The 243,793-nt window shown below is 47.1% G+C and overlaps 5 protein-coding genes across 8 annotated transcripts; 1 reads left to right on the forward strand and 4 right to left on the reverse strand.

The window, feature by feature from the left end:
• Positions 1 to 19,425: 19,425 nt before the first annotated feature.
• Positions 19,426 to 37,743, reverse strand: STMN4 (stathmin 4). Of its 3 annotated transcripts, none has more exons than XM_044224979.1 (7): positions 37,627 to 37,743; positions 26,718 to 26,826; positions 25,481 to 25,576; positions 24,736 to 24,816; positions 24,097 to 24,305; positions 23,040 to 23,231; positions 19,426 to 20,042 (listed from the first exon to the last, which is right to left on the reverse strand). In XM_044224979.1, exons 2-7 carry the CDS (start codon positions 26,728 to 26,730, stop codon positions 19,983 to 19,985), a joined length of 651 nt encoding a protein of 216 aa, XP_044080914.1. In that variant the 5' UTR covers positions 26,731 to 26,826; positions 37,627 to 37,743; the 3' UTR covers positions 19,426 to 19,982. The 3 variants fall into 3 exon arrangements, with proteins under 3 accessions (XP_044080914.1, XP_044080913.1, XP_044080915.1); XM_044224978.1 differs by having other exon boundaries at positions 26,718 to 26,809; positions 37,627 to 37,742; XM_044224980.1 differs by lacking the exon at positions 24,736 to 24,816 and having other exon boundaries at positions 26,718 to 26,809; positions 37,627 to 37,740.
• Positions 37,744 to 66,975: 29,232 nt separating this feature from the next.
• TRIM35 (tripartite motif containing 35) lies at positions 66,976 to 93,292 on the reverse strand. Its single transcript, XM_044224989.1, has 6 exons — positions 92,804 to 93,292; positions 78,932 to 79,027; positions 74,923 to 75,153; positions 71,709 to 71,731; positions 70,780 to 70,898; positions 66,976 to 69,467 (listed from the first exon to the last, which is right to left on the reverse strand). The coding sequence occupies exons 1-6, from the start codon at positions 93,236 to 93,238 to the stop codon at positions 68,890 to 68,892; spliced, it is 1,482 nt and encodes a 493-aa protein (XP_044080924.1). The 5' UTR covers positions 93,239 to 93,292; the 3' UTR covers positions 66,976 to 68,889.
• On the reverse strand, positions 84,705 to 85,773 carry LOC122889646 (heterogeneous nuclear ribonucleoprotein A1-like). The gene has a single exon (XM_044224990.1). The coding sequence runs from the start codon at positions 85,676 to 85,678 to the stop codon at positions 84,713 to 84,715; it is 966 nt and encodes a 321-aa protein (XP_044080925.1). The 5' UTR covers positions 85,679 to 85,773; the 3' UTR covers positions 84,705 to 84,712.
• A 12,062-nt stretch (positions 93,293 to 105,354) lies between the features above and the next one.
• On the forward strand, positions 105,355 to 231,455 carry PTK2B (protein tyrosine kinase 2 beta). 2 transcript variants are annotated; one of them, XM_044224991.1, is made up of 31 exons: positions 105,355 to 105,528; positions 169,688 to 169,928; positions 201,452 to 201,630; positions 202,153 to 202,240; positions 203,410 to 203,489; positions 204,596 to 204,658; positions 204,869 to 204,923; positions 205,374 to 205,514; positions 205,925 to 205,999; positions 206,577 to 206,678; positions 207,406 to 207,523; positions 208,069 to 208,108; positions 208,565 to 208,611; positions 209,316 to 209,366; positions 209,849 to 209,946; positions 210,990 to 211,074; positions 211,318 to 211,418; positions 211,679 to 211,794; positions 213,417 to 213,517; positions 213,712 to 213,801; positions 214,623 to 214,827; positions 217,783 to 217,891; positions 219,158 to 219,223; positions 220,505 to 220,630; positions 225,310 to 225,456; positions 225,665 to 225,700; positions 226,051 to 226,075; positions 227,499 to 227,545; positions 228,291 to 228,428; positions 228,682 to 228,762; positions 230,324 to 231,455. In XM_044224991.1, exons 2-31 carry the CDS (start codon positions 169,725 to 169,727, stop codon positions 230,537 to 230,539), a joined length of 3,030 nt encoding a protein of 1,009 aa, XP_044080926.1. In that variant the 5' UTR covers positions 105,355 to 105,528; positions 169,688 to 169,724; the 3' UTR covers positions 230,540 to 231,455. The 2 variants fall into 2 exon arrangements, with proteins under 2 accessions (XP_044080926.1, XP_044080927.1); XM_044224992.1 differs by lacking the exon at positions 220,505 to 220,630.
• A 1,770-nt stretch (positions 231,456 to 233,225) lies between these two features.
• On the reverse strand, positions 233,226 to 243,400 carry CHRNA2 (cholinergic receptor nicotinic alpha 2 subunit). The gene is made up of 6 exons (XM_044268054.1): positions 243,328 to 243,400; positions 242,541 to 242,692; positions 242,088 to 242,132; positions 238,447 to 238,556; positions 234,683 to 235,697; positions 233,226 to 233,536 (listed from the first exon to the last, which is right to left on the reverse strand). Exons 1-6 carry the CDS (start codon positions 243,398 to 243,400, stop codon positions 233,411 to 233,413), a joined length of 1,521 nt encoding a protein of 506 aa, XP_044123989.1. The 3' UTR covers positions 233,226 to 233,410.
• Between the last annotated feature and the right edge of the window lie 393 nt (positions 243,401 to 243,793).

Raw genomic sequence — 243,793 nt, forward strand, 5'->3', positions numbered from 1 at the left:
GAAGATGGAGAGGAGAAGGGAGTTGAGGGAAATTGGAAGGGGAAATGAACCACGAGAGACTATGGACTCTGAAAAACAATCTGAGGGTTTTGAAGGGGCAGGGGGTGGGAAGTTGGGGGAACCAGGTGGTAGGTACTAGAGAGGGCATGGATTGCATGGGGCACTGGGTGTGCTGCAAAAACAATGAATTCTGTTACACTGAAAAGAAATTAAAAAAAAAAAAAAAGTAGTGGCCTTATGAAGAAGAGGTCCTGGAGTGCCCTGCAGGTCAATGTCCCCTGTTCACCAGAACCTGGCACTTCAGGGAGGTCTCCTATATGTGTTGTGTGCTCCCTGCTGTTGTGGCTGAGCCACTTCTGCCTTCAGTCCAGTCATCTGCCATGGCTCTCTTGGTCTGTTGTGGGCAGTGTTTGGTCTTTGTGCTGTTAGTGTGCCAGTTTGGGGTCACTTTGGGCTTGAGTTTGCCCAGGGTTTGCCAGAGATACGGTAGCACTGAACTACAGGGTGCTTTCCCTGTGATTGCCCCCTGAGAAACTCTCATTGGTGGATGAGACCTGTAGTCAGACCAGATGTCTGCCCCAGCCCACAGCTGGGGCCACAGTCAGACAGGTATTTGTGGTTATTTTCCCTTCTCCCTGGGGCAGGAGTCACTGTGGAGTGGTTCCTACCCCTGTCGGAGACCTTACACACTGCCAGGTTTGTAGCACCACTTTGGATGGCTCCAGCTAAGGGTAGCTTCGAGGAGGCAGGTCCACTGGAGAATGCGGGGGCAGGGCACACAATCTTAGCAAGATTTCCTCAGATCTGGTATAGGATGGGACCTGGACTTGAGACATAGCTGGAGAGGGCATGTCCACAGGAGAACTCAGGGGCAGGCGGTGCTGTTACCAAGTTAGGTAGCAAGTGTTGTTGCCCTGCTGGTTCCCACATGTGTCTGGGTGTCTAGGATGGACATGAAGAGGGAAATGGTGCCCACCAGCTCCTTTGTTCTTGGTGAAGTCTCCCAATGATCCCTACTCTTCTAATACAGGTTCTGGGATTAATAAAAACAATTGTCCCTCCTGTATTCCCCAGGAGTTTTTGAAGCTGCTGTTTCTATGCTGTCTCCTTTGGGCTGTTTGTTGTGGTATCTCCCTAAGGCAGGGACCCAGTTTTCTGTCACCTTCTGGGCTCTCCCAAAGCCAAGCCCACTGATTCTCAATGTTCCAGAGGTTAAGCCCCACTGTAAAAACTCAATAAATTGAGCCCCTCTGGTTTTCAAAGCCAAATGTTACAAGGATTTGCTTGCTTTTAATTTTACTTATTTATTTAAGAGAGAGGGAACAAGTGAGGAGAGGCAGAAGGGGAAGGAGAAAGATTCTGAAGCAGACTGTGCACTGAGTGTACGACTGTGAGATCTTGACCTGAGCTGAAACCGAGAGTCAGACACTTAAACAACTGAGCCACCCACGCACCCAAGGATTTGTCTTTCTAAGGCACCTCTATACCTGAGGTGCCTGGTAGGAGGGTCTATCTTTTTCCCCTCTCCCTGATATCATTAATCCTCCCTACCAAAAACAGTCCTATAGGTCCCTTAAACTCCCAACTGCATATCCACCCTACCTATTCTCTTCAATATGGTCTCCTCTCTACACTTAGCTGTGAAGACTCTGTCGTGCCAGTCCTTGGGTCATTTTCTGAGTTATTCACACTGAGGTGGGTGTTATCTAGTTCTATCCATGGGACAAGGTGAGCTTTGGAGCCTCCTACTCAACCATCTTCCCCAGAAGTCCTCAATATGAACCCTTTAAAACAAAAGGGAAGTCAGAGGAGTTTCAATCATATGATGGATTTTACGTGTCCTTGCCAGCTTGAAGATGGAGGCCACACATGAGAAGAATGTGGGTAGCCTCTAGAAACAGAGAACAGACCCTAGCTGCAACTCGCAAGGAGATGAAACACTCAGATCTGCAACTAGCAAAGAAATGGGGACTTCAGATCTATAATCAGGAGGAACTGGATTTTGACAACTTCAATAAGCATAAAATTATTTTCCATAATCTGTAGTTAAGAGTCCAACCCAGCCAACACCTTGGTTTCAGCAGTAGGAAACCCTAAACAGAGAACCCAGCAGAGCCCTTACTGGATTTCTGGCCGACAGAACTATGAGCTAATAAGTGGGTGTTGTTTTATGCTGATAAGTTCCCTCAGCAATAGAAAATGAACATATTGTGTGTTAGTGGGTTTCTTCTAGGATCTCCTCTGCTCTATTCCTGGAGTTCTGCAGATTTCTTAGGGAAGGACCTTCAAATCAACCATCATCCCTGCCTTCAGTCTGGTCATATCAACAGTAGATGTAGCAAAATTCCTTGAGATGGTATTTCTACTTTACAGATGAAGATAGCTTAGAATTAATTTGCACAATGTCATACAGGTACTTATTTTTAGAGCTAGAATTTTAATGCAAAGATAAAACTTACAGTTTTTCAATAATGCTAAGTTTCAGTAATGTTTTTGCCTAAATCAGGGAAATCAAATGCATGGTAAGCTTTTCATTACCTCCTTCTCCTGCATCCATGTCAGACATCTCCAATCTATCATAGAGTTCTTGGTCTCAGTCTGGATGGGGTTTCAGAATCCTTCTTAACACAGAGACCCAGAACCTAAGGTTAGTTCCAGTGATTGAAGTTAGTATAATAAATGAACATAATTTGTTCATGAATTGGAAGAATTTGTATTGTTAAAATGTCCATACTATGCAAAGTGATCTATAGAGGCAATGCAATCCCCATCAAAATTTCAATGACATTCTTTTTTTTTTTTTTTTTTTTTAAGATTTTATTTATTTATTTGACAGACAGAGATCACAAGTAGGCAGAGAGGCAGGCAGAGAGAGAGGAGGAAGCAGGCTCCCCGCTGAGCAGAGAGCCCGATGCGGGACTCGATCCCAGGACCCTGAGATCATGACCTGAGCTGAAGGCAGTGGCTTAACCCACTGAGCCACCCAGGCGCCCCTCAATGACATTCTTGACAGAAATTAAAAAAAAAAAAAACTAACATTTGCATGGATCTATAAAAGATCCCAAATAGCCAAAGAAATCTTGAGAAAGAAGAACACAGCTGGAGGAATCAAACTCTCTGTATTACAATGTTCCAGTAATCAAAAATAGCCTGGTACAGGCATAAAAACAGACATAGGCCAATAGAACAGAATAGAGAGCCCAGAAATACAACCATACACATAAAGTCAATTGATCTTTGATAAAGATGTCAAACATACAAAATGTAGAAAGGACAATCTCTTCAATACGTGGTGCTGGGAAAACTGGATATCCACACACAGAAGAATTAAATTGGATCCTTATTTCACACCATATACAAAAACCAGCTCAAAATAAAGACTTAAGCTAGACCAGAAACCATAAACTATGGAAACCATAAAGCTACTAGAAGAAAACGCAGGGGGAAAGTTTCCTGATACTGGTCTAGGCAATGATGTTTTGGAGATGACACTAAAAACACAAGCAACAGTGTTCCAAGATTCATTGTTTATGCACCACACCCAGTGCTCCTGGAACACTGAAAAAATTAAATTAAATTAAAGAGTGAAAAAAAGAAAGACTGATAAACCACTGACCTCTACTTCTGAAACTAATAATATGTTATGTTAATTAATTGAATTTAAATTAAAAATAAGTAAATAAAGAGAAAAACAATTCATTAAAACACACACACACAGGCAACAAAAGCAAAGATAGATAAATGGGATTGTATCAAACTAAAAAGCTATGCATAGCAAAGAAAACAAAGGCAACAAAGAAAACAAAGTTAAAGGCAATCTACAGAATGGGAGAAAATATTTGCAAGTTATATCTGATAACATCCAGAATATATAAGAACTCATACAACTCAACAACAACAGCAAAAAAAACCTGATTTAAAAATAGGTAAAGAATTTGAGTACATTTCTCCAAAGATAATATATAAATAGCCGACAAGCTTATGAAGAGATGCTTAACGTCACTAATCATCACCAGAATGAAAGTCAAAAACACAATGAGATAATCACCTCACAGCCATTAAGATGGCTAATAGAAAAAATAATAATAACAAGTGTTGACAAGGATATGGAGAAATTAGAATCCTTGTACACTGTTGGGAAAATTGTAAAATGGGGCAACCATTGTAAAAAATAGTATGGCAGTTCTTCAAAAAAGTAAAAACAGAATTACCATATGTTCTGGCAATTCCACTTCTGAGTTTTAGCCAAAATAATTGAAAGCAGGGTCCTGAAGTTGTAGTTTCACATTCATGTTCATAGACACGTTATTCACAATAGACAAGAGCAGGGAGTTCTCCAGAGGTCCACAGACGGATGAATGGATAAACAAAATATGGTATACACATACCATGAAACAACGTTAAAAAGAAAGGAAATTTTGTCATGTGTTATAACATAGATGAACCTTGAGAAAATTAATTGAAATCAAATTAGCCACTCACAAAAGGACAAATACTGTCCAATTCCACTTATATAAGGTATGTAAAGTTATCAGATTTATAGAAATAGAAAGTAGAATGGCGGTTACCAGGAGCTGGGAAGAGGGGGAAATGGGCATTTCTCGTTCAGTGGTTGGGGGATTCCATTTTGACAAATAAAGAAGTTCTGGAGATCTGTTACTCAACACTGTGAGACTTAATACTACTGAACTGTGCAGTTAAAAATGGCTGTGATCATCAAGTTTTTAACCACAACAAAAGGTTGATTTTTTTTTAAATCAGAGAGAAAAAAAAAAAGACACATTCCATATATCCAGAAAAGCTGTATGTATGTATGTATGTATGTATGTATGTATGTATTTTTAAAGATTTTACTTATTTATTTGTTTGACAGAGGGAGACACAGCGAGAAAGGGAACACAAGCAGGGGGAATGGGAGAGGGAGAAGCAGGCTTCCCGACAAGCAGAGACTCAATCTCAAGACTTGGGATCATGACCTGAGCCGAAGGCAGACACTTAACAACTGAGCCACCCAGGTGACCTGAAAAGCTGTTATTTAGAAATATAAAATCATCTAAACACTCCAGTGAAAAGGTGGAAATGGTTAGATTGAGCAGAAAAACAGAACTCAGTTATGCGCTACAAGAAGGCCAGTCCAGCTTTGTTTGGATTTGTGTTAGCATGCATCTGTTTCTTTCTTTCTTTTTTTTTTTTTTACTTTAAATGTTTTGTGTCTTTATATTTAAAGTGTCTTGCTTAAAGGCAGCATACAGAATTAAGAAATAATAAATTGAAACTTTTCCCAAAATAGTAAAGAAAATCAAACCACAGATCCAAAAAGCTCAGAGAACCTGAAGCAGATAAGGCAAAAAAAAATCCTGAAGTCAGCCAAAGAAGAAAGACACATACAGAGAAACAAAGATAAGAATAAAAGACGACTTCTCATCAGAAAGTATGCAAGTGGGAAGATGATGCTAGAGATTTTTAAAGGACTGAAATATTTCCTTCCTTAGGTGCAGACAGAATGGAAAAAAGAGGCTAGACATGAAACCGTGAGGTTAGAACAAGTAAATCCCAGGTGCGAGAAAGTGTAGGAGTAGAGAGGAAGCTAATAAGATCTCGTGTTTTAAGTTTTTATTATATTTCTTGTACCATAATAAAGCTTCAGATGCTGTTTTAGTCATTTCTCATGACTAAATGAAGTATTATTACTCTCATCTCACAGATGAGGTATAGACGTTGGGGTAACTGTCAGTCCTTCAGAGAAGCTGCGTGTCCTGGTATTCCTGAGACCCACGCAGGGCATCCCAGCTCTGCAGACAAGGCAGTGGTAGAAAGCCGGCATCAAGAACCGTGGGGATCTGAGAGCTGAGCCCCAGAAGACAATGGCTGGCAATGTGCGAGCAAACAGGAGACCTCGGGTAGTAGAGTAGGGAACACTGGAATGAGAATGTTGAGAGCAGAGCTGGGTCACCAGGAGTTCCCTGAGGAGACGGAGGTTTTGAGAGTCATGCTGTACTCCCCGTTACCTGCCACGCAGCCGAAAGGGTAGGCTTTTGGCCCGGGACCCATCAATCCTCCATCCTCATGTCCTAAGCACCCATTAAGTGCTGGTGATATTCTCAAATAATTTAATCAGAAGCAAATAAATTAAGGTAGGGGATTAAAAAGACGTGAAAACAGCAGACTTTGAATTTCCAAGGGAAGGGCAGACTGTAAGAGCCACAAAAGCTTCCTGGTAAAGCTGAGATTTGCCCTCTTCCATGGAAGAAGAGCAGCCAGAGGTGAACAGATGAAAGAGAAGCACATTCCAAGCATGCTGGAAGGCACAGAGTTGGAAATACGTATTTCATGATAAGCATTGTGCTGATAGGCAAAGGGGCTTTGCCAAAAAAAAAAAATACCAAGGGTTAGGATTGGAAAGATAAATGCCAGAATATGTGAACACTTAACTTCTGGTCTTGAGGGCAATCCAAGGTGTTTCACTTTCCAGTCATTTCTAATCTCTACATCAGGGTCCCACAGTCTAATGAAAGAACTTTAGACTCGTAATACTATATTTCTACCTTCACAGATGTGACAATTCCATGAAATCACCATGGAGGCAGGGAAGTAAGAAAACTAAACGCCCATTACCATGAAGGTTCAAATACTTTTCTTGAATTTTGGAAGTTGAAAAAAACAAATCAATATCCTGTTTGATTTGAGATATTCGAGGCTTATGAAACAGACTAAAAATAGCACATAACAAGGCAGTCCCATGTTCCTATAGCTTCCCATATGGTTCAAGAGCCTTATACTCCTCACCTCTCAGTGAAGCATATGGTTTATGTGTGAAGAGAGGCAGTGATTCAAGGTGGCTTAGAGTTGCTCAGCTATCCCTCCTGTCTCACTAGGGCCAGAGCATCCTAAGAGGCTTTAAAAGGCTTTTCTTCATAGATTCAAAGGACCCAAATAAAACTGCCAACAGGAAGTAATCGATGAGTGCTCTATTTCCTTCCCATGAGATATTTAACCTGGAATCACGAGTACGCCACATTTCAGGGTTCTCAGAAGCATCGCCTTTGGGAATTCAGGACATAGCTTCGTTCACCTCAGTACAGCCGTACAACAAAGCCGTAGTTCTCTCAGCTGGTGGGAGGCAGGCCATGATGTTCTTCAGGTTTCGAAAGAACAAAGACTCTACAGTCAAGCTGATTAGAATTCCGATCCTGGTTCTGCCACTTAGAAAGAACCTGGGCATTCTCTAAGACCATCAGCTCCTTCTGTAAAATGAATGCAATCATGTCTACCTCTGGGGGCGCCTGGGTGGCTCAGTCAGTTAAGGGTCTGACTTTGGCTCAGGTCATGATCCCAGGGTCCTGGGATGAAGTCCCTTACAGGGCTTCCTTCTCAGCGGGGAGTCTGCTTCTCCCTCTCCCTCTCACCCAGTTTGTGCTTGCGCGCTCTGTCTCTTTCTCTCTCTCTCTCAAGTAAATAAGTAAAATCTTTTTTAAAAAGCTACTTCTTAGGGTTATGGTGATGGGTAAACCAAATGAGGTGAGATAGACTAAGCACCAGCCATCGTCTAGGCACATGGGATGCATGTCATGTCCGTTTTCTTCTCCTGTTTCCAGTGCGAAACTTAATTTTAAAATTATAAAATTTCCCTTGGGTGTTTATAAAAAAAATCCTGAAATTAAGTAAGTATTGCATGAAACATTTCTAGAAACTGAATCAAAAAGGCATTTAACATCTATTACCATTAACCTGCAAAAAAAGCCACAAAAATAGACCAAGGAAGAAAGTGTAAAGATCTCATTATAAATAAATTTAGAGACAGTTTTCTCCTTCCCTAAGGCAAAACGTCCCATGCTCTTAATTAAACTTCTCAAAATTCATCTTCATTCTTCCTTCCATTCCTTTAAAATCTTTTCTGATTCAAGTCTTCAGGCTTTCTTCTCTCTCTCTTATCTACCATCTGGAGCTTCTATTAAACATGCACATGTACATACACATTGTGGGGGGGGGTCCCCTCCCTCTCGCCCTTCCTTCCCTCAACTCCCAGTTCTTGTCTGAAAAATTATTTGATTCATTGGGAATAAATTGTAATTATAATGTATTTCTATAGAAAGCCCCTTCACTATTTTGCTGTCCACAGATAGATGATCTGAAAAATGGAACTGTGTGATAATTGCCATGGCAGGCTGTGATGGACTTTGTATCTTTGCAGATTATTAGATAGCTCTTAAGTACCTGTAGATTAGGTACAAATTACTTAGTTTGACATTAGGGTTCCTTCCTAGGTTCGTCTTCTGTCAGTCCCATTGCATATGGCATTCTGGTCTTTCTGGATAACAGACAGTTCCCTAAATCCACTCTCCTTCCAGACAACACTTCCATTGGTTGCACATACCCATTGCCTTTACCCTTGCAGTATCATCCTTGAAATGCCCTCTCCCCACATTGTTTCCATACCTGCCTCCTTACATAGAGTGTTCAGCTCAAATGTCACTCATTTTCACTCTATCTCAGCTAAGGACTCCCTCTTCTGTGCCTCCAGCAAACAACAATGGGACCTATCATCTGTAGTTTGTGATAGTTGATGGTATGTGATTCTTCCCCAATAGAACACAAGTTTTATACTCCTTTTATTCATATCCATCATCCCCGTGCTTTCAACGTGTCATTACAATCTCAGGGCACAGGGAGAACAAAAACTATATGTAAATTTTACTAATGAAAAAAGAAATTATCTTGTTTTTATTTTTTAACATTTTTTTAAGTAGGCTCCATGCCCAAAATGGGGCTTGAACTCGTGACCCTGAGATCAAGAATCATTCGCTCTACAGGCTCTGAGCCAGGTAAGTGCCCCTGAAAATGGAAATTAAATTCAATATGATCAGATCCCATTGTTATTGACAGGAAGGAAAAAAAAAACAGAAAAAGAAAGGGTTTATTTCTCTTTTATATGTCTGAAGTATGTTTGGTTTCCAGGTGTTAGGGACCCAGGCTTCTGCCCACCCTGTTATGCCCCAAAGCATACCTCTTTTCTCATTTCCACCTCAGGATCCAAAATGGTTGCCACAGTTCCAGTCATCCCACCCACATTCAATCCAGCAGGAGATAGGAAAGGAAAGAAAAAGGGCACATTTCTCCAATTAAAAACATTTCCTGGAGGGGCACCTGAGTGGCTCAGTTGGTTAATTGTCCAACTCTTGATTTAGGCTCAGGTCATGATCTTGGGGTCATGAGATCAAGCCCTGTGTCTCCAACTCTGTGTTCGGCATGATGTCTGCTTGAGATTCTGTCTCTCCCTCTCTCTCTACCCCTTCCCCCTACTTGCGCAGGCACATATGCTCGCTTGCTGTCTCTCTCTCTCTCAAACAAATAAATAATAATAAAATCTTAAAAAAAAAAAACAACAGTTCCTGGAAATCATATGTTCCATTTCCATTTCCTGATCAGAAATTTATAAACTGACACCTAGTAATAAGGCAGGTTGGGAACTATGGAGTGTAGCTATCTGAAGTTTCATTATGCAAACTAAACACGTACTTATGAAACAGAATCCCTGCAACTGCAATGACTTATGATAATTTGAAGTTATGCTCAAGACAAGTTAAAATGTGCAACACATTTAGCATTAATTACTCTACATTCATGCATATATTTTCACATGTATTTATAGCTAGGATTTAAACTTAACCATGTAATGGGATATTACTGCAGTCTCTGCTTCTGAGATTGCCCACATCTAATCATGCCAGAATTGTTCCCCCAGCTTTGGTTGTTAAACAGGGCCCCCCATTACTACCTGATGGTGTTAATGAAAAATGGTTCATAAGCAAAGTAGGTAACTTAATTGTAATCAAGAAATCAGCTTAGTGATATTACTTAAAGAAATCACATCTGAAAGTCACCATACCACAAACCAAATCCTTCCCCCTCCTCCTGTGCTCTTATCTTAATGATGGCACCACCATCTGCCCACCTGCTCAAGCCAGAAGCATGGAAATCTCTCTGTACAGTCACCAAGTTCTGTTGATGCCTCCTGTTTCAGTCCTTCCCTCTATGCCCTCACCATCAGGTTCTTGAAGTGCAGGCTCTCACCCTGCCTGTTCTTCTTCTGCACTTTTCCTACCAGACTCCCACTTCTAGTTACAGCCCCCTCCTCGCTGCTGTCAGAATGACCTTCCAGATTACAAGCGTGTTGTTCTCTTGCCTTAAATCCTCCATAACACTCACAGGATCAAGCCCACACTGGTTAATTCCCAGCCCTCCTGGTCACATGAGGAATCCTGCCAACCTCCCTATAACATTAAAAATTTTAATAAGCATCTATTATATAACTATTCCCTACTTTTTAAAGTATTTCCCTGTTGCTAGACATTTACATTATTTGCATTTTTATCTTTAATGCTTTGATGAGTATTAATGTTCATGAAGCTTTGTATTTTAGAATATTTCTTTAGATTAGATTTTTAGAAAGAATATAACTAAGTCAGTGAGTATGGACTTTTTTGGGGGGGATGGACATTTTTAAGGACCATGTTACATATTGCCAAATGGCTTACTAAAATGCCCAAACCCATTTGGATTCACAAAAGCAGTACCTGAAAGTAAGCATCACATTTAAAGAGCTATAAGCCAACTATAAAGCAACTATAGCAGGAGGAAACAAATTTGGGGAATTTGCAAACATCCCATGCAAGTGATTATTAGAGACACATGGGACCTAGGTAATAAGGGTGAAGATAGGAGAGGATAGTTGTTCAAATAGGATGCTTCTCTGAAAAGAAAAGGGTAGGCCATGATACTTGCTAAACAAGTACAATATTATGATAAGGTTACCATGAGGAAGAGGAAACAGACTTTGGTGTCATTTACAGAAAATGATAGAATAGCACTAGCTACTACTGATTGAGCATTAGCTGTGTGTCAGGCACTGGGCTAAGCATTGTAGATATGCTAGTTACTGACTTCATTTTACAGATGAGTAAGTAAGACTCTCAACGTTTTAGTCACTTACCCAGAGTCACAGAGGTAACTGATAGCAGATCTAGTATTCATAAATCCAAGCGTACTGATTCTAAAGACCATGTTTTTCACCACTACACCAGGAGTTCCCATTCTTTTCCACCAAAGTAAACCTAATGGTAGAGAAGAATGAAAGGGGATCCTTGGGATTTGTGGAATTGAGTGGACAGAGCTAACTCTCTATTGTGTCTATACGTTCATATCATCACAATCATCATTCACATTGGGCAAAATGAGAAAGTAACTCAGATGTCCACCAGTGGGTAAATGGATAAACAAAATGGTATGTTTGTACAATGGAATTCATAGAATTCTTTAGAGGAATGGAAATACCGTCGCATGTTACAATATGGCTGAAACGTAAAAACATTACGCTAACTGAAATAAGCCAATCACAAAAAGATAAATATCGTCCAATTCCACTTATATGCCATATCTAAGGTAGTCAAACTCATAGCATCAGAAAGTAGAATGGTGGCTACCAGCGGCCAAGGGGAAGGTGACTGGAACTGTTTAATGGGTATGGGGCTTCAGTTTTGCAACATGAAAAGTTTCTGTGAATCTGTTTCACAGCAATGTGATTATACTTAACACTGTTAACATGTACACTTAAAATGGTTAAAATGGTAAATTTTACATTATGTGCTTTTACTGTAATTTAAAAATCTAGGTAACATTTTTGTATCAGATTTGATTTTTGTATTTACCATAGCAAGATGTCCCGCTCCCAACTTTCCGATAAAAATGATCCTCTAGGATCATGTGCAATTTTATCTGTAGCTTTGCATATCCCTGCATGTGTTGTGCTCAGTTTGAGAAGCACTGCTCTGCACCACTCTTCCAAGGAAACCAAATGCAACGTTATCCATGGGGCACTGCCATTTCTGTATCTTCATCCAGAGTAACAATTGGTTATTGTCTTTCTATTTTTAATTCCATTGATGGTATCTTTAGGCTTTCCTTTTGGCTACTTTTGGTTTAATCTGTTCTTCCCTTTCTGAATTCTTAAGGTGGATTTAGATCTTTTTCTAACAAAAGCATATGAAGATATAAATTTCTGTCTAGGCATTTCAATAGCTGCTTCCTATAATTTTTAATACATTTTTGTTTTCATTCAGTTTAAAATATTTCTAATTTTCCTTGTGATTTGTGCATTCACCCACAGGTTATTTAGAGTGTGATGTTTAATTCCTAAATATTTGGGGATTTCCACCTCTCTCTATTGCTGTTTTCTACTTTCATTCTATCATGGCCAAAGAATTTATTTTGTGTCGTTTCCATCATCTTAAATGTTTTGACACTTGTTTTATGGTCCTGAATATAGTCCTTCTTGATAAATTCCATGTGAACTCAGAAAAGAATGTACATTCTGCTGTTGTTGGATATAATGTTTTAGTTGGTTTTTCCTTTCAGTTCTATCAGGTCTTATGTATTTTGAAGCCCTAGTTAACAGATACACATATATCCAGAATTATTATTTTCTCTTGGTAAATTGATTCCTTTTGTTATGATCAATTTTCTTTCTTTGTGTCTGGCAATAATCCTTGTTCTGAGATCTACTTTGTCTGGTATGAATGTGGCCACTCCAGCTGTCTTTTGATTGGGCAATACACCTTTGTGTATTGCATGATACTTCTTTATCATCCTTTCCCTTTTAACCTGTGTTTGTAATTATAGTTAGAGTGGGTTACCTTTGTCTAGGAAATAGCTGCATCTCGCTTTTTGGTCCAGTATGACAGTCTATGCATCTCAATAGGAGAGTTTAGAACTTTTAAATTTAATATGATTATCAATATGGTATATTTGACAGTTGTTAAGAGAGTAAATTCTGAGTTCTCATCAGAAGGAAAAAGCCATTATTTTCCTCTTTTTTGTGTATCTATAGGAGATGATGGATGCTACCTTAACTTATTGTAATCGTTTCTCAATAGATGTAAATCACTATGCGGTATATACACGGTAAACTTTTTCTGTGCTGTATGTCAATTATATCTCAATAAAAATGAAGAAAATGAATGAAAAAATATTCATGTGGCTAGATGTAAATATACTACCTTGCTATTTGCTTTACATTTGCCTGATTTGGTCTTTGTTTCTTTTCTCTTGTCTTGTTTTGGGTTGGAATTTTTTTAATATTCCATTTTATCTCCGGTCTTGGCTTATGAGCTACACCTCTCCATTTTTCTGGTTCTCATCTTTCTTTTTATTGGTAATGCTGTTTTCATTGTTGTTCTAAGACTTACAATACACATCCTCAACCTACGTCAGTCTCTCATCAAACAACATCATACCCCCTCACCTACAGTACAAAAACCTCACCGCAGGATGCCTTCATTTCCCACCTCCAGTCTTCCATACCTTCTTTAATACATTTCACCTTTATATGTAATAAAGCCCTCAATACATTGTCATTAATTTTGCTTTAACCTTTTTTAAGTGAGGAAAAGAATGTGTTTATGCCTACCCACATATTTACGATTCTTTTTTAAAATATTTTTATTTATTTATTTGAGAGTGAGAGAGAGAGAGAGAGAGAGAGAGAGCACAAGCAGAGAGATGGGCAGAGGGAGAAGCAGACTCCTCACTGCACAGGGAGCCCAAAGTGGGACTTGATCCCAGGACTCTGGGATCATGACCTGAGCCAAAAGCAGACATGTAACCGACTGAGCTATTCAGTCACCCCCATATTAATGATTCTTGATACTATATAGTCTTTTAATAAATCTGATAGCATGTTCCTGCTGCCTGAGGAAAGTTTATCATTTCTTTTAGTTCAGGTCTGCTGGCAATGAATTCTCTCTGATGTTGATGATCTGAAAAAAGTGTTTACTTCTCCTTCATTCTTAAAGGATATTTTTGGTGCGAATATAATTTTAAACTGCCAGATTTCTTCCTTTCAGAACTTTAAAGATTTTGCTCCATTATTTTATTAGTTTTTTTAGGGCTGCCATGCAAACTACCAGAGACTGGGTGGCGTAAACAACAGACTCATAGTTCTAGAGGCTAGAAGTCCAAGATCAAGGTGTTGGCCAGGTTGGTTTCTCCTGAGGCTTCTCTCCTTCTCTCCCAGATGGCCACCTTCTTGCTTTGCCTTGCTGTGTCTTTCCTCTGTATGTTTGTGTCCTTACCTCCTCTTCTTATAAAGATACCAGTCACATTGGGTTAGGGCCCACCATACAATCTCATTTGATTACCTCTTGAAAGACCTATCTCCAAATACAATCACTGGAAGTGCTGGGGGTTAGGTCTTCAACATGTGAATTTGGGGAGTGCATGTTCAGCCCATAACAACTGTTTTCTGAGAAGAGTGTGCTATCACTCTTAGCTCTGATTCACTGTATCTAATGCCTTTTCTCCCCAGCAGCTTTTAAGATTTTTCTCTTTACCACTTTTTTTTTTAATATTTATTTATTCGTTTGAGAAAGTTGAGTACGCATGCAGAGGGGCAGAAGGAGAGGGAGAGAGAAACTCCAGGCAGACTCTGCACTGAGCACAGAGCCCGATGGAGGACTCTACCCCAAGACCCTGAGATCATGACCTGATCCAAAACCAAGAGTCAGACACTTAACTGACTGCGCCACCCAGGCACCCCTCTTTATCACTTTTTTCAACAATTTGATTAGGATATATCTTGGTATGGTTTTCCTATGTTTATCCTTCTTGAAGTTTGTTGCAATTTTAAAATCTGATGCTTACACTTCTTATAAAATCTCAAATATGTCAGCCATTATTTCTGCATATATTTTCTGTTCCCTCACTACCCCAGCATTCTCCTCTCTTTCTGAGACTCAAATTTTACATATGATAAAACATTTATCTTGCTCCATGAGTCATTGCTATCTTCTTCATTTCTTTAGTACTTTTCATCCTATGCTTAGTTTTAGATAGTCTTTATTGTTTTGTCTTTCTTTTAAGATTTTGTTTATTTATTTGAAAGGGAAAGAATGAGAGAGAGAGAGCACAAGAGGGGAAGGTCAGAGGGAGAAGCAGACTCCTCGCCGAGCAGGGAGCCCAGTGCAGGACTCGATCCTGGGACTCCAGGATGATGACCTGAGCCGAAGGCAGTCACCCAACCAACTGAGCCACCAGGCACCCTTATTGTTTTGTCTTTACCTTCAAGCTTTCCTTTACTGTAACTAACCAGCCATTAATACCACCCAGGGTATTTTTTCCCAATTGTATTTTTCATTCTAGAAGTTGCATTTGGGTCTTTTTATATCTTCCATTTCTTCCATGCTTTCCACTAGTTTCTTGAATACCTGGAGTGAATTTCTAGAAGTCTTAACATCTTGGTTAATTCCATCATTTTTGTCATTTCTATACTTGCACCTATAGATTTTCCTCTTGACTAAATGTTGTATTTTCTCATGTCTTTGTATGCCTGACAAAGTTTTATTGAATGCTAGACATTTTGAAGTCTACATTGTTGGTCCTGGGTTTTGTTGGATTCCTTTAAATTGATTGGGACTTCATTCTGGCATGACTTGATTTTACTTGAAAGCAATATGATTCTTTCAAGACTTGCTTCTTTCTTAAGATCTTATTTACTTATTTATGTATTTATTTATTATTTATTTATTGTGAGAAAGAGAGCGGGAGCGGGGCGGGGGGGGTGCAGAATGCAGACAGAGGCAGAGGCAGAATCTCAAGCAGACTCTGTACCCTGACAGGAGCCTCCATCTCAAGACCTTGAAATCATGACTGAGCAGAAATCCAGAGTTCGCCGTTCAACCGACTGGGCCACCCAGGCATCCCTCAAGGTTTGCTTTTTAGTGTTCTCAGTGTGGGTTCAGATTAGCTTTTGTCTTTGAGAAGGTTCTGAGTGGGAAAGAAGAATCAAGTCCAAGGACAGAGTGAATGGACAGGACTAGGACTCGGGAGACAGAAAAGAGCAGGAGGAATGAGAGCGATCAAGGGACAAAGACCAGAGACCTGAGAAGTTGTATTCCTGTAAAAGTCAGCAAATATTTAAATTGTCATGGGGGGAGGGGGAACGGAGTGTGTTTATTTATAAAACTGAGCTAGGGTCTGGGCTGAGATTATCATAAACAGGTTTCTCCTTTTCATTCAGAAGCCCAGTGTGATGTGGGACATTGTCTCGGTGCAGCCAAGCATCCTTGGTCTCCCCCCCAACTCAAAGGAAGCGCTAAGCCTGCTATTTGTTTACCAAAATTGCAGCTGCACGTTTCCAAAATGCCCTCTAGGGGGCATTATGGCCTCCATTGAAAACCTGGTTTGGGATCTCAGGATTTATTTATTTTTTTTTTTAAAGATTTATTTATTTATTTATTAGACAGACAGAAATCACAAGGAGGCAGAGAGGCAGGCAGGGAGAGAGGAGGAAGCAGGCTCCCCGCTGAGCAGAGAGCCCGATGCGGGGCTCCATCCCAGGACCCTGAGATCATGACCTGAGCCGAAGGCAGAGGCTTAAACCCACTGAGCCACCCAGGCGCCCCGAGGGATCTCAGGATTTAAAATATGCCTCTCTTCCGTGGCCCCAGTTCCTCATCCTGCCACAACATCTTGCCACAATCCCAAGAGCCCTTTTCTTTGTACACTCTTCCTGGATGATGAATTTATTCACTTTTGCGGCAGCAACTCCCTCCCACTGTTCATGGTTCCCACCTCACTTGTACAACTCTCCCTTCCCATATCTGCCTCTTCCTCTCTGTTCAAAGTCTGCTCACCCTTGAGTGCTGCCCACTCCGTGAAGGCTTCTCTCTCCCTCTTACCTTCGGATATACTGCCTAAGGCTTAGTTCTCAATCTTACGGAACTCCTCAAGCTGTAGTCAGGATTGACACCTAAAAAGCTGGGGAATGGCTTTTTAAAATGTCGATTCCAAAGCAACCTCCTCAAAAAGGTAGTATTTCAGTAAGCCTGATCAATTATTTTCATTTATAAACACCCACTGTTTGTAATGTACTTGGTAATGTACATTTTAACAAGCTCTCAGAGATATTTTGATATAAACTAAAAAATTAAGATCTGCCACGTTGGACATTTCATTTGCATCCCAAGTGGTGTGTAAACCTTTCAATGTAGGAATCCTTTTTAATGCTTGGAAGCTAGCTCCATGCTGAGCACATAATTGGAGTTTTCACTTTTCAACGTCAGGCACTGAGGATTAGTGGGACCCAGTATCTTGTTGACAGATTGTAGTTTTCTGCCTGATCTAGATCAGCCATATTCTTTGATATGTGCAATTGAGTGTGTTTTCTCGGTCTTATATACAGTGCTTCAGTAAAATGCTATACCAATGAAGCCTCAAGACAAGTAGCCTGGCCTTTCTTTTAACTAGATTGCTGCCCATAATCCCATCCTATGAAGAAATTCTGGAGCAACCAGTGCCTAAGACACAGAGAATAATAAAACTGGTACCTGCTTTCAAGAAACTTCAAGTCTAAACTATAATATGATCTCCCTGATATAAGGAAGTGGGGGCTTAAGAGGGTAGGAGAAGAATAAATGAAACAAGATGGGATTGGGAGGGAGACAAACTATAAGTGACTCTTAATCTCACAAAACAAACTGAGGGTTGCTGGGGGGAAGGGGGTTGGGAGAAGGGGGGTGGGGTTATGGACATTGGGGAGGGTATGTGCTTTGGTGAGTGCTGTGAAGTGTGTAAACCTGGCGATTCATTTTAACCCCTGGGGTTAAAAATATATGTTTATAAAAAATAAAAAATTTAAAAAAAAAGAAACTTCAAGTCTAATAGATGAGAGAGATAGGTAAACAAATAATTACATAGTAATCAAACCATGTAAAAGGTACCAAATATTGGTGAAGTCAGGGAACTTAATATCTGAGCTGACTTTAAAAGAATGATTAAGAATTAATATTCAGCAAGGCAGGGAAGAGCAACCCAAGTAAGAGAATTGCCTTTGCAAAGGATGGCAAGGTGGATTCATAGGGTTGATCAAGGTATGAATGCTAAGTACAAGTGTTTGGTGAAAGAGAATAGTGGAAATGAAGCTTCCTCCCAGTCTTGGGTTTTCCCATGGAAGGATGGAGATGCTAGTGGGGTAGATTTGTGGGAACATATCCTTAAAGCCATTCTTGTCTCCTTTTACTCAGAGGCAGACAGTTCTAGATGGCATGGCCCCAAGCCTCTCACTTTCTCAAGCACAGTAGCTTCTAAAGTCCCTGGGGCTATAAGTCTGATCTCCACATTCACTGGAGAGCAGTGACTTTCAAGGAGCTTGGATTGCAACTCCCAGAAAGAAATACATCTTATACTGTGACCTAGAACACTCATGTGCAAATGTAAAACTGAAACACAACTTCTCCAAAACACTATCTCCATTGTTGCCTGCAGTCACTTTGATGTTTTGTTTCCTAGTCTATTCCATTAAAAAAGAAATTAATGTTAGGTGCACCCACTAAGTTGATTTCACAGTCTAATGAGCCACAACTGGCACTTTGAGAAATACTCTCCTGGAACTTACATTCTAGTTTGGAAGTGTTGAGAAACAGCAGAGTACAGCCACCAAGGGCTTGGACTCTGGGAGCAAATGGCCAGAATTCAAGTCCCAATTCACCTATATATTGTCTGCATGACCCTGATCAAGTTACTTAACCTTTGTATGCCTCAGTTTCCTAGTCTGCAAAATGGGATAAGAGTACTACTGGGTAGTGTTGTTGTGAGGATGAAGTGATAGATGTAGAGATAGACATAGATATATACCCAGAAAACTGCCAGGCATCTAGTAAGTGCTGCTTAAGTGTTAACTGCCATTATCTTCTTCCTCCTTGGCTCATCCTCATCATCAACAAACCTCCTGTCATCCCCTCCTAAAATGAAGAAGCCAAATGCGGTACCACTGGTGGGGTGGGGTGGGGAGATTTACCAAAAGGTTTATTTATAAAGCTGTCCAAAGCTACAAAGAGCATGGGCCAGGGGGAGGCCCCTTGCTCTTGCAGGCTGTGGCCCTGTTTGCAAGGAAGAAGAGGGAAACTCCTTTCTTAGTCATGGTTTAGTGTTTTGGATAAGGTGGGTCTGAAATGATCCCTCTGCATTCCATTAACAAACATTTTATTTCCTCGCTCACTTTTATGACCACCTAGAATCCCACACTCCCAAAGGAAGAGGAACCTTCTTACTGTGTGTGTTGAGGACGATTGGAATGCCAATCCACAGAAGGCAGGCTGGAATTTCTTTCCTCATCAATTCAGTGAACTCAATCCAATAATGGACAACTCACAAAGGGGGTTTAAAAAAATGAAGAAGAAGAAAAGCAAAAGCAAACTTTTCCATTATGCCAAAGGCTGGCATGTTTAACCCGCCTCACCTAGCACCTCTCAGATGCTCTGATGGTCCAACTAAGGAAAAAAAGGGACATCAGCCACCCTAGGGGTAGAAACCCAAGAATACTCTGTCCAACACTCAAAGGACAAATTCAGAAAATAAAGAACAGGAGACCTGGAGTAAATATTTCATTGGTCATGATGATCAAAAGATGATGGTTAATACACACACACACACTCAGACCTCATCCCACCTGTTCAGGGCGGAAGCAAGACCTCCGGGCCCCCCACCCACTCCCTGGGCTTCTCCTTCCATGCCCTGCAGCCACACCATCACCCAGGACCCCACCCTTCACTTGGTACTTCTACTGCCCCGTTTGTAGCTTCCCTTGACAGGGTGTCTGGATGTTCACTGTGAAGAAAAGCCAAGGACTTGACCTGAGTCTGCGGTGGGCAGGGTTGCAATGTCCATGGGTTCTTCTCTACCTCCTTTCCCAAATTCTCTCCTTCTCTCCCCTCTCCCACCCCATCATTGTTCCCCAGAAACAAATAGGATGGCTTCACTGGTCAATTCTTTACATGTACAAACACCAAAAGCAGAGGAAACACCCCTGGCCACCCCCCTCCCCCCAAACCCCAGTGCTGGGAGAGCAGCCGACGGCGGACGAGGCTGCCTTGGGAACTGCGGAGCTGCTGGAGCTGTCCGGCTGTTCTGGAAACTTCTTTGGCCTCTGGGCTTTACCTGGAGGCCTCTTCCTTCATCTCCTTGTTTTTCCGCACCTCCTCTGCGTGCTTGTCCTGAGAAGGAAGGGAGTGAAAAGGGCAGGTCACACAGGCTTCCCCAGGGATAAAAAGGAAGCCGAGGGGCAAGAGAACCCAAAGTAAGAATTGCAGCTGCAGGAAGTGATGAGGAAGGTCTGCAAAGATGTCCTGAGAAGGGGCAAGACTGGTAGGAGGCAGGAGGCAGGTGAGTGAGCCGACTGGTGTGGCCCCAGGGAGCTCATTGACTGGGGCCAACCTCCCCAGGGGGACCCACCTCACAGAAACCTCAGACTCCACCAACCTCCCCCTCCTTCACCTGGCCCTCCTGGGCTTGCACTGAGTGCATGGGTTGATTTATTGTAAGGAGCAGCTCAGTGTAGCTAAGCCGAAGGAGCAGGTGGAACAGACAGGCCTCATTACAAATGTCCCCTACACACACTTGCAGCGTGACCCTGCTTTCACTTCTGTCCATCCCCTCAGTTGTTTTCTTCAGCCCCATGGTGAAAGATGAGGGCTCTTAAATATAAATTGACTGGGGAACTTTTGGAAATGTCACCCAACTCCAAAAAGTGGACTCTCTCATAAGTGGCGTATGAGAACCGTCTTCGCCGGACAGCATAATGAAACCAAAAGATGGGATCTGACCTCAAAGACCCATCAGCTGTGTGACCTTGACCAACCACTTCATCAGTCAGACCTTGGCTCTCTGGTGTTTAAAGACAGGGCCTAAACCAGAAGATCTTTTTACCTCCAGAATTCTGTGATTTTAGCTTTCCCCTCTAGGGCACATTATGATCTGCCCTACGTCACTGCTCATTGTGCATCTGTCTGGGCCCTCTATTGGATGGTGACTTTCCTGGAGGCAGGGAGCACACCGTTTTCTCCTTTATATTTCCCAGTTCCCCCTATGGTACTTTGCACTCAGCAGGTGCTTGATAAATATCGTCTCTGCCAGACCCTGGCAATCACCCAAATAGCATCATATTCAGATATCAAAAGTCAACCTGGAGTAGGCCTACTGAGGCAGCCCAGGAGCCCAGGATAGACCAAAAACCATGAATCCATCCCTGAGAAGACCCTAGAACTCTCCACTGCCCTGGGGAGAGTGTGGGTAGTGGTGTGTCTAGGATAATGGTTCTAAACCTTGCTATGCATTATCAGCAAGATCTAGGGAATTGGTTAAACTGCTGGGTCCTCAGGAACCATCCCTAGAGAGCCAGTGATGGTAGACCAGTAGGCTCCCAAGGATCTGTAGTTTTAAACTCTATACCCGGTGAATCTGATGTGGATGGTCAGTGACCCATGCAGATACTGACACAGAAAACATTGACTTGGAGCAGGCAGAAGCCACATACCTATCTGTTACCACACCTCCCACCTTCCTCAGTGCCCAAGGGTCACAGTCCCCAAGGAGTGATGCCCACTCAGATTCTGACTCTAACATCTTGCTTCTTTGAGTCTTATTCCACCTCCATAGCTATTACTTCAGGTGGGGGGCATATCTCAAACTCTTCGCCTTGGAATCAACCTCCATTCAGGTAAGGAGGTACTTCTTCACTTGGTACTTGGTGAAGAAGTACCAACTCTAGATTTCTGGGCTTTCTTTGGTCTCTGATTGTCCCCTCTCTGGCAAAAGGCTAATGGGACCCCTGAAACAGGGGTTGAAAGAGTCCCCTGGATTACACAGGGCTGGTCCCCCTGAAACAGGGGTTGAAAGAGTCCCCTGGATTACACAGCCAGAGAATTGGGTTCTAGTCCCAGCTGCACTGCTTAGGGGCTGTGTGACCTGGCCAAGTTATTCGACCTTCTCTGACATAGTTTCCCCATCAATTAAATAAGGATAACGTTGTTCTGCTTACTTCATGGATTTGTTGTTAGGATGGGAGTAGGAAGAAGTAAAACTGTTTTTGCCATTTTTTAAAGTACCATATCGTGGCTCTAGCCTCTAGTATTTCTTCTGGGTTTGTCCTGAGTGCCCACCCCCCACTTTATGGCAATCCCAGATTTTTTTCTTTTTTCTTGCAAGAGTTTTTTCCTAGCCATCCATCAACAACTGGGGAAGACTGAAGTGAGACCCAGATCACTTCCCTCCCATCTGATAATTGGTGGAGGCCTTACTGCCCCTATTAGGGCAGAGTGTGAGAGTGAAAGGGCTGCCACATGCTGGCTAGCTGCAAGGTCTATGCAACATTCAGATCCCCTGTAAAGAAACCAGTCTTTCTAGCAGCTGTTGCCAAGTGCCTGAGACTCTAGGTGGATGGGCAGGAAGGAGTGGGGACCACGCTGCTCACCATGGGACGAGGCCACCGATCGGGTCCCGGGAGTCACCGCGCAGCAGGCGGCTCCTGGAAATAAAACACAGAGCTGGAGCTCTCCCAGGAGCTGCAGGAGAAACTGGGGCAGCCTTGAGACTCAGGAAATGAGGCCAACGTGTTCTCAGCAGAACGGGCTGTTATTCTGCTGACACGTGGGACCAATCCCAGTCTCTCACGTTTCTCTTATGTAGGTGACACCATTAGGTTTATTGACAAAGGGCAGAATATTGGAAAGAACCGTGACTCACTCAGTCCCAATCAAGAGTTTTGGAGAGAATCATGTTTCCTGCTCAATGGTCAACTCAGCTTATCAAGTCCTTGGCTTACAGCCAAGATCCCAAGTCATCATCTTTCATTAAATTGAATCGGTCCATTCAAGGATGAAGCCAGGAATGTACATCGGCTAGTTCGTCCTTACTCTCTTGCATTAGGCAGGCTTTCTCTAGAGATAAGAGGTCTAATCTCCCTAAGACAATGAGAAATTTCAATTGTGTAACTGCGCATAATATCCCCCAAGGAATTCCAGAGCTCAGCTCATGTTTCTTACCTATGACTTCCCAAAACATCCCTTGAAACTCTGTAAAGATCCAGCCTAACAGAAATACCCCCTTTCCTACCTGAGGCTGTTTGCTACCTGAAATAATATGTAGGTCCTTTATACTTGCCTTGGAAGGAAGAGAGTGTTCCAGGAGTCTCCTATCTCACCAAGAACACTTACCTTCTCTTGCAGCCGTTCCAACATGGCAGCAAGGTGGGCCTCCCGGTTCTCCTTATTCGATTCCATCTTCTGAGCCAGTTTCTCCTTAGCCATCTTGATGAAGTTGTTGTTTTCCTCAATGGCTTTTTGGATCACCTCTCGCTCGTGTTCTCGTTTCTCTGCCAGGTGCTTCAGGAGCTCAGCTTCCTGGTACTAAGGCAGCACAAAGGGAGAAAGAGACCCTTGAAAGTGAACATGCCGCGGTGTGTTTTCACCGCCAAAACTTAAGAGCTCTATACCCAGAACACGTACCTCCCTGAGCCTGGTCCCTGGCGCATTGGCAAGAAGCAAGGACACTTTCTAGATTCTCCCACTATTCCCTCAGTTGTTGTTGTTGTTTGTTTTTTGATTTTCCTCATTGCCTTCATTCATTCCCTCCTTCCTTCATTGATTCACCAATATTAGGTGACTATATACCATGTGCCAAGTACTATCCTAGCAACTTGGGAAAGAAAAAAAGTCTCATAGAGGAGATATATATATATTTAACTCTAATCCAGACTAGCATGTGACATATGCCTTAAAAGGTAGAAAGGAAATGCCATTAAATCCAAGTGAAAAGAAGATTATTTTCTGCTTCAAAAATGGAAAGCTTACATAAAGATGGCACCGGAGTTGGGACATAAGAATCACTAGGAAACAGAGGGCACACAAAAGGATGAAAGAATACCACACCATGACCTTCACCTTCCCCCAGTTAAGGAGCCCTTTCCTTGATTGTCTAGTCTTTATAGAAATCTTCAGTGTTTGTCAATGTCTTCCTCCTGTTAGTGTGCACCTCATGGACATATGTCATGCAATGCCTTACCCCTCTAACCAAGCTGTAAGCTCCTAGAGACCAGGGACCTTTACTTCTTTGTTTCCCTCAATGGTTCCTCATTATCTTCCCTGTATATAGGAGGTGCTACTTAAATATTTGTAGGTTGGTGGTGACCTGACCCCAGCTCAGAGCCATCTCTTATCTTGTCCAGCTCCCTCCTGTCATGCTGAGTTGGAAGAAAGAAAAGACGGCACTTACCTTCCTTCGTTCCTCAGCTGCTTCTAGTTTCTTCTGGATCTCTTCCAGTGATGGGTCTCGCCGCCTGGGTAAGGAGGCATTGAACTCGGGAACCCCATCAAAGGAGGGTGGCTTCAGGATGACTTCAAAGGACTGGCCCGAGGTACATTTGTTCAGTTCGATGACTTCCATGTCAGAAATTACACACCAGTTCAGGTCCACTGTATCTGCTGAAAAGAGCAGGAAACGTGCTGCTTACTCTCTGTAGACTAGATTGGCCCTCCAAAAGCATGCACACATGCTATATGGGAGATCTGGGGTCCCCAATGCAAATCAGTGACCAGGGTTCTGGGCTGGCCCAGAACCTGGTACCTAATAGTGGTACTTCAGTGGGCTTCAATGGGGCTCAAGGAATTGGTAGCCACAGCAAGGGCCCAGGCTCCAAGAGTAGGTGCCCCAGGATTTGTGGCTTCTAATAATGGCTGTAGCAAATGCTTTTGCTTTTGACACAAGGCTTCTCCCACACTTGAGCTCTTGCTCAAATTGTCCTCAGTGGTGGCCAACAGTGGTGTATTTGCCCACCACCCACCACCCCACTCCTTGTCCCACTACCAATCTGATGGCTCAGCCTGTTGCCACCTCTCCCCTGCTCCCTCCTACCCTGCTCTCTTCTTTCTCTCCAGTCAGCACTGTCTTTCCGCTGGCTTTGATCTTTCCTCCTACACTGTCTCCCACACCAGCCTAGACAGAAAGAACAATCTCAGGTAACCCAAGCACTCTCATCTCTCATTTCCAGAACAAATCTGTCCCTTCCTTTTAATCCCTGGAAAATTAAAAGGTGTCCTGTTCCCTGCCCCTCTCTGGTCAGAACATGACCATTCAGTGCTCCTTGCCAGTGTCCTGGAACCTGTCACAGGTCCTTGTCAGCATGGTTACCCTCATTGGGTGACTGCAGGTAGAAGCCCTCTCTCCACTTCTGGACTCTCAGAACATTCGCCACCATTCCCAGAGGAGGCCTGTCAACCGTGGAATCTAGTGATTCATACTGCATCTTGTCTTCTATTCTAGGTGCTCTCCAAGAGTAGAATCTCTGTCTGCTTCACTTCTGTATCCTCCACAGCATCCATTTGTTAAATGAAGGAAGAAAAGCTAAGATCAAGATTGCTCTGCAGAGGGTCTGATTCAGATTTTCACCTGCTGTCTAATCCCCCAGTAGCAGCCCCACACCTGCCCTCTCATGGTGTTAAGACCCTCAGAATAAGCTGTGGAGGTTTTACTGGCTCTGGGAAAGAGAATGTGACATAGGAAGGAGAGTTTCATGAAATTGGGACAGGAGTGTGGTACTCATGGATACGAGCCCAGAAACCCTCCACAAGTTATTCTCTCAATGGTGGCCCTCACTTACCTTCATATTTATAGGATGATTTATTCAGGGGATCGGCCAGAAAACAGGAGCAGAACAAGGACACCAGTGGAAGCTCCTTCATCTTCTCTTTGTAGGCTGCAGAAACACCAGTAGGATAACATGGTGACCCAATCCTAGACTCAGAAGTCAGCCTTCTTGTGACTCTGCATACTTGAGCACCCAGGGGTGACCAGGCTCCACAGAGGTATCTAAACCATCCAGACCCACCCCTTGGCTGAGGCTCCAGCCTCCTTTGCACTGAGCAGCCTGGTTTAGGATTTTCTTGTGTGTCCTATGTTCATCATGTCCACTTCTGTCCATCTTATCAGAACCTGAGCCTTCCAGAGCACCCAGATGATCCCATCTTCTCCTCAGTGCATTGTTTGCCTTCTTAGCACTGAATGCAAAATGCCTTCAGGTAAAGACCACAAGCACTAGTGCCTTTGTCCCCACCTGGCATCCTGGACCTAGTTCTCTTTTTCCTCACATTTGCCAGAATAGTTCATTTACTTTTCTCCAAGATACAGGAAATCTACACTCCATATTACTCAAGGTACTCAGCAGTGCATCTCTGAAAGTTAAAGAAGCCACACCATCATCACTCTAGTCTTGCCCCTCACTGAGAGGCAAGGTCAGGATTTGAGTCTTCTCTGACCTTCCCAGTGCAGTGGTCAAAGCCAAACATGCTGGTGTCCATGAGGGCTGAAGGAGTAGCCCCACCACTGCCTAGCCTCTTTGTGTCGGAAGTGGATTTGAAAACCAGGAGGTCACAGGCTAGAGCTGATACGGTGAAGTCCACCCCACGCCTCCCCTGGCCCTGCCATGTGCTCCTGCCTGTACCCCTACCACCCTAGGGCCAATGCCCCTTGTTTTAAGCTCCACTATGTTCAGGCTCTCTCCGTTCTCAGCCAAACCCAATGTAGTGCTTAAGCACTCTCCTCCTCATTTCTCATTTCTCAATGAGAAAAAATTCTCATTTTTCACAAATTGAAAACATAATTAAGTGCAAAATAATATATGTGCATTGTAAAAACTTCTTAAAAACACACACAGATGAGTAAAAGGAGGAAAAGCTCAATGGTGATCCCACCCATCTTCTAGAGATAACGTCCTTAACCCGTAGGTCTACTTCCTGTCAGTCTTTTATCCTTCCTTGTGCCTATGTAAGTACATATATGTGTGTACAGAAATACCCTATGCTGTGGTGCCCCATCACAGAAAGAGTTTTTGTACCTACCAGCGAGGGTCATGTTTTCTGGATGGTGAGGGCTGAGTCTGGCTCAAAGTCACAAAGTAGGTCTGTCACCAACTCAGGATGCCGTCACAAATCTGAGAAAGAGAGTATTCTACCACTGACATGTTATTTGCCTACGGAATTTCTTTATAAAATTGGGGAGGGAATCCCAGAAGGCACCTGGTCTGCTCCCACCACCAGGAACTCTACACACCCACTCTCCCTTTCCCAAACCCAGACCCTCTCTTCAACATCACCATAGTCAAGTTCAGTTTCCATGTACTAATGATAGTTTCATAATTGGCTTTCTAGTCTCAAGTCTCCCTGAGTATCAGACACAGATTTCCCAAAACTGTATGTGTCAAGAGGTGTTCATTTCTCTCTCTGTGAAGCTTAATGGCTGGCCCAAAACAAAGGCTAGGGTGAGAGACAAATCCTAATTCAGAATCACTTGGGAGGTTTTCAAAAAATAACTCTGTGTCCTGAATTTCTCCCTATTCCCACCCTCAGACCTCCCTGCCCAGCCTGTTCTGATATGAGATCAGAAGGAATTGGACAGAGGATGTCAAAATACTACTCCAGATGGCCCGTCACTCACTACCCACCAAGAGCCTCTTGTCTTAAGCACTCCTTGACCCCATTTAACATAACCCTGGACTATGAGAGAAAAAAAACATTGTTATAGAATAATGTCATCATAATGTGGTTGGTGCAGAGTTGGAAATCAGCATGCAGGATCATTGTGGGAGCACAGAGTCGGGGCTTCATACTCAGCACCTGGGAGACCCTGGGGAGCCAGGCAGGGGGTCCTGGTGTTAGCAGTACCTGAACTGAGTCTTAAATGATGATTGGAATTAAGCAGGGAGGGCACTGTGCCAAGGAAGGAACACAAGCAAGGTGGGAGTGGGGCGTGAGAAAGCTCTGTGTCTGTGGTTGATGCTGGACCAGAGAGTGTGAAGGAGGAGGGAGAGATGAAATAGTAGGTGACAGGGCCCCACTGAAGGCTGCTAGCCAGTGAACTGAGGAATAGCCAGTGGTAAACAGTCATCATGGGGACCACTTGATCTTTGGTCACTGTGGTGGTTAATTTTTGCATCAACTTGACTGGACTAAGGGATGCCCAGATAACTGGTGAACATTATTTCTGAATGTGTCTGTGAGGGTGTCTCACGGACAGGTTAACATTTGAGTGGATAGGCTGAGAAAAGATGACTGTCCCCAATGTGGGTGGGCCTCACCCAATCTGTTGAGGGCCTTAAAAGAACAAAAGGTAGAGAAAGAATGAATTCACTCTCTCTGCTTGAGATGGACATCCATCTTCTGCCCTCAGATATGAGAGCTCTGGTTCTCTGGCCTTCAGACATGGACTGGAATTATGCCACCAGCTCTCCTGGGTCTCCAGCTTGCAGGTGACTGGTTGTGGGATTTCTCAGCCTCCCTCACCACATGAGCTAATCCATCATAATAAATCTCTTTCTGTATGCATCCTATTGGTTCTGTTTCTCTGGAGAATGCCAACTAATGCAGTCACCCTCGGTGGTCACCGTGCCAGCAGAGGTTGGTGTGAGCCAACAGCTTCACTGCCTGCAGCTCACAAGGGGAAGGACTCTGAGACTGATGTAGAGCCCCTTTCCTTCCTTAATGAGGCGTTTTCCCTCTGGCAACTGGGGTCTGTACTAGCTATGGATGAGCAGCGGATGAGTGGGGGTGCCACGGGGGGCGGGAGGGGAAGGCAGGGGGCTCAGCTTTAGGACCAGACCAATGCAGAGTCAAACTCAGACTTGATCTCACTTACTAGCTGTCACTCACATGTCCAATTTTCTTTCTCCATCTTAATTCTGCACCACATTGCACAATAGACGTGAGAAAAGCATATTACAGCATCCAGCAAAAAGGAGGTACTTAATGAATGTGAATTTCCCTTTCTCTGCCTTTTCCATCAGGGTAGCCACCACCCACATCCCTGCTTCAGAGTCCCTGCCCTGGTCCTCACCAGCTCGGGAATTAAGGACTGTAATCTCCACTTGCAGATGAGGAACCAAAGGCCCAGAAGGTTTATGCGGCTTACTCAGCGTGAGGTATAAAAGCAGAGATTTCAAGCCTGGTCGACCGGCCTTGAAGTGCGCCTCCCTGAAGCCTTTGTGCTCTTTGCCAGGCCCCACCCCGCTTGCTATGCAGCACAATGGGCCTCTTTCCTCTGAGCCAAGCTGATCCTGACTGTACCAGTGGGTCCCTGAACAGGGCCTGGATGTGACATCCCTGGTCACAAGGCTCCATTCCACACAATTTTGGCTCATAGCCAAGTTGATTAATGAGGTGACTGGCTGGGCCCGCGGGCCCTTGCAGGAGAGGGCATGGCATCAGACTTAACCTAGGTAATGGATCTAAAGCTGGAGGTCCAAGTAAGTGAAGTGAGGCAGAGAAGGATACTCTAAGAAAGAAAGGGGACTAAGCTGGACTTCTTCTGTAGGAGTAGGTACCTGGAATGAGGGACCATGCCCTTCAGCCAGACCTGGGCAGGACAATTAAGGCCCTCTACTCATGAAGCACAGATTACGACTCCTGTCACCTACATGATCCCAATTAATCTTCATGTGAAGAATCAGATTCTGCAGGTGCCTCTATCCCTGCCATCGCTTTGGAACTTGACAGTGTGTGAGCATGTGGACTGGATTTAATGAGAAACAGAGAAGGCCCAGTGGGCTGCATGCAAGGCTCATTGGGACCAACTGGTAGACCAGCAATAAGAAGATGAGGATCCAGCAGACTAGGGAAAGCATTTGCTCTTTATATTCTATTCAGCAGGAAGGCGCTGACATCTTTGGACTAAAGGAGGAGAGAGAACATGGTGATGCTGATGATAATAGCCAAAGGAATAGCTACCACATCACGAACACCTGCTTGGTACCAGAAAATTCACAAGCGTTATTCCAATTTGTTCTCTGAGGTTATTTGTAAGAAGGAACTTGAAGCTCAGCGGAGTGAGTTTAATGATACAAAAGCCTCAAGTGGGAAAGGCAGACCTGGGGTGTTCATTCTAAAGCCATTTCCCAAGCAAAAAGATTCCTCTGACAGCATCAGCCTTGGGAAAAAATAAGGAGAGCAAGTTTGGAAGCCAGGACGAGGCACAAAGTGATGAGGACCCACCTAGAACAAGCCCTCGACTGTTTGCATCCCAACCAGTACTGTTTTCCTGCAAGCCAATCTATACATTCACTCCAGCTCCAGCATCTAAGTCTATGTATAGAAAAGAAAGTATCACACATTTTTATTGATAGATGGAACCATTAACACAATTGGTAGAAGTAGTTGGTTAGCAATAACCCAAACGAGAAGAGACCCAGGCCATAAAAACACGAGATGCAGAATGAGTATGTTTTGATTGGCAGACACGGTGGCTGAGAGAGGAGGTCTGGAAATTAAGGCTGTTGACTGAAGGGGGATCTCGTGTGGCATGGTGGGGGGAAAGATGTCTAAAGCAAAGAGGTCAGAGCCCCCCATTTTCCCCTTGAACATCAGAATATCAGCTGCGGAGTGGAGTAAATTTCTGACCAGAAGTTCTAGCCAGAAGTTCCCAACTAGGTCAGCCTCACTCCCAGGAATAAACGTGGGACTCTTTTATAGTCACTAGACTAGAGGTGTTCCATGCCTTCAGTGGGCAACAGCTGGATAAACTAAACACTGAACAGCACATATCCATCCCACACAACCAACAATTGTCCGTTCCAAAGTGCTAATACACTCCTCCCCAGGGATCAAAGATCCTAAGGTCGCCCTGAGATGGGACCAGGGTCCAAACCTTTGAATTCCAGCACCCTTACCCTTCTTCTTGATCCCTTCCCTCCTCCCACACACCAGGACATGAGGGGAAAACCCATGTGGGGGCCACCTGAGCTGCATGAAAAGATGGGGATTTACAGGACTTTTCACATGACCAGAAATGGCACCCCATGCTCCCAGGTGTTCTGTAATGTGGTTGATGCTCAGGAGCCCATAGAGATGCACACCAAGCTCTCTGATGCTCTAGCATCATGACCATTTACTAGGTGCATGCCTGATCCCCTTGAGGCTCCTCTGACAGCCCACACTCCCCAAGTAAGACTGTGTTTTATTTGTCACTGCAAGGAATGGCCACATAAGGCTTTCAGGATATGCCAAATCCTATGTGGGCTATTTTTGAAGGGTGAAAAGCTAACGCACATGCCAGTGGTTTGACTAGAGTGGTCCCTGGTGAGGGTGTCTGGAGAAAATAGAGGGACTCTGGCATGGAATCAGGACATGGACACAGTGAGCTCTGATCTGGGACGTCTTAACATATTTGGTACAGGGAGGTGGCTTTTTAGGTCTGTGCCAATTACTAGTCCTGTTGAAGTTATGCATGTGCCTGAAATCAGCTGTACATGTGACCTAAATGTCATGGAATCCTATCTCGGCACAGTAACCGTGGTTATTTTGTGCCGATCAAAGGACTTTGACTGAAAACTTTACATCTTATCTGAGATTTAAAAAAGGGATATAAATTATTTTTTCATGAATGTGGTTCTTTCCACGATATTTATTGAATATTTAATTCTGTGCCAAGCACCCAGCTGGGTCCTAAAATGACCACAGGGGTTTTGGGAGATGAAAATGTGAAACAGGTCCCCAGGGTGAGAATTTGGAGTCTGGGAAAGTTTTGCAGATGCCCTGCGGGTCCACGGCAATTCTCCAGCAGTAACATGGACCATGTTATAAAGGGAGAAGGAGCAGCAAGTAGAACACAGGCCAAGACCGGACCAGTGAGACCCACAGAAGGCAACGGGGTAAAGCGCAATAGCGTGTGATTGGCTGGCTTTGGGGAGCTAGCGTTGTCCAATCACCACGCCCACAAGGGTTGCTTCTAAAGGCTTCCGGAAGATGAGATGGTGGGAACCAGTGTCAGAGGCAACTTCCAGACAGTATCTAACAGGCTCAGGAATGCAGCTTCTGTCGTATTTCTAGGAAATAAAGAGGAGTCACCTGTTGGCAAGCACAGAGTCTAGGGAGCCCCTCCTCCTTGTAACAGCTATGTTGGGAGGCCAGCCAAAGAAGGAAAATTAAGTCTAGAAAAATGACAGCCCCAAATAATCTACAGTGATGGCACTTTCTGGGCTGCTCGTATTTTCCATTTAATACATACGGAAGAATCAACATATTGGAAGCAAAATTCCGGGGCACGGACTTCCATGCAGGGTTGCTGGATGGAGGGCAAAGCATTGAGAACCCGGTACCGTGGGAGATGCTGGACTCAGAGTACTTGGGAGCATGGAGTATGGAACAAGCCCTGTAATCAGAGTCCTAGTCACAACAATAGCAATATTTTGGAGTGCTTTGCAGTTTACCAGGCACTTTTAAGTGCATGTATGTGCGTATATACATTTTATATGTAATGTTTTAATTACAAACATATTAATATCCTATTTCAGAAAAGAAATCCCTGTCATCTCGCTGCTTTTTGCTGTTGGCATTTCCTTCTAGTTTTTTTTTTTTCTTCCTAATGTCCATGATTTCTAGATAGTTGTAAATTGGGCATATATATTTTATCATTGCATTCTCTCCAAATCCTATAAAATAGGTCTATTATACCCATTTTCCTGATGACTAATTCAGTCAAGTGACTTGATTTGCCCAAAGTCTTACAAGCAGAAAGCAGAAAATGATATAGATGGGATTTGAACGAATGTCTTCAAGGTTCCATGGTACTTCCTCATATCCAATACCAAGTGTAAATATAAGTAGGGTGGATGACTGCATAGGGCATGTGGATGAAGGGTGCACAAAGCTTTGCCCACCCCAACCACGGGCAGACCGAGGGCTTAAAGTTTTCACCTCTGAGTTCTCTTCAACAACAGGCATTGCCTCAGAAAGTCCTGTTCAAAAGCATATACACGCCCTACCAAGTATAATAAATTAAATCATTTTCACATCAGCAGAGAACAAGCAATAGATCTGTAGGCATTTCCACAGGTCAAGCTCTCTGCCCATAGATGGGAGGAGCCATGGTGATCTCTGGCATCTTCATTTCCCACCCTTTTCAGATGAAGAGACAGAGGACCCAAGAGTGTTGGTGCCTTTTTCAATACTAAGTAGGAGGGGCAGAGCCAGGTTTCCAGTCCACATTTAGCTACAATCAAGAGAGATTCTCATCTTTTACAATATTATTCTTGTTTTCTTTATTCTTTCATTCTTCCCCAGTGCTTTGTAAGTTTTACATCTTGTTTTAATCTCCAAGTTAAAAATCATTTATATCTATGTTTTATTATATTAAGAAGAAAACAGTATCTAATGGTTTTCTTTGTGAAAGATGAGAGCTTTTGCATGCTTTTATTTCCTTTCGCTACAAACCTTCTGATTTTGTCACAGGGATCTGTATTTTCAGTTCTGGATTACTATTATTGATTTCTTTCTTAAATTACTTGTTCAACACATATTTACTGAGAATTGACTATACATATCACATTAGGAAGGTGCTTAGAAGTAATACAATGATAAATTTAATAGACATATTCCTTAGCCTTCACATATTTCACATTCAGCTCTATAAATATGTTGATTATATTAGACAAAGACTCGGGAAACGCAGGTGGCTCAGGTTTAGCATCTGACTCTTGATTTTGGCTCAGGTTGTGATCTCAGGGTTGTGAGAGCCTCCTGAAGATTCTCTCTTTCTCCCTCTTCCTCTTCCCCTCCCCCCAGCTCCCTCACTAATAAAGAAAATAATTAGACAAGAAAAATAATTAGACAAACCATCTAAATTCTAGTATTTTCTTTCTTTCACCATTATCAATACCATATCTGTTTTGTACCCAAGTTCTTTAATTTGATAAAAAGTTTTGGTTAGCTAGACTACTTCTGGGGTAATACATTCTTCAAGCAGGGTTCATGGAATATTTATTGAGTCCTTACTTATCTGTTTGGTGGCAAGTGGTGAAGACAGATACGTCTGTCCCAGGATCAACAGTCAGATAAGTTGTGTTAGTGCTATTAGCTAATGGAATCTATCCACCTGCTTCCTCATTCTCGGTTTCAACCTTGCTTTCTACCTGGGCACTGAACCCCAAACGATCCCCTGGAACTCTACACCCTGCCCCCCCCTCACCCTATAGTCTGCACTCAGCTCCCTTCTCCGCATTCACATTCCCTGATTGGTTCTCTGAACTCCAGGGATGCCTGTTCTCTACCATAAATTAGGCCAATCATCCCAGAGCTCCACCCTTTCCCATGTGTTCTGTCCTCTTGCCTCCAACAACCTACCTCTGAAAGAAGGACCCTAAGGGCATGGACACACGGCAACCATCAGCTTGAATGGATAGAAAAGACCAGAGAGCATAGGAGAGGAAGGGGGACTTGTAGGTGTGTATGGGGAAGCAGGGGTAGTGGACCTTTATCTGTGTATTTTCCTGTCTTCCTAGTGGAACTAAAGATGTAAAAACCTGCAAAATGCTTTTTAAAGTATCAGAAGAGATTTTTTTTTGTCCATACTCTTCCTAAAAAAAAAAAAAGAAAGAAAAAAAATAACCTTTTTCCAGACTGTCACATCTCTAAATATAGCAAATTCTAACTTAGTAAGCAAATTAAATTATACATGAAGAGTGTTTATTAGCCAAGCCAAAAAAAGGGGGGGTGGAAATAGAGTTTGTTTATCTACAGAGCAATATACAAAATGACATTTTGAATAAATTTATAGTTTTCTCCCAAATTTCTATCCCCCTCCCCAAATAAATGGCTCATTTCTACCTACCTATGATTTCAAAATCTCTGGAAATTCTGTACCTCCAAATGATAGTCTCCAGTTAAGTGAGAAATAATATAAAGAGATCAAGGGGGTCTGCAGAACAGATCTTAAGACTTCAGGAAAAATTAAGCCTTTCTTGGATTATGATATTGATTTTGAAAACATCCCATTATTTAAAATCAACAGTACAAAAAGATCTGAATTTTCCCGTTCTTTCTGTATGGTTGGTTTAATGCAGACACTGTCCTTCTCGCTTTACCTTCCTCTTACCTTCCTTCTCTGCCTTCTTTCCTGTCACACCTTACTCTCCAGATCTCAGTTTATCAATCTTTGTTGCTCTACTTGAAGTCGTATCTGTCAGCACACTTATGTCCCATCAGGCAAATGTGGTTTAAATGGCCTAGCTGGATGAGAGAAGGCAGCCAAACTTGGTTGGCCCTGGGATTTCTTTTATTGAGCCAAAGTGAAATCTAAATGTTAAGCAAAAAAAATTGCAAGACACTCCCACCACCCCACTGGCCAATAGTGTGTCTGTTCAACCCTTTGCTCAGGAAGAACAATAATAGACCAGACTTCTCAATTTTTGATATACCCTTTAGAATGGACTATCCCCCTACAGAAACAGTTTTCCACTTAACACAGTACTTGGATGTTGGACACCTATTTGGTACATGGTCACTGGGACGTGTTTGAGCAAGACAGCTCTCCTTGCGAGAAGTCCACAGTCTATGATATGGATCAATCTTGAGGACGCTATACCAAGTGAAAGAAGCCAGTCGTAAAAACACAAAAGCTACAAGATTTCATAAGGTACCTAGAGTAATCAAATTCATAGAGACCGAAAATAGAATGGGGGTTGCCAGGGGCTAGGGCGGGGGGAGAAGGAATGGAGAGTTAGTATTTTACAGGGACAGAGTTTCAGTTTGGAGAGATGAAGAAAGTTCTGGGGCTGGATGGCGGTGATGGTTGCCCAACAATGTGAATATAGTTAACACCACTGGACTGGATACCATAAAATGTTTAATATGGTAAATTTCGTGTCATGTGTATTTTACCAAAATTAAAAAATTTTTTAAAGAATTCATAGTCTGGTAAGAGTTATCCACAGGCTTACAGTCTTAGAAAAGGTCATAAGGGTCACTGAGCTTGTGTTTTTTTCTTACTGGGACCAACAACAAAGAACTGCATTTTGTATCATGACCCAGGATATACCTGTCGTAACGCTGACAGACATACATACCTATAGTCACTGATACAACTACATACACGGAAATGTACACATAACTGAACTATAAACATAAATATGTAAATACGTGCTTATTTATTTTTAACTATAGTAATATTTCTAAAATATGTTTATAAAGATAAACATTATTTATATTTATAAATATTTACATAACTGAAAATACATAATTAAGAAATCGTGATTGAAAAGATTTACTCTATTATATGGAATATGTTTTGACTTTTTTCCACTCTCACTTATCCCATTTTATTTGAAAAAAAAATACCAGTTACAACCCATAAATCAGACTTCACAATACACTATTGGATCTCAGTCTGCAGTTTGAAAAACACTAACCTAGATCCAGCCCCCAACACAAGGCAGAAATCTCTATAGCTACCCCATGGATGGTCAACTAACATCTGCTTGAATCCCCTCGGTGGTGGGGAGCTCACTCTCTACAACGCTCTTGGTGGATCCATCTAGCAATTAAAGATCCTTGTCCAATCCAGATTTATTCCAGGAGTGGCCTGGGTGGACCTGGTGATCCCAGGACAGGAGCCTGCTGACAGGTGCTCCGGCAATGGTGGTAAGTGGATTTTAAGGAGGATGCAAACACATTTCCTAGCAGCAAGGTGGGGGCTTGGGACAAGCTGAGGAGAGAGTGCTGGCTGGCCCTAGAGGACAGGGCAGGGTCTCTGGAGGCTCTAGCTTCATTCAGTGGAGCTGCTAATCAGACCTTGCCCCTCTGCCTCCTCACCTCTCGCTCCAGCACTATGATTATCTCCTCATCTGGTGGATGATCTCATTCCCCCTGGCACCCTGACTCCCTGCCTGTGGGAGAGGTTTCCTCCCCCTAGAGGGGGCCTCAGCCTCAGTAAAGACAGATTCTTCCACATTCCTCTCAACCTGCCACCCACCCGGCAGAACTCCAGTAGTCCACTGCTGGACATCCCTTCCCAATGTGTTCTCTTGGTCTTGAGACACGGATGTATCCCTGCCCAGAGGGTTTGGACCTGGGCTGCCTCAACATTTCTGAACCTCCTCCCAAGGGGTTCAGGAGACCTGTTTTTGTTTGATTTTTTTTGTTCCCCAGGACAATGGGACTGCTCCACACCTAACTGTATCTTCCTGGGAGGAATGAGACAAAGACAGCATGCCACGTGGGGACGGAGCTGGCCACTGGACAGCAAATCCCTGGTCCTGGTCCCCTGGATGAGAAGAGAGAAATGCCTAAACTCCTGGCCAGGGCAGTGGGCTGAGCAAGGAGGGGCTGGCTCAGCCACTAGCGGGGACCAGGGCGTGGCAGTTGTGGGTTCCCGCAGTTTGCTTCCTGACAGCCCGCTGGCCCTGCCCAGGTAGGAGCAGGTTGACCTCAGGGCGGGGCGGGGCAAGAAAGAGGTGGTGATCTCATTGTATCCTTAGAATACAGGAGCAAAAAGTAACCCAGTGCAGATAGAGGAGAAAGAAAAGGATGAAACACACAGGGAAAGGGAGCCAAGAAAAACTGTGGCTGAGAAAGGAAATGTAAAACCCAGAGCAGCTGCTAGCTTGAAGCGGGTCTGAGCATCAGAGCCAGCTCAGGGGAAGACAGACTCAACAAAACCATTCTGCCTGTGCAACAGAACATTTTTATGCAGGAAAAAACTCACCATGGACATCCGACCCAAAAGAAACGCTGGCAATTCCCGCCCGCCCTCTCTCCCCTGAGCTCTGGAATAGAAGGACTGCCTCTAGCCATCCCCTTACCCCTGAGGTAGACCCATTCTTTTCACACATCACCCCATTTCCCCCAGGATTTGACAAAGTTGAATTGATGGAGTGAACCAAAGGCAGCACAATGGTGCCAGATCTCTTGCTTCTCCTCTCTGCCACTGCTAATTTTTTCTTTTGTCTGAAAAGCCTCAAATAATTTGCATTTCATTTCTACTTACCTGCAGTCCCGCTCGAAGCGAGGTGCTCCCTTCCTCACTCTCTCAATTAGTGGTACCCTGGGCTTCTCTCCACATCAGCACCACTGCTCGCTCTCGCCATGACATCACCTCTGAGCTCCGTGATTGGCCGACAGTGGGTTGCTTGGCAATTGGACAGTCTCTGGCGGAGCAGGGATTGCCTGAGTGAGTAACTCTTAGCAGGCCAGGGAGTGGAAGATGATGTCAGACAAATAGCCTGCTTTTCATGCTGCCTACAGAGCCAGAGCTGGGGTGTGGGGGGGAGGGGCAGGGTGAGGGTGGGGATCCAGAAGAGAAGGAGGGAGTGGTACAGGAAGGTGGGGGTGAAGGCCCAGCTTGCATGCTGAGCTGTCCAGCGAGGGAGAGCATCTGGAGGGGGGAATGATGAATGATGTCCAGAATCTTTAGCTCTTTCAGATCTGGGGGTGGGAAAATATGGAATCTAGAGGAGAAATCAGAAAGAACAGATGAACCCTAAAAATAGCTTCTGGAGGGCTCGGTGCCTGTTTCCAGCTCTGTCAGAAGGGCTGGTGGGTTTGAGCGGTGACTCAGAATGCAAGAAAGGGGGCTGCAGACACCCCAGGCCTGGGAGCTCATGAGGGCATGGCACGTGGGCCCCAGGAGAGCAGGGTTTCCCTCTTGCAATCTGGATGTGATATTGGCCACGCCTCTTCTGTGGCAATGTGACTAGCACTGGTGGGTCCTCACAGTCCACCCAACCCTCCCCTCCCCCCGGACCTTCCAGAGGGAAGAAGACCATGACTGACGCTGAGGAGCATCACTACCCGGGTGACTCCTCAAACAGATGTACCCCTGAGGGGAGAGGTGGGGTGGGGTCAATCATGGTGGCTTCCCTAGTTCCCTCAGGAAATGGACAGGGAGCCCCTGATGTCACCTTCTCAGCCTGCTGGTCCACCGGAAGTAGCAGGGCCAGGCATCCTGTGGAACAAGACCCCTTCTCTAGAATGCCTCTCTGTTCAAAGCCTCGCTGAATGTCTTCTCCCATCCCCACACTCCCATGGCCGTGCTCCAGCACCCTGCCTCATCTCACCTCCATTTTGAAGGGGGTGGATTTCTTTTACTGTGGTAAAAGGCACATGACACAAAACTTAACCATTTTAACCATTTCTCTGCATACACATCAATGGCATTAAGCACATCCACGATGTTGAGCAGTCGTCAACACCATCCAGCTCCAGAACTCTCTCATCTTCCTAAATTGAAACTCTGTCCCCATTAAACACTAACTCCCGCCCCCCCCCGGCTCCTGGTGACCTCTAATCTACTTTTTATTCCACTGAATGTGCCTATTCTGGCAAATTCATTACCTCATATATTACCTCATGTAATTGGGCTCATACAGTATTTGTCCTTTTCTTTCTGGCTTGTGTCACTTAGCATCATGTCCTCAAGGCTCATCCACATGGTAGCGGGTGTCAGGATGTCCTCCCCTCAGCCTTCCAGGGGAGGGTCTATTCTACCACAGTCAATGTCACTGACCCTTACCTTCTACCTCCACTGCCCTGCTGAGAACAGACAAAAGTCACCTTTGTTCAGCCCATGCTCTTAAATCGTTTTTGAATTGCAAGAGCACCAAAGAGCATCTGCATATCCCCACGTGTGTGCGTGCAGAAGCCATGCTGTGTACCTACTCTGCAAGCGTCTCATGTCAGGGAGGAAGCAGGTTCTTGGGCCTTGGCACACACCCCAGAGCTAGGAACCACTGGTTGGCCACTCCCTGCCCAGTGCCCTGTGCTCCTCTCCAGGGGCCCCATGTGGACTTCTATCTTCCAGCTCCCACCCCCCTCACCAGGAAAGGAAAGCACCCATTAGTTGCCCAGCTCTGGGCAACCCCACAGGGTGGGGAGAGGGGATGACCAGGATAATGAATGACCCCTGACAGCCTTTGGAGTCCACCAAGCTCACTCTCCCTGGTCCTGTCATGTAACCCCCAGCAAACAGCAAAGGCAACGGGATGAAAACCCTTCTTCTGCAGGAATAACATGCTTATCATGTATGCCACATGCCAAGAAACCAAGACCCTCTGGTCCCGAACTGGCCCAATTCAAAGGCAATCAGGAATGCCTAGGGATATCGAAATGGTTGCCTGAATGTGCAGAGAGAGTAGAGGTCACACTGCCTGCCAGACCAGTATCAGGAATCCAAGTGAACCTGAACCATGGGGACGCTTTGCAGTCAAGGGAGCCTCTCCCCTCTCCCCTGGCTTCTCTTTCCTCCTCCCTCCCAGCGCTGAGAAGTCTGGAACTCCACAATCTGCTGCTCTGGAAAGGGAGTGGGGTGGAGGGAGGAGACAGTGAGTTGCCATGGTGATGGCAACCAATGAGAGATTCTCTGCTCCTAGGGGAGGGGAGCACTCTGTCTGAGTCCCCTTTACTGACTAATAGGAGAGGGGGGCTGGGGCAGAGGATAGGACATCACAACCTGATAGCAGAGACCAAGGTGGGGGAAATGCAGAAAGCTGCCTTATTTCCAGAGTTATTTAGCTACTATTTGAGTACTACACAGTGATAGACTGTGTGTTTGTGTGTGTGTGTCTGTGTGTGTGTTTGTGTGCGCGCGTGCGTGCACGCGCATGTGTGGTGTGTGTATGTATGTAATCAGTAAATCTCACTACAGCCCTGTGAGAAGGGGACTCACCACCCCATTTATACAAGAAACAGAGTCAAGTGGTAACTTGCGCACAGCCTCCCATTAAGGGATGAGACCTAGATTTGAATTGATGGGGCCTGATATCGGGAAGAGGGAGAGTAGGCAAGCCACATAGAGCTCTGCCTGCCCAGTCTAACCAGATGCCAGTGTCCCAGAGCTTCCCCAAGATGGCATAAGACCAGAGTGATGGAACAGAGAAAGAAATACAGTTATTTTACGGAAAAGCATTAAGCATGGAGTCCAAAGGTTAAAGAGTGAGGCATGCAATCACCAAGGTCAAAGTCAGGAGGTTAAGGGGGGCCTTTATTTTAGGAGTGAGATTAAAGTTTGGGAGATCTCTTCTACAGAATGTATTGAATTGAATACTGTCGGGTATTTACTTAAAACAAATACAAACGAGTGTACTATGTAACTTTTAAAAATGTGAGCAATGTTGTTTCCCTTGAATAGTGGCTCCCGTGATTCAAGCACACTCACACCACCAATAGCTTGGATTTATTTCAATCAACCAAACACAAATAAAACTTAGCCAGTTGGAATCTAGGCAATGTTGGATTGCTGAACCTGTTTCTTTATGCTGATAATTAGATTTGCAAACTAAATTATAAGGTCGGTTCATATTTAGAACAACAACATATAGTGATGTTTATGAAAACAACATGTATCAAGGGGGCGGGGTGCCTGGGTGGCTCAGTCATTAATCGTCTGCCTTCAGCTCAGGTCATGATCCCAGGGTCCTGGGATCCAGCCCTGCATCAGGGTCCCTGCTCAGCAAAGCCTGCTTCTCCCTCTCCCACTCCCCCTGCTTGTGTTCCCTCTCTCTTGCTGCCCTCTCCTAGTCAAATAAAAATTTAAAATTATGTATATATATATACATATATATAATACATATAATACATACATATACATATACATATATATATCAAGGGAGCTTGATATATACATATACATATATATATATCAAGGGAGCTACAACCTGTAAGTCACTTAGAACAGTGCCCAATGCAATGTATGTGTTCAATAAATGTCAGCTTTTATTTCAGTTGAATTCAAAAGTAGACTACCCATAGGTCTGCAAGTAAACAGAAGTTGGTCTCGAACTTAACAAAACATGAGCATTTACATGAAAACTGAACACACACACACACACCCATTAGAGAATGGGCACGACAAGCAGTCTCCTCCTGGAGGAAGGCACTGTGGCTGAGACGGCTGCAGGAGACCTGAGCCAAACAGTCACCTTCAGAAAGTGGACAAAGTCCCAGGGGAGACCTCTCCCTCACAGATGGCACATTCCATCTGGAAGTCTCGATTAAATGGAGCAAGACAGGTCAAAATCTCCCAGAGAGACAATGTGATGCCTTAACACCCTGGTTTCACCAGACCCTCAAGAAGAGGGCAGAGATCAAAATGTAAAGAGAGAAGCTGCCCTTACTTGCCGAGGCCACGTTCACAGTCTGAGGGGTTTGGGCACCCACAGTTATCCACAGTGTAAGTGGAGCCTGAGTGAAGTTCCCGCAAGGATAATGCCACAGGTGATACTTTGTATTTGAACAGTGATACTTTGTATTTGAACATCACCGTGAAGGAACTGACAGTTACAAACTGACTGGTTTAGCCAGAGGTGGGGACCATGCCTCTGAATTAAAGAGGAATAATGCCCAAGCAGTAGGAGCAGCTTCGAAGCAGACTTCCTTTGCTACTTTGGATGGAGCTGTTAAGATAACCAACAGGCGTGTAAACCCCATCGAACATGAAAACCTTCCCCAGACTGGACACGCCCTTGCCTGTAGCATCACAGAGCTGGATATGAGACAACGAGACTTCTAGAGGTTAAAGAAAACACAGAAGAAGGAAAACATTCTCCAGAAAAAATCTGAGCAGGACTTGGCACAGTGGAGGGTAGCTGGAGAGGCAAGGGAGCCCACTGATGGGCGGGCTGGAGAGAAGCACAGAACTCTTCTGTTCAGATCGTCTTTCCTGCTCTGCTTCATTCAGAAGTCCTTGCACGAGCAGCTGAACTTGCCGAGGTATGGATGGCTCTTTACTGATTTGGGCTAGGAATTTCACAGGTTGGAAACATTCCCCTGGTGTCCATTTATGGGATTCCCTTCGCAGAATCATAACTCAGCTACCATTTGTCACAGAAGAGATTCGTAGAACCTGCCCAGGGAACTTGTAGAATTTATCCTGTGCAAGTTTTACCCCACTCCATGTACATCTGGGTTTCAAGTGACCTGCTTCCAGGCACATGAGATTGCCCTTGAGAAACAACAGTGGCCTCGGGGCAACACACGTCCACCAACTACCACTGCAGCACCCCTGCCCGCACGCGTGCCCTGGCACCATCCTCTGAGACTCCTGTAGCCATCTTTGTATGACCATGACACTTTTCTCTCTGCAAGCTTTAAAAAACCTTTGTTTACTTTCCCTTGCATAATGGGTCTCTGCCTTGTCTGTCCGGAGGCGGTTCTGCCAACTTAAATGTGACTATGGTACAGACAGTAAAATCATTTAAAAATGACTTCTTCTGGGGGCCTCTGGGTGGCTCAGTCAGTTAAGCCTCAACTTTTAGTTTTGGCTCAGGTCATGAGCTCAGGGTCCTGCAGTGAATCCCCAAGTTGAGACTCTGAGCTCAGGGGGGAGTCTATTTGAGCTTTTCTGCCTCCGCCTCTGCCCCTCCACCCACATGCATGCCAACGCACACATAGGTGCTCTCAAAATAAATAAGCAAATCTTTTTTAAAAAGATGAGTTCTTTTTTTTTTTTTTTTTACTAACTTATTGCTAAGATTAACAATCAATGAGCTTATGCTCAGATCTGCAAAGGGGATTGTCATCCAAAAGAGCTTTCTCTGCAGACATGGAAGAAGGAGGTGTTAGCCTGCCCTCCCCATACTAACCCCCCCATAGGTCAGTGTTTCACAAACAAGCTTAATGAGATGGTTGTTGAAATTTCAGAATAGTAATAAATGCATGATTGCCAAGGGAAAAAAAAGGAAATGGGCAAAAGTTATGAAGAGACATTGTATCAGTGAAAATATACAAACAGTGAATATACACATGCAAAAATGTTCACTGCCAATGATAAGGGAGACACAGTTCGAGAACACAGTGACATTAGAACAAGTAAAATAAAAAATGACACTATCAAATGCTGGTGATGATGAAGAGAAACTGGAACTCTCATGCATAGCTGATGTGAATGCAAAATGGCACAGCCACTCCGGAAAGGATTCTGTTAATTTCTTTAAAAACAAAAACAAAACACACACTCACCATACAACCCAGCAATTTCACTCCCAGGCATTATTTCCGGAGAAGCGAAAACACGTTTACAAAAAAACGGGTAGTACACAAATGTTCATTGCAGTTTTATTTGTAATAATCCCAAACTGTAAACAACCCAAATGTCCCTGGAGAGCTGGCAGGTTAAAGAGAAGTAGTACACCAGCCGTGGAATACTCACCAGCAATAACAATTGATGAACAATTGATACATAATGACTTGGATGCATCCCAAAGAATTATGCTGAGTAAAAGAAAGCCACTCTCAAAAGACTGTATGACTCCACTGGTAGAATATTCTCCCAATGACAAAACTGCAGGGGTGAAGGACAGACCGGTAGCTTCAGGGGAAGAGGAACAGTGGGAGGAGGGATGACTACATAAGGTTGGCAGTGAGTAGATGCTTATGGATGAACTAGCTCTGTATCTTGATCGCAAACCTACACATGTGATAAAATGGCACACATTATAGCAACTTCAAGTTCCTGCTTTGATGTTGTGGTACAGTTATGTAAATTGTAACCATGAGGGCAACAGTGAGGGCTTCGTGGGACTTCTCTGTACCACCCTGGCAACTTCTTCCTGATCTAGAATTATTTTCTCTATCTCTGTCTCCGTCTCTCTCCCATCTCAGAAATGCCGCTTCTTTCTTTGTAGACTACTGTCTCTACTATTCCATGTCTGTGGCTGCCTCCTAGCCATGAAGGACCCCACTGCCTTCTGGTGGAGCTGGTATGCTTTGCAGATACCACCAGATATCTGATCAGGCCATGCTCATCCCGTGCTGACTCCTGCAGGCCCCTGGTTTTCCAGTTGGACCACTCCACGTTCTGCTCCTTAGGGACATGCCTTGTCAGGGGCCCTGTTAGAAGCACCCCTGGGGGGAGAGTGGGGATGACCTGGCTTTGGGGCATGAAAACCTTCTGAATGGAGCCAGCAGCCTCTGAGCTGGACCTGGACTTGCCTCAGGGACTGAGAAGCCCTGAGGAATGGATTTGTATTGCTCTAAAGACCCTGTGAGGTTTTCCTGGCAGCATAATGCCTTTAAAGCCTGAGTGGTTCAGTCGTTAAGCATGTGCCTTGGACTCAGGTCATGATCCCAGGGTCTTGGGATCGAGTCCCTCATCAGGCTCCCTGCCCAGGGGAAGCCTGCTTTTCCCTCTCCCACTCCCCTTGCTTGTGTTTCCTCTCTTGCTGGAACCCTAACGCCCCTGGCATGTCCCAGGTGTCCTCATTCCAAGTGCTAAGACCTCACTGTTTCAAAATCAGTGTACTGCATTTAGTTGTGGATGTCTGTCACTGCGGAGTGTTAGGGCTACTGCTCAGAAAGTCCACTTCTGGAGCCAACTCAAGGGCTCTCAGCTCCTATCCCATCAGCAGAAAGGACTCCCTGGAGCACAGGTGCCTAACTGACCTGTCTCCCCCCTCCACTGTAAGTGGGACAACCACGCACTAGGTCACATCTCCATGCCCCTTATTGAGGTCCCAGAGAGGAGCCAGCACAGTCGGACAGCCTTCAACCTGGCCTTTCAAGCCTGCTCAAGCCTCAGCCTAAGGAGGAAAATTGTCCGAGTCCCCAAAACGGTGACACTAACATCACCAGCCACTTCAGTCTATGCTTCACTAATATTCCTCCCCTGTCCCCGGGTGGTGGGATCCTCATTGTTTCCAAGCCCTGCAAAGGCCCACTTTGGTTGTGTGTGTGGGCAGTTTTGTTTCTCAGATACCAGGTTGCATCTTTTTCAGTCTTTTGGTTGCAAATGAATAGGGAACTACTCCAAGTCACCTCATGAATAAACAGGAAGTTCATTCAAGTTTATAGGAATATCACATGGAAACCAACACAAAGGGACAGCTGGGCTGGAACTTGGAACTGGAAGCCAACAAAATCTGAGCAGCCTCCTGCATCTTCTCTCTCTCTCTCTCTCTGTCCCTCTCCTCCCCTCCCTCTCCCTTCCTCCCTCTCTCTCTCCTTCCCTTTCCTTCTCTCTCCTTCTCTCCCTCCCCCTTCTCCCTCCTTTTTCTCTCCCTCTCACCCTCCCTCTGTGTCTCTATCCCTCTCTCCCTGCCTCCGCTTTCTGTATGTGGCTGTGCCTCCAGCCCCCATCACCCTGTGCTCACACAGTCCCACATCTGCATCCATCTACAAGGATATTTCCTTCCATCTCCATGACAGACTCTGCCTTCCAAGCACTGGCCATCCCGTGTTTCTTAAGGTGAGAGATGGACGAACCCCTCTTTCAATCCCAGTTTCAAATACCCAGGCAAGAAAATCCAGCTAGCCCAGTTTCAATCAGGTATGCTTGTCCGGTGTCAAGGGCGGGCTGGGGGCTGGGCTGCATACTATGGCTCTGCCTGGGCTCTGTTCTTAGCGCATGGCATTGCCAGGAGCTGAGCAGACGTTCCACGAGGGGACTCGGCTGGGGTTAGCGACCAATCATAACAGCACCATTGTGCTCAGTGCAAAAAGGTCTTTGAACAAAAAGGTAACTGGCAGGGGCAACTGGGTGGCTCAGTTGTTAAGCATCTGCCTTTGGTTCAGGTCATGATCCCAGGGTCCTGGGATCGAGTCCCACACTGGGCTCCCTGCTCGGAGGGAAGCCTGCTTTTCCTTCTCCCACTCCCCCTGCTTGTGTTCCTTCTCTCTCTGTGTTTCTGTCAAATTAATAAACAAAATCTTTAAAAAAAAAAAAAAAGTAACTGGCAATGGCAGAACACTTACATTGGATTAGGCAAAGAAGAAAAAAAGCTGGGGACAAGAGAATATTCGCTTTTTGCATTTCATTGCCCCTCCCTAGAACTAGAGCTATTTCCTCCCCCAATGCAGGACTCTCAGGACATCCCCCCCAACACCTCCGAGGGACAGGGATGCCTCCTCTGGCATCGCAGCAGGTAACCAAGAGATGCACCTCTAACACGGGCTGTCAGATGGGCTGGGGGCTGGGAGACCAGGGGCTACAGCAATCACTCATCCAGTTTCATCTGCTGCATTCTTATCTGTACATGGAAGGTGCTGGAACCAGGAGAGGGAATCACCTCTGGGGTCATTTTGGCAGATTTCCTCCTGGCTCTCCTTCAAGAATGCAGAGAGAACGGGAGCTGGGAGGGTGGATGGGCAGCTCCTATCTCCTCTACAGAATTTAGGTTTAAGGGACAGTAGGGACTTGGAAGGCTCTAAAGGTAGGTTAAAAAGAAAGGCAGAAAAGGAAAAAAATACCTACAATCCTGCCACAATAACAAAAAGCCATGGTAAATTTCATTCATGTAGTTTAGAATCTGTTCAATGTCTTCAAAAATATAGTAGATCAATGAATAGTCCAAACTCAAGAAAAGTAATCTTGAAGATGTATGAGCCCATGAAAAATCAATTTGTATCCAAATCCAAGGAAATTTGAAATACCCATAAGCAGAATGCCAATAACATTTTTATATTCTAGCAAAATAAATAAGACATCAAAGGAAAATGGAAACATAAATTGGAGGAGGGCGATGGAAAAGGAGGATAGAGATTTTGAGCTAATCAGAAAATATAATCAGAAAAATTATATTTCAATGTGTTTACTTTTCAGAGAGAATAAATATTGGTTCGGAAACAACCCCCACTTTAAACTGACTTTCTTATTCTCTAGAAAGAAACTGGCTTTTTCTTATGTAGACAGATTTCTCTTGATTAAACTTGAATTGTCATGTACAAATTCAATTATATGAAGCTCTAGGAAAAACAAATCTCATCCAAAGAGATAGAAAGCAGAGCGAGTTGCCTGGGGCTGGGCAAGGGTGGGGTTGGTCTGGGGAAGGCACAAGAGAAATTTGGGGTGACAGAGATAGTCCATATCTTAATTGTGATAGTGATGGGCGCGGGTTTATATATTTGTCAAAACTCCCTGAACTTAAAATGAGTTTATCTTATTGTTGGTAAATCATACCTCAATAAATCTGATTAAACAACAATAACAACACTGTGCAGTAATGGCAAGAAGAGTTATTATAAATAATAGCATCTTTCCCCGAAGCTGGGACATTGCACTGGAGGTCCGTCCTCCTGCCACCAAGCAGGTGTGCCCCTTCCCTCTCTACAAAGGAAAGTAGGAACAGGGAGGGGCAAGAGAGACTCTCTGAAGGAGATGGTGATGGGCTTGTGTTTGGATGAGGGAACAGGAACAGGGGTGGGGATGGCATTCTAGGTTAAGAGATCCACACGGTAAGGCCCTGGCTTTCCTGAGTGGTGTATTCAGAGAACTCTAATAGTAAAATCAAAATGCAGTTGAATAAACACAATTTATAACAGGCAACCAATATTCCTGATGAAAACCCAGGACTTCCTTATTTCTTCTCACTCTTCTCAGTTCCTAAAGCAGCCTCAACTCAAGACTTAGTGTGTCCCGGGTCACCTGGGTAGCTCAGTTGGTTAAGCGACTGACTCTTGATCTCAGCTCAGGTCTTGATCTGAGGGTTGTGAGTTTGGGCCCAGTGTTGGGCTCTATGCCGGGCGTGGAGCCTACTTAAAAAAAAAAAAAATTAATATTTCCCCAAAAGATTTCCAACTTTGTTAGAAGTTACCACCTCTGTCTCTGTCCATCCTGTGGGTGTTTGGGGCTGGGGTGAGCTCCTCTCCAGAGCTCTGCCTTCCTTTCTTCCTCTCCTGCCAGAATGCGGGTTGGGGGTGTGAGGAGAAGGGTCTTCTGAGGATGCCTCAGTCATGACGATAAATTGGGTCTTCTCTGGGCGTTGCAGGTGTTCAGAGCTGACTTTTTCCCTTGGAGCATTCTGAAGGGTTCCTCAAAGAGCCCCCACTCCCATTTCTGTCCTTCCTTGTTTGCATTGTTCTAGCAGCCCCTAGACAGGGAGGTACACACCTGCTTCTCTGTGTTAGGGTCCTTCTCCGCTCAAGGCCACCCCCTTGGGTAGAATCTAAGGTAACTCCAGGAAGCTCGTCACACAGGCCTTAACAGGAGCTCAGACCTTCTGGCCTGCCCTTTGTTCTGACAATCCTGGGGGTTCAGGCTGTCCCTGATGCAGCGGCCTCTCTCCTCTGCCCTCAGAGGCACCCACCAGGTGCTGACCGTCCCAGTCTGACTTTGCAACCATTACTGAGACACCAGCCCACCGTAAGAAATATTCTAGGTAGTCCCCGAGAAGTTCCTTTCCTTGGCCTTGGGTTAAGAGAAAGGCACATCTGTCATTGTCCATGGTGGTGGAAGCATGTTGGGAAGGGGAGCTGGAGGAATTGGAAGGCAGGATGGAAGCCACAGCATCCCAACAACACTCCTCAAAGAAATCCTCTCTTTATAACTCTGCACCATCCTTTGGTTTCCCAGCTTCTCCTACAGGTTGAAAGAGGGTGGCGAGCGGAGGATGGCAAAACAAGGTGTGGGTCCCCTGTACCCTAACTTTCATTTGGGTCCACCCCTCACCTTAGAATGCCAGAGTGTTTGGCCCTATTTTCTTGGGATCCCAGCCTGAAACAATACCAGCGACACTGCTATGTACTGATTCTACATGGGTCTGATACACTGCCAGGTTCTCGCCGCAGGTTATCTCATTTAATTTTCAGAATAAATCTATAGGGCAGGAATGGCTATTATTATTTTACAGATAGAGAAACGGAACCTAAAGGATGGTAACGAACTTAGCCAAGATCACATTGCTACATACAGGAGCCGGATGAGGAGCCAAGGTCTTCTGGTTCCAACACTCTGTGCTGCACCAAGTGTTTTGTGTTGGTTGATATTATGGAAATAAAATCCACAAATCCAAAAGGCCTCAAGTAGCTTACAATCCAGATAGTGCAGGTAATGACCCTATTCTTCCAGGCCACCCTCTCCTGCTCATCCTTCCAGCCCCCTTAAGACCCCCACCCCTTCTTCCCCCATCCTCCCGACTCCTCTCTGGCCTCCAGCAGAATGTTGACACTAAATGTCCACAATGTGTTTTCCTTCCCTGTCTCTGCCTTAGACTGTGAGCTTCTTTTTTTTTTTTTTAAAGATTTTATTTATTTATTTGACAGAGAGAGAGAGATCACAAGTAGGCAGAGAGGCAGGCAGAGAGAGAGGAGGAAGCAGGCTCCCTGCTGAGCAGAGAGCCAGATGTGGGGCTCGATGCCAGGACCCTGAGATCATGACCTGAGCCAAAGGCAGAGGCTTAACCCACTGAGCCACCCAGGCGCCCCAGACTGTGAGCTTCTTGAGGGGGGGACTGATGAACATGTTATCCTCGGTGGGTCTCATTGCCTTCCAGAGTCTCAAAAGCTACAGGATTAAGGAAGGCATGGATAAATGGTGAACAAATGACAAGGGCTGTCCTCAGAATCCCGATCTTTGCCCAAGAACTTGGCCCCAGCACTTGATATAAGGGATTTGTAGGTTTCTCTGGGAGGGAGAAAGGAAGTGGAGATTCAAGCTCCCAGCCTATAAGATGATGGGGATGAGCTGAGTCACATCTAAGACTCCTTCCCAGGGTTATTGCTGTGGCTCTTTTTTTTTTTTAATATTTTGTTTATTTATTTGAATGAGCAGGGGAAGGAGGAGCAGAGGGAGAGCAACAAGCAGACTCCGTGCTGAGTACAGAGCCCTATGGGGGCTTAATCCCAAGACCCTGAGATCATGACCTGAGTTGAAATCAAGAATCACTGAACCCACTGAGCCACCCAGGTGCCTCTCACTCTTAAGGAGTCCAGAGTGAAGAAAGAAGGAAGACAGTACACTGTGTCTGCTCCCTTCTTTCCTTTGACTGGGTGGTACATTCCAACAAAGCACAGGTACAGGTATTGGGGATCAATATAGAAGGCTGAGAGCTCAGGATGTACCGGGAATGTCCCAGGAAGAGGGAAACAGAGAAGGAGGAAGCTTTTGGGGACAGAGGCAGTAGATGGATTCATTCTAAGGCAACAGAAGCAAACTTCCACTATGTTAAGGGTTATGTGTTTCAAGTTCTGAACAACCATCCTCCAGATGGACTGTTGGATCTGTCAGAATTTAAAGTCTGCCTTCATGGATTGTAAGGAAGACTAGAGAGGACTACACTGGGGAGTCCGACAGGCCAAAGGGAATTGGACCCATTTCAGAGGTCTTGCACAGAAGGACTCATCACCATCGTGTCACTTCTCCATTTCCCAAAGAGAGCTAATCTAGAAATGGAGAGATCAGAAGCCACAGAAAACACCATGTTTAACGTTCAAAAAACATCACAAGCCACGTCTCGGTATTTTCCTCACTGAATCTCAGCTCACCGTCTTGGGCCTTCTTCAGCCCTTGGGCATGCACTGTCCACCTGGGGAGAGGCTTACTTGTAAGGGACACAGTGAATGCTGTCCCTGGAGGAAGGAGGACTCAAGTCACAGAAAGCATGACATCATCCTGGCTGCTGAGAGTCTGAGGACTCCACTGATGCCTTCAGCTCCCCAGGGTTGACTCCCAGGCCCGTGAAGGGCTGTAATTCTTTAAGTAATGAGGATCATAGCTGTGGAAGTCAAGCCATTATTATCATTCTGTCCTCATACAGAGAATAACCTCAAGGGGCTAGTGGCTGGGGGAAGAGAAAAGGGGAAACCTGCTCTTGAGTGTACCTTGTCCCTCCTTTAAAACCTTCAGTAGCTCCCCAGCACCTACAGGACAAAGTCCAAACCTCTCCACATGTCCCCAAGGCTTTCCATGCACACCACTCTCACCTCCTGCCTTTCGCCCCTGACACAGTGTGCACGAGCACACACACACACACACACACACACACCCCACACTGAGCTCCTTTCAAGCTGCAACAAAGTACAACTGGCTCCCCAAAGGTGCCACACAATTTCCAGCCACTCGCCTTTGAATACACTGTCCCTCCTCCTGGCTGGGGTGACTTCCCACCATCTCTCTGTTTAGCTAGCTCCTATCTGTCTTTTAAATCCCAGCACACTCGTCATCCCTTCTGGGAGGCTTTCTCTGACTCAGGGAACAGTTGTTTTCACCCCTGTGCTTCCCAAAGCACCTGATAGAGACAACAATTTAGAACAGCTAACAGGAGAGGTGAATAGGAATCTAGAATTTTTAAAGGGGAACCCGTGGGGAGAGTGAAATTCTTCAATGATAGAAAGCACATGGTTCAATTTCAGAAACGGAAGTATGAACGTAGACGAGACATTGTGAGTGCAGGTGGGGTGGTACTGTCGTCCTCATTTTACACCATTGTACAGGCCACCCTGCTGCTCTGCATTTTTTTATTCTAAGGCTCAGGACTTTGTTTTCTTTCTTTCTTTCTTTCTTTCTTTCTTTCTTTCTTTTTTTAAAGATTTTATTCACTTGACACAGAGAGAGAAATCACAAGTAGGCAGAGAGGCAGGCAGAGAGAGAGAGAGAGAGAGGAGGAAGCAGGCTCCCCGCGGAGCAGAGAGCCCGACATGGGGCTCGATCCCAGGACCCTGGGATCATGACCCGAGCTGAAGGCAGAGGCTTCAACCCACTGAGCCACCCAGGCGCCCCAGGACTTTGTTTTCTAATTTTAAAAATAATACATGTTCATTATAGCATTTTTTAAAAAAATGGGTTTACAAAATTAAAATCATTTATAATTCTTTTTTAAAAGACTTTATTCATTTATTTGTCACAGAGAGAGAGCATAAGCAGAGGAAGCAATAGGCAGAGGGAGAAGCAGGTTCCCCAGTGAGCAGGGAGCCCAATGTGGGGCTCGATCCCAGGACACTGGGATCATGACCAGATCAGAGGCAGACACTTAACCTACTGAGCCACCCAGGCATCCTGAGTCATGTATAATTCTTGCTCCCAGTTACCTTAGTAGAGCAGAGAGCAGTGAACCAACCTAGAGACTGGTGAGCTGCCACACTTGTTCCTGATGGGCCAGTTGCACAAAACACTGAGCAACGAAACCAGTGCAGAAGCAAAATTCTAGTTGTGACAAATGAGGGTTCTGGTTCCCTCCTAACCATCTCACCCCAGGCTTTTGGTTCTCTGGACTGGGAACGAATACATATGGCAAATGAAATTATTTCTTTTGTCCTCCCATTTTGGCCTGGGTTTTAGACAGAGAACTATACTAGAGCCCATCTTTACTTATTCATATATTCTGAATTCAAGCCCTTTGTTAGATTATATGTTTTACAAATATCTTCTCCTACTCTGTGGCTTGAATGATTACTTTCTTAATGACTTCTTTTGATGAACAGAACTTCTTAATGTAGTCAATTTCATCAACCTCTTAATTATAAATATTTCTGTGTGCCTTATTTCCCTACACCAAGGCCTGAAAAATATTTACTTATTAGATCTTTCACATTTGAAAGCATTCCTTGCTTTTTGCATTTGACTCTACAATCTACCCATTGTATTTCTATAAATCATGTGGAATTTTGACTGAGGTTGTGTTGCTTCTTTAGAACAACTGGCAGGGAACTGACATCCTAGCAATATTGATTGAATATTACAATCCATGAACATGGTATATTTGTTATTTATTTAAATCTTCTTCAATTTTTTTCAAAATGCTTTTTTTTCTAGTCATAAGGATTTATTTATTTTTTCAAGTCTCAAAATGTTTTATCATTTTCTGTGTGGCGTCTTCAATATACTTTGTTTTATTTATTTCTAAGTATTATTTCTAAATAATTAATTTTTCAATATGACTGAAAAAATCTTTTGTTGAAAATGCCGTTTGCTAAATTTCATATTCTAGTTTCTTGTTAGACTCAATTATTTATTAATAATTTATGTGTAAATTCCTTTGATTTACCTACACAAATAATTGTACCATCTACAAATACTAAGTTGTATTTTTTTCTTTTCAATCCTCATGCCTTTTATTTCTTTACCCTGCCTTGCCCCACTGCCTAGGGCCTCCAAAAATTGCTGAATAGAAGTGACTGTGAGGCACATGGGTGGCTCGGTCAGATAAGCGTCAGCCTTCAGCTCATGTCATGATCCTGGAGTCCAGGATTGGGCCCAGAGTAGGGCTCTCTGCTCAGGAGGGAATCCACTTCTCTCTCTCCCTCTGCCACTCTCCTGCTCGTGCTCTCTCAACTAAATAAATAAAATAATAAAAAAAAAAAGTGGTGATTATGGACATCTTTGTCTTGTTCTTGACTTCAAGAAAAAAGCTTTTAACATTTCATCATTAAGTATGTGTTTCCTCTAAGTTTTTGCATATACCCATTATTAGAGTGAGAATTTTTTTTCTGTTCCCAGTTTTCAAAGAATGTTTAAATAACTAGCTGTTGAATTTTATCAGATGATTTTTCCACATCTACTGAGATGATCATATACTTTTTTCCTTGTTAATGTGTGTATATATATATATATGTACATATACATATATATACATACATATATATGTACATATACATATATATATATACATACACACTGTTTTTAGATGAGACTTGACTATTTGTTTAAAAATTCTGTTTGGGATCTTTGGTTATAAATGAATTTGGTCTATAATGTCCCTTTCAGGTGTTGATCTCTAACCTAATTTCATAAAATGAGCGGGAGTGTTAGTTATGTTTTCTAATAGAACTGAAGATAGCAGGACATCTGCCTATTTCAGTGGGTGGAGAGTGTGACTCTTCATTTTGGGATTGTAAGCTCAAGCCCCACTGGATGTAGAGATTATTTAATTAAATAAAATAAGTCTTTAAAAAAGAAGAGCTGAAGAGAGCTACTAAAACCACAAATAACATCAGCACTTACCAAATTCCTAGACAAAAAAAGCAAAGAAAATATACTGTACACAGCAAAATAGGGGAAGAAAATAAAACAAAGAAGTGTAAAACACATAAGACAGAGTGACAATAAAAATAAATTTTAGATTTTTCTACTAAAAACAACATCTAGGGGTACCTAGGTGGCTCAGTGGGTTAAAGCCTCTGCCTTCGACTCAAGTCATGATCCCAGGATCCTGGGATTGAGCCCCACATCGGGCTCCCTGCTCAGCGGGAGGCCTGCTTCCCTCTCTCTCTCTGACTACCTCTCTGCCTACTTGTGCTAGCTCTGTCAAATAAATAAATAAATAAAATCTTAAAAAAAAATCTAGAAAAATAAGTCTCATCTTACTATTTTACCGCAAATATATCTTTAAAAAATGACACAGAAAGTTAAAACTGAAAGAATGAATCAATGTATACTAGACAAATGTACACAAAAATAAAATGAGAGCAGCATATTATGTCAGATAAAATAGAATTCAATGGGACGCATGAATAGAGCGCACTAGTTACCTATTGTGAAAAATATTACTTCAAAACTTAAAATGAGGGGCACCTGGGTGGCTCAGTGGGTTAAGCCTCTGCCTTCAGCTCTGGTTGTGATCCTGGGGTGCTGGGGTCGAGCCCCACATCGGGCTCTCTGCTCAGCGGGGAGCCCGCTTCCTCCTCTCTCTCTGGCTGTCTCTCTGCCTACTTGTGATCTCTCTCTCTGTCCAATAAATAAATAAAACCTTTAAAAAAGAAAAAAAACTTAAAATGACAAACATTTGTTATCTGACACAGTTTCCAAGAGTAGTAACCCAGGAGTGGCTTAGTGGGGTGGTTCTGGCTCTAGGTCTTTTGAGGGGCTGCAGGTAAGGTGTGAGCCAGGGCTGCAGGCATCTGAAGGTTTGACTGGGTCTGGAGGATCTACTTCCATGAATGTCCTAGAGACACAACAGAGCAAATGACCCAACAGGGAGAGGGCGACTAGATGGAGGTCACAGTGCTTTTATATACTTTATCTTTCAAAGTTGCACACCATTATTTCTGCTTCAGAATTGAGTTACTGAGTTTGGGATACACTTAAGGACGGGAAAATTAGGTCCGTTCTCTCAGAGGAGGAGCATCAGAGAATTTGTGAAACATTTTAAAAATCACTACATGGAGCACAGAATAATTTTATAAATGGTTATACACAAAACTACAAAGAAAGCATCAACAATGACAAACAGCAGAAATTATACAGGCCCCATTTTCTTTAACTGAAAGAAAAAAAAAACAGCTTAGGGGTGCCTGGGTGGCTCAGTGGGTTAAGCCTCTGCCTTTGGCTCAGGTCATGATCTCAAGGTCCTGGAATCAAGCCCAGCATCGGGTTTCTGCTCAGCAGGGAGCCTGCTTCTCTCTCTCTCTGCCTGCCTCTGCCTGTTTATGATCTCTGTCTGTCAAATAAATAAATAAAATTTATAAAATCTTAAAAAAAAAATAAAAGAATAAAAACAGCTTAAATAAAGTTTATTATTAGAGAGATGACCTAAGATAAAGTACTTCCAAATTACAAAAAGAAACATAAACATGCATGTAGATACAGATACATAGTAAAATATTAAAATTAAAAAATTTTTAAAATTATAAAATACAAAATCATAAAAATGATAAAAATTCAGAAGCAATAAAAACAAAAATCATAATATAAATTTGATGACAGAGTTAAATCTAAGCTTATCTGTCACGCCAACTGTTACAAATGGCCTAACCTTGCTTAATAAAGGGAAGCAACTCACAAAGTCGATAGTTACATGAAAGGATAGTTACTGTAGCATCATTTGTAAAAGCAAGTATTAGAAGTAACTTCTTTTTTTTTTTTTTTTCAAAAATGATGTGGGAAAGTAAATTATAAGTTCCATACAATGGGACAGTTCTTAAAAAGACCAAGGTAACTCTTAATGTGCTATATAAGATAAAATCTTCAAAATATGTTTTTAAAAAGCAAGATGAAGATATTTAAAGTCTGTGACTATTTTGTGGTTTAAAACAAAAGGATTGCTTTTGTTATATTAGTATGCCTCTGGAAAGATCTATAATAAACCTAGTAATAGTGCTTGTCTATGGGAAGAGGATGTAGATGGTTGGGGGCAGAGAAAACAGAGAAACTTAAATTGTATCCTCTTCCTTTTGAATTTTGCATTTGCACCCAAGTGAATACTACTAATTTTTAAATTTATGATAAAGAAATTTTAATGCAGTTTTATTTAAAACTTTAATTGAACTACAACAATAAAAATTTAATTAAGAACAGATTAATTGAATTGGCTAAGAATTATGTAAGATATTTTAAAGCAGTTAAAGAATTACATCCAATAATGGCTTTGGTTCTTTAAACTTTCCAGAAACATAATATACAAACTATTCCACAGCACAGGTAAAACAGAAAAGTTGTCCAGATGCACTACAAAAGTACCTGGACATTGAAACAAAAGCCTGAGAAAATACCATAATAAGAGAAGACTATACACCCACTAGGTCCCTATGAAAAAAGATTCAAGAAAATACTGTCAACTTGAAATTAGAGATCTTGCAAATGGATTAGAAAAAGACAAACATCCTGATATAAAAATAGGCAAAGAAGATAGATAATTCAGAAAAGAAATACAAAAGACCACTGAATATGTGAAAACATGGTCAACATCACTAATAATGAAGGAAATGAATTAAAAGATTCATGAGCTATCATTTTGTACTAGGTTATCAAAGATGTAAGACATTGGAAACATCCCAGTTTGTTAAGGGTGTAAAGAACTAGACACTCCTATAGACTGTTTACATTTCTGGAGAGCAATCTGAGAACATGTATTTTAATATTAGACACAGGAATTTCACTTCTAGGAATTTATCCTAAGGAACTCATTGGACAAGCGTCCTACAATACAATGTATATACAATAGTGTTCACTGCAGCATTATTTCCAATAGTGGCCTGGACACTTTCAAAATAAATTATGATATATCCATATAATACAATTCCTTGCAGCCAGTTTTTTAAAAAAATGATACCACAGATTTATATACCGGTCTACTTATGGAATGTCCATTTAGTTGAAAAGTTTTGCAGCTATTAAATACTATGCATTTGAAGATTATTTAATAACAAAGGAAAAGTCTCACAGCAAGTGAATTTTAAGAGTTACAAAGAAAATGTAGCATGACTTAATTTCTACAAAGTCTCACGCTTTTGAGTTTAAAAGTACAGAAAGAAACTACATCGAAATGTTTACAATATGGTGGAATCTGGGGTGATTCTTTCTACAATTTTCTGAATAAACATGTTACTTCCATACCTTAAAAAAAAAAAAATGTTATCTATGCCTTTCTCTACAAACCTGGAACTTCTGTTCTTACTGTGTATTTCTAACTCCACTTCCTCAGTCTCCTATCCTGACAAAGAGCAGCCAAAAATAGCAGGCTTACTGGTTTTGTGGGCTCCATCAGTCTACCAAGAGTTAATTCACTTCTTAATTAACTCCTTAGCCGAGGGGGTGGGGTGGGGGGGGAAGATGCTCTACTGACTTTGGATTGGTTGATGGTGACGTCATGCCGGCAGCAGGAGCCAATAGCAGCTTCCTGATTGGGAAGTTTCCCTAGGCCCCGGATGCCGTAGTGAGAAAGGCTGGGATTTCCACCCGCCCTGCCGACCGGGGCCTCCTGCGCGGTCCCCGGAGTGGGCGCGCGCCACGCGGGGTCTCCCAGCCCGCGGGGCAGCCCTTCGCAGTGAAGTGAAGCCCTGCCTTCACTTTTGTTTTTTGCTTTTTTTTTTTTTCTGGACACGTCTGCAGCATATTTATCCCTGCGTCCTGCGGAAGACAATCCAGGATTCACCACGAGCCTCTGCGGTTGCTTCTGTTTGTCCCCATGTTGTCCCCCATCTTCTCTCTGGGGACCCAGTCCAGCGTTTGTGCTCCCGCTCTCTTGTCTGTTCAGGGTGCCCCTTCCTAGCCTCACAGTCCTGCAAATAAAACCCTGCGTCCGGGGCGCCCGCTGCCACCGAATTGTCGCCTCTACCTAACAGAATCTTATTTTCTTAATGTCCCCTTTTCCGATTTTAAGTGTAATGCTTTCTCTTTTTAGAAAACAAAGGAGGAAGAGGAATGAGGGAGAAGGAAGAAAGCAAAAGTCACATGTAAACACATCATCCAAAGATACCCATTGTTCACAATACCAGGTATTCGTGTCAGAAATACGATAGATTGACAAGTTTGGAATTGCACTGATTATAATTTGCTTTTTCTTTTTTTTAAACTTTGTCTTTTATCATGTAGCATAACCTCATGTCTAAATATTGTTGGGGGTGAAGAGAAAGGGAGATACATTTTTTGTTGTTGTTGTTTTTAGTGGCTTCATGGTGTTCCAGCATTTGGAATAACTTATTTCTATGCCCATTCTGTATATTTAATTTACTTCCACTATTCCATATTTTAAATAATTCTGTGAAAAAGGAGTCTTTATAATTTCTTATGTCAATATCTGAGTATTTCCTCGGGATACAATCTTAGGGATATGACCACTTTAAAGATTTCTTTTGCCCCAAAATATTTTGATTAACCTTTCTTGTTATTCCAAATTAAATAAAAATCACTTGGTCTCATTCCAGAACCAAATCATAGGTCTTCTTATTTATGATTGCTTATTTGTCAAGTTTTCTAGTTCTGTTTTAAAATTCAATTCAAGAGGTGGTTTTACATTTTGCTGATTTTGTGAAGTGGTTTCTTATAGCTACCATATTCCCGAGGTGGCATAAAAAAGGTGTAGGTGTTGGTTTTTATAAGCTAACATCATGTGGATTCACCTTACCACATCTCTCAGTATTTCGGCTTTTCACTGATTTTCTTGGGTTTGTAGGCAATTATGACCAGCAGCAAACTTACAGTGTATGCCCAACGATTTGTCATGAAGGTCGATGCTTTTGTCAGTGTGAAATAGCTCTTCAAAGCTCACTTTGTCTTTTCCTCTGAATCTCTACATGCAATTTTTGGTGCCAGTCTTGTTTTCTTTTTATTGGGGTGTGTGGTTAGAAACCAGTGGTTCATTTTCTTATTTCATCTAAGATGTGTTTTTAATAAGCATTTGATTGCGGGTTTTCAAAATTTATTTGTTGACTATGTTGTTGAATTTTATGGCTTCTCGTTCCCTTTGTTTTCTTTTTTGCTGCGTGCACTATCTTTTTTTCTTTCCTCTTTGTTCATGTTTTGGAAGGAATATGCACTGTTTTAAAAGTCTCCTAGTGTTTCAGCAACCTTCCAATACATACTTATTTCAATATCAAAAGCGCAGAATGGAACAATGTATTATTTTAATTTTTCTTTCCAGTTCTTTTTCCTCATGTGAGGAATTTAAGAAACTACTTCTCTTACCTCCAAATTTCCTGGTATTGATTGGTATAACCTGGAGTTATATAATCAGATTATTGTTAAGTAATATTATATATTATCTCCTCCAGGAATAATTTTTGACATTTGCAGCCTACTCCAACTTTAGCAAAATTAAGTAACCAAGCAAGCAGGGTTTATGGATCATGTATTTTCTGTATCCTTATGTTTTTGAAAATGTCATTTTTTACCTTCATGCAACGTGTGTGGGTTTAAAATTCTCAGACAATTCAGAATTTGCTCAAGATTCTATACACATGCCTCCATTGTCTTGGAAATATGAGCTGATTTTAATTCCTTTTTACATAACTGGGTGTTTGTTGTGTTGTTTTCCTTTGGTGTCGTGGATATTAAAAGAGTTGATTTTATGTCCTTTAAGTCAAAGTATTTGCCATGAATTTATCCAGAATGTGATACACACTTTCGGTCTCCAGTTATGCCAGTCATTTTGTTATTATTGGTTCCGATTTTTTCCTGTAATTCTTACGTGGGATTTCTGTTTTCTATCCTCCCTATCTTTATTTAAAAAAAAAAAAAAAAAAAAGCCCCTTACCTCTGTCTTCTGGCAGGGTTTCCAAGTCCATCTTAGTTACAACTCTAGTCTTTGCTCTGTTCTCTGGGCTGCAAGTCTGCAATTAGTTTTTCAGTTTTCCTGCAAATCTGCCCCCCCCACCCTCTCCCACTCCAGGGTCGCTTGCTCCCCTCCTGTTCCCTCTGTTCCTGTTACCCAGACAAGACTCCTTGTGGAGATGCCACAGGTTTCTCTTGGATGTTGCAGATAGCCTTTGAAAGGAGTATGTGCTCCCACTGAGCCAGGATGACTCTTTTCCTTTGTTCTGTGGTATTTTCTAATGCCCCCTGTTGCTTTGAATCAATAAACTCATCCTCAGGAAGATTGTATCTAACTAGACATGTGGATTCCCTCGACCCCACCCAAGGTTCTCTCAGGCAAGAATTTGTGCACAACTGAGAGCCATCCTGTGGCCCAGCTCCCAGCACCTCTGCCAGCTTCAGCAGACACTCAAGTGGGGTGGCTCTGTTGTGAGGAGGTGGGATCTTCTGGGCCTGCAGCTCTCCAGAGACTATGGGAAAGTGTACTAATACAAACAGGAACACAGCAACTACAAAGCTGTGTGCACCCTGGTAGGGCGCCCTCTGCAGCCCCACACCCCCAGTTTTGTAGGGACACCTCCCTGGCCACACGATGCTGCAACCCCTCCCCCCCTCCTTTCCTCCTGCTAATGTTCTGGGCTGTACAGTCACTGAATGGGTGTGGCAGGATGAAGGACAGAAAACAGTATCTCTGGCCACTTCAAAGAACAGCTTGGGAACAGTAGAGGGTTAGGATGTGTAAGAAAAGTCCCTTGGTTAAAATAATGTCCTGATCCTCACCCTCAACAGTGAAAGTCATGATTTCCAGGCGAGGGGAATGGCTGGATCTCACCATCTCAAGTCTTGTCTCCCAAACTGTCTTTCCCCTTGGGTATTGATTCATTCCTTTATGCATTTATTTGCTCAACAACTATTAATTACAGTAAGCTCCCCGGTCACTGCTGTGCTGTCCCCCATGGACCCACAGCACGGTATTCCTCCTTTAATTCCCACAGCTGAGACCAGGTTCACGGAAAGCAAAAGCTAAGAAAGCAAGGAAGAAAAAAAAATTAAAAAGTAAAGCAAGAGGGGCTCAGGAACATGACCTTGTAGCTCCTACATTAGCACCTCAGCTGAACCCCAAAGCCTAATACCCAAACCTTCATAGTGTCTGGTCCTCACAGTATGGATAGGGGAGAAATAAAGGAAGAGACAAAGTATCTTTTGAGGTTTCTTGGGTATTTCAAGAGGTAGTCTGGGTGGGTGCTAAAAACCCCACTGCCCTGGCTCAGGAGTTAGGGGGCGTTCCTCCTGACTTCTGCCAACAGGTTGTTGATGAGGTGAGTTTTCATCTTCTCTTCTGTCCTCACTGATACTGGGAGATGCTCTGCCAGGCACCATGAGTAAACTGGAGTTGGAGAATTACTTTCCATTGTCACGTTACCAGACTCTCTGGGTCTTTGAACACTTGGTCGTTCCCTTCTAGATCTTTTGTTTCTGTCTCACCACCTTCCCCTGGTTCCGCTTCTGCCTGCACCCACGTATGTCTGCCCGGACACCTGGGCCCACCTCAGAAAGTGTCAGTACTCCCCGGAATTCTGCCCCTGGCCTCCCCTTTCATTGTAGACAGTCCACGTGCGAGAGCTCAGACTCCAGCAGCTCCCACCCGATGCCTGGGCCGAACTCCGGACTCCGTCTCTCCCGCATACAGCCTGAGCTAGAGCGCCCTCTGATGGCCGCCTCTATACTTCCACCTCGTGTCCCGTCGTCCCACCACACTGAACCCACTGCTCCCCTCGCCCCGCCCCCGTGACTACACTCCAGCAAGCCCGAAACTGGTGGCACTGGTCACCCCCGACCTGCGTGACCTGCTGCATTCCTCCCCGCCGCTGCCTGGCCATCCTGCCTCCTCCAGCATGTCTAAGGCCCATTCCTGCCTTTCCCCACTGCCCCCCAACCCTCCATTCACAAACTTAGCTGCCTCAGTTACACCACATTTACTGCCACAAACCAGAGCTATCTGCGGATCTGGGAACGGGAACCAGACCCGGGACTGAGGTCCGCCTCTTCTCCTGACAAGTCACAGGATCCACGACCCCTGAGCTGGTCTCACGTGGCAGCCAGGATTCCAGTGAGAGGGCGCATCCCAGATGTTCTGTAAATAACAAGGGCACTCCCACAGGCTAGGTACAATTACTCAAGGACCTTTTCAGGCAAGAGCTGAGATAAATGGGGAGCCCAAGAGCAGGGACGTTTGTTGAACCCACGGTACAGACCGTGCCTGTGGGGCTCTATGCACACATCACTGCCCTGGATCTTCAGGGCCCCTACTGGTTCCTCTCCAACGTGTGGGGCGGATGCCAGGCTCCCCTTCCTGGACGAGGGCTGAAACGGAGCTTGACTTCCCATTTCTGTGTGCCTTTATGTTCCTCCTGGGTCCACATTGTTCCCTGACGGTCTGTTCTCTCAAATACATTATGCAAATCCCAGCTCGCCCAGTATCCATAGTAACCAGAATCTCCCATCTTCCTCAGGCTGTTCCCTAGCAAAACGATCCCACCCAAACAACACCCACGAACAAGGACAAAGAGCGTCCAGAGCAGGGAAGCTTCCCTCTGCCCTGGGGCATCAGGCATTAGCCATCAGATTGCTCAAACCATCCTGCCCAGTCCTCCCGCTGTCGCTGGAGAAAGGGAAGGGCGGCACAGGCCAGTGTACTGCATTTTTGGAGTCCCTGAGGGTAGATGCCACAATCCCCACCAGGGACGGTCATCTTGTGCCAGATCCAACCAGCTCCGCCACCACTAAGATCACACAGTGGATGTGAGTCTGTACTTGACATTGTCAAGCACACGAGCCATCTCTGGGACGGGTCAGTCGTTTTGTTGTGCAGGACTGATTACTATTACTGTAGCAACAATTTTTCAAGACCTGCCCCTCTCTGGAATCACCTTGATTATGCTTCCAACACTATGACTCTAGTCCTCTTTCTCTCGACTGGAAACGTAGGCAGAGTTCCTTGTCCCTAAATACTTCACCTGCAGCGGCAGTTTCTACCACGTGCAGGACACTAGGCTTCTGCTGACACAGATTGTGAATCACAGGACATTAGAATAGGAAAAGGCCTTGAAAACAATTATGCAAGTGTCCCAGTTTCCCTTCCTGCAGAACACCAGTTGAATGGTATTCTCTAAAGTCTCACAGTGATTTAGTGGCAGAACCAGGTGAAACAACAGTAAACGCTCAACCTCCGAACACATGCCAGACCTATCCAAAGCCGTTTACACATTTGCTCCTGTAGTCCCATAACCACCTTAAGAGGTGACTTATGATCTCCATATTTGTCTTAAGGCATCTTTTTTTTTTTTTTTTTTAAGATTTTATCTTTTTAAGGGATTGCTACACCCAGTGAGGGGCTCCAACTCACAACTCCGGGATCAAGAGTCACACACCCTACTGAATGCGCCAGCCCGGCGCCCTTAAGGTATTTTATAATCTCCATTTTTCACATGATGATGCTAAGGCACAGAGAAGTCAAGTAACTATCTCAAGGTCACACAGTGGATAGGTCACACTTTGAATCAGGTTGTCCAACCCCATATCCCAACCTGGTGACCACTAGGCTATTTAGGTCCCTAGAGACCTTTGTGAGAACTAAATTTTGAAAATGTATGTCGAGGTCTCGGGTTTATTTTCTGATGTCAGGAGTATCTACATTCCATGGTGTTCCCCCGTTTTAAAACCTAGCGTGAAATACGTAAACACGAGTGAAAGGCTAATCCACCAGTTAAGGTGACTGCCTGAAAACAACCAAGGCATACCTCCCCCTTGACAACACAAAATTACTTTAATAACATCCTTTGAGTATTCTCCTCTTGGTTAGTTGCTTAGGGATACCAATCTGCAGTATAGTGGGGGAACCAGAATATACTCATGAACAGAACATGTGCTATGCATTAAGTTTCCTTGGGAGGATTTTTTTTTTAATGGTAATATGGATTGTCCACAGGAGGGGAGCTGAGTATGTAGGCGGAAGTGGGAGACCATTCTAAGTATTTTGTACTTTGAAATTTACAGCCATTAAATGATTTATCTACTCAAAACAATACACACGAATTATAGACAAGATCCTGCTGGTCTTTTTGTGGGTGTTGCAGGTCTGTATGTCTAACTCTGAACCCTATTTTTCTTGGTCACTACAACATAACCATTTTCCCACAGTCTTGAAATTCTTCATAAGCTTATAGCCTGTATGTACAGATCCTCATTAAGAAATCTCACGAAATTTGAGCACTCCCAAGATCCAGAAGTTGTACTTCTCCATTTCTTTGGGGATTCATTGATGCGCATCATTATGTCAACATTCAGAATCTCCCACTTCCTGAAGAATTGGCCAACGTGTATTAGGGCTGTCCTATGTTTAGGACAGAACACATGGCATTTGTACCCTCCCAAATTACCTAATTTATCTCCACGACAGTCTGAAGTAGATACCCTAATCCTCATTTTAGATGAGAGTGCCGTGTTCAAAATGTTCGGAGAGCTAAGAAATCACACAGTTGGTACTTGGATCTGGGAGCCTAGATTCCAAGTGCCAGGCCAAAAGATGCCGCTAGCCATGAAGAGCTGTCCCGGGCAGCTTCCCTGAGCTCCAGTGTCCACATCCAATGACCCTGGTTACCCTGACATGTGGCGGCAGCCAGGGAAGCCCTACCTCAGAAGGTAGCAAGGAGCTCAGGATGACTGTAGGTAAATGAAGGAGGGCAACAGGCCCTATGGGCTGAGGAAACAATGGGAAGCGGCTCCCAGGGACGTACAAGTCCACGGGGACCTGGGAAATCTGGGCAGTCTGGGAGGAAAGGGGCAGCAGAGGGGGCAAGAGCTGCCACGGAGGGCTCTGAGACATCACTCTGAGGAGCTGGGAAAAGCCCAGAATGACAGTCACTCTGTGCCGAGTACCCTGGCACGGCCACTCCACGAACCACGGGGGTTGTAACAGACTTCCACTATTTGATCCACACACAGATGATGAAACTCTGTTGAGAAAAATTCTCATCCTCCACCAGCGGAAGGAAGGAGAGGGCCAATGTGACTAAATATAACATCATGACCTAAAAATAATCAGTGGCTGACATGGCAGGGACAGGAAGCCAGGCAGAGCAACCAGGGGACCTTAGGTTAGCTCCTTCGGTGTTGGTGAGCACGCTTCCAGCGGTTGCCATCCCCAAGTGCTCACCATGGGACAGCCCTGAGGTGGGGATGATGCCCATTTTTACAGATGAGGACATGAGCTCAGGAAAGTAAAGTGTGTGCCCGAGGAGACACAGCACGTACATGGCAGGGCCAATGTAACCAAAATTGGCAGCTTAACAGATGCCAGGACATTCCAGCTAAAATGGCCAGCTGAAACACAAATCAACCAATCAACCGACCCAGCCAGCTGTGTGAAGCCAGGCAGTGGGCTGAAGATGTCGCAAGAAGCCTGGGCTGGCAGGAGCTACATGTGTGTAAAGGTCGGGAACTCCGGGTAACAAAGGCAGAGCTGGGTAATGAGGTCCTAACTGCACCCCCGAGAAAGGGCCTGGGGCGGCTGGAGGGGGGTATCACCTGGGTGAGAGGCGAGACTGAAGGATGGCGCTTCTGGCATCAACACACAAGATGGACCGAAAGTGAGAGAAGCCAGAGAAGGGGAGGCTGCCTAGTGGACTGCTGTCTTCAGCCTGTTTATAGTAAACGGAGGAGACTGACATGGGGATGAGCAAGAGCAAAAGCAAAAGGCAAGGGAGGGAGAGGGTTCAATAGAAGAGGATGCTTGTGTACTAGGGCTCTCTGTCAAGTGAATTGCCTCATTCCTGAGCCAAAACCCCTGAACTGAGATACCTGGGTTTAAGGGAAGGAGACTTCTAGGATGTACATAACAAGAGAAAAAATAAAACTAGACATCATCAGAGTTAACAACTTTTGTGTTTCAAAGGCCATCACCAAGAAAGTGAAAAGACAACCCACAGAATGGGAGAAAAAAAAAATTTGTAGATGATGTATTTGAAAAGGGACTGGTATTTTAAATGTATAAAGAACTTTTATACTCAATGATACAAAGACAAGCCATTCAAAAATGGGCAAAGGATCTAAAGGCAGTTCTCCTAAGAAGATACAAAAATGGTAAACAAGCACATGAAAAGATGCTCTGTATCATCAGTCATCGGGGAAATGCAAATTGAAACCACAAGGAGGTATCACTTCACCATCATAAGGATGGCTGAAAGACAGTAACAAGTGTGGACAAGGATATGGAACAATGCAATCTTTGTGCACCTCTGATGAGAATACAAGATGGCACAGCTCCCCTGAAAAACAGCCTAGCAGCTCCTCAAAGGTTAAACAGATTTCATGCATGCACCACCAAACCCACTCCTAGGTAGATAGATACCAAAGAGAATGGCAAACAAACATCCACACAAAACATCCGTCCACACATTATTTGTAATGGCCAAAAATGGAAACAATGTAAATGCCCGTAAGCTGAAGAATGGATAACTAAAACGTTCTATGTCCACACAATGGCATGGTACCTGATCATAAAAGGGAATAAGGTCACATACATGTTGCAACCAGGATGAACCTTTGTCATGGATGAACTTTTGCTTACGAGAACACGGAAAGGAAAATGTCCAGAGAAAAAGTGGGTTTTAGCTCAAATATCATTTTTATTTTTTTAAAAAAAGAGCTCCAGGCTATCCAAATTATCCTTTTCAGAAACCCCCTTCCAATATCTAAGTTGGAAATAAAAAACTTTTTAAAAAGTTTATAGTAACTAACAAAATAATTTCAGATCAGGATTATCCTAGAGATTGTATTTGATGGGCTAGATAAATATTTAGAGAATGCACACTGGTCTCAGACATATTGGCCGCAGAAGTGCCTTAAGCGCCCTGAGCCCGAGTGCCTTCAGACAGGACCTGTGCACACCAGTCTACCAACATTCCAACCTGGTACCCCTCACCCAGTGGCATCTTCTACTGAGCCCCTCCCTGTGGCCCCTACCAATTGCACATATCAAACCACCTCACAGTTTTGAATCGTCCTTTCTGTTTAAAATGTCCTTTTCTGTGAACCTGGGGCACAGACAGGAGAAAAAGAACATGAGCCCTCCGGATGGGAACATGCCCCGAGAAGAACGCCGTCACCCCTCCAGGCCGGTTCCTTTCACTGTGCTGTTTCCTGGGATGGGATGGCTGACAATTAAAAATCCTCTTCAGGCAGATGCAAGGAAGAAGAGGTGGAGGTGGAAGTCCATAGGCATGGTAGGGCGGGGGTAGAAGAAATCAGGATGAAAACACACAGGGGAATAGAGCAAGGAGCAGGCGGAGGCCAGCAAGGCTAAGCGAGGGGTCCCCCACCACCACTCCCCAGGACCATTTCCTCCCTTTCCTACATCTTCACTGAAAATGACCCCTTTCCTTCCATTCTCTTTACTTTATAAGAATGAATCCGAGCTGTATCTTTCATAGCATCTATAGGACGTAATTTTCCAGTCCTCCTATCTCATCTATAGCTGAGGAAACGGAGGCCCATAGCAGGAATGGGTCTAAACTGCGGTTTTTAAAAGCGCGTTTGAAATAGTCCAAACAGTCACTATTTGGAAATAGTCCAAGAAGGGTCAACAGATAAATCAGAGCTGACCTGCAGGCAGCCTTGCCTCTGCCCTGGGGGACGCAAGGGGACTCTGTGGAGAGGTCTGAACATACTGGTATAAAGTGACAGACAAGTTTGGGCCCCGGCCCTGCTCCAAAGCCACAGCAGCAGTGCTGTATGAACCAGATTTTCTTATCTGTATTGTAGAAACTGACCACAGGGATACTGCTCCTTCTGGCCCTAGCCAACTACTTAGAGCACGCCTTTCATATGCAAACCGACCACTAAACCCCCAACCATTTCCTTTACCTGGCTCTCAGAGGACTCTAACCCGCAGGGCCACTGCTTCTTCTCCAGATGGCCCCCAGTCCCCCAGTCCCATCGTCCCCCAACAACTGGGGGCGGCCCCTACGCCCCAGAGCCTGCCAAAATTATTCCAACTAGCAGATTCCAAACCTGTCTACTCAGAGCCCCTGCCAAGCCTGTTCTTGTCACTAAAACTGTAACGAAGTCTCCCACCTCGTGCTCCCTCAACTCTCTCTGCCTCCTCAGTGGCTCTGGTGCTTCTTGGGAACTGTAAATAACAAACTCTTTCCCACGGTAGGCTCTCCTGGTCTGCTGGCCTCACCATACCCAGATACTAAGACCCACATGTTAAAACAGGCCCATCCATAGAAGTCAGTGTTATCCCCAGACATCCTGGCATTTGGGTTTAGAAAATCCACACCCGGAAGGTGCCAAGGCTCTGGGGAATGAGGTGTCCCCTGGATGACTTCAGAATTGAAGGAGGCGGCTTGGGGCCTGGAGCTACAGGAGGAGGACAAGACTGATCAGCAGGGAAGATCCCGGCAAGGAGGCCGACAGTTCAGAGGTACTGAAGTGAGCGCAGCTTGAGAAGGAGGGACAGAAAGAAAACAGGACCACGACGCAAGTCCCTGGCAGCAGTGGCCAGGCTCCTGGTCAGCCTCAGCCATCCAGTTCCTCCCTGATGGTGATGCGTAGGGGACATATGCGCAAAGGCTCAAGGGGGCCATCCCCCCGCACGCCCCCCAGGTAGAAGTAGGGCCGCACTTCCCCGAAGCGGGCATGGAAGGTGTAGAGGTGGCAGTGGCTCTCAGCATCATAGAAGGACAGCTCGCCCTCCTCACACTCCAGCTCCACACGCAGGCGGCGAGGGATGGCCGGGACCAGGGGTGACGTGGCCGGGTCCGAGGTCATGCAGTGGTCCCCATCCACCCCCTGTGTGCGGCACACGTACCAGAAGCCCGAGCGGGTGTCGTGGTAGCAGCTGTGTGAGTGGCCCTCAGCGCCAGCGTCCTGGCGCAGCCGCACCACACCCACCCGCCAGCTTGGCAGCCCCCCCAGGTCCACCTCCCAGGTGTGGGAGCCCTGGGAGAAGACGCAGGAGCCCAGCAGGCAGGGCGCTGAGGAGAAGCGCTCCGGGTTCTCCACCTGCACTCGGTAGCCATGGTTGGTGACGCTGGTGAGGTCATCCGACACAGATAGCCAGCCGGCTGCGGTGTTGGGATCGAAGCTGAAAGGCACTGAGAGCAGAGGCAGGAAGTGGGGAAAAATCAGCAAATTTCATAGGCTGCCCTTCTGCCATGCCAGCGGTGCCTCCATTCCCCCCAAAGTGACCCACTGTGTCCCACCTGGCCCCAGTACCCAGAGGGGGCTGTGTGGGGCCGAGAGGCCCTGTTTTGGGTTGAGCTGTGCCCCACCAAAAAAGAGACTGAGGTCCTAACTGTCAGTACCTCGGAATCCCATTACGTGGGAATGGGGTCACAGACGTGATTAAGATGAGATCAGACAGGAGTTGAGTGGGATGGTAACCCAGTATGAGTGCTGTCGTTAGCCAAAACAGAGGAGACACAGACATGTGAGGGGAGAAGGCCAGATGACGACAGGGACCAAGATCATGGGGCTACAGCCACCAGCCAAGGACAGCCAGTAAACACCAAAAGCTAGCAAATGGCAAAGAAGGCTTTCCCTACAGGATTCAGAGGGAGCATGGCCCTGCTGACATCTTCGTTTTGGACTTCTAGCCTCTCGAAGTGTGAGCAAGTAAATTGGTCATCTGTAGGCCTCCAGCGTGCAGTGCAGTCCTTTGTTACGGCAGCCAGGGAAACACACAGAAGCAGGGACCCCGGTGCTCAACTCCCTCCCTCGATGACTGAGAGAAGCATGTAACATTCCTCTGGGTCACTGACAGCTCTCCCTCTAAAATCCTGAGGTCTCCGTCAGCTTGGGTTGCTACACAAAAATACTATGGACTACAGGCTCAAATAACAGACACGTCTTTCCCACAGTTTTGGAGACCAAAGACTGAGATCGGGGTCAGCACAGTTCGGTTCTGGTGAGGCCCTCTTCGTGGCTCACAGACGGCCACCTTCCTGCTGTGTCCTCACAAAGGGGAGGGAGGGAGAGAAAGCCAGCTCTCTGGTGCCTCTCCTCATCAAGGCACTGACCGCATCCTGTGGCTCCACACTCGTGACCTCATCACCTCCCAAAGGCCCCCATCATCTCCGAATGCCATCACATCAGAGGTTAGGGTTTCAACATATGAATTAGAAGAGGACACAAACACTCAGCGCTTTCGTCATCCAATACGATTACAGTTCTGGAGAGAGATGGCAGCCAGCTCCTCTTTCTCCAGAGGTGGCCGAGTGTCAGGACCCAAAGAGGAAGGGGTGTGCCAAGGAGAGCTTGAGCGGTGGGGCAGGGAGAGGTGGGGCACCAAGGGAACTGTGTGTGAAAGGGGCTAGAGAAGCTCCGATGGGTTGGGAAGCTGGGAGAAACGAGGCTTGTAGGAAGTACCGCCCCAGTCTGGAACCCCTGTCCACACACCCCACTCACCAGATTCTACAGATGTGACCATCTTCCGCCAGACACGGTATTGCAGGGAGTCTAGATACTTGCAGATGTCGATGAGCATGCCAGGCTGCACAGGCTCCGCCTCCATGGTGCAGAAGAGGCTGGGAAAAGAGAGTTGGGCCAGGTGGAGAGGGCCAGAGCCATGCATCCCGGGCCTAACTGGGTCAGCCAGAAACAGGCAACAGGGCTCATTCCTGGTCACTCTACCCAAGACAGACCTAGGCTGGGCTCTGACAGGAGAGGACTCAGAGGCCAACCAGGCTGCTCACAGCTCCTCAGGATTGAAAACGCAGGCCCAACCTGCCCCCGCTGGGATAAATATAAATAGGATAGGAGGTTCTCAGACACAGGGCCCATCCTTGTGGGCAGAATCTGCTCATTGGATGTCTGAGGCAGAAAGGACCTTAAGGGTCCTCTAGTCCCAATGTCTGGAAGTATCACTGGCCTTTGCTTTAACACTTCCAGTGACAGGACTCACTACTCTCCTAAACATTCTCTTCCATCTTTGTGCAGCTCTGACTGGGATGGAGTTCATCACCATGAACCCAAAAGACAACAACAGAAACCGGTGTGTGCTGAGACTCTTGGAGGTAGGGGCTAATCAAGAGATAAACCTAGGTGCTGGGAGGACCCACTGAGAAACACAAGCAGTGTGCAGGATGACACATTTTCTCCCCACATAGTGGGTGGTCATTTTCCACACTCAGGAGAACAACACTTCACCAGTGCCAATCCAAGTGGAAGGCCTTGAAAGGAGGGCTCCTTCACCCTGGCCAGCCCCCGCCAATTCCCACTGTATTACACCCAGCTGGCTTCATTACCTGCCTGGCCCTGGAGCCACTGGAGCTGGCTGGCACCCCTGGGATTTCTGCCTGCTCTTCCCCTCCCCTCCACCAGTCTTGGCAACTTACCGGCGTTTTCGGCTTTTGTGTTTCTAACAGAGAAAAAAAGACAGAGACATAAATACAGGGAAAAAAAACAAAACAAAACAAAACCACATATACACATAAGTTTCTGACCTCAAAATGAGTCCTATATCCCATGTTCATGGATCAGAAGATTTCTGATTTAACATTGTTAAGATGGCAAAACTCCCCAAACAGATCTACAGAGTCAATAAAGTTCATACCAAAATTCTAGCTGGCTTCTTTGCAGACACTGACAAGCTGATCCTGAAATCCATATGGAAATTCTAGAAACCCAGAATAGCCAGAACTGTCTTGGACAAGAACAAAGTTGGTGGTTCACATGTCCTGAATCCAAAATGTATTAAAAGCAATAGTAGTCAAGACAGTGTAGTATTAACATAAGGAAAGACACTGGAAGTCAAGAAGTTAAACCCTCATATTTACTGTCAACTGGTTTTCTATAGGATGCCAAGGCCATTCAATGAAGAATGGTCTTCGGTAAATGATGCTGGGACAACTTGATATCCACATGCAAAAGAATGAACCTGGGATTTCCACCTTCCACCATATACAAAAAATGTTTTAAATTAACTCAAAACCTTAAATGTGGAGCTAAGCCTATAAAACTCACAACCTTGGATTACACTATGGTTTCTTAGACATGACACAAAAAGCACCAACAGGAAATAAAACACAGCTAATCTGTGTTTCACTCCATCACAGTGAAAAGCTTCTGTACTTCAAAGGAAGCTACCAACAATAACAAATAACCCAAAGAACGGAAGAAACTATTTATAAATCATGTATCTGATAAAGGTCTAGTATGCAGAATATGTAAAAACTCATATAATTCAACAACAAAATGACAAGCAATCCAATTTTTAAAATGGCCACAGGGCTGGAATGCACAGCTCCCCAAAGATATACAGATGGCCAACATGACCCCAAAAAGATGCTCAACAGCATTAGCCATCAAAGAAATGCAAATTAAAACCACAATGAGATACCACCTCACACCCTGCAATGGCTAGTAAAAAAAAAAAAAGAAAGAAAGAAGAAAAAAAGGCCAGTGTTGGCAAGGATGAGGAGAAATTTAGTCCTCATCCACTGCTCAGGGACTATAAACACCAGGGAGTCGCCTGGAAAGCCATGTGGCAATTCCTCAAACAGTAACACTTACTAGTTACCATGTGATTCAGTGAATCTATTCCTAGGCACATACCCAAGAGAAAGGAAAACCTGTCAAAAAAACTTGCACATGCATGTTTACGGCGGTGTGATTTGTAACAGCTCAGAAAAACGACTCAAACGTCCATCAGTTGATGAATGTACACATAAAACGTAATATATCCATACAAGGGAATATTACTCAGCCATGCCTGATAAACACTCTGACAGGATGGAGTTTCAAAACATGCTGAGTGAAAGGAGCCAGTCACAAAAGGGCTGCGATCGGATTCTACTGATGGAAATCATTTACAGAAGTGTCCAGACAAGGCAAATCCTTAGAGGCAGAAAGGAAATCAGCATTTGCTGAGGGCTAATGGTGGGGGGTAGGGGGGTGGGGGGCCAGGCATAGGAGGGCAACAGCTTAAGGGTATGAGGTTTGTGATTCTGGAGATGAAATGTGCTACAGTTGATCATGGTAATGGCTGCACAACTCTGTGAACAGAGCAAAAAGCACTGGACTGTACAGTTTAAGTGAGTGAATTATACAGTATGAGAATTGTATCTCAATAAAGCTGTTGTATTATTTTTAAAAAGTCATAAAAGCATCCCTGAAAGCACAGTGGGTCCTGGCCGCTCCCAATTTCCTAAACAGAAACAGCAGATAATCAGCTTTTAGAACCCACCAAATGATTTTATGATCAGGGGCATTTTAGAGACAGGAGATACCAGGGTTCAAAGCTTTGTGTGAGGCAGAAAACCCACAGGAGTCACCAGCCAGGATGTGACAGCTGGCCCGAATGCAGGCTGTTATCTGTCCCTTCTCAATCCACTCTACAAAGTCTCCCCTTTCCAGAGAGTTCAGCTGTTCTCTAAGTGAAGGAGATAGCTCACTATCCTGACTGATTTCCAAACTATCTTTCCAGTTACAGACATATCTCCTATAAGACTCATGGGTGGGGGGTGGGCAGGAGGGGGGCACAGGTGTGAGAAACATAAAAAGAGAAAAAGAAAATGAACTAAACATATAAGTTTAAAAAGAGAGAACAGAGTCATCCTTTTCTTAAGAAAGCAACAGAGAACATAAAAACATATTTAAAATAAGAATTAAAATAATTGTATAATTATAGAATATTCTAGTTTGTCTTTTTTTTTTAAATTTATTTTATTTGACAGAAAGATGACAAGTAGGCAGAGAGGCAGGCAGAGAGAGAGGAGGAAGCAGGCTCCCTGCCGAGAAGAGAGCCTTGACGCGGGGCTTGATCCCAGGACCCTGGGATCATGACCTGAGCCGAAGGCAGAGGCTTTAAGCCACTGAGCCACCCAGGTGCCCCTCTAGTTTGTCTTCTTTGTAAAATCCTTTAACCCCCATCTAATCATGAACAAAACATCAGGCAAACCAGAGTAAGAGAAGAGTCTACGGGGTACCTGATCAGCAGTCCTCAGGGCTGCCAAGGTCATGAAAAACAAGAGTAAGACACTGTCACAGACCAGAGGACACTGGGGCATGGGACAACTAAGTGCGATGTGGGTCCCTGGACTGGATCCTGGAGCAGGAGGATATTAATGCAAAAACTGGTGGGCTCTAAATAAGTCTGGAGTTTAGCTCATTATAATGCACCAAGGTCAGGTTTCTACGGACAAACATGCCAGGAGGTGATACAAGGTGTTAACTGTGGGAGGACCCAGAGGTCTCCAGCATTACCTCTGCAACTTTTCCACCTTGTTTACAAGGTACTCAGCTGTACTGAGGTGCAGAGAAAGAAGAAAAAGAAAGAGCGAGTAAGAGTACGAGAAGCAGGGAGAGGGACAAGGAAAGGAGAGGGGCAGAAAGAATCGAGAAGGCCCCTAGGAACCCTGTCCGCTCTGCTGAAAGTCCCCTTGGCCTCCTGACAAGCAGGGTACCTCCTCCGGGGACTCCTCCAGCCCAGCACCCCAACCCTGCGGGAAGACTGGGGGGTGGCGGGGGCGGGGGCCGGTGGTCTCCGGCTCCCCATGGGTTCCCAAACACCTGCCCACTGTCCCTGAAGCCAGACGGCGAGCCCCTCACCATGAGAAAAGAAACATCATCCTCCTTCATCTCCACCTGCAGCCGCTCAATCTCCTGGGCCAGAGCTTCTGTGTCTTCCGCCAGCCGCTTCATCTTCTCCTCCACCAGACGCTGCTTCTGCCTCGCCTCCTCAGCCATGGCGTCCAGGATGGCTTGCTCCTCCACGCGCAGGAACTCACGGAGTTTGTCAAACTCCTGCCGGATTCGCCCTTCTAGCCAGGCAGCCTCCACCTACAGCACAGAGCAGGACGGGCCCATGGAGGCTCAGGCTCGGGGCGGGGGGGGGGGGGGGGGGGGGGAGGACTTCTCAGACAGACAGCACGTGGCCTCCGGGCTCTCAGGATTCAAACAGTGGAGCTCTCTTTTCAACAGAAACCAGGGGTGAAACCCCAACAGGGAACATACAGATGCAGTTTTATTAGCATAAATCTGTAAGTTTAAAGTCACACAGCGTAATGAGATTGTCTTGATAAACTAAGAAAATCAATCAAATCTGCTTATCAATGACACATGTTGTCTAGATCTTCAACACACAACATTCTGTACCTTGGTTCTATGCACCATAGAAAGGGAAATCCTGAATCACAGAAATGAACTGTTGCAAATAACAATGACTTTTAACAATTATCTGCCTTCCCATCTTGGGACTTCAAAACTGTCTGATCCAGAGACTTACCAAAAGAAGAGAAGAAGTATTTATTTTAAAGCGGAATCATTCCCAATACGCATACCCCTAATCATAACTACAAAAACCTTTAAAAAAAGAAGTTGTAACAGGGGTGGCTCAGTTAGTTAAGCATCTGCCTTTGGCTCAGGTCATGATGCCAGGGTCCTGGGATCAAGCCCCACACGGGGCTCCCTGCTCAAAAGGGAGTCTGCTTCTCCCTCTCCCCACTCATGCTTTCTCATTCATTCCCTCTCTTTCTCTCAAATAATTTTTTGTTAAGAAATTTTTTTTAAAGTTAAAACAAAACCATAAATGGACTCAAAGAAAAAGCAGAGAAATAGTACTCATCTTGGAATGAAAAAGACCTTTTCTAATAAAAAACTGAGAAACTGTGGGGCGCCTGAGTGGTTTGGTCGGCTAAGCATCTGCTTTTGGCTCAGATCATGTTTCCAGGGTCCTAGGATCAAGCCCTGCATCCAGCTCTCTGCTCAGCGGGAAGCCTACTTCTCCCTCTCCTACTCCCCCTGCTTGTGCTCCCTCTCTCAGTCAAATAAATAAATAAAATCTTTTTAAAAAAGAAACAAAACTGAGAAGCCTTAAAGAAAAATGAGATCACTGAATAGACATTAACAGAAGTAGTTTTGAATGGTAAGAGACTACTAATAAAGTTAAATACATAAATACAATTCCAAAAGGACCACTGGAAAAACAACTCAAAAGCTGTGCTGTAGGGGCACCTGGGTGGCTCAGTGGGTTAAAGCCTCTGCCTTCGGCTCAGGTCATGATCCCAGGGTGCTGGATTGAGCCCTGCATCGGGCTCTCTGCTCAGCGGGGAGCCTGCTTCCTCCTCTCTCTGCCTGCCTCTCTGCCTACTTGTGATCTCTGTCAAATAAATAAATAAAATCTTTAAAAAAAAAATCTGTGCTGTAGCAATCACAAATCTCATCTTTGGACTGAAAGTTCAATATATGTTCACGGCTCTCACAGTGTGATGACAAAATAGTCACTGAAAAAATGAAACTGACCCAAAAAAAAGTAAAAATGATTCACTGGAAAAGAAATGACAAACTGGGAAAAATATATGTAACATGTAACAGACTGTTTTTCTTCTTAACATACAAAGCACTCTTACAAATCCACCAAGGTAAAAGACTGATATTAAAAAAAAAAAAAATTCACAGAAGAAACACAAATGGCTTTGTACTTGTAAAACAGTGTACAAACTAACAAAGAGATTCAAATGAGAAGAGATGGCACTGTCGAAATACCAGGCTCAAGAGACTGATTGTGCATGGTGGGAGGCAGTGAAATCCAGGATGATTTTTGTCGCACAGGAAGATAAAGACCAGCAGGCAGGAAACCTTCACCAGCGCAAAGTCAAGTTCAGCCACCCTTCCTGCTGGCAATCTGGAAACTCGCCATCAACAGGGCAAATCTCAAAGCTTCCACTTCCCTCATCAACCTGCACTGACTGGGTTTAGGGGAAAAGCAGGGATCACCTGGAAACCCTGGAATCCTCACCTGGGGCCATGTCAGAGTGCCACCGTGCCTGGGCCAGGCAGACAGGGGCCATCACCTGGCCATACGGACATGCCCCAGGCACCACCACCGCAGTCCGGCACAAGGCCAGCCAGGAGAACAGAGCTAACCACAAAAGAACTCGAGTGACAGAGGTGAAGCTCCATGATTCCATGGCGCCTGGAGGTAAAGCAACTTGCCATGCGGAGGCCAGTAGCTAAGTGTCTGGACCAGGAGCTCAACGGTGCAATGGCTCTGACAACGTACCAAAAGGTTTCACTGAAGAAGTGAAAACCGCCGCTCACAGCAGTTCGATGGTCCGTAAGACATGAAAAATGGTGAAGAGCTTTTCTCTGTTGGGCACTGCACATGCATTATCCCAACTGAATGTTCATAAACTTCCTAGTAAGACAGAATCGTCCTCTTTTTACAGATGGAGGGATTAGCTTTGAGGGGGGTGGGGATGGGCCTGGAGACTGGGGTCTGGCTTTGAAAGCAGTTCTGCTTTGCAGTTACTCCCCTGGTCACCCACATTTCACAATCCTTCTGCTGTTCCACCAGCTCTGCAGCTTAGGGGACAGTCACTGGCCAGAGATTAGTGAGGCGCCTTCCGAGCCTGGTCCCCTCCCACGGGCACATGGGCACAGGCAGGGAGTGCCAGGCAGCCCAAGCCAGGGGTGGGGGTGGGGGCTCTTAGCTGAGCAGTACTTAGTAGAAGCACTCACCCAGGGAGTGACAGAGCAAAGCCAGTACAACCCGAGGGAAACCCAGCTGCCGATCCACACAGCACTCAGAGGGAGAGAGGATAATATGGTATAAACAAGGAGGGTGGGAAAAGAGGGGAGACAATTCCTTCATTCAATTTACAAACATTTACTGATCACCTACTGTGAGCCAAGAACTCTCTCACATATTAATGTAGCCTTCATTATATTCTATTGGAAGCAAATAAAAAAATAAGTAACAAAAAGTTAACTGTAGGTAACGAAGTATTCTGAAGAAATCAAAAACAGGGAGACATGAGTGCAAGTAAAGCGGAGAATTACTTGGGGAGGGAGATCAGGGAACACTTCTCCCAAGGGATGTCTGAACAGAGATCTTAATGCCAAGCTGCTCCTTAGGGGAGGATCTGAGAAGATGTAATTTCCTGGAGGGACAGAAAGAAGGCCAATGTGGCTGGAGCCAAGCATGGGAGGAGATGAAGCTGAGGACGAGACAGGGGTTGGACAAGGACCCTGGAGGCCACAGTGAGGAGTCTGGACTGCAAGGGTGATGAGGCCTCTTGACAGTTTTAGGCAGAGGAGTGATGCAATCCATGTATTTTTCAGAAAGATCAGTCCACTCTGTGGAGATGGACTGCAGAACAAGAGTGAAAGCCTGGGGCCCAAGTAGGAGGCCAGGTGAGGAACAATGGAGACACATCCAAGACTGAGGGTGGCAGGGGAAACAGAGCGTCCAGCGGACGTGATGTATTTTCAGTTAGAGAGGCCAGGACTGCTGAGGGAGAGGACCAGGGGAGGAAGAGGGGAAGACGAGTAACTAAAGAGCCCCAGGTCGTCATTGGCATGAGAAATTGGGTAGATGGTCAAGTGCAGCACGTGCAAAGTTCCCCCTTCCCACAGCTGATGGCATGGTCACTTAGGCCATGGCAGTGCCACCACAATCAGCTACCTAGGACAAGACTATGCTAGATCCCCAGGGTTAGAGAAGGCTGATTCTGTGTCAACAGCCACAGCCAGGGCCCCCCAACCCTAGCCTTCCCCCCCACCAATTCCCCCGCTGCCCCAGGTATCCCTCATCTCCCGGCCCAGCCAGAGCACTCACCTGATTGTGCTTGGCAATGGCCTCGTAGGAGCGCCTCATGGCCCAGAAGGCCTTGGCTTTTTCCCGCAGCGCGTGTTCCATGTTCCTGCACTTGGCCTGCCATGAGGAATGAGAAGGAGCAACATTAAGGCTGGAGGCCAGGCAGGGGGAGGACATACTCCATTTACAACTGGAGTCCCACTTCAGTGTGGGTACAGCTCAACCACATTTACTCAACCTGTCCGTCCACAGGCTGCAGGGCGTAAACCTAACCTTGACTCTGGTTTTTAGCTTGAAGGCTCTCAAACCCTTCTAACTGGCCCCTTTGTTTTATACCTGGTACAGATGGGGAGACATGATGGAGGAGGTAAATGACCCATTCCCTCTCAAGCTAGCCACAGTACAGCTCAGAAAGGCATCCTGCTCCAGCCTACAGCTAGTCCAGGCTGTCCATGAACCCCTGAGCTGTTGACACTATACAGACCATGTGCTCACAGGCTCTCTTCATGACTTTCTAAACTGGACAGGTCTGATTCCAGGTCGATCCAGTTACTCCTACAGGGCCTTATCTAAACTACCTGTCTCCCCACTTCCCTATCTTATTGCAATATTCCAACAGTGCATGGGACACAAAAAATACTTTAATCACTGCTTTAATCAAATCCTTTTGGTTTAGTAGTTTTGTTTTTTTTAAACTTAACTGTTAGTGCTCTGATCTCCTTGGACTCCTTGAAGAATCACTACCAGTTTGAGATTGGATTCCTCCCTTTTGTATTCTTGGATTCCTCCCTTTTGTATTCAAGGTCTATCCATTTCTCTCCATCTTTATCCTTTTCTCTCATAATTCTGAGAAAGCTTACCAAGTTTTTCTTTGGAAAAATAGTAACAATTCTAGTGGCATTAATTACAAGTGACTAGCATTTATTAAGCATTTACTATCTGCCAGGAAATGTGCTAATTACTTAACAAAGTAAGTCACTTAATCATCACATTATCCCTATTAGGTAGTAATATGATTAGCCTCATTTTATAAATTAAAAAAAAAAAAACACCCCAAAAGCACACAAAAGGAAGTGACTCGCCCATGAGCACACAGCTAGTGTGTGGCAGGATGAGGACATGAACCTAGACAGTGATGGTAGGCAGCCTCCAGGATCCTTCCCTCCTGTAAGATAGGAATGTCTACTGCTTTAAGATTCCAAATTTGGGGGACATTTGTTATACAGCAATAGGTAACAGAGATTTGTCCTCAAAAGCCTCATCCCCACCTGGTCCTGATTCAGATGACAAGAATCAGGAGCTAATGTTGTCACAGGGTAAGAAACTGGAGATCTTGGGAAGGAGTGAGTGTATTCTGCATGCTAGGGGAAAAGGAACCATTGGGGAACAGAGGGGAGATTGAAGGAGGCAGCCTCTAGAATGGCTCCAGTGGTCCCCACCTCTGGGGATTCATGCCCCAGTGGAATCTGCTCCCCATGGGCTGGATGTGCTGAGCTGCTTCAAACCAGTACAATGTGGCAAAAGCAGCAAAGGGATATCGCTTGAGAAGAGGTGACTAAAAGCCTGTGCACATCCTTTCTCACCCCCCCACTGCTTGCTCAGCTGGATGGAAGCCACTTGCCACATTGTGATCCAGCCTGTGAAGTAGCCCACAGGGCTAGGAACTGAGGGATGGCCTCCAGCCAGCAGCCACTCGACTGAGTGAGCTCGAATGGCGACCTTGGCCTACTTGAACCTTCAGATGAGACCAGAGCATCGGGAGAGATCTGAGGCAGACACGCCCAACTATGTCTTGCCCAGATTCTCGACCCACAGAAACCATGAAGTAATAGCTATTTGTTTTAAACCACTATTTTTGGAGATAATTTGTTTTGCAGCAATAACGAGGCTGTCTGTCCGGCTCCGCAGCCCATTCTTTTAACTGCCATACTCCAGAAAATAATGATCTGTATCTTCTGCAGTTTTCTTCTTTTCTACTCATTCTGGCCACTTTCATGATCTTCTTGAGTATACATAAAAGATCTTTTTGTTTTCTGTAGTATGACATCTCTAAAGTGTCTCCTCAAAGCAAAATAAAATCGGTATGAATATCCCACAAGGCCAGTGAAATATCATCCTTATGTTTTGTGGGAAAAGATGTTCTGTTACAAAGTCATATAATAAATTTCCAAACAATTCTGATTTGCCAAATAAGCATGAATGAAAGGAGTGAAGCAACTGCCCACACACATTACCCAGGGGGTATGCTGGCCCCAAAACAATGCAGCCCAGCCCTCTGCCTTCAACCCTGACAGCTAGGGATCTACAGGCAGATAAAGACAGTGGTGGTGCAGGGGGCAGGGGTAGGGGGACAGTCCCTGTCCTCTCCCGAATTCTTGAAGCACCTGGACAATTCTGGTGTAATGCAGCAAAGACCAACCCCCAAATGACCCTTCTCTGAGGCGAGCTGATGAGATCCACCACTGATTCCATTAGTAACAAGCAGTTACTACTGCACATGTGCTATGCCATCCAGCACTAAATTAAGCACTCAGGAGAGATGTTACTGAATTCTTACATTCCTGTGAGACAGGCACTACTCGCTTCTTACACAGAGGAGAAAAGAGGGCCCAGAGTTGTTGAGTAACTTGCCAAAATTATACAGTTAGACTTCAGCAGAGCCAGGATTTGTACCCAACAATAAAGGCCATGTTCTTAGCCACAAGACATCCTATCTCATGAGGAGAGCTGGTACTATGTTTGTCTGCCTACCCTTAATGTTTCTGAAAGTGTCATCTTATTCCCAAATGTGTTGTCAGTTTTTAGTTCTAGAGTAAGTTTATAATTCTGTCAATACTTTGCCCAATTCCTTCAATAACCTAGCATGTTAATGAGTTTCTTCCCATAAATGTCAAACTAAACAACATATTTTAAAGACTAATGGCTACTACCAAACTGGAAACTAACCAAATATCCATTGAAAATGGATAAATTATGGTATATTCATATAATGGAAAACTACTTAGCAATACAAAAGAACTACTGACAAATATAACATGGACAAGTTTGTGTATATATATATATATGAATTATTATACTTACATATATAAATATATACATGCGTGTACTTGTATATATTAACATGTTTATACGTATATGCATATACATATTGACATAAGTTTACATATATGTAAATATATATAAATATATATATATATAAATTTTGCCAGAACGAAGTCAGATACAAAAGAGTATACATGCTATCATTCCATTTACATGAAGTTCAAGAACAGCAGCGCTAATACATGGTGACAGAAATCAGAAGGTGGGTTGCCTCCTGGCGGACTGGCTGGGAAGAAGGGAGCTCTCCAAGGTGACAGGAATGTTCTGTATATCCTTTGGGGAGGCAAGTACAGTGTTTGTGTAATGCTTACAACTCTTCAAATGCAACAATTAAGATCCCTGCCTCTTATTATATATATTATACCTCAAAGATCTTAAAGCCTATAAAATGAAAACTTTAGAAGTTTTAGCCTTTTCTTGTCACTTACCTAGAGCGTTCCTTCCTCAAAGAAATCCCTCAATTTCTCTCAGGTACAATGAGTTGTTTTTCACCTTTCAATCTCTTATTTTCGGCAATTTATTTGCTTTGGCATAAAACATATATGTGCCTCAAATATATGCAAATGTGCCTTAAGTAGTTATAAACAGAACACCTTTTAATCACAGCTGTCCCTTCTCAATCTTATCCCCTTCTTCCTGTCAGAGGAACAAAGGTCCTAGTTCGTACAGCATTTCCCTGCCTTTCTTCAGAGTTCTATCACCCATGTACACATCCCTAATCTGAACAATATACTTTAATTTTGTGTGGTTTTTAACTTTGTATTAATGGAGCCATTCTGTATGCATTCTTTTCTGTCTTGTTTCCTTTACCTTGACATTAAGGTTTGTAGGATTCAAACTTTTTTTTTTTTTTTAGATTTTATTTATTTGTCGAGAGAGAGAGAGAGACAGAGCGAGCACAGGCAGACAGAGTGGCAGGCAGAGTCAGAAGGAGAAGCAGGCTCCCCGCGGAGCAAGGAGCCCGATTCGGGACTCGATCCCAGGACGCCGGGATCACGACCTGAGCCGAAGGCAGCTGCCCAACCAAATGAGCCACCCAGGCATTGCATCTGAGTTTATCGTTCATTGTCGCACTGTATGCCACTGTATGAACACACCACAATCATTTACCCATTCTGGTGTTCATGGAGAGCTGGAACATTTACAATCTTCAAGTAACACAGATAGCATGAACCTTCTTAGATACATCTCCTGGCCCACACATAAACTTGTCTTTGTGCAAAATATTCCTCGGGACAGGAATGGGCCACAAACATGTGTATCTTCAACTTTAGTAGATCATGCCGAACTGTTTTCTAAAGCAACTGTACCAGTTTATACCACACACGTGGTACCAATGAAAAATGTTTATTAACCATTTGGATCTTTATTTCTTAAATACATGTTCAAACCTTTTGACCATTTTTCAATGGAGATGCCTGTCATTTTCCTACTGGTTTGAAGCAATTTATTATAAATGTGCAATATATGTCTTCCGTGGGTTAGATGTATAATAAGTACACTCTATTGTATCATTTATATTTCTTAATTTCAATATGGTCAAATTTATCATTTTTTTTTCCTTTAGGATTAGGGCTCTTTGATTGTTTTAAAAATACCTCCACCCTTCCCAAACTGCTTAAAAAAACAAGCCAAACAAATAAAAACAAAAAAAACCCCTCCATATCCTGAGGTCACAAAGATTATCTCCTGTATTATTTAAGCTTTCCGGCTTTCTTTCTCATTTAGGTCCAATGTGGATAATCTGTGGTTTACCCCATGAACGATGTGACCCAGGAGCTCGCCGCCTCAGAACCATTATTTAGAGTACTAAGCCTTCCCCACTGATGTACAGGCCATCTCTCCATACATCAAACAGATGTTTCCAGTTCTCTAGTCTCTTCCCCTGACCCACTGTCTTCTACCAACATCACACAGTCTTAACTTTGATAGCTGTTAAGATAAACTAAGAGCTAAACGTCTCCTAAGAATGTTTCGGCAATCATTGGCTGAGTTTTCTTTTTTTTTTTTTTTTTTAAGATTTTATTTATTTATTAGAGAGAGAGAGTGCATGCACACAAGCAGGAGGACTGGCAGGCAGAGGGAGAAGGCAGCCGGGTGAGGGACTTGATCCCAGGACCCTGGGATTATGACCTGAACTGAAGGCAGACTTAACCAAGTGAGCCACCCAGGTGCCCAGCTCTCTGAGTTTTCATACAAATACTGGAATCATTAGCTTGCCAAATTCCACAAAATGTCATGTGGTGATTAGCACAACCCTGACTCTATAGATCAGTCTGGAGATAACCGACATCAAATACTGATTCTCTTAATCTATGAACATGGTATTTTCTGCCACTTAGTCTTTTTTTTTTTTTTTTAAAAGACACATTTATTCAGCGTCATGATCAGACTATTACATTTAGCAATCAACAGCATGGGTGCAAAAAAAAAAAAATCTACATTAAAACCCTTTGTTGGAATGCTTTACACTTTCCACAGAACAGAAACTAAAATAACCTGTTATACAATTAGTCACAAATACAGTCCTCGAGTTTTTTTGCCCGTACACATGAGTATTGTCTAAAACATGTCTTCTTTGTAGCAGCTAGGCCCTACCACCACTGTGCTTGGCTGAGTTCACAAATCTGTTGTAACCTGTAGCTTCCCTGTCACTTCTCTGGCTCTCCTCTCCTGCTAAGCTTTGTTTCCTGGCAGTAATTAAAACCTTCTGCCTCTGCCATAGCTGCTGCTGCTGCTGCTGGAACCACCATAGCCACCTTGGTTTCGTGGTTTGGCAAAGTATTGGCCTCCACCACCATAAGGGCCAGAGCTTCTGCCTCCAAAATTGCCTCCTTTCATGGGTCCAAAATTTGAGGATTGATTGTTGTAATTGCCAAAATCATTATAGCTTCCGCCACCTCCAAAGTTGCTTCCATCATTACCAAATCCGTTATAGCCATCCCCACTGCCACCATATCCACCACCACCACGACTGCCACCGAAGCCACCTCGACCACTGAAGTTTCCTCCGCGACCAAAGTTGTCATTCCCACCAAAACCACCTCCACGACCACCACCAAAGTTTCCAGAACCACTTCGACCTCTTTGGCTGGATGAAGCACTAGCCATCTCTTGCTTAGAGAGTGCTTTCCTTACTTCACAGTTGTGGCCATTCACAGTATGGTATTTTTGAATGACAATCTTGTCTACAGAATCATGGTCATCAAATGTTACAAAAGCAAAACCCCTCTTTTTGCCACTGCCTCGGTCAGTCATGATCTCAATCACTTCGATTTTCCCATACTGTTCGAAATAATCTCTTAGATGATGTTCTTCAGTGTCTTCTTTAATGCCACCAACAAAAATCTTTTTCACAGTTAAGTGGGCACCAGGTCTTTGAGAATCTTCTCTTGAGACAGCCCTCTTTGGTTCCACAACTCTTCCATCCACCTTGTGTGGCCTTGCATTCATGGCTGCATCCACCTCCTCCACAGTGGCATATGCGACAAACCCAAAGCCTCTGGAGCGCTTGGTGTTCGGATCTCTCATTACCACACAGTCCGTAAGTGTTCCCCATTGCTCAAAATGGCTCCTCAGACTCTCATCTGTTGTTTCAAAGCTCAGACCTCCGATGAAGAGCTTCCGCAGCTGTTCAAGCTCTTTGGGAGACTCTGACTTAGACATGACGGCGGTGGGAGGGGAGACTTTAACGATGCTTACTCGGCGGCGTCCACGGGCAGAAAGGAGTAATCTAACGAACGTATCTTGCCACTTAGTCTTTTATATCTCTCAATGAAATTATGTATTTTTCTCTGTCAGATGTCTGCACTGTTACATTTACTGTTAGATATTAACAATATATATTGCTTTATACTATAGCGTTTTTTTATGTTTGCTGATATACGGAAATACAATTGATTTTAAAGTTGATTTTGCAACCAGCATTCTTCTAAACTCATTTATATACGTAATTTATCTGTAGCATCTTTTTATATTCTCTGCAACAGAAATTCCTATGCAGATATATGTAATTACATCATCTGCACATCATGCCAGTGTAGTTTCCCTCCTTCCTCATCTTGTACGTTTTACTTGTGATTCCTATCAAAGCGGCACAGAACTGGGTTGTTTTCTTATCTAGCTGACTTTTGTCACTTAACTGGAAGAGTTAACATAATTACCGGGTACATTTGCACTTAAACCTACCACCTTGTTCTGTGCTACTTGCCCCACTTGTTCCGTATTTCCTTCTCTTCCCCTTTTTTGGGATTGACGATGTGTGTTTTATTCCACTTTTTCCCTTTCCATGCATTTAGTGGTTAATCTAGGAAATACTGTATTTAAACAGTATGAATTCAAATGAATCTAAACAGTACACTTTTCATGTTTGCTTTAGATAATTCTGATTTTAACTCTAAGCATACGTGTATCCACTCACATGGACCATTCAGGGACTGCACGTAGCCCAGAGGGTGCGCTGAACAGGCAGAAGCTGCCCGCTGACTGGAGGGGGGCTCTGCTGTGAAGCCTGGTCTGGACGAATACAGATCATCCCCAGCCTGGATGGAGCTAACTGGCTCAGGACAGATGCAGAGCATCACCCACACCCCAAGCCCAAAACAGCAAGTGAGCTGTGATTTTAGTTTCAAATTACAACCCTCAGGATAACTTATTTATAAACATGTAAAACAGGAAGTTTTCTATTTACACTAAAGGATTCAGAATGTGATTCTAAAGTCTACATCGTTTATTTAAAAAAAACTACAATTTGTTTAAGCAACACATTTCAAGGGTGTATTTATTACCCTAAGGATTTTACAAAATTGTTTTGCCCAAAATATCCATTAACACAGGTGCTGTGTGGTGTAACAGAAAATGGGAAAGGCACAGGTAAGAGGAAGAATAAATACTATTTCCCACGATCATCACCACACACCTGCAGCCAGGGCTGTCCAGCCCAAGCCAGGTTTTCTGACTTCCAAGGCCCTATATACGCTGTTGCTTGTAATTCCTGTCTGCACCACCCAACTATCTCAACAAGGCTTAGAAAATGCAGCTCAGGCTCCCTTCAATTCCTCCAGAGAGCCATTCTGACCTCCCCAATAGAGTTCAGGTGCACCCCACGGGCTCTCATAGCTCCCAGGTACACCTCTATCACCCCCCCCCCATTACCGCTAGATAATCAATCACCTCATTTTCCCGGGAAGGCTGTGGGCTCCAAAAAAGGGCAGGTCCTCTGGCCCAGCACAATGGTGCTCAATAAACCTTCACAGAAGCAAAGGACACCTGCCCTGCAAGGGTAGCAACTGTCCTATCCATGCATATCCCCAGGTTCAGCACCAAGTGGACACTCAGCTACCAACCTGCCCAGTCAATGAGTCCACGGAACCCTTGTGTTCTTTCCACTACACCACACCGCCTCCTGGACTGAAAGTTAGAAGACCTGATTTATACCCTTGTCTTTGTCACTAACCACTGGTGAGGACTTTGGCAAAAGCTTGTTCTCTCATTGGCAATCAGGCTCCAGTCCTTAAAAATGAAGGCATGGAAGCGTCTACAGACTCTCCAACTTCACTGTGAAAATGAAGAAATGCAGTTTTCTGACCATGCTTACCTAGCCCATCACCAGGGTTTCTAGGCCTCTGCTCTTGTCATTTTCCCCACGTATATCAAACACTTGTTTTCAGGCAAACAGACATAGCAGCAAAGAGCTCTGCCACTGGGCCCTCAAATTCAAATCCCTGCTCCATTTAGCAGCAGATGATTCTGAGTGAATTCCTTCTCTTCTCTGCACCATCTCCTCCTGTGGCCAACAGGAATGAGACTACCTCGCTCGCAGGACTGTTCTGAGGCTTCCACTAGTGAATCCATGTAAATTCTCCAAGAGCGTGCCAGGCATGTGTTGGCTGTCACCACTCTTAGGTGCCACTCAGGGGTGGGTTATTTAACTCTCCTACTGTCAATTCCTCAGGTTTCTTACTCGGATAGCATAAATGCCTCCAAGACAACTTGATCTCCCCCAGATCCCTTTCTTACCTAACCCCAACCCAGTCTCCTGATCTTCCTTTCCCCTTGGTGTTTGTGTCCTCCTCATGAAGCAGGGATCCACAACAGTGCCTAGTGCAAGGGCCCCATGACTCAGGACCCTCACTGAGCAGTGTTCAGTAAGCCCCCAACCCTGGGTACTTCCTTATCAAGCATGCAGTAAATGTCCACGCAACTTGGACATGGTAGTGCCTGGCCCGTAAGGGGAGATCCAGATGGGAGGGCACAGTTAGGAAAAGGGTGGAAAGAATTGTAAGGGGAGGCAGACTTAAGGACAACATGGAACATTCCTAGTAAGATTTGGCCAGACTGATTCTAAGAAGAACCCCAGAAGGGGAATGGATTGGGGCTGGTACAGGAGGAGCGTGGAGGGCAGAGAATGGCTCTCAGATCAAACCCACTGGATACGTAAGAAAGTGATCTGGACAAGGCAGGGACCTGGCAGGAGATCGGGACAGGCTTGCTTTGATGATGCAAGGCTGAGCAAACGCCGGACAGGGAGTCAGGAAATCTAAGTTCTAATCCTAGACGTACCTTCCCCATTCTCTGCCAATGCCAGGAACTGCTGCATTTCTCCAAGTTTCTGATCTCTCACTAGTAAAACAGAATCCTTTCCTCACAGTGCCCGTGGCTCTGGGCCCGTGTTTAGGGATCTGCTCGTTTTCCACAAGAGTTTTCAATTAGGGTTTTCATTCAATAACCAACACCCCCCCCCCAAAAAAAACTACAGTAAACCTTTTTCAAGTCGCCTTATAAACAGTGCTGACACACGCTTTCAGTTCCTACAACTTCAGTGCCAGCATCTGTATTTGTTAACAATTTACTTGATGTCAAACTGCACTACTTTCACTGTCCTGGCCTCATGAGGATAGAACGAGCAGAAGCACACTGAATGGGTGAAGGATGTGCCAGGTCTGGATTAAGTCTGGCTGTATCACAGGGAAAGATTCGGATTTGCAAAGAGGGAAATTTAGACCCGCACATCAAGTAACCACTTAGAAGAGGGTTAAGGAGTGGCACAAGTATTGTCAGACAAGACTCACAGTCGCCCAGAGCAGTGCTTTCGTTTCAGCCAAAGAAGGCCCAGTGATAAATATTTCAACTAGAATTCAACGGATTTTCTTTGCACTTTATCTGTAAACCGCTGCTGTTGTCGTTTTACCGCCTCTATGTGCAGTAAGCAAGAGGAATTCATGCTAGCTTAGCGTTTGTATATATGGCATGTACTTTAGTCACAGTGTTGCAACAGCCTTTCCTTGTTCAAGTTCGATAAACAGGGGCCAAAGGCTGTCTCTTCAAGCTCCAACACGCACCTCAGCATTCTGGTGTCAACATTTCCAGCCTGTCTGATATCTCAGCGGTTCCTTCCCTCACACCCCACTGTCCTTAGGACAAAATCTCAGATCTCTCACATGCCCCGAATGGCCCTTGGGACCTGTCCTGGATGCCCTCATTCCTGGCCCAGACGTCTCTGGCTTCCTACGTACCATGCCCTCTGCCCCGCTAGTGTTGCTTGGGGCTCCGGCACTCAGTGAACCTTCAGAGCCTTCAGGTCTCTGTGAAATCGCTCTCCACCACCCAAGAGCAGGTGCCTTGCTACAGCCACCTGTCACTTGCTGTACTGTCCCTCCCAGGAATGTCCGTGTGATTAGTATTCAATCATGAGTCTCTGACTCCAAGAAGCCAGGGGCTAGGACTCCTCAGTCCTCTACTGAACACACCATGGCCTGGCACAGCGCAGGCACCCACACGCAGGACAGTGGTCCTCGTCCACTCGAGCCTCTTAAATATCCACACATGACCCGCTGCCCCACAGCTCCCAGAACAGACAGCCAGCTCAGAAAGTTGTACCTGGGGACCAGAGAAGTTTCTCTCAAAGTCCATGACCAGAGTAGGGGCTGAACAAGGCCCCAGGGTGAAGTCCATGTAATATGCTCTGGGACTCTGGACAAGTTACTTAACCTGAGACTCAGTGTCGCTGTCTGTAAAATGGGGAGAATAGTACATATCTGTGGCAAGCTGAATAAAGATGTCCACATCCTAGAACTTAGAAGCTGTGAATGTATTATTTATATGACAAAGGGGACTTTACAGATGTTATTAAATTATGATTTTAAGATGGATGATTATCCTGAACTGTCTCGGTAGGCTCAATGTAATCAAAGGGTCCTTGGAAGAAGGAGGAAGTTGGTAGAGTCAGTCAGAGAAGACAACGGGATAACAGAAGCAGAAGTTGGAATGATGTGCTTTAAAGGTGGAGGAGGGGGCCTCTAGAAGCTGGTTAAGGCAGGAAAATAAACTCTCTCCCTGTCTCCATCACCTGGATTTTAGGACTTCTGACCTCCGAAACTGTGAGAAAATGCATCTGTGCTGTGTTAAATTGCCACGTTTGTGGCACTGTACTACCACAATGATAGGAAACTAATACACAGCCTCACAGGGGTTTTGTCAGGATTAAATGTGTGGTGTGTAAACACTCAAGAGCGCATGACACACAGTAAGAGCTCTGAAAGTGCTGGCTGGCATGGTTACTCCTTTCGTTCAACTCCTGACGTGGTTGCCAGTGATCTTTCTAAGAACGCATCGCACCATGAAGTCCCCATCTTCAAGCTTTCAGCGCTCCCCACAGCATACAACGTCAGCCCCTTCAGCCTCTTCTCCCAGCTCCCGCCTCCCAGACTGCTCCGCGCCCAGCCAGCCAGCACAGCTTGTCTACTGACTGTCTGACTTGCCTGGATACGCTGTGAGCTCCACAGGGCGACGGCTCTGTCTTACTCTGTGGCCTCAGCTCCCCTCACAGGTCCCAGAACACAACACAACACAACATGAAAGTCCTTGATACACAGCTGTCTAACGCACTGATGCGACACTGAGCACACTTGGGCTGCGTTCTCCTTAGATCTTTCCAGAGTGGACTCCCTACCTCCTTGTACAGCACCCTGGGTGCCCATCAATCTGACTGCATCATTCCTCTGCTTAAAACCCTTCTATTGCTCTGTATAGTCCTTAGGATAAGGGCCAAGCCTCAGGCCTCATGGGTTCTTCTGCATTTCCATCCTCATTTTAACTACTCGGAAATTCTCTTAGGGCCTAGAAAGCCAGGCCTCCCAGCTTCTGGACCCTTATGTATGCTGCTGCCTCTGGCTGAAACATCCTCCCTTACTCTCTTTGCCTAACTAACACCTCCTCATCCCTCAGATCTCTGCTTGAAACTCCTTGAAGGTATGAATTGTTGTTTATCACATGCCTTGCAGTATCCCTGGGACCCAGCAATACAAGGCACCTGCTGAAGGAATAGGAAGTTGTCATTAGACCCTATATGCTTCCCAGGACCCGACTCACTCGTCTTGAATCCTAGATTAGCCCAGACCTGGGGGTTCTGCCTTAATGCTCCTGGCCTTGACCCCAACCCATCTTCCTGATCTGTACTTGTGACAGCCCCATGCTGATTGGTCATGACTTGATCGATGGTGCCCCACCTACCTCGACCCCAGCCCCCAGAATGCCAGCACTTACTTCAGCTTTCCCAAATCAGGACCTGGCACTTACACAGTGGAAATGGGGAAAAGCATTGTTGTGGACCACTGTTAAATAAGGTAACAGGAGTTATAGGCTTATCCTTTTGGCAAGCTACTACAGTATTCACACATGCATACTGATGACATTCCCCTCCACCTGAACTCTGTCTAAATGTGTATGAACATCTAACCAACTCTTGATATTTCTTAAGAAAGTCCTTAAAACAAAACAAAACAAAAACAGTGTCTGGAGACCAAGCATTAGGGGTTCTTACAGTGCCTCCTTTTCAATACACTCAGCTTCCCACCAGCTAACCAACAGGTCTGACCCATGTGTTAGTAGGTGAGTAAATAAACTCGTGTTTCACACTCTCTGCAATCTTTTAAATAAAACAATAAATAAAAATAACAGAAAATGCCAGAGCACAACAGACGTTTTCACAGAACTTTTGTTTCAAGTGATACATACACAGGACCGTACCAGACCACAATGGAAAAAATATGGGCTAAGGTCAAAACATGGGCTTACTATGGGCTAAGGTCAAAAACTGAAAATTCCTAAGTTGGCTAATCCTTATTTTCTGATCATTTTTCCTTCTTATACCCAAGTAGTCTCCATGTTACTTCTATACCAAAGTATTTCCAATGTCACTTTATAGCTATAGGAACGCTAGGCACTGTGGTGCTGAGAGGGACCCAGAATAAACGTGCCAGCAGCCAAAGCCAACAGCCTCTCCACTCCTACACAACACATAGGGCCAGCTCCGGGAAGTATGTGACCCCTTTTGGAAGACCTTGAGTCTACACGTGTCTGGCCAGGTCCTGGGACTCCCACACCTCTAACTTGAATGAGCCAAGCTTCAAGACTCTTGGGCGGTAGCCACACCTGTCCTCCTCACCCGCGCCCGGGCCACACCCTGCCGGCATAGAGGGTGCAGAGCCTCAGCCCTTCAGAAGTGGGTCGGGGGGGGCATGTTGAGAGCATCGTGTAACTCCAGTTCCCACACTTTCTGTTTACACCCCTCTTCACCCATCCAAGGCCCCTGGGGTCGACCCGTCTGTAGGTGAGCCGAGTCGGAGCGCAGGGGGTCCTGGCCACAGGACGAGGGGCTGGCCCGGACGCACAGCTCCGGCAGGCTGCAGCGGCGGGGGACAAGGGTTGGGGGTGGTCAGAGGTGCTGAGTTGCCTTCCGGACCCGGCCGCCACGTGCGCGTTTGGCCACCTCCCGCACACTGCCGCTCTTACCCGAAAATCGTGGGCAGTGTCCTTCACCGGCTGCACGCGGTGCCCCTGGTGCCGGGGGTCGGCCTGGCACGAGCAACACAGCAGTTCCTTGTCGTCGAGACAGAAGAGGCTGAACTGGCCACGGTGCGGGCGGCAGAGTCGTGGGGAGCGGTAGCCCGCCCAGCGCGCGCCCTCGGCCTCCTCGCGCAGCAGCTTCTCCACCAGGTTGTTGAGGGTGTGGTTGGTGCGCAGGTCGGCGAGGGCCGCTCGGTCCTTGCACACCGGGCAGGTGGGCGCCACCTGCACCTCCCAGCAGCGGGTCACGCACACGCGGCAGAAGTTGTGCCCACAGCGCAGAGTCACGGCGTCGCGGAAGGGGTCGTAGCAGACCGCACAGAGCAGCTCCTCCTTGAAGGAGCGGGAAGGCCCGGGGGACGCAGCGGGACCCAACTCCATACCCGCAGTCGCGGGATCCAAACCTGCAACTTTGGCCCCACCCCTCCCACCAGCCAGGAGGCTCCGGGACTCCGCGGGGAGCGGCGCCCGGCCCCTTCCGTTCTGAGCTCTGAGCGACAGCAGCGCCGTCCAATCGCGAGGGGCAAGCTCTGGAGGCTCCGCCTCAGTTCCGATCGACGCAGGAAACCCCGGAAGAGCGGGGCGGACCCCTGCGCTCTGCGGTCCCCGCCGGCTCCCGCTGGTCCCCGCCGGTCCCCGCTAGTTCTCTCCGCTCTTTGCTGGTCCTCTGCGATCTGGCCGGGTTTAGGGAAAAGGCAACGCCCCAGTTGTGCAGCAGGGCTTCCGTGTCATCGGAAACCTATTTCCGATTTGAAATACGAAATGAAGCTGAGGCGTCTCTTCCTCAGCCACTCTTGGGAGTTTCAGGTCCGCGAGGTCGGAGAAGAGCGAGCTCTCCCGGTCCTGGTTCCGAAGCAGAGGCTGAGTCTCCTCTGTCTCCCGCCCTTGCACTCTTGTTCACTTAGGTTGGCCAGTCTTAATCCTGTGCCCTGGAGTAAAGAGGAACCAGGTGAGAGAAGAGGGTCCGGAGTGAAATGGTGATCGTGTCGCTTGTCTGCGTGAGACGCGAGGACTGAACTGGACCAATCCCGGAAAGCGCTCCCTACACGAGGCGGCCCGCGGTAAAGCAGAGCGAGGATCGCTGCGACCTGAGCGGTGGAAGTCGAGCCGCGGCTGCATGCCTGCCTGCTGTAGCAAGCCTGGCTCTCCCGGCCCCCCATCCCTGCCTCAGTTTGATCACTTTACAGCCTCCGGACGCAGGATTCCTTTCCCCTGACACACGTCCTTTTCCCGGTTTCTGTTGGAAGACCGTTCTCCCTCCAGGTGTCATTTTTCTGTATTTGAGCAGAGGCACTAACTGCCTTTTTTTTTTTTTTTCTTTAATCTTCAAGGATGTTTCTGTGGTGAATAGCCTTGGACAACAAATAAGGTCTCCCTCCAGGCAAAGATCAGGCAGACTTAGTCTCCATGATGAGAGATTCCGTTTCCCCGAGCTTCTGAGTCCTCTAATGTAAGGCAGCCTACCGTGATCCTCATCACAGAGGCTTCTGGGAATCGGGGCTCAGAAAAGGGGCCCAACTGTTCATTCTCCGACTATTGTTACCAACATTAGTAACGAGCTGCCCTTTGTCTCTGATCCAGGACTCTCACCTACCAGCTTTCTTCAACCTGCTACAGGGTAACTTGTTAATTTGCAAAAAGGCCAAAATCTTAGTGCTTTTATAGTTCTTGACAGTTGTCTTCCCAACTTTTCCTCAGAGTAGCCTGTTTCCCATAGTGCCAAGGGGATGAATACCACCAATTACTGCCTTCTACAGTGTTTTTTAATTGCTGTTCATGGTCCTCCTGCCTTATCTGGGGAGCTTTCTAAAAGCAGACTCCTGGGCCCCGTTTGAGCTGCTTGCCTCTCTGAGAGGACGGCCCAGATATCTGCATTTCACATGCTGGCCAGGTGATTCCCAGGCACACTAAAGCTTGAGGCCCACTGTTTTATATCAAATCTGGAGTTACAGTTATAGATCCAAAAACTAATCTTAGAGGCAGTCTCTGAAAAGGCCACAAGATGGTGCTAATAACCCTACACTCCAGGCACCCTCCTGAAAATCTCGTTTTCTAGTTTTTCACTTACCTAGTGTTCCCTTACCTGTGTGCCCCACTGCTCTGTCAATCTGTTTGCTGTCTGTTATTTCATTCTGTTCTTATAGGAATTTCCCTGTTTGTTTTGTCATTGTTGTTTTTCACAGATAAGAAAATAGATCTTATTTTCTTTAAGCAGAATACAAAAGTCAGCATTCAACCAGTAAGGTTCTCCAGGCTTTCTGGAAAGGACTTGGTGCTATGCCAAGACCCACCACTAGCCAGAGGCATGACCCAGGGCTCTTTTCTGACTTCCTTTTCCTCAACCATAAAAGGAAAGACCCAACTAAAAGCTCCAAGTTCTCAGCAGCCCAGACACTCTGAAATTTTTTATGCTTTGCATAATTTCAGTGAAGAGAGTGACTAATAACTTATCCAGACACCAGAAAAGAGAAATCCGTTGCCAACTTCTATATCTTCTTTCAATAGAAAGAACTCAGAGGACGTTGAAGTTCAGGCTCTCTGTTAGACCTACTAATCTAACACAAAAGTCCGCAGACAATCCTGGCTGTTTCTGATTTGCCCCATCCCAGACCCCAAGCACTCTTGCTGGGCACTGCCAATTTATAAAACCCTGCTATACCCATGAAGATGTATGTAAGGAATGACAACTGTTTTTCAAATGTTATGTTAGAGAAAAAAATTCCTAGGTGCAGAAGATGGGTGAATTATTTTTTTTCCTTTTCTTTTTAGATCAGCATCCTAGAAAGTGACTTGTGTAAATAAAAGGCAGAGATTAGATTAACTGTATTAGATTTGAAAAGAAAAGCAAGACCCAACTGTATGCTGCCTAAAAGGAGCCCATTGTAAATGTAAGCATTACAAATAAGTGAAAAGGATAGGAAAAGATATACCGTGCTAACAAGTGTCAAAGCTGGGTTGGCTCTGCTAATATCTGAAAAGCAGATTTCATATCAAAGACTATTATAGGGATAATATTCTGTGGGATGGCCATAGAGTGCAACCATTGCAGAGCTGGCGATCGCAAGAGCAAATTCCGAATAGACAACCAGGGATGCAATCATGATGGAGCTTATTCAACATAAATAACTAGGGAAGTCTTCAAGGAAATCACTATAGTCTGGTGCTTGATGTGGGACATAGAGGTGGCCAGAGCCTTCTCTGAAGCCTGAACCATGGGGAAAAAAGAGGGTAGTGGCTCTGATTTGGTTTGAATAATGCAGAGAGATAATGGTGTTAATGTAAGTGCTTAGGGATACACCTAGTAAATGGCCTGCCCCTGGGTCAGATTTGGTTGAAGACTTCTTTTATTTGGTCCATGTGTTCCCCCCCCCCGTATCACTTATAATTTATGATGTTCTTTTTTTTTTTAAGATTTTATTTATTTATTTATTAAAGAGAGAGAGAAAGCATACGACGAGAGAGGTCAGCAGGAGAAGGGGACTCCCTGCTGAGCAGAGAGCCCTATGTGGGACTCAATCCTGAGACTCCAGGATCATGACCTGAGCTGAAGGCAGTCACTTAATCAACTGAGCCACCCAGGTGGCCCCTATCATTTATGATGTTCTAAACTTCAACTTTTATTTTGAATTTTTTTTTGTTTTGTTTCAAGTTTTTATTTAAATTCCGGTTAGTCAAGGTATAGTGTAATATTAGTTTCAGGGGTAGAGTTTAGTGATTCATCACTTACATAGAACACCCAGTGCTCATCACAAGTGCCCTTCTTAATGCCCATCACCCATTTAGCCCACCCCCCCCCAACTCCTCTCCCAGCAACCTTCTGTTCTCTATAGTTAAGAGTCTTGAGAATGGATCATCTCATATCACTAAAAGTCTAGAGGCAACAAGATGGGATCAGGAGGGAGACAAACCATAAGTAAGAGACTCTTAATCTCACAAAACAAAATGAGGGTTGCCGGGGGGAGGGGAGTAGGGAGAGGGTGGTGGGATTATGGACATTGGGGAAGGCATGTGCTGTGGTGAGTGCTGTGAAGTATATAAGTCTGGCGATTCACAGACCTGTACCCCTGGGGCTAATAATACATTATATGTTAATAAAAACATTAAAAAAAAAAGTCTAGGCTATATCCAGCACAAAGACACTGAGACCCCAGATGCTTTCCAATTTGCAAGTCTGCCTATGACTTCCTTTTGGCTGGAAAATTACAGCAATAGCTCTAGGCATCTTACCTGACATCAGCCAAAGTCCATAATTGGAATAGACCCATTTCCCTCTACTATGTCTTATCTTCAGAGCCAAGAAACCTTATCTAAAACCCTCCAGAAGATTTCTACTCACACCTTATTAGTCAGAACTGGGTCACACTCCCACCTCTAAATTCATCACTGGCAAGGGGAATAAGATGATTATGATTGACTTGAACCAGTTGGAATTTACCTGAGTCATGGAAGTAGAGGGATGTTCATTGAGATACATTTGGGACTTGGCTATTTATTATGAAAAAGAGGGGAATTGCCATTAGGTAGGTAGCTATAGGTTTAGGACAGTTGCCAACATTTGCAAATTAGATTTTACATTAAAAGTCAAAATTTCTACCTTTGCCTCTTTTTCATTAAAAAAATTTAATTGTGCTAAAATAAACATAAAATTTACCATCCTGAGCATTTCTCAGAGTACAGTTCAGTAATGTTAAGTATACTCCCATTGTTGTGCAACCAATACCCAGAACTTTTCCATCTTGCAAAACTGAAACTCTGTTTATTAAACAAATCTTTTTCCCTCCTTCCCCCAGCTCCTGGCAACCACCAGCCTACTTTTGTCTCTATGAATTTGATTGTTCTAGGTACCTCATGTCTCTAGATCATACAATAGTTGTCTTTTCATACTGGGTTATTTCACTTAGTATATAATGTCGTCAGAGTTCATCCGTGTTGTAGCCTGTGTTAGAGTTTCCTTCTTTATTTTTTTTAAAGATTTCATTTATTTTTTTATAGAGAGAGGGAGTGAGGATGAGTTGGTGGGGAGGGGTAGAGGGAGAAGCAGACTCCCCACCAAGCGGGAAGCCCAGTGAAAGCCCAATCCCAGGACCCTGGGACCATGATCTGAGGTGAAGGTAGACACCCAACTGACAGTCACCCAGGTGCCCTCCTTCCGTCTTTAAAACTGAATAATATTTCGTCGTATGGGCAGAACACATTTTTGTTTATCCCCTTACCCATCGATGGACACTTGGGTTGCTCCCACCTTTGGCTCTTATGAATAATGCTGCTACAAACACAGGTGAATAAACACCTCTTCGAGACTCTGCTTTTAATTCATTTGGATATATGCCCAGAATTGGAATCTGTGTATAATAATAGTAATTCTACTTAATTTTTTTGAAGAACTGCCATATTTGTTTTACACGTAGCTGCACCATTTTACATCCCTACCAATAATGGAGACAGGTTGCAATTTCTTCACATCCTGGCCTCCACTTGTTCTTTTCTCTTCTCTTCTCTTTTCTTTTCTCATTGTAGGCAGACTACTGGGCATGACGTGATATCTCCTTGTGGTTTTTATTTGCGTGTTCCTAACCATTAGTGGTGTTGAATATCTTTCTATATACTTGTTGGCTATTTGGATATCATCTTTGGAGAAATGTTGATTCAAGTCCTTTGCTGATTTTTAAATTAGGTAATTTTTTTGTTGTTGTTGGCCTTAGGAGTTCTTTTTATCTCCTGGATATTAACCCCTTATCAGATATATAACTTTCAAATATTTCCTCCCCTTCTGTAGTTTGCCTTTTCACTTTGTCAATTTCAATGCATAGAAATTATTTACTTTGATGTCATCCAATTGATCAATTGCTACTTTTGTTGCCTTTTGATGACATATCCAAGATACCATGGCCAAATCCAATGTCATGAAATTTTTCCCCTAAGGTTTTATAGTTTATGTATAGTTTAGGTCTTACGGGTAGGTCTTCAATCCATTTTAAATTAATTTTTTAAAAGATTAATTTGAGAGAGAGAGTACACAGGGAGGAGAGGGGCAGAGGAAGGGGGGGGAGCACCCTCTGAGCAGGGAGCCAGATGCTCCCAGGACCCTGGGATCATGACCTGAGCTGAAACCAAGAGTTGGACAGTGAACCAATTGAGTCACCGAGGAGCCCCTCCATTTTGAATGAATTTTTACATATGGTGTAAGGGTGGGTTCCAATTTTACTCTTTTGTGTGTGGATATCCAGTTTTCCTGACATCATTTGTTGAAGAGACTGTCCTTTCTTACATTGAATAGCCTTGGCACCCTTGTTGAAGATCATTCGACCACATACACAAGAGTTTATTTGGGAGCTCTCTGTTCTATTCCATTGGTCTATATGTCTTTCTGTCAGTACCACATTTTTTTCCATTACTGTAGCTTTGTAATAAGTTTTGAAATCTAGAAGTGTGAGACCTCCAACTCTGTTCTCTGTAAAGATTATTTGACCATCAGGGTCCCTTAAGATTCCATATGAATTTTAGGATGGACTTTTTTATTGCATTAAATATCATTGGGATTTTTATAGAGATTGCACTAAACCTGTAGACAATTCTGGATAGTATTGACATCTTAACAACAAAGCTGAGTTCCAATCCATGAACACAGGCTATCTTTCCATTTACTTGCATCCTGTGATTCCTCCAGCCATGTTTTATAGTGTTCAGCGGCCCAGATCTTTTGCCTCCATCATTAAGTTCATTCCCAAGTATTTTATTCTTCTGGATACTATTGCAAATGGAGTTATTTTCTTAATTTCCTTTTTGGATAGTTCAGTGTCTGTGTTTGCTTTTAGAAAAAGAAAGCTCTTGCTGCATTGCTATAGGAAGCTTCCTCTTCCGTACAACAGTAGACTTTTGAGCTGAATAGCAGGTGCTTCCTGTAGAAGGGACATTTGTTCTCCAGTTTGTCCCAGACACCATCCAGCTAGCTTCCCTCACCTCCCCTGCCTTGCCTCTGTGGACCTCCAGGCTTTCAGCCCTTTGCTTGGATGTGCCCGGTAAGGGTTACACACCGCTGCTCTTACTGTGAAGGAGGTAGGGTGGTAAGATACTCCAAGACAGACAGGCAACTTGGTACTTGACAAAATGAAATCTAAGTGGATTTTCCATGTTCCTGATATTTCTCTCTAAGCTCCAAATTATTTTATTCCAAATATTTTGAATAGACTTTAATATATATATGTGTATGTGTGTATATATATATATTTTTTCTGTATTTTAAGAGGGGGAAAAATCCCAATTCTGTATTTTAATACAGAATGCAGAACATAATGTGAACTTTCCTTCCTGACTTAGACAATAATTACTGTGCTGCACTGGATCATAAAGTGCCCTCAGGAGTTCATGCACTACGTAAGGTTGTCTGTCTCGGCCTTGTAAGTGGCCACAGATGCCTATGTTTTAAAGGTTCTTCCATTTGCTAGGAACTTGGTGTTTCTTTCTTTTTTTAGGGGTGCTTCTTGCTGTTAACAACCATTCTGCCTATAGCAGCCTGCTTGCAATGCCTCTTGATACTTCTAGTGTGGGCTAGGAACAGAGAGCCAGCCACATTTGTTAGAATTGCAGATGTCATTAATGGCAAGACAAGGTTCATAGGGCCTTGCCATTGCTTCAAAGCTTATCCATAGGGTGTGGGGACCTGGCGAGCTCACTCACATGGTGGATGAGGGATGGAGAGCCAAGAAGGCCAAAGTCACAGGAGTCATGGAGCTGACTCAAAGTGGGCCGGGCAGCAGGTGGGCTCCATTACCACACAGGCACTCTGCATGGGCACCCTGCCACCCACTGTCCTGCAGCCATCTTGGGGAGACACCCAAGGCCAGACAGCGGTGCCCAGAGCTGTGGAAGTTGCCAGGCCTTTGTGGCACTGAGACTCTGCCTATTGTTTTTAAAAGGGAAGTGAAAACATTCTACTGACTTCTCCATCGGCCCTCCCTCTTGAGTCCCCAAATTAATTTCTCAATGGATTTAATATGGTTTTTTTTCCCAAAGAGATTCACTTGGGATTACGTCCAGGAATCCATTTTTTTTCCTCAATGGAAAGATTTTATTTATTTTAACTTTTTCACATTTTCAAACACAAGATGAGAGAGAACAGTTTAATTAACCCTCACCTACCCATCATTCAGCTTACATCAATAATCAAATTTTCTTTTTTGTATCACCTTTCCCCTCCAATTTGGAGGGTTGGATATGGTGAAGTATTTTAGGTAAATAATATAAAATAAATACATTAGGTAAATCCTCCCCTACCTTTTTTGAAGTAGGCTCCACACCCAGCGTGGAGCCCAACACAGAGCTCGATCTCATGACCTTGAAATCATGGCCTGAACTGAAATCAAGAGTTGTACACTCAACTGACTGAGCCACCCAGGTGTCCCAGTGATGGAATATTTTAAAGTAACCATTATTTTTATTTCAGGAACATATTTTTAAAAGTTGCAACAGGATAAAATACCTTCCATTTATTGCCAGCTATGAGCCATGGTGCTGGCAGGGAAATTTACATGTATTATTTCTAGTCCTTCTGACAACCCAATGGTAAGTTATTCCCATTTTACAGATGAGGAAATTGAGGTTCTGCCTTAATTTATAAACAAAAGAACATAGACTGACTATATTATATATGAGTATATTAGTTAGGATACACTTGAAGCTATGATGACAGAGAAGCCCCGAGTGTAGCAACCTGAAAAATTTAAGCAAATTTCTCATGTAAATGTTCAAGTTGGCCCAGGCCATATCTAGGGCTAGCATTGTGGCTTGATGGCACTAGGGATCCAGACTTCATTTCTCAACACCATAGACCAGGATGGCGGCTCCAGTTTCCATCATTCGGTGCAAGAGGAAAAGGAAATGTTGGAGGCTTGCCCATTGCCTTGATGGGCATGATCCTAAAGCTCACTCACCAAACACTGCCCAGAACATAGTCACTGGCCATACCTGCAAAGGAGACTGGGATGTGCAGTCTTTATTTGGGGCAGCCTAGGACCAACTAAAAATCAGGGATTCTATTATAAGGGAAGAAAGGACAACCAGCTGTGCCTTCCTGAATGGAATAGAGCCCTTTTGAAGTCAAGGACATAGTTTTGAAGTTTGGGGGTTCTTTTGTTGTTTTGGGGGGGTTGGCTTCAACTGTGGTCCATTTAGCAAACCCAGTGGTACCTGGTTTATTTAGAGGTAGATGTCCTTTGGTGATGAAGGATTTCAGTTATTTAATCCTTGTGCCCATGACTTTTTTCTTTGTTCATTTCTTTTTTTTTTTTTTGCTCAGAACACTTATAACTATATTATTCTTTTAAAATGAAATGTATTCTGATTTTTCTTATTTTTTAAGTAGGCTCCATGCCCAGCACAGAGCCCAATGTGGGGCTTGAACTCACAACCGTGAGATCATGACCTGAGCTGAGATCAAGAGTCAGATGCTTAGCCAACTGAGCCATGCAGGTGCCCAAAAGTGGAATATATTCTAATAACAATATGTGATTTCATTCCATTATCCCATAATAGACTCCAAAGATGTATCATTATGTAACAATAATGGGTTTATATTCAGCCATGCTCTTTCCCACCTGGGTGACTGTGGACAAATTATTTATCTTTTCCAAGCCTCCTTTCCCTTTCTACAAAATAAGAATATTATTATTTACTTCAATAAATTGTTGTGAAGACCCATTAAGTGATAGGTGAAAATTCCATTCATACAGTGAACACCTGATAGATTGTATCTGATTAACAGATAATCTATATAATCTCTCCCCCACTAAACCCACCCTATTTAATTCTTTCTTTCTTTCTCTCTCTCTTTCTTTCTTTCTTTCCTCTTTCTTTTTAAGTAGGCTCCACAGCCAAAGTGGGGCTTCACCTCATGATCCTGAGATCAAGAGTCGTGTGTCCTACCAACCGAGCCAGCCAGGTACCCCTAATTCCTATTATTTCTAAAACTTAAATCATAGCATGTTATATAGCACAATACCATAATAATTGCCATAGTGTGAATATTTTCATACCTACAATTAATTGGGTCATCACGATACCCTGTGAAATAGGTAGGGAAGGTAGTACTTATTCCTCTACTCTCCTAGATTAGGAAATGCAAACCCAGGGGCTCTAGATGGATTTGCTTGCCCAAGGTCACATCTTCCCTCTTGAATGGCTCCTTCCCATGTGCATCTAAACCCACTCCACTGGCTACCATCTTAAACAAAGCTTAGAACACACAATGAGCCATCGACAGATTTTTTTTTTTAGATTTTATTTATTTATTTGACAGAGAAAGATTACAAGTAGGCAGAGAGGCAGGCAGAGAGAGAGGAGGAAGCAGGCTCCCTGCCGAGCAGAGAGCCCGATGCGGGACTCGATCCCAGGACCCTGAGATCATGACCTGAGCCAAAGGCAGCGGCTTAACCCACTGAGCCACCCAGGCGCCCCCATCGACAGATTTTTTAAAGACCATTCACATAGAATCCTAGGATCCTGGAAGCATTTCTGATAGGATTTTTAAAAGACAGATAACAGGCTGACATGTGTCACCTGAATTTTTCATGACCCATACTGGACAGAACATAGGGAGACCTACAGGCAGAGAGTATCCATCGCAGGGAGTTTTCCCAGGTCTTGAGAGAGACATATTATCCTATGATGCTAGGTGCTAGGTTTCAGAGCTTTAAAGAAACATCTCTGAAGGATTCAACATCCTTGAAAATTTTGGAAAATCTGGAAACCTTGCTCCAATTAGGGCCGGGTGATATTGTAGTTTATGGATTTGGCCACAGGGAGGCAGCATACACAAACTCACCTTTCCTTAAACCTGTTGGATTCATTTTGCTCCTTAGTTCCCACTGCCTCTAGCCCAACACAGACCCTCAACAGCTAATGTAAGTATCTAACCTTCAACTGCTCAACATTCATCTCCTCATTTCTGTGCACAAGAACACAGAAGGGGCCCCCATTTTCAGAAGCCCTCTGATGATATCCTTGTGGGGCTGTCAGTTGGTCTGTTAGTCTTCCCCCATAGTTAGCCTGTGAATTCCAGTTTACCTGTCACTCTTGCCTGATCACCCCAAGCCCTACCCACAGTCTCCCCTGACACCTGACTGCTCTCAGGCTGCCAACATTACCTGGTGCTGGGGACATCATGAACAGATGAATGGGGTAAACCAGGGGGAGCTCCTGCGGGTGTGGTTATGAGTGCCCACCCAATGGGTTGTCAGCTGCCTTGGTTGGACAGGTGGGCCCCAGGCTCAGACATTCTGACTGTCAGTAGACCCGCAGTGCCATCCAGGTATCTGTGTTTTAAAAGCTACAGGTCATCCGTCCTCTGGTCACAATTTGAGAAACATAGAATTTCTGACTTTGTGGACAAATTAAGGAATCTTAAGTCTTGGTTTTCTTTTCAGAAAATGGGGGAAATTAAATGAAATGCTGTCAACTGAATGCTTTCTTAGCAATAGTGGTTGGCATTTAGGCATACTCATCAAATGCTATATTTCCTGTTGTTCGCCATGGAGTTCGGGGTTAGTGGGTGCAGTGGTACTGGGGGGGGGGGGTGGCATCATGTATGCTGGGTGGTCATGTATGGCAGCACAAGTCCAGGGGGCGCCACCCTCAGAGACCAGCATGTTCTAGAACCGTGGGAGGTCCCAACCCTTCACAGGACCCAGAATGAAGAAATCTGGGCCAGGGGCTCTAGAGAGGAACTTTGAGGATGTGCAGGGACATTGAGGACATACCAGCTTTCTGACCTTATGCTAAGTCCTGTTCATCTCCTCCTACTTAGGGGGAAAGTCTGGAATCTTTCTAGCAGAAGGGGGAAAAGGGTTTCTAGGTTCCCTTGAGTCACTGCTTTGAATTTCAGGCCCTGCTCACCTGAGTAAAGAGGTGAACCAGCCTCTTTGTTTGGTCAGCAAAGTGATTTGACATGGAGATGAGGCTGAGTAAAGGCTGCTGGGCTTTGGTGACAATTCTTTGTCACCCTCTGGGCCTGCCCTATCATAGCACAAGCACCTGGATCGGTTCTACCAGAGCCCCTAGTGATATTCACCTGATCTCTAGTGTCCCATCAAGGGCTTGGGGCTACTTTAGGACAGAAAGAGACCTGGAGGGACCCAGATGCTGAGATTCTGGGAGCCGGATAACTGGCTCCCACTCTGAGCCCTACCTTGAGGCTAGAGAGGAAACACCAACCTCTAAGCCTAGCCTCCAGAAGTCTGCAATCGGAGTGGGAGGAGGAGGGAGGGGTAGGAGGAGTTGGGCGAGGTCAGCCGCTCCCAGGGACCACCAGGGCAGGAGACCCCGTTGGGGCTCGGGAGATGGGTCCGTAGGTGGGCACGTGCGGCTCAGGGAATTGGTGGCGGCGTCTATTTCAGGGTTTATGGTAAGAGGCTGGAGCGGGCACACACTCAGCGCCACAGACAACACACCCCACCCTTTAAGGAAGTGAGGAGGAGAGCAGCAGGGGTGTGGTTAACTAGGAGGAGGAGAGGGGAAAACACAAACCTGTCAGCCTTGTTACTCAGCAGAGGCCTCGGGAGCGGCCGCGCACTCCTTACCTGCCGCAGCCCCCCGGACCCACCTGTACCTGCCGGCCGCGCAGCCCGCGCCTCACCTGGCTGAGCCAAGGAGCCGTCGGAGTCGGCGCTTCTCTCCGAGTGAGTCCCCTCCCGCCATCCGGGCGGAGCGCCCAGCCACAAGTTGGAGGCAGGCCGGGGTGGTAGGGGTGGGAAAGGGGTGATTCCGAGACTGCCGGTACCTGGACAAGAGCGGGAGTTCCTGGAAAAGGGACTCCGGTGTCGGAGCCGCGGGGGCGCTGCAAGCCTGGCTGGCTCGCTTCCCCCCCCCCCCCCCGGGGGCAGAGCAGAGTCTATTTTGGGAGTTAATTTGAGACTGAGGGGTGTTTCTCCCTCTTTGTCCTCTGAACGTATTCTGGGAGGGGAAGCTGGGGGATGATGAGAACGCACAAAATCGCCACCTGCTTCCAAAGGTCGGATCAGAGAGCGACAGACCAGGTCTTTCAGAATGCAACTTCGGGCGCTGCCTCGGAGCCGCTCCCTGCCCTCCCCCCTTCCTCTCTCCCCGTGCCCTTCAGCACCCCCACCCTGGTCATGTTCCCAGCACACCCCACTGCTCTGGCAAGGACTGCCTGCACCCCAGAGGGCATTTTCTAAATCAAGCCTGGACTGGAAGCAAGCACGGCTCTGCGAGGGCCATAGAGGCAGAACTCCAGGGTGTGTGTGTCTGTCTGTCTGTCTGTTTGGGGTTAAAGTTAACACTGGCTGCTCACTGGTTCTTTGTGAAACTACCTTCTCAGTTGCAGGAAAGGGTTAAGTTCTGTGCTGCCTTCTCTTGCTGTCAGGCTGTGCGTGGGCAAAGCCTTGGGTGGGTGAACAGGGAACATATGGGTGATGTTCTGAGCCCACCGAGCCCCACCACCTGCCCTAACCCTCAGCCATCTGACACTGGCATCTCCCTACACCCCAAACCTGGGGCTCAGACCAATTAGGTTCCCTTGAAGGGGCCAGGGGGAGAAGGGGAGCAGAGTTTGTCCCCAGAGGGGGCATGTGCCAGGAGGATTTGGAAGCCAAGGAGAAGTTTCCGCTGACCTGTAGCTCAATTTGAGCCCCCAGGGACAGCTGATATGGCATGACCTGGTAAGGGGCACAAGGAGACCTCTCCATGTCTTGACTGCTCTCTCCTCACCAGAGTCCAGGCCAGGACATGCCTTTGAGGACCTGAGCCCCAGCCTCTCACAACTCTGAGAGAGGGAGAGGAGGCAGAGATGAAAAAGTGAGTAAGGATGGGAGGAAGGAAGTAGTCACATTCAAGAGATGCGGCTCTGCCTGGATAGTCTCCATCCATCCATTCATTCATTCAATAAGCATCTGCTGCTTCCTACCTGAGGCTATGTGCTGGTTCTTCGTGTGGGGACACAAGGATGTTTGTGCCCCACCCCTGCTCTCTGGAGCGGGATGGTGGACATCGGATGCTGAGGGCTGCAGTGGGAAGGGGCAGGGATCAGGGTGTCAGGTAAGACTTCCTGGCAGAAGTGACTCCAACAGGAGACCCTGAGGATCAATAGAAAGCGGCCAGAGAGTGGGAGAGAGGGACAGAGGCAGGCACAAAACACAGCAAGTGCTGAGACCTGAGGCCAGAAGCAGCATGACACATTGAGGAAACTGAAAGTAGCGCAGCATGGTTGGAGCATGGAGAGTGCAGGGGCGAGGTGAAGCTGGGGAGGTAAGTAGAGACAGCTCCAGAAGGGCCTGCTTAGGCTGCCATGGCAACTCCCGTTGGAGCAACACTTGGGACCTAGAGCCAGGCAGGAGACTTCCCAGCATGCCTCTGAGTCTAGGGTGGGGTTGCCAGATTTAGCGAATAAAAACACAGGACACTCCGATTTGAATTTCAGATAAGCCATGACTATTTTTCAAGTATAAGTATAGCCCTGCAGTATTTGGGACATACTTATACTAAGACATTATGTATTGTTTATGTGAAATTCAAATTTAACACGTATCTGGTATTTTATCTGGCAACATTCTTCTAGAAGGAAGGTGAAGATGCTCCCAGGCTGGGAAATGAAAGATGGACCATGCTCCTGTGCCAGGAGAACAGTCTTCAGGGCATATTTATCTTGTCACCAATTCTCCTGGATGCCAGCTTGGGACTCCTTCACTGACTGACCATGTTATTTCTTTAAAAAAAAAAAAAAATTCCTTTGTTTTCATGTTTATCTACAAGCTGAGGATTGTGATACCTCAGAAAGAGATTGGGCTTTGGAGGCTAATGGACCTGGATTCAAATCCCCGCTTGGCCCCTTTCCCACCGTGAGGCTCCTGGGAGCCCCCGAATCTCTTTACTGAACGAGTACAGGAATAACATGTTGTTGGAAGGATCTATGATAATGCACATAGGTTCTCTAGTGAGTGCTCAAGAAAAAGTGGCAGATATTCGTGCTCGCTTCGGCAGCACATATACTAAAAAAAAAAAAAGTGGCAGATATTAATTTTTGTGACCCCTTCGCCAGGGTGACCAAAGTAGCATCCACAAAGTGCTTGGGGCTCATTGATTTCTGTTTATATTTAGTGAGGACTCAGAGGTTCCCCAGGGAAATAATGTGGTAGGTGTCCAGCTTCTAGCAAGAAAGTGTGCTGGCTCCTGAGCAAAGAAGGGAGAGCCTGAATTGTTTTTCTCAGATCTACCCTTCCTTTTGCAGATCACCTGCTTCCAGGGGAGGAGATCCCCAGCTCTCCTCTTGGAGGAGGATGGGTGGGAGAGAAGTGGTGGCTCAGGGCAGAATTAACGGAAAGAAAATGTGAATGAATTACAAGAGAGAACCCACATAAAACAGCTAGCATGGTATCTGGCATAAACAAGTGCACTGCAAAATTTGGACTGCCGTCATTCCTGTTTTTACAAGTACCTTAGACTCTTAAAAACACATAGACACGTAGACACGTAGACACATAAACTCATTGCAGGGATAGATGAAGTAGGGGTGCCTTGGGAACCATGTTATGACTTTAATGAGAGCATTGGTGAGAGCAGTTTAGGGACCTCCTAAGAGGGAACTGGAGGGAGTTAAGAATTAGTTAAGAGAAAGAGGAAATGGAAATTGTGTTCCCTTGTATGGACCATGGAGTTTAAAATGGTCCCTTTCCAATGGGGTCCCTTTCCTCCTCCCCAGTGGTGAGTGTTTTGTTCCCAGCTCTTTAGACCAGCATTTGCCAAACAGTGTTCAGAGAAACTCTATGCCATGAGAGAGTTATGGATGTTCCCTTGGAGAAATGTTCAGATGAGCTGGCTCTCGGAGAGTTGTCACGTATCTTTGCTCAGTCAAGGTCTTGCAGAAAAAACTTCTGTATCCCTGGGTCTTCTAGCATTCTGTGAATTTGACCCTAGAACCCTGGAAGGGTGGGGGAGCTGCTGTTGGGGAACCTATTATTGTCTCAAAGGAAATAGCATTTCCTATCTAGTGACTGTTGATGTGGGCACAGTTCTGGGACCAAGCAGGTCTTTCAGAGGACATTGTTCATTCCCTAACTCTAACCAGGAGAGATCTAATTGATCCTAGACTCAGCAGTGTCCAACTTACAGAGGATTTCTGGGAACTGAGTGCTGGTGCACGGCTGTCCCAGCATCACACCTCCCCCATGGACAAAAACCCCTACCCATGTCAGCCAAAACCTTCCCGTAGCAGCTTACGCCCATTTCTCATAGGTCAGAAAAGCCTGGGAAGAGGATATCTCTTAGCAAGTGGCCATCCATGGTGATAGCCATTGCTCCATGTGTCCTTAGTACTGCTAAGGCAAGCACACTGATGGTGAGGGAAGGAAAGGGAGAGAGCGTGCTCTAGGGTAGATCTTGAGTGGTAGGTCTCTATCAACCCCTAGCTTTCCCCCTGCCCAGGAGTCATGGGCTCTGGACCACATGGCCCTGGCCTCCTGGATGAATGGAGCTCTGAGGTGGTCACACACCGGTGGCTGGAGATACCCAAGGGCTGTCATATGGTAATTATGCACATATGATAATTAAGAGAAGTTCTTGCTGGCTTGGTGACTGAGGGTTTCTCTTAGACTCTGCATGGGTTCTAGGATAAAGCGGGAAGAGCAGGGAAGGGGGCAGTGGCCTGGAACATGAACAGGGCTAGTAGGCTGGTGGTCAAGTACAAAAGCTTGGAGTCAGTCAGCCAGGGTTCCAACTCCAGCTCTCACACTTACTGCTTGACGTGAGGCAAGTCCCTTGGCCTGGTCGTCCTCATCCAGAAGGCAAAGGTGACAGAGGAGGCAGACAGGCAGGGGCCCGATGACAGGCCTGTACCCAACCCGCATGGCCTGTTTCACTGTTTTAACGTCCCAGATGGCCTTATGCACCAGCTTCCTAATATCCTTGACTGTGCCCCAAAATTTGGTCCTTCAACAACAGGCACTTGGTCGGCGTTGAGTAAGTGTGGCTCTCCTTATCGTTGTATTTTTATGCTTAGGATTAATCTGAGTGGGTGGGGAGGAAGCCCCTGAGGAAAGAGGCCATCCTGTGAGGAGTGGCCCTCCCAGCTTCTGTCTCACTGACAGGCATCAGGTCTCCAGCAGTATTTGCTTCTTGCCCCGCACCGCACCCACGTCTACTGGATTTGATCAGCAGCCAGCCCTAATGAGCTCTTTGGCCGAAGAGACTTGGTGCGACTGCCCATCCCTGGAGTCTGAATGATCACTTAACGGGACAGGTTTCACGAGCTGGTGGCTTTGCTCTCTGGGGTTCTCGGCACCCTAAACAAAGCTCTGAGCTGTGCGAGGGGGTGGCGATAGGGGAGGGGACTACTTTTTGAGTCACTGTGCTGTTTCCCAAGGGATAATTATTACTCACGATGACAGTTTGATTAAGAGAGCAGGCTGGAGGCTGCAAATTCCAATGTCCTTTTTACCTAGACATGATGGCAGGTGGGTGGGAATGTAGGATTTGTTTTCCAGGTAGGTTATGGGTGGGCGGCAGGAAAGGACTGTCCTCTGCTTCCCAAGACCTTCTCACCCAGCCCTTCCCTTTGCCCAGCACTAAGGGAACTGCTGCTTTCATAAGGCAGCTGGGCAACATGATTAAAGCTAAGATAAACCACTGCCAACATCCACGGAAGGCTGATCCTTCCCCACTTTCCTCTCTCGGCATCAAGTTCACCAACATTTTCCTCCTCTGCAGTGCCCTTCTTGCCTTTTCTTTCTCAAAATCCATTGCAAAGAATCTGGCCACATCGCTCACTAGCTGGGGGGGTTCACAGGAACACACCATACCCATTGTTTAGAACTTGGCACTGGGTTTGATTGTTGTCTCCCTTTTGGTTAGGTTGATTCTCTCAACAACTTTGAGGGCATAGGACCGACCCCTCCCTGTGCCCCTTCTTTCTCTGAGGGTCTGCCCACCACCTGGCTCTCTCAGACTCCCCCAGCTGCTGCATCCTTACTGGGACACCCGAGGGTCCAGGCGCCTCCTCGAAGTCCTTCTGGGAGTTCTGCTCTGAGTTTGGGCTTTGCTCCTGGGGGACGTCGAGGGGCAGGAATCCATTTCCCACCTGTAAGAAAACAGCCCCTCCTCTGGTCCTGGCCCCCGACACATCACGTCTTTACCTGGTTTCTAAATCATCTAGTTGACCCCGCCCCCTACTTCCTCCCCAGCCTCAAGCAGTTCCACCGCAAATGCACCTGGAGAACGGAGATGCGTTTGCAGTGGGACCCTAGCTCCTCTCTCTTATGCAGGTTTCTACTCTTCCCACCCCTGGCTCCTGCTCCAGGCAGGTTCCCGGAGATCTGACACTCAGAAGATGCCCTTACTAGCAGCCGGTCACCTTCCCTCCACTATTTACAGGAACTTGGGGCACTGATGTACAGTGATGCCCCTCTAGGCAATCCTGAGGGGCTGTCCTGGGCTTGGGTTCTGAAGCCCCCAGTGCAGGCACATTGGGAGCCTGGGTTAGTGGAAACACTATCAGGAATCAGAAGACATGGCCCCAGTATAGATGCTGCCACTTGGTAGCGGTGTGATTTGGACAGATTGCTCGACTCTTCCAGACCTCTTTTTTCTCACTTGAAAATGAAGAAAAAGGACAGCATCCCTGATGATGTCCTTGAGAGAAATCCTGGACATATGTGAAAATGTCCCGGAAAGCACCCCAGGCACCATTCCTGGAGAGATGAGGAGTGGCAGGTTAAAGAGATGTGGGTTTGAGCCTTGACTCGGTCACTTTCTATCTGGGTGACGTTGCCCCTCAGAGCCCTAGTTTTCTCATTTGTAACTTGTTCTGGAGATTTGTGTGTGCTTTCTCCCCTCTTCACCTCCTTCACTCTCGGGGTCAGTCTTTCTTTACGTGAGAAGGACTTTTTATCTGTTCTCAGTAAGTCCACAGCCTGGTTGGGGAGGTAATAAGTAAACATACTGAACGGTAAGATGAGATGGGGACTTGCAGTGCCATAAAAGACACACCCGTCAAGTGTGATGATGTCAGAGGATGGAGAGGGTATTTCTGTCTGGGGAGTCTGGGGATGCTTCCTGGAGGAAGTGGCATTTGGAAAAGGTCTGGGTAGGGATGACCGTCGATACTTGGGATGGTGCTTGTGGTCAGAGGAGAGTGTAAATAAAAGCAGGGAGATGGGAAGGCCTCATTCGAATGAATCATTTTGGGTGGAGCTGAGGGTGTCGAAGGACCATAAAGATAAAGGGAAGAAAGTAGGATAAGGCTTGACCTGGCCGCTGAAGAGTTTGGACTTTATTCTGAAGGCTGCAGAGAGATGGGGAGAAGGAAGGGGTGGGGGCGCTGATCAAATTTGGGCAGCAGCAAGTAAAGTGGATCCGAGAAAAGAGGGCTTGACATTTCAGGAGGAGCCGGTAGGACATGTTATAACGGTTCGTGTCTTGAGAGTTTGGATACATTATGTAATTCAGGATGATTTGGGGATCCTAGAGATATCTGCTAGTTCACAGGAGGCTTCTCCATTCTGAGTGGAGATTGGTCTTTAGCTGAATTGAAAAGATGTAGGGTTGTGGTGCAGTCAGGTAAGCGTCCGGCTCTTGGTTTCGGCTCAGGTGGTGATCTCCGGGTCGTGAGATCAAGCCGGGTGTCGGGCTCTTTGCTGCACATGGAGTCTGCTTGAGATTCTCTCTCCCTCTGCCCCTTGTGCTCGTGCTCTCTCTCTCTCCCTCTGAAATAAGTAAATAAATCTACAAAAAAAAAAAAAGTAGATGGTAGATGTAGGGTTTATGGGAATATCTATAATTTGCCATTCTCCTTAATCCTCTCCTTTCTCCGGGTCACTGATTCAGAGATAAGCTGACCCCCCCACCCTCACCCCCACCCGCAGACTTTCTTTGCTAGGTATGCACTAAATGTTAGCCTGTCTCCAGGCCTAATGACACGCTCTAGACGGCAGCCCCCTGCAGAATCGGGGCAGCATGCCCTTAGATCTTCTGTCCCCCTCCGCCCTCATCACTTCCCATGACCTGGTCTCTGCCTCCAGCCAGAACCTCCTCCCTTCAGCCCCCCACTTCCAAGAGTCTATCAGACATTTCCACTTGAGTAATTCACCTTACGTGCTACATGTTAAAAACCAAATTCATCAATTTCTCACACCAAACCATCTCTTCCTCCAGGCAACCCTTTCGTTCACGCGGTTGTCATTCTCCTAGACACCCGGGCCAGAAACCCTGATGTTCTCTTCCCTTTCTCCTCTTCTCTGCTTTTCTCTGCTCATATCTTACTTATCACTAGTCCTACAGACTCCTTCATGCCTCTCATTCCTCTCTTCCCTTCTCCCGAGGGTTCACTCAAGCCCAGGTGAAGCTAATCAGCTTCTCTAATATTATAATATTATATATCTTATTAATATTATATATATATTATTATATAATATCTCTAATATTATAATATTATAATAATCAGACCTCTAATATTACCTAGAAGCCTCCAGATACCCTCCTGATACCCTCCAATGTTACCTAGAAGCCTCCAGATACCCTCCTGATATCCTCCAATGTTACCTAGCAGCCTCCAGATACCCTCCTGATACCCTCCAATGTTATCTAGAAGCCTCCAGATACCCTCCTGATACCCTCTAATATTACCTAGAAGCCTCTCCCTTACTCCAGTTCCTTTGGAAGCTCCCATGCCTCTAGACAAACCCCAGTCCCTTCAATTTTGATGCCATCTATAATCTGACCTCTGTCTACCCTTCTAAATCAACCTCCGTGTACTTTCCAAGTAAGCCCTTCACCCTCGCTGGCATGATTTGCTCACTGGACCCCATCGAACCTTTGCTTAGTTCCTGTGTTCCTGCCCGTGGTCCTGTCCACCTTCCCCAGCCCAAGTCCTCCCAGAAGCTCCATGCTCAACCCAGCCCTCGGGAAACCTGTTGCTCCCCCACCACCCCCTTCGCTGTCTCAGTGCTTCTTTGCACTCCCTGATCCTCTAGAATTTATCAACTCATCCCAGCGTGAAATGCTGGGGCAGGGAGGTGCTTTGCCTTTTGTTCTTCTTAACTACCTCAGATGCCCATGATAGGAGATTCCATTTCCCTCCTTCCCTGCACACCCATGCCAGGCTCTCTGGGCCAGGTGGGGTCTTCCTTATTCCCTGTGCTGGCATCACGATAGTCAGTTTTAGCAGCAGGAACCGCATTCTCCCCAGGGGTCAGGATGCGCTCCTAGCCTCTTCTGAATATGGAGGTTTCCTAGAGCCTAGGGAGGGGAATCCCGGGATTTAGATCAGGAGCTCAGTAATCTCTTTATAAGCTGCTCCCATGTCTCTCTAATCCGTGGATCCTTGCCTTTCCTTTCTTCCTTATCCTCCTGTGTATTGAGCTCCTGTAGGCCAGACTGAACGACAGGAGAAGACAAGGTGTGGGGGAAAAGGCAGGGAGCCTTGGTCAAGGGAAAAATTGTTGTGGGAATCTGGAAGAGAGATTTGCAAGGCAGAGGTTGGCAATTTTTAGGAACCCGGACTTTGACCTCGCTGTGCACCGGCATAGGGCTTGCCATGGTAACTGCTCTCAGAGCTTTCTGAATCCTGCAGTCCCAAGATTGGAAAACACTTAGTACACACCGGCTCCTTTATCTCCAGAGACTGACCCTCCCTCCATTGGTCTGGGTGTACCTCTGAGCCCTCTGCTCTTTCTCTACCTGACTCCCTGTGTAGAAAACCCCTCCCAGCCTGTGTTCCCTCCCTGGGAGAGTCATGAGGGACGACAGAGGGAGCCTTGCCCTGGGATGGGGAGACCTGGGTCTGGTCCCTGTCTGCCTGGTCTAGCCACATGATCCTGGGTGAGTCACCTGGGCCAACCTGAAGAGTTTGAGGCTTCTCATTTGCTCATACAATAATGAGATTTGGGGACTTATTATCTGCTGAAGAGCTTTCTTCAAAATGGATCTCAGGCAGAAGCCCTGTGTTAAACCAGGTAAAAGTAGACCCTCTGGGGTCAAAGTAGGGAGGCAAGTGCCTGTTGCTTCCTCAACCCTCTTGCACAGCGGTCCTGGGGCCCTCCCTGCATTTCTTGGAGCTCGGATCATCTTGGATCCTTTCCAGGCCTCCAGTTTTTGAGGTCCTGATTTTTATGTGTTTTAGCGCCCAGAGAATGGGTACAGATTCAAGTAGGTTCTATACAGAATGATCTCAAAGTAAGGAATCCAGCCTGGAGCGTCGCATGTGTGTGCGCGGGGTGGCAGGGTACGGTATGCGTGAACAGCCTGAGACAAGGTGCAGAATTGTCCCCTCTGAGCAAATGCACATGATTATGGGGAAAAAGTACAGAATTTTCATCTAGGTCTCAGGAACTGATGGCACCCCAAAATATTAGGAATGACCCACAAGTTTTTATAATGAGTTTTACAAACTTTTCATAGAAATTACATCAAAATTGAGCTCCATTTTAATTCGAATGAACGAGGCCAGAAGCTCTGTTGAGGTCAGAACCATGTCAGCACTGAGAGTCGGGGCTCTCTCCTGAGGACGAGGACGCAGCTGGTGCCTGACACACAGTCGGCATTTGATACGCACGATGTGTGCCTGAAACTGACCATATGTGTGTGTCCCACCAAGGAAGGTTGTTTTTTTTTAAAAAAAAAAGGTGATGGGAATATGTGAATGTTTTAGGGTAATATTTAATATAGTATGTTAGTGACATGTTTCAAATGACATACTATATAAAATAACACATTAAATTAAAATAATTTTTTTTCCCCAACTCCCCCCACCCCACCCCCGTTACAAAACATTCAATGCTTCACTCCCATCTTTGACATCAGTGTCCTTTTGCCACTGGAACCCCTACCCACATTCTAGCCTTTATCATTGTCCCTACAGTCTAAAGAGAGGTGGTTAGTTCTTTTTAATATTTATTTTTGAATAGTACCTTTCTTGAGACCTAATTCACGTACCATAAAATTCATCCTTTTAAAATATACATTTGATGACCTTAGTATATTCACAACTTGTACAACAGACACCCCTATCTAATTGCAAAACATTTTTTTTTAAAGATTGTATTTATTTATTTGAGAGAGAAAGTGAGCACGCATGAGCAGGGGAGGGGCAGAGGGATAGGGAGAAGCAGATTCCCCAATGAGAAGGGAATATGTCCTCTAAGGGAGGCTTGATCCCAGGACCCTGAGATCATGACCTGAGCCAAAGGCAGACACTTAACCCATTGAGCCACCCAGGTGCCCCTAATTATAAAACATTTATATCACCCCATAAGAAAGCTCATACCATCAGCAGTCATTCCTCCTTCTTCTCTGCCCCCAGGCCCGGCAACCACTAATCTGCTCTCTGTTTTTATGAATTTACCTATTCTGGACATTTCGTCTAAACAGAATCATGCAACACCATGACCTACTTTACTGGTTCCTTTCACATAGCATCGTGTTTTCAAGGCTCATCTAGGTTGTAGCATGCATGAGTCCTTCATTCCTTTTTTTGCTGCCAAATAATATTCCAGTGTATGGATATGCTGCATTTTGTTTATCCCTTCATTAGTTGTTTTTTTGTTAAGATTTTATTTATTTATTTGACAGAGACACAATGAGAGAGGGAACATAAGCAGGGGGCGTGGGTGAGGGAGAAGCAGGCTCTGGCTGAGGAGCAAGCCCTATTCAGGGCTCGATCCCAGGAACCTGGGATCATGACCTGAGTGGAAGGCAGATGCTTAATGACTGAGTCACTCAGGAGTCCCTATCCATTCATTAGTTGTTAGACATCTGAGTTGTCTCCATTTTTTGGTCATTGGAAGTAATGCTGCTATGGAACATACGTGTACAGGTTTTTGTGTGGATGTGTTTTTATTTGTCTTAGTTATCTAGGTGTGGAATCCTGAATCATATAATCTATGAGGAACTGCCAGATTTCCACAGCAGCTCGACTGTCTTACTTTCCCATCAGGAACATATAATGACTCTAATTTCTCCTGATTCTCATCAACACTTGTTACTGTCTGTAATTTTGATGTTAGCTCTTCTAGTGGGTGTGAAGTGGTGTCTCGTGGTTTTCATTTGTGTTTCCTTAATGGCTAATGGTGTTGAGCATCTTTTCATGTACGTATTGGTGATTTGTGTGCCTTCTTTGGAGAAAAGTTTAATCAAATCTTTTAGAAGGTTTTTGTTTGTTTTTGATGTTCACGATAAAACCATTTCCTGTATTGCTTTTTAAAAAAGATCTTTAAAATTTTTTTTAATAGCAAAATTCAGCTCTTGTAAGGTGGGGCTGTACCCTCAAGAAAAGTTACCAAATCTATATTTTGATACTGCAATTACTGAAGAAAACATCTATCAGGTGACCTTTGTAAGCCTCCTTTTGGAGGCACTGATTGAAATGGTAACAGGCTACTACTTTTTCCCAAACAGTGTATTTTTGTCTAAAATAGGGTAACTGAGAGAGCAGTCCATACTATGAAAAATTCTCTAAGGGCTAGAATATATACTTCCTCTTTTCTGACAGATAATTTGGGGAAGGGAAGAGCTTTACCTTATATTCAATCCTGTACAATATATGAAAATAGATGTATAAAAATGGATGGATGGATGAACAATGACCTTAAGAATGAATTAATGGGGGGCACCTGGGTGGCTCAGTGGGTTAAAGCCTCTGCCTTTGGCTCAGGTCATGATCCCAGGGTCCTGGGACTGAGCCCCGCATCGGGCTCTCTGCTCAGCAGGGAGCCTGCTTCACTTCCTCTCTCTCTCTCTGTCTGCCTCTCTGCCTACTTGTGATCTCTGTCTGTCAAATAAATAAATAAAATATTTTTTTAAAAAAAGAATGAACGAATGGACAAAAGAAGGACAGTACACTAGTGATCAAGCAGCCACACCAATCCGTCCCTCTTTATCCTCACTTAATTTCTGCTGAGAAAACCAGCACTGGTCTTTAATTTATACTACCTAGAACCATATATAAAATAAGTGGAAAAAACAGGCTTGCAGTTACAAGCTGGAAAGAAGACACTGTATTTTCTGTTGCCTGGAATGTCTTTATCGACATCCTTTACGATGGGAGAACCTGAGTCTGCCCAGTGTCCTGGACGTGGTTGAGAACCCCAAAGATCTTGTAAAGTGACTACAGGATGTGATTCGGGGCCATAAGTCACTGGAGCAGTACCTTTAGGGAGGTGATTGTATATGGCAGGATTTCTTCGGTTCTGGAGTTCTCCACTGCCCTTCCCACCAGCATGAGGCCTCAGGGTTGCTGTGGCCTCAGGCATGGGCCTGACCCTGGAAGCTTTGTGCCTCGTCCAGTCTCCGGGATGGAACCGACCATGAACCACACTCCCCAGTGATTCACCAGCTAATTCCACAGAGAGGGACTGCCCCTTCCATCCTTCCCCTTTGGTCCCCTCTCGAGAAGAAAGTGTGAACTGGAAAGGACTACTCTGGAGTTTGGGGTAAGTGTGAGGCGTGGAAAGAGGAAGAACAGCAGCCAGCAGAACAAGAACAGAATGGACGTTGTGGCCAGACCTATGAAGAAGTGACGGAGATGGATGAAGCCTGGAGAGATGGCTTTTAAAGACTCAGACCCTGCAGAGGGGAAGTAAGTTACAGATGATATTGCTCTTTAGAAAGACCTTCATGGGGACACTTGGGTGGCACAGTCGGTTGAGCATCTAACTCTTGGTTTCAACTCAGGTCATGATCATCTCAGAGTCTGAGATCGAGCCCCGGTCAGGCTCCCTGCTCAGTGAGGAGCCTGCTAGTCCCTCTCCCTCTGCTCCATCTCCTACCCATACACACTCTCTCTCTAATAAATAAATAAAAACTTTAAAAAAAAAAAAAGAGGACCTCCATGGCAGCCACAGAAAAGCAGATCCCTATGATACTTACTCTGAAGTGAGTGTGGTTGGAATTGGGGTCGGGAAGTGAAGGACAGTGAAGGGAGGTGTTGACATGGTGACATGGCCTAGAGTTCCTGCTGTAGGCTTGGCTGTCACATCTGTCCACACTGCTGGTGGCTGGAGTGGGTGCTGGGAGGGCTGGCCCTCAGGAACAGCCCACTTCCCACTTGCTTCTCCTTACTTCTCGGTGCGGAGAATGAGTGGGGCACTGAGGATAGAGAGAGGCTTGGCCAGATGAGCAGGAACCAACTTAGCCTGGGGGGGGTGGGGTTCAGCAGATGAGGTGGTGCTCAGTCTGCAAGAATGGGGAATCTGTAGAGAGGACACCCGCTTGGAAGGCAACGGTGCAGACAGACATAGGTTTTTGCCCCAATGGCATAGAAAGGGTATTTCACAGGAATTATGGAGCAGGTAGGATACTCAGGACTAGAAAAGGCTGATGGAGGGAAAGGAATTGGGCATAGGACAGAAGTTCGCATTCCACCCTCCCTGGGCACCCCTCCTCCGGAGTTCTTGGCTGTACCATCCGTGTCTGCCAGGCACATGTTATCTCGAGATAAATTTATTTTTCACAAGTACATGCCTCGCTAATGGAATGGTGGAAGGCAGAGACCTTGTCTTGGGGCTCTGTCTCCGGTCACATTCCAGCAAGAGCCAGGATGTGAAACCTGTACGCAGGAAACATTTGTTCGGATCTGAGTGGGTTTTGGAAGAAAAATTGCTAATTTAGAGATGCTGTCCAAAAACTGTGGAGATGAGGGGCAGCAGAGGGATTCAAATGAAAGCAAAATGGTCAAAATCTCAGCAGCTGCTTCGAGATGAGTGGGCAGAGGACTTCCTGATCCCAGAACAAACACGCTTTGGAGAACACTCCAAGAAGAAACAGCCTCGCTCCTCCGGGCTGCACAGAGTTGTGCTCCTCGAGTACCCCTGTCATCAGAATCCCCTGGAGGGCTTTTGAAAATGCAGACCACGAGGCTCCAGCTCTACAGTCTCTGATGCAGCATGCCTGGGGTGGGGCCCAAGAATTTGCGGTTCGGACAGTCTCACAAGCGCCATCAATGCTGGGGGCCCAGGGACCCCACTTCGACAACCACTAGTGTGATGCCCCTTTTGTCACCGAGGGGCGTCTGTTAGCACCAGCTTCTGTCCGCAGTCAAAGTCGGGCCACCGTTTCTTCCTCTTTAGGTTTTGCTTTGCTTTGTTCTTAACAGTACAAAAATGGTTTCATGCTCATCCTGGAGGAAATACCCATCATGTCTCCATGGGCTCCACCAAGAGCCCGCCCTTTCATGTGCCCAAGGCTCCTTGAGAGCTTGGCGGACTTTGCCAGTCTCTAACTTTTGTCTGTCGTGTTCTTTCAGTCAGGACTGCCTCTCCTGGCCTTGCCGAACTCCCATCTCCTGGGCTCCAACCTGAGTACCACCCCTGCCAGGCCCTTCTCCCCAGGGCCCTCAGTCTGGCTTTACCTTCCTCCTTGTCTGTTCCCACAACCCTCTTGCTGACTTTCCTTCTGCCTTGCGCTCTCATTGATTATATGTGTGCCCTCTGCCTTCATCAGTGCAGACTGCCATAACAAAATACCATAGCCTGGGGAGCTCACACGACAGATACTTACTTTCTATCAGGTCTTGGAGGCTGGAATTCTTAGACCAGGGTGCCAGCATAGTGCGTTACTGGTGAGGGTCCTCTTCCTGGTTTGTAGACTGCCGTGATCTTGTTGTGTCCCCTCATGGCCTTTCCTCGACGTGTGTATGCAAGGAGAGAAAGAGAGCTCTGGTTGCTCTTCTTTTCTCATAAGGACACTATAATCTATCGGGTCAGGTCCACTATGACCTCATCTAAGCCTAATTACCTCCATAAAGGCCCTTTCTCTAGACATCGTCCTATTGTCCTATTATCATCTTGGAGGTCACTGAGTCCCCCCTCAGTGGGTGTTGTGGGGGAGGTATTCAATCAGGGTCTACAGGATCAGTGAAGGTATGAAAAATCAAAACAAACCAAAACCTTTGGCCCTTCCCAGCCTCCAGTTCTTGAAACGTGTGTACAAAGGCCGAGGAGCTGAAGAGGAAAAGGCATTTGCTAAACCCCATCCACGGGGTGATGTGGCAAGGTGCCAGAGCTGTCATGGGCTCCTCAGCCTTGAAAATAATTTGATTACTAATCTGTATCACTCAGGGAACTACCACCCCCAGAGCTGTATTAAGAATGTTTTCCTCAGGCAGAAAATGTGCTGCCTTTGGCATCCAAGTTGGACTCGGGAATTTCATTTTATGATGATTCCCCTTTCTCCTCCTCCCCCCCTCCCCCTCCTCCTCCCCCTCCTCCTCCTCCTCCCCCTCCTCCTCCTCCTCCTCCTCCTCCCTCCTTCTTCTCCCCCTCCCCCTCCCCCTCCCCCTCCTCCTCCTCCTCCTCCTTCTTCTTCTTCTTCTTCTTCCTATACTTCTTCTTCTTCCTGTACTTCTTCCAGATTTGGTTCCTCCCAGACCTCTCAGCTGATGCGCAGCTAAGCTTGGATTCTACCCTCTTCAACACTCAAATAATTTCCAAATGTAGTTTCTTCTCCCCGCCCCAAGACTGTCTTTTAGTTCTTGCTTTTAACCTCATATCTGTCCAGTGAAACCACCAGGCTGATGGTGTTCTCATAGAAACCCCAAGGGACCCAGGTACTGGGAACTCCCGTCCTTTGCCATTTATTTATAGCTATTTAATGACAGGTTCACCCTGGAGGAGAGCTGCAGCTCCCTGATGGGCCTTGAACAGGTCACAACTTATCTTCCCCAAAGTGTTCTTGATAACCCTTCTCTAGCCCTTACCATAATCATGAATCTTGCCTGCCTTCTAGCTCTCTTCCTTGTGTGTATGTGTTCCCCTGAGTCCTATTACCAAAGGATGATCCCTAAGGTTGGAGAGAGGACCTCAGGACTCAGTTCTTGATCCCAGCTTTCACTTTCCAGGAAAATGGCGACCACCTCAGCTTTTTCAGGTGCCGTCCCCCAACTCCTTATCCTTCCTTCACCCACTTCTCTCCCCCCTTCACAAGCTTGGGCCTGATACGATTGCTCCTTTGACGACGGAGCAGTCCAGTCTCCTGGTGGAGGCAGAGGAACATCTGGCCTGCACACAAACAACTCACCTCACAAGCTATCAGCGGGCAGTGTTCCTAATGTTTGGGAGCCGGCACTGAAACTCAAGGTGTGGCTCCTTACTTCCCAGCCTCCTGGCCTTGAGCACATTCTTAACCCCTCCACCGCGTGCCAAATGGCAGTAACCCTAGCGCCTTCCTTAAAGAGAAGTCCTTCCTTAAAGAGACACCGTCACGATTACAAAGAGATCGTATATTCATGTATATAAAGCACTTGGCATTGGTGCCTCGCACATAATGAGCACTCAGTACATTCACCAGCTATTATCAGGACAGAAGTATATGTTAACTGCAATTTCACATGGGGCCCCTGCCCCCTTGTCTTCTAGTCAGGCTTGGCCAGGACCCCACTCCACAGCCCGTGGCAAGTGGCCCAAGATCCTGTGCCAAGCTCTCTGCCGGGCCAGGTTCTAGACTCCCTTCCTTGTGCTGCCAGATCTTGCTTGATCACATCACCCCAAGGCACACAACTCAGCTCCTTCACCAACTACCCTGAGAAGTCTAACCCCACAGAACGTTCATGGCAGAAATGGAGGGAGGAAGAAGAGTGTTATGAAGAGAGCCCAATCCTGCAGCATTCCGCTTTTCCTCTGGTCTCCTCCCCACCCTCCCTCCTGTCCTTTTCCCCTTCCTTTTCCAAAACAATGAGCAAAGACCTTCCTGGGCTCCTGGAGCCTCATCGCCTGTCACCAGAGTATTAGCTTGGCTCACTTGGGCTATGCTGACCAAATACTAGAGACTGGGTGACTTAAAAACAACAGAATTGTATTCCTCACGGTTCTGGCGGCCGGAAGTCCAAGATCCAGGCACCGGCAGATTCAGTGTCTGGTGAGGACTCACTTCCTGGTTCATGGCCAGTCTTCTCGAGCTGTGTCCTCATATGGTAGAAGGAGAGAGGGACTCTGAAGGGGGGATCTCTTTTATAGGATAGTAACCCCATTCATAAGAGCTCCGCCGTCATGACTGAATCACCTCCTCAGGGCCCACCTCCTAATACCATCCCCTTGGGGCTTAGTATTTCCACACATGAATTTGGGGAAGAACACATACATTCAGAACATAGCAGACATAGTCCTAACCAAATACAGTGTTCTTCCTGGAGGAATTCTGTTACCCTCTCCTAAGGGAATAGAAACCCCATCATCTTCCACACGTGTTTCAGGAAAGAGGCTCCCTCTTGGGGATAGGATTGCCCGTGTTGATATCAGGGTAAGCCTGAAATTGAGCAATGTGGAGAAAGTGGAGAGCTGCCCACCGCCGAGGGGACTGAGGCTGTTCTGCATGAGGGTTTGGATGGCTTGGAATACAAGGTCTATGGGAACAGACACCCATTTCCCTGCAAAGGCAAACTGTGCCAGGGCTGGGTTTCTTACTGCTTGTAAGGGAATCCATTGCTTTCCAAACTGCAGACCTCACTTTCTGACCCAACCAGGAGAGGTGGACAGATTCTATCACACGCAGTAGCTTTAGCCGTGAAAAACAATCAGAACCTATGACAGGGTTGACACACATGTGGGAAGATGAGTCAAGTGGAAACCCATCCCCTGCTCCCGTGGAGGAGACTGGGAGCTCGTGAGCCTGGGGGCACAGTGAGGGGTCCGGGTTCCAGGAACCAAGTTGGAGAACCAGGAGAGGCTCATACCAATGGCTGCAACGTGACCGGTCTGTCACATGCCAAAGGTGTCCAGACTCCTCTCCCCCGAAAATGAGGTTCGCCTCTCACACCTTTGCCAAGAGAGCTGTGTTTTTCCACTCAGAGGTTCTTCCTTCCCTCTTGCCTCTTCATGTTTTTGTTCTTCCCCTGATACCCTCCTCGGCATTCAGTGCTCAACCTTTGTGAGGCCTTCCTGATCCGCTCTTGCCTGTAGTGGGGGTGAGGGCTCCTGTTCTTGCTGCTGTCCCAGTATACCACGTGGGTGACAGTGGGCGCCCTCCTCCTTCCACCTCTCCATGAGCCCTGTGAGATAGTCTTCCCCGCTCTCAACCCTAGCCAGTGGCGCAGGCGGTCTCTGGCATGTGGTAAGTCATCTTTAAAAATCTATTAAACGTTCCATTAAGGACAGTTCACTACAGTCCAGAAGCAGAGGAGAACTCAGTTCAGCAACAAGTGTGGCTGTTCCAGACTGTGGCAGGTGCTGCAGGTCGTTTGCATTTGCAGACGGGGAAGAAAGAACCCAAGAAAGAAGTTCTGTGGATCCTTATTTTTATTCTATTCTCATAGAACTACTTGCTCTCTACTGACCTTGCTGCTTGAGTAACGGAAGAGTGAATGGGGAGTCTCCGTGAGTCACAGAAAAGTGGAGTGTCCCAAAGGACCAGATACACCTCATGAACAGAGAATGACTTGGGGGAGGAGGATAGAGTGGACACCTGAAGTGATCTAGTCCAAACTCCTATGGAGAAAGGTCTTCTTTGGGCACCTGTGAACCATGTCTTGCACAGAGAACTCATCATTGTTGGAAAACTTTAATTGCCAAAAGGTTCTTCCTTTCCCTGAGCTGAGCTTTGAATCCTGTCAGAAACTCATCCACTGATGCTAGAAATGCCTTCTGGAACAGCCCAGAATAATGACTGGTTTTCAGTATGATAGCCCTGAGAGAGGGACCACCTAAGCATTATTTTCTGATCCCGGCTCAACATAATGACCAGTGTTCCCTCTTCCTTGCGTGACATGGTTTTCAGGTACTCTGCCCCTCTGGCCCTCTACTTCTCCATCAGTGGCTTTTGTCACCATCTTCAAATGTCACGGCCAGCAGTAGACATAACATTCCACAAGAAACTAGGCCTCTCAGCTGCGGTCCCTACCTTCTTCATCACCATGGGCTCCTATCTTTCCCCTCTCCAGATGGGCCTTGTGTTGAGAAAGATTTTGCTAGTCAAAATTACTATGTAAAACCCATCTACAGATGCCTTGAAGTTTGAATTCCTCAGCCTGGCCCTTGTAGTCCTAGGATTCCTCTGCACTGTGTCTCTGGTCTCCCCCCAACCCCCTGCCTTGGTTCTCATTCTTCTTGTATTTGTCCGCTCAGGCTGCTGTAACAGATACCACCGACTGGTGACTTCAACAGCAGACATTTATTTTTCTCACAGTTCTGGAGGCCGGAAGTCCAAGATCAAAGTGTGGACGAGGTTGGCCTCTTCGAAGGCCTCTCTCCTTGGCTTGTAGATGGCCCTCTTCTCTCTGTGTTCTCATGTGCTCTGTTCATGTCTGTGCTCATTTCCTCTCCTTGTAAGGTCACTAGTCATATTGGACTGGGGTTCACCCTAATAACCTTACTTTATGTGCCTCCAAATCCAGTCACATTTTGAGGTAGTGGGAGTTAGGACATCAGCATATGGATTTGGGGGGAACACCCCTCAGCCCATAACATTCTACCATATCTTCATGTAGTAAAGCTGATTTTACCTCATCTTCTCAGAACCCTCCCTTTACTTTCATCTTTCATGCCTTTGTTCCCCCTGCCTCTTGCCCTGCTTCATCCTCCTCCTCTTTTGAGGTCATTCTTCCAGGAAGCTTTCTTGCTGCCTTGTTGTCCAGTCCAGTTTAGACCCCCACAGAGATGGAGAACTTCCTTTCTCCCAAGCGAGCCCCTTCTGCTTGCTTCGATAGCATTCCACCTAGCAATGTGGACCTAGAAAGGCCTCAGGTGTCACACACACACACCGAAGGCGTTTTTCCTTTCATTTCAGATAAAATGATCTCCAGATAAATCAAATTATCTCTAGATAAAATGAGCCCTGAGTAGCATAAGGGGGAGGGGGAACCCGCAATATCCTGGAAGTTGGAAACTAGTGAAACTAGATAGATGCCTGAAACCTGTGTACTCTCAGGTACCTGGGGAACAGTTTGAAACCGAACTTGATCCTCTTCCGCTGTTGTAAATACTCAGCTGTTTCCTCCGTTTCTCCCCACAGTTTGGGAATACTGCTGTCTCCTCCTTGTTCCCTCTGCAGGACGGGGTTCTTCTTAACCTCACCTGCTGAGGTGTCTCAGTCCAAACAAAATCAACAAAGCTGCGTTTCTTTCCACTCCACTCTACAGCTCTTTGCAAGTGCGCCACGCACACACTCCGCCACACACACCTCCCAGAGCTTCAGCCTCGTACATTGGCTTAATGCTGTTGCTTAGCAACCGGGAAGGGAAGTGTGATCACACCTCCCAGCACTGTCCGTGGAGCACTGTAGACAATACAAACAGTTCCCTGGCTTCTTTCTGCCACCGAGGAAGGTAACTGTCAGAGGTGGCCAGCATGATGCTGCAGAGATATTGGCTCATCATCTGGGGGCCCAAATTGGTTGCTGCTTAGCTTTTACTTGGCATTGGGTAATGTCTTCGTGGGGGCGGCTGGGTAGGTGGTTCTGGAAGGGCCGGATCTCTCTGCTTGCACTTGTTCTCAGGATGCCTGTGATGCAGGCAGGGCAGCTTGCAGAATCCTCTCTGCTCCCACGCAGCCCTGCCTTGCACCAAGCCTGCATCCTCCCAGCCACTACCTTCCCTGCAGTCTCTTCCATTTGAGGGTTGTTCTTTGGTGTTCTGGCACTGTCCTGCCCACCCCTCCCCACTTTGCCCTCTTGTTCTTCCAGTTCCTGGGCCCTGGGCCTTTTAGATGCTCCTCTGTGCTGCTGGACAGCGCCAGCTCCTCAGATCGGCCATGTCTCTGCCTCACCTCAGTCCTTTCCATTCCTTCCATCCCAGCCACAGACCACTGGGCCACAGGCCACACAAGTGGACTGGGGCCCACCTCCTGCTCTCAACTGGTGTCCTGATCAGAAACTGTATGATTGTGACTTGGAATCCCTGGGTGTCACGGAACATGAAACGGTAGAGAAGGTGAGAAAGTCTGTAGTCTGAAGTCATATATCCCAGATCCATATATATATATATATATATTTTATGGGATCTAGGGAAAGTTTCTTTCATTTAAGTATTTCCTATGGGGACTAGAACATTTGCCTCACTGTGCAATTATGGCAATTACATGAATAACCAATAGAAAGAACCCAATGAGATGCGTAACATGTAGATGGAATGCTTCTAGGAGCCTTCTAGGTCTACAGTCTAACTTCATTCTTCCTTCTGGACCTGCTTCTTCCTCAAGTGAGAACCAGTGTGCCCGTTAGATTCTCAAGAAGCAGTGGCCTGCAGTGACAAGAAGACTAGGCACTCAGTACCTCTGATCTTGGGTCCTGCACTCCACAGACCTAAAGTTTCTTTTGTTCACCTATAAAATAGAGCTAGGAACCCCTGCTCTGTCTAAAGCACAGAGTTGTGGTAAAGCTCAAAGTAGAAACTATGTGTCAGTATCTTTTACACATTTCAAGGTGGTTTACAAATCATAGGCATAAAAATTACCTTGGGGGTGCCTAGGTGGCTCATTTGGTTAAGTGTCTGCCTTCAGCTCAGGTCATGATCCCAGAGTCCTGGGATCAAGCCCCCTGAGGGGAACCTGCTTCTCCCTCTACTACTCCCCTTGCTTAAGTTCCCTCTCTCGCTGTGTCTCTCTCTGTCAAACAGATAAATAAAATCTTAAAAAAAAAGAGAGAGAATTATCTTGGACAAAATTGTTTCTATTTCTTCCCCTATAAAATGAAGGAGTTCAATTTCAAAATGTCTAAAACCCCCTTGATGTCCTAAAATTGTAGCAAACTGAAATATGACAGTCACTTGCCCTCCAAAGTTCTTAGTGGACAGAACGGAATTCTTTTTCAGAGAGACTATGTGTCTTGTGGTTGTAAGAATACATTGCCCTAATATTGCCACTCCCTTATCCCTGGGGCCCTATGACCAAGATGGCTGCTCATCACCTTGTCAAAAACCCCAGCCCAGGAATGTTCTAGAGCCTTCTTCTAGTTCTGGGTTGGGAATGTACATAGCTCTGTCCTTTCAGTAAAGAAAACAAATGAGTCAGAACTTGCCCAAGGCGTGATAGAGGTGCTGGGGAAGCAATCACTGGTGTAGGTGTTTGAACTTTATGTCATGGGTGCCTGTGTGTTTAATAGTGGCCTGGAAAAGAGCTGGATTTGCAAACAGAGGATAGCTGAAGCAAGAGCTATTGGAGTGTATAACGTTTGGACTTCACAAGTACACTAAATGCAAGTGTGACCAACAAATAAAGTTCGGATGTTACTGTTACAGTTGTGAAACCGTGCATACACATTGGCACTGCTTTCAGTGAGACAACTCTAGGCCATTAGAAGGTCTCCCTCCAAAGGGGATGCCAACAGGAAAGATGGCCGATGTAGCTCTCAAGGCTCTGGCTTTGCTTAGAAGATCTATTTCCGAGTCCTGTGGGGAGAAGGGTGCACCTTCAGTCCGCTGTTACCCATCCTCCAATCCCGTGAATTCCAGGGAAAGATGAATAGAGCCTTTTATTATCTGTTAAAAAGTTGGAAATTCCTGCTTCACAATGAAGTTGCAAGAGGTCAGCTCTAAGACAAGTGTCCATGGTTAAGCACATCACCAACTTCTTAAAAACATAGCCGTTTGGTGGGGGAACACTGGGAGGCAGATTTGATCTACGGTATGTCTGGACCCATGGACTAGCTAGTCACAGAATCAGAGAATGTTAAGCCAGAGGGACCTCAGCTATCGCCCAGTCGAACCAGTTGGTTAACAAATGAGAAAACAATCTGCAGCCTGTTAACAGGGGTTGATTTGGAATTGTGGACATGCAGGTGTTTGTTATTTTCTTGATTGTTTCTTTTCCTTTTCAAGTAAAAATATGCCATAAGAAAACAGGAACGTGACTTGCCTAAGGTCCTGAAGCCGCTCAGAGACAGAACTTGCCTCGTTGCCAGATCCATTGGTTCTTTGTCCTCTGCTTGTCCCCCGGACATGGTATCCGAGGCTAGGACCAGGTTTTGGAAAAGATCTCTTGCAGTAAGAATGCAATCATGCTGCTTATCAGTCTTCACCATTTAACACTTAACTCTAAAGGATCAGTATTTTACAATTTCCAGGATGATTTCATGAACACTATTCTCTTAATTAAACCTAGACCTATTCTCTGGGGAATGCTAAAAATAAAATGTCAGTTGTAAGCCAGTCTCTCAAAACACACCTGGTGCTACAGAGTTAAAACCGCCCGCTGAAGGATAATGTGAAAATGGAACCCGTGTTTGATTTTCTTAACCCACATCCCACGTAGCCCATGCACTAGAGGAAAGAGAAACGCTGTTAATGGAGTGGTAAAAGCAGTGTGAATGTCATCCCCCGCAGAGGTTCCTGTGTACAGCTTTTGTTCCTGTGGTCTCTTCAATAAATATGACTCAGTGTGCTGTTTGGGCCCCACTTCCCCTGGGCAGGGAGCTGACAGCAGCGCTGAGCTGTGCCCATCATGGGTGACTCAGGGGACCTGCTTGGGCCCTGATTGGTCCAGCCGCCTGTCTCCCCTTGGCTGACTATGCTCCCTCTGCTTTTCTGAGACTGAGATCCCTGACCCTTCCCAGCTTGCAATGAATATGGGTGGTGGCTTCCCACTGCCCCATTCTTTTTAAAGAAGTGCCATACACTTATCTTGACAAACTGCCGAAGAGCTCTTTTTACCCACCCACTCATCCATAGAATTTGTGGTCTCCGCATAGGCATGAAGCACAGAAGGCCACCTAAAGGTCAGAATGTGCTCCCCGTGAACAACAAAAACAAAAGACAGGAAAGGCCTCTCCTCCTCTAAATGCTTGTTGGAGGGGTGCCTGGGTGGCTCAGTTGTTAAGTGTCTGCCTTTGGCTCAGGTCATGATTCCAGGGTTCTGAGATCAAGCCCTGCATTAGGCTTTCTGCTCAGCGGGGAGCCTGCTTCTTCCTCTCTCACTCCCTCTGCTTGTGTTCCCTCTCTCACTGGGTGTCTCTCTGTCAGATAAATAAAATCTTTTAAATAAATGCTTGGTAGAGCAAGAATATTGTATACTTCCTGTGTACAAGGGATGGATCGTCTGGGCCAGCCCACACTTGTGAACCAGTTTTGGCTTAAACATCAAGATGGGAGCTTGGATTTCTTTGGATGCACATTATTCAAAGAGATAATAAAATGACCCCAGCGTTTTCTATAACAAGAACAACAGAAAGTATTGAATAAGAAGCATGGAGTCTCCTTCCCCTAAGCCAACAGAAGCCACAGCCACCTCAAGGAGATGGAGAAGCAGAGAACTGTATGCTCCTGGGATTACCGATCTAGTCTCAGGATTAAGTAGGATTGGATTCCAGAAATACTTACTGAGCACTACAGAAGAGGCCTAGAGGTCTAGAGCACAAATTTGCTATGGGCTACACATCAGTGGGATCGTTAATGTTGGAGGCTGTGTTCTAGAAGATGCCGAAGATAAACGCAGTGGGGCAGATGGAAAGTCACCACGTCAAGCCAGTGAGTCACCCTTAGTTTAGAGGGTGGTACGCCCCATCCAAGAAGGTGGTGCTTTTGCCAAGACACCTCAGATGCAATGCCTATTGCTTGCCAACCTGCTATAGGATTTTTCTCCCTCCTTCTCCTTTCCTCTCATGGGATAGAAGGACCCAGTTTGACCTAGCTGTACATGTTGACCTATGCATATGAGTGACAGAGCTCCTAACTCATTCACTCACAAACGCCCCCTCTCCCTCATTCTCCCCATCTCCTGCCACATGAACATAAACACACACATGCACACGCGCACACACACACACACACACACACACGATCATACTTTGGTTGCCACAACACATGCCCTTGTATGATGGCAGATCAGACCAAGACCAGTGCTGAAACAAACGAGGCACCGTAGTGATGGGATTGTTCTGAGGGGAGGGGAGGCTGCTGGGGGGGGCGTGGCTTCCCACTCGGCAGCTGCCTAATGAAGAATAGCCTGGAAGTGCCCATTCATCAAATCTTCAGTCACTTACGCCCAACTAAGTGTGGCTCTGGAAGATGTTTCTCCAGAGCGGGAGAAGGCAGCAGCAGCAGCAGAAGAGAGCCTATAGTTGAGAAGGGGTCACCCACCTGTTCTTGTCCTAGTGCTCTTGTCATTGTGGGCGACAGAAAGTCAAGGAGGGGATGCACTGGCTCACATAGGCATGGTAAGGAAGAATCAGGAAGCAGCTGAACTCAGGAACAACCAGAACTGGGAACTCAGACACGGCCGAGTGTCTCTGGGTCTGCCCTTCTGCCTTTCAGGCTCTCACTGCACATTGGCTTCATTCTTTCAGAACAACTTCTTCAAAAGTCAGGGGACTTAGCTACTAATGGCGTCCAGGCTCTCACCTACAGCCTTCTTACCCACAGGAGAAAGCCTGTTTCCTTAGGCTAACATTTAAAAAATGCCAAAGAACTCAGATTGGTTTGGCTAAGACCTCGTGTCCATTTTTGGACCAATCCCCACCGACCCAGGCCAAGAGGGCAGGGCACCATGTTTGCCCCAGCTTGGATAATGGGTTCCATGTTGTGGTCCAGAGCAGGGGGAAAAGATAGAAGAGATGGTCTACCATGCTGGGCAGCCCCCACTAGAATTATTCAGTTGCTGTGGAAGAAGGAATAGTTCCTTGGAAAGATGGTGAGTGAAATTCTCTGAAGAAGGGGTAAGAGACATTGCAGGTAGACCAAACAGTTTGCAAGGTTTGGTCCTGTACCAGCTTATGCTCTGTGGCTAGCAGGTGTGCTTTGGGGAGGACCATTTAACTTGAGAAACAGAGGGAAATGGTGATATCCATAGTGCTTGGGAGTTGACAGGGCATAATTTGTTATGGCTAGGACGAAAAAAACTTTGTAGAAAGAGGAAGTGGCGAGGTCATGAATTACATGTCAGTAAATCATTTTTGTACTGCTGGACTGTTTGACAACAGTTATTACATGAAAGAGATAACTGAGCTGGACTTCCTGGTCATGTTGCCCTGTCTATAGGATTTAACAGACCAGTTCATGAGGTTACTGGTTGTTCTTTCTTTCCTGGGCTTGAGTGCAAAGTCAGCATCAGTGGCAATCTTCTCACAGAATCATCCCTGATTTTCAAGAATGATATTTCTCTTGTACGGTGTGTGCTAAAATTGAAAGCCCACCTTACCCTTCAGTCTTGAGTAAATGGTGTTAGAGTAGATGGCTATTTTTTATTCTGCCTCTTCACTTTATAGGTGATCCTTTTGCTCAAAAAGAGTCTCAGTGCTTTAATACTCGGCAGGTGGGTACGTAGTAATGGCCTCCCAGAGATGTACCTGTCTTAGTCCAAAAAGCTGTGACTCTGTTAACTTACAGGGCTAAGAAGACATTGCCAATGTGATTAAGGTAAGGATCTTGAGAGAGGGAGATGCCTAGATTATCTGGAGAGGTGATGTGACAACAGAAGGAAATGTGTCCAGAGAAGAAGAAGTCAGAAAGAGAAAAAGAGTTGAAAGGGCTATGCTGCTCACTTTGAAGGTGGAAGAAGAGACCAGGAGCTGATGAATGCAGTTTCTAGAAGCTGGAAAAGACAAGGAAAAGTATTCTTCCCTAGCGCCTCCCGAAGGAACATAGCCCTGCTCATACCTTAGGCCTTCTGACCTCCTGAACTATAGGATACATTTGTGTTATTTTAAGCCACTAAGTCTTCTGACTCCTGAATTATAGGATATATTTGTGTTATTTTAAGCCACTAAGTCTCTGGTCATTTGTTACAGCAGCAATAGGGAACTTAACACAACTACCTTTCTGGAAAGCAATTTGGCAGCATGCACTGAGAAATAGAAAAGAGTTGATGCCTTCTGACTCAGCCATTCTACTTTTAGGATTGTCTCTGATGAAATGATCAGATATGCAGAAATGTCCTTACATATTAAGATGTCCATTACATCTAGTAGCTAAACCTTGGAACTACCTGAGGGCCCTTCTGGTGACCTTATCTTTAATACGGTTCCAACAGTGTTTGAGTAAAGAATACGGCCCACCTGGTGATGACCATCCTCCTTTGTGTTGTAGTTTCAGGAATATGTTGCAATCACAAGAAGGGCTGGCCTGTGTTAGAAAATGACCATAGTTGTGAAGAAAGACAAAAAGAAAAAAGAAAGAAGGAAAGGGAGAAAAGGGAGGGAGGAAGGAAGGAAGGAAGGAACAGACCATGGTGATAGCCTTGCAGTCAATCTACTGATTCAACAATGCTCTTTGAGCATGCTGGTCCTGAGCCACAGCTGAGGGTACAGAGGCAAAGGACACATAAGGGCTTTTGGAGAGCTGCAGGAGCCTGGCCCAGGAAATGGTTTTCAACACAAAAACTTCTCAGAAAAGGTGATGTTCCACTTAAAACTTGAAGGATCAGTAGGAATGAGCCATGGCAGAAGAACCAATTCATGGAATGCAGCTTTTCCCCCAATCTGAGCAGGCACATCACTGAAAGTGGAGGTAGAGCCTGGCTGCTCACCAGGAATTCTGAAGGTCTAGCCACCCTCTTGTGAAAGACCTATAATCAACAGCCAAGAACTGGAAACAACCCAGATGTCCTGCAGTGAGGGACTGGTATATCCATACAATGAAATATTACTCGGCAATAAAAAGGAACAGACTATGGATGGATGGTTCTCAAGGGCATTATGCGTCGTGAAAAAAGTCAGTCTCAGAAGGTTTCCATCTATTAAATAACATTCTTAGGCTAAAATTAACAAGTCAGGAAATGACAGATGTTGGCGAGGATGCGGAGAAAGGAGAATCCACCTACACTGTTGGTGGGAATGCAAGCTGGTGCAGCCACTCTGGAAAACAGCATGGCAGTTCCTCAAAAAGTTGAAAATAGAGCTACCCTGCGACCCAGAAATCGCACTACTGGGTATGTACCCTAAAGATACAAACGTAGTGATCCAAAGGGGCAGGTGCACCCGAATGTTTATAGCAGCAATGTCCACGATAGCCAAACTATGGAAAGAACCTGGATGTCTATCAACAGATGAATGGATAAAGAAGATGTGAGATATATATAGATAGATAGATATATACACACACACACACAATGGAATACTATGCAGCTAGTAATGAAAGAAATGAAATCTTGCCATTTGCAAAGACATGGATGGAACTTGAGGGTACTATGCTAAGCGAAATAAGTGAATCAGAGAAAGACAATTATCATATGATCTCTCTGATATGAGGAATCTGAGAGGCAGGGTGGGGAGCTTGGGGGATAGTGAAGGAAAAAATGAAACAAGATGGGATCAGGAGGAAGACAAACCATAAGAGACTCTTAATCTCACAAAATAAACTGAGGGCTGCTGAGGGGTAGGGGGTAGGGATAGGGTGGTTGGGTTATGGACATTGGGGAGGGTATGTGCTATGGTGAGTGCTGTGAATTGTGTAAGACTGATGATTCACAGACCTGTACCCTGAAACAAATAATACATTATATGTTAATAATTTAAAAATTAAAAACTAATATTCATAAAGCCAAACTACAGAGATGAGGAACACATTAGTGGTTGCAGAGGTGGGGGTCTTCGTGACTATCTTTGTGACTATCAAAGGCTTCTTTCGTTGTGATGGAAGTATTCTGTATCTTAAATGTGGAGGTAGTTACACAACCATATACATGAGATAAGATGGCATAGGACTACACACACACACACACACACACGTCCATGTAAAAGATGGTGAAAATGGACTTAGGTGTGTCATCTCGTCCCAGTATTATAGGGATGTCGGTTTCCTGGTTTTGATATTACACGGTACCACTAGGGAATGGTGGGTCAAGAGCACAGGGCACTCTGTGTGCTATTTTCGCAACTTCCTATGAGCTTATAATTATTTCAAAATAAGAAGTTAAAATAGCCACAGACAAAAATTCCTCTGCCTGATGACACTTTTTTGTCCCCAAGAATTTTTTCACCATTCAATAGTTCCAGGTCAACTTCAATTGGTGTTTGAAGACTTCAGTTGTCCCCAGCATTCTAGACACCTGCTAGTGGCCACGTGGCATAGGGAGGTAAAGCAAGTCACTGACAGCAGATGATTCTCCCCCAAATCTCCAGTGCCTTGGACCACCCTGTGCCTGACTTCTCCCTCAGCAACTGTCAGGAACATCACTTCCCAACCACCAGCCTGTGAGGAAATTGTCCATGTTTGTGAGACAATCTGGATATGTTGTGAGGGCCTGGCTTTCTTTTCTCTCTTTTGCCAACTCTGGATGAGAAAGGGGGAGCTGGCCAGTGAACAGGCTGGAGAAAGGAGGAGGCTTTTTTGGAGGGGATTTCAGGGTGGAGTGAAGAGAGATCGCCAAGATTAAGGGGATTGGTAGAGTAGGTGCTCTGGCCATAATTCGGAACACATAGGCCAGGAGTATCTGAATTCATTCACTCAGTCAGCATGTGTCTTTGTCTCTTCAGGCTGCTATAACCAAAATACCAGACATATGGCTTAAACAACAGACATTTATCTCTCACAGTGCTGGAGACTGGAAGTCCAAGAACAAGCCTCCAGAAAATTCTGTGTCTGGGAAGAGCCTACTTCCTGGTTCATAGACAGTCTTATTTGGCTGCATCCTCATGGGGTAGAAGGGCTGAGGGAGCTCTCTGGGGTCTTCTCTATAAGAGCACTAACCCCATTCATGAGGGCTCCACCTTTGTGACCCAATCATTCCCAAAGGCCCCACCTCATAATACCTTCACATTGGGGGTTATGATTTCAATGCATGAATTGGTTGGGAGGGAACTCAAACATTCAGTCTAGAGTACATTTATCAAGTACCCAATCTATGCTAGGCCTGGTTTGATGTATTGGGTTGACAGGGTGAAGAAGGTTCCCTGGCTTCACAGAGATTATATCAATGGTCTGAACTCAATCTCTATCACTCACTAGTCTTGTGACCTCTGAAAAATTCCTAAATGTGTCTGAATTTTGAGTTTTTCTCTGTAGATTGCATTACTAATCCAACCTCTTTGGATTTCTGCGAGGTTGCATAAGATGTGTGTAAGTGCATAGCACAAGACCTTAATGTAGTGGACTTTCAGTTTTTGCATTAGTTCTCACTGTTCTCCCTCTTTGCTCACATTCTATAGGGACTGAGTCCCACCAGGCCCTCCTAGGACTGTAGGCATAGCTCAGTCTTGTAGTTTCAGTTGAATTGAATTTACTCTGCAGTTCTGTGGAGTGCAGGCCAAGTGAAGTTGGGAAAGAGAAACTTCTTGCTTGCTTCTGTTAATCTTTTGCTTTATATTTTGAATTCTTTCCATTTGGGTTAATTTTTCCTTTTTAAAGTCATTTCCCTATAATTTTATTTATTTATTTATTTTTTTCAAATTGAGTTTGTTTTCTATCTCTGCATCAACTCACTTTCATTTAGTGATTGTCTGGTTGATACTTTTCTACCCCCTTATTTTCAACTGTTCTGTGTCTTAATGTTTTAGATTTGTCTTTTGTGAACTACGTAGAGCTGGATTTTTTTTTTTTAATGGAGTCTGAAGGTCTTTGTCTTTTAAGAGTCAATTCAGGCTTTTTAAAATTTGTTAAGAGCTCTGTTTACTAAGACATTTCTGCTGTATTATTTCACATTTGCTTTTTTTTTTTTTTACCTTATTACCTCTCAGAAGATTGACAGTGTTTCTTTTATTTCCTTCTTTTTCACCCTCCTGATTTAGAAGTTACATATTACAATTCTATTATCCTAATTGTTTTGCTCACTTTGGGCACATGACTTGAAAATCTCCCATTGGCCAATATTGCTGCCCTTCTCCCCAAAGTGGAAAGACCTTATGAGGCTCTGACTATAATCTTTTTCCTTCCATTTTCCAAACTACTGTTAACTCATGTTTTCGTGTTTCCAGCTTTTCAATGTTCTCCTTCCCGATGTGGCCATTAGACTCATTCACTTGGACTTGTCATAATATTTTTTTTCCTATTTAAAGATTTCAAGTATACTCTGTATAGTCCTGAATTTTTCTATTAACTCCAGTCTTGATTGTCTAGTCCATAATTTGCATCTGCTGAGCCTCCCTCAGTGTTGGTTGTCTGCCTGCATAGCTTGTCTGTTTGGGGTGTATGTGTGTGTGTGTTTACGTGAGTGGGGAAGGGAGTCCTGTGTATTTCTGATTCTGCAAGGGTCCTGCAGAGGTATGCTTTTTCAGAGGAAACATCTGAATCACTTGTTACCACTTCTGGCTTTGTTTTTAGTTTAATTCCTTGGATTGGACTTTGCATCCCACTTAGGTAGAATGGCACAGGTTTGGGGATTTTTCATTTCTTTCTTTTTTTAACCGGGCCCAGGCAGAAGTCAAGCTCTCTCACGTCCGCGGGCTGGTGAGCAGTTTCTGTTGCCCCTCTCATCGTCAAATCATTAAGGCAGCTGTTCATTCTCTGTGCTCAGTCCCCACCTTCCAGCCTCTGCAGTGTGATGACACCACTCACGCAAACATTAACCCCCCCCCGCCCCAGCTCCCGAGGTGTCCACAGCCTCAGTTTCCCCTCAATGCTCTGGACATGAGCCCCTTCTATTTCTGATACCTGCCAATTTCTTCTTTTCAGCTTTGGTGAGATCCCATTTGATACATTTTATCCAGCATCACTACACATTTGGAGTGGGATGGGCCTCGGCCACATTACGTCTGTTTCTCACAGTTACTGTAAACCACATGCTCACACCTTCCTACACAGGTGGCAGCCAACATTCACTTTATCCATCAGCAGATGTCATCAAGTCCGCTGGACTCCAGGGCCATAGGGCTGAGTGAAGAAACTCCATCTTCCCTGCCCTCCCAGAACTTAGCATCCAAAGACCTAGGCTGACTTGAATCAGGTGATCTAAGGAATCTGTCCCACGGGGCAACATCTGCCAGAACTGCACAGTTCTGGCAGATGTTGCTAAGGACAGGCACGTTGTTCTAAGTCAGTGGAAGCTCCTGGGGGACTGACTCTGCCAGCAGTAAGGAAAGAAGAAGCCAAGATATCACAAAGGCCAGAAAACAGCCTAAGGAGGAGTTCAGTACAAGGCGCAAGGTTGTCCCAAGGGCCCTCCCTAAACCCCCTGCCCTGCCATTGCTGTGTCAGTCCAGTGATCTGGGAGTCCACTTTCTCTCTGATGGGTGGCAGGAGCTCAGGGTGATTAAACCCTACAGGTACAGGCTACAGAGGTGGGGGTAAATGGGAGGGGTAGGGGCAGGATTTCCCCTGCAAGGTGTCCTAAAGTGCTGGGAACTACCTCAAAATTGTGCCGTATATGCTGTGAACGACAAGAAAAAAAGAAAAAAGACAAAAAAAGGATGTGAAAAACTTTTGTGAAGACTGTTGTGCCTGGTATATTTGGACTAGCAGGAAGGAGGGGAGAAAAAAAAGGTCAGAACTATGTTTCTTTTGCCCTCTGGGTGTAGAGCTGGGGATTTCTTCTTCCAGATGATAAGCAGGAAAAAGGGTCCTTGCTTATTCCGTAGATAAAACTTCTGGTCGTTCTCATAGCCAGTGGAAGGATGAAGGGAAGGGTGATGAGGATTTGGCTATTTAAGGGAGGAGCCCTGGGCTGGGAGGGCCGGGGTGCCCTCTCTGTCTCCCATTGCCCAGTGGGACTGTGCATAAGGGGCTTGGGGTAGACAGGCCCCTGCTCTGTAAAATTAGGAGGTTGCTTTAAGGGACCCTTCTATCTCTGGCCTCTAAAATGGGCTCCCCAGGGGAGATGGGCTGCTGATGAAGCCCCAGCTCCCCTGCATTTCCAGGGTTCCCAATGAGCTACAGTCCCTTGGGCCTCTATACCCAGATTCCTGGGGCTTTGGAGCAGCCCCCTCTTCACCTCCCCAACCCCCACTCCCACTTCCTGCCACTGATAATACCCAGAATCCAGCACCCTCCCTCGGAATTTTCCTCCTCCTCCTCACATCCATCTCTGTAGCCAGCTCTGCCCAGTTGTGCCAAGAAAATGCAGTCTCTGCTCACAAAAATTCACTAACCTGCCGGGGTGGGAGGGGGTGGGAAAGGGGAGGCCCTGGTCTCTCTTTGGAACTTCCTTTTATGGACATGGATTGCTGTCCAGTGCCTGGCAGTCCTGTTCTCATCCAGGTCAGGCCCTGAGCCTCCTATGGATTCGCTGACCCAGCTCATCATCCCGGAGGCAGGGCCGATGTAGTTGAAAAGTCAGAGCCCATGGCAGGGCTGAGAGCCTGCCTTTCCCAGGGTCTTGTCCCTCCTCCCCCTCTTCCACCCTCCCCTGGGCCCACCTGATCTCTCCTCTCCACTTCCTGGGCATGATTCACCCTCCGGCTCCCTGTCAGCACGGTAGGTATGTGTCATTTCCTTATGCTGGGGAGACCCAGACTTGCAGTGCACCCCCTCTTTCAGCCGTGTGACTGAAAGGGTTGGACCCTCAAGCCCACCGCAGCATCCCATTAGGGGTTTGTTGTTGGGTGGATATATCACCTGTGGGAGGCGGTCTGTGTCTTCAGAGAGATTTGGGAGGAGCTGGAGCCTCGGACTGCCTGTGTTGTCCTGTTTTTTTTCCACCCCACCACTGTCCCCCAGAACTGTTCTGCCCTCCCCTCTCCCCTCCCCCACCATCAATGCTTCCATAGGATGCTTTGGCCTTGTGGGTCACCCCTTTGCGGCAGCCTGCTCCTCCCTGGGGAGCCTGGTGGGAGGAGGCTGGGCCCTGGGCTGAGGCAGGAGGGACCCACTTTGCAAGGGCCCCACATCACTGCCATCCAGGTCAGTCTTTCTCTGTCAGACCAGTGGCAAGCAGAGCCATCCCCTTGTGAAATCTAGAACCTCTAGGTGGAAATGAGGTTCAGTAAGTGCCGGCACTAACCCACTTCTTTGTGACAACACGCCCACAATGCCCGCATGGCCAGAGTTTGGCTGGGAATCTTTGTGATATCAGCTGCTGAGGCAACTCATCCAAGGATAGGTAGCAGCCTCTCCTGGTCCCCTAGTGGTGGCAAATGGGGAAAAGTACAGAGTACCACACTGGCCCTGGGAGAGTCTCCCTGCTGGGGTAGGGACTAGATAAGGGCCAGCTCATCCCGTCAGACCATGGTCCTCCTGTGGGCTCGGACCCCACTCTGAGCACCCTGTCTTGAACTAGTGGGACAGACCTTGCTGGAAGTATCTAGGGAGTGAAAGATCGGAAGATTTTGTCTTGTGAGAACTGTTTGAAGGGCTGACACGCTTTAGAGTTGGAAAAAAAACAGAAGGAGCAGCAAAGCTGTTTGCTTACATTGAGGGGCTCTCAGGTGAAAGAGAGAGGTATTTTGTTATTTGTGTGTCAGAAGGCAGTCCCAGAACATTACAGAGGAGTGTATTGGGGCTGAATATAAAAGAAGGCTTTCTTATAATTGGAGCTCTGTGCGATGGAGCGGGCTGCTAGCATTCTGAGGTAGCGAGTGCCTTATCACTAGAAGAATTCAGGCAGAAAGTGGCCGAGAGGGCCTCTCCTGCACACTGCTCAATCTGGACCCCCCTGGCCTCTGACAGCTCTTCCCACACCAACTAAGCCTGTGGAGTCTCTGATTCCCAGTGAGTGCTGCCCTCTCTCCCAAGGCCACAGTGTTCCTGGAGCACATCTTCACGTTTCTCATCACACACCCAAAGGGATGCCTGGCTGGCTCAGTCAGAAGAGCGTGAGACTCTTGATCTCGGGACTGTGAGTTTGAGACTCACGTTGGGTGTAGAGATCACTTGAAATCTTAAAAAAAAAAAAAGGAGTTCCAGAAACTTCTACCACATGCTGAGCTGGTACAGCCACTCGGGGAAGTGTTTCTGTTACATGTTTCTGTGGACTCTTACTGGTCCCTCCACCCACCCCCAGTCCTGCAGGTCAAGATTACTCTCCCTCGTGCTGTGGAGGAGGAAGTAAGGAAATACCCATGCCACTGCAGGGCAAAGATTAGACCCAGAGGCTGCCTTCCTATTCCCAGGCATGGAGCGTCTGGGAGCCAGTCCCACGTCCCCAGACGTGCGGCCTCAAGCTGAATCCTTCAGGCAACTCAAATAGCTGCCCATCATTGTCCCATTTTACAGAGGAGGAAGCCAAGGTGCAGAATCGCTGTAACTAATGCTGGCAGGCTGGGTCCAAGGACCTACAGGGGTTCCCGCAGAACCAGGCAAGAGTTCCCAGTGGCTACGCAAAGGATAGAAACCAAACTCGAGCCAGCAGGAGGTGAGAGCAGAGTTGACTGAGAGAGAGAGAACGCAGGTACGGAGTGGCCGGGAGACTCAGAAAGGACAGAGGGAGTCTCATCTTTGTTTGGAGTCTGGAATTTTTACTGAGGATTGTGGTCTGGTGTCCGCACCTTCTCAGGCCTCCAGAACCAGTTCGAGCAAAGACAAGGGCCCAGGGGTTATTCCTTGGAGCGTGGTGGTCTTGGTGTTGAGACATCTGTGCCAGTGGTCTGGAACAGGTATATGATGACTTCTTCTGGTCATTCTCCCTTGGTCCTTCCTTAGATGCTCTCTGTCCTAGAGAAATCATTAACTTCTTGTCCTCTCTTACAAGGACAACATACACTGTTTGCATTATGAGGCACGTATAAAGTGGGGGAGCATGTCCTAACAAGAATAGGAGCAGGAAATGGAGCAAAGGGGAGATTTTTGTGGAGTCCTTCAGTTTCCTTTGCTGAGAACGGTGTCTGTGACACACTAGGAAGGGCCAGAGCCATCCTGTAGCTCTTCCACTGTGAGCTTCAAGGGACATCCCACAGGCATGCAAGGAGGGGCCCTGTGTAGCTGCAGAGTGTGTAACCTGAGGGACTGGCCCATGGCCTTTCAGTTCCATGCTCCTGGGTGAATGATGGTCAACTCCTTATAGTCCAATCCTGTGCTAAATACACCGGGGCCCGGGGCAGGGGGGAGTGTATAAGGTACTATTCCCAGTCTACAAGAAACCTACAGTCCAAAAGAGGGAGCATAGCATGGTCACAAGAAACAAAATGTGCCTCAGGGAGGAAGAGCTCGTCCTATTGAGGGATGAGAAGGAAGCTTTATGGCAGAGATGGAACTGGAACGGGGCTTTGCAAAAAAGAGCCTCAGAGAGGCAGACACGGGGAACATGGAGATGAGAATCATTGCATTCCATGCCATAAGCATCAAACGGAATTGAGCCCATAAATTCTTGAGCTATTGTTAAGCAAGCGTGATTAGCCCTCCCACTAATTCTACCCATCCAGGCATGGCCCCAGTCCCAAATAGAACTCTCCAGCCCAACCTTCTCATCTTCCAACTAGATGAATAGCCCCAGCAGGCTCCCGTTGCCTGGAGAAGGTTGCAGGCGACACAGGTTCCCCTTCCAGTGGCTACCAATTCCCTGTGGATTCTGCTTCTGACATCTCCCTTTATCTCCCTTCATTGTTACTTCCCATCCTGGGCGAGACTCTACTTCTTCTTACCCTAATGGATGCATCAGCCTCCCAGTGGCTGCCCCCAGGTCTGTCTCTGCACAACTGTTGGGTAGAGTCGCCTTTATAAACCTTGGCACTCTCAACCCTGAGCAAGCCTTCACTTTTTAGCTGTTCGCCTGCATTCCTTCTGAGTTTTGCTGACCATGCTCCCCGCCCACCTCCTTTGTTGCCTGGGTGGCTCATCCTGTTAAGCTTCTGCTTGGGGCTCAGGTCATGATCCCAGGGTCCTGGGTCTGGCTCCCTGCACAGAGGGAAGCCTCCTTCTCCCTCTTCCCCTGCCCCCTCCCCCTGCCGATTCATTCTCTCTCTCTCCCTCAAATAAATAAATAAAGTCTTAAAACAAGCATACAAACAGAGCTATCCAACACCCACGCTGCCCTCCCCGGTCAGGTGAGGGTACCCCTTTCTCTTTGGCCGCTCCCGAGTCTGATTTGATCTGTGCCTCTCTTGTAGCACTTACCACACTCCACCCTGTGGAATTCATCCATGGACGCGTCTGCCTGTCCAACTAGGTCGTTAAGTTCCTGCCTCACACTTCGCTTGCCTTTCTATTCTCTGTCCTTCTGCCCACGCGGCGGGCACTCCGTGATCTTTGCTGACTGATGACAATCACAGTCCCTGGGGCCCAGCCCCAGGCCGAGGGAGACCAGAGGAGACCCTGGGAAAGCAGCTGCACACAGAACTGGCCCCTGGTGTGGAAAAGCACATGCTGTCTATGGGGGAAAGGAAATAAAACAGTTTTCCAAGAACAGGGACCGGCAGAAGCCTGGGTGGATTTCTCCTCAATGTAACGAAGTCCTATATGTTTCCGTGAAAGTTGGTGTGGTGTACTGGTTTGGGAAGGAGACGGAGCTGCCGTGCCCTAGCTCTATGTCATCGAGAGAGTGATTGTAACCTATGTGTGCCTCCGTTACCCCACATATAACACGGCAGGAGGACAGTAGTTCCAACCTTTCTGCTTTGTTTTGAGAATTAAGTTCCTATTTGTGGCTGGCAGATTAAAAAGTCCTAATAGATGTCTGTTATTTTAAAGTTATCACTAGTAGTAGTCTGTGCTTCCCCGAAGGCAAGAAACACATCTTTGAATGAGGGAGGCCAGAGATGCCGCTCAGGATGGGGACTGTTGGGCAGAGTGGTTGGAAATCGACCTTCCTGTCCAAGGCCACCAAACAAACCCCTGGAGGGTTGAAATACGGGAAAAGGTAATGAGAGACTGCAGAGTCCAGAGAGACAGATCCCAAACAAGCACCCCAAACATGCCTTCCATTTTTACAGCACCTCCCATTGATCCTGCCCCAGAAGTATGAGAAGTCTGGCCCTCAGTCCCAGCAACACTTCCCGTACGTCTTCCTTACACTGCCACATTCCAGACTACTGACAGAGCTTCTCAAATGCTTTTTCAAATACAACAGTGACCCACCTGATACCCACTTCCTGTGATCCACAGAAAATGTGGAACCCAAAGGCAAGTCAAGACTAGGTACTTGAGCCTTACGATGACCCGAATCCTATTCTAGAATATCTCGGGGTACTCCATCCTATCTCTGCCTGAGGACAGGCCCCCTCTCAGCACCTTCTATCCCATCAATCTCTCCATCTGCCACAATCTGAATATGTACCCCCATGAACTCATATGCTGAAACCCTGCCCCCACCAGGGTGAGGGTGTTAGGATGGGGGGGGGCCTTTGGGAGGTGACTAGGTCACAATAACAAACCCTCGAGAATGGGATCAGTGCTCTTCCAATAGACAGGCGAGCAGGCTCCCCTCCATAACGTAAGACACAGTAAGAAATCTGTACCCCTGGAAGGGGGCCCTCACTAACTGTGGTGGCACCCCAATCTCAGACTTCCAGCCTTCAGTGAGAAATAAATGTCTGTCATTTATAAGCCACCCAGTCGTTGGATTTCATTAGCGCATCCCTACCAGACTGAAACACCAATCCAGTGTGCCCCCAGTGCAAGTCACCTGCCCTCAGTGGGGAGGCCGTCTGCTTTGTCCAGGGCTTTGGACAAATTCCCATGCCTCCTCCTTCCCAGCTTGCAAGTTTTATGCTAATCTAGTTTTTTTCCTAGTAAAGGTAACAGTCTGCAGACAACATCCGACTTCCAGATTTGGGTGCCCCGGGTCTCAAGGTGGTGGGCCAGTCCTTGCCTAGTTAAGCTGAGGAAGTCTTTTGGCTGCCTAGACCAGGATCTGCCAGAAATCCTGCAGGGTTCGTTAGATCATTCTAGGTCAAGATCAGAGTAGGCAGAGGTTTCTAGCTCCTGCATTTCCCCTCGGTTACCTAATCACACTCCTGGGGAGAGAGTTCCTGAGTGGGGTTCCTGTGCCGCTCAGCCTTTGCAATATGCAAATAGCTTGTGACTGAGCCCGGGTCCCTTGGGCAGTCAGGAAGTCCCCATTTAAAACTTCTGAGTTTGTAGAGCTGAGGCCAGGAGAGGATCTTGCCAGCTTGGGGGCTCCAGCTCTAGTCTGTCAGGGGGCTTTGGTGTTTGTGGGTCTGAGTTTGTGGAGAGGAAGGGATACTGCTGGGCAGGAAGGGAGGTCAGGGACTGTGCCCAGGGGACTGGCAGGCGGCAACCTAAGAAGTGACACTGGGTGCAGAGGAGAGGAAAGGGGAGGCTGGATGTGGGCTTACTGCCATTTGAAGCCTCAGCTCAAAGAGGTAGAAGTTTGCTGAAAACAAGTTCTCTAAAATTCTAGAAAAATCTGGGCCTTTCCATTTTTGGAGGTTCTCTGGGTTAAAAGAGAAGAAATATCAAAATAAGGCAACAAATATCTGGATGTATTTTAAGTATTTACCTTCACTAATTATTAGTTTTAGACACACACGCGTGCACGAGCACACACACACACACATACACGCACACACGGAGGGACTTCAAGAATGGACTCATTTGGAAGTCATATCAGGGGCTGTTTATCCTGTGTGGCCTGAGCCCAGAGGCCCTCTTGGCTTTGGAAGTGGCCCAGCCCTCCCTGAGAGATCCCCCTCCCCTTCGGAGGGAGCAAGGGGAGACAGGGGGAGGTCCCGTAATTCTGGGCAGTTACAAAGTGCAGAGCATGTACCCTGGAAGGTGGAGATGGGGAGGCACGGGACAAATCAACCTTGTGAGTGTCTGGGCTTGTCTGGGTGTCCCTGCCCGGCCAAAGATCTAGCTAGGCAGGGACACTCACGCCGACACGTGCTGTAGGCATTGGTGGGGAATCTCTCATCAGAGTCTTATTGAGTTCTCCTCTGAAGAGAGGGGACAAAAGGAGAGAGGGGACAAAAGCAAGTCCTACTGAATGGGACGTGGTAGAGTCAGGCCCCGGTCAGGCCTACTTTGTAGGTGGGATTGACCTTTCTGTGGGCCCAAACTCACACTGTTCTCATTACTGGTTCTAGGGAGCTGGGGAGCATAGTCTCACTCCGGTGGTTCTTTTGAGGGCTAATGCCCATGTTGACTTGTTTCCAAGGGAGGTAATGGAGGGGAAGAGCTTTTTCCCCAAACTGCTTGTCTCTCTGCTCCCTTCCCACTGAGCCCGCTTCCCAATGAGGCTTCACTCTTAGCCTTTTGCCCTTGGTCTGCCATGCTCCGTTCAGCAAGAATCCCCCATCCTTGACACCCAACCAACCTCTTGCTTTCCATCCACTGATTCCCTCACCTTGCCCCTTGGCTATAAATCCCCAGCTGGCCCTGCTAGGTCTGGAGATGAGTCTACACTCTCTCCCCATTGCAGTAGTCCTGGATAAAGTCTTCCTTATTGGGTCAGCAACATCTGCTCCATTGCTTTTCTTTGTGACTGCACCTGTATACCTGCAAACTCTCTTTTTTTTTTTTTAAGATTTTATTTATTTATTTGACAGAGATCACAAGTAGGCAGAGATACAGGCAGAGAGAGAGAGAGGGAAGCAGACTCCCTGCTGAGCCGAGAGCCTGATGTGGGACTTGATCCCAGGACCCTGAGATCATGACCTGAGCTGAAGGCAGCGGCTTAACCCACTGAGCCACACAGGCGCCCCTACATGCAAACTCTTAACAGAGCATATGGAACAAATCTGCATTTGTTCTGTTGGGTTGTTTCATTATCTCTCCTGTGCTCAGAGAGGCTGCTGGGAAAGGCTGTTCAGGTCTGGGGACAAGAGAGCCATCAGTCACCCCTGGCCATGGGACCCCCTGTCAGGAAAGAGTTGAACACGGTCCCTGGGGCTGCAAGTGACTGAGGGACCCCTCTCTTTGCTCTGCAGCTGGTCAGCTCTATATTATGTCCTGGGGGTTCTGGAAGGAGCCACTACTGCCTCTGGCTGGGAGGGAGGAGGGGAGCTAGCAGGGCAGCAAGAGAAAGGCCCCCGGAGTGTCTCCCTTCTAGGCTCTGCTCTTTTCCCTTGGAAAGGACTGTTCTAACCTTGGTTCCTGCAGAAGCACTCTCTGTCATTAGAGGCGGTTCTCAGCATATCTATTTTGGAGCTGCAGCTGGTTGCTTCTCAGAATAAACAGAGCTGTGATATTGGGATAAAAGAAGAAAGGAGTAACTTCTCTTTACGCCCTCCGTCTTCTCAGTGGTTTCCAACCTGCACTTCCCTCTTCTCAAAGGCCCTGCCCTAAGACCCTTTGCCCCTCACTCCCTGCCCTGTAGCTCCCATACTGCAGTCTTGTAATCACGTGTCCCCTCCCAAGCACATAGGGGCCCCTGTTCTCGCCAGTCTCTGTGTGAGGCTCAGGGGCTGTAAGGCCTGCCAAGATCTCAATGTCAAGCAACACAGAGTTCGTAGAGTAGGGACTTCGCCAAAGAGCATAAGAGCTGATCCAGCCTTCTGGGTTTTGCTGGAGCAACTGAGGTCCTTGGCGGGGATGTGCTGTGCTCTGGGTCTCAGAGATTCTGGGGGTCAAGGAAGGAGCTGGAACACGCTGACCGTGCACCCTTTCTCTTACCTTAATGTATTGTGGTGCGGATGGTTGTGTTGTACTGTGGTCATTGACAAGGGAGCTTGGTGCTTCAGGGACAGGAGAAGTCAGATATTGTTGATTTTGGACAAAACAGATGTAGGGGTTCCCTGGTGTGTTTTTGGACTGAAATGACTTCCGTGAGGGAGCAAGCAATCAGGGATGTTTTCCAGTTACTTGGGTTTGGGAGGGTCTGGTTGTTGAGGAGCAGATGAAGAGACTTGTGTATGTGGCCCCATTCGGGGCCAAGTTACTCATTGTCTGTTGCTGTGCTTTCCAGCCGAGTGGGTCTGACAGCGCCCCCATGATTGTGCGAGCTCGGGCCTCGTTTTGGTCTGTCTGGAGCGCTTCCTTCACCACCTGCATTTATCTGTTGGCCCGCTATGTGGTTTGACCACATGGGGTTACAGAGACAGACCCTAAGGAGGTGGTAGTCTCTGCAAATTGTACAGGTCTCCTGCGAAGTTCTTCCTACCCGGGGTGCGGAGCGGTCAGCCTCACCTCTGTTCCACTGGCCTCGCTGCGTAGGTGCCAGACCAGCCCGTGTGTCATGTTACCTGAAGCAGCCCTGGGGAAAACCGGGTGGACCAAGACTGCTGCAACGGGTTTCCTCTCTTGCTTTTGTCTTTATTTTTAAAGACGAAGCTGTGGTTAGACTCTCAAATTAGTCTTTAGAAACCGTGGTGGATGGCTTGGTGGCAGAGCTGTCAGTGTGGGGCTGGGTGAGGGGTACTGGGCCATGAAGGAGCTGCCCTCGGGGGCATCCCTGTGGGTTGAGAGGAGCTGTAGGTGCGAAGGCCAAAGTCAAGCACTGGAGAGGGACCTGTGTCTTCCATGTGCAGTTAGAGGGGCCCAAGGATCAGGCATTTGGGTTTTGAGCTGAAGTGAACTTGGGGTTGTGTCTCAGCTCCACCATTTCCTCATCCTGTGACCTTGGGCTGCTGATTTAGTGCCATGGAGATTCCATTTCCTCATGTGTAACAAGGGGCTATTAATAGATCTATTTAAAAAAAAATTCATTCCTTAGTTCAAGGTATAAATTACTGAACACCTCCTCTTTGTAAACACTGGACCTGGTACAAACTACAGTGGTGGGAACGCCCCTGTCCTCATGACACTCATGTCTTCTGGTATATCGATTATGTAGGGAAAAACATTTTTAAATATATATATAAATATAAATAATTTCAAGTATATTTTAATGAACTTATACATAAATATATAAAATTTATAAATATATGTTGCATATTTATTAATACATATATTTGTGTTGTGTTATATATAAGAACGTATAAATTTATACAATTTTCATATATATAAATAATATATAAACAAATATAAATAAAATATATAAAAATTTATGTACACTATTTTTCTTTTTTTAAAAGATTTTTTTATTTGAGAGAGAGAGAGAGCAGAATGAAAGAGAGAGCAGGAACAGGGGTGAGAGAGGCAGAGGTAGAGGGAGAAGTGGGGCTCGATCCCAGGACCCTGAGATCATGACCTGAGCCAAAGGCAGATGCTTAACAGACTGAGCCACCCAGGCCCCCTGTAAATTCATATATATGTATTTATACATATACATATAAATACATATATATATATAAAAAACTTAACACCATGCTTGAAACACAAAAAGTGCTTGATAAATGGTAGTTGTTATTGTTATTATATTCAACACTGGAAATATGGTATAAATGATCAAGCAAGAACAAAAATAGTGGTATTCATATGATAACAGTGTTTAGTTTCTTCCTGAGATTTGTAGCTGTCTTTTGTTTTGGTTAAAGAGAGTGTCTTACTCTCCTGAAGAAACAGAACCAATAGTATATATGGATCAGCAACAGCAAGCTGGAGAGCCAGAACTATCCACAGGATAGTTCCAGAATGAAGGCCAACAGGCCTAAGACTCAGGAAGAGCTGAAGTTTACATTTGAGTTCAAAAGGCAGGAATCTGTTCAATGCCGCACTTGAAAGGGTGGCAGGCAAGAAGAACTCCTTCGGGGTGCCTGGGTGGCTCAGTGGGTTAAAGCCTCTGCCTTCGGCTCAGGTCATGGTCTCAGGGTCCTGGGATCGAGCCCCACATCGGGCTCTCTGCTCAGCGGGGATCCTGCTTCCTCCTCTCTCTGCCTGCCTCTCTGCCTACTTGTGATCTCTGTCTGTCAAATAAATAAATTTTTAAAAATAAATAAATAAAATAAAATATTTTTTTAAAAAAGAACTCTCTCATGTTCAGAAGGAGGTGAACCTTTTTAAATTCTAGAAGACCTTCACCTGACTGCATGAGGCCCACATTAGAGAGAGCAATCTGCTTTACTCAATGTACTAACTCAAGTGTTAATCTAAACAAAAACTTTATAGAAACACCCAGAATAATCTTTGACCTATGGACATCCCATAGCCCAGTCTAGCTGACATATAAAATTAAGCAGCACAGGGAGCCATGGCTACAGAATGCTATAGCTGAGAAAGCCCTTGGGTTGCCGGGGTACTGAATGACCACCCTGTCCTGAAGGGGAGAGAAACCCTGGCTGGGGTTGGCCCTCCTGATGGAATGCAGATAGTTGTCCCGGGGCTCAAGCCATTCCAAAGACATGTTTTTGTTAGTTTATACAATGTTTTGTAAATTTATGCCAACATTTAAAGATTAAAAAGTTCACATAAGAAATCTGAATATCCAGCTTCTCATGAAACACTAGAAGCGGGCCTGTGGGGCTCAGGCGTCCATTTTTCCATGGCAACCATCAGCAGAGGTGCCTTGAGTCCTGGTAGGAAAACTCATTCCCCTCCAGCGAGGGAGGCACTTCCTAGACCATGTCACCCTTCCTGGATACTCAGAATGAAGACTCAGCCTGCTCCTTCCAGCCCCTTACCCCTCACAGGACAGCCATGCTCCACTAACCCCAAGACTGTAACCAAGTCTGCTCACCTTTCTGAGATTTCACCTATCTGAAATTCAAAATCTCCTGAAGAACTAAAAGTGGTCACATGGAGTTCAGGCATCTTTTTAGGTCCAGGTCCTATCTTCTTCAAGCTTGACTGTCAGAGATGGGCCTTAAATGAGATCTGCTAGAGCCATGATATTGCAAAAAGCTTAATTCTCGACTTCTGGGACACAAGGAAGGAACTGGAGGTGTTTAGACAGGAGAAGACATGTCCCTAAGGGAATCGAGAACTGCTTTGAAAATAGCTGAAGGGTTGTCATATTGAAGAAGGAAGGTCTGAGCTCATTTTGAATGTCCCCAGAGGCCAAGATTCCAACCAGGGGCCAATAGCTGAGAGAAGTCAGGTTTGTGGTGAGCATAACACAGACTTTTCTAGCTCCTTAGATGCAAAGAAGACTGGTGCCTAAGGCAGTAAGACCCCATGGGCTGAAGGGGCCATGGGGATCTTGAGGGGCATTCCTTTGCCAGACTGGAAGTTGACCAGGTCAGGGGTTCCAAACCTTTCCTGTGGGAGGTACACACAGACAATGAACATATCTGTACCTTACATGGGAGATAGACTGCCGGGGATGTGAACCCCAGAAGGGGTTGCCCCCCGGGCCTGGAGGTAAAGACCACGGCAGATCCAATTTGAGGAGACTCAGGATTTGTTTTAAGCAGAGTTTGTTTGGTACAGCGGGAAGACACTGAGATGATTCTTGGAGGAAGCTTATACTCACCAGTCCCAAGAAACAGGAGGCAGAGTATGCCAAACAGAGGGATCCCATTGAGAAGCCCTAGTGTAGGTCAGGGGGCACAGGGAGAGGGGAGAAATGTGGCCATGAGCCTCTAAGGTGTTTTCCTTGGGAAGGGATGGTGAAGCAGAGAAAGCAGGTCTAGAATTATTAGCTGGTTGGAGTAATTTCAGCAGGCTCTGGGGGCACAGGGACTGTCCCTAGTTGTGTGCTACCTATCCCTGGGGTGATTAGAGCAGGTGGCTTGGCCCAAGGAGTGAGAGTCCAATAAACGAGGTGATGCGTGGTGGAGCTCCAGATTGGTTGGTTTATGAATGAAAGTCATGCTATGGAGAACTGGCTAGCACAAATCCTTCCAGAGTCAGCAGGGCCCCAGAGGTCAAAGCGCCAAGCACAGAAACTAGGAAACATGGTTAGGACAAGGCCCAGCCCACAAGCCCTGAGGGGATCCTTTTCTTCAGGTGCACCAGGAAGAAGTTTCCATGGCCTTCCAGCCCCAAGGTGCTATGGTCAGCACCTCCAGCCAGAAACACCCTGAGAGTCCAGGCTTTCTCTCTGTCTGTACATAGGGGACTCTAAGCTCAGAGAGGTGAGCAAATTTGTTAACAGTCTCAGGGTTAGTGGAGCATGGCTGTCCTGTGAGGCGGAAGGGGCTGGAAGGAGCAGGCTGAGTCTTCATTCTGAGCATCCAGGACAGGGTGACATGGCCTGCATCATTGGGGTTCCCATTGGGGATAGTGAAAAGAGGGGAGCACTGCAGTCCCTACCAGGACAGTTCTCCTGGTTCCCCGTACCCTGCCCCAGATGCACAAGGAAGACTTAGAGCCAGAAGCAACCTGGACAAAGACACCACAGCTCAGTCCCAGCTTTGTCTGCCTGGCACGGAGCATCGGACTTGAGCAGCTCATTTCCCTCCTGGCATCAGTCTCATTGGCTGTGATGCATTCCTTCTCAAACTGCAATATAACACCCTTCCTGCTGGAATGAAGATTCCTGTTCCATTGTGCCCTCCCTGCCCCAACACACTCATCATTTATTCTGATGGGTAGATCTCAAATAGGCCTCCTGTATTTGCATACCCCTGAAAAGCAGCCAGGGTTTGGAAACCACCAGACTGGGAGATCTCCTAGACCCCCTCCAACGCAAGATCCCACACCATCCTGAGCCTCTGGGCTGGTCCCTGTGGGGCCATTCGGAGCACCATACCGGGGAGGCAGTGGAGCAGAAATGACTTCTCGGAGTTCACAGCTACCAGTTAGGGGAGAGGAGGAACCAGAAGCCAGATCTCCTGCCTGTGTCAGGCTGACAAGATACCACCACCTCAGTGACTTCAACAGCAGACCTTTGTTTCTCACTGTTCCAGAAACTGGAAGTGCAAGATCAAGATGTCCACAGGGTTGGTTTCTCAAGAGGCCTTTCTCTGGGCGCACAGATGGCGGTCTTCTCACTGTGTCCTCACCCCGGTCTTTTCTCTGTAGACAGCTGATGTTTCTCTGTGAGTCCAGATTTCCTCTTTTTACAAGGACACCAGTCATCCTGGATTAGGACTCACCCGAATTAGGGCCTCCATTGACCTGAATCACCTCTTTAAAGGTCCTATCTCCAAAAACAGTCAATTCTGTTGTCTTGGGAGTTGGAACTTGAACACGCAAAGCCTGGAAGCCTGCCTTGTGGGGCGGCATTCTTTCCTCTGCTCCTCATACCTCTCCCCTAATGGGCCTCTTCTCCCCCACTCCATGGGATGCACTCAGCGCTGCTCCCCACCGTGGGTGAGCCCTGCATTTACTGAGTGTACCATGCCCATCCACATCCAGGGCCGTGTTCTACCCATATGACCTGTTGGTTCCCAGCAGGGCCGTGGGCCATGGCAGTGAGCGGGGAAGCCTGTGTTCGGGGTACATTCCCCTCACCTGGCACATGGCCATGTGCAATTAGACACATGACAAACAATGGCAATGCTGAAGGCAGTGATGCTGAGAGCTGAGAATAGAACCCTGGAGTGGGATGTTAGTCTGCTCCGCCCACGCTATGGGGACCAGCCAGCTTAGCACAGGGATGAGCAGGGACTAGAGGTCAGAGTAGACTCAGTGGCCAAACAGGAGGCACAGTGGTGATTATAAGACTCTGGGAGAACATCTTAGGGGATGCTCCTTCAAAGCCTGTGTACAGCTCTAAAGTCCGAGGAACCTGAGACCAGAGCCAGAGAGCTGGGAACTTCAGGGCCGACCTGGGCCAGCTTGACTGCCCCCCTACCCAGTGTCCCTGCCGAAAGACTGAGTGGCCTCTGGGGGTGTCTGCTTGCCATCACTGATGTCAGCCTGGCTCGTCCAAACTCATCCATTGAGGTGGGCATTAAAATGTGTATGGACAGCAGGCAGTCCTGGTATGAAATGATCTAGGAACAGCCCACCCCACCTCAAATTGTCATGTGTCTCTGCAGTCCTGTGTTGAGAACCAGGACTGGCCGTGCAAAGAAGCCGGGGGGGGGGGGCGGCTCAGGTGAGGCAGCTCCCCAGGCAGCGCTGGCACCTGCCAGGAACAGCTGTAGGAAAATTCCTTGACCACATCATAGAAAGGGACTCTCCGGTACTAAAAACAGCCCCAAACTGGAACCAGCGTGTTGCCTTTGACAAGACTGAGTCGCTGTCTTCGAAATGTTTGCGTAGACGCTTGAACCAGAGGAACACAGAGGAGTTGTGATTGTGACCAACCCTTGACATCAGGGGTTCCAGGTTCACCAAGTGTGGTTCTATATGTTATTTGTGTTAATATTCATAACGGTTCTAGGGAAGATCGTGTTCTCACATCCAGCTTGGGTGGGTAAGCTCGCTGAGGTTCAGGTTGGTAACAGGATTTGTTCCAGATGTGTTGACTAGGCGGGGGGAGACCTGGAAGTTGTGCTTCTTCTGCTCCCTAATGTGGCACAAACCTGCCCCTCCTGGAAACTTCCTTTGGCTGCCAGCTGGGAGGCCATTGTTCTGACCCTTTTTCTGCATTCTGTTGAGTGTGGGCCTGCACCTTTTCGGAGCCAGCATCCCCTGCCCTGTAAAGGGAACAGCACCCCCTCTAGAGAAAAGAGAAAGGAGACTGGGCAAGTGCTTTGTGAACTGCCCCTCAGTCCTCCGTGTGTGAGGAAAGAGTCCCTGTGTAAGGTCACCTTTGAAATTAAACACCCTGTCTACCTCATTCTGGGCGGGCAAGCACCTAGGCTCAGGTTGGAAGAAGCTTCTCCCTCATGGTGGGCAGGGTGAGGTAACCATCAGAGAGGTACTGGGTATGGGTGTGGAAGGTTCTAGAGAACAAAACTTCTACCCCTGCGTGACTCTGTACCTGACCTGGCTGGTGTCATCTGCATGGCTGGTCTGTAAGGGATCGCTTGGTCTCTTGTACTTGCCAGGGCATTCACCCCGGTGACAGGGGCCTCCCAACAAAGGTTTCAGGGCTGTGGTTTTACCCTTCAGAGGGCCTCTGTGCTCGTTCCCACAATCAAGAGTCCAGCTCTGTGTCTTTGGGGAAGTCACTCAACATCTCTGGCCTCATCTACAAAACAAAGGAGGTAAAAACCCAATTAGTTATAAGGCCCTTCAGAACTGATTCTCATCACTGGTGACTTTATCATTTTAGTTGATCTGTTTTCCCTGATATCAATATCCCAAGTCATTCCTTTTTTTTTTTTTTTTGTCTATTTTCCCACCCCTCACATTTTTTTTTCTCAGCCTCTCATTTCTCCTGCAAAATCCCAGGAGATTTCCTGTAGCTAATGATTTTAGCTCTCAGAATTTTAAATCCAAGAGGGCACTTTGAGAAGCATCTAATCTGATCCTGCAGCTTTACCCTGGAGTTCAGGGCCCCTGAGAAGTATTTTGGGGGTTCTGCCAATATTGAAGCATTTTCCGCCAGACAGTGAGGAGTTAAACCGTCTCAGGAATCGGGCTATCACTTTTAACAGTTTGAAATATTCATGCTTTAGACTTTGTTGGAAACATGTTCCTGTCCCCTAATCTCTTCACTTTCTCTGATGAGAAGCCTGAGGTCCCCACAGGTGAGGTGAGTTGGCCACATTATCAAAGGATCATTCTGGCGCTGAAGTTGAATGTGATTCAAAAGACTTTAACGTTATTGTTTTTTGTGTGTGCATGTAAAGGATGAGAAAATTCTCAGTCAACAGAAGGAAAGAATAGAATGAGGGGTGGTGGGGGAGCTCTGGAGGCTCTTGAAGACCTCAGTGTGGACAGAACAGCTGCCACAAGGGGAAGGGCCCCAGGGTTCGCTCCTCTCACCCCCTGCCACAGAGCACTTTCTGGGTTCTGCTGTGCTCTCTCTCCCTCCCGCCTCAAGTCTGTGGTGAAGCTGTGGAGAAGTGGGTTGCTGTTCTTTTTTCTGACTTCCTGTGTGCTTCGGAAACCTCAATGAAATAAGAGCTAAAGGCAGAAAGGGCCAAGGACTGTTATGTCAAACATAGACTTATCCCTGGCATGGGGGATGGGGGGGCCAGATTTGTGATTTTTACAGACCAGAGCCCAGGACTGCAGCCCCTGGGCTCCCCACCGGGCTGCTAGGGAAGTCGCCTGGGGCTGGAAGTAGGAGGAGGGCACCTCACTCTTTTCAGGCGTGGCTCCCTTATAGCTATACAGATAGCCCAAGTGATTTTTAAGAATTATTCATCATTGAGGCCAAACCCATTAAAAAGGAAAACTCAATCACCTTTCCAGAACAGCTGGTGCATTTTCTCCGTGTCTCCCTTTCTGCCTACAGCCTCCTTGCAACCATGGCAGCATGTTTGTATAGCGGGTATGAGTATAGTCTTTCGAGTTTTTAATACGACCTTGATTGCAGAAGCCTAAGTGGGCTCCTTATCAGTTACCTTTCCGGGCAGACAGGAATCAATGAATGAGTGCAGCTCTGAACCTCCCTGAGAAGGACAGAGCTATGGGGAAACACCCTGCATTTCTTTTCTCTTTCTATTCCTTTTTTTTTTTTTTTCCTTTTTAAAGATTTATTTGTCAGAGAGAGAGACGGAGCACAAGCAGGGGGAGCAGCAGGCGGAGGGCTCCCGCCAAGCTGGGAGCCCCATGTGGGGCTCCATCCCAGGACCCTGGGATCATGATCTGAACCCGAGGCAGCAGACACTTAACCAACTGAGCAGGTGTCTCTCTATTTTTTTTTTTTTTTGATGACACATTGCTGAGCCCATAAACCCCCATTCTCAGGGCCTCCTATTCAAAAACAGTGTCCCACAGCAGACCCTATGGGTCAGTTCTTTCTTGGCCTAGCCAGGACACCTGGCTTAGTTTCTATGCCTGACACGGGATCCATGAGACCTTTCCCTTCCATAGCTCTTTTAAAAAGGTAACGGTAATTTTGCCTTCCTTTGGGCTCAGAAAATTTGGGGTTGGGTTTTCCCTTTGTGTTTTATTTTGTTCTTCTAGCCAGGGAAGAAAAAGATCCTCCCCCAGTTGGAGTAGTGTTTGGGAAGATGACTCTAGGCTGGGGTTTTTTCTCACCGCCGCACTCGGCATTCCCAACTATGGCTGGAGTTTTAAAAGACCAGGGTTCCCTCAAATTTTCTGAGCTCTGAATAACCAAAACCGCCTATTTCTTCTCTTTCTGTCCATTTCCCAATAATGGGCTTGGGTAACAAGAGACTGAAACAGAAACCGCTCCTGTGCTCTGAAGTAAGGGCTCAGAGACACCCAGGAAGTTCGCATGTTTGAGAACGAGTTCTAACGATAGGACCTGGCCTGGTAATGAGAGGCCTCCAGACAGGGAATCAGGAGACCACGGTCCCAGCCAAGAGTCCTCCTGTGTCAGCCTCTTTGAAACTCAGTTCTCCCTTCCGAGACAAGGGCCAAAACCGCTGTCCCACCTGCACCTCTGCTGCCTGTGGGTGAGTATCAGAGTCACCTGGGATGCCAGTAAAATGTACACGTGGCTGGATCCAGCCCCAGAGGTCTCCACTCACTAGGGACTGAGCCTTGCAATGTGTCCATCTGTTTATGTCTACATTGTTACCAAAAACTTATTCAGATCCTTGTTAAAGATGGTAAGGAGGACTTTATTTAGGAGGATAGAGCAATGGGGTTTTGCTGGAGGGGAAAGTCATGAAAATAAAACGAGGAAGAGTAGGGATTGATAGCTAAGAAGCAGGGTAGGCAATCCATGGATGGAAAAATTGCTAAGAGTGTAGGGTACTTCTTTTCTGAAGGGACGTAATAGGATTGCTGCTGAAGGCGGGCCAGGGCAATCTGATATTACCTAGGTGATGCGGATGGAAGGGGGGCGGTGGGAAATTCAATCAGACATCAAGAAAAATCAGCTGCGGAAGGTGGGGAATTCTGGTTAAGGCCACCTAGCAGGAGTCTTGCTGAAGACGGATTCCATGAGGCAGAGACGGAAGCCGAAGCTCAGGGCTAGTCGAGCGGAGGGCTCAAAGGAAGCCGGCTGAAACGTAGTCAAGGAGAGAGTCTGTCAGTGTACAGTATGTATTCTGACACGTGTGCACACAGCCAGGGTGACGCAGCCGTGGGACCAGGTGCTGTCTGAGACCGTATTGTAGGTCCAGCGGTCTGGCCTTGTCACGATTAGGATCTAGAACCCAAAGGACAGTACCAGGAGGTGTCTGTGGGCCGAGCATGGCTGCCTTCACGGGCAGCCCAGGGCCCTGCAACCCTGCAGAGTGTGGGGGTAAAGAGCCCCAGCTCTGCTCTCTACTTGCTCTGTGGCCTTCCGGAAGTCACTCGGCTCAGCCTCACCTTCCTCATCCGTGGGAGAGATGACAACAGTATGTTATGAGTGTATAACAGTGTGTTATGAGCACTGAATGGGCTCACTGTGCATGTGAGATCTGGGCCTAGGGTCAACCTAAGGAAATGCTACTAGTTCTAGGAAGTGAGCCCCTTGGTGTGCATGCAGCGGTGGAGGAAGGAAGAGGACACGCAGTCAGGGTCCCAGGGGCATGGGGCTCCCTGCCGTGCAGCCCACGCTCTGCTTTCTCAGAGGACTGTCTGCAGTCACAGAGAACTGTCTAGTCCTGGGGCTCTCTGCAGATTATACTGGGCTATCTCTCCTCCCTATTCACCTCTGATCCTGAGTGTAGAGAAGATCCAGAAATCTGGATTTCCAGGGCCTGTTTGTTCTCTCTAGTCTTGCTTTTGAGGCCAGGGATTGCCCCTCCCCTTCGGTGCTACATGCAGAGCCCAGAAAGGAGGGTTGTGTCGCAAAGGCAGGTTGAGGTGGACAACGGAGAGAGGGCTGGCTCCTGTCCTGTGGAAGTCACTGATTTTTTTCATATAGTTAACCAACTGAAAGGTCGAAGAACTTAGGATCCTTCATCTGTATGTCATTCTAAATGTAGATGCGTTTTTATGTCATTATAATCAGGATGTGAACTTCTTTCCCTGTCACTTTGCATCTTTATACAAATGTTTTCATTTACTACCAGTGCTCATATTTTAATCGAGTTTATCATTATCGATAGTGCCTGGAATCCCCGCACCCCCCAGGCAGCGCTCTGAGGATTTTGTTCTGATTTTAAGATCTCCCTGCTCTAAATAGTACAGGTGTGAACATCTTTGTGCACATGATCCATGCTTTCCCCCGTTGGGGGTATGGGGTTTCCCCAAGTTGGGGGACCAGGTCCATACATGGGACTCGCTTTATATTTTAACCAGCTTGCCTTTAGAAAGCCAGTTCTGAATCACCTGGCAATTGTCCCGGTTTCCTTTCAAGGCCGTAAGCATAAGATTTTATTCTTTTTCTCTTGACTTCTTGGCTTATATAGACGATTTGTAGTGGTGCCTCAAAGTTGTTGTCATTAGCGTTTTTCACTGCTGAGGATTTTTCCATCTATTTTTAATTTCCTCGAGCCTCACACACAGGTGGCATCCTGTTTGCTTGACGGGGCGTCTCAATGGCCGTTTCATCCAATCCGCATTAAAACGAAAGCTGATGGCTGCAGGGTGCCCGTGGGGGCCCGTGTCATGTTTAATGGCTTTGATATCTGTTTACATAAAGCAAATTTGTGTCCCAGATTTGCGAAGAGGGGCAGATCGGGGATGGGCAGGCGGGGAAGCTTTTTCAAGAGGATGTTTTAGCTGTTTTCAAGGTGGTACTAGACGAGGGGGCCAACTGTTAGCACTGACTTTGTACTTTCCCACTGGAAAACAATGTCAATTTTTTTTATTGTCGATGTTTATGGTCGATTTTTTTTCCTGTTTATTAAATGGGTCCTAAGAGATAACTTAAAAATAAAAGTGGATGTCACCATCATTATTACACATATTAATATATCAAACGCTGATGTTCCTTTTGGTGCTGCCTGGCTAGAAGGTGATAAGCTTACATGGAAGTTTCTGTTTGGAGTCACACAGAAAAGCAGGGTTCATCGGAGCTGTCCTCTCTGGCACAGAAATACCCTGGATGTGAGGAGACAAAGCCAGAGCCGGGTTGGGGGGGTGGTGGGCTCCCCAGGTGGGATTGGAGCTGTCAGCACCAACTTGCATTTGTTGGGTTAAAATGGGAAATCCGAGATCTGGTCCTGCCTTTGCCACTTAATAAGGGTGAGCCGAGGCAAGCTGCCCAGTCGCTTTTCCTCATCCTCAGAATGGGAATGACTTCTGCCTTGCGAGATGTCAACAAGATAGCAAGAGTGCAAATACCCTGGAAAGTATGTCCTCTGCACACACAAAGACCCTTTTCGCGTCTGTCTCTCTGTTGCATGTTTTTTAATCCTTGACTTGGATAAAAGAGTGGGGTCCCTCTTTTGCATTGGCAGCCCTACAACCATTTGAAACCAGCAGTCCTGTCCTCACTTCCCAGGACTCCACTCCCCTGCCCCTCCTGTGTCATGAGACAGAATTCCCAGGCTCCCAGGGCTCTGAATGTCCTCCTTCTAGAATGTGGCAGCCTGTCAAACCTCAGGGTCCCTGGGCCAGTAGTGCTATTGATGAGGTCATGTCTATGCAGAGCCCCGGGGAAAATTACCGTCCCTATTTTAGGGATTTTTCTAGTGCCCCAAATCTGCATTGATCTTTCTGGCAGCCGTATGTATCATAGTGACTAACTATGAGTTCACAGACAGCTTAAACCCCATTTTTGTTTAACCCATGCCGTTGCTAAACCACATCTTCCTCACCCCAGATTGGGGAAGTTTTTTGGTTTGTTTTTTTTTTTAATCTACGCAAAGAACCTCACGTTTATCCCGTTTCGCCACTTGTGTTTTGTTACACTTGGCGTGTCTTACCAACCTGTTGCAGATTTCAGGAGTCTTTTGTGGCCAGCATTTGTAGTCATGGTCTCTCCCCATCCTGTGCTTCACTTGGAGCTTCTCACCTGATAACCACAAACTCTTTAATGCCAAATTAACAGGTGTGAATAAAGGCCAATTAAAATAGCAGTCAGTCCCCAAGTGAATACAGACACTCGATAAGCAGTTGATGGAGAAACCGCTTATGAATTCAGCTGCTTGTCATCTGCCCCCCTCATTAACCTCTCAAAAAAATGGGGAAGAACTCAGTCAAATGCCTATAACTGAAGCATCGATTCGTCACGGCACCAAATTTCCCTGCTCAACAACCAACTCTGTAATGCACCCAGCCGGGGAAATGAGATTAGCTGGCGTCGTAGGCTGGGAGAAAAGGAACGAGTTGAGATCATGACTCAAAAGTGGAGAAGCTGGGAAAGAATTTAGTTTGGGGTTAGAGATGACAAAGAATGTGGTTTTGAAAATTACAACCTTTAGGAGATTGGAGAATAACAGAAGTTCCTTGGAGGGAGAAGCACATCTTAAAAACTCCAGGCTTCTGGGCACCTTGTATGTTGCCATCTTCAAGTGCTGGATGTGGGTGGGGGAAGCCTGCAGGGTCAGATGTGGAGGGTTGAGGGTCGGGTCAGAGCCGGGCTGGAGGCAGGTCCTCAGAAATGTGCCCCCTCCAGCCCCTGCCCAACCAGCTCTCACAAGCTGATGGCACCCATTTCTCCCCCAAAGGCACTTTCAGCAAAGTCACATCGGCAGCTTGAAATCAGCCTTGGAAGCATTTACACCAGGAACATTAGCAAAGCCTGCAAATGGGGTCCCCCTTCCCCTACGTCACCAGTTGGGGGTCACGGCCCAGGGACTGCATCATCAGAACTGCCCCGAAGCCTCCCAGCTCACACCTGCGATCTGTCTTCTAGCCTGAAGTAGATCTTTTTTTTTTTTTTTTAAGATTTTATTTATTTATTTGTCAGAGAGAAAAAGCACAAGCATGGGGAGTGGTAGGGAGAGGGAGAAGCTGGCTTGCTGCTGAGCAAGAAGCCTGATGTGGGGCTCGATCCCAGGACCCTGGGATCATGACCTGAGCCGAAGGCAGATGCCCAACCACTGAACCACCCAGGTGCCCCGAATTATATCTTTTAAATGAAAATCTGCTTCCCCACAGGGTGATGTTCAAATTCCTTAGTGTGTTGCCACTGTCTTCTCATTTCCCAACACCCCTCAGCACCCTCCTCATCAGCCTCATGCCACGTCATGTGGTTTCTGATCTTGCTGTGTCACCTTCTCCTGAGATTCTGGGGCCCCCTAAGGCAGTGCTCTTCCATGCTCCTCAAGCACCAAGCGTGGACCCCTGTTAGATCCCATCCCATGCTGTGGCTATATTATGTTCATCTTTTTCCTCTTTTTTTTTTTTTTAAGATTTTATTTATCCATTTGAGAGAGAGAGAGAGCACAAGCAGGGGGAGAGGCAGAGGAAGAGGGAGAAACAGACTCCCTGCCGAGCTGGGAGCCTGATGTGGGGCTTGATCCCAGGACCCTAGAGATCATGACCTGAGCCAAAAACAGATGCTCAACCAACTGAGCCACCCAGGTGCCCCTCATCTTCTTCTTCTTTACTGAATTATGAGTCTCTGCTGGACAGGAACCCTCTTCCCTCTTCTGTTTAGCTGCATATCTCTGGAGTCTGGCATGCCTCTTGAAACATAGGAAGTCAGAAAGGCAGGGGAGCGGGAAGGAGAAGAAGGGAAGAACAGGAGAGGGGAGGGAGGAAGGAAGGAAAGCTGGGAAAGGAGGGAGGAAGGAGGGGCAAAAGCAGGTTAGCAAAAATCACTCATGAACTGGCAAATAAGGAGGAAGGTTTTGGGGGTTTTCTCAAGGGTTGGGGGAGCAGTGCAGCCCAGAGGGCACGCAAGAAGTCTGCCTAGCTCTAGTAATCAAAGTCCTTGAACTAGCGAGAAGAGTAACAAGGAAGGACGGGCTCACACATCTCTGTTGCTCCCCTTTCCCCGCCGCCAGCCAGCCCTGTGTCAGCTGGCCTCCGGGTTGGTAGGTGTTGGCAAAAGAATGATCCTGAGTGGGTGATGTGTGTGGGCGTGGCGAGCTGAAAATGTGCTAGAGTCTCAATAAATGCTTTTTGAATTACATTGAATTCTGGCTGGGGGATAATCACCACCTTTCTGGTTCCTTCCTTCCAGAGGTAATGGGGAGGGATGCTCGGAGCAGAGGGGAAGGGATTAACCCAGTGATGGACTGGGGCGCTTGGAGCGGGCACCATGCTGGCCCTATGGGAACTGGGGCTGAGAAGGCTTGGGCTGGGGGGGTGGGGTACACCGCGTGACCCCAGCAGGGCACAGCTCGCCCAGAAACACAGGCCTGGCTCCCTGAGATGGCAAGGTCACTGCCAATTAGTTAAGTGGCTGCTCCCAGCAGGCCTTTGCAGAGGAAAGGCATGTGTTCCCCATTTCGTTGGTGTGGAAACGGCAAGAGGAAGTGAGTCAGAGACAGAGTGGAAATAAAGCATGTGTCTCGTGACATGCTGGCTTCTGCTAGATCCAAAGGGCTTATGTTGTGGCTGTCTCTCGTGAGGCTTCCTTCCACGCTTCTGTGATATTCTCAGGACAGATCATGGCCCTGTGTGTGTGTGTGTCCAGAGTGGGAGATAGGGCTGAGCTTTCCTGGTGGGCAGGCAGGTGGAGGAAGGTGGGTGTGGGCCCAAAGGTGGCATCAGAGAAGCGGGGACGGAAAGAGCCAATCCCGAACTCACTGGGCCGGTCTAATGCTTGGCAAGTAGGGACTGGTAGGGAGTTCCTGGTTCTTTCTTCTGCCAAGTCACAGGCACTTAAAAAATACATGTGCCAGGGAGTTTACAGAAGTAATCTCTGATTCTCCAGAAAAATCTGCAGGCTAGATAATATTATCCCCAGTCTCCTGAGACAGGAAACTGAAGCTTAGCACGGTGAACTTGTCCAGGTCACACGAACAGTCAGCGGCCGAGGCTTGAAGGCCACCACGTTGCCTGACCCTGAAGCGCACGGTGGGGCAGGCCCCAGACTTACGTGACAGGGCAGCCCGAGGACACAAGTTTGAAACCCGGGTTTGTGAGTCAGGTGACTGACCTCGTCACTCAGGTGAGCGCACCTTCTCCCTGACAGTGCCACCTCTCTGAGTAATGGCCCCTCCCCAGGCTCCCTCAGATCATGGGTGTAACTTTCAGCCCTTGAGACAGTGTATTTTATGCCCAGGATGCCCACCTCCGCTTCCACATCTGACTCTCTGAGAGGCCCAGCTTCAAGGTCATTTGCCAAAGACAGTCATTGTCGCTTGATAAACAAATGAGTGCTGGAAAACCAACAAAGGTCGAAAGACATAATGTTAGAGTAAAAGCCTGCCCTTCAAAAAGAATACATTGAGCTTAATGACAAATTCCCTGTAGCGTCTGTATTTTTCCCATTTTGCTGCAGTCACTGGAAAATATCAGACGCCATCATCCACATACCAGCCGCTGTTCGGGAGCTCTAACTCGCCTGGCCCGATGTCTCCAGGCCTCAGAGTCAGTTGATGGCAGAACTCGGCATGAGCCCCTAAGCATGGTGGCAGGACACATCACCAGCCGCCTCGTCTTTGGCAATTGCTTGCGCAAATTCCTGACACAAAGGATGTGTTCAGTTAAGACATAACATTACCCGACATTGTCTTCAAGTGCAAGATTGTACTTTTCTGTGATGCCGACGCCCGTGACCCTGTAATCTTCCTCTGCCGGGAACCCAGCCCTAGGCCCAGTGGTAACCCAGAAGATCCGAATGGGCCTTAATTCTGTTTTAGGACCCCCTCCTTTCGGCAGGTGAACATCTTGCCATTCAGGAAGAGTGTCATTTATTTTCTTCCTGAAGACCTCAGGGACTCCGAGATTGTACAACCTCCCTTATTACCCTTTCCAGGTTTTGGCTGAGACATTCTTATAGCCAATCAAAACTCTTCCTGTTTTAATTTAAGCCCATTTCCTTGTGTTTGTTGTTCTTTGATTTGGACTTGGGCAGACCTGGATTGGGAAGCAAGCTGGAGCCCATGATGGCTCAGGGCCAGGATTTCCACTGGTACTGTGAGACCTTCTCTCCTCTGACACTGTTCGAAGGGGCTGGTGCATGCTGGGATGCAGGGAGGGATCCCTGGGCTAGGGGTCATGGTCTTGACTGGAAAAAGGGGCAGTACACTTGACTCACAGGTTGAGAGTCAGAAGATTTAGGGATCATCAAAATACAGAGACAAGCCAGTGATGAGAAAATCAAGTCATTCAGCAAAATATGGAGAAATAGACAAGTTCTGTTGTCAGAAAGAGGAGCTAGAGGCAGCAGATTGTTCTCCTATCCGCCTGTCTCTGTGTTCAGTGATGGGTGTTGGAGTTTGAAATCAGCCATAGTGGGAACATTTACACCACAGAAATTGGCAAATGCTGCAAATCCGACCTTCCCCTGCCCCACCCCCTCCTCCAGAGGGCCACTGGCAGGGGGCACAAGATATGGGCACTATAGATGGTCAGACAAGATTTTGAAAAATAAGCAAGTGCTAACCATGATGATAAAGCCTTTCATTGGTGTTCAACTTTATTGCTTACAATGAATTTTCACTTGCATTTTTGCCCTTCATCCTCACAAAACTTCTATAAGGAAAACAGGGCAGGTATCATTACCCCCATTTTATAGGTGAGGCAGATGAGGCCAAGAGAGGTTAAATAACTGGCCCAAGGTTTTAGAGCTAGTCAGAAAATGAGCTGGCAGAGGGGCAGTGAGAGAAGCCTGTGAGTGAGGTCAAGGGCTGTGTACTCCTTACATTACATCTTTCAGTTACTCTGCTCCAGAGAGTTGGTGGGGGGCGGGGGGGGGGAATCACTTGGCAGTCCATGGCAGACCAGTGCTGACAGGTGGGAGTTCAGGAGTGCCCTTGAGGAAGTTGCTATGTACCCAACGGCCTACCTTTCTGGGTCCTTGTCTTTGGTGGGCCCTCATCTTTTAATCAAACACATGAATCCCTCCCCATCAGCACCCTCCCTCCCATGACCAAGTCTTAGCATCGGGAGAGTCACACTCCCTAAACCAGAAGACCTTGGGATTCTTCACAGACTGGGGATAGTCAATGCCAAGTTGACATTTTCCTCCTTCCTTGGAGTCTATGCCAGCCTCAGTAGTATCAAGAGATACCACCTTCTTTGAAGGCAGATGGGAAAGTGGGAAAAACTTGGCACTTGGATTCAGATCTGCTCTGGGATCCAAGCTGACTACTCGACAAGCAGGAATCCTTGACCAGATGGCTTAAACCTTGTTTTCTCATCTGTATAATGGGCATACTCATCCCTGCCCATCTCCAAGGATGGTGGTACAAAGCACTTACGTTTTTGGAATAAATAGCCAGAGGTTACTGCTGCAAAGGATTAAAGACAGATCTACAGGTCTTACCTCAGGCTGAAGGTGGAAGTCTAGCTGGGGTGCCTGGGTGGTGTAGTTCGTTAAGCAACCAACTATTGGCTTTGACTCATGTTGTCATCTCAGGGTCGTGAGATCGAGCCTTCTGTTGGGCTCCACACTCAGCATGGAACCTGCTTAAGAGTCTCTCTCTCTTTCTGCTCCCCCCCACCCCCACCCCCACACATGCACTTTTTCTCTCTCTCTCTAAAGGAAATAAATAAATCTTTAAAAAAGAAAAAAAAAAGTAGATCCTGAGTGAGCAAAATGGTTTTGCAAAAATATCTCAACTGGAGTCGGTCATGTTGACCACTAGGAATAATGGCCCCTGAACCAAGGGCCTGGAAAAACTGATGAAGATAAGAAACCGGCGTCTGCCAGGCATGTTGACAATGGCCAATGCATCAGTTTGGCTGGGCTGTTCTCCACCCGACGTAGACTATGAATGCTTTATTTGCCCAGGGTAGAGGTGGGTGCTGGCTCCTGAGTTCCTGAGTGGGCTGGAGAGGGGATCGATGATCCCACTGTGGTTTCTCATTACTTTTTTTTTTTAATTATTATTTTTTATTATGTTTTTTTTTCTTAATAGATTTTATTTTTTGGCTCAGTGTTCTGTTCACAGCAAAATCAAGAGGAAAGTCTGGAGCTTTCCCATATACTCCCACCCACCCACATGCATGCCCCCCCCACACTGGGACACCTCCCCCCATCAGAGTGGTATATTTACTGTTCAGTCTTGATGTTATACCCTCCACGAATTTGGACAAATGTGTAATGACAGGTATCCATCAGTATAATATTATATAGGGAGCAATTACAGTGCCCTAAAAGTCCTCTGTGCTCTGCCTAGTTGTCACTTCTTTCCCCCCAAGTCCTTGGAAACCACTGATATTTCTACCGTCTCTGTAGTTTTTCCGGAATGTCATGTAGTTGGAACCATATCGTGTGTTGCCTTTTCAGATTGGCTTCTTTCAGTTAGATGCATTTAAGTTTCCTCCCCGTCTTTTCATGGCTTGATAGAGCATATCTTTTTAGCACTGAATAATATTCCGTCGTCTGGATGTACCACAGATTATTTACCCATTCACCTACTGAAGGACATCTTGGTTGCTTCTAAGTTTTGGTGTTATGAATAAAGCTGCTATAAACATCCATGTGTAGGTTTTTGTGTGGACATAAGTTTTCAGCTCCTTTGGGTAAATACGAAGGAGCACTATTGCTGGATCGTATGGTAAGAATATGTCTCGTTTTGTAAGAAACCGTCCAACTGTCTTCCAAAGTTTGCACCAACAATGAACGAGAGTTCCTCTCGCTCCGTGTCCTCATCACATGCTTACATCCTCTTGGCTGCTCAAATCTGAAAGCGCCACGTTTCGTGGTGCCACCAGCTGAAGCTGCTGAAAGTACCATGGGGACATAATCCCTTTCCCCCTGCCAGACTTGGCCCTGGTCTCTGTCCCCAGAAAAGATTTTTAACTCACCTGCTCTATCTCTGTCCCTTGCTCTGCCTGCCAGAAAGGGCTTACCTGCTTCACTCCTAACTTTAGCCAATGGCACACACAATTTGGGCAGAAGGGAGTTCTTGGGTTACCCCAGATCTTTTAACTTTTACTGACATGTCATTTCTACTTAACTCTTCTCTCTCAAACTCTTCCCCAGTGTGTGTGGGGCATCCCGTGTGTGCTCACTGGCACAGCACCCTTCGGATGAGAACGCGGTCTGGGTGGGCAGCATTTCACCCCATCCCCTTCGTCATGGATGCCCAGAAGCCATGTGGTGTAACCTATAGATGTGGGCATAGCTCTTCTTCCCAGCTCTGAGTCCACATCCCCGCTAGTCAGCATAACAACACCAATTGTGCCCCTGGTTTCTACATGCCTTTGGAATGATGGGCCCTGTGACTTCCATCTGGTATATGGGGACAGATGCCATGTGCTACTCCATTTCCTTCCTATCCCAACACCTGTTTTATAAAACTGTTTCATGAATCCCCTGCCTGAAAACTAGTTTATACCAACAGATCCCCAGGGGTCATGGACCCTTGGCTCAATAGACACAGCAATTCCTAAATCTGGGACCAATTTATGTGTATGACTGGTGCGGTGCCCACACACACACACGAGTGTGTGTGTGTGTGTGTGTGTGTGCGTGCGTGCATGCCTATCTCTACAACCGGAGTGTATACTATTTAGGAGTAAGACACCCTACCCTCATCTTCATTCATATCCTATAGCAGATCTGTCATTGTCCCATCTATTACCCTTGGGGCCTTAACATTCCAATATTCTCCTGCTTATTTCTACCTACCAGCATCATCATCTTTGTGCCTGAGGACTTTCTCTGGCTCCCGAGTCCAGTCTGCCCTTGTATGGAACTGGCTGGTAGTGCTGGGAATGATGGATGTAAGAGGGGCTGTGTAAATACCCCAGCACGCAGCACATCCTGATTCCCAGAGTTCCCAGCAGAATGGCCCTACCGTGGCCCAAGCGATAAGTCTATTGATACCCCTCCTTAGGCTGTCTTCCCTTCCCCGTCACACATCTCCCCCTCCTTCGGTGGGCTTCCTAGGCTTGCTTCTCAAGCTCTTTCCTCTAGACTCCTTCTTGAAGGTGTGGGGAAACTGAGGTACACACTCAGCACATAGCAGAGTATTGGCGTACAGGACATGTTCAGGTGATATTTATGGGAAAATGGCATGGATGCTTCTAGAATATACATATTTGCCTCTAAACTAAAGCAAGCCAGATATTCTTTTCTTCATCTGTCTTGTCCCAAATTCTGGATTCAGACTGGTGCTGTGCCCCTTGTCTGCCTGCCCCTGATGGAAGGGCCTTGCTCCTTCCCTGGCCCTCACAGCATTTCCTTCTTGCCCTCGTAATACATACTGCTTCTTGAAAAGGAACAGCTCCTTTAGGCCAATGACTGTCTCCATCTTCCCTTCTAGTGTCCAGCACAGTGTGAATGGGTAACGTAACCTTGGTTCCACTTCTCAAATATTTGCCTCTACAATAGCCAGTTCCATCCTTTTTGCTCCCAACTCCTGGTCTAACAGTGGCCCCTAGAATCTGAGTCTCTTGTTAGAAAGGAGATCATTTTCCTGTAAGAATGGACTCAGAATGAGAGTTAAGGTTAGCCTAGAAAGGTGGCCCCCAGGCCATGGCTGTATGTTAGAAAAATCCTTGGAAACTTAAAAATACCAATACTTGGCCTCCCCAAAGACCAAGTCAGAGGCCTTCTCTTGGCACAGGGCCTAGATTTATGCTTTCTTAAAAGCTTCCCAGGGGTTCTAGTGGAGCCAAGGTTGACACCACGAGTCATCAGATAAAACTTCCTGCTGTTTCCTTGGGGTGCTCCTGCTTCAGACCAGTGGGAAGTAAATGGGGTTGTGTTGGATCAAGAAGACAGGACCCAATTTGTGGAAACTCAAGGAGAACTGAAGTCTCCTGGGATTCTTAGAGTCTATGTAAGTGTCAATCAAACTGTCATCCAAACTGGGCTGGGTGTTCTAGGGGCCCAGCCCAGCCCTCTCCCACCTGGCAGAAAGACCTCCCAACTGGGCTGTGAGAGTGTTGTTCTTCTCGAATTCTCCTGTGCACCATGAACAATGTGCCGTATGATGAGTTCCTGTGGGACTGAGGCCTCCTACCCAAAAGTTAGGGCTGGCAGCGGCAGGTGGGGGCAGACAAAGCCATCAGCTGATGGACTGGCCGCCCCCACCGGGGCCCTTTCCTGCCTTGTCTCTTCCAGTTCCCTCCAGGCCACCCATTCTCCCCTTCTGCTTCTTCCCTTGTCCCTGTTTCTCTCCTGCTATTTTCTAGTGTCTAACTCTTCGCTTTTTCTGCTCAGCTGTGCCTTGGAACCATGCTGCGGCCGCCCCCTCTCACAGCTGCCTTTGCAAAGTGTGGGCCTCTTGCCTCGGAGCCCAGTGTGGGAGGAGAAATGTGATGGAGAGAGGGGGCTTCTAGAAGAGAAAGCTCACAGCCTGGGAGCTCGAGGGCCGGGTTTCAGACCCGGATGTTTATATGAACTGCTCCTTTGTGCTTCTGCTTCTCCCAGTCCATAAAGCTGGATGCCTTGAAGGGGAGTTTTTGAGAATGGGGGGATATGTGGTTTGCTAGGTCCTGGAGCTCAGTGGGAGCTGTCCCTGGGGCACGAGGCATGTGGGCCTCCTCGGACTCATTTCTGGGCTATCCCTCTGCTGTCTCCACAGGACTGCGATGTGCCGATCCTAGCTGCTGCCCGAGAGGATGTCTGGGGTGTCCGAGCCCCTGAGCCGAGTGAAGGTGGGCACGTTACGTCGGCCTGAAGGCCCCCCAGAGCCCATGGTGGTGGTGCCGGTAGATGTGGAAAAGGAAGACGTGCGGATCCTCAAGGTCTGCTTCTACAGCAACAGCTTCAATCCTGGGAAGAACTTTAAACTGGTTAAATGCACCGTGCAGACAGAGATCCAGGTGAGTGTGGCAGGCAGGACCTGCTCTCTTCATGCGTCTGTCTCTCCCTCTCCTTCCTGGGCAGCTGAGCAGCCCTCCTTCAGCCCAGCAGGTTCTCCTGTAGCCGCTCCCTGGGCTGGGGACTCCTGGGAAGACGTTCTCAGCCTGCTGGGCCAGGCCTCCTCTCCAGGGCTCTGCAACCAACCTCCTAGAGGGTGGGGGGAGGGACATATTTTAGGGGCTTCATGTGAACCCCAGATCATTTGCCTTATCTTGGATTCAATTCATTTCATCTCATTAAAGATTTATGGCATTTGGAGCTCCACGAGGGATGTCAGAGCCTTCACCCTCAAGGAGTATATGCTCTGATAGAATTGGGATTTGAGATATACACAAGTGATTGCATGGAAAACAGCACAAAAAATGCTGTAAGACATGTGCTTGGCACTTAGAGAAAGGAGGTGGGAAGATGATAATGAACTAGCGATGCCCTAGACCAGGTGGATGGTCACCAGGTCCTTTATGAGGCAAAACTTCCATTGGCTTTTTCTCGTCCAGGGCTATGGAAACTGTTTTGTAGGTTTGGGTGGTCAGTATCATCCCAGCCCCCAGACACCAGGAAGCCAGTTCACTTTAAGCAGTTGTGTAAGAGCTTGTCATTAAAAGCAGAGTTACAATACACTGATTATTTTTATTATTGTTGATTTGAAAGAGAGAGAGCATGAGTGGGAGCGAGGAACAGAGGGAGAGAGACAAGCAGACTCCCTGTTGAGCAGGGAGCCCAACATGGGGCTCAATCCCAGGACCCTGAAATCATGACCTGAGCTGAAGGCAGACACTTAACCGACTGAGCTGCCCAGGCATTGCTATACCGATTGATTTTAAACACTTATTGAACAATTACTCTGTATAGCCTAGATCCATCCCTCAGCACACATTACCTCCTTGACTCCTCCCAGCAGCCCCATGAGATAGATACAATGAGGATATCCTTTTCCACCGCCCAGAGTACCCCTTTCTGATGATGTCCAAGAAACCCAAACTGGTTTTCAAAGGGTGGCTTTTTCATTTGAACAAAAGAAGGAGGGGATTTTTGGGAAAACTCACCACATTTGAGAAAGCTGGATGAACCATTTCCAATCCCTTCATCACCAATCCTTCCCCTGTCCCAAAAGTCAGTATTCCTCAAACTGAGTGAGTGTCTCTTCTAGTTGGTGCTGGCAGCAGCCTCTCCACCTGTCCATTTGTCTCCTTAGCCGTCTTCCATCTATTAGAGTGCACCAGAGCAGAGTGTTGGTTATATCATCACCTTGGCCAGTCATCACAATTGATCATGGTTTGGTTACTCCCTCTGTTTCCTGTCACTGATTTGATAAGGGTCTTATTTGTGTATCTTATTTGTGTATCTTAGTTCCAGATGTGTAGGTAGAGTTGTGCCCTGAGAGTGAGCTCTGGACACCTTATTCTTCCCTTCCAGGGAGGTGTTTTCATATCTTCTTAGCTCTCTTCTTCTTCTTGAGACTGACTTCGAGTGTATCATCTTCACAGATAGCTGATGCCATCCACTGTGGGTTTTACTAGTTTCATTTTCAGAAGTTAACCTGCTTTCCAAGTTTGGCGGCACCTCCCTGACCTCTTCTGCTAAAAACCTGCGAGCATGCGATTGGTCCAGATCAGGAGTTGTTCAACAGAATTACAGTGTGAAGGGACCCTAAAGGATAGGTCCTTTCCAAGAGGGGGGAACAGCAGGAACAAAAGAAGGGAGGCTGCTAAATGCTGAGTAGTTCAGGTGAGGTAATATGAGTAATATTTAGAGAAGCCTCAAAGTCAAGGTCAGAAGGGAACGTTGAGGGCAGATAAGAGAAGGCCTAGAAGATTAAGTTAAGAAATTTGGCCCTGGACAGGCACTTGGGAAAGACATAGTTTTTAAGCAGGGGAGAGGCTTTTCTGGAACTGATGACTTGCTCAATGCATAAGGGGGGAAAAATACAGTGGGCCTCCAAAAAAGGCGATGAGACCCAAGCTTAGGAAGAATGGCTCTACTCAAGGCATTATCTGGGCATGAGAACAAAGGTGAAGAAGAACAAAAAAAGAAATGATAGCCTTCTAAGAATTTATGTCCAAGCCTTAGACTTTCCTACTTCCTATCTGTCCTGCAGTCAAACAGCCATGGCTTTAGAGTTACCTAGACCTTGAGCTGGATACTGTTCCACCCTCATTGGCTACATTACTGTAAGACCAATATTTGACCACCCTGGCTTCAGTCCCCTCACTTGGGGATTATGCCCACCTATAGCCATGTTGTAAGGGTTAGAGGTAAGAAGCACCGAGCTGATCGTAGGAGCTGGATCATTGAAATCTATTGATTGCCTGAATGCTGGGTCATTTCCCCACTTAGGAATCTCCAAGGATTTTTCATTGCCCATAGAATAAAGTTCAAATTGTCTTCCAGTAGCGTTTAACCACATATCTGTCCTATTTTCAAATAGAGCAGTAAGATGATCAGACTGGAGTTTTCAAACAGTATATAATGTTCTGCAAGATATTAAGAAGTATGTCCAGGAGAATGGGTTTTAGGGTCAAGGAGTTTGGGAAATGCGTGCTTAAACAATTCCATACATATCCTTTGTGACAAGACTTCTCAGAGCCTTAAATATGCTGATATGTGTGGGGGATCACTAGGAAAGGGCTACAAAGGGGATGTTTTCAGAACTAAGCCATTTCTTATTTGCCTAAGAAACCCTTCTTTTGCAAGGTGGACCACTAGTCCTCTGGAAAATCATTCAAGACTCTGTTTTCCCTAAACTCTGACAGCTGTACAGAAAGGGCAGGAGAGAGGAAAGGCTGGAGACAGGAGATGGATTAGGGAGCTGTGGCCATAGTGCAGGCGGGAAATGATGAGGGCCTGAACTAAGGGAGTGGCATTGGAACAAAGACAAGTCAACACATCTGAGTGCATCTAAGGAGGCAGAGTTAAGAGAATTTGATGATTAACTGGAGGTAGGGAGGGAGAGAAAGGAAGGAGACAAGAATGACTCAAGATTTTGCTGGGGTAACTGACTGGGTATTGGGGCCACTCACTGAGATACCAACAGAGACAGGAAGGGCGTTGTGAGATTTCAGCTTTACAAGTGTTGTGTTTGAAGTGTTTGTGAAACACCACCTTGGAGGCGCATTAGCCTGGAGCTCAGAAGAAAGGAAGGACCCAGGGAGAAGGATTTGGAGCCATTATGCAATGGATACCATGTGAATGGATGGGATTACCCATAGAAGCATGAATAGAGCAACTGAAAAGGAGTTGCAGTTTGGAAACCCTGGGAAAGCATCTTCTAAAAGGCTGATAGAGAAAAAGGGGCAGGTGAAAGAAAAAGAAGAACTATCCAGGGAAAGATGAAAAGAACCAAGAGAACAGGCAGCGGACACAACGGCAGTGGAAATTTTGAGGTAAGAGTGGTTAGTAGTGTCAGACACTCAGAAAGGTCAAGTGAGATAAGGCTAAAAATAGGTTCATTGGCTTCAGTAACAGGTGCCATGATCTTTTGCTGAACAATTTCAGTGAAAAGATGGGGGAGGGGGACAGAAGTCATTGTAAAGTTGGTTGGACAGTGGAAATGGAGAGTATAACCAACACTCCAGAGAGGTTTTGATCATAAAGGGAAGGAAAGAAGAGAAGGCAAGAGGAAGAGTGTTAGCGGCAGAGGGAACAGCGGAGGAATATATAGGCAGATAACCAAGAGATGCCAAGGTTGGCTATTTAAACTAAGCTAAAAATTTTTGGTTTTATCCCATCTTTTCTGGGAAGCCAGTGACATAGTTTAAACATATGAGTGATATGAGACTGCATTTTTAAAAGATCACTTGAGCTTCAGAGTGGAAAATAGATTAGAAGAAGGCTAGAATGATTGTGGAGAGATGTTAGGTGGCTGTTGTGGTGATCCAGATAAGAGATGATGGTGTCTTAGACATGAAGGTAATGATAATGATGATCTTAGTGATGATGTGTTGATGGTGATGACAGTGACAGTGATATTGATGGTGCTGGTGACAGTGAGGATTTATGATGGTGGTGGTGATGGTATCAATGGCGACGGTGGTGGTGATGGTGAGGACTGATGATGACGGTGGTGGTAATGACAATGATGATGGTGGTGGTGATGAAGGTAGTGTTGGTAGTGGTTGTGATGTTTGTGATAGTATTGGTGCTGAGAGTGGAGGTGAGGGTGAGGATTGATGATAATGGTGGTGACAATGATAATGGAGATGATAGGATTGGTGATGACGGTGGTGGCGGTGATGGTAGTGTTGATAGTGATGATGATGGTGGTGGTGACAGTGAAGATTGATGATGAACGTGATGGTATCAATGGTGAGGGTGGTGGTGATGGTGAGGATTGATGATGACGGTGGTGGTAATGATGACGATGATGGTGGTGGTGGTGGTGGTGACAGTGTTGGTAGTGGTGGTGATGTTTGTAATAGTATTGGTGCTGAGAGTGGTGGTGAGGAGGGTGGTGGTAATGATAATGGAGATGATAGGATTGATGATGACAGTGGTGGTGGTGACGGTAGTGTTGATAGTGATAATGATGATAGTGATGATGATATTGATGGTGATGATGGTGGTGATGGTGAGGACTGATGATGATGGTGGTGATGGCATTGATGGCGATGGTGGTGATGACAGTGAGGATTGATGATGACAGTGATGATGTTATTGATGGTGATGGTGCTGGTGACAGGGAGGATTGATGATGACGGTGGTGATGGTATCAATGGTGAGGGTGATGGTGACAGAGAGGACTGATGATGATGATGGTGGTGATAATGATAATGATGATGATGGTGGTGGTGGTGATGATGAATGGTGGTAGTGATAGCAGCTAGAACTTTTGAAAGCACATCACATGTACTATGTCAGTGACTTCTCAAAAGAACTCTAGGAAGCACATACTAAATTATCTCCAGCTTGTATTTAAGGAAACAAGGTGCCAAGTAGTTCAGCAAATTGCTAGTACGTAGTGGAAGCTATATTCAAACCCAGTCACCCCACCTTCAGAGCCTGCACTCCTAACCACCATGATCTATGGACAGAATGATTATAATCCAGAGAATTTGGGAGGTGTAAATGAAAGGTTTTGCTGATGGACTGGAGATGCAGGAATGAAGAGGAGGGAGGTGTCAAGAACTGGGCAGCCCTGGTTCAGTCGAACAGGGTCTCACTCCCTAAGATGAAGAATATTTGAGGAAAAACCAGTTGCAGAGGGGGTAGTTCACAAGTTCAATTTTGGACCTGTCAAGTACAGTGGAGATGCTTTAACATTTTCACTTGAAAACATGGAGTAGACTTCTTGATACACAATTCTGGAAGAGAGAACAGGGCTGGAGATGGACATTTGAGTATTGTCAGCCTCTGGGTGGGGGTTGGAGCCCCAGCTATGGGTGAGATCATTAATTCAGCATCCCGAATAATGTCACGGTCCAGTCCACAAATATTTGTGGAGTTCCCCATGTACCTGGCACCATGCTGGGTATGGCCTGGGGTTATCATCATACTCAAAACAGAATAAGCTTAACATTGACTCACACTAATGAATGAACCTTTACAAGAGACAAGTGCTCTGACAGGAAGAAGGAGGGCCTGGGAGAGCATAAAATACAGAACAGTTTGGTCTAGACATCCAGGAACAGCCTTGCTCTTCAAGGCCTGTTTGTGGACTCTGTTTCCAGCTGTATACAGGTCCAGACCCAGCTTTCCTGCCTGAGACTCTTGGGCCCCTCTACCCTCTGCTCCGACTCCTTCCTGCACCCTCCTTCCCTAGGGGAGCTTTGTGCTTTGAAGGGTTTTTCTACTTCCAGCTCCTTCTTTCACCAGCCTCCCTGTGCTCAGCTAGCCAAGCACTTGTCCTTCCATAAGAGCCCGTCTGAAACGCCGACACCCCCACTTAGCTGTGTCTGATTCAGTAGAAGCAACGGAGAATCACTCTGGCACAGTCCAGAGATGGTAACACCCCTCCCAAACAGAGTTACTGCATGGGCACTTGCTGATTTCATGTTTTCCTTCTTATTCTCAACGGCTTTCTCTGAGACTGTAATCGCCTCGTGATGTGTTCTCCAGGCTTTTAAAAGCCCTGTAAACAACACTGGCCCTTGGGCCGAGGATCCCACAGAAATCAGGCAGGTGTTGAAGGGGAACTGAGCAAGTGCTGGATGAGAAATGTATTTTGCTCTTCTTGATTTTCCATTTCCCTTTTGTTTGATATTCATAGGAAATTGTGTTTGTTTGGGAGCTCTGAATCTCTGTTGCAAGTGGAGGCTTATATCATTATATCCTTCTCTAACATGCTAATTTGCTTGTCTGGGAAAGAGTTTAAGATAACACTTCGTAAACAACTTAGCAGAGTGCCACCCAGACGTGCCCACACAGGGCGTCTCTCTTTGACTCTTAATAGCTTCTCCTTCATTCCCATTCTCCCTCTCCCTCTCTCTCTCTCTCTCCTCTGCTCTCCCCTTCCCTTCCCCATTCTCCGTCCCCTCCTCTCTCATTCTTTTCCATGTAGGTTGACCTTACATGTTGATTTGTCAGATAGTCCTGGTTTACACACCCTGTCCAGAGATGATTAAGGACAGTTCCCCTGCCAATCTTAAGAGCATCATGATTCGGAGGATAAATTACATGGTCACCTACTTCTAGGTGCCATATTCACTCCTCTCTTTGCCTGACATCCTGACTTGCTGGCTCATGGTGTTTTTCTCTCTCTGGCTGATGTCAGCTGACCCATTCTGTTCATGGGCTATCTACTCATCCTGGGATTTCTGTGTCTCACACAAGAGGGCATCAAGCAGAGAATTAGGCACTAGACTGTGATGGGGTGTGGTTAAGAGTGTTGGGGGGAGGAGAACCCCACATCCAAAACCCTCTTCCTCAGCTGGACTTCATCCTGCTGAAAAGCCATGTTCGAGTTTCATCCTTGTTCTGTCCTGAAATGTCCCTCTACTAAGAATCCACATTGACATCCCCAGGAGGGAGAGAGCCTGAGGCAACCTTTGCCCTGCCCTTTGCACCTGGTCCGGCTGAGTCCCATCCCTTCAAATCGAGGCTTCCGGCCTGTGGAGTCAGCCTGTGGTGCTTCTTGCCTGGTGTGTGAGCAAGGCAGAATCCAACCCCAAGTGCAGCCTGCTCTGCACACACTTGTACTCACTGACCTCCGCTAGAAATACAGGACTCATTTTTTTTTTAAAGATTTTATTTATTTGAGAGGGAGAGAATGTGTGTGTACGTAAGCAGGGGGAGGAGGGGCAGAGGCAGAGAGAGAAGCAGACTCCCCACTGAGCAGGGAACCCCCTGTGGGGCTTGATCCCAGGACCCTAGGATCATGCCCTGAGCAGACGCTTAACCAACTGAGCCACCCAGGCACCCCAACAGCGGTCATCATATATACGATACATTCAAGAGTATTCCCATAAAGGCACATTTCAGATATTGAGACCCATTGTCCCCGCTGACACTTGTTAGTTTCAAGTTTAAACCCATCCCTTAACCAGACACGCAGTGCTGTGGACTGAATGTTTGGGCTCCGCTGCCCTCCACACATCCATATGTTGAAGCCCTAACCTCCAGCAGGGTGGTGTTAGGAGATGAGGCCCTGGGGAGGTGATTAGGTTCAGATGAAGTCAGGAAGGTGGGGCCCCAGGATGAGATCAGTGTCCTTTCAAGAACTGGAAGAGGGCAGAGCTCTGCCCACCATGTGAGGACCCTGCCCTCCGTCTTCGAACCAGGAAGAGAGCTCTCACCAAGAACCAAATCTGCTGACACCTTGATCTTGGACTTCCAGCCCCTGGAACTGTGAGACCTGAATGTCTGTGGTCTGCAGCACTCGGTGACATCAGCCCACAATGACTACCACACGGAGCCAGCCGCTCCATGCAGCCGGAAGCTCATGGTCTCGGGTCTTTGTTTCCAGAACAATCCCTGCTGCCCTCCTTCAGATGTCTCTAGAGGCAAGACCACAAAGTTGACATGAGAGAAGAAGGGAAGGCATGATTACCTGTCCTGGGAAGTTGCCGTTTCTCAAAGAAAGGTTGCCCTAAGAAGAAGGAACGAAGCCATGCAAGGCGAGCCTGTCACGTGTGCGGACTGTCCCTGAAAACCTGAGGGGAAGGAGTTCAGCTGGGAGACCACAGATGCTTCCCACAGAGCCACTCATGGTGCTATAAGAAAGAAGGCAGGGACACCTGGGTGGCTCAGATGCTTAAGCCTCTGCCTTTGGTTCAGGTCTTGATCCCAGGGTCCTAGGATCAAGCCCCATATCTGGCTCCCTGCTCGACAGGGAGCCTGCTTCTTGCTCTCCCTCTACTACTCCCCCTGCTTGTGCTCTCTCTCTCTCTGTCAAATAAAAAAATAAAATCTTAAAAAAGAAGAAGAAGAAGAAGAAGAAGAAGAAGAAAGAACAAATTTGCCTCTTTTATTAAAAAAAAAAAGGAAGAAAGAAAGAAGGCAGTTGGACAAGCCCCTCCCCCTCTCTGCACCCCCTCCCCATTTCCTGTGCAGCAGGCCTACCGGCGGCCCGCCCCACCACCCACAGACGCCTGCAGAAGTGAGCGCCGGGCCAACACACGGAGTTCTCAGCCTCTCTGTATTTATCCGCAGGCCTACATTCATTATATCGACAAATTAGCAGGCAGGTGCCTGTGCTTACATTTCTATTTTTAATCTGCAGTTGTGCTGCTGAATGTCCCTGTTAGAGAGAGGCTTTTGTCGCATCAGAATGAACGCTCTCAGAGTGATAAGTAATGCTAACTTTCGTTATTTTGTTCTTCAGTCCCTCTTTTAAAATTATCCCTTAGGTGTATTGAGAACTTGGGACTTGTAGAGCTATTGTATTTGTTCCCAAGGACCGAGGCAACAGATCACCGCGAACTCTGGGGGCTTTAAACAACAGAAATGTGTTCTCTCTCTGGAGGCAGGAAGGCCCATATCAAAGGTTTGGTGGGAAGGCAGACCCTTCCCTCGCCTGTTGGAGATTCTGGGGCTCCAGGCTTCCCTGGCTTGGGGCTAGAGCACTCCAGTGCCTGCCCTGGCCTTCTTTATCCCTTCTGCTCTCTTCTCCACGTGCTTCTCATCTGTGTGCCTTTTAGAAGGACACCTGTCATTGAATTTAGGAGCCACCCAGAGAGTCTAGAATGATCTCCTCTTGAGATCCTTAACTTAAGTACCTCTGCAAAGCCCCTCTTTTCCAAATGAGGTTCCATTCACAGGTTCTGGGGAGCAGAGCAGGGACATATCTTTTGGGGAGTCATCATTCAACCCTGTGCATCAGGTAGGATCATAATGTCTGTCACTGGTACCTCTGACCCATGTGTACAGTACGTTGTTGACTGAGAGCACTTAGCATGCATACACACACCCACGCAGAAGCAAGGCTAGTTGTCGGGAAATGACACAGAACATGGACTGATGCCACCTGTCCCCACTGCTGTCCGGGGTCCTCAATCTCTGGACACCCTGTGGCCAGCCTGTGCCCTGGTGGGATATTTTCTGTGACACTGTCAGGCTATGTGACACCACAGGCTGGTCTGTCCCTCGCCCAGATCTCACCCAGTCACATGACTTGAAATTGGGGACCAACTTTGTAGCACTAGCTCCATGACCTCCTCCTGTGCCTCCAGCTTGAGTATCCACCTGGCTCCTTGCTGTCTCCACAGACAGCTGACTCCCAAGTGGAGGCTCACACTCATAATCTCCTCCTCAAACTCTGCTTCCCTTCCCGTCATTCCCAGCCCCTGTAACTGCTACTCTGTTCTCTTAGTTGACCGTGTCTCGGGCTGTAGATCTCAGAGTCATTCTTGAATTCTTTCTTTCTCTCACCCTCTGTATTTAGTCCATCAGGAAGTCCTGTCAACCCTGCTATCAAAACACATCCGGTTCTGACCACTTCCTTCCCAGCACCTGTCACCTGGAGTGACACACTTGGCTTCTGTCTGCTTCTGCCCCTAGCCCGTTGTGGTCCATTCTGCAAAGAGTGACAGCGGGGAGTCTTTAAAACATCGCTCAGCTAGAGAGATATATTTGAGATCTAAGTTAGAGCATATTCACTGCTCTCCTTTATTTTTTTCCCACCACTCTCCTTTAAAGATTTGTTTATTTTTGAGAAAGAGAGTAAAAGCGTGTGTGGGGGGAGGGGAGACCAGAGCAGGAGGGAGAGAATCTCAAGCAGATTCCCTGCTGAGTGCAGAGCCTGATGGGGGATCGATCTCATAACCCTGAAATCATGACCTGAGTCAAAATCACGAGTCCAGTGCTTAACCAACTGAGCCACCCAGGTGCCCCTCACTGCTCTCCTTTAAACTGTCCAGTCTCTGGGCTCTCCAATTTTACCTTCTCACTCAGTAGAATCCATAGTCTTACATCAGCCTACAACAGATGTTGGCAAGTGATGATCTGCAGGCCAAATATGGCCCACCACCCATTTTTGTAAATTAAGTATTATCGGGACACAGCCACACTCACTTGTTTACATAGTGTCTACGGCTTTTTTTTTTTTTTAAGATTTTTTTTTTTTTTTTAATTTGAGAGACAGTGAGAGAGAGCATGAGAGGCGAGAAGGTCAGAGGGAGAAGCAGATTCCCCATAGAGCTGGGAGCCTGATGCGGGACTCGATCCTGGGACTCCAGGACCGTGACCTGAGCCAAAGGCAGTTGCTTAACCAACTGAGCCACCCAGGTGCCCCGTGTCTACGGCTTTTGAGCTACAACAGCAGAGTTGAGAAGGTGCGATAGAGACCATGTAGCCCTCAAGCCTAAAATATTTCCAACCTGGACTTTTACAGAAAAGGTTTGCCAAGACCTGGCCTAGCTCTCTCATGCCTTTCCTCCTGTCACTTTCTTCAGGCCTCTTCACCCCAGCCTCCTGGCCTCTTCACAGGTGCAAAGCACTCTGGGGCTGCACACCTTAGGGGGCTCCATGTGGTACAGTTTCTCGGGCCACCCTTCTCTCTCTCTTATCTCCTTTGGGGATCATTCAAATGCTCTTTATCAAAGAGGACTTTGCTGGCCATCCCCACGTAAAATAGCAGCCCCCTCTCATTCTGGTGCCTGTATCTGCTTTGTCTGTCTTCTTAGCACTTAGTAGAATCTGAGATATTATTATATGTATTTTTTGTTTAACACTGCCCCCCCTCAGTAGAAAATAAGCTCCAGGAGAGGGGGACTTGTTTTTGTTTCCCCAAACAGAATTAATTAATGAGTAGTTGTTTAACAATGGATGGATGGATGGATGGGTGGATGGGTGGATGGGTGGATGGATGGGTGGATGATGGATTCCAGTTATAAAGCCAACAGAGATTTACTGGCTAGAATTCCACATCTCACTTCCAAATTCCAGCAGAGGAGAGAGAGTTTCTCATTGATCTGGTATCTACAGGGGGTAATGTCTTTGGTCTGTGGCAGTAAATGCCCAAGGGGTCCTGTAAATAGGGCGGGAAGTCTGGTTTATATAACCACTACCACGATCTTCCTACGTGAGAGATGATCCGAGTCACAAAGGAGTTTTTAAGTACCAGTTTTCCAAATCCCATCCCAAATTCACTGAATTAGAATCTTGGGGTACTGGGACTGGCCACAGCCTCAGAGGACCTCTGCCAGCAGAATACCCATCTTGTTCTTATTCCCTAAAGGAGGATTATCAAAATCACTTGGATGGTGGTGAGCCCCAGGGTATGAGGTCATGTTACAGGGTTTGAGAATTCATAAGATACTCAGCGTATTGAAGGGTCTATGAAAAAGAGTGACAGGAGACAGCTGGGTGGGGCAAAAGAGAAGAGAAAGCCTGTGAGTGTGCATCAGGTGGTTGGAGGTGGCCCCAAAGCACCCATTTCCTCTATCCACACTTGACAGGCTATACCGTAACTGCCTCTTGTCCATCCCTAAGAAAAGGTAGCCTCTTGGAGAGCAGGGACTATGTCTTATTCACCATTTTATCCCCAGTGCCTAAACAGAGCCTAATACAAAGTAGTTGTTTGTGGAATGAATGAAGGAAGGAACGAATGAACTAATGCCTAGAGAGTACTCAAATGAGATCCATAATCTTCCAAATCACTTGACGTAGAGACCAAGTAGGAAGTAGACTAGAAGGAAGATTGGCATTCGTAAATAGTAATGTGTAGGAGGGGTAATAGAATTTCAGCTGGCTTAAAACGGAATTCCCTGTATCATCTTGGGCAAGTCTCTTGACCTCTCTATGTCTCACTTTCTTCATTTATACACAAAGTAAGTGATCTCTAAATTGCCTATGGCTGCAGAGTTCCAGCGTAAGATTTATAAGCTTAATCATCATTTCAACGTTTGAGTGTCTATATAATTGGACATTATATTTTTGTGGCTACATCAGTGAGGTCTGCTTTCTAGGATCTAGAAGCCAAAATACCTATTCAAATTCATTTTCATCAGGACCTGAGTGAATTTTGGTCATTCTTCTTCAGTCTGGCTCGGTGGCATTTACTGTCTAGCCAGCATTTTAATTTTAGAGTTTTATATTTTACAAGAGTTTATACATAGGGCATGAGGTCTCCACTTGGAAATGCATGTGCCAAGCACATAGGTATACACTGTGGCATTTGTCTCAGGCTCGAAGATGATGTCTGCTCTCACCATTTAAGTAGGACTTCGTTATGCCTAATCTGCACAATGAAGTCTATTATAACAGTGGAACTAAAACATTTATTTTTCAAGAGATTTTTTTTACAACTCTATAATGAATTTACAAACAATATATATGAAATGAAAGCCACTGACCAGCACCTCTCATGAACATAAATGCAAACACTTTCAACAAAATGTTCGCAGATGGAATCCAACAATTTATAAAGTGAATGCACATTCATCCAATATTAATAACAGCTTTTTATTTAACACTACCAGGCACAGGCACTACGCTAAACTCTTCATATATATTGCCTTGTTTAATCCTCACAAAAACTCCAAGAGATAGGAAAATGTTTACATTGTACAAATGGGAATCCAGAGCAAAGAAATTAATTTGTCCAAAGTAGCAAAGCGAGTCAGAAATGAAACAGTTTCTGACACTCCTAAGGCCATCCTCTGAACCACTACATTGCATACAAAAGTTCAAACACAGGAAACCTGGAAGAATAAAAACATACGTGTGGACATGCTGATATGTCTCACCCCAAGACAGCACTGTTCACATTTTGATGGACCTCTTTCTGAATTTATTTGTTTCAGTTTCTAGCTGCTACCATTCTTTGTATGTGATTTCATATCTTAAACCTCCCTTTTATTACAATGGAAACATTTTCCAAAAGTTCTCCAAGCTCTTTAGACAATTCTTTTAAAGATTTTATTTATTTATGTGACAGAGAGAGAGACAGCGAGAGCAGGAACACAAGCAGGGGGTGTGGGAGAGGGATAAGCCGCTTTCCTGCCAAGCAGGGACCCCCACACAGGGCTTGATCCCAGGACTCTGGGATCATGACCTGAGCTGAAGGCAGACGCTTAACATCTGAGCCACACAGGTGACCCTCTTTAGACAATTTTGAAAACCAGCAAATAAACTCTCTGTGGTCCTCCCGTTATTTCCAGAGCTCTTTTAAATTATTTCCACTGGCTGCTCGCTGGGGGGATTTTGCTACTTAAAAAATGTCCACAGTGAGTTTCTTGGTGCAACAGGGTTTTTCTGTATTTTGAGTCATGTCTTCAGCACCTGGTTTGTCCTGATCTGCTCTAGCTACAGTAACAAAATACCACAGCCTGGGAGGCTTAAACAACTGGAACTTCTTTTCTCACAGTTCTAGAGGCTGGAAGTCCAAGCCTGTGGTTGGGCTCTCCTGAGGGCCCCCTTCCAGACCTGCAGAAGGCCACTGTCTTGCTGCGTCCTTACATGCCAGAGGGAGACAGAGAGATCGTGTCTCCCTTTTGTCTCTCTTAAGGGCATTCATCTCATTCATGAGGGTTTTCAGGAACAGAAACCTTTTTGGAGTGTCACACTGTCATCATTGTCAGGATGTCCGGGCCATGGTGGGGAGGCGTGTCCTGGGAGGCAGCCCCGGGTGATGAATGGTACCACACCGACCAGAGCCATCCAGCCCCGAGGGCCAGCTGCGCCCACTGAGACTCACGGATGTGAGCTATGAGGCATTACGGTGACGTGAACGCCTGGGGCCCGTCCCCCTGTGTGAGAAGTAAAATGTCATCAGTCATGCTGAAGTGACCTGCGTGACGCTACATGCCATAGACGTGAATCGTGAATCATTCCTTAAAGAGGCATTTTAAGGGGGATGTTTTTGGGGAAGTACGTGAAGTACTCCTGGTCCTTTCCTGTCACGCTCTTCACTCCTCCTGGAACTCAGCTGGGCACCAAGAGCCCTTCCTGCCTTGTGGCTTATTAGTAAATCCAAACATTTGACCCAACAGTCTTCTTTTTAACAGAATATTTTCATTGCTCAGAGACACCTCTTATGTTCTGTTCAAGTCATTTAAAGAGAAGGTCTCTTGTTGCCCTTTTGACCTGTTCTGTGCACTTCCCCAGAGCTCTACTTCCGGCTCTACATGGAGCAGGCAGGGAAAAGGAAGGAGCCCCCTGTAGTGAGCTCTTGCCCCTGGAAATGTAAAACCATCCGTGGCTTTCTTGCTCCAAACAGAAGGAAGTCATTTTTCTCTGTATTACTTCTTCCCAGCCAACTTCTTCATGGCCATGACCTGATATCCTGCAAGGCTCATTTATCACACATCAGCCTCTGGCTGCTGCTAATACTGGCTTTGGCTTGGAAAAAGGATCAGGTCCCTTTTCCAGAAATGACTTTCTTCAGTCACCTGTGCTCCTTGTACAGAGCTCAATCACTGTTGGCATAGTGGCAACCATGGCATCCTTCTCTTCCCTCTGCCATTACCGTGGATGTGGGTTTCCGAAGGTCCCAGTTCCCATTCAGGCAGGGGGGGATCTGAGGAGCCTCTGGCCCATGCATCTTTGGACTCCAGTTCAGGCTCTCCAATTTATATCTCAGTTACAGACTTCTTGAGTTAATTAGCCCAGCTCTCCAGGTTGGCTTGCCTCTTCTGATCCCAAGCCTCTCCCTTCTCCTTTGCCTGCCCATCATGATCATGGTCACCATCTATTAAGACCTACTATGTGATAACCGCTCTGCCAAGCTCTTTAACCCACATAAAGCTGGCCAGCTTGCTTTTTCCTTGAGACCAGGCTCAGTGCAGTGTCACATTCCAAACAATATTAGTCTATCCTCTGAAAAGAATTGAAAATCAAGTAAAAATTTTATTCTCTTCAGGAGAAAAATCATTGGGGTTTCAACTTCAAGATAGCAAAATTTCTTAAAATTCTAACACTTATTTCTTAATATCCATTTGGTTGTCTGCTGTCCAGAAATACCTTTACTTCCATTTTCGGATTCCTGAATTCTGACCCATGTAGGCTCTTCTCTTCCTCCCCTTTGTTGTTCATTTCAAGATCTGTTCTTGTTCTTCCTTCAGTCATTCTCTGCTTCTTTCAGTGTAAGTCAAATCCAAATGGATTGGCTCTCCACTTTTACCCTCCCCATCACCAAGTTTATGCTACAAAGGTGCAAGAGTTGGGTGATGCACAGAAACCCCTTAGAAGAGGAAGGAAGGGACAGTTAGCATGCTTATAATTTAATATCTGCTCTTTTTATTTATACCACTTTCTATCTTATCTAGTCCCACCGGAAATCCCACAATGGAAGGGGTACTTTCCCATTTTACAGATAAGGAAATGAGGTTAGGTGACCTGGTTAAGACCACACAGCCATGGCGGGATCCATGGCCTGATCCAGACCATGCTCCTGATCTCTCAAACATTTTTGACCATGGGTCACTGTCCTTTGTAACCCCAGGTGGTTATCCAGAAAGCTGACTCCTGTTCATTTACTCATCCATCCTTTCTTCAACTATCTGTGCCCAGCAATGGGCTCAGAGCAGGGGATGATATCGCATGTCAGATTTGGCTTCTGACCTTGGACTTGAAAGGCTAGGAAGGCCAACATGGACAAATGTTTGAGTTGTAACTAGTAAGTGTCGGTGTCAGTTTCTTAGGACTGCCATAATGAAGTCCCACAAGTGTGGTGACCTAAAACATCAAAAAGTCATCATCTTACAGTTTTGGAGGCTAGAAGTCCACAGTCAAGATGCTGGCAGAGCCATGCTCCCTCGGAAACTTGTATGTTCCTCTTTTTAGTTTCTAGTGGTTTGTGAACCATCTTCTGGCATTCCTTGGCCCATAGACATATCACTCAAATCCTCCCCCTTCATATGGCCCGTCTCCCTGTGCGCATGCCTCCCTCTCTGTCCAAAATTCACCTTCTTATAAAGACACCATTCCTGGGGCGCCTGGGTGGCTCAGTGGCTTAAAGCCTCTGCCTTCGGCTCGGGTCATGATCCCAGGGTCCTGGGATCGAGCCCCACGTCGGGCTCTCTGCTCTGCGGGGAGCCTGCTTCCTCCTCTCTCTCTCTCTCTCTCTCTGCCAGCCTCTCTGCCTACTTGTGATCTCTGTCTGTCAAATAAATAAATAAAATCTTTAAAAAAAAAAAAAAAGACACCAGTCCTGTTGGATTAGGGCTCACCCTAATGACCTCATTTTAAACTTGATCAGTCTGTAAAGACCCTATTTTCAAATAAAGTCACATTCTAAGGTATGGTGGTTAGGATTTCAACATATCTTTTGGGGGCCACACAATTCAACCCGTAACAGTATCTGTGTGTGCACAGTTCTTTGAAGACCCAGGGAAGGAAACAAGCCCTATCAATGCAAGTCAGGGAAGACCTCGCAGTGCTGGCTGTCCCCAAAAGCTCGCCGAGAGGAGAGCACGGAGACAGGGGAGCCAGGGGTCCTCCAGATAGGAAGAGCGTGCTGTGCTTGGCAAAGGAGACTAGAGCTGACAGCATGTCCTGGGTGAGGGAGGGAGATGAGACTTCTATGCCTCAGGCTAAAGAGTTTGGTTTTAAACCAAAGTCATCTGTTAAACTCTGCCCTCAGTCTCAAAGTGGAGACTTTATAAATAGAATTTAAGCAGGATTTTTCCAAACTAAGGCTTTAATTTATTAAAACTGTAAATTCAGCCATCTTTAAAAGAGGAACATTGTGCCTTCCTTAAGAAAGCCTGGGTGGCTCAGTAGGCTCAGTAGGTTAAGCGTCTGCCTTCAGCTCAGGTCATGATCCCATTGTCCTGGGATTGAGCCCCACGTTGGGCTCCCTGCTCAGTGGGAGTCTGCTTCTCCCTCTCCCTTTGCCCCCCCAGCTTGTGCTGTCTCTCTCTCTCTCAAATAATAAATAAAATATTTAGGGAAAAAAAAAGAGGAGCATTGTGCCTTCCTTAGAACAAAGAGTAAGGAGAATAAGTGAGGTCAAGGTGGGAAAGCAGCTTGGAGGCCAGGGCCCCAGGTGGGGTCCCGTGAAACCGAGTGTGCCCTGTGCGCTTGCACGCAGGAGGTGTGTCAGTGTGTGCTCTCGTGAAACTCACCTGGGGAAGTGACCAAAACTGGATTGGGCAGAAGGAGAGAGGGTGGGCTGCGAGGTGGCCACCATCCAGGGAGTTCTGGTGTTCGGATGAAAAGACAGGGCCTTGAAGTCCCTGAAGTGACCAGTCACCAGATATGGGCTGCCCCTAGTAAAGGCTGTGACCCCAGACGGGGTATGGGTGCTTTGGATGGGGGCACCAGGCTGTCTGCTCAGTTGTTTCTAAAAACCCAGCCACTAACATGAATATATTTAATAAGCTCAAACAACAACAACAAAAGTGGGTGTTTTGTGTAAAAAAAAAAAAAAAAGGTGAACCCGAGAAAGTCATGGGACTACTAAAGAAGTAATAAAAACCGTGACTGAGGTATAAAGATAGACCTTTAAATGAAAGGAACAGAAAAAGTCACAAGAAACAGCCCAGCACATACAACCACTTAATATTAGACACCCTTGTGAAAACAAGTTAACTTCAAGCTGTGTACCTCACACTATATACAAAAATCTGTTTCAGATAGAAAAAAAAATTGTGACCAAGGACCAAAAAAGAAGAGAGAAAGTGGTCTGAGTACTCGATTGCTTGGGTGACTTTTTCTCTGGGGATATAAATGCTCCTGGACAGGGGACAGCATTCAGTCCTGTCCCTGCTTTGTTGATGACTTACAAGAGGAAATGCCAGAGAATCGAGAGGCAAAGGTGATTTGGGGTCTTCACACCTATTTGGTAAAGCAAATAAGTCAATGGCAACTGGGCGGGAAGAAAAGCCTTAGCAATTCCACTGTGTGCAAGAAGGTGTGAGCCAGCGGTGGTCCGAGGGCTTGCTTCTCAGTCACACTCAGAAGAGCAGAGGTAATGTTTTTTCTATCGCAAAAAAAATATGTGTGTGTGTGTGTGTGTGTGTGTATAAATACATCCTGGGCTTACATCAATAACAAGTGATAAAATTAAGACAGCTTTTTTTTCCTGTTAAGTTACATATGGCAATTTAGTGACTAGGCAAACATCTCAAACTCTTATTCCTAAAAAGTGATTTATTGATAGAGAAAAAAATACTGACTCATTAATGGCAATTTATGAGCTGTGGGCAGAGGGTTGCTTTTGCCGCTCCCACCGTTTGCTGGAGAAGCCATGTGAAGGGCAGAGGAGAGGCAGTAAAGGGGAGGGCAGGGCTGATATAAAGGCCCCCAGTGTGAGATCATGTCAAAACTTGAGTTTCCTCTTCTTTTACACTGATTCCCCACCCCCACTCTGGGTCCCCTCAAGTGAAGCTGCTTTCTTCCTCTTACCCTAAAGAAAAGCAAGCTCCTTAAGTCCGGAGTTGGAGGGTGCTCTGTGTGTGCACTGGGGCTCCCCACAATGCTTTGCAAAGTGAGTACGTCATAGGAAGTTGCTGATGGTTTGAATGAAGGAAGCGTTCTGTGGCTTCATATGACGAGGGTAGTGAAAAGCAGGAAGGAGACCGGCTCAGGGAGCTTGTCATCCTTCCCGAAAGTGTATGTCAGAACCGGGTTGTTGTGACTTCAGAATGCGTGCTCTGTGTCCCCCGCCCCCAGGGTGGGCAGCCGTGTTTCTCCTGCCTGACGGATCTGCACACTTTGCAGTGCGGTTTTGACACGAGGCAATTCTGGACCTGGCACAGACTTGGCAGGTTGAGAGCCCGGTGCCCCTACCCGTCACCCCTCCTCAAAACCCAGTCACAAGCTCCCGGCTCCCCAGACCACCCGCACTTTGGACCAACTGGCTACCAACTTGGGGGTTCCTGCTTCCCACCCTGCCCCGGGTTTGTTAATTTGCTAGAATGACTTGCAGAACTCAGGGAAGTGCTATCCTGATGATGACAGCTTTATTATAGAAGATGCAAACCAGGATCGGCTAAATGAAGAGATTCATGGGACGGATTGTAAGAGGATCCCAAACATGAAGTTTCCATGTCCTTAGGATTAAGCGTCACCCTCCGGGCGCGTCGATGTGCATCACAAACCAGGAAGCTCATGTGAACTGGAGTTTTTATTGGGACTTTGTTACGTAGGCAGTCAGTTAATGGATGGATTGGTTGAACCATAATTGGACTCTCCAGGTCTCCTTCTGTCCCTGGAAACTAGGCTGATATCATGTGGCTCAAAGTTCCAAACCTCTAATCATATAGTTGGTCCTTCCAGCAAAGTGGGTCCCCATCCTGAGACTATCTAGGCGCCCCCCCTTGACTCACCTCATTAGCGTAAACTCAGGTGTGGTCCAAGAGGCCCACCATGAACAGCAAAGACTCTACCACTGAGAAAATCCCAAGGGCTTAGAGGCTTCCATTCCAGAAACAAGGACAAAGACCAGCCAAGTTCTGTGTTATCTAACATACTTTCATTAGTAACCAAGGAGGTGATGGTGGTGGTCGATGGAGGTGCCTCTCTCTAGGACCTTCTGGTTTGCCCCCCGGGAAAACTGCTCCCACCATAGGAATCTGCCAGCACCAGGCAGCCTCACAAATAATGCACTTTATGTTTAGAAAACACCCAACTTCTTCCTTACCGCAAGATGAAATCTAAATTCCTGTGAAAATCTGTTGGACAGAGCCTCAGTGAATTTCTACCCCAAGGACCTAAAATGACCCCACCACCCTTAAAACAGAAATTCGCTGCTTTTTAGAAAGCAAGCTAGGCAAATGTCTCGACATGCTGTGTCCTGGGGAGTTTCACCCACCACAGAGCAAAGAGCAGGATTCAGTCCGGCCCCTCTCAGCGACTGTAAGTGCAAGAGGAGGGGTGAGACCTTGTCTGGGCTGAAAGAAATCTTACTCATTTATTTGATGTGGTCCCTTTACTTCTCGTCTGCTTGGGGGTCGCCCTCACCAGAACTTCTCTGTTTAGTCTGAAATTATTTCAAACTTTAAAAAATGTTGAAAGAACAGTACAAAGATCTCCCTTAGTGCCTTCACCCAAATTTCTGCAGGTGTTGTGTAGCTGGCATGCCTGGCAGCAGGAGCACCTGCCCCAGGGGCCCCACACAGACCAGGTTTGGTCCTTCACCACCCACTGACAGTATCCAAAGGCGGAGAAACAGTGGTGGCGAAACGAGGAAGGGTTTTATTTCAAGGAGGACAACACTGGGAAGACAGTGGACTAGCGTCTCTCAGACTGCCCTCCAAAGTGCTGAAAATACTTCGGGGTTAATGTAAGGAAAATGTGGGGCAAGGTGAGTGGGGACTGTGCAGGTGGACAGTGAAGGTCAAGTGGATCACTGTCTTGGGGTCAATTAAGGGTCTGGCTGGCTCAGGCCAGGTCCTATTGCTTAAGGGAAGTAGTTTCTCTTCCCATCAAAGAATGCTTTGCCCACAGAGTCTTTTGCCTGAGTTAAGAGATATGCTGTGGTAGGGTGGGGGGGCTGTGGGTCCAGATCAGCTGGGAAGAAGGACTTAATTAAAAAGTTTGGAGTCACAGCTAATGGACATCAGAAAAAAGCAGGAGTGGCAATCCTTATATCAGATCAATTAGATTTTAAGCCAAAGACTATAATAAGAGATGAGGAAGGACACTATATCATACTCAAAGGGTCTGTCCAACAAGAAGATCTAACAATTTTAAATATCTATGCCCCCAACGTGGGCGCAGCAAACTATATAAACCAATTAATAACAAAATCAAAGAAACACATCAACAATAATACAATAATAGTAGGGGACTTTAACACTCCCCTCACTGAAATGGACAGATCATCCAAGCAAAAGATCAACAGGGAAATAAAGGCCTTAAATGATACACTGGATGAGATGGACATCACAGATATATTCAGAACATTTCATCCCAAAGCAACAGAATACACATTCTTCTCTAATGCACATGGAACATTCTCCAGAATAGATCACATCCTCGGTCCTAAATCAGGACTCAACCAGTATCAAAAGATTGGGATCATTCCCTGCATATTTTCAGACCACAATGCTCTGAAGCTAGAACTCAACCACAAGAGGAAGTTTGGAAAGAACCCAAATACATGGAGACTAAACAGCATCCTTCTAAAGAATGAATGGGTCAACCGGGAAATTAAAGAAGAATTGAAAAAAATCATGGAAACAAATGATAATGAAAATACAACGGTTCAAAATCTGTGGGACACAACAAAGGCAGTCCTGAGAGGAAAATATATAGCGGTACAAGCTTTTCTCAAGAAACAAGAAAGGTCTCAGGTACACAACCTAACCCTACACCTTAAGGAGCTGGAGAAAGAACAAGAAAGAAACCCTAAGCCCAGCAGGAGAAGAGAAATCATAAAGATCAGAGCAGAAATCAATGAAATAGAAACCAAAAAAACAATAGAACAAATCAACCAAACTAGGAGCTGGTTCTTTGAAAGAATTAATAGAATTGATAAACCCTTGGCCAGACTTATCAAAAAGAAAAGAGAAAGGACCCAAATAAATAAAATCATGAATGAAAGAGGAGAGATCACAACTAACACCAAAGAAATACAAACTATTATAAGAACATACTATGAGCAACTCTACGCCAACAAATTTGACAATCTGGAAGAAATGGATGCATTCCTAGAAACATATAAACTACCAAAATTGAACCAGGAAGAAATAGAAAGCCTGAACAGACCCATAACCAGTAAGGAGATTGAAACAGTCAATAAAAATCTCCAAACAAACAAAAGCCCAGGGCCAGATGGCTTCCCGGGGGAATTCTACCAAACATTTAAAGAAGAACTAATTCCTATTCTCCTGAAACTGTTCCAAAAAATAGAAATGGAAGGAAAACTCCCAAACTCATTTTATGAGGCCAGCATCACCTTGATCCCAAAACCAGACAAGGATCCCATCAAAAAAGAGAGCCTTGATGAACACAGATGCAAAAATTCTCACCAAAATACTAGCCAATAGGATTCAACTGTACATTAAAAGGATTATTCACCACGACCAAGTGGGATTTATCCCAGGGCTGCAATGTTGGTTCAACATCCGCAAATCAGTCAATGTGATACAACACATCAATAAAAGAAAGAACAAGAACCATATGATAGTCTCAATAGATGCTGAAAAAGCATTTGACAAAGTACAGCATCCCTTCCTGATCAAAACCCTTCAAAGTGTAGGGATAGAGGGCACATACCTCAATATCATGAAAGCCATCTATGAAAAACCCACTGCAAATATCATTCTCAATGGAGAAAAACTGAAAGCTTTTCCACTAAGGTCAGGAACACGGCAGGGATGTCCATTATCACCACTGCTATTCAACATAGTACTAGAAGTCCTAGCCTCAGCAATCAGACAACAAAAGGAAATTAAAGGCATCCAAATCGGCAAAGAAGAAGTCAAATTATCACTCTTCGCAGATGATATGATACTCTATGTGGAAAACCCAAAAGACTCCACTCCAAAACTGCTAGAACTTATACAGGAATTCAGTAAAGTGTCAGGATATAAGATCAATGCACAGAAATCAGTTGCATTTCTCTACACCAACAACAAGACAGAAGAAAGAGAAATTAAGGAGTCAATCCCATTTACAATTGCACCCCAAACCATAAGATACCTAGGAATAAACCTAACCAAAGAGGCTAAGAATTTATACTCAGAAAACTATAAAATACTCATGAAAGAAATTGAGGAAGACACAAAGAAATGGAAAAATGTTCCATGCTCCTGGATTGGAAGAATAAATATTGTGAAAATGTCTATGCTACCTAAAGCAATCTACACATTTAATGCAATTCCTATCAAAGTACCATCCATCTTTTTCAAAAAAATGGAACAAATAATTTTAAAATTTATATGGAACCAGGAAAGACCTCGAATAGCCAAAGGGATATTGAAAAACAAAGCCAAAGTTGGTGGCATCACAATTCCGGACTTCAAGCTTTATTACAAAGCTGTCATCATCAAGACAGCATGGTACTGGCACAAAAACAGACACATAGACCAATGGAACAGAATAGAGAGCCCAGAAATAGACCCTCAACTCTATGGTCAACTAATCTTCGACAAAGCAGGAAAGAATGTCCAATGGAAAAAAGACAGCCTTTTCAATAAATGGTGTTGGGAAAATTGGACAGCCACGTGCAGAAAAATGAAATTGGACCATTTCCTTACACCACACACAAAAATAGATTCAAAATGGATTAAGGACCTCAATGTGAGAAAGGAATCCATCAAAATCCTTGAGGAGAACACAGGCAGCAACCTCTTCGACCTCAGCCGCAGCAACATCTTCCTAGGAACATCGCCAAAGGCCGAAGCAAAGGCAAAAATGAACTTTTGGGATTTCATCAAAATCAAAAGCTTTTGCACAGCAAAGGAAACAGTTAACAAAACCAAAAGACAACTGACAGAATGGGAGAAGATATTTGCAAACGACATATCAGATAAAGGACTAGTGTCCAAAATCTATGAAGGGAAATACAAATCAAAACCACAATGAGATATCACCTCACACCAGTCAGAATGGCTAAAATCAACAAGTCAGGAAATGACAGATGCTGGCGAGGATCCGGAGAAAGGGGAACCCTCCTACACTGTTGGTGGGAATGCAAGCTGGTGCAACCACTCTGGAAAACAGCATGGAGGTTCCTCAAAATGTTGAAAATAGAACTGCCCTATGACCCAGCAATTGCACTACTGGGAATTTACCCTAAAGATACAAACGTAGTGATCCAAAGGGGCACGTGCACCCGAATGTTTATAGCAGCAATGTCCACAATAGCCAAACTATGGAAAGAACCTAGATGTCCATCAACAGATGAATGGATCAAGAAGATGTGGTATATATACACAATGGAATACTATGCAGCCATCAAAAGAAACGAAATCTTGCCATTTGCGACAACATGGATGGAACTAGAGCGTATCATGCTTAGCGAAATAAGTCAAGCGGAGAAAGACAAATATCATATGATCTCCCTGATATGAGGAAGTGGTGATGCAACATGGGGGCTTAAGTGGGTAGGAGAAGAATCCATGAAACAAGATGGGATAGGGAGGGAGACAAACCATAAGTGACTCTTAATCTCACGAAACAAACTGTGGGTTGCTGGAGGGAGGGGGGTTGGGAGAAGGGGGTAGGGTTATGGACATTGGGGAGGGTATGTGCTTTTGGGTAAATTGGAAGGGGAGATGAACCATGAGAGACTATGGACTCTGAAAAACAATCTGAGGGGTTTGAAGTGGCGGGGGGGTGGGAGGTTGGGGTACCAGGTGGTGGGTATTATAGAGGGCACAGCTTGCATGGAGCACTGGGTGTGGTGAAAAAATAATGAATACTGTTTTTCTGAAAATAAATAAATTGGAAAAAAAAAAGTTTGGAGTCACAAAGAAGGAAGTCCTCTCTCAGTTCAGATCTACCACATGCCTTATTTAGTAGCTCTGACTTTTCTGACACACACATGTCCATTGTCGTTTTTCTTTTTCTGATTTATTTGAAAGCAAGTTGCAGCAACACTACTACCTACCCCAAATATCCAGTATTTGTTTCCCCACAAGGACACTCTCCCACAGAACTAGCCTGCAGCCATCCAAAGGAGAAAGCCAAGACCGCTGCAATACTTGCCTTTGCACCAGAATATCCGTTCAGATTTCACCACCTGTCCTCCCAGTGTCCATTTTTCCTACCTAGCCTAGAAGCACACACTGCATTTAGTCGTCACGTCTCTGTGGTCTCCTCCAGTGTCAAAGAGTTCCTCGGTCTGGAAGATGGCAGGACTTTTCAAGAGGATGGAACAAAGGGGACCCCCCCACCTCCTGCCCTCCGTAGCACTATTGACAGGAATGCAAGCCGGTGCTGCCATTCTGGAGAAGACAATATGGAGCTTCCTCAGAAAGTTAAAAATAGAACTACACTACCCTATGATCCAGCAATTCCACTCCTGGGCATTTATCAGAAGGAAATGAAAACACTAACTCAAAAAGATATATTCATCCCCATGTTCATGGCAGCATGATTTACAATAGTCAAGATAGGGAAGCAACCCAAGTGTCTGTCCATAGATGAATGGATGAAGAATATTGTGGTATATATATACAATGGAATATTACTTAGCTGTAAAAAATGAAATCTTGCCATTTGCAATGACCTGGATGGACCTGGAGTTTATTGGGTTGAGTGAAATAAGTCAGAGAAAGACAAATACTATATGGTTTCTCTCATATTTAGAATCTAACAAATCTAACAAACCAAACCAAAACAAAAGGTCAAGCTTATAGATACAGAGAACGGACTGATGGTTGCCAGAGGGGAGATGCAGTGGGGAGTGGGCAGAATGGGTGAAGGGGGTCAAAAGGTACAAACTTCCAGCTATAAAATAGATAAGTCATAGGATATAAGATACAGCATGATGATTATAGTCCATAATATAGTATTGTATGTTTGAAAGTCACTAAGAGATTAAATCTTAAAAATTCTGATCTCTAGAAAAAAAAATTTTGATGATGTGTGATATTGTGGTAACTTTATGTAGTAACACCACTTTTGTGGTGATCATTTGCAGTGTGAACAAATACTGAATCATCTATATGCCTGAAACTAATATAGTGTTATGTCAATTACACCTCAGGAAAAAAAAGGTAACAGTTACCAGAAAAAAAAAAAAAAAAGAATACAGACCTTTTATTCTAGAGGTCTCTGGGAAGACGGGAAGACCCCTCACCTCGGGTCGTATAACTAGACTTGGCCAGGAACCCTTGGCAGGAATCTCAGAAATGATTCTGCACTCTTCTTGGTGCATCAGGGTGGGAGGCATGCTTTGTTTACCTGTCCTACCGATGATGTTAACCTTGATAACCTGGTCATTTGCATCTTCCAGGTATATGTGTGTGTGTGTGTATGACTAGAGTCTAAGGGAAGATACACTGAGACTATGTCAGTATCCTATTCATCATCAGACCTCCACCCTCCAGCTCTGTCATCCATTAATGAATCATGCCTAAACCAACCAACACTGTTTGTTGCCAAATGGTGATTTCCCATTTCCATCCTTTCTTCTACTACATTTTTAGTAGTTGGCATTCTACTTTAATGAAGAATAGTCCCTTCTGCCTCATTTATTTATTTGTCTGTCTCAGATTCTGTTTTATTCAGTGGGATGTAATCCATTCTTATCATTATATTATATTATAATTTTTGGTTTTAGTTTTTTTTAACTGTTCTTTATTTAAATTCAATTAATTAACATATAGTGTACTATTAGTTTCAGAGGTAGAGTTCAGTGATTCGTCAATCTTACATAACACCTGGTGTTCATGACATCACATGCCCTCCTTAATATCCATCACCCAGTTACCCCATTCCCCTCCAACAGTCCTCAGTTTGTTTCCTTTGTATTCCTATCATTAGATATTTTTATACTTAGGTGTCCCAGATCTGTCCTATGCCAACCCCTTTAAGTTAATACTGTTTTTCCTTATTAAATATCCCAACGTTCTCTAAATACTTCCCTTTTTTCTAGGACAAAAAGATATTCCAGGCTTATTTTGTACTTTCTTTGCCTCAGCCCTGGAATCAGCCATTTCTCCAAGGATACCTGGATCTTCTTTTTATTTTTTTTAAACATTTATTAATTTATTTGAGAGAGAGGGAAGGAGAAAATGCACACAGAGGGGAGGAGCACACACCCCCCCCCCCGAGTGCAGAGCTTGACACTTGGTTCCAGCTCAAGACCCTGAGATCATGACCTGAGGCAAGATACAGAGTCAGATGCTTAACCAACAGAGCTCCCAAGAGCCCCCACACCCTCACTGTCATTGTAGTGGAGAAGGGTATTTGGAAACTAAGACTCAAAGTTTGGTCTGCAAATGACCATCTGGGTGTCATTGACTTCAAGCCCTTTCAGTACACATAAGACTCTGAATGGTGCATGCTCACGTGCTCTCTATCTCCAGCCCTCTAAAACCATGAGTCCTCACCAATTCTTTCAATTCCAAATGAAATGGTCCACTTTAGCCTTCTCCTCTCCATATTTGAAGTACTTTCTCCATCATTAAGAAGTCCGTTTCCCATTATCTTTAATATATTTACTCTTCTGCTGGATCCCCCTATAGGTAAACATGATCTTCACCGCACCAGCATCTCTACCCCTGGCTCCACCTCCTCCTTTACTCTGTTCCTGGCTTTGCAGCCACTGCCAGCCCCTCTGCCTCTTGACTTTGGCCTTGGTCATACCATGTGTTCCAAGAGGAGGAAAAAGTAAAAGAGACAAAAAGTAGAAGAAGACATCAGGGTTTTGTTCTTTAAAGCTTTCTTTGTCTTTACAAAAGCACCAGAATCACCAGTGGAGGTCTAAACGGAGCTCTCTGCCTCCTAACTCCCTTTTGTTTGCAGAAAATACAGATTTATTCATTCATTTGATTTTTTAAGTTCATTTATTTTATGGTATTCATTTATTCACTATTTTGTACGGATACTTCAAAAATGGTGGAAGCACTTGACTGGACTGATCTTCCTGAAGATGACAATGATGAAATCTGGACAAAATAACAAGGAAATGATCTTGAAAGCCCTGAAGAGTGACCATAACCAGCTGAGACTAGAGGGAAGACTGCTCTTGAGAGCAGAATGTCTGGCTTTTTGCCTGAGGGCACTTTCCAGTTTGGGAGGGTTGGGAGGGCAGAAAGCTTCATCCTTATGGGCTTGAGGCATCAGAGGATATAATTTAGGGCTGACTGAGCAACCAGAAGATGTAGGAAATTCCTGGAGAAGAGGGAGCCACCAAAGGAGTGAACCCTGAAATAGAAAATTAATTTTAATTTTTAAAATTTTCAGAAATATCAAAATACACAAACTATTTAGAAATAAATGTAACAAAAGACCTGCAAAACTATACACTGAAAAGTGCAAAACGCTGCTGAGAAAAATTAAAGAAGAGTAGAATTAAGTGGAGAGGTATATGTTTGTGGTTTGGAAGACTCCACTCTAAGATGTCAATTCTTCCCCGTTAAGCTATAGATTTAACACAATCTCAATCATGATTCAGCAGGCATTTTATTTTATTTTTTTTAAATATTTAATTTATTTATTTATTTGACAAAGAGAGCTCACTAGTAGACAGAGAGGCAGGCAGAGAGAGAAGGGGGAAGCAGGCTCCCTGCTGAGCAGAGAGCCCAATGTGGGGCTCGATCCCAGAACCCTGGGATCATGACCTGAGCCGGAAGCAGAGGCTTTTGAGCCACCCAAGCACCCCTCAGCAGGCATTTTAAATAGAAAGTGACAAACTGATTCAAAAATGTATATGGAAGTGCAGAGACCCAGAATAGCACAATTATCTGGTAGAGGAGATTGTAAAAGTTTTATGCTATTTGACTTTAAGATATCCTCTAAAGCTACAGTAATGCAGGCAGTCTGGTAGTGGCAGAGTAAAAACAAATATTAGTAGATCAGGAGTGAGGGTCTAGAAATAAATCTAAACTTATATGGCCAACTGGTTTTGACAAAGGCAGCAAAACAATTTGATTGGAAAATGAAAGTCAACAACCACTGCTGAACAATCATAGATCTTTAAGAAAAAAATAAATGTTGACCCCTACCTCACACCACATATAAAAATTAATTCAAGATGGATCACAGACCTAAAAGGAAAAGTGAAAACTATAAAGTTCATAAAAGAAAATAGGAGAATAGCTTCATGAATTAGAGGCAAGCAAAGATTTCTTAAACAATATGCAGAAAGCACTGACCATTGAAGAAAATTTTGATAAGACTTTGCCAAAAGAAAGTGACAAGGAAGTTAATAATAGGCACAGTACAGACCTGGAAAAAATATTTATGAAACACATACAAAGTACTTTGATGTAGACTCTATAAGAATCACCTACAACTCAATAATAAAAAGACAACACAGAAAAATGGACAAAGGTTTGGAACAAACACTTCACAAAAGAAGATACATGAATGGCCTGATGAAAACGTGTTCAATATCATTAGTCATCAGGGAGATGCAAATTAAAAGAACAATGAGATACCATACATAACCATCAAGGTGACTAATATTAAAAAGACATCCAACACCAAATGTTGGTGAGGATTTTGTGTAATGAACATCTCATATATCCAGTAGAAATATTGAACAGAATGATCGTAGCAGCTTCTTAGAATGTTAAACATACATCTACCTTTGACACAGTAATTTATACTTCTAGGTATTTATCCAGAGGAGATGACAGCGAACGTACTCCAAAAAACCTGTACAATAATGTTCATAGCACTTTCATTCACAGTAGCAAAAAATAAGAAATAGCCCCGGTATCTAGAAACAGGGGAATGAATTATATATACTAAATGTTTCCATCATATGAAGTTCTAGAATAGGCAAAACCTGGAGGAAAATTGGTTGCCTGGAATTGGGGTGGGCATGGGCATGAGAGTGACTGAGAAGGCATAAGAGGGAACTTTCTCGGTGTCTTGGAAAGGTCTGTATCTTAATTACCGGCATGTGGATTACACACAAACTGTATAATTGACATGTGAGCATTTTAATGTCCATAAATTTTACCTTAAAAGAACTGTAAAAAGTGGTAATAGTTGAGTGGCGGTTGGGTGTCAGAAGCGGAATAGATGAAGCAAGAATGGTTGAATGTTGATAATTGTTGAAGCTGGGTGTTGTGTACATTGAGATTTATTATACTCTTCTTTCAACTTCAGTGTACTTAAAATTTCCAATAATTGCAGGGGTTCCCAGTCCTGGAGAAATTAGACATAGGCCAGTAAGTTTCATGTGGGGCAGGGAAGGCTCTACATTTAAAAACACCAGAGGTTGGGACTCCAGGTGGGGCTCGGGAATGACATAGGGGCTCTGGATAATATAACCGTATGAGTGGACAGAGCAGTACAGAGGGTGAATGGCAGGAGAAACGGGTGGAAATAATGACAAAATGGTCAGCTTCCCATCTGTGAGCTCTTTGCCTGTGTCTCTCTTGCTATAGGTCCCATTGATCACAGCCTTCTTCCCCATCCCAAGACCACAGTTCTGATTCCTGCACTGACTTGTAACAACTGTTACCATGTGCTTTCTGTGACTCAGTTTCCTTATCTATCCCACAGAGTAAGAGCTGACTGCTCTGATGGTCATTTGTTTCCCTAATGGGGAAGGGATCTTTTAGCTTGGGGTCATTTAGCTTTACCACTGCATAAAGTTGAAGAGGGCTGGCAGGACCAAGGCATGTGGGTGCCCAAGCAGACTAATAATTTGGCATTCCTTCAAAACAGTAAGATTTAAATATGAGTTTAACATTTTATTAGTGAAAATTCGAAGAGTTTTTTTAAAAATCTGCCTTTGATGGTACTTTCTGCTCCATTGGGAATGGGCTCAATTCACCAGTTACATGTGCAACCATACGAGAAACCTGAATTAAACTGAAACTAATGTGATTTCAGAATGAGGCGGGACCTTATAGATGGGCTTCTAGGCGGCTGCCCAGTGGGCCTCTTCTTGATCCAGCTCTGTGTTGAGGCCAGGAAATGATGGCCTCAGGCTATGGGCAGGCTGACTTCTACCAACAGGAAAGCAAGAATAGTAGGCTTCCCAATTTCTTCCCAACACTCTGTTTCCTGTGGCCATGCTTCTTATGTGTAAACTGGGCCACTTAATCCATTAATGGGAGTCTCATGTTCTGGCTTGCCCAGCCCCAGCACCCCATGAAGCAGCCTGGCTTGGTAGAAATCCTCAGAGTCCACTGGCCCTGGGTTCAAAACCCCAGGTTAATTCCATGAGCTGTGTAACCCACATTGGTTTGATCATCAGCCAAATGGAGATGTAACACCTACTTACCTGTGTTGTATGGGATTTCATGAAACAATAATGTACGCAAGAGGTCTGGAGTACCTACCACAGACCCTCAATTATGCTGGCTAAATCGGAAGCCATTCTGAGGGCGATTTTACATGGCAGATACTCATTAATTAATCATCAGTTTGGTTGGAGTGGGCTGCAGAAGCACAGAGTCTGTGCTCTTTGCCTCAGCTGCATTCTCTCCCACCCTAGAGAATCATTCTTCTGGGGACTGCATGAGGACTGTGGGAACCTAGCAGGGGGCATCCCTGAATCATGTCTCTCTGTTCTCCTCCCCAGGATGTCATCGCCTCCATCCTGATGAGCGGACGGATCGGGCCCAACATCCAGCTGGCTGAGTGCTATGGGCTAAGGCTAAAGCACATGAAGTCAGATGAGATCCACTGGCTGCACCCGCAGATGACAGTGGGGGAGGTGCAGGACAAGTACGAGTGTCTGCACGTGGAAGCCGAATGGAGGTAGGAGAAGAGCCCTGGGTTCTCAAATGGGGAGAGAGGAGTACGGAGTGGGGAGGCCCTGGGAAGTCCTTCCTCAGAGCACTTCCCAACCTCTAAGAATCTTCTAGAAAATCTGAGTGGCATTTTAGGCCTAGTCCTCTTGCAGCCTCCAATGCATGTATTGGCCAAAGCCTAACATAGGCTCATAGCACTTACCGGGCAGATATCAGGAACAACCCCAGGCAGGATGCTCTTGGAACTATGGAGAAGGAGGAGCAGTAGGGCAGGGAGGATAGAGAACCAGGTCAAGTGCTGATCTGCAAACCTAAGGAAAATAATTGCCACGAGGAGGAAGAGTTGGAGAGTCAGGACTAGCGTTGACTACCACCTGCTGGGCTCCATGGTCCTCCACGCTCCTCCACCCAACCACAGAGGAGGGAAAGAAGAAGCAAGTCCTGAATGGGTGGCCATCAGCCTCATGGGCAGACCCATACATGACCAGCTTCCCTGTGTCAACCAGAGAGTCTGAACTTCCTGTCCCAGGTATGACCTACAAATCCGCTACTTGCCAGAGGACTTCATGGAAAGCCTAAAAGAAGACAGGACAACGCTACTTTATTTTTACCAACAGGTAGAAGTATTTTATCTTTTTGTTCCCAGGGTCCTATCTCATCATCTCTTCAGGAGATAGAAGAACAAAGCACAGATTTGGGAGGTCCCAGTCTAGGAAACTTCTCATGGAGACATACATGCCTTGGTCCCTGGTCAGCAGTTCCAACCCTAGTTCTCTCATGGCTCCTTGAGGGCTGGCTCACCCCTCCCCATGTGCACAGCTCCTTTTGGACTTTGCTGGTCGCTATTTACTGCCCAGGAGACCTGGTGGTGAGCAGATAGTGTAGGTCCAAAGAGAAGGGGTAGTCTTAGCACACAGACTCTCGCACACCTGGTTTCTAGGCCAGTTCTGCCATCTACTAACCCAGGATCCTCCCAGGGTTTAACTTACCTGCCTGAAGCTGTTTCCTTTTCTAGAAAATGGAGGTGATAAGAATAACCTTTACTTTATAGGGTTGTGGGGAGGGCCAAATGGTATCATTAGCAGGGTGCTAGTGAACCATCTCTTTGCAGAAAAGAATCTCTGATTTATAGCACGTGCCAATTTCCATGGTATAAATATCGCCCCACCATGGGTGGCATTTTGAAGCTACCGGTATGATCATACAGCTTGCAAAACTTCAGAAGCTTTAATACCTGGCTTTCATGGGCTGTTTGGAGCTGCTGTAACATGCCACTGCCTGTAATAATGCAGGTAGCGTGCCTAGCACAGGACGGGTCACAGTGAGCACTGAGGATGTGTGAGCCTGCTGCCACCGTCGTCTATCTGGTCCCTGGTTTGCTGGACACAAAGTCACACCCTGATTGTAGAGTGGATGACATCTGTCACTATTTACCAACAAGTCGTGGAATAAATGATTGGCTCATGCCTGAATCCCAGTTTCTTTATCTCTAAAGTTAAGAGTGGAGAGGAGAAGTTGAACTCCAGCCTCATAAAGTCATGAGAGCATGTGTCTGGAAATGCTTTCAAAAATCAGAAGGCCTTGGCCTGTGGGGGCATGATTCTGGAGGGCTCTGGAGGGATGCAGAGACTACACATTTGTGCATGGTGGGGGGGGATGTGAGCGAGAGAGTGACAACTTGGGACTGCAGGATTGTATTCAAAGCCCCCACCATCTCCTGGGGCCTCTGTTCAGGGAAACAGGGGAGGAGAGCATGACTCTCAACCTTGGCCTTTCCCCTCACCAGCTACGGAATGACTACATGCAACGCTATGCCAGCAAGGTCAGCGAGGGCATGGCCCTGCAGCTAGGCTGTCTGGAGCTCAGGTATGTGGCCTCAAGGATCCCCCAGGGACTGGAGTTCTTGGCCATCTTTGTCTTGCATCCAGTTTGGGAAACAAGAGTGGGTACATGGGGGTGGGGTGACAAATGGTGGCTGACATAGGGTAAAGTGCTCACTGTCTTGTCCTTAGAATAGAAGGGCCAGTCCCATCTCTGGTCAGGGTCCCCTGCTTCCTTTGGCTGCCACTGCCCTTGCCTCCAGGCTGCCTGTTTCTTCCATCTATCTGCCATTCCAGTGATTCAGTAAATGTTTCTTTGAGCACTAGGCAAGGTCCTGGGAGATATTCTAATGTTGGGTTTCCATCTGTGTTGTTCACTGCTATGACCTCAGTGGCAGTAAGCACTGATAAATATGTATAGAATTAGCAAGCCATGCAGAGGTGCCCTCAGACTTCTGGGTCTGGTCCAGGAAGTGACAGGTGTGTCCACGGTTGCTTATAATACAGAATGAAATAGGTGCCAAATATTTCTCTCCTTGTTTAAAGTTTGTAGGATTTCTCCATCTTAGCACTAGGGACACTTGGGGCTGGATAATTCTTTGGTTGAGGGGCCATCCTGTGAATTATAGTATATTTAACAGCATTCCTGGCCTCTACACACTAGATGCTGGTGGGACCATCCTCCTCCTAACCAGATGTGACAACCAAAGATTTCCAGACATTGCTGAAGGCTTTCAGGCTGGAGAGGGAGGTGTCAAATTGCTCCTGGTTGAGGACCACTGAATTGGGCCATATACCCATATACCCGAGCCACTGAATGCTAGACATTCCAACAATCAGTGTTGGCTGCCGTGGGTCATTTATTTTTAGAGGACACAGATAGAACTGCCATCTTCCTCCTCTGCCCCAAAACTGGGCAGTCCCAGAGCTGGGTCTCCCAAAACATAAGGCAGGAGCCCTTCTTAGGAATGAAATTTGTGGGTTTTCCTTTTCTTCATGATTTAGTAAATAACATTTTTTTTATTCTCATAATATTCTCCTTCCCATTGCTTACCACATTTGGCAGGGGAAAGAGAGCTTCTAGACCAATGTGTGGCATTGGATGGCCTTGTACTCCAGCCATCAACCTATTTATGACTTCTCTCTCTCCAGGCGGTTCTTCAAGGACATGCCGCACAATGCACTTGACAAAAAGTCCAACTTCGAGCTCTTGGAGTAAGTATGACACTGGCCCTTGCCTCTCTTGTCTTCCTTCCTTGCTGCCCTGCTTTTCCTATTCACTCCCTACCTTGTTCATCCCCAGACCAGACCAAGCAGGACCCATGTCCCTGGTCTTCAAGCCATCTTGCCTCTTCCTGATTGGACTAAAGTCCTGAGTTGGGGGTGAGGGGGAGTCAGATGTCACCTTTTCCCTCCTTCTTTCAGGAAAGAAGTGGGGCTGGACCTGTTTTTCCCAAAGCAGATGCAGGAGAACTTAAAGGTGAGGCAACCACTGGAAAAGGGGCCCAGAGCAACCCCCTTTTTGTTGGCCTCCAGAACTGGAGCTAACTAATGGCACCGGACTGGGGGTACTTGGGAAAGCCAGGGTATCTGGGCTGTCTTGGACCATCTGGGCATAGGGCCACTAAAAGCACCTAGTGGGTCCTTTCTGTGGCTGGCCATTAGGAAACCAGGCTCTGTTTCCACATCAGAGGCCAATTAGCTTTGTGGCCTGGGGATCTACTTCCCATGCTTCCCTGCCAGGGCTATGGTGATCCTCCCTTGACACAGTAGGTGTGTGTCTTAGTCATAGATCACTGCCGCTCTCATGGCAAAGGCCTGAGGACCATCCTCTAGCAGCAGACAGGCTCTTGGTGAGATCAGGGAAGGCATCAGAACCTGGACGAGCAGGGCCCGCTCATCACCGGCCATCCCTGCCCCCCTCCCGCAGCCCAAGCAGTTCCGGAAGATGATCCAGCAGACATTCCAGCAGTACGCCTCGCTTAAGGAGGAGGAGTGCATCATGAAGTTCTTCAACACCCTTGCGGGCTTTGCCAACATCGACCAGGAGACCTATCGCTGTGAACTCATTGTAATGACACGTCCTCTTTATTCTCTCCCTGACCTGAATTCCAGGCCTTTCAGGGAACGGACCCATGAGGCCAACATGGGGGGCAAGGAGGGGTGTGCTTGCTTGTAGCAGCCCACATAAGCCAAGCTCCTCAGGCAGCTGGGCCTCACCAACATACCATCAAACACAACCAATGTTGACCTACTTGCCGGAGGCAGGGAGCGGAAATCTTGGCCACAGATCTTGGAGGTGGGCAGAGTAGGCAGGGTAGGCAGGGAGGAGGGTAATCTGTTGGTAGGGTTTTAAGACTGAAGGAGCTGGAGGACCCAGGAAACATTGGCCTGTGTCTGACTCAGTGAGCGGTTTGCAGATTTCTGAAATAGGAGGGAGACAGAACTGAAGCAGCAATCTTCTCTCTCCTTTTATTCCAGCAAGGATGGAACATTACTGTGGACCTAGTCATCGGCCCTAAGGGCATCCGCCAGCTGACGAGTCAAGATGCCAAGGTAGAGGGAGGCAGGGGGCAGGCTGCACCCAGCCCCGGGCTAAGCAGTCTTCCCCTCTCTGCTGCCTCCTACCTTTCCCTGCGTTTCAGTTGCTCCTGCCCCTTGCTGAGAGCAGAGAGGCCCTTAGTATGAGAAGCCGTGGAGAGAGTTTTTGGAGCCTGGAGCAGATGGTTCTTTACTTTCCTGTGATGATCCCCTCCACAGAGGCTGGGGGGTTGGGGTGGAGAGAGAAGACAGAAGGACACTATCACTGCACTTCTGGCTTAGATAAAATTGTTGCTCTTGTAATGGCAAGATGGGGCAATCATTCCCCTGGGAGTCAGAAGACCTGGGTCGGGTCCTGGCTCTGTCACCATTGTGGTATATGACTTCGGGCCAGTCCCCATTCCTAGACTCATCTTATCTTCTGCAAAGTGAGGAGCTTAGACCAGACGATGCTTTCAGTCTTCACTGTCTGTGATTCTGTTTTCATCCCACGGAGAGGCTGTCGGTGCTTCCTTGCAACCCCAGACTGACCAATCTTCACGGCCCCACCCCAGGAGTGGGAATGTCTGAAGGGCCCCCTCCTTTCTTACAGCCCACCTGCCTGGCCGAATTCAAGCAGATCAGGTCCATTCGGTGCCTGCCCCTGGAGGAGGGCCAGGCGGTTTTGCAGCTAGGCATCGAAGGCGCCCCCCAGGTGAGCATCTCTGGGCACCTGGGAGCTCTGAAACAGCCAGCCCACCGAAGGACAGTCTTTCTTGCTTAGGTCAGCCTGGCTTTGGGGATCTTGCTAAGAAAACTGCACCTATTTCTTTCTCAGACAAGGTACCAGGTTGACAATAAAATTGTGAGGGAAATGCATCAGGAAGCAAAGCTGTTTAAAAATGTCAAGAAACAAGTTGGGGGCTGTTTTTAGGGTGAGTGAAGTGCCCTTAATTCAAGGTACATAGGAGAGGTCTAGCTTTGAACAAGTGAATGATGACTCAGTAACAGGATCTCTGGGGACCTGGGTGAGCTTTTTGTAGGTGGAAGAATCAGATAGCACTCAGACAGCAAACCGATTGTCTCTATCCCCTTTTATCTGTCTGTCCCCTGAGCACTGCCTCTTCTCCTAGTTTCTGCTCTTACCTATGGGGCACCTATGAGGTACAAGGCATTGTGCTATACACTCAGAGACCAAAATAAGTCCCAGCAGAAACTGGCCTTCCTAGGGTTTAGGGTCACCAGCGGGGAGGGATGACAAGTGCGCCCCCTGGTGGTCGTGGGGGAAGGCAAGCCAAGCCCCAGGACAGGAGCTGATGGATTCCGGGGTGGGGATGGGTGGCGATGTCAGCCCCTTCTGAGGCAGTTTCTTCTCAGGTCTTGTGGGGCAGACTCTAGCCAAGGCTCTTGGGTCTCATCCTTGGATGGTCTCTTCTCTGCAGTCCTTGTCCATCAAAACCTCCTCTCTGGCAGAGGCCGAGAACATGGCTGACCTGGTGGACGGTTACTGCCGGCTGCAGGGGGAGCACAAAGGCTCTCTCATCATTCATCCCAAGAAAGGTGAGTTTCCATTCAAAGGCACATGGTCCCAATGGGCAGATGTGGCACAAGCCCCCAGAGGCTGAGCGGAAGAAGCGAAACCATTGACCAAGATGGAAAGGAAGAGGCTCTGGAAGTGGGACCAGGTGCTTGCCCAGCCTTTCTTGGGTACTCCTTGGGGACCTGTCCTGGGTCCTTCACTGCAGGCCTTGGCTGAAGGCAGCTGGGGGAGCTGGCTTCTGGAGTGGTGGTGTTTGTAGCCCCAGGAAGAGCAAAGCTAGTGCTAGAACACAACTGGTCCTTCCTGTTAACATGTGTCTGTTTGGGGATGGGATCAGGAAGCAGAGGTCCAGGTTGGAACATGTGGGTGGTGGTAGAAAGAAACTTGAGAATTTCTTCCACTAAGAGGACTCTAATTCAGGCCAGCTTCCACTTCATATTTCAGAGGATATGTAGCGGAAAGGGGGTCTCCCTTGTTTTGGCTCACAGGAGGTATGAGGTCAGCCATCCATCCAGGACTCTGTGTCCCCTGGCTCCAGATCCCCCTCTTTCTGCTCTCTCCCCAGATGGTGAGAAGCGGAACAGCCTGCCCCAGATCCCCATGCTGTGAGTGCAACGGGAAGACGGGGAACAAGGACTGCACTCAGCCTATGTCTTCCTGGGAGGAGGCAGAATGAATAGGGAACCCCACCACCATGGTTCCTGGTTTCCAGGCCCCCCGGGGAGAACACAGGAACCCTGGCATTTCACAAGTGGCAATTTCTCACCAGTAACTTTCACCCCATCAGTTCCTGCAAGGGCAGTCCCATGTCCTAATGCCATCTGGCCTCATCTTAGGGAGAATGGCTGATGTCCCCTCTTCCCTGCCCCCTGGCAGCGTGGGCTGTGCTCCCAGGCTGGTATCATCGGGACTGTCTCCTCCTCCCTGGGGCAGGCAGGGGTACCAGGGCAGCTGGCCTCCGGGAGAGGCGGGTGGGAGAGGGTGGGCTGCCAAGGCATCTCGGGGCCACACTCCCAGGTTCTGAGTTCACCAGGCTCCTGCTCTCTCATCTCCTTCTACAGCAACCTGGAGGCCCAGCGGCCCCACCTCTCAGAGAGCTGCAGCATAGGTAAGCCTGCCCGTGTCCAGAGTCTCCCTTCTGCCCGCTCTTGTGCCGTTGTCAAGGATGCCCTCAAAGCTACGCAAAGACAGATTTCCCCTGTGGCTTGGCTGTGACAGCTTAAAGCGTCATTAATCCTAATAGCTAACGTGTATTCACCAGTTATAATGCTGGGCGCCATGTTTATCTGAGCTTGGGCCACCCTAACAAACACCACAGCCAGGGGGCGCCCTACTCCTGACGTCATCTAACTCTAATCAACGTACCCCCAGAGGACAGGCCTCCAGAGATACCTTCCAGCGGGGAGGGACTGGGATTTCCACATAGGAATGTGGGGGAGATACAAACATTCAGTCCACAGCAGGGTCAGATATATAATAGGAATTCTTTTATTTGATCTTTATGACATTCCCTGGAAACATTCACTTCACAGAATGAAAAACTGAGGTTAAGGGAGACTAAGGAACTTGCCCTAAATGATGCAACCAGGCGGTAGTGAGCAGGAATTCTAGTCAAGGTGCCCTAGGCTCTGTGGTCACGCCAGAACGTGGGATGGGAGCCCCGTTCTTGCCTGGCTCCCCCGCACCCCCATTCCCCTCCCCAGGACATCAGGCTTGGTTTTGCTGGCCTGCATTTGGGAGCCCCATTCCCAGTTCCTAGAAGTGCCCACTGAGGCATCTTACCCATAGGTTGTTCTCTTTCTGTCATTCCAGAATCAGACATCTATGCTGAGATTCCTGATGAGACCCTGCGAAGGCCCGGAGGTAGACCTCTGGCCCCACCACGATGGCCACAGCTAGGGCCCTATGAAGTGACATTGTGGGGACACCTGTGACACCCTGGGGAGACTTTGTTTCCTTCCTTCGTCCTCTCCCATGTGTGCCTCAGACAGGGACAAACCGAAGCAAACCACCTTTGATTTGAAAGCTGAGACCATTCTTTTATCCCCACACTATGGACCTTTTGTGTACCTGTGTTGGGGGGGGATCCTAAGAGTTTGGATATGAGGCCCGGCCTTCCGAGGGAACAGGGTGATGGTTTTCCCCCAGGTCTGAGATAATGGAAACTTCTAGAACCTCTTCTCCAAGCCAACACTTAGATTTTAGCTGAGATGTTGTTGAGGGGTCTGGTGGTGCCTGGGCAGGAGGGGAGCAGAGCCTAACACTGGGGCATGCAAATACCCAGATGCTCAGGGGCAGCAGTGGCTTCTGTGCCCTGAGACTATCCGCTCTCTCCATCTGCCCAGGCCCACAGTATGGCGTCGCACGGGGAGATGTGGTCCTGAATCGGATTCTTGGTGAAGGCTTTTTTGGGGAGGTCTATGAAGGTGTCTACACCAATCACGTGAGTTCCAGACTCTTCGCGGAAATTCCTCTCCTGCTTTTCCATAGGACAAAAGGGGAGTTCATATATTCTGGGTTTGGAGCAGCCACCATGATGTGTGGCTCTTCCCCCACTTGGCATTTGCGGTATTTATGAAATACCCAGGGAGTGATGGAAGCAAGAGTTATTGCCCGGAAGGCTAGCAAGCCCAGGGAGTAAAATAGAGGCAGGACCTGGGGAAGGGCTGGCTGAATCTTGGAGGGCAGGAACGTGGAGAAGTGTGAGAAAATGCAGTTCTGAGATGAGGACAAGCAGGATCTGGGGCAGGGACGGGGTTTGAGGCCCCAGTAGGGGCAGGATCCACAGAAAGGGTAGAGCCAGAGAAGAGGCAGCAAAAATGTAAAAGCCAACAATAAAAATGGAGAACAATAATAAAAAGAGAGAAAGAGACCAGAACGCCGCGTTGGATGCCTTTGCACACTCTCCACCATGTCCACGAGCAATGGGCAGAGCACAGGCCCTGAGCCTCAGTGTTCCGATCTGGAAGGCCAGAGGCTTTCGTCTCAAAGGTCCCTTCTGGTCCTGACATACCCCAGTCAAGAAGCAATAGAGACAGGGAGCGCCTGGGTGGCACAGTCGGTTAAGTGTCTGAACTCTTGGTTTCGGCTCAAGTCCTGGTCTCCAGGTCATGGGATCAAGGCCTGTGTTGGGCTGTGCACCCAGCGTGGAGTCTGCTTGAGATTCTCTCTTGCTCTCCCTCTGCCCCTCCTGCTCATGCACACTCTCTCTCTTTCTGTCTAAAATAAATAAATAAATCTTTTATTTTTAAAAGAAAAAGAAAAAAAACAATGACATCAGGAGTCAGAGAGGAGTGGAGAAAGAGTGGGGGGAGGAAGGAGGAAAGGGCGGAAGGTGCCTTGTAGAGACCAGGAGGCCCAGATGTTGCCTGTCTTCCCTCAGCTGTGAGGCACGCCTGTGGGATGACCGTGGCAATGCCAGCCAGGGGACCCTTTCTTTTGAGCCCCGGGCTGGCCCAAGGGGCTCTGAACAGACTTTCGTTGCAGAAAGGGGAGAAATTCAATGTCGCAGTAAAGACCTGTAAGAAGGACTGCACTCTCGACAACAAGGAGAAGTTCCTGAGTGAGGCAGGTGCGTGTCCCCTGGGAAGGGACCCAGCCTCTGTGAGTGGAGAAGACCCCCCGGGACGACACGGACCTCCGAGATGGGAGAGGGGCCTGGAACCCGGGATGGGAGGGTGCCAACAGCGCAGGGAGCCCCGTCAGGAGAAGGGCTTTCCCTCCATGTTTCTCCCACGGGGGACAGCCCAGCCTGTTTCCCCCATGTTGGACCTTAGAGCCACTCGGGCCCACATCCCTCTTCCCCGAATTTCAGTGATCATGAAGAATCTCGACCACCCGCATATCGTGAAGCTGATCGGCATCATCGAAGAGGAGCCCACATGGATCATCATGGAATTGTATCCCTACGGCGAGGTGAGCTGGGGACGGCAGAAGGGGAGCCCCGTGGCGGCAGCTAGGCCATGGTTGAGCAGGGCCTCTGGCTGGGATGACTTCAGAGCATGGACCCTTAACTCCCAGCTTCCCACCCCCTGTATTCAGCCCAAACAATCCCGAGATTGGTCGTGGGGGAGATTTCTGGAACGTCTTGCCAACTTGGGTTTGCTGGGAAGGGCTTGGCAGCTGCCTGCAGGAGCCATGCCAGGGTCTTGAAGGCATCTTCCCCCTTCCTGCAGCTGGGCCACTACCTGGAGAGAAACAAGAACTCCTTGAAGGTGCTCACTCTCGTCCTGTACTCGCTGCAGATCTGCAAGGCCATGGCCTACCTGGAGAGCATCAACTGTGTCCACAGGTGGGGCTGGGGAGGACGCTGGGCTCCTTGAGCTGACCCTGACTGCAGAGGCTGGGATCGTGCAGGTCTCAGAGTGGCACAGACGAGTGTTGAGACCCTAGTGTTGGTCCTGGCTCCTGTGACCACTCGAGCACCTGGTAGGAGCCCATTGCTTCATCTGAAAGGTGGACTCGCCATACGTACCTCACGGCGCTGTTATTAAAACTAAATCCGAAGTGCGGGGCATCTGATTGTAGCCCAGGGCGGTCCAGCCTGCTTCGCAGTAGGGTCCCCCACTTTCACGGACCTGGCTCTCCTCAGGCTCACCCATTTGGTGGCACACAGCCCAGGCTGGGGGACTGGACTGGGGTGCGCTGGGAACATCCTGGGAGCTGGGCCCTTCCCGGCCTGAGCAGCTGGCCCCCCACTGGTCCCCAGCACCCCTGAACTCTCAAGTCCTCTCTTCCCCCTGGCTGTGGAGTGGGCCCCTTCTCCACCTGGCTTTGTTCCCATTCCTTGAAAGAAGGTTCCAGCCACAAGGGATGGGATCCCCTGGAGGAGACAAAGGGGTGCTCCCAGAATATTGGGGTGACAGGTGAATGCTTCCATCCAGCACCAGGGATGTTGGTTATGTAGCCTTGTGGGTGATACTAGTAAAGCCGTGGGTGGGGATATAAATGTTCATTCATTCGTTCCAGTCACTCAGTCAGCACATCTGGAACTTCTGTCCTGTGTTTCCAAGTGCTGTCCTCGGCTCTGGGATCAAGTCGTAGTCAAAACAGACCCAAACTCCCTTTCCTTATGGAGCTTATTTCAAGCATCGGGGTAAAATTCGAGATATAAACAGTCATGAGGGGAAGGTGGTTGGATAATCTGTTTCTCTTGTCTGTTTGGGTAAAGCTGTCTTGCTCTGAAGTCAGCTTTTTCAGTAATAAAGACAAATGATAGGGAATGGAACCTGCCTGTGAGAAGCGAGCTGACGAGCCTGGGGTTAGAAATGATGCCAGGAACATGAGGTAAACTGAGTCAGTGAGCACTTCCCCAGAGAGGAGTGAGAGCTCAGCTCTGGATTTAGGCTGCCTGGGTTGACCCCAACCCCCACCCCCACCCCTGGGAAACCTACTGGACAATCTCCTTCAGTTCTCTGTGCTCCCGTCTCCTCTTCTGTGGGAGTCTGAGGGTCTCTCATGTCACAAGGCAGAGTGTGTAAGGTATTTGGGTGATCCCCTCCATCCTGGTGCCCCCTGGAGGGTTTCTGGGAGCTGTTGCTCTTCCGTAGACAGAAGCCTACAGTCCAGTGGAGTTGCAGAAGCAGGCGAGAATAGTGACTGGGAAAGTTGTTGGGGCTGTCCCTTGAAGAATCGGCAGGGTGACAGCATGCCTGGCAGAGGGGTGGATACAGCCCACAGGGCAAGCATGTGGAGTGAGTCTTGGGAACCTGAAGTTGGCTTCACATTGGAGAAGGGGTGATGGGAGATAGAGCTCCCCAGGGAGGTGCAAGAAGGTGGCCAAGGGCCTGGGGCAGGGAGACCTGGACGGCCAGCCCAGCCTCCTGGGGCCCTGGCCAGCACTCTTCTTCTTTATTTCTCTGTCCATTTGTCTGTCAGAACAAAACATTCTGAACCTTCTCATTTCTCTCCCAGGGACATCGCTGTCCGAAACATCCTGGTAGCCTCCTCTGAGTGTGTGAAGCTGGGGGACTTTGGCCTTTCCCGGTACATTGAGGATGAGGAGTATTACAAAGGTGAGGGATGTTCAGCCGAGGACCTGTCCCTGGAGGGGTCACTGCAGCCTCACCCCACCCCCACAAAGAAAGAAGAAAACACTACAGTTGTTCAAGCCCAGGCCAAAAGTCTCTGGAGAATAGGCTGTAATTCTGCATAATTTTGGATCTTTCCTTGCTAAATAACCCCTGTAAATCTCTTTGCCCACCCAAAGCCTCTGTGACCCGTCTCCCCATCAAGTGGATGTCCCCTGAGTCCATCAACTTCCGCCGCTTTACGACAGCCAGTGACGTCTGGATGTTTGGTGAGTGGAGTTTCCCGAGAGCATGGGAAAGGGTTCTGATTCTGGAACCCACCCCTCGGTGGCAAGTGTTCTGTTTTGCTCTAGCCACTGAGCAGTCCCAGAAGTAGCGGGGCTGGTGGTGAGTTGGGGACAACATGGGCTAAGGGCCTGCCTGGGCAGTATTGGTTAATCTTCCTGGCAAAGGCTCCTGAGGGGGGCATGCACTCCAGGAACCAGTCCCGGGGACTGATGTGGGGTCCCCCGCCCTAGAGGGGATCGAACTCTGAGGTTGGTTCTGAGAAGGAGGCATAGGAATAGATGACAGGTGATAGATGGACAGCCCCTTATAGAGTACACAGCCATGTAGATTACACCCCTCAGTTCTCCACAGCCAGCCCAATAAAAACTCATTATTATTATGCCCATTTTCCAGATAAGGACACTGAGACTCAGGCAGGCCAGGGGCTTGTGTAGGCAGCAAGTTGTTGGTGCTAGGCTTCAAACCCCAGCTTTCCCATGGTCTTCACCCCCTCTTGAGGGAAGGCACTGTGATCCCAACAACATGCCTTTGACAGCCCCCTCCTCCTCATCGCACAAAACTTAACAGCTCCATGTGGAAGGGGTCTAGGGAGGGGAACCCCCATTCACTTGCAGATGCAGGTGATGGGTCCCTTGGTGGACCCCCCCCCCACTGAAGTGGGCAAGTCCCCAGGGATGGTAGGGGTGAAGGCTGGAGAACTCGAGAGGTCCCTGGCAGGGTTTTCACCGGGGACGGTGGGCTGGCGTCTCCAGGCAGGTGTCCTCCCCAGTGAAGGTCCTGAGCCCTCTCTTCCTGCCCTCAGCTGTCTGCATGTGGGAGATCCTGAGCTTTGGCAAGCAGCCCTTCTTCTGGCTGGAGAACAAGGACGTCATCGGGGTGCTCGAGAAGGGGGACCGGCTGCCCAAGCCCGACCTCTGCCCACCTATCCTCTACACCCTCATGACTCGCTGTTGGGACTATGACCCCAGCGAGCGGCCCCGCTTCACTGAGCTCGTGTGCAACCTCAGGTGACCATGGAGCAGGGGTGGGGGGCTGCCGGCACCAAGACCCCAGGCAGCAAGTCTCTTCTCCCACTGCTCTTAGGGGCTTACAACAAGCGTACGTCCCTGAAAGGGATGCAGTTGGTGTCCTCGTGGCCACCATAGCGATGGGAGAATTCAGGCTCAGAGCTGTGGCTGTGACAGGGTGGGGGGATGGGCCTTGCACCGGGACCTCCCCTCTGACCAACACAGAGCCATGTGTCCCAGTGGAACTGGCTGGTCCTCCCAGCAGAAGCACGGTACCCTGCATATCACAGAGGCTCAGCGGCTCGGTCAGAAGACAGGGGATTGAGACCGAGCTCACTGTCACATAAGAACATACAGTGAGCCTGTGTAAGCCTCACCATCTTGGTATCTGTCAACCCAGAGCTTGAGGTGTTGCTCCTAGTATGCACTCCAGAAATATTTTTCAGGTTAGAGCCCAAAGTCTAAAGCAGACTTTCACCAATGTGCCTGTGCTCTTTCCACAGAGATTGGGGGTGTGCCTTACAGGAGGGCCAGCTCGGGCATGGGACCCGAATTCCCAGCAGGACCCTTGAGCCTCTGCGCCTTTCTTTGATCCTTCTCCCAGATAGCAGGGAAGGGGTGATTGATGTTTGACCACTGAGACAGCGACCCAGGGGCCACCTCTTCCTTCTGAATGAAACATTGGCAGCCTGAAGTTCTGATGTTTCATCCAAGAGCCATTGTTCTCTCCTGGGTGCTGTCAGATCACATTTTAGACAGTCCCCCTGTTTCCTTGGTGGCTTGCATGCCAACAGCTCCTCCTCAGGTGGTCTTTCTTTTGGCCTCCTTTAGGGCAGGAGTCAACAAACTTTTTCTGTAAAGGGCCGCTAGTAAATACCTGGGGTTTTGCAAGCCATATATGGTCTCTTGTTAAAACGACTCAACTCTGCTGTTACAAGTTAAGAAACATCCATAGACAATGCATCAACCAATGTGTGTGCTGCTGGGTTTCAGTAGGACTATTTAGGACTATTTGGGACAACAGAATTTGAATTTTATATAATGTTCGCATGTCATGAAATTTCTTCTTTTCATTTTCTTCAATCGTTAAGAAAATGTAAAAAAAAATACTCCTAGTTTGGAGCCACATAAAAATAGGCAGGAGGCTGGATTTGGCCTGTGGGCAATAGTTGACTGACCCCTGCATTAGGGAACCGAGTGCTTATTTAATGTTAAAAACACTGACTTTAAACACTGCAGTCAATGTGTTAGCATTTTTTTAGAGAAAGAAAAGAGTCCCTGGCAACTGCTTTGCGGGAGGTACCCCAAGGGGCAAGCTGGAACTCACCACGCTGGGGCAGTGAGAATGATACTGAATGTGCTTGTGGAGCCAGGGTTCCAACACAGTCTGCAAGGCTTCCAGCTTAGAAGACCTCCCTGTTCCTGTCTATCCCTTTGTTGGCCCCCGATTAACTCTAATCTCATCTTTGGTCCTTCGTATGGGAAATTTGAGAAGCCAAAGAGTTCCAGGAAAAGTATTTGAAAGATGTAATTTGAAAGGGCCAAAGCTCTGGGGTGCTAAGGGGAAGAGGAGGACCTTAATTCATTAGAGGGGCTTAAGAAACATGGGGAGTTGTGACAGGTGCTTGTCTGTGGGCTGAGAAGGATGCCCCTTTAGAGGGACCAGACCAGTCCCCACCATGGATGGAGTTAGGAGCAGGCTTTCTGTGTAATTGTAAAGATATCCAAAGACCCCCAAGGAGCGCAGGATATCCCCCTCAAGCTACAGCATGGCAGTCCTCCATTAGAGCTAAGACAGGATTTGATGAGTATTTCCTAATCATGTAGGCATAAGAAGGACCCTTTAAATATCAAACTTTGAAAATTCCTCCCTGTGACAATAGTTACCTTTTCAGAATTTAATTTTTTTTAAAGATTTATTTATTTATTTATTTGACAGAGAGAAATCACAAGTAGGCAGAGAGGCAGGCAGAGAGAGAGAGAGGGAAGCAGGCTCCCTGCTGAGCAGAGAGCCCGATGCGGGACTCGATCCCAGGACTCTGAGATCATGACCTGAGCCGAAGGCAGCGGCTTAACCCACTGAGCCACCCAGGCGCCCCTTTTTTTTTTTTTTTTTTAAAGATTTATTTATTTATTTATTTGACAGAGAGAAATCACAAGTAGGCAGAGAGGCAGGCAGAGAGAGAGAGAGAGGGACTTTTCAGAATTTATTGACTAGCAAAATGTATTAAGCTTTATAGTGACTTTTTTATATGATGTACAGTGTAATTCATGCGCACTTGAAAATCCAACACAAGTATCGTATGTTCGGTAGCATAAAATACTTGGTCCACAGACAATGAATACATGTGAATACAATAAATATAGACTATGAGCAAGTGAATTCAGGGACCCCCTGTGATCATTCCAGAGTTCTCTAGGGTCTGTGATTCCCAAGGTGGGAAACATTGGGTTGAATAAGAAAGGAAAGAAGCACATACATAGCTAACCCGGGAGTTGGATCCACAACCATTACTCATTAGTACACATGAGGAATGTGTTGGTGGGTGGTTTAATGAAAAATAGGAGATGCGGAACACACGCCTTGGTCATGAAGTTGGCTGGGATTTCAGATATCTCCATAGGGGGATGGTGCCAATAGCAGGCACAGAAAGACAAGATGCATGGGGAGGTGGTGGGGGACACACTTACACTACCCTGTAGGACTGACTCTCCAAGGACTTTTTCCCCACCATAGATTCATTCCTGTGATTCTCCCAACTTCACTGTTGGGGAAGCAGCCTCAGGGTCCATCTTTTAGCCTTCTCACGGGGGTCTCCCCAGCCACTCTTCTGAGGAGACAGAAATGGGACCCAGCGGTCCTTCTTTGGGCCTCTCCAGGCTTCAGAGGAAGGAGTACAGAAAAGAGGCTCCAGGAGCATCTTTAACTTTGTTCCTGACCTGACTCCTTGGCAGTGACATTTATCAGATGGAGAAGGACATCGCCATAGAGCAGGAGAGGAATGCTCGCTACCGACCTCCCAAAATCTTGGAGCCCACAGCCTACCAGGAACCCCCACCCAAGGTAAGCCAATCCCTGGTCTCAAGGATCCTATGAATCAAGCATAGCTGGGCCTCCATGTGGCCCCTCCCGGCCTGACTATGGAACTCCTCCCTCTTCCTCCAGCATAGGCAGGATGTGTTCCTGTGGTCCTCTTGGCCCTCAACCCAACTGTCCTTCAGCATTAAATTCAGGCCCCATCACCTGGGTGCCCTGGCAGGTGTGATCTGAGGCCCCAAGAGAGCAGACCCTTCAGAGGGCAGCTAGGGCAGGGAATCACCCTGAAAACTCTTCCCTTGAGGATCTGGAACACTTTTCTTTCTGGTATTTTTCACGAACAAATTAGATGTCCCTGAGGGCACATGAATGGGGAGTGTCCCACAATCCCTTATGTCCAGCCTCTATGTCCACACCCTCCCTGGCATCTCTGGACTCAGAATCCAGTGCCCTGCTACCATGCCATTAGGTGGGTAGGACCATATCCATATTAGGCTGCTCAGACTACCATAACAAAATCCCATAGACTGAGTGTGGAGGCTGGGAAGTCCAAGATCAAGGCACTGGCAGATTCATTGTCTGGGAGGACTCTCTTCTTGCCTTGCGGATGGCCACCTTTCAACTGTGTCTTAGCACAGCAGAGAAAGCAAGAGCTCTGGTGTCTCTTCTTATAAGGACACTAATCCCATCATGAGGACCCCAGCCCCATGACCTCATCTAACCCAAATTATCTGGCGAAGGTCCTACCTCCATATGCCATCATACTAATAAGAGTTGGAGCTTCAACATACAAATCTGGGAGCTGGGGGTACACAGACAGTCCATAACGAATTCCTATCTGCTCCAAGGCCTTTTTTCACTGTCCCTCCTTGCTTGGCATGCCCTGATCCTTCCCTCAGTCAGGGCCCACCTCAGTTTTCACCTCCTCCACGAAACCTCTACACATGCCTGAGCCCTCGGTGTCTTGTTACCTCTGGAAGTATGTGGCTCTTGACAGCTGATTTGAGGGTGTTCCCGTATCTAAAGAGGTTACACACCAAAGATCAGTAAACCCCTCCATTGGTGATGTCCGTCTGGAAGCCAGAGAGACTGGCTTCTTGTACCTTCTCATCACTCAGCATATAATGGGTGCTCAGTAAGTGAATGCAAATGATTTCAATGATCACTTTGCCCCTCATCTCTCCTTCATTCTGAATAAGCCTGACCTGTGTCCAACCAAGGATTTCCCTTGGTGAGCTATGCTCACTCAAGGAGAGAGGCATGGCCTGACTCATCTCTGTGTTTTCTCTCCAGCCCAGCCGGCCCAAGTACAGACCCCCTCCACAGACCAACCTTCTGGCTCCCAAGCTGCAGTTCCAGGTAAACATGTGACCAGAGGGCTGGGAAAGTTTGGGGCCATTCCTCATCTCAGACCTTCCTGAATTTCCATTCTTGTGCCTTTGAGGACTAGCAATGGCCTGCTTCGGTTATGGAGATGGCCTACATTGACTCTTTCTTGGTACCTACAAGAGAATTTGAACTCAGAGTGCCTAGAGAGCGAAAGAAACAAAATTTAATCTACCAGGTTGTCCTCAGCTAAGACTCACCTTAACCTCAGTCCATCTGTCCACAGTGTTTGTTGCTCCGTGTGCCTGCCTATAGCTACTTCTCTATGCCAAAGGCCTTCCTGGCCCCCTACCAGAGCAGAGCTTTCTGAGAAGGAATCTCAGGCAGTTGGGGACAGTTGATGTTCTCCAAAGAATGGAGCTGCTCCCCATGGAGACTTTAGGCAGGACCCAGCTGGCCAGAAGCTGAAAACAAGTTTCCATCAGAGCTTTCCTTGTGCCTCCATCGTTACCAACCATGGGATCTTCCCAAGATGTTGGTCCTATCTGAGAACATCTCTGTCATGTGTTTCTGTCCTGTGTCTCAATCATAGGGAGCCAAGGCCCATCTCTTTTCCCTTACAACCCTCAGCACAGAGTCAGTGTTCACAGTGGAGCATCTCAACCAACAGACACAATGTCTGTTCATCTGGTACTCCTTACAGAAAGGTGGTGTCCCATGGTCATATATTTCTCAAGGAAGTGCTCCAGTACCAAAATAAGGATAATAAAGAACTAAGAGCTAAATCCTTGTGTGTGTGAAGAAGAAAACCTTGATGCAGAAGATAGAAGCAATATTCCTAAGAAGAATCATACCTTTCTGTGATGTTTAAAACAGTGATTAAATACAAACACACCCACATTTCTGTGGGCTAATCATATCTGTCAGTTTGCAACATGCTTATGACATGGAACACCTTTCTGAAGAGTCCTGACGGAGGAGACATGGACTCAGTGAGTCAGTAACATATGTGGACCCCATTGTATGCAGAGCTTCATCTGGCTGGCTGTCAGATGAATGAGAGGCCACAGGACCCACAGGCCCCTACAGGGGCTGCTCTGACTCCCAGCCAAGAGTTATGTGTGTCTCTCTGCTGTGTCTCCCAAACAAGACCAATGAAACACCCACATCACATTCTTTGTGAGCTCCTGAAGAGCAAGTGCAATGTCTCCAGTGGTGCCCATTATTGTTTCTCTGTGCTCATGTTTGTGGCAGCTAATTGTCCACCTTCTTGTCTTGTCCCTGTGCTGGTGCTTCTTTGCTTCTCCTGAATAGGTCCCTGAGGGTCTGTGTGCCAGCTCACCTACGCTCACCAGCCCTATGGAGTATCCATCTCCCGTAAATTCGCTGCACACCCCACCTCTCCACCGGCACAATGTCTTCAAGCGCCACAGCATGCGGGTAAGAGGGCTCTGCATGCTGGGTCCTAGCCCGAACTCAGGAGGCTGCTAGAGGGAGGTGTCTGGGACACCAGGAACCCCACATCCTCCAGCTCAGGGGGACCCTTCATGCTTTAATACACCAATCAGCCCATCAGCAGAGGGCATCCAAGCTTGATGGTGCCAGAGAATAATAGATCCTGGAGGCTCTGCCCAGTTCTGCCCTTCCTGCCTGATTGTTTCAGTTGCTAAATGTCTCCACAGTCAAAGGAAAGGTTTCCTTGTGTCTGGACTCCTGCTGCTATTGTAAAAGCTGATGTTGTGTGGGAAGTAGCTTTGGGGCTAGTGTGGGGCTAAGCCACTCTTCCCAGTCATGTCTTTGTGTAACTGCCAGTGAGGCCCTGAGTACTTCATGGACTAGCTTCTCATTGTCAAGTTTTATGGGGGGAGAAAAAAGGCAGCTTTTCTTGTAAAAGAGATGCCCACTTGTCACTTCTCAGCACCCATCTTCTCTTTCAATGGAGCGGTGGTCATCTGGCATGAATATCTGCTATACTTTACTAAACTGGGTCTTGATATGTGCCAAAACAAACCAAAGGCATTATTTTAGTTCTAACTCTAAATATATAATATATATTTATATATAAATATATATAACTCTAATATACTAACTCTAGTATATATGCATGATATTTCAGGCTCAGTATACAGGACTCTAAAAGCTTTTGGAAAAACTCCATGGTTTATTATAATAGATTTGAAAGATATGGGAAAGTTGTGTTGATATATTCTGTACCATTATTTTTAATTTATCAAAATTTTGAAATGCGTAAGGTAACTTAGAATTCTAGGCGGTGAGATCTATTGTGGGCTAAAATTTCCCCTAACCTAGTTCATTTTCCTCTTTCAAATTAATTTAACCAATTTATATCTTAACATATACTTAACAATAATAAAACTGCATTTTAAAGTACGCACTATAATTTAGGCAACATGCACTTCCTCCACCTTCCTGTCCTTGACTCTGTTCGTAATTGAGTTTTAGTGAGTTTTGCTTTAAAATGTGTCCTTTTAGAAAAAAGCAATTTTGGACATTTCCAGGGTGGCACTGCCTTTGTCTAATCCCTGCTTCACCATAAGACTTTGTTCAGTTCCATAAAGACATACTGTGCAGCAGGAAAAAAGGATCTTTTGTGTCAGGGATTTAGAAGTACTTGTCATAAGGAAGGTCTGCCTAAAAGAATATAATGAATGTTTCTTTAAGTAAACAATAAAATGGTAAAAAATATACAATCCATTTTATGATGTACATCAGAAAGACTGAGAAAATCTCTTTCAGGTAAAATGCTGAGGAGAGGTATAATAGGCTTCCTACAAAGCATTTGAAAGCATTTAACAAAAATCAGAAATGGTTTCCCCACAAAAACAATTTCTCTACTGACTGACTCTCTTGCCTGACTCATCTGAGAATCTGGCATTCCACACAAGAGTCAGGATGACAGCAATCTCCCTCTTGAAGACCTCACAACTGAGGTTTAAAATAATAATAAAATTTAGTGAACGACCTTGTGCAGGAATGCTTTTCCCGGGCACTGTCCTAGGTGCTGAAGAGAGAACAATGAGGTTCTGTTTTCAGAGAGCTTCAGGCAGCTAGAAGGAAAAGGGCAGGTGCACACTCACCTGTAGTGCAAGCCGTAGAGCTGTGAGTGGCACACGGAGGTAATGCGAGGGAGCGATGGAAGTTCAGAGAGAAGAATAGCTCTTTTTAGCTTCTGTTTTTTCAGCAGGGCCTCAAAGGATGGGGAAGATTTGGACGGGAAGAAACTGGGGTGGAGGGGATAAAAGAGACAGAGGCATTAGTAGGAGCCAAGACTGAGTGACGGGAAACCACAGGGCAAGTGTAGGAGCTGTTTGGCTAGCAGGATGCATTTGGAGGTGGAAATAGAGCTGGCAAGATGGGAGCGGGATACTCAAATTATGGAAGGAGTCACAGCTTGCGAGAGTCATTTTAAGACACCACAGAAAGTCGATTCCTTTTTAAAGTGACCGACAATCTAAGTATCCATTGCCTGATAAGAATATCTGAGGTAACTTGTAGACAAGTAAGCCCTAAAGTGATCAATTTTTTTAAAGTCTTAATTTCTCCTTGAGTTTTAATATGAAATTGTAAGACATAAGAAAACATTCCCCACCCAATACATGTTAAAATATTTGGTGAGGGCGCCTGGGTGGCTCAGTGGGTTAAAGCCTCTGCCTTCGGCTCAGGTCATGATCTCAGGGTCCTGGGATCGAGGCCCGCATCGGGCTCTCTGCTCAGCGGGGAGCCTGCTTCCCCTTCTCTCTCTGCTTGCCTCTCTGCCTACTTGTGATCTCTGTCTGTCAAATAAATAAATAAAAATCTTTAAAAATAAAATAAATAAATAAATAAATAAATATTTGGTGAGATGGTGATTGGGCCTGGGGCATCCTAGACAGTTGAGTAGCGGGAATTTTCCGTTAACACTTACAAAACAATACAGTGTTTTCTTTTCTTTTCTTTTTTAAAGATTTTATTTATTTATTTATTTATTTATTTGACACAGAGAGAAAGAGAGCGCGCGCGACAGTGAGAGAGGGAACACAAGCAGGAGGGAGTGGGAGAGGGAGTAGCAGGCTTCCTGCCGAGCAAAGAGCCCAACACGGGGCTTGAGTCCAGGACCCTGGGGCCAGGACCTGAGCCGAAGGCAGATGCTTAATGACTGAGCCACCCAGGTGCCCCATATCAGTGTTTTCTTGAGTCTAATAACTTCTTCACCAGTGTTTAATCTTCTCAGTCCAGTCTAGTCTCACCTGGAGATTCCTAGCTCGGTATTCAGAATATTTGACCCTTAGTTCTCGTGTGTCGCTATTTGTCAGTAGCCTGGATTAGCCATACCATTGTGTTTGGAGGTTATCGACATTCAGCAGCAGATACTTATAACCCTCAAATGCCCTCATTTTGGAGCATCAGCCTCTGGGAAATATATCTTGTTCCATAAATTCTATGGTTGTAAAAGACTCTTATGTTCTGCAACTTTTTTTTTTTTTTAAATAAGATCTAACTCAGTAGCCTTCAGCTGAGAAGATCTTGCCTCGGAGAGGACATTTGCTGAAGTCTGGAGGCATTTTGTTACAACTAGGGAGATACTAAAAGCCTCTGTTTGTGGACCTGCTGCTGAGTATCCTACAATTTACAGGACATCTCCCCCCAATACAGAATGATCAGGCTCCACATGTTCATGGTACTGAGGCTGAGAAACCTGGTCTAACTGTTGCTTTCTTCACCCCATGAGAACAGGGACATTGCCTATTTTGTCATCAGTGCCCTCCCAGCATCCAGCCCTATGCCTGCCACATGGTAGCTGCTAAGAAGTAGGTGTTGAACAGAGTAACAAAGAATATTTCAGCAAGAAATCTAACGGGGGGTGGGGGGGTGGGGTGTATTGTTAGAAATTGAGAGCCGTGATTGAAGCTCAGTGAGCACTAGGCAAAACAGCCCAATATAACTAATTTGGAATGGTGTTGTTATAGTCAAGTGTGTTTTAAAGGGTTTGGTGGGGAAAATCTTTTTTAGAGGCTTGGCAGAGATTATGGCTTGCTAACGTAGAGAGAGAATAATTTTTAGCATTCTGTGCTAGTGACTTGTATGTAAAATGCCCATTTTAAAAGCAAGGATCTGAAGAGGCTGCTGGTCTGGATGTCACAGAAGGGTCCTGCCCCTGACAAAGGTCACACAGGGCTTTATGCCATCTGAAGAATGACAACATCCCTCTTGAGTCCAGGAGGCCAAGGTGATCATGTGTTGCAGAAAAAAAAGCCAGAGTTTGAAGGGACAAGCAGATACTGATATAAATGAACTCTGGGGAAGACTGAAGGGAAAGGAGGAGTAAGAAAACATGTAACACCTTCTGTTTCAGAACCCCCAGAGGAAACTATATCTCCAGAGCCCTTCAAATGAGTTAAAAAGAGGGTTAAGTTAAATAAAGCTAGGGAAGGCGAGTGTATACTGCTCATCTATAGATCCATATGGCTTTAAATTTCATTCTTCACTCTGCTCTTAGCTTGTGCATTTCTTTTAGCCTTTGGTTCAATCACGGACGCTCCTACTAGCTTAATAAAGAGTACGTTTTCATAAAAAGGCTCCATCACATGGGTGCGTGCTGTCACCCCTTCCCTCAGCCTGCGTCCCGTCCCTCTGTGGACAGCTCTGCGGGATGGCACACCAGGAGGCTAGAGGGAGCACGCGCTCCTCAACACTCCAGACAACCTACCGCGGGATTCCGGTGGCAATAAACACCCCAGGCTTTCCAGGGGGCTGGCTTTGCATTTTTAAATGTATAAAGTGACCATAACCATGACGTGCCAACTGAGAAAATACTGTTAGGGCAGGAATTTGAAAATGAAATTGTAGGAGCAGATCCTGGAATGGCTTAAATACGATGCATGTTCAATGCTGTGCTCTCGGGTTTGACACGACACTGCGGCATAGCCACGTGCTCGGGGCTGGGGGACCCCGTAACCATCTGTGTACAGGGCTGCGAATTTTGGAACAAACCTCGCGAGAAACCAAGCGGCCCATGGAGGCCGAGGCCCATGGCTCCCCAGCCTCTTTAGAGGAGTGCCCACCAGGATCTGGGCCCTGGACTCATTGTGCCCTCTCCTCTCTCCCCGTGGTCCTCTCAGGAGGAGGACTTCATCCGACCCAGCAGCCGAGAGGAGGCCCAGCAGCTGTGGGAGGCCGAGAGGCTCAAGATGCGGCAGATCCTGGACAAGCAGCAGAAGCAGATGGTGGAAGATTACCAGTGGCTGAGGCAGGAGGAGAAATCCTTGGTGAGCAGCCCTGAGCCGTTGGGTACGAGGGGACCCCACTCTGCAGCGCTGCCCGGCACTGTGTGGTAAAAGTACTTGAATGGGAGAGATGTCCACACCACTGTGTCCTCTTGTGTCCCCAGCTGATGAGAGGGAATGCTCTCCGTGCATCCTTAAGGTTTTCAGTTCTAGAATCCTAAGACATTTGCTTCGATTTCCTCCCCTGCAGGACCCCATGCTGTACATGAATGACAAGTCCCCGCTGGTGAGTCATCGGGAAAGACCTCTGCCTTAAAGTCAAGGCCTGGGAAGGCGTAGGAGACAGCGGGACCCCTGCACTGGGCGACCTGCCCTCGCATTCCTTCCCTTTTTGCCTCTCCCCGGGGAGCTCGACTTCTCCCTTTACTTTGAGCTCCTGGTTCCTGAGCTCCCACTGGATCTCCACCCATAGTGCATGCCCCCTCTGCCACAGGGCCCTTCAGGCTCTGAGATGGGGCGCCCCACTGGCCCCCTGACCTCCAAGTGCGCAGCTGAACACTCGGGGATCAGGTCAGGGTGGGGAGCGGGGTGCCTCCAGAGGCGGGCTGGTGACAAGTTCTCTTTCCTGCCTTCCAGACCCCAGAGAAGGAGGCCGGCTACAGTAAGTGTCTGTGCCCTCCCTTTTGGCGGGAGCTTCCCCTTGACCTCTCCTGCGAGGCTCACTCACTGCCCAGCGCAGAGGCCACGGCGTCTGTTAGCGGTTTTCAGAAACTCTGCCTGTTCCAGTTCAGAGGGTGCAAGGAGGGCCCTTTTGGGAAAGGATAGCGACCCTCTGCTCCATCCGCCGCCCCCGCCCTCTCCCTCCCTCCCTCCCTCTGACTCTCTCATCTCTCCCTCTTGCCGGGTCTGCAGCCCTTGCCTAAGTGTCTCTCCTCTTGCCTTTGGAGACCTTGGTGGCTCTTCCTTCCTGTCCTCCCTCCCTCTGTCGAAGGCCGTCTGTGGGGACCAGTAGCTCCACCCGCCTCTCCCAGCTGGTGCCTGTCTTCCCTACGCTACGCCCGGGGATGGGGGAGAGAGGGCAGGCAGGGGCAGCTGAGACCACAGGGCCTTTCCAGAAACTGCTGCTAAAGGGGGAGCAGGAAAAGCCAGTGGTGAGCCAGGCTCATCACCCTCCCTGTAGGGAGGGTGCAGCTGATGATGTTGGCGATGGGGATGATGACAGTGATGACAAGAACAGCAGCCAGTGACAGTGACAACAGTCATAGGAAACTGAACACTAGACAAGCATGGGCCCAAGTTGCTTGCAAATGTCAGCTCCAACCTCATGGCAACTTGATCGGGTAGATACAATGAATCATGTCCATTTTACAAAGGACGTGAAACTAAGGCACAGAAAGGTCAAGTAACTAATTCAAAGTCACACAGCTGGTAAAGAACAGAGCTGTGATTAGAGCCCAGGCCATCTGGTTCTAGGGTCCCTTCTGAGTGAACCCTGCTGTTTAACAGATGAAAAGGGTGGGCCAGGGAGAGTAAGTGAACTGCCCCAGGTCACACGGCTGTCTAGTGGCAGAAGGTTAGAAAGTCGAACCAGTCTTCCGGCTTCCACTCCCGCTCAGTCTTCCAGCAACTCCACAGGGCTTGCATGTGCCTTTGCTTTTCAAAATGTGGAGTGAATAGTGTGGCTCCTCTGCTGTTTCACTTCCCGGACCCCCAGATGCTCCAAGTGGACCATCAGCCCCCTTAGCTGCTCTGGCACCGGTGAAGTTCCTTCACCAGTGTCAAGGCCAGAGTGTGTGCTTGGGGGCCACTATGAACCCTGCAGAAGCTGGAGCACCTCCTGTAATCATCCCATCTCCACTGCAACTGTGACTTTTTCTGTCTATCAGATGGACGGCAGTGCTTAACTGTGGGGGCGGGGGAGCAGGGAGCCCAGAGGTTATTTTCCGGAAACACCTTCAAACTTGGTTTCCCTGGGTCTCCTGGTAACTTAGGAGAAGGGGTTGGTTTGGTTATCAGCGGGCAGGAAGGGAAGGGCCAGGGTGCCCAGACCTCCCCACCACACTCACTCTCCCTCCCCCTTGCAGCGGAGTTCACGGGCCCCCCACAGAAGCCACCACGGCTGGGCGCGCAGGTATGTGTTGGCGGGGCCGAAGCTGGTAATGACTTTGAACCAGGGCTCCCCAAGACACAAGGCCAGGGGCTGTGAAGATTTCAGAGGCCATAAGAAATAATCCAGTCCAAAAAAAAAGAAATAATCCAGTCCAGCACCCACAATACATAGCTGAGGCCCAGAGAGAAATACCTTGTTTAAGGGCATATAGTGAATTTGTGAAAAGGCAAGGGGAAGTCCAGTCTCCTCATCTCCTGTGCCCCCTCCCTGACCTGGAGAAAACCTCACTGACCCAGCCCTAGGAGCAGGAAGTGTGGACTCCCTTCCTGTCTCAGGCTGTCCCCTTGGCTTCCTGCACCCACACTGTTCTTGCAGTAGCCTGGGACCAGGTGCTGGCTTTTCTTACTCTGGAACAGTGGTTGTGAGCCTGGGCTCCCATTAGAATCATCCAAGAAGCTTCGAAAACCGGCCTGGCCCCCCAACTCAGGAACCCAGGTGATGGTCTCTTTGGTCTGGTGAGACCAGCCACCGGTACCATTTCAAGGCTTCCTGGCTGACTTGTCTGAGAACCACTGCCCTGAAAGCAGAAGGGAGGGATGCACCACCCCCCCCCCACCAGGACAGGGCATCATTATTTCAGAGAAGAGTCTTTTCAGATTGGGCTGGTGGCTGTGTTGGCACCAATAGTGTCTGCCCAAGAAAGAATCTCAGTGTCCCCCAGACTCACAACCCTCCCCTCTGGCCACTTGCTTTCCCCTCCCCGCAGTCCATCCAGCCCACAGCCAACCTGGACCGGACCGATGATCTGGTGTACCTCAATGTCATGGAGCTAGTGCGGGCTGTGCTGGACCTCAAGAACGAGCTCTGTCAGCTGCCTCCTGAGGGCTATGTGGTGGTGGTGAAGGTGACAGCCATGGACAGGGCGGGTGGAGGCTGCCCCTTCTGGCCCTGAAGGGGAGGGGGTGGCGCTGGGCTCCTTTGTCCGCCCTGCAGGTGCCTTTCCCAGAAAGTCTCCCTTTAATGCAAAGTGGCTGATGGGAATTTAGTGCCAGGGAGTTGACGGGGGGGGGGGGGGGCGGGCGAGGGCTCCTCCCTGGGGAAACACAGCTTTCTCCGAAAACAAGAGGTGATAGTACCCCCACCCCTCTCTCCCACAGAACGTGGGCCTGACCCTGCGGAAGCTCATTGGGAGTGTGGATGATCTCCTGCCCTCCTTGCCGTCATCCTCTCGGACAGAGGTGGGTGTACTTCTCCCAGACAGCGTTGTCGGATGTCACTTCTGCCCTTCGCCTTCACCTGCGCCAGCTGCATTTCACACAGAACACTCAGGAGGACCACGGGGCGGCCTCCTGTCTGTCTCCCCACCTTCCGCACACGTGGCTCTGCACAGCAAATCTGGACCACGGGGAGGGCGAGGGAGGGGGAAGGGTGCAGAGCCGGTGCCCAGGAACCCAGCCAGCCTCCTAGGGGGAGTCTCCCCCTTTAAGTCTTAGACAGTTGCCGTGATTCCGTAATGCACGAGGGTGTGCAAGGGAGGACAGACCTTCCCTTTGCCTTTTCCCTTCCCATGACCCTTTATCTAATCACCTGCCACACTAAGGCTAAGTGTGCTACAGAACTGGGGTCCTGCACTTTGCAGGTGTGATTAACTTAAGGATCCTGAAATGGGGCAATTGGACTATGCTGCCTTATCCAAGTGGGTGCAATGAGGCCCAAGAGTCCTTGTAAGAGGGTGTCGAAGTGAACGTCCTTTAAGAGTCAAAGAAGGAGATGGAATGACAGAAGCAAAGGTTGGGATAACATCTCTGCTAGAAGGATCCACAAGCCAAGGAAGGCAGCTACCTTTAGAAGCTAGAAATGTCAGGGAACAGATTCTCCCCTTGAGTGTAGGAGGAGCGTGGCCCAGCCATCCCCTTGACTTTAGCCCCATAGGACCCATTTCCAGCTTTCTGACCTCCAGGAGCAGAAGAGACTAATTTGTGTTGTTTTGAGCCACCACACTGGTCATGGGCTGTTACCACAGCCATAGGAGACTCTGAACATAGTCAAAAGCTGAACACTAGCGTCTCGAAACATGGGTTGGTTGTCTGCCTGGGAAACCAGTCATGGGGCTCAGCAGAGCCCACGCCCTCCCACCAGGCTGTGTGAGCCACCGACTTCCAGCGACACAGCTCAGGGGATGGCCGCATGACATCACTGTCCCCACAACATGTGACTGTCCGAGACAGGATGCAGGAGGGCCTGGGCATTTCCCAGCCTTCCTCTGGGTGACAGTAGCAGCCCATAGAGGAGCCCCAGCTGATGCTGTCCATTCCCTGTTAGAGGTCCTTACCCTCCACGTGATGGCTCCGTCATTCATTGCACTGGGGAGTACCTTGGGTGCTGAATCTGCGCTCTTAGCAGTGTGCTAGGCACTGGGATGTGGTGGTAAGTCAAACCCTACAGCTCAAGGCACGGTCCCCTGGCTCTTGAGTTGAAGGTAGACAGCTAACTAAGGAATAAGGGCACCTGTCGACCGACGTTCACTCTACCCTTGGGTCAGCAGGAGGGGGTACAGCAGTGAAGGGTCAGTCTGTGGGGCTGCGTCAGGCAGAGCTAGGATGGAGTGGGCTAGGGTCTGGGGCATCTGCAATGTCTGTCTCCAGGCCACATAGGGCCTTGGATCAAACTTGTCCCCCAAAAAGCTTGTGACTGCATCGGCCAAGCCCAAACAGGATACTTGCACGGCTTCCCCACTCTCCAAGCTTAAATGTCACCGCCGCTCAGGCTCCCAGCCTCTCAAGCATTCTTTTCTTACAGATCGAGGGGACCCAGAAACTGCTCAACAAGGACCTAGCAGAGCTCATCAATAAGATGCGCCTGGCCCAGCAAAACGCCGTGACCTCCCTGAGTGAGGAGTGCAAGCGGCAGATGCTCACGGCCTCCCACACTCTGGCCGTGGACGCCAAGAACCTGCTGGATGCAGTAGACCAGGCCAAAGTTCTGGCCAATCTGGCCCACCCGCCCGCAGAGTGATGGAGGGTGGGCTCCACCTGCCTGCATCTTCTGCCCTTGCCTGTAGTGTTCCCTCCCCTGCCTCCCTCTGGTCCCTGCCTTGCCTTTGGTAATGTGGGTCTTCTGGGGGAAGGCTGTGGGGAGGCCTCCCCTTGCCACTTTGCACGACCCCCTCCCCCCACCCAACCCCAGACTGTGCTGCTCAGGCTGCAGCTGGACAGAGGGGACTCAGGGCTCTAGATGCCGGAGGGGCGGGGCAGGGGTGTGTAACCAAGAGGGCTCAGAGGGAGCCCTGCTGCGGCTGGCCGCTCCCTCCTCACACCCACCTGCTCCGCTGTGGTCACACTGGTGCCCCTAGTGGTCACGATGGCTTTCTGCAAGGACATGGCAGGTCTATTGGAGCCAAGCTATTCCTTCTTGTTCCGCCCACGGAGGTCCTGGGATGGACTGAGGGGCTGGGGAGGGGCTTTCCTTTGGGGTTGGGCGGCTGGCGAGATGAGGGATGGGCCTGGCTTTCTTGTACAGTGTATATTGGAATTTATTTAATGTGAGTGTGGACTGGACTAACAGCCATGTGCCCCCTCCGAGGGGGGACCTGGGACCCAGTCCAGGAACAAGCTATTGGGAGTCTGGGCACAAGGCGCTGTGTGGTCTACACGCCAAGCGTTGTGGGGGAAGGGGAGAGACGGGGCCAAAACAGGACTCGGACCACAATCTGCTCTCTTCCTTGTGCCCTTTCTCTCTTCCCTGACTTGGCCCCTTCCTTCTCTCCCTCTTTTCTTACTTCCCCTTCTCTCCCCCACCCCAATCCCCCCACCCACCCCATCCCCCGCCCCCCCACTTTCCCGTGGGCCTCACCCCTCCCTTGTGTTTGTGCAAAACACTCTTCTACCTTCTTTCTATTTGACTTGTGGATGAATTAAAATTGTACCATTTGCTTTGTGGTTTGGTTGTTTTGTTTGCTTGACCTGCTCTTTGGAAGGAGGGTGACGTTGACCTTGGGCCACTGCCCCGGAAGAAATTGATTGTGTTCTGTTGGGCGCAGGTCTAGAGCCGACGCCAGGCTCTAGGGTGCGTGGTGACACCAGGGGGCAGTGGGGTAAGGTGTGGGCTCCAGGCCCTTCTCCCCTGCGCCTGACCCAAGGGTGACTTTCCAGTGGGGGCTAAGGGAAGACCCCTCTTGTGCCGTGTGAGGAACACCAATGGCACTCTCCCAGCTGGCGAGCGAGCCACTGGAGTGCAGGGGGCTTGAATGGTCCTGAGAATGCTGAGGAGGGGTCCCGCAGCTGAACGAGCACCAGCCTTAGCTTTATTTCATCTCTTTACTCACATGCAAGGTGGGTGGGAGATGGAATAGCATGAAGGAACAACACTGCACCAGGAGATGGGGTCTGGGAGAGCCAAGATGGACCAGAAAGGAGGCTGGGGGACTGCCCCTGCAGGAGTTGTGGGGGTGGGGGGTGGAGGGTAGCTGGAAACCAGATAGCGGCTGAGCAGGGGAGTTTTGGGAAGAACTGAGGAGTAGGGGCCTGGCCTGGGTGTTGCAGGTTTTCTCTGTGTTTGTCAAGGAGAAGTAAGTGGAGTACCTCAAGGCCCAAGGAAACCAGAAGTTCACCCCACTTGGCTTCCTATCTGGGGTCCGCACACCATCCAGAGAGTGTCTGCTTCTGTTAGTGGCTGAGGTTCTGCTCTCTGAGGACCGGACAGGTGGGGGTGAGGCCTGACCTGGGGGCAGGAGCTCCCCCCAGGCTCTGACATGCAGCTGCTGGATGTGGATTGCTGGATTCTGAGGTGCGAGGACTCCTGGGCTGTCCAGAGCGGCTCAGAAGCCACTGCGGGACTTCAGGAAGGACTGGGAGCCCAGGCTGGGAAGGGAAGCCGTCCCGCAGCTTCTGCATTTCCACAGCAGTTGAGGTGCAAAGCAGCCCAGCTCACTCCCTTCAGTCACTCCGAGCAAAAGTCCTGCAGGCTGGCCATCACCTGTCCCATGAGTGGGTGGGTGGAGCAAGCTTCAAGCTTGAGTCAAGGATGACCCGGAATACCTTCCTGGTTTGTCGATGTGCGTTCAAGGACAGATGGCAGGGACCGCAAAGTGGCCAGACCTCTTGGGGCCAGCTAGTGCGGAGCCCGTTTGCTGCGGGAAGCTGAGGGGGTGTTGCTACAGGTGAGGGAAAGCAAGGGGTTCAAGTGAGCTTCTAAGCAGGTGGGATGGCCCAGCTACTTGCATCCAGCCACACCTCCCGCTGCCACCCAAAAGGTCTGACCTGTACCTTTTACCCCACTGGGGCCCTGCTTCCCCCTTTCCTTCCAGGGAGGGTCAACCAACGTTAGACCTTCAGGATCAGACTCAAGATACCCGAACCTGCCTTTCCAACCTCCTCCCACGGCTCCCACACTGGAGCCCCATCTCAGCCTGCCTGTTCGAGACACCTTGGGCTCATTCTTGAATCCAAAATGCTGTTCATAGTCCTTCCACCCCCTGAAGCACCCTCTCCTCTCTTCCCCATGCACCCATCCCTGGAGGCCTGTGCATCTGCCCCCTGGATTGCCCCTCGTGGTCCTCCTGTCACTCAGCGTCTTCAGGGCTCCTGTAGGAGAAACTTACATGGTTTCACATTATCATCACCATGTTGTAACCTTCTGCAGAGCAAGTTTCTCACTTCCTAGTTGCCCAGCATCCGAAACTGGGCTCTGTGCCTGGCAGATTCTCGGCACATAGTACAATAAGTTCAGTGACTTGACCCAAGGAGTCTTCAATGATGGGGCCAGTGTAGGGACTCCACAGAGAGGTGCTTGCAGTCGGATGGCCTTGAACCCGACGTTGTACTAGAGGGAGTGGTGGTTAAAGATAGTCAGCAGTGTCACCTTTGGGTCCAAGCAAGGGTCAGGAGATCAGATCATTCCAGCCAGGTACGGAGGCAGAAAGAGTCCAACTGTCCCCAGGAAGCAGACGACGATAAATAACCAGAGGAATATCCTATCAATGACCATGGCCACATACTTCCAGTCTTCCTTTACCTGCACGTGGAAATGAGCTCACTGTGACAGAGGCCAGGCCTTGGGGGCAGGGAAGTGTCCCACCCATGCACAGTCTCTGTAAGGATGACACTGGGGGCAGCTGTGGCCTCACTGAGTCCTGGGGAACCGAAGGTGGTCTCAAGACCCAAACAAGCCTCTCCTAGTGATCCCTACCCTATCTCACCCCTATGACGTGAGCCAGAGCCTTTCCATAGACTCTCAAATTTCAGATAAGGGAGGTCAGATGTTCTAGAACCATCAAAGGGCATGGACCTTCCCAGGGGGGTGCAGCGATTTAAACTCAAGCCCCTGGCAGCTACAAAATGGCGGAGACTGTGCCCCCACCACAGATCGCCTCTCCCTCACCCCACCCCCAATCCCCCACCCACTGCAGGAGGGAGAGCCACGGAGGTAGGTGGGGATAGGTGTGGCCCTGGGGAAGTCTGGGCGGGTCACAGGGGGCAGGGCTCTGTGGAATTTGGCCTCACCTCCCAAGCAAGCAGGTGGGGTTATCTCCCTGCTCACAAGTGAGATAACGATTAATTTTTCCTAACCACTCAACACGGCCACCCACAGGCCTTCCATCCTTCCCTAGGTTGGTAAGAAGAAGTCTGCAATCCCGAGCGGTGCCTGCTGACCTATCTACTAACGCTGGGCTTGATAGGGGCTGGGGCGGGGAGCCCACCAGATACAACCAATGTTCCTCAGGCTTTGTGGGTGAATAGTGACTTCTACAAAATGCCCAGAGCCCACAAACGAATAGAATTGGGAGGAAACCATCAGGACAAAGGAGGAAAGCTGAGGATGCAGCAGGCTGACTTACTTGGTTTATCGTCTGGTCGCCTCCCTCTGTCCCCTTCCCCCACCACCTATAGGGTGACTGTGCCAAGAATGGCACGGGGAATTTCAGCTTCTGAGATTCCTCCCTCTCTGGCTTGTTATTCCCCAGATAGCCTTAGCTGGGGTGTTCTTGGCTGCCATTCTGCCACCTGCCAGCTAGACGTCCTTTATCACAGTTTAGTCCGGACTCCTGAGGGCCACAACAGAGGGAAACAAGCCTCCGTGGAGGACACTGGGTGGTCTAAACACCTTGGGACGAGGGATAACCCACCCAGAGGAAGAGCCCCTCTCCCGGCCCCAACTCACCGAAGAGTCAGCATCCTCAGATCGCAGGTGATCGGCGATATAACGCACACCCTCCAGCGCCTTCTGTATGCGAGGTGACAGCAGAAGCCCACCCTGCTGCCACTGGGCGTCTGCCTTGGGAGCCGAAGCCCCATGGTGCCGACCACCATGGCTGCAGAGGACACCCAGGCGGGGCAAGGACTGGGCTGCCCACACCCATCTGTCTTCCTCCTCCTCCTCCTCCTCCCTCTCATCCGCATCCACGTTGGTCTCCAGCCAGCGGTAAGAGGAGCCGGGCTTCAGATCTGGGGGGTGCTGGGGCTCCAAGGAGGGCAGGGGCCGGCTCATTAGCAGCCACCGGGGCACACAGCCCAGAAAGGCCACCCGCACCCAGTGGGGCATCGTGTGGGTGCTGGGGGAGCGGTGGTGGACATTGAGGACAAAGACCGTGATGACGATGGAGAGCGTGACGAAGACCATGGTGAAGAGCAGATACTCGCCAATGAGCGGGATGACCAGGGAGGTGGAGGGGATGATGTCGGTGATGAGCAGGAGGAAGACGGTGAGCGAGAGCAGCACGGAGATGCAGAGCGTGATCTTCTCGCCGCAGTCCGAGGGCAGGTAGAAGACAAGCACGGTGAGGCAGGAGAGGAGCAGGCAGGGGATGATGAGGTTGATGGTGTAGAAGAGCGGCAGGCGCCGGATGACGAAGTAGTAGGTGACGTCGGGGTAGATCTCTGCGCAGCAGTCGTACTTCTTGGTGTTGTAGGTGCCGGTGGCGTTGATGATGGCCCACTCTCCGCTCTCCCAGTAGTCCTTCAGGTCCACCGTCTGCTCCATCTGCTCCAGGTCGATCTTGGCCTTGTCGTAGGTCCAGGACCCAAACTTCATCTTGCAGTTCTGCTGGTCGAAGGGGAAGAAGGTGACGTCGATGCTGCAGGAGCTCTTGTAGATGGCGGGGGGCACCCAGTGCACAGTGCCCGTGGAGAAGACGTGAGCCTTGGTCATGTGGGTCACCGCAAACTCCCCATCTGCACTGGGGAGAGGAGAGGAGCTGGGGGGCCCGGCTCAGCCCACGTGCCAGTGCCAGGCACCCGAATAACAAAGCCGGACCCGGCTCAGTTGTCGCAATCTGTGCAAGTGCGGGAGGCTCTCCCAGCATACCCACACTCAGAGCTACCTGAGTTGTCTTTCAAACACTGTCCTTTTAATGACAAAAGCAGGAATTTTGAAGAATATAGGAAAAGAGCAAGAATTTTAGAAATTAGTAGTAGCGGTTGCTACTAACATTCTGATATTATACATATATATGTCATCCATATTTGAGTGCCACACACATCATATATATATAATTTTCTACATATTTATAAACACATGGGACAGATAGTCATATGGCCTGTTTGTGTTCACTTAATATTTTAAGGTGATTATTTATATTTTCTCCCCACAGCAGATGGGGAGCAAGGCCCTCGTCTAGGGTCACGTCTTTTCCCACCTGAGATCCTTAGCTCCTGGCTCAGAAGAGACATAACACCTTTGCTGGGGAAGGAAGCAAGTTCCTCGACTCCATCTGTGTACTGGACATTTCTGCACCAGCCTCATCCCCTAGGGCCTCTACACAAGCTGTGGGGGATGGAATGTGAGGCACAGGCCTGCCCTTAAGAAACCACAAGGAGCCACGAGGAAATGAGATGCAGCCCTTAACACCTATACTCCAAGGGGGTGGCAATAGCACCCCAAGGCAGTCCACTTGGGGTGGGGCAGGGCGGGGGCGGACATCCCTTCTGGCTGGAGTGAGCAGGCTCACCCTTAAAGTTGCCAGTGGGACGGGTGGAGAGATGGGGTGGAGGCCACACTAGTGGAGCAAAGGCACGGAATAAGGAACAGAGGAGGGGAGAGACAAAACTCAGTGTGTGCTCAGGCTGGGGGTGGCCGGGGGAGGGGGCAGGTCATAGGAAAGGGTGGTGGGAGATGACACTGTGGCATCATGGCGCTAGGCATCCAAGGGCCCACCAGGGCTCTGGGAGCACTGGGGGAACAGTGGCCATTCACGGGGACTTCCTGAGAGCCTGAGTCTCTGATTCCCGCCAGGTGGGATGGTGCTGTGGGCTCTGGGCCCTAGTGTTCAAGGAGCCTTCCTTCTCCCTCCAATTTCTTAAAGTCAAGGGAACCAGAGGAGCACACGGGAAGACAGACTTCTTTTCTATGGAGAAGTGCCAGATTAGGAATTGGAAAACGGGAAACTCAGAAGGTTGGAAACAGGAACTTGGACAAACAGGTAGGAGTCAGGCCGAAGTTTAACCTTTTTTTGGTCACCACACAGAACTACCACTAGATGGCGACATGTGCCCCATGTGGAGGAAAGAAAGATGCAATTTCCTCCATCCTCCTGTTTAACCTGGAGTGGAATGTCTGAATGAAGGAGACCCTTCTTTAAATGTCTGCAAGAATTTGCTTTGGACTTTTGTCCTAGCCAAAGAGTCTCCTGTTATTATCAAGGGACACTGGACACTGGTCGAAGCTATATTGACAGTCCAAACTTTAGGTTGTATCTGATGTTAGGACTTTGGTCCGGACTTTCCTGCCAGGTGCAAAGGGAGCACAACTAAAAGGATCTTGGGCGCTGGCTCTGGGTTATGGCTCCGCATAAAGATATGCAGGAAGGGGTCCGTTAGTCCAGTGACAACCGCCAACACCAGGCACCTGCAGCTAGACCTTCTGGTAATCCGTGCTGATGTGTGTGTTTATGGATGCAGCTCAGGAAAAAGGGCTTTGGGCCTGACCAGGACTGGGCGGTATAAAGGAATCATTGTCATGACTTTCTCTGAAGACACCAAAACTCAAAAATGGATCTGTCCCCCTTTATTTTTTTGTTTAAAGATAGTTCTTCCAAATTCGGGTCAAATGAGTTAGAAAACCTAGACTGCATGTGTATCTTAGCAGCACAACTTCCAACAACATTGAAAATGGTATCTTGTGCTCACAGTTCCCAAAGGACTGGGCCTGGGGTGGAGGAGTTATGGGCATACAGTCCATATCTTCCAAAATTATTTGACCACACGACTGTTTTTCGTATCTGCTCGTATCTCTGAGAATGGGGGCTCCTTAGAGCTCCATATTAGAAAACTCCGTTAGACAAGCATAACATCAAGTACTTTTCAGGTTTTGTTTTCTAAGTGAAGAATTACCTGACACCAAACAGACAAATGAAAGGCTAGGTCTCTATCTTTTTTTTTTTTTTAAATTGTGCTGTTGGTGTTCACTGGGACTCTCTTTCCACTCCCCTGCCTTTTATCCGTGTCTCATCATTGTGCTCAAAAATGGCTCCTTTTTGGGTCCTGAATGCAAAGCAACTATAAATAATGTGAGTTTTACTAAATACCCACGCCAAGTGAGTTTGCCCCGTGAGGGTGCTCCCCGGGGATGCTGCTCACCGGTTCCAACAATACCACCATCCTGCAAAACGCCCACCCTTCGGCATTGCTTTCACAGTCTACACCACCCGATTTTTCAGAGACCACGTGGTGTGGGCAAATATGTGTCCCATACACACAGCCCCACGTGCTAATTTAGACTGGGTTCTCAGTAAATTTTGGTGGACAAGTGCGAGAACAAAATGGAAGAAACTAAGGAATCAAGAGGAAAGGAGGAGGGGATGACGATGAGTGAGAGGATGAGTGGAGAAGGAGGCAAGGAAGCTAAGACATGAGGGGGGACTGCCCACGTCCAACCCAGCCAGGCTTCCCGACACCTGCCCCTCCCGGGAGCCTCCACCGGCTTCCTACTTGTTGTAGAGGACAATGTCAGGGATCCAGATCATCTCGGAAGGGACCCGGAGGGATGTGATGTTGCCGAAGTCAGCAGGGTTCCAGTGCAGCTTGTAGTCGTTCCACTCCTAGATGTGGGGAGGGGAAGTCCCATCACCTGGCACCGCCTGCCTTCGGGAGCACCCCCCCCCACACACAAGGGCCTCCCCATACCCACAGAGGAGAAAGGGCCGTGAGGCGGGGACAGGGGTCGGAGCTGGGGATCGGGAGTCCAGCCTGGGATAACCACGCCCGTTTTGCCCCAGCTTTGGTACTCAAAGTCCTGGGCACACCTGGACAATAGGTCCCGCTAGTCCCGCCTCCAGTCCTCGTTCTGCCCCCCTAGCAGGATGATGCTGGAGAGCCACCTCACTCATTTGTAGGAACAACGTTTTCTTAATGCCTCACAGTTTACAAAGGATTTGTACACCCTCCATCTCCGAAGAGACTCCCTGGGAAAGCTGGGGAGGGAATGCTAGACAGGCCGAAGTATCTCCCCATTTGAACAGGTAAGGAAACTGAGGACCAGAGAAGTGAAAACACCCAGCCAGGGTTATGTGGCTGAGACTGGGGAGTCCAGACCGAGAAGTCCACAGTGCTTATAAACGGTGTTCCAGAGCGCCACCCACCCCCCCGGCTTTGGGAGACCCAGCAGGAAGGGGAGGCTCTGGGCCCCAGCCTTGGTTCCAGTAGCAGGTCCAAGCGAATTTCCTCCCCAAAACCAGGATAATATTATTCATTCTCGGAAATGTTCCTTCTCGGCATCACCACAAGTGGTGATCAATGTGGATTTGCCTACATATTTATTTAATGCGTCTCTAAGTTCTACCAGCCAGGGACAACAGCTGGTTCACTCTGGCTCCCTAGCACCAAGCCCTGGGGACATGTTCAGGAAACGTGTAACTCAGCAATGAAAACAATGCCTTCTCCCTCTAAAGCTGTCTGGTTCTAGCTCTGGGACGGAGGGCTTCCCACCACCCTTCTGGACCTGAAAGAAACAACCAACCCAACAGATAATGACTGGGGTTGCCCCACAAGGCTGTCTTTGCCACCCAGGGCCTTTTCATAATTAAAATAATAGCTACTAGCATCTATATACCTAGTTTTGTCATAGGCCCTTTAGATGGTTCTTTCCAATCTTCACAACAACCCTCTGGATAAGGATGAAGAGAGTGAAGTGTGGAGGGTACGCTGCTAATAAGTGGCAGCACCGGTACGTGAATCCTGGCCCCCCCGACTCTGAGCCTGCCCTTGTTCCAGGGGCCATTTTGCTTTTGCACATCTTCACTAAAATAGTGCCGTAATGCACCCTTGAATAGGATCCCACGATAGAAGGCTTTTCCCCTCCAAGGATAATTGTGTGACGTTTACACAAAGCATCAACCTGGTAGGGGTCCAGGAAGGAGTGAAGGGAAATAGCATATTCAGGAAGTAGATGCATGCGAGGAAGAGCACCAGTCTAGCTCAGTGGTGTGGTTCCCAAACTCCAAGCACCCAAGTCCCAGGTTCATAATTTTTGACAATATACCTGTGCTGTCTGTATCACCATGTACTCAGTTTTTCCCTTCAAATTTGTGCATGATTTTTAAGATCACCTGAACTTTGAAATTTTACATCAGGGACTTCACTAGAAAATCAAAAGCATTTGGAAATATCCACTAAAATATAAATGTAAGACGATTACAAAAGGATCAGCAAGGCAAGTAAAACCATCTCACGGAACACTGCTGTTGGTACCTAAACCAGGCTTGGGGAGAGACTGGCCCAGCAGTGGTATTGACCACTCACCTGTAGAGGAAGGCTTAGGTGCACAGAGGACCCCAACTTGCAAAATAAGGAAGGTTTAAAACTTTGTAAAATTGTCAGGACTTCTCAGGACATTGACGAACAATTTTGAAAGGGATTGGGCCTCATCGTTGTATTCCCTTCCCCCCAAGTCCATCATCTCTCAAGCTTCAACCAACATTTGGAGGGCCTCTGTACCCATGGGTTATAGTAATTGGCAATTAGTTGCCAATACAGGCAACAGAGTACACTATCCCCATTTAACAGATGAGGAACTAAGACTCTGATAGGCTGAATAACTTGCAGAACATCACAGGTTAGTCAGAGGGGCTGCTGGTTGGCTTGACTCCGGCTCTCATGCTCCTTCCTCTGCTCTCCATCCCAGTCCTTGAAGGCAGGGACACCAGCCCTGGGGGGTGGGGGGCAGGATAGCAACCTATCCCAGAGCTGGTCCCTGCATTGCAGAACAGTGTGGCTTCCCAAGTCCCTTACCGCTCTGGACCTCGATTTGCAAATCTGTAAAGATGAGCCATGTGACCTCCTGGCAGCTGCAGGGTGAACAGTGTCAGAGCTATGGACTCCATGGCTCTCTCCTAAGCATTCAACTATAAACTCCATGGCCAGTATACAGCCCTGGGGTCACGCAAAGCGAAGCATTCATTCAAAAGACTCAAAGTAGTTATGCCAATCCCAGTTTCGATTGTCGTGGGTTTCTGAGTGCCAGCCTCTGAGATAGGAGATGGTCAGTTTTCTAGTGGGGCAGGAAGAGGGAGTAGCAGGGGGTCAAGGAGGCAGAGGGCTAGGTCCTCTTTCTCATTTTCTCCCACCCGTCTACACTTCTGGGCCTAGGGAGAGGCTGGGCAGAGCATGAAGAGGGTCAAGCGGAAAGGAATATATTCAGCCTCAAATAAAGCCTATGCCCCCAAGTGCTGCCCCTGAAAATGGTACATTAAAAAAGACCACACATTCTTTGCCAGGAGTAATGCTGGGTCAGTTTTCAGACCTTAAGGAACCAGCATCTTCATTTCCTATCTCTTGGGACCCTTGCTCTGGGGTCTCTGAGCTTCCACGTGAGGCAACCAACTCCCCTGCTGGAGAAAGACACGGAGTATGCCTGAAGCGGGTGAAGGGCCCAAGTGGGCCCAGCTTCCAGAACCTTCCAGAGCCTTCCAGACATCCCCACTAAGGAATGGACATATTTGACACTATCTTAGACCCTCCAGAGCAGACTAGCCACAGGTTAAATAGCACCAAGTAACACCAGTAGTTGCCATGCAAAGCGGAAGAAACTGCCCAAACTCCTCACCATAAAACCATGAGATATGATAAACTGTCACTTTATGCCATTAAGTGTTGGGGTGGTTTGTTAAGCATCATAGACATGGAATACCCAGCATTCTCCTGCAGAAGGAGCCTGGGGTTCCAAGTTGAACACACCTGGGGTCCCCCTTTTCTAGCTGAACTACACTCTGCTTCAGGCTTTCCTTAGCTATTCAATGGGCAGAATGAAACCTTCCCTGGGTTTTCAGTGACTACTCAGAATGAGCTGATCTGCAAACCATGGCCGACATGCAGAAAACGCCTACCCCCAGGAAAGGGATGCCTAGGTTCTGGTAGGTGACCTGCTCGGGTGCCAGACTCAGAGTCTCAGTGCACACTCCCTACCAGAAGCCATCTGCAATCAGCCAGCTTTGAGAACATCCCAAGTGGCAGCTCTCCCCTGAAACGTGAAATGTGAATTCAGAATACCTCTGTTTGTGAGACAGTCCTGGGAGGGTCTGGGGTCCATGGGCTCCCACCCCGACTCTTGCCTCAACCAGGGAAGCGGTTCTCACCTGCTTTAGCCAGACGTTGGTGGTCATCATTTGGTTCTTCTCGTCCTGCCCAGTGGAAAGAGTAAGAACAATAGAGCGATGGAGCCAACCCCCCAAAACAGGGTGGAGGAATGGGATGGGCTGATGCGTATCCCCTAGGCCCCAGAAGGACCTCTCACATGACACCCCAAGCCCAGCCCAACCCTCCACCCCCTCCTGACACCGCCATCCTTATAGATCCTTCAGGAGCACAGAGGCCGCTTGGGTCCTCTGGGTTTGTGTTGAGTGGAACAAACAGGGCACCCAAACAACCCATTGCTGTGGATCAGCGTCCTCTCAGGAGGCTCTCCAGGGCTGGCACAGTGGGAAGGAGAAGGGCTGGAGCTGGGAAGGGGGGGAAGAAGGACCCCGGGAAAGGGACCTGTGGTCTGGGGGCTGATCCCAAAGGGGAGAAGCATGGGGGGACAGGCCCACCACATCGATGAGCTGGGCAATCGACAGCCCAAAGCGCACGATCACCACGTCCGAGGTGTTGGGCACCGGCCGTGCCCAGCGGTTGTAGCCCCTGAAGAGATGTTTGAAGAGGCGGTCCTCAGCTTGGGGAGGGGAGGCTCGCTGTGCTGACCCTGTGGACGGGAAGGAAGACAGGGGTCTCCGGGAGTCCATGGTGGTGAGCGCCTGGGTTTCTCTCCCGTCGAATCAAAGCCACTCAATCTCGGTTTCCTCATCTGTAAAATGGGGACGCTATCCAGAACCTATCTATCTCTAAACACTGCTGAGGATTAAATATAACAGTGTCTAGTGAAGCTTGATGAAGCAAATGAGGCATGCTTGGAGCTCAAGAAATGGCACTTACTCTGTGACTGTTAGATAAGAAGGGGGGGGAAGTGCTGGAGAGGGAGGCAGAGGAGTGGGGTGGACCTGACCTGGAGACAAGATGCAACCTTGAACTGAGAAGCCCCAAGAGACAGCCGTATGGGGGAGACACCTGGTCCATGTGGGGTGAGCAGAGGGAGGAGGGCTTCACACGTCTCCAGGAGCCCTTCACTCCCATCCACTTGCCAACGAGCTTCTGGCTAATGCTAACCACAAAATCCTCTGCCACTTGAGGCATGTCCCCCATTTTTGCTGAAGTGGGGAGGTTCAAGGCGACACCCCTGTGGCTTTGGCAGACTGCCATGAGGTCCCTGCCGGAGATTCTCCCATTCTGCCTGAGAGCCCCCAGGTGTGATGTGATGTCCTAGTGACGACAGCCACTCACCTGCCGGGATCAGAAGGAGCCACCACAAACCGAGCTTTATCATGGACAGGACCGCAGAGTGGGAGGGGCCCATGGCTTCCAAGGATAAGGTCTGGCTTTCCCTGGACATCAGAAGGAGGGCAGGCAGGGCTGCGCTGGGGCTTGAGGCTCCGACCCGCTTCCCCAGGGAGAGTTCTCAGTGCTAACACGGCAGAGCTCCTGCTGGATTCCACATAGCCCCTCTCACTGTGGAACCTGCGCAAGCCAGGGAAAGGGTCTTAGGGTCCTGCCTCCTTGACACACGCGTGCTTTTGTTCCTCACGCTTTATAGAGCTGAGAAAGACTGGCAAACAGGCCTCTCAGGAGTAGAGAGCTTGGGGCTCACAGAGGAGCTAACATCTCCCTCTTCCTCTGGCCTGACCTGCTAGACAGAGGAAGGTGCAAGATGTGAATGGAGTCCCCATCGTTCTGGCCTGGGTGCGGGGTC

This window comes from Neovison vison, chromosome 11, assembly GCF_020171115.1.
Source record: "Neovison vison isolate M4711 chromosome 11, ASM_NN_V1, whole genome shotgun sequence".
Taxonomy (NCBI): Eukaryota; Metazoa; Chordata; class Mammalia; order Carnivora; family Mustelidae; genus Neogale; species Neogale vison.

Coding starts and splice junctions, on each gene's coding strand:
- STMN4 (XM_044224979.1), bottom strand. Junction 24,817..25,480: donor ATCATCCTATAAATATGAAG/GTAAGTGAGGGC, acceptor CTTTCTGTCTAG/GCTGGTGTGGGAGACAGTGT. Junction 23,232..24,096: donor CAGCTGAGGAACGAAGGAAG/GTAAGTGCCGTC, acceptor GTGCTGCCTTAG/TACCAGGAAGCTGAGCTCCT.
- LOC122889646 (XM_044224990.1), bottom strand. CDS start 85,678: ATGTCTAAGTCAGAGTCTCCCAAAGAGCTTGAACAGCTGCGGAAGCTC.
- TRIM35 (XM_044224989.1), bottom strand. CDS start 93,238: ATGGAGTTGGGTCCCGCTGCGTCCCCCGGGCCTTCCCGCTCCTTCAAG. Junction 70,899..71,708: donor CACAAAAGCCGAAAACGCCG/GTAAGTTGCCAA, acceptor CTCTTTTCCCAG/CCTCTTCTGCACCATGGAGG. Junction 69,468..70,779: donor GGTCACATCTGTAGAATCTG/GTGAGTGGGGTG, acceptor CTCTGCTCTCAG/TGCCTTTCAGCTTCGATCCC.
- PTK2B (XM_044224991.1), top strand. CDS start 169,725: ATGTCTGGGGTGTCCGAGCCCCTGAGCCGAGTGAAGGTGGGCACGTTA. Junction 211,419..211,678: donor AATTGTATCCCTACGGCGAG/GTGAGCTGGGGA, acceptor CCCTTCCTGCAG/CTGGGCCACTACCTGGAGAG. Junction 225,701..226,050: donor TGAATGACAAGTCCCCGCTG/GTGAGTCATCGG, acceptor CCTGCCTTCCAG/ACCCCAGAGAAGGAGGCCGG.
- CHRNA2 (XM_044268054.1), bottom strand. CDS start 243,400: ATGGGCCCCTCCCACTCTGCGGTCCTGTCCATGATAAAGCTCGGTTTG. Junction 242,133..242,540: donor TTGCCCAGCTCATCGATGTG/GTGGGCCTGTCC, acceptor TCCACTGGGCAG/GACGAGAAGAACCAAATGAT. Junction 235,698..238,446: donor GACATTGTCCTCTACAACAA/GTAGGAAGCCGG, acceptor TCCTCTCCCCAG/TGCAGATGGGGAGTTTGCGG.